Raw genomic sequence first — 288,358 nt, 5'->3', positions numbered from 1 at the left:
TCCTCTTGCTCATATAGCTTGCCTCTGCCAAGCTATGCAACCCCCCACCAACTGCTTTAGCTCCCACTGACGCTCTTTCATAGCCAAATTAGACAGGGCACTGTTTGGTCCCTGAACTTACTCCAGGCTGCTTTGATATAGACCCTGACGCTGTTTCCAAGTGACCCGGGAATGAAATTTGAGTTTCCAGTTACACCAGTGTTGCCTGGGGCTTTAAATTGAGATTTTTCTTTAAATAATTCTCTGTAAACTCTTCAAAGCATGGATCTCAGGAAAACTGCAGGTGAAGTAAAATACCACATTTACTATGTGGTGTGCCCCACTGTCCAGCTTTCTCATCAAAACAGAACCATTTATCAGGCCTTTCCTCATAAATAGTCATTTACTAAGCTGTACCTCCTTGAATGAGATCTCCTTGACCTCACTCTGCTGAGTGAGGTTGTCTAGAGCCAAGGCTAAAGTGCAGCTTAACCTTCATAGTAGATTTAATGAAATCAAATGGGTGGGATTTAGTGCTCAGGTTCCTGCTATCCACTAGATTAATTAAGAAAATGTATTGCTTTTCTGCATTGCCAATCTCTCATCAAGCATGGGTTTTGTTAACACTATAGGAGCAAGGGGAAACACTGCTTGCACTGTAATATGGATAATTTAGAAAATGAACATCTTGATAACTCTCACTCTTGTAACCATTGTTCTTCCCTCTCTTTTATCATTGTATTTGATAAAAATTCCACCTTTCTGCATGTCTATAAAGCACTGTGTACAAACACAGCACTACATACTAAAAAAGCAGTAGCAGCAATGACACTTAGTTCCTTTGCATTTCCCTTGGATGGGTCCATACAGAATAGTAAATATTTTAAAACATATTTTTGATAGAACACTTGAGGTAAATACATTTATCTCAAATTAAAGTGTTAGTTTTCTGTAAAACAACCTCTGTGTTGTTTCTAGAATTCTAGGACTGAACTCTTCTCGCAGAGTGAGGTTCCACAGGCCATTGAGCCAGTTCAACAGCTTGTTGATGCCCAAAGGAGATACCTATATTATACTAGCACTGTTCCACTCCTCACCCTAACCTTCCCAGAAAAAAAAAAAAAAAAGGAAAAATGAAAATCAGGTTGATTTTTCACTAGCTGGACGTTTTTCACGGTAATAATTTTCAGTGTTCTTTATAGACATATTATGCAGGGAAACAGACACTAGTGGTATGAAGGCCTGATGGTTGACCAGCAGATCTGTAACTTGTGGGTAGGACACCATGCAGAGTGATGACTTGGAGAGGGCACTACCGAGGAGACAGACAATACCCTTCTCTTCCTGGTACTGCCCTGAAGCCACTCTCAATGTGGTAGAGCCACACTGTTTCTGTTATTCTTGATGTCACGTTGTGTTTGTTCTACAGAACAATGGAGAAATGAACCCTGCGCGTAGCGCTTGAACTGTCTTGACTGTCCACCTGAGAAGTATGTCCAGAAGTATTTAGGGACAAAAATCCTAATGAAATATGTCCAGTGGTTCATGTCCCTTTGGGGGTTCTACCTCAGCCTCAAGGTGGTGGGCGGTTAGGATCTGGGAAGATGTTGTACAGCTAGAATCTAATCATACATTGGCTCTTAGGTGACAAATCCTGAGGGGGCTAATAATGAGATTGCTCTGTCTTGGGGATATTCATTAACAAGATCATCATCTGTAATGAGATTATCCTGTCACCAGATAGAGTCATGCTCAGTTCATGCTGTGATGAGAAAGTCCTCAAAAGTAATTAACTATGGAGGTGCAACAGGGGTAACTGTGGTGTGACAGAAGCATGAATAAAGGTCTGGGTTCAGACAAAGCTCTGTGTTTTTCATGGCCTGCAACGCTCAGTTTTAAGGAGGGACCAGTGCAAGCAAAGACACTGGAGTAACACTGGTCATGTCCTTTTAAGCAATCACTCAGAATTATTTTCAGAAATAAATGTCTGTAAATAGTATAAGAGAGTAATCGCTCATTAACTATTTTTCATTTGACTTCATATGTATGATGTCAGAGGGGACAGGACAGACGACATAAAGATTAAGAGATGTTTTGATAATCACAGTTATTGTATGAAGTAGGTAATACACAGTTATATCACAGGATTTCCTCACCATTGATCTCTAGAGCTCTAACATTCACATAACGTAGCCGAAGAATGACAAGAAAAAGTACTTTTCTTATTTGCTAGGGAATAGGGAAGTCAGGAAGAATAAGCTTCCACATGGTTTAACTTAAGATCACTGTATCATGTTCAGGTTTTCCCTTTAAATCTAATTTTCATCAGACACTCGGTTACATAAAAACTTCCCCAACAGTTTCCTAAGCTGCTTCTAAGACTGAACAAAGATGTTCCCATGCCATCCACTACTAGATTCTCATAAAACATAATGGAATGAAAAGCAGTGTACCTTTAATACTTGTCAAGCCTCAGAATCTGGTTAGGCTTGAAATAACAGGACAGATATTTCATTCATAGATTAAAAATAATTTGACTCCCTATGGAGATAAGTAGCTTCCACAGGCATGTTTCATGTGTAGCTTCCATAACATGTTTTAATGACTGCCACATGGACAAAACAGGATTAAGACAATGAAAAACAATCTGCACCTTTTCTGAATAATTACAGTACATCTCACTCATTGAACCTGTCTGGCAAAAAAAATTCCACAAAAGTGTAATTTTATATTCAGGGACCATTTCTTAATTTGTATAGAAAAAAATGATGTCAGGCCTAAAGCTTCCAAAATATGTGTTAATGAGTTTTGGATGAGATATTAAGTCTTCTAGTGCAGGATTTAAGTGAAATCTCTGATTACTATGATTTAAAGGTTTCTTGCACCTTGCGTTGAAACGTCTGCTGCTGGATATAGAAACAGACACCATAATAAACTAAGTAGCTCCATGACCTCTTTCTCTCCTGCATTGATCGTTCCAATTACATGTAAAAATCATCCTCCTGTGGCTTTTCTTTCTGCTGTCTAGAACAGTCTGCTTCATTTTTTTTATTCTATCTTGTTTAGCCAACAAGTGTTGGACGAAAATTGTGTATTCTCAGAGACTACACATAATTTGAGGAATAGCCTCCAAAATTGTTGTACCTGCAGTATATCTGTGCAAATATCTGTCCTATGGTCCTTAGACGTCTATCGCTTTCAGGCCTCTTCAAAGTTGTGTTTTGATAACCTGAAGATCTCTACACAATACAAACCTGATGCTCCACAATATTTTCATGTTTACAATCTTTCTAAGGTTTGTATTTTTATTCTTAACAAGTAAAAGATATCTGTTTTTTTACTGGGATTTAGGTAATTCTAAATCTACTCTGTTTTGTTTTCTGGGAAATAAGTTTTTCTGATGCAGCCAAATCTGTCTTGTCTCTTCTCTGGACTTTCTAGACACATTTTTATTGGAGAAAGAAAGTCAGAAAGGCAGTAAACCAAATAGCAGCATTTTAATCAAAAGATTGATACGGCCAATAATTCAAAAAAGTTTATTTACCTGCAGCATTTTAATGGGACAGATATTTAAGACAATTATTTCACTAAGACTTCAATTTGTTCATTGCTGATTGTTAGTAAATGAAAATCCTACTTTATCTAGGATGGCTTGATTAAAGTTTGTTTACTTTTTTTGGACAGTCTCCATGTTATTTATGAAAGGTTACAATAAATTATTTCTTTATGGGGTCCTTCTTGAGGGAGGAAGGTGAAGAGTGAAGCCAGGATCAGTGGAAGATCTAATGAAAGCCAGGTTAAGCTTTTAAGGGGAAACTAGAAACTTCCCCTTGTTGAGAAGACCTCAATAACTCCAGGACTTATTATTTTATGTGACTTGTTAAAAATGTAAAGTCAGTTACTTGGTTGTTTAAAATATTGGTAATAGTACAAACCAGTGAAACTATTAAGTAGTAAGTTTCATGTCTGCTTCAAGAGAAATCTCCATAAAACCCTCAAAACTGCTATAGCAATTTTGACATAATGAGGAAGGGAATTCTTTCAATATCTTGGAAATCCAACAAGTCCCTTGCGGACAAGCAGCTAAACCCTTATGAGCACCCTCGGCTTGTTCTGGCTGTCAGTGAGGTGCATCAGAGTACTTATGAAGTATTTTATTTACAAATGAAAACAGAACTTTTTATCTTCTCTGCAATTATCTATTTTTTTCTGTTGCTCTCTGATAAAAGCACATTTTTTTACTTGTCTCAGGATCAAAACTTCTCTCCCCAGAAAGGGAAAATACAAGAAGCTGCTGTTAAGACCCCATTCTGCATGTTTACTTTGTCTTCCTCTCCACCAGAAGCCATCTGGATGTTGCTTTGAAATAGATGGATTATGGATAAAGTTATCAGAAGGGATTAGTGTGATTAGAAAGACATTAATCCTGTCAAGAAGTAATGGTCAAGTATTAACAACCAACGGTTGTTCCTAGAATCATGGTTGTTTTCATTCATCGCGTACCCTCCCTCGCATTCTCATTTTCTAATTGCACGCCGTAGAAAAGACCTTCCTAAGCAAGTTGTCCCAGTGAGGCTGGGAAGCTCCTCTAACAGCTACATTAGAGATGATTATATTACAGTTGAGCATCATGAAAGTGAAGTGCTGGCTTCACTAATGCTGCTTGATCATGCAGGCAGGCTGTCGCTTACCTTTTTGTCAAGGTCAGTGCCTTCAAGTTTCAACATGGTAATAATCTCCATTTCCACAGCACAAGCCATTTAATCATCTTAAAATGCTGTACTAATATCATCTAATACAATACAGCAAGGCTCTTTCTATAGTTTAATGCTTAATTTTGCTCTTAGTCTCTAGTGTAATCACAATTATGTCAGCAGTGAGAAAGAGGAATCAGAATGACTTTTTCTTTCCAATATATTCCTTTGCTTTCTTCTAACATGACAGAATACCTAGAGCAAGACACGGCTGCAATAGAGAAGCCTGCTGCTCTCAGCACGTGCCAGAGTGACTGGTGGGAGGACCATAAGGACCATAACCTGTTCCTGTCTGGTTCACCCTACATGGTCTGCCTTTACTTACAGTGATGTAGTTTAGTTTTTTCATCTCCAGATGTTGTAACACACTGCACAGGAAAAAATGCCGCCTGCCCAGATATGTGCAGACAGCTAGTTAGCACATACACACATATGTAATATACAATTACATATTATAAACAATCAAGTGGCATCTTGGTTGGAAGCTGGTGCCACCCTACACCTCCAGTCCCATCCACCCACTTTTGAGTGATGCCAGGACCTCTCATGTGCCGTGACACCATTTGTCTAAGTGCAGAGGAAGATAAAATCCTGCAATAATCCATGTTCACACCCCGAACTAAGCTGGATCAGGTAAGTGGTGTGCGCTTGTTGAGACAGCCATTTGTACAGATGAACACTCTTTCTGTGTATGTTTGTGTACAGTCCAGGCAGGCAATAAAATGACACCCCAGGCAGGCAATAAAATGACACCCAGGCTCTCTGTGAATTTTACTCAGACTCAACAGTTTTGTAGACCACCAGTGTACTAACAGGCTGATGCTGATCTGAACGCGACTGAGGAACCATCATGCTCACTTGTACTCAGCGGAATGATCCCCAATGCCATGTATTAGTAAAAGTTTCATAGTATTACAGCATGATTTTCAAAGGAGATGAGACGTCTAGAATCCTCCTGAAGGCCCAGGGATTTACTAAGGTTTGCCTCCTTTGAAAATCAAGTAATAGGAAACAGCACTTTTAAGGTTTAGATATCTTGATATAAATGAAAATAGTGTCTATGCTCAAAAAAATGAATACAAAAAGTGGAAGCTGTTTAACAAATAGGACCATTCAGCAGTTTCTGTATGGTTAGATTATCAGTCGTAAATAGCACTTGAAATGTGAATCAACTTTTCAGAGCGCATAAGTATATAGATATTTTACTAAACACAGTGGAAGCTCAAAGGTGTCAGGCATGATGGAAAGTCTGGCTCTTGATCTTCAAACAACAGCAAATGAACAATATGTTAGAAGATCTTGTTGTCTGTAATACACTATTTGCAATGATTGTGTTTAATTTTACAGCTAGGCTGTTGGAAAAGGAACTGAAATCTACAAAAGAAACCAAATCTACATTTCTAGTACATCATAACATGCAGCTTTTTGAGATTCTGTTTTTAAATAATGCTTTATATTTTATTTACCCAAAACGTTGAGGTCTCCTTTTCCTTATTATCTAACACTTGTAACTGTTAACGATAAACTGACATACATAGCAAAAAACCCGCCAGGAATTCACACCATGCATTGTATTTTCTTAGTGTGCAATAGGAAATTTGTTTTTATGGACTTATGTAAACAAGGTAGGACTTTGTTTCAGGACACAGTGAAGATCAATGTCTGATCAATGGCCATTCTGTCACTGCTTCCTCCCAAATAGCCCAATATGCAAAGCTGCTGCGGTACATCTATGAATGCTGGAGGGGACGAACAGCAACTTGTCATCACTGACTGAGAAAGGAGATCTGAGACACTGTAGTATAGCTCATGCAAAATTCAGGCTGGCTTGTTGAATTTAGCTGTTCTGCTTGATTAAAAAAAAAAAGGTGTTGACTAAATTCAAAGGTCAGGATGCAAATGGAACAAAATTATCTATTAAATATGGCTGTGTAGCTTCACATCTGTGGAAAGAGTAAAGAATCTTAGTAATACTTGTTTTTCTGTTCTGTCAGTTCTTTCAAGTGTTTTTAGATTAAGAAAAGGGCAAAAGGATTTGAAACACAAATGTGGATTATAAACAAATGTCAGATTTATTCAACTGTTTATACTTCATACATGTTTCTACCCTAAGGAAACAGAGGGAATCCAGCCAGCCCCTCAAGCTTCACACGTCATTGCCATTTCTTTTACAAGACACCAAGTACTTTAGAGCTCTTAGAGGATCACAGAAAAATTCTGTCAGATCACAAACGGCTCATACCCCATTTGTAATCACTTCAGTGCTTTCCACACCCATTCACTTGGTGACTGTAGATGTCTATTGCACCTCACTAGATCCCTACCGACATCACCTAAATACTTTGTACTGAGTTGGTCCAATATTGTCATTATGACATCCGTAACTCTGCACCGTGTCATTTTTCACCGAAACGGTTTGGACTTCTAAGTTGCACAAGCAAAAGGAAACGCTAGAAGACAGTATGGGATCTGACCATTAGACTCCGGATTCCTAACCACAGATAAGAATATTGATAATGTTACAGATTATAATGTAGTGAAACTCCTGAAGATGTCTGAGGCATGCAGGAGGGATTCTTAGTAAGGTTTCCTAAGAAGGTAGAATGGAATTTTATTCTACAAGCTCAGGCAATCTCAAAGTATCCTTTGGGAAACTTTTGGGGTAATCTGACATGAGTTCTTCAATGTAATAGCGATACAAATAATTGAAAGTAGTATAATGGTGCTGAGTGAGACTGCTCTCTGACCAGTTCTTCTTACCCTTGGGTAATCCTTTCGGTTTCACCCAAGTACTGTTTTGCTTTTCACTCTACTGAAAGTAAATATATTTATCGCCTCTTGTCATCTACTTAAAACTTACATCTCCAGACTGACTTTCTCCACAATAATGACTGTAGGTCGCATTTCCTAGGAAAGGGCTAACAGGTTGTTCTCACTGGGGTGAAATTTATTTTTCTTATTATTTACATGGCAGGTAGTTCAGAAGTGGGACATTATACATGCTTTACATTATCATTCAGGTACCCCACAGATTTTCCCATACTAACCCAGCAGAAGGTCTACCCTCCTCTCTTGTGGAAGACCTCTTCCCAAGTGCCATTATTTTTCTCTTGGCAAGGTAACACAGGTGAAATAGAGGGAAAAATCCAGAGTCTAATAATGTGAAGAAAAAGCCCCGTGTTTCCAAGAGCAATTTAATTCTATGGGAAAATACAGCTGCTTTGGTACATTACAAAACATTGTTCTGAGCAGGTTCCTCAGAGAACCATAGGCAGCGTTTTGCAGCTGCTCCTCAACACTTCACTGGATAATACAGTACATAAATTTGATTGCACTTGATTATGCCCCGGTTTGGCAGCTGCACAAGCATAAGAACAGAGCGACTGGTACTTACGAAAGAAATACCAGAGGGAATAGTTTAACTCTTACCTAGCAGAAAAGACCAAGCCAAAACTGAGCAGAAGCTTATGTTTTCTATCCTTTCCTGTACAGTCTTCAGTTAAATTATGGGAATTTCTCAAGACAACATAGAAAATATCTCTCAGTACCAGAAATGGATTAGAAGAAATAGTACTGCACATATTACCATTCATGTAAAACCAGTATTTTTGAGCAAATTAATTTTGGCTGTCCTCTTGGTTTAAATTTAAAGATAAACAAGAAAAAAGGTAGATTTCATGGCCTTTTAGAGATCTATATTTTCCTTCTGAATGACATTATATTGACCATACCAGACACTGATTTATAATCATGGTAGGAGATTTAGATTGCATTGAGTGTCTGGGTTAAATTTTTCATCCCTAACAAAGTGTAAGCTTAAGTAGTAAAACCAAAAATAATCTCCATTCTGTGGTCTATTACCAGTTTCATCTACAGCAACCAAAACAGCGCCCAACACCACTTACCCAAGCTAATGGTCTGTCTCACAGCGTGCTTTTAACCAAACCCTGAACTCCCAAAGAATATACCGTTGCTGTGAAGTTATTTAGGGTATGCCTGCACAGACAACTGCAGGCAGACATGAACTCACTCTGCCTTCGCTCTGAGCTGCCAAGACTGGTCCGGAAGCCATAGAGCCACATTAGTCCTTCGCGGAGGAGCTTGGGCGCAAAGCCACACTAATGCGGCTATACGCCTTCCGGTGGGGATCTGGCACCGGTCTGCCCAGTTTGGCTCATGGCTAAATGAGCTCACATCTGCTTGCACCCAGAGCATCTCCACACACTCTTGCACAGTTTAGACAGTTGTCAACTCTTCAAATGTAACTAATGAGTCCTGAGAGGCGGAATTTGGTACGGCACAGTACAGCTGAACGACGACCGAATTGCATTAGAAGAGAATGAGCAATGTTTTTCATTAGTGGGATGTTAAAATGCCAATGCATTCCCCAAATCAGAAGGCTGTGGAAAAAAAAAAATTATATGGGGAAAAGGGTACTATAAAGGAGTAGTTTCTAATTAAATGCTAGGCTTTAACAGCACGAGTAAGAATGACCCACTCAGGAATCGAGCAGAAGGATAGGGGATTACCAGAACTGATGGAATTATGGACAGGAATCCCCTTAAAGAAAGACAGTTCTATATTTAGCATATCATATTTAATTCAGCAACAAAACCCCAATAGTAACAAATATTTATTACTACCCCCAAATGAGCCTTCAAATAAATATAACATTTTATTAGCATACATTTGCTTGTGTCAGGCACAATATACTCAGAGAAACGAGCTTTATAATTTTAAAAAATGCAGGTCAAATTGGTTACTTAGATTTGACTATGAAGGGAACAATCTTTCTATAACAGATTCTGCACATGGAAAAGGATCAAATCTCTGCTACTCATTATTTCTTAAGCATCTAGAAAATGGTCAGTGGTAAATAAATACTAAATGTAATAATTATCTAAGCTTAAACATAAAAACCTGCTTTTCTAAAGGGACTATTCACTGGGCTGACAAGCCTGTTAGACAGCCCTCACAATTCTTTCCCACAAATAGTCTCACTGCTCACTGCTAATCATAGCCTTAGAAAACTGGGCCCTGTTACCAGATAAAAGCTTAATCATATAAACAAGGAGGGTGTTGAAATAAAGGATGCAATATTCTATTACATATAGTTGTATACATATAAGACAAAGAGAACTCAACAGGTTCAGCTGGTGTAAACCCGTGTAACTGGCTTTAGCCTGCTTTCCTGAAGCAGCAAGGCTTATGGAGTCAAACCCCGTGCGTGTGAGAGCCCTTGCTCCCGCACCTCTGCCTTTCCAACAGCAAGGAGAGTTCAGTGTCCTCTCTGGGGTAAATGTCGCAGTATAAGCTCTCTGCCTACTGGATAGAATCCATGTCACAAAGAAGCATTATAAATGCCTCAGCAGTGGCAAATTTTTCAGTCAAGAGTTTGCAGCTTCTTCAAAACCTCAGCCACAAGAAGATGTGAAAAAAACCTCCCCCCAAACCATAAATCAATGCAGTTACGCTTACTGAAAATCAACTTTCTGGCCCTCTGGAAGTCAATCAGTAGAAAACTGGTAACCTGAGATGAAGACGATGGGGCAGGGAAGAGGCACAAGGACAAAGATGAAGGAAGGTGACAGCCCATGAGTTACGGCACAGTCCCTGCCAGCATGGCTGGCCTGCGCTTGCGCCAGCGCCCACCCTGGCACTGCTGGCACAGATTTGGTCAGAGGGTTTATATTATCTTCAGCAAATGTGAGAAGATATTAATGGGAAAGTTGAACGTTTGTTCCTCCCCCAGTTGTTTGCTTCATGCAGAGCACAAAGACTTTGACATCAGATTTGATTATTTCAAGCATTTAAGAAGCTGAGAAACTAAAGTGGTGCACAGCTATCTCGGCCAATCAACGTGTCCTGAAAGCACCACCTGCAAGTGAAGAATACACGCGTGTGCAAGTTTATAATTAACCATAGCGAGAGAGAGTAGAAATGTTATTATTGTCTGGGTAGGCAGCGCTATTAGAAATCGCCTTGGACGAAGGGCCTCCCAGATGCACAGGTCATCCCTGGGCCGGTGACTGAGCACCCACAACAACTCGTGGTTCCTTAGTCTTCCAGACGGAGCCACCTCCTGGCTACAGGGTGTAACACAGACTGAGCCTCCACACACGCCTGGAAACGCGTTAGATGGAAGGAAAGATGGTTCAACAAACTTGAGCACCTTGGGCCAGCTGATCGGCAGATGTCTGTCTGAAGACCTGGACCCATGTTTTTTTAAACATACCACGGGACTCACGGCAGGATGGCACTGAGATTCACCTCTATCACTGCCGCCTAGGCGTGCGGCTCTTTGAAAACCTAGGATATTTGCTGAAACCTTTTGCGTATAAGGGAGAAAATATATTATTTGCATTGCAGTTGTCAAATGAGAATCAAGGTCTCTGTCCCAAAGAGAATCAGGGAACTTCAGATCTCCTGCAGTCAATCTTTCAGGCATCTTGAGGACATCCCCTTGTCCAGCTGCAGTAATAGCTCAGGCAGAGTGTAAGTGTAAGTCTGTAGCTATGAATTCAGATTTGGCTCCTATTCTCTCTGAGCTTCTTAATATTCCCATCCCCAGGTTTAAAAGTAGTATCCTATGTTTATACATATAATAAGTACTGTACATCTGGTAACTGCAGGATCTAAAATTTGGTCTTGTAACACTTGCTTCCTGAGTATTCCTAGGAAAGATACAAACTGTCAGACTAGTTTTAATCGCTTCTTTCTTTATGTTGATAATAGAAACAGCATCCTTTGTTATGTGAGTACCTGTTCTCATCACTGAGAAGAACAAACTCTATATGTGAGACACTTGGTGGATACTAATAGGTATGAACAGGGCTAAACCTCAGGCAGAGAATGGGGGAAATCAATATATACTTCTTTTTAGAGTCATTGTATGATGCTATGAAGCTTGTTTATGTAACCAGATAACTGAAACAATACCAACCCCCACCCTTAATGAAGGTTCACGTCACAACAAAAACAAAAGCTTGTGAAGGGCTCAGACTGGAACGCCAGTTTTACTGGTGGTTGCTTTTTCAAGATTTTTCTTTTCTTTTTGTGGGAAAAGAAAAAGTAAGACCCCAGGTGAGAGGAGATGTCAGGAACAGGTACGGGGGCTCTGGGATACAGCACTGCCAAGCGCTGGGGCAGAGCTGGGTAAGACAAGGAACTGTACATTGAAGCAACAGTCTCCTGTTGTTCGACTGATTTCTTTTGCATTCAGAACTTTTAAAACAAACACAGTTCAGCCAAAGATACCTGACTATATAATCAGTTTCTCCTTCCTAATGGATACAATCTGCAAAGTTCCTGTTTTAATTCTCTGACTATCAGGTCAAAAGAGGGTTAGTACAAATTTTCAGCCACTTCTTTTTAAAGCTGGATTTGTGCTAGTGACCTATAAATGCAAGATTTTCTACTCTTATTATCAGCCTTTGGAGCCACACACTTGCCAACTTTTACTTCTGACACAACCCTTCAAGATAAACTCTGGACTTTGTGACAGTGTATTTTGCACTGAGTGCCTCTTTCAACCCTCCTTTCTCACTTTAACTTTTCTTTACAAGTTTTGTTTTTACTTGTTAGTTCAAGAAAAAAACTTGCTTTAACTTCAATTAAGAGAGTAAAATTAGAGCTTGGTGCTGTACCCCTGGCTTTTGTAAACAATAATACAGAGTAATTTAGAAGATGATTTAAATGTTGTTGCTCCCACAGGACAGTCTGAGAATATTCCAAATCCACAAAGAAATTTAGTTTAAATGTGTATGCAGACTGGTAAAAACACAGAGCACTGGTTTACTCATTTTATGAAAAATATATGTGGGAAATACTGTGCTTGTTCTGGGGAAAAAAAAAAAAAAAAGGACTGTACAAGAATGTAATTATATCTAGAGTATTTTTTGCTTGCAAAGCCCTGAAATTTCAGTATGCAATAGCAAGTGATGGTTAGATTGTTACACAGGGAGATAGACTCACGCTGCCTTACAATGAGAGGTAATCTGTTTCAAGATCTGTGAAGTTTCTTCTCTTTCTTCCCCAGAGGAGAGAGTCCATCAGTTCTAACAGTGCGGCTCAGAGGTTCGCTCCTGACACATCTGTAGGTAACCCAGAGCTATCACAGACTGTGTCAGAGCAGCTCTTCCCCACTGTGCTGCTTCTCCTCCCAGCATCTCTAAAAGCCAAAGGGATTTAAAGAACTATACATTTTAGGGAAGGGCATGTGACTCAGCTCTTACCCTTTTATGTCCTTACTACGTCACTTCCTCATGTGAGATTCTTTTTGTCCTTGGAAAACTCCCCTTTCACCTCTCAAAAAGAATCTAACATGTTTTGCCTTGACGTTCTCTAGCTACGCGGGACAGAAGCAGGTATGAGCCTATAGTCATACTATGGCCAGTTCTCAGCATGCAAGCACCATGAATCAGCTTCATTCTGTGAAAAACCAGGAGAACATAGATGTAAAAGTATATGATTTAAAAATAAATTAATGCTGAGTTGTATTTATTTTGAGCAGCTCTTCGTGATCTGAAGCCTAGAAATTTATCTTTTTCTTAAAATGGAGTGTGAGTTTTTGAGTTTTTGGCTTTTGTATTCAGTTCTAGAAGCTAGTGCTTTCAAGGAAAGGCACCAAAGAGTGCAAGATTTTTTTCTCAGATCTGGTTAGGTAAAGTTAGCTTTGTTACTCTCCATCTCTCCTTATGTCTTCTCTCAGCATTGGGCTGACAGCTTTTGGCCATCCAACTGGTATTTGTGATTGTAGACAGTTGGAAGACAAGACAAATTTAGAGGACAGAAACAAAAAAGCTATCCTAAATTATGCAAAGGCAGCTACTGTGCACCGTTCCTCAGCACCCGGATCTAGATCATTAATCCTGACACCAATAAAGTGGCACCACTAAAGGTTCTGCCTTTAATGTACTAAGAAATCACTTTCACTTCCAGCTGAAGCCAGGTACATATTATTAGTTCACTGGAGACATGTTGGTTTTATTTCAATATTCACTACAGCACATCTCTCAAAGTACTGCAGAGGACTTCAAATTAACAGTGCTTTTTCATCCTATTTGAATGGTGTATTATTTAAATTGTTTAGATTTAAGGTAGGCTTTACTTATTCTATATATTTAACTTCAAGTCAGCTTAAAGCGAAAAGTCCTCCCGTTACAAGGAAAGAAGAAAACGTCAATTAAAAAACCAACAACATGGGTTTTAAAGAAAATAATACCTATATGAGGTATTGCATAAATGTTCCTATTGATTAAAAATATGTTCATAGCTCCACTAAAATATGAATATACAGCAGTCAGTAATGGTCCTGGCACTTTGACATTAATTCAGTTAAACCCAAAATAGTGGTGATGCCATGTCTCATTTAGGAAACTTAAAAAGTTACTGGAATAATCATTGTCCTCACTTACCTTGAGACAACCAGTGGGAGAATCAACATTTTCAGCATCCTCATCAGTAACTCACCAGGAAACTGGAAATAACTAATTTCCTAGAAATACATGGAGAGATGCTTATTGTTTTGAGATAAAGACCATCTGTCTTCATGAGTCCTGCTAGAGCTCTGGATCAGGTAACATTGGTAAAATCTGCAGCTTTGGTATATAAGGTGGCAAAGATAGTAGGCTTTAAAAGATCATTTTAAAATTAATTAATTACATATTGTGTTGTAATTCAACAAAAACACACTACATTGTTCGTTCCTTTACAAAGGAAGACAAAAATGAAATATGCCATCTGTTGGGGACTACTGTTAATAGGTTGCCCTGAATAATCTCTTCATTCTGTATTTTGTGTGTTTTGCTAGATGTATGAAGCTACTGATCGGACATAAAAGATGTCCAGACTGCAGTTAGCAGTAGCAGAATGAAGAATTGTCTTAGTTTAGTCACATTTACTAAGTGCCATATTTTTTAATTGAGATTTATATTTTATGCTCAAACAATGTATTCAGCAATGCAAGTTGCCCCCTCTCTTCTGTCTGACCGACACAGCAGAAAGAAACGAGTACCTGCAAAGAGCTTAGCTGAAGTATGCTGGAGGAGAAAACCCAAGTGCCTTTAATGGTCTGTTAATGATGGCAAATCTCAAATTTATCACTACAAAACACCGATGGTGTAATATAATCATCTGTACCTCTGTACACCTGATGATGAAAAATCCTCCCAGTGTTTTCTTTAGACGGACATGTTCCAAGGTAATATAAAATCCAACGAATATATTGCACCTCCATTTTTTTACGGGTCTATATTAGATGCTACATTTCATCTAGCTAAACACCCACCCACTATTATTACCCCTACTTGCAACATTATAATATGCTTATGCTAGACTCACTAGGTGTCTTAAAGACCAGCAGCCCTTGCAAACGCATCGTTTGAGAATGTGTAAAAAGACCCAAAGAACAGTGTAGATTAACAAACAAATGAAATTAAATGAATTTAACAAACACACATACACGCGTTTTATCTTCAACAGTCCAATCCTGAAGTTCCACAAGTTGCTATGTCTTTTGTTACGTAAGTATGGTATTTTCTGTGTAGTGAAACACGGCCGTGCCACACATACCTGCTGGGAGAGCCGTCTCGTCCTCAGGAAGAATCCGAGAAGGCAGCCGATGGTGACCGACAACACCGAGAGAATGAGCAAACCATTTCTTTTACAAACATCCTTGATCCGAGCGAGGATTGCATCAAAACCCACTGCCATGCTGTCCTCCGTGCTCTTTGGAGAAGAATCAGCATCCCATGGGGAGAGAATTCACTGGCTCCTCTTGTTTGGGTAGACAGCTCTAGCTCTGTATAGATCAGATCAAAGCACTTCCAGTTCTGCTTAGCTGACCTGCAAGGTCACCCCTCTGCCAATAGCCACCAAGCAAGCAGCTGGCATTATTGTTCCAAATTAATACCAACAATCCTATTATCGACTACATCATTAAGACCCTGGAAGAAGATTAGGGGGCTCTGGAAAATTAGAACAGAATGCAGTAGTATTTCTAAAACAAGACCGGTTGAAAACAAAGTGACACTCCTGGGAGAAAAATGGTGTTTGAGTGCGTTCCTCGGTCTCCCCGGTTTGTGATCTGGACATCCAAACCTGGAAAGGGAACAGTGCGAGTCACGCGTTCAAATGGGTAAAAGTAATGAATCTTACTGCAGATATTCTGAAGGGCAGAGCAGGTAACATTTTGAACTGGACTATCACAACAGGGCAAGCTAGGTGAAACTGAACTTCATTAACTAAAGCAGGCTTGGGGTTTTTGTTTTCATGGGAAGAAAGGGCTGAATGAGTAGCCTAAGAGCTACGCATCGGTCAGAAAATAGCTGTATACTCAGGCACGCAAGGGCACCTTCTGGCATTTGTCATTTATTATCTTGGAAGTGAAATGATTTCACTTTTTCTCCAACCACTATGTTGATTAGAGTAGGGCCAATTTACTTTCAGAGGATTATCGGACTAAGCCACAGGGATTGCTTTCCTTTCCTTTGCCCGCATTCAATCCCAACGCTGATTTTTATGCGAGTGAGTATCTGATAAAAACACACCACCATAACCGTTCACCGTGCCACGCGTCCTGCCTGAAACATTTCTTTGGTTTCTGGGTTATTGTATTTAGTGCCTTTATGGAAAATTTTCCATAGAGTACAACAAAACTGTGTGTTTACAATATTGTATTTTACACTGTGATACAGTATTTGTTGATACATGCTCACATATGAGTAAAAAAGCTCATGAGAGATAAAACTCTGCTCTTTGGAGCAGGAGATGAATAATGTATGGCCAGGAAGACATACCGACACACACCACAAAAAAAAAAAAAAAGGAGAAAAAAGTATGTGGAGTCTAAATGCTGAACAAAAACACTCAAAACAAGAGGATCAGAGAGAATTTTATTAATGCATATGTAGAAGAGGACTGAACTAAAGCCGCACCGTCCCACTCCAGGCATTTTCTACCACCAGGTAACTTTGCTACCTCGGTAGCGTGCATCAAATAACACCCTTTCCAAATGAAATAATAATTTTAAAATGCTTCATGAAAGCTCCCCGCAACCCTGAGTTTTACCGCTGGGATTTCCCCCCCGCCCCCGGACGGCCGTGCGCCGGAGGAGCCGCCGCTGCCGGGGCGGGCTGGGGGACCCCCCGGCCGCCATTTGGCTGCTTCCCCCCTCCTCCCTTCCCCGGGCGGCTGTCGGGGAACCAACCCCAGTCCCTCCGGTGCGAAGGCGCCGCCACCTGCCGAGCTGCCGCCTCCGCTGGGGGCCCTTGTGAGCTCGTCCCGAACGGGGCCGGCTGCCATCGGGGCGGCAGCGAGGGGAGCGTCGCGGGCGGCGCCTCACGGCCTCTGACGCGGGCATCATGGCGGCGCGGCGGCAGCTGCTGCTGCGGCGGGCGGCGGCGGGCTGGCGGCGGGGCTACAGCTCGGCGGGCGCTGCCGAGTACCTGCACCGCAGCATCGTGCCCACCATGCACTACCAGAAGAGCTTGCCCAGGTACGGCGGGCCGCGGCTCCGCTCCCTGCTGCGCCCGCCGGGCCCCTGCCCTCCCGGACCGCCCGTCCCGCGGCCTCCTGAGGCGCTGCCGGGCGGGGGCCTGGGCAGGGCCCACAGTGAGCGACCTCCGGGGAGCGACCGGGGCGGCCGGCCCCGGGGTGGCCGCCCGGGGCTCCGGGGGGACGCGGGCGGAGGTCGGTGGCGGCAGGCGGCCGTGTGGGGCCGGCGGCCCCGGGTGTCCGCAGGGCTGGGGGGGGGGAAATGCCCTCCCTCCCGGGTCTAACAGCCGCGCTCGGCGGGTGCTACTCGCCTCGTGTTGTACGTGCTCTGCCTAAATCACAGCGGACAGGAATGATTTTATTTTTTAAAGAGTAAATGTGACTACAGGCCTACTACTGACACATCCCTTCAGGGTGCAAAGTAGCTTCCGTGAGTGTAACAGGGTTATTTTATAGTAAAAAGAGCGTTTTAGTGTTTAGGGCGAGAAGAAGATGACAAAGATACTGGTTAGGAAATTTGCAAGGAAGCGTCGATGTTCAGCCCCAGCAGTGAGGGGAGGTCCCGATGCAGGGGTGGCTGCGGAACTAAACCGTCCTCCTAAGTAGCTGCTTCTCCTTGCGGTGGTTCATGTTGTTGTATTCCCTGTAAGTTATTGAGAACCTCCACTGCAATACCTTTGGAACCAGACGGTCAAGTTGTTTTTCTGCCTTGTTTTCCAGGAACCTTATGCTGTGGTGACATATGTCCATCTGTTCTCTTTCTTCTCATCTTCCACAGGAAGCTTTTGAGCTGTTTGGATAATATGGGATAAAAGGAAGGACAGGGAAGAGGGGAGGCAAAGAGAGACGGCTGTGTAAGAAACAGGCTTCATTAGTACTATTGTTTATAAAGCACATGTCTCTTCCCTTTCCTTCAGACTGCCGGTTCCCAAATTAGAAGATACAATTACGAGATATCTGAATGCCCAGAAACCGCTTTTAAATGATGACCAATTCAGGTATGGACAAACAAGATATGCGTATTGCAGTATCATGTGCTGCTTCAAAGCCAAGTGTTATATATAAAAAATAGGACTTCTGACAGCATTTTGTCTCTTACTAATTGCTGTAGGAAAACTGAAGAACTTGCTCATCACTTTGAAAAGGGAATTGGAAGAGAGCTGCATGAGCAACTGGTTGCTCAAGATAATCAGAACAAGCATACTAGTTATATCACAGGTATGTTGGCCTATTGGATATAGACAGAGTCTGTAGATCATCATGCTTGATAACAGGCAGTTTATAAGCTTCAGCCTATTTTATTTGTAGCATTAAGTTCTCTACTCTGTAAACTTGGAATAACGTACTGTGAATATTACCTGTGACTATATTTGAGCAAATTCTGAGTCTCTGATGGAAAGAAAAATGCCCATCATCTCACTTGTATATACCAGAATTCTGGGCAGGTGGATATTGGAAAAACGGTGCTTTTTCATGAGTTACTGTATTTAAATTTGAGTTTATGGCGTTTATCTTTTTTCTTTTTTCATTGCTGTCTAATAGAGTAGCTTAACTGCTAACTTCCTTAAGGAAACCAAAGCAATCATTTTCAAATAATTCCAAGTTATTTAGAAAGAAAACTGAACTCTGAGGGGATCAGAAAATACGACTAAGCTTTGGGAGGCAGAGGTGGACAGTGTTCTAGACTTAAACCCCCCCAAAACTACAAAACCGTATTGTGCTAAAGAGCAAAACAAAAGGATTGACAGAAAGAGGAAGATGAGAATAAAGAAAAACACATTAAGAGAGTGAGAGTGTGCATATAGCTTTTTATTCCTTATTATTGCTTCCATTGACTTAAAAATACAAGTGTCTGCTTATGAAAGTATTTGGGTGGATAGCAACAGAGGTGGAAGTATTCAAATACCTGTGGAAGTAGAAGTTTGCATGTTGCCCAGTGAATGCGCTTCTGTCCTTGCTATCTGTTGACACTACCTATAAGGGTGGTAGCTACCACGAGTTCTGTAGAGAATACCAGATCATTTCACAAAAGCTGCTGTTCGGTTTGTTATCTTTTACTTTCCGTTCACGTTGAACAACATCTGGTGTTTTAACTGGTGGGTTTATGGTGTTTGTCAACACTAACCAGCATGCTGCTTTGTGTCTGTGAACTGTGGGGTGTTTGTATTCCTGTTTGTTTAGTTACTATTCTTTTTTAGGCCTCATGAAAGACCTGTTCCACTTGAAATTGGTTTCTGAAAGTAGGTATAGTTGCCTCCACCTTGGACTTTCAAGTCCAAGGTTAAAAGGCTACGTGACGCTGACAGATGTGGTTTTAAAACTGTAGATGAAGGCTAGCCTTTGAGGACCTGGAATTAAAGTTGTAATTTAGGTCCTCGAGTTACCCCTTGCCCCTCTTACAGCCCAGCTAGAAGGTTCTACTGGTGACCAGTCCAGGCTTGGAATAATAATTTTTAATACAGTGGCTGCCTTGAGATGAAGTTGGTGTGCGCTTACTTCGTTGGTCTGTATCCACTCAGTGTGCAATACCAGAGCTTGCTGAGTTTGAACTTGCTAATGATAATGAAATAGAACTTACCTAAAAAATGCCTTCTCTGTGTATGCCCCCTGGATTTTCGTTTCATTAACAGGTGTAAAAGTGTGACTGCTTTTTACAGCTATGATTGATTCCCTTGGTTTTGTCAAGCACAAAACCTTTGGGTCACATTCATGCTTCTTGTTATGCTGACAGACTGTCTAAAAGACCTGTGGGTATCAAATGTAATTCTGCTTTCTGAAGTCAGTTTTAGGCCTGGAAAAGTAACTGTGAGGTCCCTGGTAACCTCGTCTTTTTGCCAGCTTGAGAGACCAATGGGAATGCATTGGTATCAAGAGTTTTGGCCTGTGCTCATCATTTTAGTGGATAGAAAGAGGAAGGAGGTGGAAATGTAAAACAGCAAATGTTGATGGAGGACTGCTGCCAGGAATGAGCAAAGCACTGGATCAGAAATAAATCTGGTTCTAAAGAGAAGCATGCCCTCAGTGACAGAGAGTTGCAGAAATCAATAGCTTAAGAATAGGTAAAGGCATATTCCATTCCAGATGTGAGGTGTGCACCAAAGTACAGTCCTGGGGAGCTGCATTGTATGTGGTGGGAGTTATGGTTTATCACTGAGCCATACGGAAAACTTGGAAATTGTCTCTCGCTGCTGCTGACATTTACGCTTTTGATATGGATTGCTCCATACACAGCATTTTTACAATTAGTAAATACAGTACCTTTCTTCATAACTGGAGGTTGGGAGAATCCTTGGGGGAATCACTGCATATGTTTGTCTTGTTTGTATGAACTTGAAGAGGTATTATTCATGATCACTGTTGGAGACAGGATATTGACTACATGAACTTCTGGTCTGACTCAGTAAGCTGCTTTTTTGTTATGACCTATTTTTCAACTCTCCATTTTCAGGTCCCTGGTTTGACATGTACCTAAAAGCACGTGAACCTGTTGTTTTGAATTTTAATGCATTTATGTCTTTTAATCCTGATCCGAAATCTGAATATAACGATCAGCTCATACGAGCTACGAACATGACAGTTTCTGCTATACGTTTCATGAAGACCTTCAGGGCTGGTCTTCTTGAACCAGAGGTTTTTCACCTCAATCCGGAAAAAAGTGACACTGAGATCTTCAAAAAAATTATCCGATTTGTGCCTTCTTCACTTTCTTGGTTTGGTGCCTACATGGTCAATGCATACCCCCTAGATATGTCTCAGTACTTCAGGCTTTTCAATTCTACGCGGCTGCCTAAACTCAACAGAGATGAGCTTTATACAGATGAAAAGGCAAAACATTTACTGGTACAGAGAAATGGGAATTTTTATGTATTTGATGTTCTTGATAGAGATGGAAATATGTTGAAACCTTCAGAAATACAAGCACACTTGAAATACATCCTCAGCGACAACAGTCCAGCCCCGGCCTTTCCTCTTGGCTACCTCTCCAGTGAAAACCGAGATACGTGGGCATTGCTGAGAAAGAATCTACTGGATAATGGCAATGAAGAAGCTCTTCAAAAAGTAGACTCTGCTCTGTTTTGTTTAAGTTTAGATGACTTTCCCATTAAAGACTTTGTGCATTTGTCCCACACTATGTTGCATGGAGATGGTGCTAACCGCTGGTATGACAAATCCTTTAATCTTATTATAACTAAGGATGGCACTGCAGGAATTAATTTTGAACATTCCTGGGGAGATGGTGTGGCTGTGCTCAGGTTCCAGAACGAGGTTTTTAAAGATAGCACCAAGGCACCAGCCATCAGCCCCCAGTCCCAGCCTGCTTCAGTAGACTCTTCTAGAGCAGTGCAGAAACTTGACTTTAAGCTGAATGATGCCTTAAAAGCAGGAATTACAAAAGCCAAACAGAAATTCGATGCCAGCGTAGAAGCACTGTCTCTTAATCTGATTCAGTTCCATGAAGGGGGCAAGGAGCTTCTAAAGAAGAAGAAGGTAAGCCCAGATGCTGTGGCTCAGCTTGCCTTCCAGATGGCTTTCTTTAGACAATACAATCAGACTGTTGCTACATATGAGTCTTGTAGTACTGCAGCTTTCAAACATGGTCGTACAGAAACTATACGTCCTGCCTCTATCCATACGAAGAAATGTTCGGAAGCTTTTGTCAGGGAACTGTCTAAGCATAGCACAGAAGAGCTTCAGAAGCTGATAGTGGAGTGCTCAAAATACCATGGCCGTTTGACAAAAGAAGCTGCTATGGGTAAGTAGGAATATATCAAACACTCTTGCTTTTGCACCAAAATGTCTATTAAGGTTGCTGTAAACAGGAACTTCACAACTAAATAATTTAATTTTGATGGAGGTCTAATGTTAATGTAAACTTGACAAAAACAGTAGCAGAAAGCTGCAGTTTAAAAGGCATTCTCTAAGACTCATTCCTTGATGGAGGAGAGTGCCTCTGTGCTTCCCACTCCACTGAGAATGTGTTGAGAATCTCTTATACTTTAGTGCTTGTTGTACTCCCCAGGGCAACCAAGAACTTCCGCTTTGTCTGAGGAGTTACTGTCTTATCCCTGCAGAGGATGAAGGCTTTAAAAACTTCCAAATCAAACTGATTCTTTGGCTGTGATACTACTGGCATTTTTCTAAGTGCTTTCTTTTGAATTGTCTGTTCCAGAAGCGTAACTTGTTGTATTGTTTCAGTAAAATTGGCTGTTTAACATTACCCCGTGGAGTCTAAAATTTGTCTCCTTTTGTTGATACAAGATCCTTTTCCTCTTTAGATTTATAAATTTTAGGAAAGCCTTTCTCTGTTTTAAACAACATAGGTACGTTTGGATAAATAGTTAATCAAAGAATGCGATGTATTATTAAAATTGCCTGTTAACATTGCATTTTTTTTTGCTATCATGATTCCTGGTTGAGGCTAGCAGTAAAGCAGCAAGCCCTCATTCCCTAGGATACGTGTAATACAAGTGCAGAATGTCTGGGTTCTGAAAAATAATTTCCTGAAATATGAAAATAAACCCCAGTTCTGTAGACCTCCTCTTTTGTGGCTGAAAAATGATGTGATGTCAAAATAAGTGAGTTTACTTCCCACAGAAATAGTCATCTCTCTAATACTTGTTATTTTATTTTAACAGGTCAGGGATTTGACCGACATCTCTTTGGCTTGCGCTATTTAGCGTTATCCAAAGGTATCGCACTGCCTGATTTCTATCAAGACCAAGCCTATGCTCGCCTTAATCACAACATCATTTCTACAAGCACGTTGGTCAGCCCAGCTGTGCAGTTAGGGGGGTTTGGCCCCGTGGTGTCCGATGGCTTTGGAGTAGGATATCAGGTACATGATGATTGGATAGGTTGTAATGTTTCCTCTTACCCAACTAGGAATGGTAAAGAATACCTTCAGTGTATATACAAGTCACTAGAAGATATCTTTAATGTTTTAAAGGGCAAGAAAATTGGTAGTTAGACATAAAAACATTAGAACACTTTACAGTTGCAGTACAAAATGCAGACTGTCTAATTGGTACACTAATCAGTGTTCAATGTGGCTGAGACCGCCCAGCTTAATTGGCTTCGTTTGTCTTTGTTGAACTTGAATACTGTTAGATTCACTATGAAATTTATACCTATTTTAAAGAAATCAAGTACAGACCTTGAGTGCGTGTTTCAGGAAATACAGACATTCACAATGTCAAAATTAAGTAACAGATCAATCTGTTCCAACAGATCCATGTGTTCTTAAACACATTATTTAAAATAAAAAGCATTTTTACCGAGTTTATGAACTCGGAACATCTATGTTCCATGAATGCTGCAACAGACAACAGCACTGTGATACCGCTCTTAAACCGTTTGATTTAAAAAAACCAACCATATGCAGTAATTTTAAATGAGAAAGAGTGGTTACATTTGCACTCTTGCAGTAAGCTCACTTACCAACTCATCACACTTACTTTTCTCTTTAAACTTGAATTAATGCTGGAACTGATTGTGCCTCAACTGCTTGAAGCCTTTCCACTGTAACAGCTTTTTGAGAAACAAAAAATGAAGTGGGAGGCCTTAAGTAACCTGCAATCACCGTGTTGTTAAATTGACTGGAAAAGACTGTATTGTAATAAAACTGTCTATTAATAACTACAAAGTTCTTTTATTGCCATATCAAAATTAGACAGAATGGGTAGTCCCTTTATCAATAGCTCATGTTTTTTACAGAGGTTGAAAGGAACACTGCTGAAAGCAAAGCATGCTGCAGTGTTGGCTCTCCCTTTCCAGATGTGAAGTCTGTCCAATAACCTGCTTTTGTTTTGCTACATAGAACTGTGCTCTTGTGCCTTAAAAAAGAAAAATCGCTGAACTTTGTATATTTTGGGGTTCTCTCTTTCCAAACTTCCTCTTACTGTGGGAAAGTAACCTCAACAGAACATTTTCCTGTTTTCTCCTTGTTCTGTCAGCTACAACTTTTGACTATTTATTGTAGCAAATGCCAGTCTTAGTGCCTAGAGCTGCTTCTTTAATGCATGGGGCTTGTCACAGAAATTCTGAAGACTAAGATTTACCAGAACCGTCAGAAGGATTGGAGGAGCTTGAGCAGACACCAGTAAAACTTAGCGATGCTGTGAACACTGATGCAGACAAGTTCCTCGCGTGCTGTTCACAGGTGGGACTCTGCCAGCTACAAAGTGGGTGATAGCAAAAGGGGAAGGGGCCTTTTTTGGTTAAGAAGCCAAAGGTGCTCAGAGTTGCTGGGATTACAACACAGATGCCCTTTGCATGAGATAACCCTTGCTGCACAAAATTCATTATGGTATGTATAACTTGAACTCCTCTGCCTTTTAAACCCTCTTGACTTCCAGTCTTTTTCTTCTGGGAAGACATTTCTTACTCTGGAGCTGCATAGCACAGTAGCGTCTGCCTCTGCAGCTCAGTGTAAAGCTAATGCAGCTCATGTCTTTCAGCACAGCCCAGTGTGTCCTGGACAACCAAATATATCAGCAGAACATAAAGTCTGAGCACGTTGGTTGGATGTGACAGATTAGGTTCAGAAGCTCAGAAACCTCCTTGCTTTTACTCTTCCTTTGGATATTTCAGCTTCCAGGTTCTCCTAGTGTCTTTTTCCTTTATCACAGTAAGTGTAAGCAATACCGTATCTTGAAGCATGAAGTGCAGATGCTAGGAAGGGGTGCGGCATGCTTTAAATATATAAGTCCAAAATCTTTTCCTAGTCATGGCTGTTTCTTCTGCAGCCTGTAATATGCTGTTCTAGTTTTCAGTTGAAAAGAATTATTTTAAAACTTACTGTGATTGTTATTGTTCGTTTAAACAAAGAAAGGAAGGTGATCATTTGGGGGGGATGAAGGAAACAATCAGACCAAAAGTCTGAATGAAGTTCACTAAAGGTTTTTGCGTTTGTGTTTTTGGTTGGTTGTTGTTTTTTTTTAAACATGAGAACAGCTGGCACACTTGCCAAGAAGTACATTTGTCTTCAACTAGAAATAAGTGAGGTTTACTTAATGACACTCTCAGAAAGATAACTTGATTTTCAGAAGATTGTAAGAGCTATGTGTGTCAGTAATGGTCAAGCTTAATGAGTTCTCAGTAAACTCACCTCAGGGTCTTTACTTGAACTGACTGAAAGCTATTAAAGATGAACCTTTTCACTTGATCAGTTAACGCAGTCTTTTAGTAATACTCAGCCACTTCCTGGTGATAGGAGTGGTGGGTGAAAAAAACTTACTTGCTTATGCTGGAGAATCAAACGTGGGTACTTCGTGGTGATAGGCTATTAAAAACTTTTAAGGCAATAAGTTGTCCAAGTAGTTTCTGTTGATAGAATAGTAATTTACAGTCCATCGCAACCATATATATTCCCAAAAAAGACAACATTAAGAAAAATGTCAAGTGTATGTACTATTTTCAGTTTATACTGAGGCCATCTCAAAGTGCTCTGTGGAAAATATTTTATTAGGACATCCTGGAGAAAGTGAGTACAATTTAGGTTTCCATTTCTGCAGTACAGCCATGTGAAAAGTAACTCCCAGGAAACTGAGTCTCTGATGGTTACAGCTCCTTCATCAGTAAGCATGTCAAGATTTATTAGGGGTATGAACTTCAGCATTTTACAAATTTGTGGGTAACTTCATAGATTCCAACAGATTCCTTTGTTTTTTCATCATAGTCATTCCAATCCTATAGGAAATAAGATTTCACATTATTAGTCACAGAAGACAGAATGCAATAGCATCTAAATCACAGACTGGAATTCAAACTGAAACTAAGCCTTTCTTAAAGTTTGGGTCTTAGATTTCTGTGGAGAGCACTGTGCAGTCACTAAGCTACGTTCTAATACCTGAGAGAAGCCAGAGCACTGACCTGAAATTAAATGAGCTTCAGTCTCAGTGGTTTTATTTTAACAATTTTTTTTTTTCATATATAGTCCACGGCCTGTAGTGGACAACAGCCACGGCAGATGAAAGGATTATCTATCATTTACAATACCCTTGTCAGGTGGGTAAGCAGACAAGCAGATCCCTGCCAAGTAGGATACCAGGGAACAGATTTGACCTTGAGATCCTTGCTCACAGCCAAGGAAGATTTGCAATGCTGGAATCGTTACCCTGAGCTTTGAAGGACGGTGTCTTTATATTACTTTTTAATATTTTTGCTTACAGAAAAAAATGCAGGCACGTTCCTAGAAAAATCAGTTCAACGCTCTGAATAATCCCAGACATTTAGTATTCCAGGTGTTTGCTCTCTGGAATTCCTGAGTGACTTAAAAGAAAAAGTTGGATTTCTACCTTTGTCAGCTGCTAAGCTATAAAAGGCGCACTTCTAAAATGACACTGATAGTAATGCTGGTCGTTCATAGTTGATTTCGTTTCTCTCTCCAGCTATGACCTTCCCATGCCTGCATGAAAGGGCAAAACTTGTCTCTTGCATGTGCAGGGTGTGTATTTTGGACTAGCGACTTAGGGAAAGAAAGCTAGATGATCAGATTTTCTAACGAAACTGAGAGAACGTACCTTTTCTAACAAGTTTATGTCATTGAAAGGTGTGCCAGATTCTGCACCTTCAGCAACAAACCCTGCCTGAAAACACATTTGCAGTAAGTTTTTAAGAATAAGTTTTTAAGACCAAGAAAATAATAAATATCATTGAAAAAATACGTTTAAAGAAAGTAACTCAGCACAAACTTTTATTGTATTTCTTTTACATTAGGTAGAAAGAATGATTTTTAGGTTCTTAGAGTTTTGAGAAAGCTCTTTCCTGGGTAAGGGTCAATATAAGGTTGTGACCCTGTTTGTGAACTGAGAAAATTCAGTCTGAGCAACCACAGAGTCAAATGAGGGAACACTGCTCCTGTATTTTTTTCCTGCCAAAAAGGTGTTTCCAAGGATTCTAGATAATGTTAAACCTGAGTTTCTAAGTTTATGTAGCAGCATCCAACCACTAATAGCTTTGTGTTTAGGATCCATACCAGCATTATGTATAAAATAGCTTCACAATAAACTTACAGTGCAAGAAAAAAATCAGAAAATGTGGAAGAAAGTTAATAGTTTTGGCTTAAATATCATTAGTATCCAAGACACTTGAGAGAAGGAGCAGCCTGTATTTGGGGTGCAGAAGTTACTGGCAAGCTTTACCTGAAAGGAATGAACAGATTAGTATACCCAAACAATCATTTCAAATGGGAGAGTTCTTCACTGTTGTTACTTTGCTGTTTTTAAAGAGGTGAAGGGAAGGATAGCACTAGGAAGGAAACCGTTTATCGGTGGGGTATAGCACAAGAACAAGGTGTTCTTTTCTATGTTCTGTAGGAACAGCTTTCCTGTTTTAGGGTTCACAGTTATCAAGCTGTAAATTGTTTTATTAGTTTTAAAAGTAAATTTTAAAATCTCAGCTACCTCTGTAGCATATAGGAAGGTTTCTTACATTGCCATTTCTAACTACAGAATTTTATTTAAAAAGCAAAAATAGCTTCTTCCTGGTTTTCTGCAAGGGATCTACACATGCATTTTTGATAAAGAAATCCCCAATAGTGCCAGTCAGACGTTTAACTGTGTAAGAATATGTGATGTAAGCCACATGATTTTAAAATACTTTGGGGTTTGAATGGAAGGTTAAGCACTTGGGAGTTGAATAAACTACGGAGTGTGGCAGACGGAACAACAGGACAGCTATCTGCAGGGCACAGTGTGCATAATGGCCTTTATATCATTGTCAGAAGCCCATCTCAAGGGAACTGTCAGGGGTGCAGAGGGAGATCAGCATCACGGGAGGACAAAAATGCAGAGCTGCAGTCTAGAACAAACACTAGAAAAATAAAAGAAGCCTTGGTTTTGCCACCTGGAGATATTCACCAGCCCTGCAAGGAACAAGAAGCCATGTGACTGGAATTACAAGCTGCTGTAGCAGACACGCAGCCGGACTTGCGTTCTTACAGCTTTGGCGTCAGGGCAGAGACTGGCGTAACCTCCGCCGAAGGGAGCTGGGACCTGCAGTGACTCGTTTGCCCTCTGCTGACCGGCGAAGGACCAGCGGCTAAAAGCAGAAACACACAGGAAAGAACCAAAACTGCCCCCTGACTGCATAACGCAGTGATATGTCACGCCTTTGTTACCAAAGAAGCCGTTGGTTGTGCCACAAAGCGTAGAAGCTTAAGAAAGTTTAAAGGAAATTTTATAAAGAAAACTCAGTTTTTTAGTTGCAGCCTTTACTTGAACTATGCTCAAGTAAAAACAAAAATGGCATATCAGAATTTGCAGTAGATGTACCTACTTAAGCACATTAAACAGGAAAGATAAGTAATTTTGGGGAAAAAAATTGTCCTAGCCCATTAGTTGAACACACAAGTACCTAGTTTGAATTTGTTGCTGCTACTAGGTAGGAAAAGAGGGTTTATATCCCACAAAGGATACCTTCTCTTTCGGACTCCAGTGATTTTTTTGAGAAAACTACTATAATTTGAATATGGCATGCAAATATTAAGCTACTTTAAATTGACTTCAGGTATGGGTGTATTATATCTATAAAAAAATACAAAAAAGATACAGTAATGCTATGGCCTATCCTGTTTGGTGCTAATCGAAGCCAGATCTAAGGTTGTGGAGAAGCCAGGCTGGCTTCAATCACGTCAAATATAAATCAGTTTATAGAATTATCTGGAACTGCAGAACTCTGTATATTTACTCATTTAGGCATCAGAAAAGTCACTGAAATATCTGCTCAGGGATTGAAATGTGCTCTCAAATAGAGTGCACAGACCAAACTTTGACAAATTAAAAGCTTTATGACAGGTGTGCAGTCTTTGATCTGCAGATAAAAATAAAATTGACAGCCAGGATGCAGAGCTATGAACATCTCCTGCATTTTGTGGCCTTCTCATACATTTTCCTTGAAGTGCAAGCTCCTAGGTCTGCAAAGCTTTCAAACAGGAATAAACTAATAACCATTCTGTTCCTCAAAAAGATGGGCTTCACATAAATAAATAATTAGATAAAAGAAGACCTCCTGCAGAACACTGCAGTGGTGATTTTATTTATACCAAATTCTTTGTAGGATCAGCTTTTTTTGGTCTGTTTCTTAGCACAGTGTCACAGTCTGAGGGAAGGATAAGGCAGGTTTATATTTATCATTCTATTTACACCTAATCCGACTGGAATAATAGGTTAAATATAGTAGGGAGTTAGCTGGCATACACCATGACCATGCACAAGCAAATGAATCAGGGAAGACTGGCCTGGCCCTGAAGAAATCCTTTAACTCTGGACCTTGAGGAGCACTTTGCAACGGTCTTTAACCACTGTCAATCTTCAGCCTTTGTCTCATCAAGTTTCAAACGGAAAAATGCCAACATTCATTTCCTATGGCTTTGGTGATGTCAGATCTCAAAGAAAATTTTTTTTTTTTTTTTAGAGGCCATATACCAAAGACTGTTCATAACCTGAGCTGAACTTCATTTGCTCTCTGTGACATACCAAGACGCAAAGTGCCCCTCTCCTGAATGTGGCTATCTGATGGTGCACTCCTGCAATTCCCCCTTGGGAAAGATGACCTTTTGCAATGACCTGCGCAGTGAAGACCTTTCAAATGAGCTCAAATGAGCAGTGCTGAGTCACCTGTATGTCAATTTAACACAACTCCAAGGTGTATTTAATTTTAGATTTTACAGGCACAAAGAATACCAGAGTTGTTAGTGTTTGCTGCTTGTGGTTTTGGGGTTTTTTGGGAGTAAAATGAAGTAAAAGAAGGAACTGTGGAAAGGATGTAAAACTGGGGAGGTCTAGGACATCCCAGGTGGAGCCATACCCTTTCAAATAGTGTGTATTTTATCACTCTAGAGTCTATAAGAAGTGCTCTTAAAAATTGAGAAACAAATCACAAATAAGAACTCACCTGTGGTTGAAAGTCAACTGGTTCCAGACCTCGGCATTCAAACTCCACTATCGTTTTGAACTTCTCGCTGTCTTCAGCCTATAATTGAGTCAGAGTACCATCAGTTTTCATCTAACACAGGAAGACAGCGACAAGCATTAGTCTAGGAATGAATTGCTTTAAAGGCAGTACTATCACCTCTGATGTCCCAAGTGACAGCAAAATCCTAGGGCTCATTTAATAGGTGGTCATTAGTTAGAATTTCCTAATCTGCCACAATGAAGCCTTCGGAAGGAAACTAATACAAGCAGTATATAATTGCCTATAATTTGAGTGATACAGTTTTCTGTTTTCCTTATGAAATGTAGCACAGACAATTTTATGTCAGAGGAGAATACCAGCTTTTTGTGCTCTTGAAAGAAGAATGTATGATAAAGCAAAAACTCAAAAATAGTATTAATGCTTACTTATCTTTCACTTGTTATATAGAAGAAGCAAACTTACGTTGTAAGGTTTGATTGTCTGGCTTAAAATATCTGAAAAAAAAGTCAGAAGTGTAAAAGTGAGTGGAATTATGTCTTCAGATTTATTTCAGAATAATTATATTATTTAATAATAATTTAATTTCAGAAAGAAATTTCCTTATACAAAGTAAAAGAAATAAAGTAACCAAGCAGTTCCTGTAGTTGGCCCTCAAAAGGCAGAATTCAATTTTTCTCACTTCTCCTGAGAAGTTTACATTACACCATCTTGTTACCCTACCAATGCAAAAAGAATTATGTGCTTTTGTAAAATGACATTAAGGATATGAGTTTTGCTCATGCAGAAACCTGAACTCACCAGGAGGCCTTGCTGTCTCCTTCATGAGCAGGGTGACAAGTTATGTACCTGTTGTGAACTCAAGCACCCACGTACAAGGAAAGAAATCCCCGGTGAATGCTCTTTACAAACAGTATCGAGCAAGAATGAGGACTCAAAAATAAACTTAGGTGAAAAAGTGTAAAATGGATGATGCCTCAAGCACATACCAATGGAGTTCTCCCTGGAGCACAGCTTGCATTTCTGCACCATAGTGGCGCTTCCTCTGCCTCCTTTCAGGGGAGCACTGTCCTAAAAACCATGACAATAGCGACATCATTTTTAACTGCACTCTAGCTGAGCCACTGGAAACCTCTGCAAAGGTAAAGTAGTTTTTACAACAGTGGTCTTTAACTTGTTAAAAATATTGCAACGAGAAGGCTTTTTTTTTAAATTACTGAGACCTATAATTCAAAAAGCTGTGATTATCAAAAAATTATTCTGTTCTACACTTAAAGTAGTGAATAATGAATAGTTATGTCTTGTCCATATAGGCATGTTCCATTAATTCCACAAAATACATTCTCACCATTCAGGAGTATGCAACAAAAAGGGATGATTGTTCCTAAGAACAGAACCTTCTCCTATCCCTGACAAATGTTATCTTGCTTTTTCAGTTTCCAAATGCTAATTTAGCATGCTTAACTCAACTTGAATTACCTAAACTTCTCCAAAAAGATTCCATCAGCATCAGAGAAATACGCTACAGCCACAAACTTATTCTGGTATCGCTTCAAATTTTTTTTTTCAAATTAAAGTTTTACAGAAAGGCAGCTTTTCAAAGCAGACCTAAATACTTTGTCACCAACAGTCACCATTCCAATGGCATATTTCAGTTAACTGTCTCCAAATATATATATATTTAATATAGAATATAACAACATTTCCTGAATGCATATAGCTATTAAAATACTATCTCATCTAAAGCGCAAGTCGTCACATCCCTGACACTAATATCGCTCGCGTGTAAGAGGCAGGTTTGATTTCTCATTTTTGTTCTGATGCAGGTTACAACAGGGACACATACCATCAAGCGCAGATACTGCCATTTCTCAGAAACTTCACCACAGTTCCCACATTTCAGCTGAAAAATAAAACACAAACCAGAGCATTTAAAGCTGTCAATAAACAGGGATTAAAAAGCTGCAGAAGCTGATGTGAGCCCTCCCGATCCACCATCCCACCGTTTCCCAGCTGAGAGGAGCCAGAGGCAGGTACCAGTCGCCATCTATCACAACAGGCTGCTGAGCTGACCCGACATGGTGGGTCTGGTGGCCCCACAGGGCCTGCCCTTCGGCACAGGGGGGGAAAATGTGGTACAAAGCATGGTCCAGACATAAAAGAATGAGGACAGGCTGAGAGAGTTGGGGTTGTTCAGCCTGAAGAAGAGAAGGCTCCGAGGAGACCTTATAGCTGCTTCCCGTACCTGAAGGGGGCTACAGGAAGGATGGGGAGGGACTAAGAGGGAGTGTAGCAATAGGATGACAGGTAGTGGTTTCAAATTGTAGGAAGGAAGATTTAGATTGGATATTAGGAAGAAATTCTTTAGTGAGGCACTGGCACAGTTTGCCCAGGGAGGTTGTGGATGCCCCATCCCTGGAGGTGTTCAAGGCCAGGCTGGACGGGGCTTTGAGCAGCCTGGGCTGGTGGGAGGTGTCCCTGCCCAGGGCAGGGGGGTGGAACTGGGTGATCTTTAAGGTCCCTTCCAACCCCAACCATTCTATGATTCTATGATCTTGCTGTTTACCTGGGTTACCTGCCAATGGGAATTGGATTACCAACCGCCTCACCACTGGAGGCACCAACCAACGCTTGTACTAAAGACTCTTCGTTATTGCAAACTCACATATAACGTCATGCATATACTAACGTATACGTGCCTATAGATTTCTACCATCACATTTGTTGCTCCTGTAGCATCCCGCTTGCACCGTGCGGAAAAAAAAAACCACATCCCGTTTTAGCCGAGTGACGTGACATCCAGCGCCACGGGCCTCCCTCGCCTGGTGTCCCGCCGGGCAGTTCCCGAACGCCCGGCACGGCCTGTCCCAGCTCCCGCGGCTGCCCCGCACCTTGAGGTACCATCGGAAGTCCTCGCCCGCGGCCCGCAGCCCCGTGATGTTCTCCAGCGTGGCGCGCAGCTGCAGCCCGATCCTCTGCAAGGCAAGAGGCAGCGAGAGAGGCCCTCAGCTCGGCTCGGCTCACCTCGGCTCCGCTCCCTTCCCGGCTCCTACCTACCCCCATGGCCTCGCAGGGTGCCCGGCACCTCACGGCGCCGCCGCGCTGTCGGGGCTGTCCTGGCCGCCCCCGTCAGCCCTGGCGGGTTCAGCCCGCTGCTGCGTGGTTTTAGCGCTGGGTTTGGTTGGTTATTTTTCCCCCCACACACCCTCCACCGCGCTGCACTGGTGCCCTCAGCCAAGCTGGCCGCCGCCTCCCGCTGCTCTCTGCCGCGCTGAAGCCGCCGGGAAGCCCGAGCTGCCCTCAGCCAAGATGGCGCCGGCGGCGCGGCCCGTCACCGCCCCGGCCGCGGGCGGGAGGAGCGGCGGGCCGGGCCCCGGGGAGCGGGGCGGACCGCTCGGGGGAAGGAGGGGAACGGGGGGGCGGTGGGGAAGCGGGGCCGTGTGGGGAGGGAGCGGAAGGGAGCAGGGGGAAAGGCAGGAGGTGCTGGCACAGCTAGTGGGGGTTAGGTGTTTCCACCTTAAAAAGTCATTTAATCACAATCCTTTTTTAATCGCAGTGGATACTGATTTAGGAAAAACAGAAAGAGGTGCCAGGGAAAGAAAGGGCGCAGGGTGGCAGAGCTGTGGGGAAGCACCCTCAGAGCCTGCAGGGAGCCCTGGACCACTGTGCCAGTCTACAGGGTTCTACAAAAATTACCATTTCGAAATTGAGACGTGTTTGGTCCTCTGCGTCTCTTAAATCAGTTCTGCACAACAGACGTGCTAGTCTGGAACTAAACTAAATACATTCTACATTGCTTTTCTTTTCAGTGTTTCTAAAGCTGGCTGGAGTATCAGTGAAGATCCTGGATGGCTCCCGGGTGGCCTGTTGTCCACTTCTGCTCTGAAAGCAAAGCGGTAATCACAGCAGCAGGTTGTTTGGAAGTTGACGTGTGTCTTTGCTATAACCAGTTATCATGTGTAGAGTCAGGGCCTCAGGTGCCCAGGTTGGAAGGGACACCAAGAATCACGTAGTTCAACCTTTCTTGGTTGTTTTGTATATTTGAGCTGGCCACAGAATATCCAGCTCGGGATAGTAACAGAAGTTTATCTTGACAGCTGGCAAAAGTGTCATTTTACAGAGCCAGACTTAGTTCCATTTTCTACTGATAGAGAGGTGAAATATAGCTTTATGTGATACAACTAAAGTAACACACGCTGAATGTACCATGATAAAAGAAGTGCTGGGAAGTCACTTTCTCACCAGAACTTATAAATTAAAAATACAGATCTCACCATTTTATTACGACAGTCACTGACAATTTATAAAAAAAAATTCTAACATACATAAAAGCTTCAGGCCAGAAATAGTGAAAAATTGAAACAGCGTTTCCCCCCCCCTTCCCCTTCCCCCCCACTCCCCTCGTACAGATGCTGCAATACAAACTTATGTTTATTTGATTTAAATTGGCTTAATCTTGAAGTGTAGTCCAATAAGACTGAAGACTAGACACTTAAGGTCCTGGACCAGGTAGTAGAACACTCTCAAGCCTTCTGGATCCCTGCAGTGCACAACGGAAGGAAGGAAAAAAAAAAGTCAGATTGATGTTTTAAGAGACCAGTTTATAAAAGTAACCTATTAAAAAACCCAAGGCCTACAGGGAGACTTTTCAGAGATCATCTTAGACATTAACAGTTTTTTTTTCATCCTGCATGGACTGATAAAACAGTCTACAGTTCAAGTTTGCAAGTTGTAAGTCTTGACAAAATCTGCATTTTTATCAAGAAAGCAAGTAGTAACATCACTTTGGATTTACAAACGACAATAGCCAGTCTTTTCAGCTTAGGTGGAACACAGAAGTCTTGGTTCTTCCAGAGACATCAGTGTCACAGTGACAGTTCATCTCAGACTCTTGAATACACCTGAACAGGGATTCCTGCAGGAAGGTTAACTGCTCAACAAGTCTGAAAAAATAATGCATAGTGCCACAGTCTAAAAGTGTTTGGTACATTACGCTGGAACACAGAGCACTTGTGCCCCCAGGAACTGATCTATACTTTGAAATAATATAAAATACAAGTACCTGCTAATCAGCAAGTTGTCATACAGATCATTACATAAAAACAACAGCAACATAAAAAAGCAGAGTACGTACTTGGATTGATTTACATCAATGAGTGAACCGATTTTTGACGTGGTAAAGGAGATGTGCTCATCACCAATTACTATTTCAAGCTCCTGAAAAATAAGATTATAGGAAGTCAAACTACTGCTTTATGGTATTAGTTACAGAAATAACTAAGCACTGAGATGAGGGCTTTTCCATTTTTATTACAGAGGTGTTGAATGCAGCAGCGCTGTGAATGACATTAACTCTCATGACTAGATTACCATGCCCAGCTTTTAAAATAATATTTGTTTCCCCTCTTGGTTACAAACAATGCTGATGTAAAGAAAACGTTCATTTATGTTTCTAATGAGCTAACACATAAACATTCGATCAGCTATTAGAAATGACCCTGTACACCAACCTGTCGGCCAACTCTGTCAGGAGGCGGCCACAGCGCGTCATCCTCTTTTGTGATCTCGCTGTCGTCGATGATCCTCTTCAGCTCCTCCATCACACTCTTGTGCACATAAGCCTACGAACGGCACATCATCATGGACGGTCGGCTCCGCTCGCACGGACCGTGCGCTTTGGCCCGCCCGCGGCCCCCAGCCCCGCTCCGGGCATGGCCCGTCGGAGCCGCCCGCCCCCGCTCGCCCCCCGCCGCCTCCCCCGTACCTCCTTTCGGATCATGACGTCGTTCTTGTAGTTGCTGTTGTTGGCGTAACGCAGCTTCCCTGACGGAGACAGGGCGGACGTTAAACCCCCCCCAGCCGAGGCAGAGCCAGGCAGGCGGGCGGGCCCCAGCCCGGCCCCACGTCCTCCCGGCAGCGAGGAGCGGCCCCCGCCCGCCCGCCCGCCCGCCCGCTCCCTCCCTCCCTCCCTCCCTCCCTCCCAGCCCCGGCCCCTCACCGTCGGGCCGGAACTCGAACTCGAGGAACTCGTGGCCGAACTTGCCCTTGTGCCCCACGTAGTAGCGGAGGTAGAAGTCGCTCGCCATGGTCCCGCCGCCGCCGCCCCGGCATGCGCCGCGGCGGCGCGGGCCAGGCGCGTCACGGCGCGCGGGGGCGGGGCGGAGAGCGCTCCCCGCTCCGATTGGTTGCGGCTGCCCCCTGGCGGGGGCCGGGCGCCGGTGGCCGCGGCCGGGCGCGTGAGGTCGGGGCGGGGTTCCCTCTCCCTCAGCCGGCGGCGCGAGGCGGCGCCTCGGCCGAAGCTCCGGTGGGGCGGCCCGGGTACGGCCGGGTTCCCCTGCAAGACGAAGCGGTAGAGGTGAGGGGCGCCGCCTCATCCGCTTCCCTCCGGCCGACCGCCTTCCGCAGGCCAAAGGCTTGGGCCTTCGGCAGCTGGCTCCCCCTAAGGTACCTGGAACCCGGGCAGTGGACACAGAGCTGGTCCATCTTAGTACTGTGTGCAATGTTTGACAGAAAAAAGTCATCGTGGTGTTTGATTATCACCTCCCCTTTCCTCACACTGCAGCTGCCGTCGTGGCGATGGCTTGCGTGCCGTCACTGACACACAGAATGGACTGAAGTCCGCGCGCAAGTATTGGTCTGTCAGTCAGAGTGTCGTGGTTTGGGCTGACCAGGACACAGGCCGCCCGATTGAGTCGGTAAAGGACATGCCGCATGCTTGTCCCTGAAACTTGTGATTTTTTTCCTAGGTGGAAAATGAAAATTATTCACTTGTTACTAATAAAGTCTTTCTTGTAATATTTAGACATAATAGTAATAAAAGAAAAATGAGGTGCAGCTACCCTTTTATTATGAATACAGACATTAATATTTGGCATTACTGTGTTAGAATTTGAAGCGGTTTGTGCCTCCCCTTGGGCGAAGGCAGTAACCCAGCCAGGCTGTTCCGAGGGCTGGGTTTGGCCCCCACACAGCCACTGCGCCCCTGTGCCCCCTCCTCACTGGTATGGGTTTGCTGAGTAAGCCTCATCGCCAGTCGCCTGAACTTTGAGGGCAAATGGACTTGTGGCAGTATCTGCCTTTTTGCTCTTTGGGGAACGAACGGCTGAGAGAAACAAAATAGCTGGAGACATGCCCTTTTGTAAAATATTCCCTAATATTTGTAAATATTTCTAAATTTGTAAAATTTAGAAACAGAGTATCTCTTGTGCTGACTACTACAAGGGACACTTTTTATTGAGGACACTGAATGGGGGAGGACGTTTTGTACAGTGGTAGTATTAAAAATGGATTTTACATTGGTGAACTTGATCTCATATAGGTGGTGCTGTGTCCTGTCCCCGGTGTAGGCAGTTGGTGCAGTGCTAATAAAGATTCACTCTGCTTACTTTAGAGTTATGGCAAAGTTAAGTCTGGCAATATTTACTATTATGAACTGAGTGGGAACAGCTGAACTGCTTCCAGACCTAATCTGTCCATGGAAATAACATAGTCTTTGGTATGGTATTGTGTAAATAATCAAATAAACCTTTTGATCTAAGTTAATTCTGCATGGAGGAAAGCCCTAGGTGTCCACATCTGGACATCACTCATACGTAAACTGACTAAACCCCCCATTGATAGGTCAGATTTGGTTGTAGTTTGTTTTTCAGGAGCCCTGTATGTTTTGTGACCTAGCTCCCTTTTCTGACTATCTAGGAGCTCTAAGCTTTCACTAGTGTAGTCAAAACTAAAACATGTTGGGATTGGTGGTTGATTTAACATGCATTATTGCAGTGAGAGGCAATACAGTGTTTTTCTGGAAAAATATGAACGTTGAAATCTAGGCACTCATAAATTAGAGGTAAGTAGCTACTTTGGATATATTATAGGATATAATTGGATTAAAATAATGGAACAAAGAAATTGCATTTTTGTCTCATTTAACTTAAATTACTATTCGCTCAAACCTAAAGACACTATTGACTGCGCACACACAAAATAAAGAACAATTTATTATAGACTCACCAAGACTGAGAGAAGAAAATAAAAAGATGGGTAGAGGGAGGTGAAATATTTAAGGCTCACTCTTGAACAGATTATGGGCTTCTAGTGTCATTCACTCTGTGGTGGTAGGTCAAGGTCCTTCTCCTCTGTGTTTACTGTGTTTACTCAGGGTAAATTTAATCCTTAGCTGTAGTTAGAAGTTAATAGAATGACATCTTCAGAGTCATTCTGCCAGATGTCATTACAAAAGTGAAGACAACTTTTGAAGTTAGAGATTTTTTTTCTATTAGAAAACCAGAGTTATGGTTCATTTTGAAGTGAAATCCACAGAAGCACCTCAGAAGGCGTTAATGAAACAAGACAGAAGTTTGGTGAACTGAAATAACATTAGGTTAAAGATGTTCGCTAAATAAACTGTAAATTATTTTTTTTTTTAAGTTTCACAATATATGAAGAGAGGTTTTAGAGTGTAAATTTTAAAATAAATGTTAAATCACTTTTCTTCATTTTACATTATGGTTTGGAATAATGGAAATATTAAATCTCGCTGAGTTTGACTGGAAGATATATTTGACTTCAGAACATACATGAGTCTTTTCTGTTCACATCAGGGATGCTAGGAGGCAATGTAGTGGAAAGCTGACCTGCAGGAGGAAGTTAGTATATGCACTTTACCTGGATTTATGTCTAGTTTACTTCAGTTTAGCTTCTCATGGTTAAGTGACTGGCACACATAAAAGATATTCACATACTACACTCACTTCTGTTTAATGAAGACTCATGTTGCACTAATCTGATTAAATGACTTTCTGTAAGCCTCATAGACTCCTCTGGTTTACAGCTTCCTGACGTTCAGTCCCTTTGGGTGCTATATTCCCACTAGAGCAGTTATGGTAAGAAAGACCTCAACTTCTGTGAATACAAAAAAGTGCTTGGCCTGTTCTGCATATTTGTTCTAAGTGTAAGCATAAGAAGAGGCCCAGTACATTGCAGAAAATGTTGGGAATCCTTTATTCCTGTTGAAAGTAAATTGGAGTTGCACTCTTTTACAGCATTTAAGGATCAAACACTTAAATGTCTTTTTATTACCTTTCATCTTCCTGAATTTTTCCATGTAAAAAAGATCTAATGTGCATATATCACCTTGTTCTGTTCCTGTCTGTCCACTCCTAGCACTGGCAGGAAGTTGACGTGGTTCACTGCTGTTCCAACTATCCAGTAAGGAGCACTTTCAGTGCCGCTCCGTGTAAGGTGTGAATCTTTGTTTAAAGACTGTTGTCGTTTTCTAGCCATGTTGTCTTGAAACTTATCACTTAATACAGTTCTAATCTTTAAAACTAACAGAGTACCAGCTAGCAAAGCCCTCTGATGCAAAGAGATGGAAGCCTTGCCAGACATGGGCATCCGATGAGGAAGTTTTTCTGGGGTGAGTTCTGTCTAAATGACTGGGACAAAGTCATGCCTGTCCTGCTCAGTTTAGTAGCTTGGGCTGTTGAATCAAAGGTCCCCATATCTTTCCCATCACAATAAACCTACCTGCATATCATTTTGTGACTTATGGCACCTTTCTGGTAAAATTTTTGAGTTTTTCTCCACAATTTAGCTGGCTATAGATAGTACCCAAAGTGTATTCATTCAAGAAAAGTGCGTTCTTTTGGAATCTCAAAGGGCAGTTTAAAATGGGTCATTAAAAATAACTGATTTCTTGGCCATATTTTCATGGGTTTAGGCAGATTCTTGGTAGTAGCTCTATAAATGTGAAAAAGGATTCATTATTTTTCATATCTTAGGGCTTGAATATTCGCAGTTGCATTCTGCATTCTTTATGAATTGCCATTCTACAAAATATCTAAAAGTTGGCCCTTTAGTAGAAGAGTCCTACTGATACAGAAGTAGCTGACCAATTGCTTTCTTAACATTTACAGGTAGAGCAAAGAAATTAAAACATGAGCCTAAAAAAAGTAACATTCAAAAGTAACATTCGTATTTATACCAGGTTGAAGGACTCTTGGCGGAACTATTACCCTGCTCATGATATGAACTTGGTTGTCCCATCTAAAGGTAATTGGAAGTATAAACTTTGTATGTTCCTCAAGTACTGTCTGGTTTGACTTACAGAGGGTTTGGGTTTTGGTTTTTTTTTGGGAGAATGACTCTACTGTAATTGGCTAAATTGGTTTATAAGCCTTTTCTGGAATATCAGTGCTTAATGCATTGTTGTTTAAATTACTGTGTTGGAAGGAAGATCAAACTGGAATACGAGTTATCCTGAGAATCTGCGTTTAAATTCACCTGGGAGGTGTCAACTGTCTTTGAGATCTGTATACTCATTCTAACATATTTTATGATGAATGCATATTATGGATGAGATGATAGAAATGTTTTTTTCTGTGTGCGCATTAGGTTTTTTGTCTTCTTAAAATAAATGTCATGTTTGATGGCATTACAATAGATGGTGTATTGCTACCACAGTGCTGTTTGGGTTATCTTGACACATTTGTAATGAAAAGGCATGCTATGCTTGAATGCATTGGCTTAAGGTTGTATTTGTGAAAGACAGAAATGTGTGGATTGTAGTTCTTTTCATTCTGCTTAAAAGCATATACAAACAGTAATTGTTCTGTCTCTGAAGAAAATATCTCTATAAATACACGTTTTTAGCGTTATTATTTTAGATATGACAGAAGGACTGATAGAACAATGTGCATATGAAATCTTGATACTGATACTGGTTTATAAGTTTTTTGGGGCGTTTTTTGTTGTTTTAAGAAGGGCAAAATTTACGTGATTTTCACTTTTGACATATGGGGAGCAGGTATCTATGGGACTTGGTGAAACAGGAGAAATCAGATAAACATGCTCTAAATATTTGTATTTGTTGGGTTTTTTCCTCATGTCAGTAAAGGCTGTCAAAAAGCTCTAATAAATCAACCTACTTTGGATCCCTAATTTAACTTAATTTTAAGGTTGCAAGATTTATTAATTATTTGTATTTTCCAGAAAATGTGCTCATGACATTGAAATAGTTGTATTTCTGCTATTTTTTTCTCTTCATTAGAAACGTTGAACACTTTGCAGAATTGGCTGACAGCTTTTTTTTAACAGATTCCAAATAAGTCAGGTTCTTCTCTGCTATTTTTCATGTCTGCAAGTTGTGAAACTGTGTTTTAAACATGCAGAATTTTATGGAATCACTTTCCCTTCTATCTACAGAGACTTTAATTCTTAATGATTCCCTTAACAAATAAAGTACTTTCACTGACTGAATTAAGACAATATAATTTTTGGAAGTTAATAAATTCGTAAAATGTTACTTTAAGATGAATGTGATGGCATTTAGTGTGTTCCATGGTGTGGATCTTGACTTTATATATGGATTGTTGTTATACCTGTGTTACTTTAGTTGCTGGGAAGAGAATTATATTCTAGTTTTGAAGAATGTTAATGTGTATGTCTCTGTGTTGTGTGAAAGATAATTAGTATCAAAATACAGCTGAGGCAGCAATGTGTTGTGGCTGTTAGAGACAAACTGACTGTGGATTTCTATGTTAATACTAAGCCATGCATCATAACATGCTATTTAGAAAAGCCATCCCTTTTTGCATCTTGAAATTGTGATATGGCTAAGTTTTATCTACGCGGTTAAAAATATAGCACTGCAGGAAGTAACATCTACTGTTTTGGTGCCAAATAAAATGATCTTATTACTGTCTGAGTTAAGGTTTTCCCTGCAGTACTGTGCTGCTGTTGCCAGCTATTGACTGAAAGACATTCTTTGCAAAGGCACGTCCTTGCTTACAAGACAATACTCGCTAAAAATGACTAAGTAAACAAAAATGCAGTGTATTGGCATCTGTATTAGAAGAAAAAAAAACGCCTAGTAGGGACTTAGATGTATAAATGAGTGTCTGAAAAGGAGAAAGATTAATGGAAATTAATATAAACCAGGACTGAAAGGGACTGTCATAGTTGCCACGTTCATCCCTCTGTCCTCAGACGAGATCAGCTCTCTCTCATGTGAACCTTTTTGTGAATTTTAATGAAGCATTTTGATTGATTGTGATTCTCTGCTTTTTCTATAGATTGTTTTTGTGGCAAATGCAAGTTTAACATGTAATTTACTTTCTCATTTGAAAGGTCAGCTCCTATATGAATCTATTGGGTTCTAACCTGTTGGTTTGTCAGTGCTAGAAGTTGGTGTACTAGAACTGCTATCTGGAAAGAGTAACAGGGGTGTTGTACAGACAAATCTACCTCATTACAGTTTATTTCCACAAATAATAATAATAAAAATTACTTATTTAAATTGGGTTTTCTCATGCTAGAACTGAGGCTTCAACTTACACAAAATATTACTTTCTCTTATTTAAAAATAGATGTGTGATAATTCTCACTTCAAAACCTTACAGAGATATTTACGAGGGCTAACATGAGGAAGCTTGTCCCCAGTGGTTCCTTCTGAGATGCAGAAAGAATCTGGCATGTCTTGACTGAAGTTAGCCTATGTGAATTGTCCTTTAAGTAGTTCCCCCAAAATGCTGGTGTTAAATAAGAAAGAGGTATCTTACATCACTGCATGTTTCAAGCTCTTCATGTAGAAATTAGCCAAGTGCTGTATTCTATTCACGTATTTCTGTGGAAGCTCATTTTGTTTAAACAAATCTGCCAAACTGTTGGAAGGTTCCCCAAGTGGCAGGGAGCAAAGGTATTTGCTTAACCTTTAGCCCATGACCTTCCTATAGGGGCGGGTTATGTCTACAAAGGGCTGGATGTCTGTGGAAATAATCAAGGGAGTGTTGGACATTTTGCCCCTTTAGTTGGAATATCCAGGTTCTGGTCCATGTCACTTGAAACAGTGTCGTACTTGTGTCCAGCTGCTCAAGATGATACTTCAGACATGGGCTACTAAGCAGCTGTTGCTTGCTTCCATGTGGTCTAGCTTTGTGTTCAATAAACACTGTGCTAATTTTTTTCTGTTCCTTTTATTTGAAGTGGTTTGCCAAATCCAAGTTTGATCATCTGAAAGAGCCTTTTGACACACCAGAATTTCACAGACTTTACAGAGGTGAGGGACCTGGGGCAGAGTCCTTATAACAGAAACTTTAAATTTTTCCCTTTAGAGATATGCTAATGCTGCTCTGAGTGAACCTCATGTTCTTTGTTACACTTTGACATGAAGCTGAATTGAACTTTATTTCTTTCTAACATTTTTACCTGTGTTTCTGCATACTTTTTAATTGGTTTTGCATTTAATTTTCTCTCATGCTTGTCATGTCCTCTAAACAGCTCATGTTCTTCCAACATCTTTAATTCCAATGTTTGGTTCTTTGCTTTTCCCTTATTCTATAAAGAAGGAAACTAGTCTAGTAGATCAGGAGATCTGAACATGAGGCTTCATTAGCAAAAAGGTAGAGACCTCTGGCATGTCCTGTCTTCTCACAGAAAACTGCCAGGCCTTACTTCCGTGCATGCATCAGATTTTCCAATCTCTACAGCCATTTGAAAGCTTATGTCAAGAAAAATACATTGCTTTCCTTTTACATAGATAATTGTACTTTTGAGCAGTCTTTGATCTGGTGGATGCAGGAGTACCATCCATTTCCTGTGCAATCCTTATTTGTAAAACCTTTGTATAATTTTCAGGGATTCCTAGCAAGAAGCTGGCAAACCCTCAACTTTCAAGACAGCCCTTGCAGATCGACTTTATGTGCAGGTGATGTGCTGAGTTCATTCAGGGTTGCCATGGCAGCCTTTTTTTTTTCTTTATCCAGAAAAAGACTGCTTTATCAGTAAACATCATACACTTTCACAGTACCCTGTGACTTTTGTCCAAGGGTCTCATAGCTGTTAGAAGCAGTAGATAGGTGCGCCCTGAAATCGGCAGTGTCATAGGCCCCTTGCGCATCTTTGCTCACTAATGCACTTTATCCTTCATCTTTAGGTATACCAGTATTTATTCCCTCCACCTTCTCAACATTTTTTTTGGCAAAAAATTGTCCCTTCCAGACTGCATGGGGGCATGTAATTTCCTGTTCTGGGGTTTGAGCACTATTATTTTATAGCTAGGTGGTAAAATCCTCAGTCCTACTGTTCTCCTGTCCACTTCCCCTGATCTCAAAGAGTTCTTGCTCATCTTTTCCAAGAGTCTACCTTGTTGTGTGTAACTGCTCTCCTGCCCCTTGGAGCCAACAGACTGGGTCTGTTTCATGTCACTGGCAATTTTTTCAGTGATAAAAAAGAAAACAGGAGGATGGAAACCCAAACTGAGATGAAAATGATGATAGTGACTGTAATAAACTAATCCTGTCCAGAAGCGACGGAGTTATTTCTCTGTGTGTAGATCTCATAATAAAGTGATTTGATTCTCTCTCAGAAAATTATTCTTCATTTCCATTCAGTCAGGATTACTGTGACTATAAGTCTATCCCGTTAAACCATGGTGCATAAGCAGTACGTTATTGACAACAGTTTAACAGAGTGATGGATGGCAGCTTAATGAATTAATGTATATATTTTTATGTATTTCCACATACGCAAGTGCATATGCGTATGTTTTTTTCGACATCAAATAGAATATCTTGCCCACAGATGGCTCTTGGGATTAAAAGGATTGGAAATAATAACACATTTCTACTTTCAATGAATAAACCTATTTTGCAGTTATCCCAGTCCGCAACATCCATCTGTTGAACATTACTTGGGCACTGCCCCCACAGAGAAAAATTACAGGTAAAATTATGTTCAGAATATCATTACATTAATTATGTAATTATCATTGATTTACATTATATTTTGATTTTATGCTAATTATAAAACAGTTTGTGTAGAGAATCCAGTAAATGACCAAGATGTTATGTCGTGGTAATACCACAGAAAGGGATAATTTCAGGAAATATATTTTGTGCTTCTGATTCTTTGAGACTAGCGTGCAAAATGGTATCAGTATTAGGTATAATATCTCAATGTTGACATAATAGATATAATATCCTATAGACATACCTCACTTTTAATGATCATCATTGTACAGGCCATGAACTGATACTTGTGTGTTGTAGGATGCTGAGGAGATATGGGCCTGGTTTGGATGCGCCAGTCATATCCCAGCCTTCATTGCTTTTGGCCTCTGTGTGGTCTTCGACCCAACTTTGATGGAGATGTTACAGAGCTCTGATGGTACCTACAGAAGCTCCTGTGGTGAAAGATGTGCACGTTTTCCCTCTATGTTTCCCACAAAACTCTGATTTAGGAAGAACAAAAGAGCTTAAATGCTTGCACAATCACTTTGCATCCTGCAGTGGAATAAGAAAGGTCAGGCAATAACTTGCGCTCAAAAAGAAGACTTCAGTAGAATGGATTTGGTTTATTTAATAGTAAAGAAAAGGTCATGTCTTTTGTTCTTTTATTCTCACATAAATTGATTTTGTGAAGTTGAAGTTGGTTTATCACCATTTGTGTTCTATGCCTTTGTTATTTAAGTACTGGAGAAAAGGTCATCTTCTTGATGGGTACCTGATATTCCATGGTCCATTAAAACTGCATTATTTCTGCTGAAGCTGAAGTTTGGGGTTTTTTTAAATTGTTTTCTCTTTTCTTCCCCCCCCACCTTCATCTGCCCCAAGTCAACCCAGCTCCAACCAGATATTTTGTCATGCAGCCTAGCATATCAGAGGTGCCTGCATATGATTATATCTTTTATTTGGGCTACAGAAACTCAAATGTCTTGGCTGTGCAAGCCTGGTACGCCATTTAGATTCATGTAGATTTTCTTCATGTTTTGTTCACTGTGCAAGAGCTCGAAGAGATTCCCACTCTGGTATCTTTCCTTATGGGCGTGAATTGCATTATCTGTCTCAAAATGAAGTGTCAGTAGAAGACAGCGACTGAGTATTGGCATTCTTATTGTTTCATTGACCTCTAACTTCTCAACATGAAGCTGCTCCAAGAACTGAAAGCCTTTCTAATAGCTCAATGTGTTTCCTCTTTTTTTTTCAGTAAAACACCCCCGGTAGAGATCTAACTAAGAAAATATGAGGGCATCTCAGGAGTGAAAGCATCAGGGAGGAAGGAACTGGTTTGGGGCTTGCAGGACCGGTAGTAGTTAAACAAAACCAAACCAAAAAAGTCAGAAACCCCAACGCAAAACCTTGAGACCCTTCTGTCTCCTCAAACCTTTATATTTCCTTTGTATACTTGGAAAATACTACCTGGAATCACAGAGATACAATACAAAATAAAACTATATTTCCATTATTAGTATGATGATATTCTGTAGGATGAGACTTTAGTTCTTATTGAGAAGCTTTTTGATGTAGCATTTATATCCCGTAAGAGGATTTTTGTTATTGTTTTAGAGGCCTTTCTATTGCTTTTGACATAGAGGGGTAATACTAGCATCTATAAAGATAAGGGAAACAGATAAAGATATTATGCCACGCTTGAGCAATTTACAAACTGAATAAACATAAATCTTTTTGCACCAGAATGGTGCCTTTTTCTGTTCTTAATGCAAAGCGACTACAATTCCAAGTTCCCTTTAGTTTTAAATGTAGTTCAAAGTATGCAAGTTTGTGAAAGAACCAGAACAGTCTAGAGGAAAAGTATTTGCGTACTGGAATTGAGGCTGGCAGTGGTTCTGCAATTGTCGTCTCTCTCTCCCCCCTTTAGCTTATGTACATTTCCAACTGCTTTCTTCACAGGTCTCCAGACGGGTAAGACTATCTCTGTAATCTGCCTTGCGGACCAAGACAGAAAGTTAAGCCTGTGATAAAGTAATACAATTAAAATATCCAGTGCAGGTTAAAATAAAGACTTCCCTTCTTTCATTTAATTTTCTATGTTGGTAATTATCTTTTGGGGAGGTAGGTGATGGTAAATTTTTTCAGGAGAAAGGAAATGCATGCAAGGTGTCAGTGCAGCTGGCTCAATATGAAAGTGATTTCTAATCCTTAGGGTAATCAGAATAATCTGCTCGAACAGAAATCTATCAAAGCCTCTGCTGGAACAGGCCATCAACCGTGGGCGGCACATTCAACAAACTGAGAGATCTCTAGTGTAGCCGTGGAAGAAACTGATACAGAGCAGCAGGAGAGTATGTGTATGTTATGTAGTCTTCTGCTTGTAACTCTTTGAATACATTACATCTCCCCCCATGTAGCACGCCCGCTAACCTTTGATCTAGACTGTCTGTTGTAAAAAATTGGATTGTAAGATCACTAAAGAGCTTCATGAAAGGGAGAATCATTTATTTGAAATATCTTTAAAAGCCTGTATTTCACCAGGCTTTAACAGTATAGGTTTTGAATTTTTAATAGAAATGCTTGATTTTAATACTCTGGGGGATTTCACACTTTTTAACCATCATGAAAGATTCCTTAAAGTGATAAAATGCATTTATACCTATTTTGACTATCACAGCCGCTTCCCTTTCAGATAAAGTTACCAATCTTCCAAAAGTCTTCTCTGCAGCTACCTCTAACACATTTTTTAGCATTGCTAATATATAGCAAACACATTTTACTGAGAGTTAATGTAGTCCTTGAAAATTAATTCTTTATTCAAGGTAGGTGTTATCCTTGTATACTCTTGAGAATTGGAAGAGGCAAAGGTACTGATACCTTTTTATTTCTTCTTTTTCCTCTGGCATACAAAATTTCTAAATCTCGTGCCAGAAAAACTACAAGACATCCCTGTGTGTCCTCTGAATGAAAAAAGTAGCACCTAACTAGGTGTTTCAACACCTTAGCCTGAAGAACTTCTTGTTCTTAGAAGTATTGTCTTGACTGTTTGTTTCTTTTTTGTGTTGATTCCCATTCTAATGTCTTTTGGCATTCTTGTAGTGTGGTGCTTCTAGACACTTTTGTAAGCATCCTCTCTCTGAATCTGTCAGAACCAGCATACGGAGCTGATATTGCTAAGCTGGAGTACGAACTGGTGGCTAGAGAGCATCGCTTGGTCATTGGAGTGAGCAGATTGAATCGTAAGATACCTGTAAGTACTAACAGCACATAATCATTAACAGAACTCAACAAATCATATGTTGAACATTGTTTTCTGCATTAGAAGCCTGAAATGCTTAGGTTTACATTGCAACTCTTTAATTCATAGTTTTGCATGGTTTTAAAGACTACAGAGGGATAATGGTTTTGCATATAATAAAGACCCATGTCCATTTTTTGCCAAGTACCTCAAAACTGTAAGGTTAGTGAGGTGAAGATTTACAGTTCAGGGTGGAGATTTTATGACATCAATTATAAAAAGAATGAGTGTGGAGTAAAGAAGGCTAAATACAAAGCAATTGGTCTTTGACTAAGACAATTTTTTTTTGCATGGAGTAAGAAAGAAAGTAAAATGAAAGCATTTAAAAATACTGAAGTCTGATGTGAAATTTAGAATGTGACTCTTTTACAAAGGAAATAGCATTTTCTTTACAGCCAGCTCATCACTGACCATTTGTCTGACTTCAGTTTTACTCCAGCAGTCTTTGAGATGATTAAAGAGGAACTAGAAAAGACTTACTTCAACACGCTCATCAAATCAGAGGTGTTAGCCAAATGAGTGTCAGTGGGGAAAGGCTTAATTTTAGGGTAGTGGCAGAAAAGAAAGCAATCATCTTTGTTCTTCTGGTGTTGTCATAGTAGCGTAAAGTAGTGGCTTGAGGAGTTGCCTGTCTTTTTATCAGAAATTACCATGCAGTTCTTTGCATACTCTTATTGAATAGAGTGAATGCCAGTGCAGTAATTATATGTGAGCACAATTTTCAAACTGCCAAATATTTTTGCTTTATACTAAGTACTAGTACTAATGATCAGGTGCCAAAGGCTGACATGAATTCACATATAAAAAGTTATCCTGTGTATTTTTTTCTTATAGCTACTTGCGCTTCTTTTGTGAGCAACACCTGTGCGTATGTGCACCGGGAGGTTAAAATTCCTTGATTACCAGATTTCTGAATAAGTATCAGCTGGAGTCATTCCCCACCCAGAATTCCAGCCCAGCTGCCCTTTGCTTTGTTCTAATTGCCATTGGTCTCAGATCACTCACATTTCATGCTCTTTCCTTATCAGAGCCTCCTATCCTCTCTGGAAGCAAGCTTTGTTTGTACTTTGAGTATAATTTAGACAGTTTTTGTTTATTTCCTTTCTGTTTTAAAATTTTGGTAGAGGAGAGGAGGTACTTGAGGCCTGCTGCTGCAGACGTCAGGGTAAGTAAGCAAAACTGACATTGCATGAGATCGGTGTCAACCAGCAAAATTTCTGCTTGATGCAGAAAGGAGAGCTTACTGGGGTCAGAGCTTTTCTGTAGCCCAGCAGAGCAAGAGAGACCTAGAATCTTCCACAACAGACCGAGGGAAACTGCATTGCTAAGCCTCTGGAGTAAAGACAGTAGCTAGTACTGTATGCATGGAATCTGACATCTTGATATTCATTGGATCTGATGACATAAATATTCTGAGAGTACTGTGTATTCATTTTTCTCAAAGGAGAAAATGTTAATCAAAATGATATATGGCTGTAGACTCCTGATTTGCAGGAGCAGCTGCAGGTTGCTCCTTGTTGGCCTTATTCTTGTTATGAAGGTAGTGTGTGCTCTAAAAGGGAGATATTAGATCAAAGCGCAAGGTATTTTATAGCCTTCATAGCACTAATAGCTATTGACGCTACAAATTATGTTGTCTTCATTAAGATTTTGCCTTGAATTGACTAACTGAAATAAAAAAGCTTCTGTATACCTGCAGATTAGAAGGTGCTGCTCCAGTATTTAGGATTAAATTGAGCCTTTTGTAGGCTGCTGTATAGGTATTACAAACAGTGCATAGGTCCCTCAGGAAATAGGGAGATAACCATGTATCAAATAAGTATATACGAATATATATTTGTGTTTTGGGTAAGATGTGAGTGGGTGTTAGATGCTTTGCTGTTTGTGCTCCCTTCGGAAAGCTCCAGTTGGCTCCCCTGGCCCATCCCTGCCCTGTTCTGTCCCAGGTAGTGGATTTGCCAAACATGTATCTGCTCTGTAAGGTGAAAACTCTTAACAAATGTAATGCCAGCTCTGAAGTGACGATGTGTTACCAGATAAGGCCCTAGAGATTTGCACGTAGTCATTCATATTACCTGTACTAGTTTGCTGTGCCGTCACAATTAAAAGCATAATCAATGCAGAACCGGTCTGCATCATCACTGTGCAGGGAAAGTGAACTGAATGACAGTGATTTTGTACGCACAGTTTCTGTGCTCAAGACTTACTAAAATCTTTGATAAATTTACGGTTTATATTATTTTGTGTGTGATTATGTTGGATATCTATTTTTCTGCTTTTCCATATGCCAGCCGCTGTGGTCTTGGTTTTGTCACCTTACCTTTCTTGCAAGTTGATGCTTTTTTCCCCTCCAGTTAATTCAAGATAGTCTTCCCACCCATGCCGTAGATCCCAAATGAAACAATTCACTTTCTGCTTTGAAGGCACGATGGGAAACCAGAAATTGTCAGCTTGTTGTTTTGGATGGTAACTTCCTGAGCATTTCATGCTGAAGTCCATCAGACTGGATTTGATTGTTGTAGGCTGGGGTGAGGAGTTTAGAAGAATGTGTTCTTACGGGGTTGCTTGTTTGAGTTTCCTGTAAACCAAGGAAACCCTTGGGTAAGCTCACGGTGGGGAGGTGTAGCTCCCATTTGGCTGGTTTTTCCTGAACAATTAGTCCCATGTACCTTGTTGCTGTGGGGAACCTTAACTGTAGCTAATTCCTGGGATACTGTAGCTGAAAGTCCAGAGTAACATACTACAAACAAATACAGCATCATCACTAGATGCTTCTTTCACAGCTTCTCGATTAATTTATCATAGTCTACAGATGGGCCCACGTCTTATCTTTGTCTGTGTATAAATGAGGCTTGGGGTGCATCCCCGTCTGTGTATATTTGTATTACTTAGAGTCTGAATCTAGCCCGGTGATCATACTTTGAATATCACACCTGCTCTAATTTAATTGTTTTGGTGCCCTATATATTGATGTTATATGAGCTTCTGTAAACTGATAACATGACTGAAGAAAAAGCCAAAATGTTCTGTATTTGATGGTTGTCCACATAAGTTGTAACACTTAAGACATCATGGTTCTGGGGCAAAGGAACAACCTGAGCTATCGTTTGGGATTGTGTGCCAAAGCCCTGTGTCTTTGTCTCTTGGTCTGCAAGAGGCAAAGTAGGTATCCATGATCAGAGTCTGTATTGATAGTTCTTAATAAGTAGTTCTTAAATCACCAAAAAAACCCCAAAACTGGAACAAACAAAGGGAGATGTAGTTTGGAGAGTTCATGCCTCACCACACTGGGACGGAGCTCACATCTACTTAACCCCAGAAGGGAAAAAGGATTTGAAATTTGGCCTTCCCTGCAAAAAGACCACTAGTCGTTAATGGCAGTCTGTCGGGGCATCTCATATGGTTGAGAGAACGAACTTATTCTCAGAATAAACTTATCCAGGTAGCTGAACTATTTAAAATTTCTTGTTCTTACAATGCTTGTATTTATGGTACAATGATACAGGTCTGTGAAGCTCATGTTTATCTGTCAGTTTGGGAAATGAAAATAATTTTACACAGTTGTTTAAAATCTTTGCTGTGCACGCTCCACCATGTTTTGTAATCTTGAGATTGCACAGACTGTGAGTGTCTGTCTTTTTTTATTCCTTTTAGTAAATAGATGTTCTTTTTTTTCTCAAGTCCATTGGCCTTAAAATTTTGCTGTTCCCTTTTGCTGTGTTAAGATTCTAATCTTGATAACAAAAAGGCCTGTGTGAACAACAAAACCTCCTAAAATATCTATTTTGAAATTATTAACATTGATTTTTTGTTTTAAAAAAAATGTGTTTGTTAAGCACCATCAGTTTTACTACCTGAGCAGTGTCTCTTTGGGTGATGATGCTTCTGTTTTGACGCCAGCTGCTATTTCATAACTGAGTTTTGCAGTTTCACAGGACTGTCTTAAAGGAAGAGCGGACGTTAAACATCCCAGCCAGAGTATCATTCTCATTGAACTCATAGGGGTATAATTAACAATACTATGCGGTCAAAGCCACTGTGCTGAATATTGCCTTTTAAACAAGGGATATTAGGTATTTATTGGAGAATGGTGCTCTAAAAGAACAACAGGAGGCAACTGAGATGAACAGAAAGGCAGGAACAGGTGCAGAAGTTATACTGTGAGCTTAATGGCAGCCTAGAGATAAAGGTTTTTGGTCAGGTGTTGCCTGAAAGAGGTAAACTGCGATGGTTCTCCTTCTCCTGTAAGTATTAAGGAATAAAGGAAGGAAAGGCGTGTAATTGTCTAGTGTAGCTCTGCATGGAACCAGAGCTGACTTTAAGGTCCATGAACTGCTTTGTTCATAGGGACAATATGTCTGATAAGCTTCAGCTATTGTATTTTCTAAAAAAAGTTCCATGTTCTGTAGTAAATAAGGCAATGCCTAAAAAAGAAAGAAAAGCAAATGTGAGAAATTACTCATCAGGACTGTCATTGGATCAGACTAATCCCATTTACCCCAGCTCCTATCCACTAGGAGCTAGTCATGGATGCTTAGAAAAATAATTACGTCCTGGTGCTTTCTCTGGGCCACTAATGATTTTACATATAGGGGCTGTACATCCTCTCAGTTGTGTCTTTCTGAGTTGAAGCCTTGAAAAATGTAAAATCTTCCTCAGTTATCCTTGTTGACCTTCTCAGTGTCTCTTCTAGCTGCATTAGGCCTTTTTAGAAATGGGAAGATCAAAGTGGTATGCAAAATCAAAAATACATATTCACCATGAGCTTCCTCTACAGCAACAGATTCTGTTAACCTCACCTGCTCTTTTGCAGGCTTCCAGCCTCTGATGTGTTTGAAAGAGTTTTTATTATTAACTTCCTCATGACTTTTATTGCTGCTGATGCCTTTAGCATTAAAATAATGTGAATTCAGTTTATGAGGTCAGGCTTTTAAATGTGGCACACATTTCAAGTCATGCTAATAATAATTTCATATATATTTCCAATAATTTCATGTCAGTTTTTCATTCTTACAGGAAGTCTAAAAGTCAACTTAGCCTTTGTAAGAAAAATTCCTGTCATCAAAACTTAGACCTAAACATAATTTTCCAAGTATTATTTGTCTTCTGAGTGTTATTGCGAGGTGTTCTCTATGCTTGGACCTTATTTAGGTCTGTGTCTTATTAACAAAATACGTACATTCAAGGTTTTTTCTTGAATGTGTGGTCATAAGGTTTTCCATTATCCTTTTTGTGTAATGGCTTGAATTAAATGAATGTATGTGCTTTCAGCTAAGTCTGAGTGGGGGAATATATGCCTGAAAATAAAATACAACAGTTGGAACTAATCGATTCCTTGCTTGGCAGACTCAGCAGATAAAACCCTGAACAGGGTCATGTGACGTGTCTTTCTTATTTGTCCTCAGTTGTACCTGGCCAAGAACTGTAAGTTATAGCCTCTACTCTTCCACCTGATTTTGTAGCCTGTAGGCAAGGACTGAAGAACTGAACTGATGTGAAGACCAAAAAAAAAAAAAATCAGTTCAGCCTTTTTTTTTTGCTGGACTCCTGTGTAAGCCACGCATGTCACCAGGCCAGGGCCTATCAAAATAAGAGGGAGATTTGCTTGTTACACTGTCGTAGCTTCTAACTCCCTGCTAAGGCGGCTGCCTTATCGTGACTGATGAGATTGCAGTGGTTTCCTTAACAGAGGGGGGCACTTGGCAGGCAGCTGCGACTAATCCCTTAAGAAAATGTTCTCCCACTGAGGTACACAGTGAAATTTGAATGCTGCAAACAATTTGAAAAACATTATTATTTTTTAAATCGTGTTAATTCTCATTCTGCTTGTTGATGCATAAGTACGGAGACAAGTTAGCGTTGCTGACCTCCTGTAAGAGCTAAGAACGTGGCCTTAACGCGTGCTTGTTGGTTTCTGCCGGTAGATGCTGCCACTGTCGGAATGAGAAATCCAAGGGCAGTGTCCTGAGGCAGGTGGCCTCACTTCTGGGGACACTGTTGCGAGGTAATCTTTTGTGACGCTCATCTTCTGTGTTACTGTGTCTGCTGCTGTGATATCAAAAGCCACAGGTTCATCTTTATCTATGTAAAATTTGATTCTGTGAGACTTGTGTCGTGGCTGGGGAGTCTGTGCTTGTGGCCGTACAAGTCAGGTGAGGTGCGCTGGCTCAGTTTGTTTCCTCCTGCTCTAGGTGCAGTGAGCCTGGTACGCAATTTGCCAGGCTGAGAATATTTTAATCTCAATGCCCCAGAGAGGTTTGGGACTCTAATGAGGTTCTTTCACTTCTTTTCAGCTGTGCTGTCCTCTATATTTAGACCTGGAGAGATTTTTTGTTTGTTGTTGTTGTTGTCAGTTTTTTCTATTTGCTACTGTATTACTCTGTTAAAATACTTAACTGAAATGGAGAAATATTTTAAAGTAACAAAAACCTCCTTTTCGTTAAATAGAAAACTAAACCACCACTATTTACCAGTTTACACAATTTAATCTAGCTGAGAATAGCCAGTTAGGGCTCTGTCACTACCCCAAAGAAAGCCAATACCCCATTTCTTTGCTTACAGGGACTTATTATTATTTACTGAAGCGCACAGCTCTGCATATTTTTTCTGTGACTAGGATGACCAGTGTAGGCCTTTCCTCCAGCTCATTGTCTCGACGTGCGAGAGCTCAGACAGTCCTGTCCCTGGCACAGACTTTGAGAGCTGCACTTCACCCCAAGCTTCCCACATTTCACCTCATCATGAAATGAGTCTTGGCGGGGAGATGCTTGCTGCCTTCCCATGGGAATGATTGTTTGCGAGTTGTTGCAGAAACACACAGCTGCAGCCCCAATTTTTGTCAGCAGAACAGGCCACAACAACCCTCCGTCTACAACTGAAAGCGACTCTGTCAAGCTGTCTCCTGGGACTGTACCGATACCTTCATCACCCAGCGTGCTGTTTCCAGGGCATCCTGGGTCAGTGCAGACTGGCGCAGTGCTCCTGGTACCCTGTTTGAATAGAGGGCACCAGGACCCACAAAGTGAGAGAGAGGAAGCGTGTGAGTGTGGGTGTTTTGTTAATTAGTGTTTTGAGCTGGCCACTGAGCACCCAGCATGTTAATGTGCAAATGGACTGTGGCTTGAATCTAAAACGTGGCTCATGCATCCCACATCTAAATTCACTGTCTCTGTTGGTGTCTTTTCCCTTTGAATCTTTCCAATGTTGACACTGTGCATTTAGGAGACAACTGAAATTGGGGCTATATGAGCTCCTGCATTGAAGCAGTGAAAAACCGTGCAACAGACCATGGCCACAGCTCCCTTCCTGATGGCAAGGTTGTAAATTAGGAAGACAGATTTAAAACTGTTTCACAAAGTTGAAGGACTTATTTTCTGGAGAACAACCTCAGTGTGAGGAAATGATGCGTACGTGCTCCTGCAGAAGGCGGAAAGGTACCCGAGGGATTTATAGGAGTACATGTAGGTGTACAGCATCTTAATGAAAGCAGGCAGCACAGTACTAGTATGGATGGACTCATACTGTAAAGTTACTATGTGTAAAAAGGGAAACAAAAAAATAAGAGAGTTTTATTGCTAATACAGCATAGAGTCAAAATAAATTAAAAAATCCTAAAAAAAGAGTAAGAAGAGATTTGTGTTGGCAGAATACATCAATGCCCCAGAGAGGTTTGGGACTCTAATGAGGTTCTTTCACTTCTTGGTTGTGCTGTCCTCTGTATTTAGACCTGGAGAGATGTTTTGTTTGTTGTCAGTTTTTTCTGTTTGCCACCTTATTACTCTGCTAAAATATTTAACTGAAATGGAGAAACATTTTAAAGTAACAAAAACCTACTTTCAGTTACACAGAAAACAAAGCCACCAATATTTACCAGTACATAAGTCCACACTAATTTGGTAATAACTATTTGTGTCTGGAAAGGATTAGCTGCTTGGCAGTGTTCCTTTAGGGACAAAAAGTGACTGAAAGTTACTTTCAGTAAATCTACTGCTTCCAAAGGCTTTATAACAACGCGTGACTGTGAAAGGTTGTATTATGTGCGGTGCTCTGATTGCTAATGATTCTTTCCTGCAAATTACCTGGGGTAGGAAAAAGAATGGTCATTTGATGCACAGTTTGGTTTTCTTGGTTTTGAGGAGGCACATATCAAGGGATGTTGGTATTTATGGCTACTTTATTCCCCTGGCTGATAACATGGATTTTAAGTTAAGTTACACAGTAGATTCCCCACAGAGACAGACTGAAGGGGACATCCAGCAATACCCCAAAGGAGAAAAGTCTTTCAAGCACTGGACTGCCTGCTCAAGCATCTCTCTGCACAGGGAAATGTTGCACATAAGATCCAAACCACTCATCCATTTCAGGAAACGCCTCCAGTCATCCCTCCTTGTTCACAATATCCTTGTTTCTTATCTAGGATTTCATTTTTACAAGAGAAGGGGAAGAGAGCAAGCTAACTGCACATTTAGTTCTCACTCACTCGTCTCCGACTAAAGCTATCGCTGTACTTCTACTACAGGCGATCTCATTTTGGCTTTATTTCCATAGAGGAGGGGTTTTTTTTTTTCATATAAACATACAAACAAAGTTAAGACTGCCTGTTGTGTTTCCAAGAATAGCAGTATTTCTGTCTCTCTTTTTTCAGGATGGCAAAAGAGTGCGTATTTGCCTGTAACAACGTTTTCAGCTTCTGTACGTACATGTTACCAAAAGCTGTATGAAGCAACTGAGTGGTTTGCAACAGTTGAACAGTCTAACACGTAATAGTGCAGGTTAAGAACTACACCAGTTTTGTTGTATGCACCACTCGCTTTTGAGACATTTTCTCACAATGGGTAACGACTAGTGTACTTGGAAGCTTTACTCATTTTTGCTACATCACTGAGATATTTGTTCAGCACAAGGAAATAATGAACCCTGTACTGTTTTCTGTGTGATTTGAAGGTGATCAAAGCCAAAGTAGCAGAGAAAGATAATTCAGAGCAAAATCGTCTGTTCATTTACATGTAGAATGTGAACTCTTCTCGCTGTTGCGAATAGCTGAATTATACAATAGCGCTCCCAAGGCCCACTTTGCGTTTGGACAATTAAGAGTTAAGGAAAACTCAGCCCAAAATATGACACAGTCCCAGCATTTCAGGCGCTATAAAGTAATTAGTTCAGTAGTCCCAGATAAAAAAATTTAATCGTTCTATAGAAACAGTGCACTGTTTTACAAATGTGTTCATTTGGTTTTCAGTAATCCTTATCGATGTAAGTACAGCAAGTGTTACACTGAGCAGATCCCTCCCCCGCCCCTCCCTGGTCCTTTTGTCGGTCACATAAAAACTGAAACACAAAAGGCACCAAGCAAGAACTTACTCTAACAGAACTTCAATATGACAAGACAGAGATCAGAAATGATTACAATGTTAAATATCATCCTAACAATCTGAACCATTATTTAAAATAATTAATTTCTTAAAAAACAAATTTGGTGTTTGACTTCTCAGTAGTTATAAATCTGTAAAGGCTGAAATCAGCACTGCACACTGAGTTCATTTACAATGGTTTGAAAAAAACTGCAGCCTTTTATACATGGTTTATACAGGTTTGTTTGTGTGCATGTGTTCTTAAAAAAGTATCAAAACTGTAGAACTTTCAAATATATTTACATTCGTCTGTTAGTTACAGTGTTATCACATACAGCCTTTTCTCAGTTTTTTATTTCATGCACACAGTGCATGGATTTGTAGAAACAGAGCTTCAGACCTTAAAACAATAATGGGATATTCGCAATCGTTTTTTTCACTGCCTTAAAATCTAAAATTTGAATAGAAGGATGCTTGATTATTTCTGTATTGTCTATGCAGGCCATGAAGTATTTTGAGAGTATGTATTATGTTTGTAATGCAAAATTGCCCTTTAGACACTTTCTTCCTTTTCTTAGTCAAGAATCCACTTCCAGCTAACATTACACTGTGAATTTATTCTAAAAGAAGGAAAAACACAAGGAAAAAACCCCAAACCTACTCAGGCTGAGTCTCTTCTACTCACTTGAATACCAAAGCTCAGACTGACGTAAGAACACTAGGAAATTTCCCTAGGTTTTGGTACAGCTCAGGGAGGTGCTAGTCACTCACTCCCCACAGAGATTCCCTGGGAATCTCACAGAATGAGATAAGAAAAAACCGGTGTTTTTTCTGCAAGGTGCAGGATGCCCCAGCCACCAATATTGATACGGCCGTGAGTTTTTAACCTCCTTTAACCTTCTTGCCTAGTGCTCCGGGTGGTGTGGGAGAGCTGCCCTGGGGCAGGTTGTTCCATGGGCAGTAATTTGCAAGATAATTGCTGCGCTTCAAAGAATTCTATGTATGCTGAATTAAGACCCTGCCCCAGAGCATCTCCTAAATTTGGACTCTTAATCAGTATGAGTAGGGGAAAAGGGCAAGGAGGGAAGGAATTACCTTCTGTTACTGTCCTGGGGTTTTTTCTTCCTCATGAGCCAGGTGAGTGTGCTCACTGTGGGTGTATGGAAGTACAAGGCTAAATCTTTGTTTCTCTAATTCTAAGCTAATTTGAGAGATGCAATATTCCCAGGGGGAAAAAGCATTTAGATTTGCATTTAGAAACAAACAAGAAACCTACATCAAATTTGTACCAAGCTGTAAAAAGCAACAAGACAAAAAAAATTGGGTGCTGTAGGAGTTTCTCCTGGCTGAGATGCAGTAAGCAATAGCGCTTGAGTGAAAAGCACCGCAGAGGAAGCTTTCTGGATAGAGTGGAAAATGTAAAAGCAACCCTTTTGAGCCCGTTTGGAAACCGGAGCTCTGTTTGTTACGGGAGCACTTCATTCGGCAGCTGTCTTACCGCACAGCTCTTCCTTAGTGTCTTTAGATTTCAAAGCAAACTTCTCAAACATCCTGTAAAAATTCAATTGTTCCTAATTTTCATAAACGTAGGCTAGTAGTTTTAAAATATATGTATATATTTTTTTATATATGTATATATTTATATGCCTATATATCTATCTAGTCTAGATAGATATATACACAGATAATCTATGCACAGCAAGCCAAACATACCAAAAATAAATACTTTCACCCCTCTACTATATTTACAGAACAGATCTTATAATCCAGGTTTTGTTAATAAATATTTCTAAACTGCCTGTACAGAATATTTTTTTTTACTTATGTTGATGGATAGCCACAAAGCATATTCAACATATTTACAAAATATCTATAAATATAGTCTTAGAATAAAGCAATAGCTACTGAACCTTCAGCCTGGCTGGTTATGTACATTGAGTTAGTAGCTCAGCTGTCGCTTATTCACTATCACAAATGGGTAGTGCAACAAGTTAAAACGTGTATAAAAGATTATACATACAAAACTCTCACATCCTTTGGATGTTTGCAGTTCATTATAACTTTGTGGTTACCCTTCTGCAACATAAATAACGATCAGAAAGAAAAAGCGGGTTCTGTGATCCAAAGCAAATTCGTTCAGTGTCTTGTCTGGAGCAGCAACTTCATCCTCATGGCAACCCGTCATCTTCTAAGCTTAACGCTACACGCTGTGAAGGAGAAAAAAAAAACAAACCACACTTGAGAAAATCTGTGACTTGTGATACTGTTGCTTCTTAAAAATCTCATTGTTGTCCGTAGTGTATTGGTGACAAATCTGTTTCGTGTACTGATTTTTTTTTCCCCTCAAATGGGGTCTCTCACTCGAGTGTTACTGAAGAGGTGTTGGGAAGTTTACTTCACTGTGTACTGAATAAAGTTCCTCGTAAGGGATGACACCTTGTCAAGTGTGATTTTTAGCAGGACCTTTAGATAACACAGGGCATTACCTATGTACACGCCTGCCCGCCTGCAGAAGCTCCACTGCCTCCACTCATTACTTATGGATCTTTGTGCTCTCTTCTAAAAATACAATGCGGTTGTAACTGCCAATGCTTCATCTCCCCAGGGCTGCCGCGTTGCAGGAGGCTCCTTTACAGACAAACTGCCGTGCGGAACAGCTTCTCTCTCTTCTGCATACGCTGGGCTTGCTATCAAAATGAGTGTTTGCTTTTTGTAGAGCTCAATCTTGCCAAGGCAAATTCCCTTAACTTCTTACAGAACCTCATTTGCTCCTCCTTGTGAGGAATCTGACTCTTCTTTACACTCTTACACAGATAATGTTCTCCCTGGTTTGTAGAGAAACTCAGGTTATCCTTAAGGTATTTAGACACTTGGTAGAAGTCTAGGGACAGAAATAATGGAATCCAGTAAAGGATAAGTAACCAGCTGTCACATATTGAGCTCTTGAGGTAGCCAGCTTTACACGGGCTGGCTTCCTAGGTGTATTGGTTAGGACCATTATTCTTCATTTGAGTAGAATATCTCATTATACAGACCGCTATATTCTAAGACAACTGCACGAGCTGCCTAGAAGTTCAGGCTTCTGCCTATTCAATGATTATTAAAGAAGTTCCGTTTTTTTGTCATTGTATGGCAAATAACCAACACTGTAATTGGCTGGCGATAATTCTGTATCTAAACTCTCAACAAAATTAATCTTCTCCGTCAGCAGTTTCCTCAGATACTTACTGCTGGGTAGACATGGCCAATTTGGGCAGTCCGCCCAATGTGGATTTCGTCTTCATCTTCCTCTTCTGTTGTCTTCCTATACACTGGATTATCAAAATTCATGCTTTTAGTGTTCTTCCGTTTCCAGTTTCGCCAGATGAGGTATCCCCCCATGCACAGCAGGCCGATGACCACTAAGGAAAGGGGAAAGGAAGGGCTGTTAGCCAGGCTCGAATCTGCTGGGATTGTACAATTTTCTCAAAGCCAGGCTCTTTTGCCCATTTCAACAGTTCCCTTTGCCACCCCCAACCCTGAAAATCGGAAGAGAGTATTTCCACGAGCATTTTGGCCTGAGCTCCTGCAAAGGTTAAATTGAAATCAGCTTACCGACAGGAATGACAATCCCAATAACAGCTGCTGTCACAGTTGAATCAAAGCCTTGGTCATTATTTGCATCTGTAATTACAGAAATCGTTTTGATCATTTAACTCATTTGCTGGTTTTTAAAGCCACATCTAAAGAATGTTTTATGTTAGTAACCGTGTTGCTCTGCCCATCAGAAAGCTTCTGTAATTGAGTTTATGAAAAGTTTTGTAATAAAATCACTACGGAGAAGATAAAAAGCACGTACACCCAAATCTGGGCCGAGCTGAGCTGCTCCTTCTTAGGAACCATAAACAGCCTGGCCGTAAAGTGCTGCTGCCCTGGCAGGACTGGAAACCACACACCAGGAGAGTGGCCAGAGACGGGAACTGCTCGGTACAGCGTCATCGGATCGAGAACCTCTGCCCAGAAACAAGGAAGTGACTGTACTTGTGCCTCTAATTTTCAAGCACAAAAACAGAGGCCAGTTTTAAAAACCATGACATTTAATGGAAATTTCATGCATGGGTCGGGGAGGGTGAATAGTGCTCTTCAAAAGCCACAGAACACTTTCTAGCACTGATGCAATCAATGATTTATTGAGCTGTCAGAAGAAGAATGTCGTTCAAAGCCATCTGCACAGCTTTTCTTTTTAATGTTTTTTTTATTTATTGACAGCTAGGGAGTCAGTCAACACACATCTCTCTCATTGGGGCAGTCTGCCTCGGCATGCAAGAATTACCCCAAAACTCAATATCGTACTTACAAGAGAAAAAAACAGTTATTGGGAAAAATAGTTAAAAAAATATCACTCTACTTTTCAAGTTATATATTTAAAAATGTTTGCTCTGAGCTCTTATAACAGGGGATCAGCACAGAAAATTCCTTTTTGCTAAAATACCAGGAACTGAGAGAGGAGGAACTAACTGCAGTTTGTCTTTTGATACACCAATTCATGGAACTTAAAAGGCAATTTATCCTTTTAAATACTTCCCTGTGGCAGGTTGTTCTATTACATAGTTATTTACTTAATAACAAGCCAGACTATTTCAAACATGGACAATTAAAGCACCTAGCTTCCATGGATTATTAAAAAGTTAATTACTGCATTTGAAAGAAATTTGCACAAAAAGGACTTACAAGAATGAATTTTACAAATCAATTCTGCTTTCCCCCGCGCAGTACGAGCGTGCTGCATCGCTCTGCCTACAAACAGCGCCCTCCTCACACAGGGATGGATTAGCTGTGCTTTCCAGACGCACGGGAAACTGCCTGTTCTGCTCAGTGAAACGTTTAAGGAAAAAAGTATTTTACTGTTTTTAAAGCAATCTAGATGTGTTTGAGGTCCTGAAGAGTAAAGTTGTCTCTCTGGACTGGATTTTTTTTATTTTTTGGAAAGGCAGTTCAGCTTTTCTGCTGTACCTCATCAGCAGGATCTGGCGGGATTAGCTGTTAGCACGGAGATGGCAGAGTGGCGTCATTGCTCACTCATTGCGTAGGGAGAACTTGAGGATCACCTATTAGTGCTCTCCATTGGGACACTTTGCTGAGATTGTAATGCCAAACTTCCAACAGGTGTCCTGGATCAGGCCACATTAATGTGCAAAGCACAGCCATGCAAAACACAGGCAGCTCATCTTGGGCCGTAGTCATTCCAAACGTCCAGGAGGGCTAAAGCCGGACAGGAGGCATTTCTCACACACAACTTGTGCCCGATCACATTAAAAATTCAACAATTAAAACAGGTGAAGCACCTGTGGAATCCTCCATATTACGGTCTGCAGCACTACAAGCAGCACTGAAGCTGGGATGAACTCGTATCAGGCCCAAGGCAAAGACTAGTACCAACTCTCAGGGCCTCGTCTCTAGAGCCCGTTTCACGTGTGACGGATGGAAACCTGACATAACTCCCTCAACACCCTGCATGGCTGGAATCACATCAGCCATCGTAACAGAGAGAAAACCTGCTGTGCCTCTACCTGTTTATACCCGAGATGTTAGGTCAGGTCTCCCACCAGTCCATGAGTGTTTGTGATATGGCTTATATAGGAAAAGAAAAGAATAATCTCATTCTCTTACAGTGCTGTGACAAATTGCTGTTTCCAGTGGTCATCTCAGAATCTACCAGGATGGATGTGGTGGAAAGTAAATGAAAACTCGGGGTGGTAATCGTGGCTTCTGACACAGCTTTGGGGATGACTTCAGTGGTGTTACTGGCACTGCCAAGTACAGCTGCGATGGTCGTGGTACCGGCAGTACGGGATGCTGCGGTTGTAGAAACCAGGACAGTAGTTGAAGTAGTTGGAAGATCTGAAAAACAAGAGCAATAATAAAATTTGGTTAAAGTCAGTATACAAAGAAAATCACAAATGGTGATATAAATATGGGGAGGATTGTTATGTTTACTGATTAGAAACAGAAATCAAATTCCAATTCTATTTACCAAATAGTCAGACTATCAATAGTTCTCTGCCTAAAGCTACCGAAATTATTTCCTGAAGCCAAGCCTAATTTGTTAAGAGTAATAAAGCACTCTGGATGGAAGGCAGTGAACAAGTTAAAAAACTTAGGGTTTTTTTCAGTACCTCAGAAAATACTGAATTTGTAGCGGGAACTATTTGCGCGTTAGGGAAAACTACACTGAAACCACCCGTCTCTTCAGGATATTGTCAGCAATGACTGTGGCCTCTCCAGTATCTATAGGGCAGTAACGTGGCAAATTTTAATGATTTATTGACCATTCACACTTTTAGTGCTGGGCCTTATCCCTTTTTTCCTCTTCCTGCTGTATCTTTTTCTGGTTATGCTTTCAAAAACAAGCAAGCTTTCAACAAAGGACACGACGATGCAGAGTTCCAAAGGCAGCAAGTAGCAGAGTACAAAAGCTAGTGTTTTGTGTTCCACCATCAGGCAATATATTCACTCTAAGTGTGATTTTGTTGGAATAATGAAAGAGTGACACAACTGTATTTACCTTTGTAGCATTTTTTCATGTCAGGACCCAGCCACATATTGTCAGGACAGGCACACGTGTACTTGGGAGAATGGGGAGAGATCTGAGGTGCGGGGAGACACAAATAGTCACAGCCTCCGTTGGGCTGGGGGCTGAGCTCACAGGAATCTGGAGCTGTTCAAAGGACGGAAGAAAAAAGTTATTTTTCTAATTATTTCTTGTTCTTGGCAAAGAAATATCAGGTTCTCTAAGAAGACTCTTCCACTCCCTACCTCAATTAATCGGGCTGCTTAAGCATCTTTACAGTTTGGAGTAGAGCGAAACCTTACACGCGACTATAAAAACTGCCCAGATGTATAACGAATGGCAAGCATCACAGTGATGAGAGTAACTCGTTGTTACCAAAGATGCTAATTAAACAGCCATTAACAAATTGCAGACTTCTCAATAAATGCTGCTGCTGAATTAATTATGCAGGAACTTCAAACATTAGGCATTGATTTCGCGTTATTACCTGTGCTTTCTCTCATTGAGAACCACGCAGAAGCATTTCATTTACTAGTCGAATAAACCTGACTTAGGGCCATGACGCCCTGAGGACATGTCTTACCTTTGGGCTGCTTTAATTCATGAAATACCACGATGTCATGAGGATTATTGAGATTTTCTGCCAAAATGGAGATGTCCAAGCCGTTCAGCCTGTTTGCGCTGAAGATTGCTTCATTTTCCAGGTCAGTCCAGAACACTCTGTCCTGCAGGAAACGCACAGGATTTCTGACCCGGCCCTGCTCAAATCCAACTCAAGTTGAATTAAACTCCAGTAATCACAAAGTCAGTGCACTGCGTTCTACCTTGGGGCACCTTCGGTTCACGCTACTTCTGCCTGCAGTGTTGTGGTTTTTTTTTTTTGACATTGTTATTTCTAATGGTCAAAAGCAGAGCCATCCTACATGTTTATAAAGTGCTTAGTAATTCTGAGTAGCGAGGAGACTGAGGTGAGCGAGCAGAGATTTGGTTAAGTACAGCAGAGCTGCATGCATTCTGGTTCTGAACCTTTTTTTTTTAAAGACAGGGCGGATGATGAGCAGAACCAAAGGGCCAGAAACTTCTGTTATTTCTGCTGATTTTTTTCTCCTTTCCAAAGAGAAGACCTGCATAAGCAGGTATCTATGAAGAGGCCAGTGCCTAGAGCACACCTGGAAGATGAGTATCTGTTTCTCTTTTTTATGAATATCTTTTGCATGGCATACTGTGATTGAAGGTACAAAATAACTGGTCAAGGAGGTACGCGGGAATTGCAGTTATCAGAGTTGCTTGGTCAGCTATGGCTGCTCCTGCCTGCTAAAAACCACCTGTATTTCAGTAAGGAAAGCCACATCGCTGGAGAACAAGGGCAAATCATCAAAAGCAAAAGGGTTCTCTGTTATTCTAACCAGCCATTCAGATGAGGAAGGTCGTACAGAGGTTAAATAACCCAAGAGATCCTTCCAAACAGTGCTGATGAGGGTAAAGCTAACGAGCACCGATGTGTTGGGGAAACCCGTGCCCAAAGTTAGATGCCTGCACATCACACACATTGCACGGGAGGAATAAGGGTTTTAAGGAAGAGGGTTTTGCTGAGTCAAAAGCCAACCTAGTTAAGTGAAATGAAGAGAAAAGGAGTCTGTGACACACACTTCGACAGGGAGCCAACCAGACACCTTTCTCTGCTGTAGCTTACCTACAGTGAGGTGCCAAAGTTAACACTTTCGTTCCTATAATTGTTTAAATAGTCACAGCAAGGAGCTTAGCTCCACTGCCCCAGGCTAGTGATACTTGCAATCCTCTGCCAGGGGAGGAAGAGCTGGATTGTCTCTCCACTTCCACCCAGGCAAAGCAGGAATTTGAATTATGACTTCCATACCCCTGGAGCACTCCTGAGACGGGACGGGGAACACAGAGTTTCAAACACATGCTTAGCATGAGATACAAACTGCAAGGACACCGTCAGCCCTGGGCCCTGCCACTGGGTACCTGCGTATAAACTAATGGCAGAAACACGGACGCCCATGTGTGTAGTAATTTCTGCAGATCTCAGTTCCTCCTTGACTGTACTATGTAATTAATTACCACACTGCTTTTAGTAAGGCGACAGTGTGACACTGAAAGGTACAAGAATATCGAATCTACAGCACTAATTGGATTTTCAACGGAACATACTCAAGTAGGAGGCTGGAATTCTTTGTGAAAATGGGCTTGTGTCTTTGTAGGATCAGAGCTATAATTTTGGGGAAAAGCGAAGTTTCACTGACGTGTGGCAGGGTTTGTGTGTCACACCTGAAGCAGTTCAGCCTGAAAGAGAATTATCTGACCCTTTCAGAACTATGTGAACACCTTTTTAATGCCAAGTCCCCAACCTCAGCCATGCACTGGTGCACAGTGACTGCAGGGGGAGCCCTGCGAGCGCCTTGCTGGCACAGGTACTCCGGGCTGAAGCCTCCAGACTCCCGAGACATGTGAAAACGTTTCTGAGGATACTTCTGCGAATGCTGGGAGGACAACAGAAACAACTAGCTAACGCTGCAAAATTTAAGGGGCCATCCTCCCGTGAGGGTTCTGTGGGCACCAGAAAAATGCAACACAGGTACGCAAAAATGGTGTGAGACAAAGCTGGTGAGAGCAGCAGAGTGCTCCGCTGCAGGCTGAGGGGCTCCTCTGCGCCCGTGCAGCTCCTCCCAAAGTCCGGCTTTCAAAAGATGAGACATGTTGCAGTGTCACTCAGTGAATGGTTGTCCCAGCTGCTGATCACAGTAAGTGGCTTCTCCCTTCCCTTGCTAATAGTTTTGGCCCTTGCACAGACAGTTGGCTCAACTCAGATCAAGGAAAACCCACTACCCGTTTTCCAGTTCTGTGGGAAGCGTTACACCAGGCACCACCAGCCCCTCACGGACGCACCAGTACTACATTAGGTAAGAGCACGAGACAATGCATTGCTCCTGATTAAGAGCTTTAGAATTTTCCCCGCTGAACCCACGCCAGGTTAATCGGTTTCTATAGCAGCGAACGCCCTCGCTGAGCTTTCTGTGCTATGCAAAAGGCAGAGCTTTTAATCAAGAAGAGCTTTGAGACCTCTTGCAGTCTCCAGTCTGTTCTGCATCCGTTTTCAACTCTTACCTCAAACACAGCTAAGCCGAAAGGATGGCTCAGATCATCAACAGAAGAGATCAGAACTTTTCTGTTGCTGCCATTGAAATCAATGCAGGACAGCGAATGCAATTTGGAGTCCACCCAGTAGAGACGCTGATTCAGCAAATCTGGAAAGTGAAACACAATGAAGCAAAATTACACACAGCTCCTGCAACTCTTTTTCTCTTGCCCAGCATGTTTTTCCTGCTGGCAGCATGACTAATCTCTTTATTATTGGGCCCTTTTTTTTTTTAACACTAGTTCTGATTTTGAATCGGTGCCCAGATATACTGGGATAAGACCCTATAAATAAGATTAAAAAGGAGGAACATTCTGTTGTGTGTGGGGGGAATGCCTGACTGACAGCTTTGTGCAATGAGGTTCTTTTGTTACCAGGAGGAGCCGGCCAGCAGCAGTTTGGGCTTCCCAGAGTCACTCCATGAGTGCCTGAGCGAGAAGCTTCGTCCCTCTCAAGGCTATTCAGTCCTTGGCCTCTTGCTGGAGAACAACCACTGGGATTCAAATGAAACACCTCTGAAGGAGATGTGCGATTGACACATTTTCAGTGAAGAAGAATCCTGGGTCCAGGAACCCTTCTTGTGCTGCTGGCTGGGGGAGCGCTGGTGGTGGGGACACTCCCGCCACAGCCAGCTAGGTTTTGGGGAGGGTGCAGGCAAGGATCCTGGGTTAGGATTCCCTGGAGGGAAGGATCCAGTGTTATTTAGGATGCTGAGCACTGTATTTCTCTTCCTGGAGCAAATTCACTCATTTTGGATGAGATTCACTAAACAGAACGCACGTGGATGAGTGCCAACACAAAACAAGTTCTGTAATTAAACAAGTCATTAATTAATTTCTTAATTACTAAAGGACAACATTATTTGTTCACAGCAGTAGCACTTCAACACTATGGTAGCAGCATTTTCTCCTACATCCCTGTCATGGCCAGAATTTTCAAATATAAAACCACGCAGAGAACCTCACATCTGCATGGCATTAAATGCATACGGCTGTACCTGCAGGAAACCTCCCTTCCACTCCTGCAAATCCACGTGGCAGCGAGAACAACCACAGCCCTCTGTGCGCCAGCAGGATGCAGGATACAAGCCAAGATGGGTTCCGTGTCACCACCTCCACCCGGGGCGGCTGGGCAGGCACGCTGAAGGCCCCTGCAGGCCGCGTCGCTTTCCTTGATGCACCGTGCATTAATCAGTCCAATGAAGTACCGTGACGCTGCTCCTGAGACAGGTCCAGGTCCAGAGTCACTACCACCACGGACTCCCTGATGCTTCCCGGACTTCCAAAGGGTTGTTGCAGCTCTGCATCCTCCCCAAAATTTCCCTCTGCCTTAAGGCACACCTGAAAGCAACTCAGAGCTCCTGCAGTGTGAAGTTCTGACTGTGGCAAGACTTACCACATATGCTTGCTACTGAAATAAAATTGTCCGTGTTGGTGAGCATTTCCAGGATTTTTATGTGCAGGTGCCTTTGCAAAATTACTATTTTGTTTTCCTATTTAACAATAAAAATAAATTTACATCAGCCACAGTGGATGCTGTAGCTCTAACCTGGGCACTTACCAAGTGTGATGCCATTTGGCCACTCAATGTTGTCAGTCACCAGCACTTGCCGCCCCACGCCATTCAGGCCAGCTTTCTCGATCTTAGCTTTGTCTCCCCAGTCAGACCAGTACATGAACCTCAAGGAGACACAAGCAAGAAAACAGTCAATTGGACCCTAGTGTAAGAAATCTGCACTACTAATCGGAGTAGGAGGTGCACTGCTCTCTCCTTAATAGAGCAAAGCCCCTCAGCCACTTCAGTTCATTCTCATATGCACCTAGTGGAGCCACATACTGTCCCACAGGGTACTCTGCCACAAAACTTGCACCAGGATGCAAAATGTCACCTTAGTAACCCCATGCAAACTACCTCCTGGTGTGTCTGCTAGGTATGTGGACTTCACTTATCCAGGCAGCCCATACACGTCAGACAGGCTACTTATTTCCCAGCACAGCCTGTGTGCCTGGACCAGCTCAGGCCCATCGAACACACGACCTCACCATTATTTTCAGAACTTTCTTTAACAGCAGCGGCCTTCCAAAGAGTTAGCTGAACCATCTTGGCAGTCCCATTTAAGTTCAATGGATCTATCTATCTTAAAGGGCATCTGTAAGTCTTGACGAGATGAGAACCACCCACAAGTTCGTAAGAGAGGGAGAAAGAAGACTAGAACATCCCTGTTAGTGAAGGGAGTGTTTGTGGTCTTTACGCCTACCTCCGTGTGGGATCAACAGCAATGGCTCTCGGCTCACTGAGGTCGCTGTTGAAAAGTGTCCTCCTCCTGCTTCCATCTGCAGTGGCCACTGAGATGGTCTTGTTTCCGGAATCCGTCCAGTAGATATTCTTATGAACCCAGTCTATTGCCAGTCCTTCGGGAGAGTTCAGCTGGCTGTCTATCAAAATCACCTGCTCAGCGGTGTCACTCGCTTTGTCTATGTAGGCACTGCAAAGACAGGATTCGTCACAGGACTGACACACAGCACAGAGAGGGCCGTGCAGATGTGCACGGGGTTGGACCTCAGACAGCTGAATGCCGGGTAGCACCACTCCAACCCCACGGAAAGAAAGTACACATGGAGCAGTGTGACCAACACAGAAACCTTTACAGCTGCATGCTGCCTCCTTCCATGTTCTCCTACAAATTGTTCTCATTTCCCTGTATCTGGATGGCAGGCGTTTGCAGAACAGGGAACTGTCACTTTATTTTTCTACCTGCTTCCTGCTGTAACTGCACGATTCAGCAAAACATTTGACTTCAGGCACGTTAACTTCAATAGCATCGATTCATGGGATTTATGGACGTTGGAAATACAATCTCCAGTGCTCTGCTGAACAGAGATGAACTTGGCATGCATATAAACGTGCTTAAATGTATTGTAGAATTAGGACCTGTGTAACTAATTATGATTCATCAAAGGAATTCATGGACCTGCATTAATTTGGCAATGATCTCTTATTAGATACAAAGAAAATGTTCAGCAAATAACGGCAGCCTCAAAATCTTTCAAAATATTAAAAGGCAGCAAACTCCACGTGGATGTTTCACAAGTAACTCAGTGTTGCTCCTACAAGCACATGGGCTGATTCTGCTCTGTTGCCCCAGCACCAATATCAATTGCACTGAGCGAACTGAAATGGCGTTATTCTGAGTTTGTATTGGTGTTCCTAAGAGCTTAGTCTGGCTCTTAGAATAATTTGGTACATCTTAAAAAAGTTATCAACCACAGAAAGGGTTTTTTTACCCTCTGAACATCTGAAACTCCAAGATGATTTACATTTTCTGTCCACTAGCCATCCTGCCTTTGGTCATGGAATGAGAAGATAAGTCATACGGGAGCTGAGCTCTCAAGTATCAGATCAGAGACTTGGAAGCAAACATCTAACCCTAGGAATTTTTAACACTGTTTTATGGTCTGTGTCCCAGGCTGGGATGACTATGCAGAGTCAGCCTGGATTAACAGCAAACTGCTGCATCTTCACTATATGGAATGGTTTTGCTTTCTCTCTGACCCAACACCAAATGAACAGTATCACTGGGGTTCTGCAGGGCATCTGACAATGTTCCCAAGACTGTTGTTTTAATCTGCTGGGTACCACACACTCTGACTCTACAACTCCAGGTCGATTAATTCCTGCCCAGTGAAACAGCCATGTTCACGCTTCCTGTCCATCACTGTGGCGAGGTGCTGCGCCGTACCCTCAGTGTGACTTGCTGCACTGGTGGGGAAGCCAAGAGAGGCTCCTGCGGCTTCGTGAAATACAGAGGTGACACTGCAATTCTCCCAGTAACTAAATACTGTAAAATATCTTCTGGCACCCCAACGGGGACATCACCTCAACAGGAGAGGGACTGGAAAGGCAAGGGAGGTGAATGTTAAGAAAGGTGGGATCTCTTGCTAGCAATTACCTCCTGTACCATAGTTTTCACCTGGCAACAGCCTCTTACAACTACAGACTGCTTTTCCCCCACAGGACTCCTGCAGGCAGAGTCCTGTTCTCCATGGACATGGTGGCCTTTGTTTAGAAGTGTTTGATATTGGTGATAGTAGCAGTATCTTAAACAGCAACATTAATTGTTAAGAAGTTATGTTTGCACAGCTTGGTCTGCAGAGAAGGCGGGATTTACAACAAAGCTAATACAAGTAGGAGTAAGAAAGAGAAAAATTCTGCTGTTTGGAAGAAGAAAAAGTTGGTACAGTCAGGGGCTCCCAGCGCCCCAGGGCATTCCCTGTCAGAGCGCTGCAGAAGGACCAGTGTGTCTTGAATAATTCTCTGCATATGAATACGAAGCCCTTACCTGTGCCTACAGAATCAGTCACGGTGAAAGCAGTCAGCTTTTTTCTGAACCCTCTCCCCATTTTCAGAGCCCCACAGGGCTGCTCAGGTACATGCCTACCTACTTCAATGCTCCATACTCAGCACAGCCTGGGCAAATTGCCCGGCCAATGCCATGGGAGCTACCACAGCCTGCAGAAACCCCAGCTTGGCTCCCACGCACTGAAACCCATCAACCTTTGCCTGATCGTTAGCTAAAATCCAGAGCAAATCACTGTAGCAGCTGCAATAGGGTGCAACAGCTATGCAAATCAGAATATACAGGGGGGATTTTCAGCGCATAAATTAAATGCATTTTTGACTAGGCACACCCACAAGCCCCGGTACATAATACTGTGATGGTGGCCATAAAAACAGCTGAATGAGGAGGGAGAATGAGAATTACAGAATGCATACTGTGGTCAAGTGCTGTGAATTTAAACCCAGTCTACCAGAGACTGGAGTGGGCAGCGAGTATCTGCGTTGCTACCTCCTTGCTCCCGCCATTTGCTTCCTTTATGCTTTCAGATGCTGAGTCCTTTGTGGTTTCACGTATAGCAAGCACACAGCACAGCGGCAGTCTCACGCAGCACTGCTTAGCAATACTGTGACTCAGTAAACAAGAGTCTACGTGTAATTGCACAAATGCAGCAGGATCTATTATTGACGAAAAGCCTTCCTGTATTATCAAACCAGATAACTGCACAAGCCATAATTTTGTTATCAATTACGGAAAAAGCTTATCAAGTCTGGGCCACATCAGGTAACCCAGTAAGAGAAGAAAAGCCCTCAGGTTCACTGTACCCTCTATTTTTCTCTGCAGACTGTCCTTAGGGGGTACAGACTAAACCATAGCCTTGGAAAGGTACCAATACACACATCCTCTCCTGCTCCTTACCTGTAGATTTTTCGGTAGAATAAATCACACCAATATATTCTGTTTGTTGCCACCTCTACATCCAGCGCCACAACATTCTTCAACATGGGAATGATGCGAGAGTAGTCCCTTTTCACCAGGTCTATCTTACGGACCTCATGGCGATTGGTGAAGATCAGGTATGGACTCTTGCCTACCACAAGAAAATAAGCACATTTGTCATTTTACCAGCTGACGCAAGGGCTACATTCAGCTTTCATTTCTCGAACAACAACAGAACTGTCAGCCGCTGATAGTTCTGCTTTGTAAGAAAAGCTTTACACCGCACCAGAAGCAAATGCAAGAGGCAGAGCTATCACACACGGATCTGGAGAACCGCAGCACCTCTGTGGTCATGAGATGCACGCTGGCTCTTGGTCTGCCTGTTCTGCTAAGCCACAAGCAAAACTCTGGGGAATGTTTTCACCTTCAATTACACATTTTAGACACAAAATACACAGGCCACATTTTAGTGACTCATGGCCAGGACAAGGAAGAGACAGCCCTCCGGGCTGGCTGGAGGGAATGGAGGCAGACAGACTTGAGGCACGATAGAGCCACATTGAATCCAGCAAAGCCAGGACTGCTTGCCAGGGAGGAATTTTTGACCCTCACGCCCATGCAGAACTCACACAGTCCACCTGAGCACTAAGCCTCAGGCAGTTCATGTCTCTTTTTTGTGGGCCAGAGCCTGCAGCCTGGGTGCTGGTGATACCGCTACTGCAGTCGTGATCTCAGGCCAGCCCAGGCCATCGCCTCTCGTGGAGCATGAAGTTGACAGGGGAGCAGGACACACAGAAACTCAATAGTTATTTTGCTTAGAACACCACCTTAGACTCCACAGTTATTCACAGTGGGCCCCATGGAGGCCAGTTTCCTACTGCAGGAAGCAGACACCTATGTCTGTAGGCTCAGATCAAGAGGTGCACATCCCTACCCTCTGCAAGTAGCACAGCGTGTGACTCTCTGGGTTCTTAGGCGTCACTAAAATAAGCTGCAAATCAAACAACTGAAGCTTTAGTTCCTCTTTGTGCATCTCCCTGTTTGAGGTAGGGACAGGATGGGAGGTCAGAACAAGCTTTAGTGGGTTAGACCGGTTTGCCTCCAGCAGTGTCCAGTAGAAGATCCTAACAAAGAGTGTCTTTCCACTGGGAAGGACAAAAGGGGATTGAGGAACATGATACTGAAAGGTGAGCAGTGGGACAAGGTTCTAGCACTGGAACACATGGTGCTGCAGGGTTCCCGGCACAGACTCTCAGGCACAACATAATTTTCTAACCAACAAGCAGATCAGTGTCCCAGGATCTGGGTCAGTCCTAACTCACTGCAGGTGTAACACTAACAGATTTTATGAGGACAGCTGGACAATGTACATACCATATAGAACTTGGGAAAAAGAGGCCACATGGATGTGCAGGATAACACTAGAGAAGCAATTTTGTATTGCAGGGAACTCACCCTTCCCCAAGAGACCCTCTATTTCCATTAATGAAACCTTCACCATGGCCAGTGCTCAGTCTTGCACAAATCAACTTTCTATCCCTCTGACATTAACATTCATTTTTGCAATAAGGTCAAGCAAACTGCTGGTTGGTATTTGCGTAAGAAGTTGGGAGAGTGGAGAGGTGGCTAACCTACCACGCTTTAATTGGGATGTTTTCTTCCTTGTAATACTACTACCACTAAATGTTTTTGCTGCACTGTTTTTAATAACACCTGTCAAGAGACTTTCTTTTCTGGTTTCAGCTTCAAACAGCCAACTAGTGACTGTAATCTTGCTCTGTACACTGTTAAAATATTCTGATCTGCATGATCAGTAGTTCTTGCCTAGAGACGCATCTGCTATCACTGCAGCAGTTCTGTGCTGCTCGAAATGAAGCGTCTTTGCTTGCTTGCTTTGCTAGTTTCCTTTTGTTTCCGTTCCCCTAGCCTCAGCCCTGCAAGCATGTTTTCTTATTGGAGTTGTGATGTTGAGCAAGCAGAGTTTAAGTGCCTGTGGGGTTGTCTTACCTACAGCTTTGCAGTTCTTCGACAGGGTGTCCATCTCATATCCCTCGTAGCACTCGCATTTGTAGTCCCCCTTGTAATTAATGCAGATCTGGCTACAAGCGTCTGGATTCTCACATTCATCTATGTCTGAAAGGAGTGTTTGAAACCCATCAATAACTTGAAATCAAACCATCTGTGATGGAGCAATGCTGAAGTGAATATAATCACTTCTCTGTATGGTGAAACACAAGGGACTGCTGTTTGCATGTAAATTACCTCCACACGTTTTTTTATCCAGAAGCTTGTATCCGGGCGGGCATTCACATTCATAACCGATCTTCAAGTCTTTGCATATGTGTGAGCAACCACCATTGTTCATAGAGCATTCATTAATACCTGGAAGGGATATACAGATTATCTGTGATATAGGAAGGCTTTTAGTTGTAAAATGGAATAAAATTGAGAGAGGTCGAGGTCCTCAGAAATTTTCCCATACCTATCAGCTTTTGGTAGCCAGGACTGGCCCCACAGAGCATACGAGTGACTTCACAGATGGGGAAGTCAGCACCATATCACTTTCTTGCCTCTTCTTATTCCAAACCAACACTGTAGGATCATTTGGACTGAAAGCTAGTGGCTACATGAACAGGGAGCCCTGGGGATACGGCGTATATGAATCTCTGCATCTCATCTCATCAGAGAGCTGCTGCTTTGAGCATGTTCTGCCGCATGTGAGAAACTTCCAAGGGACCTAAGGGCTCTCTCCAGGAGACTCCTTCTTCCCCATGCACTGGTTTATGTTGACTTTTCTGAACAGTCTCTCTGAGCTTTAATAATTCATGCTGGGGGAGTCTCATCTCCCAGGGGCCAGCTATTTTGAAATACTGCACCATTTTCCCATCTAGCTCCAAGGAATGATCTATGTGAAAATTCCAGAAAACACCACAGTACAGTCTGTCAGAGATACTCCATTAGCACTGAGATACAGCCCTCCCACAAACGCCTCCCACACGGCAGTCTCTGCTGGCAGCCTGCATCAGCCCAAGTGTGCAATCTATGAAGCAACAGTCCCATCCTCTCCTGGGTCCCTCTCTAGTCCAAGGCCACCTCTCTGATCCTGCTTTCAAGTGCTGAAATGAAAAACAGACTAAATGGATCCTTGTAACTAGAACTGAATGAGAGGCTGAGGAAAGCTGGTTTCCTGTCACAAATAACATCTCTTGGTCTTGTAATTAACCTACACAAGGTGAAGAGAAAGTCCTCTCCCTAAGTAAGACTGCTGAACAGCAGCTGTGGGATTTCAGGGATAGAGGGCTCACTAGAACAAACACAACTGATTTGCTTCAATCTGTAATGCAATTTAAAGGCAAATTTTTCATTTATTTTTTACTTCTTGCTTCCTTGCACACTGCAGGTGAGCAGTACAGCAGAGCCATTAAACCAGTGCTCTTGGAAGACAATGAAAACAACCACAAGCCAATTAAGTCAGTAAGACTAGGAAAATATCATGCCAGAAGGAACTCCATCTCAGCTCTGGGATGCTTTCACCTTCCTATCAAAGACACACACATACAGATATCAATACATTATTAATAGAGCATGTTCACTAGGCTCCAAGAAGGTGTCCACAGACTCACACTGTGTTGTCACTGTTCGATGATGTTTATTAATGGCTATCACCTACTCCTACCTTGCATAAGCTTCTAGCAAATTGGGTCATAAACATGCACAACTGCTCTCTGCAAAATACTACAAAGGCTGTTTCGACTGACAAGCAAATCCTCACTCAGATGATTCCCCTGGTTTCAGAGGTGCTTTGTGGAAAGGATTTAGAGACTGTAAATCAAGTGCTGGTTCACTTGCTGCACTTCTCAACAGGAGCTGAGGAGGAGCCAGGCAGAGATGTTTGCCTGTTCTCTTTCTGCTGGGCAGCTGCTGCCCATTACCCAAACTTCAGCGGTATATTCACCGTCTGCCTAAAATAAGACAAGTGATGTTCTGCCTTGTGCTGTGTTTTTTTTTTTTAGGAATCTCGGAGGGCACTACAGTGCCTAGCACACAGCTAGACAGATGCACCAAGATGAGGAGTGTGCCCTGCACCTCCTGCCTTACCCGTGGATTACTTGTGGGCAGGCATTACATTCACAGCAATCCACACCATTCTGCACTCTTAAAGAAGCATGTTTCCTTTGGGGGCTGTTCTCTGCTCAGCTTCCTAACTCAAATGATACTTCACTGCCAGCCTCCAACTGCACCAAGTCAGCCACAGCACCACGGCAAGGTTGAGCACCAAACCCAGCTGTGCCATGCCACTGCGTGGTCCCCTGAGACAAACTGGGCTGCTAGCTTTGTTGGGAGACCTCCACAGACAGACAAGTTGCGACACCCACTCAGAAAGACAGGGAGATGTGGATTAGTGTGGAAGAAAGCAAGGGCATACTGAAAGGACAAGGTAAGAGCATCCTCACTAGGCATGCACACACGCTTGTCTGATACAGAGGAGAGACTGACAGTTCTTCCTGAATGCAAGTTATTTAAGAGGCTGGCACTGAGCTCCATGCTACTGGTGCTCCATGATGTCATGGAAAGTGATGCCTGTCTGAGACATTTCTGCACTGGGGAAAAAAAAAAGCGTTTGAGTAACACTCCAGACTGGGGCTGGTGCCCACAACACCTGGTGGCAAAGAAGAGAGAGGGGCTGCCCTTGGGAGAGCAGCACTGCTCTCTGGCCTGGGCTTTCCATTCTGCTGACTGACATCCCTGATGCAGACCCGGCTCTCGTGTCTTCCTCATTCTCACTAGCCCAGAGCTGGCAGGACACTGCAGAGAGCAACCTGCTGTCATTTCTAAGGGAAGCAGCAACAATGTGTAAAACCCAGAAATGGCTGAAGTCATCTCTCAGTGATTGCTGCCGCTCTATGTATTTTCACCTTCCAAGCATGTTCCCAGTGCTAAATCTTTATGATGTTATCATCATCTTACAAATCCAAGATAATTTAGGCAATGAGGTCTGTGCTGTGGAAGACACTAGTATCTGGGGAGAGGGGGAATTCCCGGCTCCTAGTCCCATGCTGAGTTCATACATCTCTCCAAGAATAAAAGCTGAGCTGAGAAGGGCACAGTTCAAACTTGCAGATGATCAGATTAGGCTACTAATTATATTCATATGAAGGGTGATGAGAGAATAAAGGCAAGGAAAGAGGAGCAGAGTGAGAAATAGCATTAGCAGCTACATGTGGTTACACTCAAAGCTGTGAGCACCAGATGGAGGAGAGGGGAAACAGTTACAACAGGAGCAACACGTAGAAGGCAAGTACTGTACCACATTCTTTCAGAGGCTCGTCAGACCAGTCCCTGCAGTCTCTATGTGAATCGCACACTTTGCCTCCGTCAATGCACTCTCCACTCTTACACTGAAACTTGCTGGGACTTTCACATGCTGACTCTGTCATGTCGGGCAAGAGAGGAAAGCAACTAAGTTAGATGAGGCTCATGACAATAAAAAGCCTGACATAAAGCTTCAAGAGGGTGTCATTAGCAGAAATAGGATGAGATTAAGCAAATGAACATTAAGCCTGAGTATCATGCAAGGAACTTTTCACAACATGCAGTCTGCCTGGTCAGCACAATCATCTCTCCCAAGCAACCCCACTGCAAGGATGGCTTAAAACTCTCTACAGGAAGCAGCCTGCCATGGCCCAGAGGAGCAGCAAAAGCCTCTTCCCTTTCCAATGGCCACGCAGCTCTTGCAGGCTTACACAGCAGAGCATGAGGAGTGCAGAGCTGTCTGTACCTACCTTGGACGCAGCCTGCCTCATCGCTGTTGTCAGGACAGTCATGCACCTTGTCACACTGCTTTGCTCCGTGGATACAGGTCCCATCGCCACACTGGAATTCATCCGGCTGGCAGGTCACCAGAGCTTTAAGACAACGCATTCAAGCATTAGCCACACAGGACCTGAATCTTTTGTGTGATACCTTTTAGCCATGTATCTCTGACACTGCTGGAGTTTTGCACCCCCAGTCAGCAAACGGCACAGAGCATCGTCTGCTTCCCCTCAGCCACTGTCCCTCCGTGCCCCTCTGCCATCCCGGATCACCCTCTACATCCTTGGGAAGAGCCCCAAAGCCCATGTGAGCAGATCTAGTCAAAACAGAATCAGTGCAGGCTGTGAAGCTTCTTCGGTGAGACACAAGAAAGCAACTGGGCAGCAAAACTGTCAGCACTGGAGCACCTGTGGGGTCTTCAGTCTATGTGAGAGGCCAGGCTGCTTTCCAACTAGGAGTGCAGAGTAGGCAAGTGCAACTGCTCCTCAGCTCTCCTTCCTTCAGAAAAAATAATATTTAAGATATATTTCAAAACATGCTCGGGTTAAGGGCATGGGCAAGAGACACGTATTGACTCTCTGCCAAACCCAGTGTGGTCACATTAGGGACGAATCTAGCAACACAGACATCATCATTTGGGTTACTAAATGCCCATGAGTTAACAGACCACTGGAAGGCAGAAAAGATCCGCTGCACTGCAGCTTGGTGTTTCTTGGCATTACAGGGCAAAAACATAAAAACATCTCCACAGCATCAGGCCAGGTTTCAAGCCTGAAGCTCGTTTGCCCAGGTCAGACTATTACAGACTCACAACGTATCTGATGAACAGCAAAGCTGGGGAAAAACATAAAACAGACAGCTGCAATGACCATACTAAAAGCAGTCATGTTTCCCTCCCCAAGGTTACACTCAGTGAGAGACCTCCCTAGCTGGGACCAGGCCTGCACTGACAAAGGCTACAGGCACTCGCTAGCCAGCAAAGGGCTGCAGCCCATAGTTCACTGGCAAAACAGGCTCCTCCTTCCTGGGACATGTTACGCAGCTTACTTCTGAGGAGCCCATCTTGCAAATGTTTTCTTAAAATCCTATTAAGGCAGAGCACCCTGGAGAGCTCTTGATTCTAGCCTTTCCATCTTGCTGATTGCACCCTGGTATCATATGGCAGAAAATCACTGCCTCTGAATAGCTAGAGGGGGTCAGCACTGATGTTACTACATGGGAGGCGAGAGCTATGTGGCAGACCTTCCTTGACAATTTGACAAACTGGCTCTAACACAAAAATTACTACTTTCAGATAAGCCAGGAAGAACTATAAACATGAAGTGAGCTTGCATCAGTACCACAAAGTATTAGTTGCACAAAGGGTCAGCATTACTGGTGATCGCATCCCACAGGATGCAGGATCCAGGTTCACAGCTGCTTCACTGGACTTAGCTCTAGTGCATCTTCAACCGACGAAGGGCACAAGAGACAGGAAAAGCCGCAACTGCAGGGCTGGTGGGGGAAGGGAGAAATCCTGCCTTCGGAAATACACAGTATTCACATGAGAAAAGTTTGGAAATAGCACTGCTCCTTGGAGAGGAAAACCATATGCACTATATTCATAAAAAGCTGCAAAGCAAGAAAAAAATTGCAAGCAATAAGCATAGTTATGGGACCAGCTGTGTTGCCACATTTCAGCTAATAAACTCAGGCACAGAAATGGGAAACCTCAGTGGGACATCTGGGACAGCAGCTCCAAACTAAGCATGTGGGAACTGCTGCTCTAAATGGAGAAAAATGAGGGAGAGGAGGAAACAAAGCCGTGGTCTGGGACAATCACAGACGACAGATCTGGAAGTGGCACTGAGAGCTCCTGCAGGGAGGCAGAAGCACTTCTCCTTGAACCGTTCCTGCCATGTACAACCACCTGCCTGGAGAAAGACCTGATGATGGAGACACCACTCTCCCCCTAGGCAATCCCAACCTCTTCCAAGCTAAACCCTGGCCATGGCAAAGCTTTTCCTACTGTCTAGCTAAAAATTCCCTTGCCACAATTATTTCTTGTCTTCACCCCCAACATGAAAAACAGTTTACTTCACCTTTTATGTAGCAACTTCTAGGCGTGGAGACAGGAAACGATGGTCCTCCATTGCTAACTACAAGTATTAATCCCTCGCAAAAGTGCTACATGCAATTAAAGCCAACAGGGGTCTTGTCTTTCCCGTAGTAGAAACGGGTCTCCTGTTTATCAAGTAAATCTGCATGGCAACAGCCACAGATTTGGAAGGCAGCCGTTACAAAACCTACTAATTGTCCTCAGTTGTAATCTTCAAAGCTCTTCTAGAAAGCAGTTATAGCTAGATGCTAAGAATAGAAAGGTTTCTAATCCTAAAACAAATTTAAACAAAGGAGAATTTTTCAGGAACTGCGAAGACAATGTTGCAAAAGCACCACTAGACTGAGAAAAATGACAGCACAGCTCCCAGCCTTGCTGCTACGAGGACTGCAAAACACAAACATGGGACCATACAACATCATTGCACAAAGCTTTTGCTTCAAGAAGAAAAGACATAAGTCTGGAGACCAGGCTTGGTTTCCTGGCTCACTTCTCACTCCAGCAGAGCTGTGGAAGTTCAGACCTTTGAGGAATAGCCCCTGAGGCTCTTAATGGACATCCAAAAAGAGGAGATACAGTAACAACTCTTACTGATCACTAAGTTATTAAAATGCTCATACAGCATTTCTCTTTTGGTGTGATTTTCAGTAGGAGGAGAGAGAATACTATGTTTATACCTGGCCTGGAGAGCATCAGCTTGAGGGGAGAGGGCCAGGAAATTTTCTGCCCTGAAGCCAGGACACAAACCCATCTCAGCACCACTGGCAGAGTCGACAGCAGGTCACCATCAGGGCCATTCCCGAAGCAGAGCAATATCCCAAGGAGAGGAAAGAGCTGCGCTGTTTATTTGCACGAGATGTTCAGAAAATTGCTGTGCTATTTTGGGGGGTTTAAATCAGTGAAATCTCAGCAGTTTTATAGACATCTCCTCTGCTCTGCAAATCAAATATGAAACAATTTACAAAAGCCCTGCTAAATTAACAGGCATCAAACAGACACGCTTCCTATTTACGAATACTGGGCACAAAGCTGTACTGCTCAAATTCAGCAGATACAGTCCAGATTCCAAGTCAGAGCCTGTGTTTCTTCTGTTTTCTGTTTGTTGTTTTTTCTTCCCCAAATTAACTTAATCTCAAGAAAACACCAGCATTTGCAAAATGTATCAATCACATTTTATAGATGGGGAGCCAGAGGCACAAACGTGTGAGGTCGGGTCTCAAGGGATCTGTTTTCTAGCTGTCAGTTGTAAGCATTATTTTTTCTCCCTCCTGGATACCCCCTAATGTGAGTTGCAAAGGACATTTTAAAATACAACCATTCCAGATTTGGGGACTAATTAATCTAACCTAATGTTCACTTTATAAATATATATACATATTTTAATATATATGCTAGGGAAAAAACCCCAACCACTCAATGTTATCACTCAGCTTTCCTGAAATGACTCATTCCCTCCTATTTATTTGCTGTCTTGCTGCCAAAACCTGTTCACCAATTGTCACCCTTCATTTCTGCTCTACTCATTTATCCCCCCCAAATGATTATAATAAATGACTGGTGACGGCCTTGTGACATTTTTTTAAAGCATTAGGTCCCATCCCTCTATTTTATACAGTGCAAACCCTACATGATTCCCACTTGCAAGAGAAGACATAGCGCTGGTAGCTGCAGTTTTAATCAAGTCAAACCTAGTGGTGCTTGTGCCATCCCTGTTGCTAAGGGGATGGAGCAGTGTCATATACCTGTAACTCCCTGCATACCACGCGATACCGATCTCAAAATGAGGATTTCTGGAGAGGAAAATAATAAAGGTCAATCCCTAAACTCTCCAGTCCAACAGCTGCATTTAGGGTGGGGAAGCAATATTAGTTTTGACTCTGACCCAGACGATGCATCAGCTACACAAGTGCTCAGAGCTGCAAGTCCTCTCCGCGCTACTGGCTTAGAGATTCCCCTCCCCGCGGTGTAAACAGCAGCAGGCCCAGGCAGCTCTCTGGCACCGGGGAGGTTCCTAGCTTGCATGGGTGTAAAGGGCACAACCAGGCACTGCAGCAGCTAAAACTTCGAATCCCACTGTTTCCTGGCCCACAGGACTGAAGGCAGCAGAAGCGGCTCACATGCCCGTTTCTCCCAGGTAGATAAGCTGCACATTGTGCAGTTACTGAGACTTACTGGAAAAAAACCTCGGGCGCTAAATCTCTGCTAGTCAGGGATGTAATTGCCTCAAGACACTTCTGCCACATTTCCTCCTTCCTCCACTGGTTGTCAGCACCGTGCTGTGCTGCAGCGGTGTCCAGCTGTGTCCTCTGCCCCAGGGAGGCTGCCCTTGGCATATCTGAACATGCTACTTGGTGAAGTTGCTCTGTAGCTGACGGATGCTGTCAGAGCCGTGCTCCTTTTGGGCCTCACGTCTCGGCAATCTGTGCTCAGCCGGTATTGCTGGTGCCTGTCAGGTCAAGGAAATAAGCTGGGGAGCAGAGTGCTCCCTCTGCCTCAGCAAGGTACGTGGGCACAGTCCCCTCCTCTCATCCAGCAAATAACCAAGGTAAATGAGCCTCATACGAGTCTTAAAAAAACAATTTCAAGTTGAATAACAGGGCTTGAAATCCCATTCTAGTGACGTTTCACCAGAAAAAGCCATCCCTAAGCTGCTCCCCTCTTTTTTCACCACTTGGAAATAAACGGGAGCTCATTTTTCCCCTCTCCTGAGTTGTTTAAACTCAGCCATCCTGCCACGTCACTGTCACTTCAGGAATGCAACCTGTGGGACACAGATAAGTTCTCTTGCTGGAAGCAGCCTGTGCCAGACACCAGTTCTTCACCTGTGTTTGTAACACAGGCCTAGCCACTGCCTCCTGATTCGGAGGAGATGCAAGTACAGGATTGTCTGCAGGAAGTCTGGAATGAAAATAGGCACCAAATAACACAGGCTGACCCAGCTAGTGGTGCACGTCCCTGTTGGACATGCTCCTGCCTGGCTTCCTTATTGTCACTTTACACTGAAATGGATGCCAGGAACTAACTTTGTCTCCTGATTCCACTGTCTGTGCGATGCTGCCTGCCAGGGGCTGTGCTGACAGCACATCAGACCCTGGAAGTATTGCCTGGGTACCTGCTGCCCAAGGACTCTCTCAGCTCCTGTAACACCTTCTTGGAGATGACGGAAAAGACATCCTACCTATTCCATCCCTACTCAGTCGAAGCTGCTCTCTTCCTAACAAAACATATTTGGCTTCTCCTACTCTGCTCTCACCTCTCTTTTAAGAGTCCTTGGTTCTTTCAAAGGCACAGCAGCTCCACGGTTACCTGTGGCACATCTCCCTGCTCTCCTGCAGTGTAAAAAGCGGTGTCCAGGACTTACTACATCCTCCTCCGCTTGCTAAAGAAGCCACTGAATTTACATTTGCCTCTCTCTGCCTGGGAGTGAGTCTGATCCCCCGCTCCTTGAAGGGCTCTCCCACACAGCTGCTCTGAGCTCCCCACCCTGGGCTCAGTGTTGTCACGTCTATGAAAAGATGGGGCTGGCAAAAATGGTAAATTTTGTTAGGTACCTTTTTGCAAAAATGTCTGTTTTCTGCAGCTGGTTGCTGCCTTCTTCCCCAGAGGTGGCCCAATGTCAGAGCTGCTAAATATACACAGCTATGTAAATATTTTATTTTATTTCAATCTTGTGATTATAAATATTTTAGCAAAATATTTTGCTCTTATTTTCTTGTCTGTCTCTCTCCCCTTCCTCAGGTAAGTGACCAGCTTGAACAGTTTAGTGGCTAAAAACGGATGAGACATTCAAAACACCACACACACCAACAACACCATGTTAAATGCATAAAGCCAGCTGAAAAGAAATCCATTATTTATTAGCTCTGTGCCTTTATCAAGCCAAGCTCAAAGTGCATTTCAAACTGGATTCTTCAGAGGTGCTGCTCTTGACTGCCTTGTTCAGTATACTCTAACTTCAGAGGCAGAAAACTAATTATTTTTTTTCTGCTGATCATGTATTCCCTTTAGCATGGCGGCTTCTAACCTCCAGGCTGTGACCCACCATGCAGCCAGAAGGGCTTTGAACATTTTTCCCATTTTCCATTCCTTGTCGTTCTAGTGAAACAGATCTCTTCTGAGGCACGGTACCATTCAACAGCTCTTGCACCTCCTCTCTGAATCCTCAAGGAAAAAGCATAAAAGGAGTCTGGAATATACCTGACCCTGCTGGGTCGGGCACCCAGCCATGCGATTTGGGAAACAAGCGCTCCTTGTCAGGCACACAGTTGCTGCATAGACATCAAAGACTTGCTTAGAACACAGCCCACAGCAGCCTTCTGGCCCCCCTCCCCAACAAAGAAGAGCCCTCAGCCACTCACGGCAATCCTGCTCATCAGACTTGTCCTTGCAGTCTTCGTCCCCGTCGCACTTCCAGTTCAGGTGGATGCATTCACCATTGCCGCACTGGAACTCATGAGCCGCACAGGTGTTGAGGGCCTTGGCATCGTAGCCACACTTGTCTACGGACTCGTCTGACTGATCCTCACAGTCCGGCTGGTTATCGCAGACCCACAGCTCTGGGATGCACACGCTGTTGTTGCACTGGAACTCATTGGGGTTGCAGGTCAGAGGGGAGCATTTTCGTTCATCACTGCCGTCCCCACAGTCATTGTCACCGTCACACACGAAGATGATGGAGATGCAGGACTTGTTACTGCACTGGAACTCATTGGGAGAACAGGCTTGGGAAAAAAAAACAGGTGAGCTGTGAGGTCTCCAACCCACCCCTCACCACTGTGCCAGCTTTAGCACATTAGGAATATCAGAGACAGCAGGAGGGCGAGAGCACAAAAGCATTATCTGGGCTGTCCTAACCCAAAACATTTTTCCTAATGGCAAAGAGCAGATGAAGACACAGTGGTCATCACCCCAACCGTGCCATAGGATGCATCCTCTAGGGGCCACGGGTAGCCCTGAAGAAGGGGCAGTAGGGCTGCAAGAACTGCAGGTAGGAAAAGTGGGGGCCAGCTGCAGCGCTGCCTGGGTGTTGAGGCCGGGTGTATGGGGTGACAGCACGGAAGGAGCGGGAAGGCTGCAGGGCAGGCTGGAGGTGTGCTGGCACACGCTGGTGGACTCGCACAGCGCTTCGCTTTGCTCGGCATTGACATTATCAGCTTCCTGACTTTCACAAGCACAGAATCAGGTTTCAGGATTTCACAGTGTGCCTGGTTTTGGACATATTAAGTGGGATGTGTAGGGTAAATATTTAGTGAGTCGAGCATCAATTTAGCTGCAATCTGCCAGTAAGGCCCTTTACAACACACTGAATGCCTTCCCTGGAAATCACAACTCAACATTAACATACAAATGAGGCGCTTGTCAGATAGGAAGCTGAGTGGAGTACTCTCCTCTGCAAGCCTAATGGACAGCTGAATCAGAGAAGCCTGATCAAATTAAACTTTCAGGTACTCCAACAATGTGCAGTTCACAATCCCTTTATTTCGTCACGGTGTGGGGGAAACAAAACCCTGGAAGAAATTCTCCACAAGTACTTTTAGGTAGTTACTTAAAAAAGAATTCTGCTTCTGCAGTATCAGTCGTCTACAGGAAAGTTATGGCTTTGATAAATTACAAGTACAATAAATACATACAAATAAATTATAATTAACTTCTTTTTTTTAACATTGCACTTGGGGGGTCTTTTTGTCTTCAAAAGCGGAACTATTTACTGTCATATCTGCAGAGCCCCTACGATAAACCACACAGTTCAGGTTGTACCAAACATGGCAATGGCAAGTGCATCTGGACAGCAGCAGAATCTCTGTAAAGGGAGTTGTCATACCCCAGCTCCCAGCCAACGACAGAAACCCAGTGGTATTCTACTGAAATACTATGTCTGTTTTATACCTGGGAATGAAAATCTATTTATCTAGCAATTAAGAACACGTTCACTTGTACACAGACACCTATTTACATTCTAGCTCGCAAACTTCCCGGGCTCTCCGTTAAACTAAGCAGCCTGTAGTTTTACATCAGAGCATGACAATATATATACTTCTCCCCTCCTGCCCTGTGCTCTGTCCTACTTAGTCCCAGGTTTTCCAGATGTTACTGTGTCTACCAGAGTAGCAATCTGCCTAATTAGAAGGGAAGAGGTTTGCCTTCCTTGCTGCAATACTACCGTGCACTGGCCACGATCCAAGACCCTCCGACGGAGATAAATGTTAAAGGGAATCTCAGCTGCACTCCGCTGTGTGCCCAATTTGACATCAATAATTAAATGCAACAGAGGGTGGTCACCAAAGGAGCATCTAGTGTTAGACACCAAAGTATCATCTGGTCCAGGCTGGTTGCTCAGGCTTCTTCTGTAGTCAGCAGAGTATTTTGGATATAGAGAGATGCCCTCAACAGCCAACTCCTGACACCTACCTTGGGATAAGAACTGTCCCTTGGAGGGGCCAATGCTGCTCTCCTCTCCAAAGAGAGGGAACTGAGATCAGACAACTAATATTAGGAGATGAATACCTCTCTCATACGGACGTGAAATAGGAGCACAATCAGGTAGAAAAGCATCTGAAAAAACCCTCTCGCATGGCAGAATTGAGACCATTAAAATGCTCTGGCTTTCACCCAAATTCTGCTCTTTTTCTTCACTGAGCATACTTTTCAATCCTTATCCCATAACCAGAAATAAAATAACCTATTAAACCTACTGATCAGTACACAGATGAATAACCTAACACTCTTTTCAGATGATGCCAAGTGGAAATCTAAGGTAACAGTTATAATCTTACCAATCTATTTAAAAAAGGAAATAAGAAACAGCAATATTTCTAGGGCTACATAGAGTTTCTGTAACAGATCAAGGCTAAGAAGAAGAAATTGCTTTTCTGGCATTATTTTGATGAATCTCAGAAACTGATCACTGAGCAAAATTTTGTGTAGTCCTTTGATCCCTAATTTTTGGGCAAGGTTGCAATGATTTTCACACTCCAAATGTGCATTAATTTCCTTTCCCCCAACTGTAACAAGCCCATCTTTTTTCCCTCGTTGTATTCTTGGTCCCACCTCCACCCCTCCTTCTGTCTGTACGCACTTCCCTTCAGAAACCTGCTGCATTGGCAAATTAGTCACTGATAAACATATGCGTGGGATACAGACAATGGAAGTTTGCACAAAAGCTCCTCCTCTGCACCTACAAATCCCAGTACAGATATAAAATTATGGATAATCGCAGCCAGAAAATAGAAGCAGTTCAGCTTTTGTAACCTCTCATGAGGACTTTCTCAGTGAAGCTTGTGAATTACTAGCTAGAAAAATTGCACGGTCATGATTATTTTATTTCTCTTTAAAAATTAAATTTAGTGTGATGACAGCACTAGAGACTACAAGTTCTCCCTCTGCTGAACAAGCACAGCAGCCTGGCTGTTGCTAACTCCCCCTTCCCGCCACCACAGTCCTTAGGTGGGGATCAATCTCTGCAACTCACTGGCGCAGCTAAAGGCAGGGCATCACCTGCACTGGGACAAGGGCTGGGAGGCAGAAGAGCAGCTCTCTGTGCTCACGTCTTCCTGCCTGCAGTTATAGCAGCCATGTGCTGCTGGGACAACTAGTAAGACTGATGGGCTGCAACCAGTGTGCCACGACAAGGAAGCCACTGGACAGCCACCAGAGCTGTCACAGGGGCCACTGCTGTGCGTGTACTAGCAGCCAGTGGCAGTGCCAAATGGGAGCACATGGTCCCTCACTGTAGAAGGCTGCTCTACGCACCTCCTGGTGAACTCAAGAAATAAAAAGGCCCTTTTCTTCATTTACTGACCTAATGACCACCTTCAGGCCAGCTCAAATGGGACAGTTCCTCCCGGGTCACTCGTGCCTCCAGCGGAGAACGCGTCCACCTCCGTGTGCAGCTGGCTCTCCTGCTGGCCACGGGAAGGCAGATAACGTCCCAGTTCCTCTCACCCTTCCGTTATCCTCTCTGACAGCTAAAATCCGCAGGGCATGCCAGGATAAAGCAAAGCCTGCAGCTTCCAGCCACTCGGGGACTTGCTCTGCCACAAACAGGCAACAGAGGAGAAAAGCTGCTTACAGTCCCTCTGTACCTAGGCAAGAGCCAGCACGCTTGTCCTCTTCGGAGTCCCCTCTGTGGGGTTTGGTGCTGGTTTGAAGAACCTAATAAAAAGCAGCACTACAAATTATCCTTACATAGCACCTGGAGAAATGAGGATAGGGAAGTAAAGTCCCAGGGACAGTTTCCTTCACATCTCCTTTCATAAATCTGTCAGGGTACCTAGGCAGTCCCATCACCACAGCATCCCACTGCCTCCAGAGCATTTCAATAGAAAATGTGTGAATAGTAATTAAATGATCATGGGGGTATTTTTTCTTTGACTTGAGCAATTTGTTTGCATTCTCTGATTTTGCTACCTGTCCTAGTGTAAGCCTATTTGTGCAAAACAAAGCAAACAAATATTAGCTTGATTTCCTTAGTGCCAAAGAAATTAATAAATGTTGTACTCTAAGGTGCAAAACCTACTTCAAATATGAAGTGATCCCAGTAGAAATCTTGGAAACGTTTGTCAAGAAGAAGTGTTTAACCAACAGGCTTCAAAGCAATAAACAAGAATAATTACAAAAGCTACGTTGTAGAGTACTGTAATCTGTTAAAGTTCTTCACAGTTTTAGGAAGCAAAATATCACATCTAAATGATAGTGTACATGTGCCTTGGCCTATAGACAATATATACTAGAGGTGTTCTGCATTAATTTCTGCCTTGTACTATATACCGGTACATAGGGGGCAACTGCCACAGCCTCCAGCTGCAGCCTTGACACATCTCTTGAGGGAAGTGGAGCAGAAGCAGTTTTTGGATAGAAGAAGTTTTAACAAAAAGAGAGAGCGACACTGCAGTTGTGGAGTTAGTGTTTCAGTAGTGGCTGCTTCTCTTTTGCCTGGAGCCAGGATTTAACCGGAGGCTTTAGTGAGCAGTCTGGTGCAGCAGCGACAATCTTAGCTCAGGCATTGCACCAAAAAATTAAGATAATTCTAGCACATGCTTTTAAGTGCTTATAGAGAAAAGCAGAATGCTCTGAAGATACAGAGCACTCTTTGAGAACTGTAACTTCAAAAAATGTGTATTTGTACATAACAATATTTCTACAATGGATGTCTCTATCAAGCATGGATCCTCAAATCCGCATAAAACTCAAAATATGAAATAAACAGGATATCCATCATTAATAAGAGCTGGGAATTATGTACAATGGACTATAACTGCTGTCACTGCTAATCTTTAATTAAATATTTTCTAGCTTTTCAGTAAGAGTCAGATATTTAATTCATGTCTCTCCTCCAAAAGTCAGTTCCACTTGAAATTACATGAATGGCTTAAAGAAAGATTATTTTTTGGTAAAATTTGTGGTAAAGTGGATAACAGCAATTACTGATGCTGAAGACAAGAAAAGAAGACAAATTATTACATTCCTTTTTTTTGACACCTTCCCCAAAGCAACTTAAAATACTGCGGCTCAAAATTTCTTGTTTGCTTAAATCTGATAATGGATCTTCTAAAGAAGGCACAGGACAATTTGCATTGGGGAGGGAGAGATCTGCTGTTGATTTATCACTGCTTTAACACTGGCAGGAGAGGCTGGTGGACTTCAGGAACTCTCCTAAGCTGTGAGGTTTAGGATCTGAGCTCCACACGGCTGCAGGAGTGGAACACCTGTGCTCCATCTGCCCAGGTACTCTGCACAAGGTGCAAACCCAGCTTACCACAGCCCACATAAATTAATTTTTGAGCTGGACTGTGGATAAGGAGGTCAGAGTCCAGACAGGCTAAATTAAGTTGGAACTCCCAGGCCAGTTACCAATGCTTGTCATCATGTTAGTTTTATTTAACTGGTATTTATTTTCAGGCTTAATTGTGTCTAAATTACTTGTTTTGTCTGCAGACAATTGGTGTGCTTACCAAATATCTGAATATTTCATACAGATCTTGGGTCAAATGCCAGTCTTTAAAGCACGGATTGATGCCTAGAAGGACAAGTTTCCCACAGAAAGCTGCCCTCCTGGAAGGGCAGCAAAGAGATGGAGGTAAATGAAGATGACCTTGAAGCGCATTGCTCTGAAAAAACGACAGCCCTCCCGTGGAGGGAATAATGCAGCTGAATTGCAGTCTCACTACTAACGGTGGTTGTTGCTATGGTGATTGATACCAAAAAGCCCATATAGACGAAGACTGCAGGAGGAACAGTAATTCCTGATATTGTTCAAATCATTAATGTAGCTAAGGAGCCATTTCACGCACTCTTGCAGATTAATATTTGCATGCGCTCACTGCCTTCGCCACACTGCTCCCCTCAAACACAAATGACTTATTTTTCAATTCTCTGCAGCAGTATTTGCATAGTATTAGTTAATTATAATGGAGCAACCAGATGCCAAAGTCCCTGCTGATAAATAATAGTTGGTTCAAAAACGTATTTACTGATTCAGAATATATTTCCTGAGAATCATATATTCATTCAAAGTGGTTTAATTTTCTGAAAACAGAATTAATTATGACCCCATAATTTATGGAGAGAAGCAGCTTATGTACAAAAGGTTTGCACTCTCTGAATGTCTTCCCTGTCTTTATTCTTACTTAGGTGCAATAAGGTTGCTAACTTATACTTGCATTCTCCTCAATTTCACTTTGTACTAGGAAAGTGTTAGGAAGTTTATCACAGGCTCTTCTGGTTAAATGACTAAAAATGGCCTCAAAATATGAACAAGTGAGTCCAGGGTTTAGGGGTAAAATACGTCAACTTGGTAGCAAAACCAGCATGGTCGGAATGCTTAAGGTTGACACCATACAGCTTTTTTGCTAAAATCCAAGACACCCCACTGGGATCTCGTGGGGATAAAGACCTATCACTACTCTTTTATATTCTGATTGGAATATAATCAGTTGAATCAGGATTGGAGACGTTTGGTACTACCCAAAATTTAAATGGAAAAAAAAATATGCCCGGATGTGTTTGGTGGGTTTCTTTTCTGACTTTGAAAATTGGAACCTGTACGGGACATGCTCGCTCCTATTCCCTCACACATGACTTGCTTATTAAAATGGCAATTTTACAAATTACAGCAATTTGGCAAATCCCTCAGAAACAGCTGATAATATCCATGAAACTAACAGCTGCTCTAATATTATCACACAAACTCCATAATTCTAAGGAATATATAAATATTCTTTCAGCAACCAGAACAGAGCATTACTTGATCCTGTGACAGTACACAAAACCCCTCACATTACAGTACACAGACCTCTTGGATTCAGCAGGATTCCCTGTGGTTACGAGAACTGCCGGCACAGACCTTTCTGCACGATCGGGAGTTAATTTTGCCATTGCAGAGTTTAAATCGCAGACACTTTGCCAGGAAAAGCCTACTCCATCGATCTTACCTTCCATCCATTGGGCAGACTTCCACTCTGTGCTCATCTGCTAAGAGAGACACAAACTGCCTTTTTTCTCCATTGCTTTCCGGCTTCTTATGTCCAGCTCAGGAGAGAGAATTCATCAGAATCTTAAAAGCTACACTTCAGTCACACTGGCAAGCGACAGCACAATTTCTTTTATTCTCCAAAAACTTGCAAGCTCTGTTTGTTTTTTTTGTTTTCCTGACTGGGAAAATCGAGGAATTCAAACCGATGTCTGTCGGTCCCCAGCTATGTGGCTGGCCTGCCGCTTCCTCCTTACCCACACGTTCCCAAGCAGAGGGATGGCACCAGTTTAACCAGTTGGAAAACCGAACAGTTCCACCAGAATAAACTGAGTCTTTTACACGGCCGTAACTAAGAAGGGAATCCTGGAGGTTTGTAACAATCTACAATACTTATCTTTATTGAACGCAGATAAGGAACGAGGGAGCAGCAACTGACACTTCAAAGCTACATGCACCGCTAATGCTTGTGCAGCCACTCTAACGTCATGAAAACTGTGCACACCTCACAGAGAAAGAAAAAAATCCAAATTCTTAGCTAGAATTCTTTGTTGATGGAATCGCCGCACAGGCCTATCTGTGAGAAACAGAGCAAAGCAAAGCCACGTTGGCCACCCTCAGGACACGTTTCTGAGCCAATGGGCCAAACAGGTAAGGCAGAGAGAAAAGCCTGGCTTCAGCACGATAATCTGGCAGCTACAGCCGCCGAGGGCTCACGGGTTTTAACTCAGCTGAGTAATGAGGGACAAAGCAGTGTTCACATTGCAAGCAATGAGGTCACTGCCCCATAAAATCTCCATTTCCACTAATTTACTTTGCTTGATGGGAATTCTGTGTAAGAGGAGATATTTCTGGTATTTCTTCTTATTGCAGTTTGCTTCACTATTAGACTTCAATATTCACTGCATTTGGAAAATGGCAGTATTAACTCTTCTGGAGCACACACAAAACAAGGCAAACGCTGAGAGTTGTCACATCTCACACCCCCGGTTTACCCAACCGTCTCTCACATTTCTCCAGGAACAGAGATCCAAAATGAGCTTGAATGTATGTGCAGTAACAATTAAAAACATGCTTTTGAAATGAAAGAGTTTGCAAGGCAACTGATCTGAAGGGAAAAGTACCTTAAAAAAGCAGCATTGAGGACAGGACGAGACAACTGGCAGAATTCAGTGTAGCCAGATTCCAGGTTATGAAGCACATACTGTATTGACCGGCTCTATAAAGACAAGATGACTGTGGTGGTTTTGGGAGGGGGAGAGATTAACAGACTTTTCAGGAAACTACCAGCCCCTACTTATTTTCAGTTATGTGATATTAGGGGGCACAGCTATTATTTGATGCAAACAACGTATGCACATAATGTACCCACAATTCCACAAAAGAACGGCAATCATTTTTAGAAAAAAATGTCCTAGATTTTCTACTCAAATGGAAAATTTAAGCACTGAGTGACACTCACTGCAATTAAAAGTGTAAGGGTCGTGTGCTAACTGCACTCTCTTTAATAGCACTGAGATTTCTACGGCATTAGGATTTGCCCTTCAGTTTCTGTGGCTTTGAAATAGAAGGCAGCGCTTTGCTTGGTTTGTGATTTGGGGCTGAGATGAAGAATCAATTGTACAACATGAGCAATTACTTTCAACTTGTTGGAAAAAAGAAGTGTATTGAAGTGTTTTTTATTGTGAGCTAAACTTTCCCAGTTATATTTTATCAAATAAAAAAATTTCTTTGCAAGATATAAGCAAAGTTAATCCAACCATTTTATCTTCCTCGGCATGAAAATTTTTTTTTTAGCCACTAAGATAATTTTCAGATGTTGTTTTATCCGTTAACATGACTCACAAAACAGCTTTTCTTTGGTTTTGCATCAAATATTACACGGTCCTCTCCTGCGTAGGACTGTACTGAGTTCAAGCTAACTGATTTTGATTCAGTCTTCAGATCATATGCTCAGGAAGCATAACTGTTAAGCACTCGTTAATTAGTGTAACGCATAGGCACCCATGGCCACCGAACGATGGAAGTCCTACCCACGTATCTCCCATCATAACACGATCGTTGGCACTGACAGCTACAGACGATTTCCCTTAATAAAACTAATAGATTCCTGCTTTTTGGATGAACAGGCTCAGAATTATAGCTCCATTCTTATGAAGAAAGCACTTCAGGGACATGAAATACAATTGTATTTGGCAATAAGAGATGCAATTTCTTGGCTATTTCAACTCCAAGAGCTCTAACTGTTGAAAGATAGACTGCCCAGAAGATAAACATAACTACAGGCCAATTTTTGCTCCTCTGACAGCATGATACATGAGACTGGAAAGAAGAATCAGAGACAACTTCTCCAGCTAAAGTACAGAAACAGCAGCAGGACAAAGCTTTTGTGTGTGAGCACAGGTAACATGCAGTCCAGCAGTATTAGGCTTTTGTTTTAATTATCCACAATATTTGTATAAAACCAGTTCTTTCACACCACTCTTCCACAACTCTGTGAAAAACTATCATTTGCGGGCTGTAGGACTTGTGTGTGTGCGACAGAGCGTGCACGCAGCGTGTTCTTTGCCTCTACTCTTTTCTCCTAGCGCACCTTCAGGGGAACATTGTAGAAGTACCAAATTCTAAATGGTCTTGTTTTCATATTGTGTTTTTGTCTATTACGCTTTAAATAATAAATTAGTCATGGAACATACCAATACAGACTATTTATCTGTAACTGAGGGATTAGCACAGAGCAAATGTGCAGAGGCCACCACCAAAGCCTGCCGGGGTGAGTGAGGCACCACTCTGTACTGGGAAACTCCGTTTGCAGAATGTTACATGTCTGTTCTTTCTTTAAACCTAAGCTCAAGAGACAGCAGTACGGAAAATAAAGCCGTTTTGCCCTAACCTTCTGCAGGTAGAGCCCTGGCACAGCTTAGGCCATGGCTTTAGAGTTTAATTCTTGACTATCTTACCTCTAATCTAAGTTCATGCAGTGTTTTACATTTAATTACAACAAGCATCCAATATATTAAAAATGCAACTACCTTCATTTTTCCTGTAAGAGTGCAATTAAAGGTAACTACCAATCTCATTTTTCTTGCTGTTTTGTTCTGAAGGAACTCAGGACAAATATGATTATGGGCTGAGATTTTTCCTAAATAACAATGGGGATTTTTCTGCAATTACTACCGCTTTTGAAGGAGCTCTAATACTTTAAGCAGTGATAAAGTGGCAGCTGTACATGTTTAATTTCTGAGAGCCAGGGCATAATGCACAAGCATTAATCCCTCCAGCTGTCCAGTAATTAAACATCATGTAAAGCCCAGAGGATATCATTGCTGTGCTACCTTATCTTATTTATGAAGGACTTTCATTTGTTAAATCTACAGTCATTTTCTCTCCATTCTTGGAAATAATTGTAGATTCCTCCACCACGGTAAGTATACTCAAGTTACAGCTACCTTCTATAAAATGACAGAAATTTCAGGCCAACCATGTCTCTTTTAATCACATGCTGAAATAATCACGAATAGTGACAGTAGATAAATATTTCCTCTACAGGCACAAATGCAATACTGTGGGCTTTAAGCCGACTAAAATTGGTGGGTTTCTCAGGGAGAATATATGGCAAAATCAACTCCTTTGGGTTTGATTTCCCTCTGAGCTGACTGAGGAACAGTACATCACTGTGCACCTAGCCTGTTAATGAAGGTAACAGAATTCCTAACTTTGATGAATGCATGTATTAATCATGCTGCAGAGGAAGATAAAATTAGTGCTACGTTATCCCCACCTATGTTCGCATCCCTATAAGTAGCACTGGAAGCGTGACTCAGACGCAAAACACAGGTACCTTTTACTGCGTCAAGAAGAAAATGATGCTGAGATGACACGATGCTCCTTATTGCAACAGGACAATGATAAAAGATGATAAAATGATTTAACTGCCAACAGAAGGGTCACTTCATGTGAGCGCAGGGGCAGTGTGGAGGAAGGTGGCTTTAAATCAGCTTTGTAATTTCTCCACTTCAGCTGGCTCATCACCAGGTGGATCTGCTGGAGGGATCAGACCAGCTTTAGCCTGCTTTAAATTCTGCCTTCTGGCACTGGCTCTCAGGTGATGCGAGGGCTATTGAGCAGAGCATTGGAAAGAGTTGACTCTGAAAGTTTCCTGCACTTGGACCTTCCAAGGAAAGGACCCTTTACTTGTAGGCATTGCTGCTTTTTATGGAGCATCACACATATGCCTGGAGCTTTGCCAGAAAGGAGTCAGTGAAAAGTTTCTGCCCTGAGGATCTCATAAGTGTTATACATATATACACTATGAAAATTTGAAGGCTGTGAGCTACCATAGCAAGGTCATGTAGCTTACAGCTGAGCAAGAATGTGCTTACTGTTGTTTTCCTTATTAATTTGAAAACCTTTACCCAGTTTGTTTACTTTTAATCTGGCATATCATATCATAGAGCTGAAAATCTAGAACTAATTCTGAGATATATGGTCAGCAATGAAAAGCCAGAAGACCAGGGTCCAAAAGAAGATGTTCTCGGTAGTGAGGCTGTCACTGTCATAAGACTCCTGCAGGAATTCCTGGGTCTCACCCTGGGACAACTTTACGAGATCAGTATAAGTATGTCCGGTACTTGCACAGGTTCCCACGGATTGCTGTCTCTACACCATAGTTAAGGAGAAAAAATCACAGTATGGGAAAATAGCTTATTATGCTATCAATATGAATACATCATTTCACTGTATCTGACTATTGGGTACACTTCCAACTCCTCATCTGCAAGACACAATTTCCATACTGGGTGCAAGAAGTGGTCCAGGTGAGAACCAGTAGCACAATCAGAAGAGACGGGGCCAGAGCCTTGCTCTCTCTGTTGAGCACCCCAGAGTCCTGTCAGGAAGAACAAGCGATGTGTGCATTAAAGGGGTGCAATGCTCATTTCAGCTGCTACAGGATGGTAGCTCTTCTATTCTAAAGCCATGCTGAAATGCTCTCTGCATTTCTGAGCGGCTGACAAAACACTGGTTAATATCTCTCTTAGCCGAGATTTAACAAGTTCTGCAGTAGTTAGTAAGTCCAGACTGACCCCAAGTTGTGATGCTTTAATTACAGTCTCTCATATTTAATTTCTCTTTTTAGTCTCAGTAAACGCATTCCTAAGCTCATCCAATCCATTGTGACAAAGGTTAGGTACACTGGGAGCAAAAAAGCTCAACCAGGGAAATAAGAAAGAGGAAGGCAGCACCTCCAAGCCAGCAAACTCAAGACTACTCTTACATTACTAACCGTTGATGTCTATTTTAGAGGACTAAACCAGACCTATGACTACAACACACTTAGTATTGTAAAGACACAAATTACTTCTGCTCCAAATAACTGAAAAATACAATAATTTTATTTTTATACACTTTTTTCTTTTAAAAAGGCAGACGCTTGCATTTTCAAAAATTGTTTGTGCACTGGAAGTTAGCAGTGGACTTAAAGCCTACCTGCTGGAAGTAAATTATTTAGGAAGACAGGAACTTAACTACCTACGTACAAGGATTAACACTGCAATTAATCCCCGGTGCAACTACAGCCTGTGCAGACACAAATCTGGGTCCCTAATCACTGGTGCTTTATCCACTGCAGGTTAAGTGATTCACAGCTTCCATTGCTTCCTTGGGAAGTTCTTCCACAGAGTGAAAATCACACCATTTTTCCTCCTTGTTCATGGGTGAACAACAACAGTAAAGTGCCTTACTATCCATTGACAATGGCTTCAACAGTATGATGGGGTCAGTGGCTGTACTGCTTATGAGAATAACTGCTTTCCTAATACTGGTACCAGACCAGGCCTAGGAGGGCAGCAAAGGCTGTTTTACAAATCTCTGCGCAAGTTTTTATTTTAATGGATTTCACTTATCAAATTGTTGTTTCTCACTCCAGACATGGCAAACAGGACCCTTATTTCAGATGAATACAGTCTGCTTTTCTTCCTCCTAGGGCTAGCTTTTTCTAGGGCTAGATTGTGCAGGGGGAGATGAGAAGCTCAAAGGAAATATTTGACTTATCCATTGTTTGAGATGATGGTTTCGGTTTTTTTCGGCATACCTGCACTCAGGTTAAGTCCAGACCTTGCTAACTGCAGCTGAACTCATTGTCTGAAGGAGGTTACACAAGGACAGCATAGAAGACTGCAAATTCTCTCCTACCTTGAAGGAAAGATACTCTGAGCACTGCACAATTGAAACTGCAAGTCTTCAACAGTGGGCAAAAGCAAAGGAGAGGGATATAGAGCACCAGTTTGTTTCCTTCTGTGCAAGGTGCACCAAAGCTGTGGCTGATATAAAGCACAAAGGAGAACCCAACCCAAACAGAAGATTCTGTTATTCACATTTTATACTTCTGTCTCTGAATTTCTGAACGGCAGCTTTCTCCCTCCAGCTGGCCTTGCCGTGCCTACACTGAGTATGCTGGATAAATTTCATACTGATTCAAAAAGCAACTGCATAATGCTGAGAAGAAAAATCCATCAAGAATTATCAAATCCAGAACAGTATCTGAAAAGCAAGCTGTTGGAGGCCAGAAGCAGACATAGGAGGAAAAACCATAATACGCTTGCACTGCTGTTACAGTTATGAGTGATACTACTACCATAATTACTGTTTTCCTCTCCTGTGCTCTCCTGCAGTCACTCAGACCGTGAACATTTTGACATAGGGACAGGCACTTGCACAGCCTCAACACAACCAGGCCCTGCTCCTGTATCTGGATACCAGCACAATCTTGTTAGTGGTACAAATTACCAATGCAAAAATGCAGGCTCATAAACTCCATATTAAGTTTTTTTAAGAATTATAATACTAAGAGCCAGTTATTCTTATCAAGAAATAGGAGTATCCATAGTTAAAATATGTTTAAAGTGTCACATTAGCTCAAAGTAATGGCTTTATTAATATGGATTTAGAAAGAGCTTAGGGTTTTTTTTTCTTCTGGATGCCCTCACTCATAATATCTTCAAGTCATTTTCCACTTGTATATTGCACATGCAAGCTCTCACCACAGAAATTATCCTGAGCACAAATAAACTCCCTTCCAAACATTTATCCAGAAAGATATATTATTTATAGACAAGTTGGTCAGCTCTGCGAGAGGTACAGCTTTAGCTGTGACAGGGAGCTCTGCTCCAAGGGGCTGCAGGTGACAGTCAGTGCTGAAGCTTCATTTAAAATGAGAACAAAAACGTGAGTGCAAAGGTTAAAAAAAAAAAAAAAAAAAAAAAAGGGAGTCTGAACCTAGGAACAGACTTCATTTTTTTTTTTTGTCAGGATGCTGTACTACTGAGATAAGAGAAAACGGATTCTAAACAGAGAAGAAATGGGAATGTTAACAGAGTATCAGTGGATAGGCTTAGTGAGGTTTATCAGATTTGGATAAAAGAGAGGATAGCTATCAATCCTCCACAAGCTCTCAGAGTTTAAACGGCTGACACATTTGTTCTCATCCATGAGGAAAACACCTTAATTTGACGAGCAACTTCACTGAAAATGCTCCCACTACAGCCATTCAGCGGTGCCTCCTGTTTTTCTCACAGTGAATTATTTAATGCCTCTGAAAGGTGCTGAGTTGACAGATCCTAGGACTGAAAGATTCTGATGTTTGCATCCACCCAGGAAGCTCCAAGTTTGCCTGTCAGTGCCCTTCTGCCTGGTCCCCTGGTCAAAGCTCGGCCCATCCCACATCCAGACCCAGCAGCGACCCCTCGGCAGAGACTGCCAATCTGCACCCACCGAGGTGGCAGCCTACGTGGGGACAACACTCAACCATAAGGAACTAATGAAAGTGCACTAATTCATTTCACATGAGTTACCCAACAACCATCAAAAGATGGTAATTTGTCCTTGGATTAAATTTCCATTTTAAGAACCTGCATGTGCACTAAACCTGTGGAGGATAAGCAAGACTAGAGATGCTGAAACATCCAGAAGGGAAACAATCGTCTATTTCTAAATCCATTAATAGCATCATTATGCAGAAATTGTATGGCATTCAGAACATATTTACATTTATTTTGGTGGTTACCTAGAGCCTTGAAAAAAAGAAGTTCAAAGCAATTTCAGTAGATTTTTATTATAAATAAAAGACTCCATAAGACAACTCCTACTGGTCGAAGCAGCAGCAGCATTAAATTAGTGGAGGCAGCCTCCAGTGTAAAAATGGTTTTAACGTCACTAACTCTTATTGGGAAAAGAATAATTTTTCAGTAGCAGTTACAATTCTCTTCTGAACTTGTTCAGAATTGAAGCCTGCCATTCAAAGGAAATAAACGCATATGCTATACAGAGAACACCAAGAGTTTATAGAGTCACAGAATGGTTTGAGTTGAAAGGGACTTCAAAGATCATCAAATAAAAGACACTTGAAAACTGCCAAAATATCATTAGCTTAAATGACACAGGAGCAGAGGTTTAAGCACATAACCAACTTACCACATCATAGTAATTTATTACTTAGGAATTGTCCATGCACATGCACTTAATTCCACAAGAAATAGAAGGCAACGTAAAGCAATCTATGCCTTTTCCATGTGAGCCAACTCAACTGGAACTATGCTGTACAGGCTCAGCACAAGCACAATAACCGGTTACCATTACCTCTGGACCTCTGAGTCATGTACAATATGGAATGGAGATGCTTTGAAAAACTTTTTGTCTAATCTGTAGTTAACTGACTTAGTGAGTCGCATTGAACCTTCATAACGAGCTTCATACATAACAAACCTCACGCTGGGTTTCATCAGCAAGAGTCAGGCCATCAGGTTGAGGAAAGTGGTTATTCTCCTCTAGCTGGTACTTGTTAGGTCACATCTGAAACACTGTCTGAAATATGTCCTGCTTTGTGCCACCCTGACAGTACAGGAAAGGCATTTGCAACCTGGAGAGGGTCCAGTGGAAGTCCATCAAGATCGTTATGGTGCTGGAGCACATGATATACGAGGAGGGGCTGAGGGAAATGGGTTTGCTTAACCTGGAGAAGGTTAGAGGGAAATCTTAGTGCAATTTTCCAATGTCTAAAGGAGTGATACAGCAAAGCTGGAGGCCAATTCTTCTCAGAAGTGCACAGCAAAAGGAGAAGTAGCCATGGGCACGAGTTAAGACAAAGGAAAAAAGTAAAAAAGGACAAAGAAAAAAAAATTTATGAGTGGCTAAACACTGGAACAGGTTGCTCAGACAGTAAGATCGGTGGTAGGATTTTGTTTGATAAAGCTGACTGCAAAGAAATAAATTTATCCACAGTGTTTTACTCAGAACCACAAAATGTTCACATAAACCATATTTCATTACACAACTTCAATGAAAAGATATAATGTGGATTATGAACTGGCCGGGTATCAGAGTCTAAAATTTGGTTTTCAAATGAAGAAACATCAATATGTGCTTGCATGTAATCATTCAACCTTTTTATCAGTAATCTGAAAGTAAAAATAAGCAGAAATCAACACCAGAAATATTGATGGATGGGTGAATAACTACAGAGCATGAGATAGCGTCTTAATAGCCTGGGACCATTTGCACACGAAGAATTTAATAACACCAGAGTTATATAAGAACAGTATTAGAAAGGTGATTTTAGTTTGCACAGACTGGTAAGACTGATATTCCCTAAGTTCTGGTGGTCTGTATAAAAAGAAAGAAAATCAGCTGGGATACCGAAGGGAGCCACAAAAATGAGTCAAGCATTCATTCAAAAAAAAATTTGACAACAAGAAGCATAAAGAACTAAATATGTTTAGTCTAGTCTATCAAAAAGACAGTTTGAGAAATGGCTTGATTACACACAGTGTAGGAGTTTTCACAGAGGGAAAACGCTGTTAAAGAGCTCTTTCATTCAGCAGAGAAAGGCCTAATAAAAGGCAATGGCCATTTAGGGACTGAATTTAAAACAGTTACAGTAAATAGTGTATCATTCTCTCTCTGTCCAGTGAAACCAACAAGCTATTAATGACGAAGTGTCCAGGCCTATCTATTATATTCCAGCAGAAGCTAATTTAAGCCTATAGGGCTATGCTCTGCAGGAGGAAGGACATGGCAGCAAGATGCTCACCACAGAGGAAGGTTTGAACGTTGTTATTTAAGTCTTCTCTGTATCATCTGGGTATTAACCCCGATAATCATGTTCCAAACTGACTAACTATATCCTGCAACAGTAGTAAACTATATTCTGCAACAGTAGTAAAAGAATACTTAATTCTGCACAGAGCTCACTTCATATTCTCCAGGCAGCTCCAACTGGAGAATCCTTCTTTCCTCTCTTTTTCCCAAATTCACTGCTTAGCATTGCAAATGTAGAGTGGATGAATTTGTTGGCAGGAAAAGTCATCCCTTTACATGCAATTTGTAATAGTCACTCTAGGACTTTTATAGTCCTAAAGGGAGATGTTGCATACATATTAAAGTATTAGTCTAACTCACCAGGAGTGCAACCAGCCTCATCAATACCACTTTCACAATCCTTCTGCCCATCACATCTCCAGGACGACGGGATACACTTGTTGCTTAAATCTCCGCAGCTAATTTTTTCAGCTGGACATACTTGCTTGGCTGGAAAAATAAAATAAAGAAAAAAACCTCAAGTTAAACATAATTCTAGACATTGCTAACATTGCTTGCGCTTTTAAAGTTACTTTTATTTTGTATGGCTCAATCCTGAGACATATTGTAATGAAATCCCAAGTCAACACTGATTTTGAGGTATGGCTGCTTACATGTTCTGTATGTGTTCCCCAAAAGAGATCACAACGCTTTTACATGAAAAAAATAAAAAAAAAAGAGGGGGGCGCAAAAAAGTGCCACTGTTTATTTCAACAAAATCCCAGAAACTGAACTTTAAACTCAAAGGAATTAGGGGAGAGGAACAGAAGTCAGATTCGTATGCAAATTCTCCTACCTAGCATTTTCTTGCAGGCAGGCTCTCGTTTCTGGCCATCCCAGTGATGCCAAGTTGCAGCAAACTGTGCACAGGCCCTGTGGCTCTTTACGCACTCTTGGGGCCTGGTGGCCCTTTCCCACCTTCTCCTTGCCATCTCACCTGTGCATGGGCTAGAAGTGCCCAGCTTTGTGCTGCCACTTTCCTGTCTACAACATGCTGCTGCCTTTTGAATCATGTCTCCTTGCACCGGCTTCCCCAGAAACAAGGACCCTCCTGTCCTTCCAGCCTGTGCCTGACCCAGCCAATCCCTTCCAGGGACATAACTGTACAGGGATACGCAAATAAAACAAATACCATCCCTCAGTCTTATTCTGAAGCTTAATTCAACGATAATGAACTGGCAGAGTTACCTGAATAGATCAACAGAGATTTCAACTAAGAACCTAGGGCTGGTCGAAGGACTGGCAGAAGGACGGGAATACTCAGCAATGCTCAGTACAGCAACAGCACGGCCTGTTTGCGACTGCCTCAAACCCCTACACCACGCTTTTGCTATCATTAAAACACTAGCACCCTGCACACAGCAGCACTAGTACTGGACAAACTACTCTGAAAATACTACCTCAAACCAAGCCAGGAAATATGAATTGCCCAATTTTAGTATAAGGGTTTACTTACATGTTTGGTATTGCAAGGCATTTTCTAAATGTAACGATCTAGGCAAATTATGGTCAGTAAACTTGGTGAAAAAGCAGAAAGCACAAGCACAAACTCACACATATTAAAAATTAAAGGCAAATATGGTCTAAGACATGGAGACATGGGACGACCTGCAGAAGCAAAAACCCCAGTCAGTACGTGCAAGAATACAAATACGAAAAAAAAAATCTGCAAAATTTATCTGGAACCAAGTAAGCTGTGAAGCTCGTTCTCTTATAACTATTTTGCATTGCCAAAATTCCTTTTTTTTTTTTTTCATACTAGTGTAAAGAGCAAGAGATCTACATTTATTGTGACAAGGCTGCTCAAATGCATAATGTTCCACGGTTTATACAATTGTTTAGTATTCTGGAATCATCATCCAGTTTCTCAGGATTTGCTTATTAAACAGACCAATTTATCTCTTAAAAAAACCCTGTATGTTTTCAAATAGTTCTTCCATTGGTATTAATGATGATAATGCCATATATGGCTGCAGGTCTACTGAAAAGGGAGAAACCCGAATTCTGAATTAAAACTTTCACATTACCCTGCCCTGGTAAAGGTATTTATGCAAAGTCAATCAGCTTCCCAAGTGCTGAGCAAAAGAGGATGAAAATTATACCTCTCCCTTTCCACCTGCACAAGAAGGCCAGAGCGGGGCATCTTACAGCCCCAAAGCGTCAATCAGCCACTTAGAAAGTAGAGCCATTTAATCCAAGGATTCCTTGGTCTTAGCACCTTGAAGTGCTCTAAGAAGCAGTTTCTAGAAGCTGTGGGCAACCAATATATCAAGACAAATTAGGTCCTGCCACAGACAGACAGTTAATAACGAACGTAATGAAGTTTTATGACCCTGAGGCAAGACAGCACTTTCGTTGAAATTTGCTCACTGCATACCTAAATAACATTTATGAATGTTGCACGATCTACAGAGTGGGGGGGTAAAAAGGGATCCTTACATAGGCTTTTTCAATATTTACCAGCCGGTCAGTAATAAAAATCACCTGACATTGGAAAGGGATCTGCCAGCCCAGATCGGTGCCCTGCCACAGGCCAGGACCCGTGTCCTGGATTTGCCGCTCAGCCCTGGTCTCTCTAAGCTGCTGGTTTATAATGCACGACTGCAGGGACGCTCGGCGGCGCTGAGCACTCGCGTCCTTCCACACAAGTCAGACAGCACGTCTGAAAACCGGGTCACTTGCCAACTGTGCAAAATGGTGTCACAACAAGGTGCTTGCCCTCGCCCTGGAGGAAGCTGGCATGCCTCACCGTGGCTGAGCCACTCCAGATATCATCCCAGAGCTGTACTCCAGGGTCCACCATCCTTAAACATGCCCAAATAATTCATGGATACAGAAAGAAAAACAAATTCAGTGACAGTTTATTGGCAAGCAGCAGCCCCCTCAAACAAGAAAAAATGGAGCTAAAATATTCCATTTGGCCTAGAAGCACCCCAGCCCCTCAGCACAGAGGGCTTGCACCCCAAAAATGCTGCTTCTGCCAGCCTTACCCAGCCCTCACGTGCCTAGATGGCAATTCTGAGGAGAAGACAGCAACTTCTGGGAAGGAGACAGGGATGGCCACAGGCAGCACAGGAGGCCTGGGGAGGTGAGAGGGAAACAACGCCTGGCTGCAGGGAAGGGATCCCAACCCCAGCAGCAGGGCTGCCTTGTCTTCTGAGGGACCTGCCAAGCAGTGTCGGTGAAAACAGCTTTTTATCACAAATACCATACAGAGGGATGACGTGGCTGGGGTCTCCAGCAGCTGCCTGGGCTTTGCATTCCTCCACCAAAGCCTCTAAAGCCTCTCAGCTCTGAGGTGCACCGCTCCATGGCCACCGAAACCCAGCTGCTCCCTCCCAAATGGCTTCACCACCACAGCCCTGCTGCTGAGGAGCTGATTCAGAGGACCAGGCAGATGGGGTTTGTTGCTGGGGCAAGGAGGTCCCTGCTCTCCCCACCCTGCACATGGCTGTTCGAGACAGAACACTCGCACCCTGCTGAGACCATCTTCTCCCCTCCATTCAATGCCAGGTTGGCCCCTGTGATGAGGTTTCCTTCTAGGCCACCCTGTGCTCTAACATGTTTTTACATGCTTAGAATACATAGGATAAAAATATATTTCCTCACTAGATTTACTACTCCAAATGGCTCTCCATGTTTTTGCACTTTGAAAGTTTGTCTCCTGTCTGCGTTGGTGCAGCACGTTCAAGAACAAGGAAAACTGGGAGACCAGAGAAAGTCTTGAAGACATTTGTTAATCAGGTTATTGGTCCACATCCCAAAAAATTGTTCTAGTTCTTCTTGCTGTGGTGATGGAAAGGAAAATTTGTTTTAATGCCAAGTAGGACCAGCTTTTTCATCCTTGTAGTAAAACTCCATTGAGAACTAAGTGGGTCAAGACAGGTGAGAACACTTTCCACACTCCTGATTTTGAAGGTGAGATATAATTATAAAATGGTATCATAACACACCGGGATCATTAACCAGCAAAAAGGTTATTTATTGGTATTATTGGTATAAAGTATTTGTTATTACTTTTGCTTGGCCGCTGTGTGCAGACAGTTAATAGCTCTGGGAAGCTGAAAGGTTTGGAAAGGTATGGACAGAAGGTTCCTATTTACGGAAAAAAAATCTCTGTGTTATGTTAATCACCTTTCTGACAGAGTAATTACAGACATTTAAAAAATGTAAATCAAAGCTTGAAGTTGCAGGGAGGCAGCACCAGAAGCTGGCGTTGGTCACAATTCATCAAATCTCTGTGTTCCTGTGGTTTCTGCACCCAAGCAATCGTTGCATGATAGCCAACAACTTGTAAATCCTGGCAGATAACAGATAGGGGGATCTTGCATAAAACTCAAAGCAAAATTTTGATGAAAATACTTCTGCTTTATTTCAGCAAGTTGGGATTTTTTTCTCCTCACCCCCCAGAGATGCTTCCAGCAGTGCAAGTGAACTCAACATTGCTGTCCATGCTATGAAATGAGCTTTTAGCAATTGCAATCCAGACTTAACATTTCTGCACACTGCTTACACAAACCCAGGCCTCTTGGGCTGACGTGACCAAAATGTTTACTTCCTGCTTTCCTCTTCATCTACCCAGAAAGGAAAGGGTTAGTGCTGTACGTGATGGTGAGTGCTCTTACCCTGGTTATATTCAGGACCAATGCAAGTTATAGCAAGATCTGCCTTTTCAGAAAAGCACCATTAAACAACTTGGTTGAAATGTCAGACACATCAAGACCAATTTATCACAATGAACTGCAAATGCCAAGGATGGACAACAATGGTTTATTTATAAGGAGACAAGAGCAAAGAAGACAAGAAGGTTCCATTTACTCACTACCGCCAATGGCACATTCTTCTTTTTCTTTACAGGAGGCTACAAAGTCTTTCAGAGAACCATAGAGCCTAACTGGCGCCCCACTGTTTGCTTCCTCTTGTGCCACTGCTGTGCTTTTCAGGCTCCGGACATCATGTATATTCAAGAAAGCCCAAGAAAACAGAATTGATTTACTTTCAGAAGACCATTTGTCAGGTTCTCACCAAACAGGTACTCTAAGAGCATACACAAAATGTAATTAAGTGGCTTCTACTGGTGGGAAACCCACAAGACTTTTCATCAGCAGATTGAAAAGAACGCCCTTTGTGGAAATACATCATCTTACAGGTCTGAACAGTCTCTCTATATTTGCTGAAATAACTCCCCATCCTCTCCAGACTGCCCCCCCGTGTTTTTCCCAGGTTCTACAGAAGAAAAAGCCCAACCCAAAATTTCATTCTGCAACAGAGAAAATACCACACTAAAATGGTTTAATTCATTTCTGACATGCCAATAAATTGTTCCTGGAAGACTTCCACTACCACCTTTATCATGGAACTTAAAATTCCTACCTCCCTCTTTCCTCCAGCAATGATTTAGTTGTCAGCTTTTTTTTTTTTTAAAGGAATGGTTTTTAACAAAGACGTCCCCTCCTCAAATACGGCCCTTAAATCTTTTGTCATTGCTGGCAGTCCTATCTCAGAGATGTACGAAGAGCAAAATAAACGTTCATACCTGCCCATGTACACGACAGTACTAGTATGTTTCCAACCAAAACAAGCACAATTGTTAAACAAGCAACTGTTCAGAAGAGAGGAAGGGAGCTGGCAGGTAGAGATTGCTTAGGGAAATTCAGAACTCTATTCCCAGTTCCTGGAGATTTGTGATTCAGAAAAACATCTCAGTCAGAAGTCTGCATATATAGTTGTTTTTTTTATGTATATGTGTATATGTATATGGAGAGAGATATATGAATGTATACACCAGTCTACACTCACTATTGACCTACATCTGACACTTTCCCATTGAAGTATTTAGGGGAGCATAAAAAAAAATTTCAAAGTCCATCTTGTGACTTAAAATGACTATCACAGCTAAAGGTGTGTCTGCACTGGCATTTTTCTTCCCTTGCCTCTTCTCTCACCTCACCGTGGGTCCTAGGAACACTGACTTCTACCCTATTCACCCACTAGTTCACTCCGTAGCTCAGGACGGGTTGCTGTTGCCTTAGTTTACTTCACTTAACCCTGCGAGACACAACAGATTTTCTGCTAAAGAGCATTATGTAATCATATTTGTTATCTTTAGTTAATCCCCCTTATCTCCTCCTTGTGCCAAACCAAACAATACCAAACGAGAGCCTCATTTACAGTGAGAAGTGTTTGCGCGAGGCCAGCAACATCCATGGTAGATGCATCTCCGGAACTTCTTTGGCATTAGCGTACAAAGCACAGACAGTGTGACTGCACAGGAACTCCCCTGAGCCCACAGCTTTGCTGGGTGCCTGCATCTGGATTTATGTGTTAGCAATACACAAAGACAGAACACGTTATATGGGGAATGTTAATCAAAGAATTCTTTGCGAAAAGGTCAGGATTCTGCAGTGAACTTCCCCTTGTGTCACGTAAAGCAACATGGTGTGAGCACCAGCCTGCTGAGATAGCAAGCTTTACGTGGACTTGCAAATTCTACTAAAGCCAGCGCAAGTGCATCCAGCAGCAGTATTCGGGTTGCTCACCATCTGTATTATGCATACGCTTGAGATCACTGAGAGAAAGGCAACTTTACATTTCTAGTTGAAACCAGCCCAGGCCAAAATGAATGTGATGATTAGTGGCTTAGGTGAGTTAAGATTACAGCACGCAGAGATGTGGAATGAGACGCAGCCACCACCACAATTGATGCCTTTGTTGGCAGAGGAGGCACAGAAGCTGAGCCATCCATCTGCTAGCACGGGATGGTCTGTCCAGGTCAGAATTGGGGCATGCTGACAACACCGATTCCCAGGACCCGGGAGGTCGGACTGCTGCTACCTGACTCAACATTTTTGAGTATGTAAGTACACACTTATGTGCAATGACCTTTGTGGGAGCATGCAAAGGCAGAGAAATAGTGAAAATCTATTATTTTTGCACAGAAGGATAATTACCTTATGGTCATTATGTTTAAACATTGAACATTAATTACTATAAGCAATTCAAAAGACAGATTAGGAAAAGCTACTAAGAAAACTGAACTATAAAGGTCAAGAAATTGTATCATAAACAGCATAAACAGTTGATACAACTGATAAAAGTTAGATTCTGTGGTGTGATTTGTTTGATGACAACTTATGTTCAGAAGTTCCCAGGGGAATGGAAAAGGATTTACACAGATTTAACTCCATTGCACTGCATAGTACAGCCCTTAGTAAATCCGTTCTTGTGTACTTGTAAGAAAGGCTTCTTTACAACAGCATGGGTTAGGACTCTTGGACGAGTCCCCAACTCCTCTACCTAGAAACTGAAGGGAGAAAATAAGCTTAGTGTACAAAGGGTTCAGCACATCCAAAATAGACAGCATGTACCTTGCTTTTGTGCAGATTATCACATTGGTGATTATCACCTCTGAGATCAGAGAGAAATAATCAGGAATTCAAAATCCCAGGATTAATCCTAATTACTGAAATACAGACTCACTGTCAGAATAAAAGTGAGGTAGCTTTTATAGGAAAAGCATGTTTCAAACACAGACACTACAAACAACATCCATAAAGAAAATTATTCTCGGGGGTAGTGCCAATAGTTTTAATAGGTAATACAAACTGTGTTTGAGCACAGTGTAAAGAGGTAAGTTAGTTCTATAGTAGACTAAAAAGACAAACAGCATCGGGTTTTACAGTAACAAACAACTAAGCTTCATGTCCCACAATTTGAGTCACCTGTGTGGGTCAGGAAGGGATTCTTTAACCCAAGTTCAGAGCTGTCCTGGCACACTCACAGTTTGTTTTTAAGCCTTTCCCAGAATACTGAATATTGAGCACAGCTCGAGATATTATGCTGGACAGAAAGGACTAGCACTCTTGGCCTTCCAGCACATTATTTTCCTTAGATTCCTGATTGCTATGTCTTACTCACCCACTTTAAAAAAATCAAAACTAACACCAAACTTGGATAAGAAAAGCATTTCCTTCCCTCAGTCAGACTGGCATAACTTCAGCTGATTTTGTCTTTCTGTAAACATAGCAAATGCTCACTTGCTGCAATCATCTGAGCACATCTCACCTAATTAAATTCATAGCTTTGCAAGATACTGTTTTGATGGCACTTTGTTCTCTACCTGTTATGCCCAACAGGCCCTGCTGCTGAGAACTGAAGTCCTTTAAGTCAAGTCACTTGGTTCATTTTGGGTAAATCCAAGTCAATGTTAATGGTCCATAGTAAACAGGAGGTCAAATGGGATGGTATCACAATCGTCCTTGGCCTCAAACTATAGGAAACTTGCGATACTTTCAGTAGGAGTCAGGAAGCTTTTAAGTTGTTTTTAACCTGTCCTCACGGTCATACTTTCTAAAGTTTCAGAACTTAAAAACTAAGATCAGATGACAACAGTCAGGATATAGTTGTTGAGCTTCATTAAATTTATTTTTTTTGTTTGTTTTAACTATCTAGCACTTGTAAAATGACAGTGGTATCTGGACAATACACAGTGACATTCCCCCAGTGTCAAGTCTGGTTGAGACAGAGAGACCAGTTTCGAAGAGATCACGACAGGTTTTAAAGTGTGAGAAAGATTTACATGGTACAATAAGGGTTTTCTGTTCCCATACAAACCACATTTCACTACCTGCTATTACACACATGACAATTCAAGAAAATACTGTAAAGGCTCATACCCTTCAGCAGCTTTTATGCCCAAACAACTTGTTACAAAAGTTCCCTTCCCAGGGGACACTTAACACCCCTGCACAGAGGGTTAGCAATTCTTCAACAAGGTCAGTCCTCGGACTGTCTTGGCCTTTGTACTCTACCTAGCTCATCCAGCTCAGCTTCTTATGATCAGTTGTACTTAGATGTCTCTTAGATGTTAGTTAGATGTCTCTAAGCATTGATTTGGTCAGAGATGCATGAATCCTTTAATAAACTTGAATGAGACATAACATAACCCAACCCTGGTATTCCAATCCTCACTATCATTTTATATAGATTCTGGACAACAGTAACATACAAAACAACTATGACCATCACCTACTTGTGGCGTGATGGTACTAGAAGGTGTTGATCCTGTTACAGAGATGAGCATGAACGGTAGGACTCCACGTGGCAAGACAGAAAAGGTGTACAACAGAAACAAGGCTGGTGTAGTCCAACTCCATCCGAGTAAAACCTTGTTATACTGAGTGTAGCTATGTGAGATACCGTGAACCACGTGCCATCTCCAAACCCTACAGAGTTTTACATCTTTCCTGACACCACAGCCGTATGGTCACTAGGAATGTTTACTCAGATTAATCCTGAGAAGAAAGTAACACAGCCCTGTAATGACAGGCCAGTGCCTAGCTTAGTCACTATGAAGCACAGCCCTCATTGTTCCGGGGACCAAAAAGGGGATTTCGACAAACTGAAGTCCGATGCCATCTGCCAACATTTCCCTCTACTTCTACCAACTTTGGCCCTTTGCATTGCCTTCCCTATGGATGAGACAAATCCATGATTTACCCTGGACTTAAAATGTAGAAGTGTCCAAGCATTCATGGAAAAATCCTGGCCCAAGAAATTTGCTGCTGACTTCAACTGAATCAGAAATCGAGTCATAGATCACGTTGAGAATTTGCCAACAATTGGCCCAGCAACTGCTCCATCCTAGCCAGTATCCTGAAGGCCAACCTTAAATATGGACACCAATGAAAATATATCCTTGCCAGTTGCGCCATTTACTTCTTATATTAAGTCACAAAATTATATTACTGCTACAGTGATTTTTAAGAGAATAGCTATACAGAAGATTTAGTTTTGTACTTTTGTCAGCAGCAGACATAAGGTAGACTAGCCCTTTTAAACTCAAGAGGGATAAAACCTTAACTTATATCTGCTTACAGAAGAGTTCAAAGTACTCATTTAAATAAGCACAAAAGTAGCCTCTGTTGGTATTTGTGGGTAAAAAAAGTGCAATGTCAGAGACTTCAAACAGGCTGGTGCTACAAATGCCACTGAAGTCCATCATGGAGCCACACAGGAGGAATAGGCATGGAGTCAGAGTGGCGGGACGCTTCACCCTGCCACGTTGAAACCCCAACATGGTCCCTTCCTGTGAAACCACCAGACCTTTTTTGCCCTTCTCTCTGCTCCCCCCCTAAGCCAGGGCAGAACTTGTCTTCAAGAGAAGCTGTGACTCTAGGACACGATTCTGGCTACTGAAAACCTCAGTTTCCATGTTAAGAGTCCTTCAGATCATTTTGCACAACTATAAATTTTTTCTTCACTGATGAGCATGTCTGATCTCAGGAATCATGCCTTTAGCTTGGCATGGGGAGAAGATATTAGTCATAAACACAGGCAAAAACTTAGACATCAAAGTAAGAAACAAGAACAGTTAAAAAAGAACCTGGTTTTGGTGTACCTAAAGCAGCAATGTGCAATGCTGATCTCAAACTGACAGCTGACTTTGTCAGTTAGTGAATACATAGGCCCGTTAGCAAAACCCAAGACTCAATTTTCTTTAGAGATAGTTTTCTAATAGCAAAGCTATTAAATATTCCCTTTTCTGAGAGGCATTTTTCATGCTCAATCAAAAGCGAAGATTAAAAAAACCCAATAAAGTAATGGCTTTGTTTAAGGTCAGCTAAAATATTCCCCTTTTTTCTATCCTGAACATAACATCTTCTTTAAATTCTATTGTTTTTAGAGCTAGTTTGAAAGTGAGTGATGTACAACACTGTCCTGTCAACCACCCCATCCCACCACTGTCTACATCAATAATTACCCTGTCAGTCTGTGCACACATTGCCAGTTGCAGTGCAGTTCAGCCTGCCCTCCTTTTTGCAATAAGAGTAATGGGTGAGGTCAGGAAAAAAAAAAAAAAAAAAAAGAAAGAGGGGGGAATAAAAGGAATTTGCATTTTCTATAGCCCAGAAACCAAACTGAACTCCAATCTTTGGCAAGGTTGTCAGCTGAGCTCTGCTCCTCAACATAGATCCGCCACCTCTGCTTATATCCAGGGGTACCTACTGTGAAAACCTATGTCTGGCTGCGGAGAGACTTTAAAAATCTATCATGACCCACTGGTGTTCCCCCATGATTAGTGATGCATGATGCTTCCAAGGCAATTCTGATTCAGGCAAGTCTTCAGAGAATAAAACACTCAAAGGTAACAGCTGACCCAGCACAGACTGGTAGCAATGGAGCTGGGAATCAGCAAAGTTCAAACACAGACACGCTATGGGAAGAAAGGAGAGTGTCAAGGAAGAAATGAGAGTCAGGAGGTTAAGGCGGCACAAGCTAGGTATGAATGGAAGTCAGCTAATCAACCCTGAGAAATGCAACTTTCGAAGGGAAAGCTTGTTCTCTGCCCTAGACCAGTGATTTCGAAGCCTTGCGGGCAAATAGATCTTTGAACAACTTTCAAACTTTCTCACGCAGCCACACAGCTGACAAATTGATGCATTTCGCTGCTGAATACAGCTCTCGGGGCCTACGATGGCCTTGCTCAGCAAAGGTGCACAGCTGGGCAACAACTCCCTTAGCCCTCCTCCACCGAAGTGTGACTTATTACTAGTCTTTTGTCATCTAGTCAGGTACCAGCCTGGCTGCGTCAGCTGTGTGCCTGATTCCCATTACCTGGCCATCCCATGGGCACACCAGACCCCACTCTCAAGCCTTGACTTACGAAGCCTATCCCTCATGGCCTGACCTAGCAAAGACCACGGAAAGAGCTGTTCTCGACTCAAACACAGATAATAACTATATTCTCCCAATCTGTAGTGATACAGTAATGCTTCTTTCTTTATTCCTAGGCTTTTGGTCTGAATACGTTGCAGCTTTATTAACATCAACTTTCTTCACTAAAGATTCAGTGATAAAATACTCCAGATTGCAGCACACGATAAATCAATCATACCTCACCATGCGATTTGTAACTCAGCAGTTTGAAAGCATCTGGGAACAACTTTTGCACAGATACTTTTAGACAAGAGACACGTTTACTTTTTATTGAATCAAACGTTATTTGACTGGTTTTGGTTTACAGATACAAATGACGGAGAGTTTTCTCGACTGTCTTAAAATCTGTGGCACCATGACCCTGAACTGTTAAAAACTGACTTCCAAAAAGAATTCATTCTTTTCACTAGCGATAGTTTTGCTTAGTACAAACCTACCAGCCACAACCACCTTGCTCACTTGTTAAATTCTTACACAAGCAGTTCAGCACAGCACCAGGACCTATTTATGCATAACAGAGTGTTCCATTCCTATTACAGCAAATCCAGAAACAAGTTCCAGAAGGTGGCTTATTTCATACAGATTCTGGCACATTTAAGCTCTCGCCTTCTCCACTGCTTATGAAGCAAATTAATGCTCAAAATTAGGTTTTTAAGCACATTTAAAAACCAGTTCGCCGGACTATACCACGTAATTAACGAAAATCAGTTACCCAATGTCAGTCTGAACTTGAAGATAAAAAAAAAAGATCTCATTTTGTAAGTACTGAAAGCAATTACAAAAATCACTTAAGTTAGAGAAATGCCTCTGTGAAGGTGGCTCTGTTTTACAGGGCCAGCACACAGACTGGAGTTGAGAGTACTAAGCAGATTAAAGCAAACAACCAGAACAATACTGGGATGAACCCACTGGCCAGCAACCTTGGTAAAAGGGGTGTTGTGGGAACAAAAGATATGAAAAAAACCCTGTAATGATCCTCACAGTAAGTGCCCATTTAGCAATCACAGAAGCCAAGAAATATGTGGGGACAACTTCTATCTCCAAGGCAATAGGAGAGTACTTGGCCTGTAAACTGAGATGTAAAATAATACATATATATAAACTGGCAGATAACAGATATGTATATTCTATTACATAAATTTTTCTGTGGCAGTTCCTGTTTCTTGCTATTATCACTTAAGCAATAACTAGGAAATTATCAGATATTCTAGCACTATCCTGAAGATAAGCATAGTTTGATATCTGATGAACTCCTAATGAATATACTGTTAATTGCATAACCTTCCTTCAGTACAGTAACTTTTCTGTTCATCAAGGGCATGGATTAAACAGCTTCTCTGCTTTAGAGCATCCTTGTAATTAATAATATATTCTTCCCACTTCTAAATATAACCTATAACGAGATGCTTTAGAGATTCCAAGCTGCACCTTTCACTAAGTACTTTTGATCAGAAGAAAATGAGCCAGAGTTTGTTCAGACAAGAGAGCCTGCTCTAACTGTGACTGTCAGCTTCCCTGCGGGCCCAATCCTGAGAGGCAGCAAGCCTACTTCAAGCAGGTCACGGCAGCAAAACCTGCCAATGGCAGAAAACGCCGCCTTCTACCTCAAATACAGTGTCTTGTTATCTCTGGGGATATCCTGTGCAGATCAGAGATGAAAAAAAGTATATATTGATATATTAGTATAGACGTAAGACAGTATACATACATATATATCAGATAACTTCTCCTCAGTGAAAAATAATTAACTCCATGAAAACTGTGCCACCAATCTGCCTATCAGGCAGTACGCTAATAAACTGTGCAAAATCTCACCAACTACGTTTTCCATACACATGACATGTCCCCTCCTCTCAAGAGGTTTCTCCTGGTTTCCATTTGTTGAGGAAAGACATATCTCCAAGGATCACAGAACAGAAAAAAGGTTTCTTGATTACTACGACTGTCTTTGGAGATCTACAAATGATGATCCATGGCTGGGGAGGAGGAAGGTGAGTGGCGCTCCCCTACCCATGAACAAACTATTTTCCCTTAGCCAAACAAGGCTATTTTTGCCCTGAAAATTCCTTCCCCGTCATCTGGATACCCAACTAGATCCCGGATGGAGTACCTCCTGGTATCAGAGCTCACTGCAGCTTGCAGCAGCTGGGCCAAATGTCTTTACCTATAAACTGTGCAGGTTCACCAACGTCTGCTTGCACCGGCTGAGACAACTTCCCATATTTAAAAGCTACAGGACCACTAAATCAGCTGAATGTTTGCACAGCAAAAGGCTGTCATTTCTGCATCAACATCCCATTTAAATGACACCATATCTTTAAGACAGGTATCTATTTTGATGTAAAGACTTCAATCAGTAAGCATTTCTGAACAAGTGAGTCCATTTGTTTATTTACCACTTCTGTTAAGAGCTGTATCTTATCTCTATTTCTAGTCCTTATCTCTAGTTCTCTTACCTAGTTTCGGATTTTGTTTGCTGGATCAAATTATGCTGTTTCTTGCTAAGCTAAAGAAACAACTGTGTGATGAAACCTCTTCTCTGACAGGTGTAGATTGATAAAGGCAACTCTCAACCCTCTCCAATAAATCAAATACCCTTCTAGTAAGGCGTATTTTCCAACTCTATAATCATGTGTACCTTGTAAGATTGTTCACAACCCCTTGTCTAATAACCTTTCTAATTTATAGCAGCTACCCATGTCTCTTACCACCTCAGTCACCTATTCAATTTGTTTAACATGGCTCCTAATAATTTTGTAAACTACATTTTTATAACCTTTATGCTTAAGTCAAATCATGTATCACAAAATACACACAGTAGCTCATTAACACCCACAGTATGCTATTAACAAGGCCACGATTCAATCAACAAAGTGAAAGTGAGACAACTCCTGTTTTCCCTAACACGTTGACACAATTTTAATTTATTTTCTTTTTTAATCTTGATGTATTATATTCCATTATCAGCCTTTCTATAGCTTTGTCTATACTCTAGATAGAGATCATGCTAATAACAGCATGATCAGCACATACAGCTCGTGGAGCTGCACTGTGTATTGCTGCGGCAGTTGGGGACTCAAGTCTTGGACTGCCGACCTCCTACAGCAGGTTCTGTACAGGGCTCTGTTTAACCTTTTCAACTACCATGAAAATACCGGCTTGTACTAACGTACTGAAACTTCCACCAATGTTCCAACATCTGTTAAAAAAAATAGTAATAAAAGTTTCTTAAAAAAATAAAAATCAAAATACAGATCAGAAAACTCGCTGGCTGGTTTCTTTTCAATGAGTTTGCCAGTACTTCTGTTTTAAAAACACAAAAATAGCTGCTGTTTAGTAGCAGGCATGTTGTTAAATTTGCAAATGTGTCATTTTCCTCCTCTTTCTGAACAGATGTTAGAAATATTCTTAGTATTTTCTCATTTTTTGCCACTGTGGCTTACTGTTTCACTCTCATTGACCAGTATCACACTATATATGGATTTGCTTTTCATCCAGCTAAAGAATTCCTTACAATCCATAATATGTCTGGCCATAAACTTTTCATTCATACTTCTGTCTTTCCTTACTTATTCAGTGTCTTTATTATCTAACTACCCCGTGTACCTAGACTGTAATTGCTTCAACTTTCAATATTACAGGTTCTTACACTGATTTCCTATGGAAACAAAAGTTCCGTATATAAATAAAACCCCAATCTATTTATCTGCCCTCACAAATTCTAAGTGCAGTGGCCAAATCAAAGAAAATAAAAGATAAAATAAAAAGATAAGAGGTCTCAAGGACAGTTCCTATAAGGTCAGTGAAAACACCTGACTGGGCAGAATACCCTGACAGACGAAAGGCTGCCATATAAACTCAACCGATATTGGAAGACAAATAATCCACGCAGGAGGGAACTGAGGAAAGCTTTTAATTGGAATTCTTACCCTCTTATGCACCAAAAGGTCAACCAAGCCAGGACATAAACAAATAGGGGGGGGGGGTGAGAGAAAAATCAAACTTCACTAGTTCTGGTGCATCTGAAGCTATTTGGTAACCCAGTGACTGGTTTGTTGTTTTTTATTTGCCAGAATCTGACCCACATAGCAAGGGCTTTTTAACTTTTTCGGTAGGAAGACTTCGTTCTGTAACTAAAAGAGTTAAAATAGATCTCCAAAACAAGGTTTTGTCACCTGTATAGTAGGTAAGATTGCATTTGGTCTAGATAAGGTAATTTTTATGACTTTCAAGTTGAAAGTACACCTCATTTCCTATGCAGGTCAGCTATAATTTCTTATGCAGCCACCTAAGACTTGAGGGAGTCTGATGTCAGAACTTTAAATAACTTGCACTCGCAGTGCCTGACCTTTCCAAAACACCTCTGACAATGAGACAGAACTGTCTTTATGTAGGTTTTTCCACCTGCCAACAGCAGGAGAGAAGACACATGGAGGTCAATGGGAAAGGGTCTAGCAGACTGTAAGAGCTTTGCTGTAAGAGTCAAAGCACCTGCCCAAGCCCCGCTTCACACTAAGCCATGAGTAGCAAGAAGCCACCATCCCTGTCTAACATCAGGGACATGGGATGGCTGGCAAGCACGCGTGCACCTTCCATTAATCATTCTACGCCTTGCAGAAAGGTCAGCTATGCCGCTGTGAGTCGGCTTCTCTGCAGTGTGGGCATCTGTGCTATCTTCCCTGAGGGAAACAGATGCCAGTCTGCTAATCTGCTTTCAGAAGAGGGGAAGGATAGCATGGCAGAGATTTTGATCCGTGTCACAATTACAGTCTAGTCCTGCAGCACCACACACTTCTGATGATCCCAGGCTGGAGTTAATAACAAAGGCTGAGCTGAACCAATGTAACCTTCAAAATGTAAATGGAAGAGTCTCTTACATTTCCCCTAAAAAGCAACTGGAAGTATGAAAAGTGTCTGAATGCATAAAGAAGTCTTCATCCTGTCGGGTTAAAAAAAGCCCCACAAAACAAACCAAACAAGAGTAACCACGTGAAATCAGCAAAATCAAATACCCACTTCTTACTGTTCGAAACAACCCCAATATCCTGATTGACTATGAGCGGAGAAGTGTGCTTGTAACAATGTTTAAGTGTATTCATTGATTACCTCAGCCTTTTCAATAAAGGTAACACCATGAGGCCCTCCAAAAGACTAAAATGAGCCTACAAATTGCCCCAGCATCCAGATTGCAGCACTATTTTGAAATAGTTCTTAGTCTTAAGGAACCAGGGTATGGAGAAAATTGACTGCAAATTCTGTGATCATATTCAAGACGATGATATAACACGCTCTTGTTGACTTTTAATCAACAGAACAACCTGACTTGCTCTGTCCAATCTCTCTGCTGTCTAGGTCCAGTTCATAATATGGTTTTAACTGACAGCACCTACACACTACACGATGTGCAGGAGCTCCAGGCATAGCAAATGTTTCTTAGAAGATAGATTTCGTGCATCCATGTATTGGCATGTCTTACCCATGGTTACCATAACTGTGCATTGAATCGTCATGCTGGAGGACTGCATGCTGCAGTTCCTCCTTCTTCTCCTCCTCTCAAACCTCTCCATTTTCTTGATCCAGTCAGGTTTGATCTCTAAATATCCCTGGGGTTTGGGAAAGTGGTTAAGTAATTACAGTACAGTGGAACTAAGTCAGCACATGTGCAGGTTTGAACTATCAAAATTTTTCCTTTGACTCAGTAGGAGAGAAAATGTGTCTTGAAAGCCAGAAACATCAGCCCTAGTTCTCATAATATTTGATGAGCAGAGAGGGATGTATTCACTCCTTCTGGGACATATGTTACACAACAGCTCCCAGTGGCAGCTGCTTTACACTCTTTGGAAAAAACCTGCTTCTTCCAAGCCAGAACCACAGGAGATGAATGAAAAAAAAAAAATCCAAGTGAAGGAGAAGAATATGCAGAATTGTTGTTGGGCTATGAAAAGGTAAGAACTGATCCCACAACTAGGAAGTTCCTGATTTTACATAATCATTGAACACACTTTTCTCAGGAACCCTAATCCCAGACACTTTTTTATTTCTTTTACACAGTTTTAGAGATGTCTCCTCCATTTATTCTGTATAACAGGGATTACTTTTTTTATTTATTTTCAATTGGCCTTTTCTAAACATCATTCTATAGCTTCAAGCTATTTCCCTTTGAAATGTTTTCACAGTGGTCGTTTCCCTGGTATTGAGAAATCACCATGACTAACTCCTCATAGCTTCTTAGATATATGCCAAAAGAAAAGGACTTTGATTTATGTTACTAAATGCAGTCACATTACAGACTGTCTCCTGACGGTCCTGAAGCCAACCTTTAAAACCAGTATTTTATACCATAGGATGAAAATATCATGGGCTCCCATCTCATAAAGAAAACAGCCACACACATGGAAATTCCTTGCTCACTCATCCGTGGAAAGAAACTGTAATGCGGAACTTTGACATACGCGTGTATAGAAGTTGGTATGCATAAGCACAGTGCAATGGCCACTATAAGATAAACAGAAACTCCTTCATATTAGGACTCAAACTGTGCTCAGAGTTCAGGCCACCAGCAATTGGAGGCCACCAACAGTTTAGATTCTGTTTTTCATTGCAAGTATCGTTTAAAAGGATAATTCTGCATTTCAAATAGAACAACGTGTAATGTTTGCACCAGCACAGTCTGGCAATGAAAGGAAGGAAAAAGAAGAACAATCAAAATTCTGCTTTTTCTCCATAATCCTGACATACAATACTGCTTAAATATTTCTCCTTAAACCTTCACAACCAAGATTACTGACTCATGAAAAGTAACAAGGAATAGGTCAAAACACACTGAACAATGGAGTGTGACTGGTACCGAGGCAATGTCATACTGCTATTCTGCAATGATGGGCTGACTTCTAGAAACCCCAAAACTCCATGCTCCCAGTCCAACAGCAGCTGGAAGTTGCAATAGTGACCTTTAAATTTCAGGAAAATAAAGTCCAGCTACAGCATAACAGCAAGATGCAAAATCTGAGAGCACATATGGAAGGGATGCTCTGTGCCTGAAGGCTACACAGGTTCAAAACTCCCCCCCCCCTTTTTTTTATTTTAAACTTTCACACAGATGATTTTGAAGAAGTTGCTTATGATCAGTTTTTGTCAGAGCCTGTGCACCTCACTGCCCTCACTAAACTACTGATGCATGTGCACATGATATTAAAGCATGGACATGGCCAGATGCCCCCTTCCCACTAGCACTAGAAAAGTAAAGTCTGCAAAAGAAATTGCTTCTTCAAAGCCATTAATTTAGGGCATTCAGCTTAGAAGAAACTGCCTACACTGTCAAGCACCCAAAATAGGTGCATTTAAAAATTGGTAATCTTTTTCAAAAGTTTCAGCCCAGAGCCTGTAGAGATTTCCTTGTGCAATTCTAAACATTGAGGCTTGACTCCTTGCCTTCGCTTCTTAGAAAATGGTAACTTAAGAAAATATCTTACTAAAGAGGTGTGGAAAAAATTTAAGTAAAGGATTGAGACAGAGCAACATTCAACTTAAAATGTCCCCATGTCTTCAACTTTTACTCAGTTAATAAAAAATACCTGGCAAGAAATTAGACCAAGAAGAGTATCACGATTAAGAACTTCTAATCCCGTGGTAATATCCAACTACAATTCATAGCCCTGTTATCAGCTGGTGCCTATCAAAGAGGAATATAATCAACAGACTTACTCCAACCACCTAGAAAGATACAGCAGTACCCCTGCAAGCAGCTTTGACAAAATCACCCCACTGTTTTTGCAGATGGTGACACTTTTAACTAATTCACTCACCTATGGTGGCGGCTGGTCACAAGTGGTGTCCCTCAGGGCTCAGTGTTGGGACCATTTCTGTTTAACATCTTTATTGATGACCTTGATAAGGACATAGAGTGTACCATCAGCAAGTTTGCAGATGACACGAAGCTAAGCGGGAGTGTTGATCTACATGAGGATATGGAGGCTCTACAGAGAGACTTGGATAGATTGGACCAATGGGCCAATGCTAATGGAATGCGCTTCAACAAGGCCAAGTGCCGGGTCCTGCACTTGGGCCACAACAACCCCATGCAGCGCTACAGGCTTGGGGAAGTGTGGCTGGAGAGCTGCCCGGCAGAAAAGGACCTGGGGGTTCTAATTGACAAGCGGCTGAACATGAGCCAGCAGTGTGCCCAGGTGGCCAAGAGGGTCAATGCCATCCTGGCTTGTATTAGAAATAGTGTGACCAGCAGAAGTAGGGAGGTGACTGTTCCCCTGTACTCAGCACTGGTGAGGCCACACCTTGAGTATCATGTCCAGTTTTGGGCACCTCAATATGACAGAGATATCGAGGTGTTGGAGCGAGTGCAGAGGAGGGCAATGAAGCTGGTGAAGGGCCTGGCAAATAAATCTTATAAGGAGCGATTGAAGGAGCTGGGACTGTTTAGTTTGAGGAAGAGGAGGCTGAGGGGAGACCTCATCACTCTCTACAATGTCCTTTCAAGTAGTTGTAGAGAGGTTGGTGCTGGTCTCTTCTCACAGGTAATTAGTGATAGAACAAGAGGGAATGGGTTCAAGCTGCAGCAGGGTAGGTTTAGGCTGGACATTAGGAAAAAACTCTTCATCGAAAGAGTGGTTAGACACTGGAATAGGCTGCCCAGGGAGGTGGTGGAGTCAGCATCCCTGGATGTGTTTTAAGACTTTGTTTAGATGTGGTGTTAAGGGATATGGTGTAAGGGAGAACTTTGTAGAGTGGAGTTGATGGATGGACTCCATGATCCCAAGGGTCTTTTCCAACCTAAATGATTCTATGATACGATTCTATGGTCCCACCACCAGGCAGCAGCAGAGCCAAAAAACTCCCAGGTTTCTTGACTGCCAGACTTCCATCTCAGCTACTTTGTCTCCGGAGAAACATGTACCAATATCTTAATTTGCTATCGCTACTTCAGCGTGGAAAGAAGAAGCAGCTGCTCCACCACCGGCACCAGACTCCTGTTTCTCACACCCCTTCCCTTTCTCCCTCCTACCGTAACTGCTGCTCACCCTGCCCTTTGCACAGAGCGTCCTCTCCCACCTCTTGCTCATGCTGTTTCTCTTCCTCATATCCGCTCTCACAGGCTACTTTTGCCAAACCTATAATAATCTTGTTAATGGAATTATGTATCTCTGCTTCTATTGTATATCTACGTGTATATATAAGGGTAACAGTCAAGTCATGCTTGGCCTCAGATGACCTTATTACTATAATCTTCGTTATGCTCCTCCTGCTATTCCTCTGTTTCATTAGTCTTCTTGCTTTACTTGAGTCTGTTCTGATATAAGACCCACTCTACCCATGGGAGTAGCTCCAGCACAGCCGTAAGGTCTCTCCTAGAAGGCAGCTGCAGAGGCCTGGGCAGAAGCCCCCCGGCTTCAGCAATGCTCTGCTGCAAACACAATTACTTAATTATAAAGGAAATGGCGAATGCTATTACAGGACCCATGTTTGATCTGCTTTTCCGAAGCACCTCACACACCTCCCAGCACTGAAATAACCACCAAGTTTAATCACAGTTTGTAAAGTGCTTGGTGGTTATCGTATAGAAGTACAATTTAAAAGGGGCTTGTAGTAGAGTAGTTAAGTGCAAGAAGGATTTAAAAATGTAATTTTAAGGTTGACAATGTTTCTTTAATCCCTTAAAAGCAGTTTAGTTTGTGGTCTGGACTGAATATAATGGATCAGGAACTGTTTCTCTGTGTTTAACATCAGATAAGCAGTTAGGTAATTATGGAAACAGAATGGAACTTTAATTATGAGAAAAAACATAGATTGTTCTATTGTGATCTTCCACAGTATTGCCGTTTCTTATAAATGAACATATTGTGCAAGCTGGGAAGAAACCATTGATTAAAATAATCAAAAGCCCAATGAGAAACTTAAACATGTTTTTCCTTTGTAAAAAACAAAACATCGTATCTGACTGGTTGAGAGATTTGAATTACCTCTTCCAAAGCCCACTTCAATTTTTTTTTTCTCACAGATTAATTTAATTAAATCTATTATTACAGGGTGGGTTTTTTCATTTTACGTAAACTATATAAAAGCTTGGTGCACTCTGATAAATCTAGAAGATTAGAAAACTTTACCAATAGCATTTTATCTTATTTCCTCCCAGTCATTTTCAGCTGAAGCAACCTATTTGATTAACATGCTGTTCCCAAAACACGCCAGCAATCAAATACTTTTAAAAGTGAAACATCAGTAGTTGCACTTACAGGTACCGGATAAGCAGAGCAACTATTCAGTTCCTGCTTTGAAATATCATTAAACACATGGTCAGAGAGGTTAGAGACAGGGAGGAGGCCATAACTGGAATTATCTACCATGTCAGGCTACTAATTGACTAGTTGCCACCTTTTCCGGAACACCTCGGCTTTGTCAGCGGAGAGGGCGCTCTGCAGTCGGTGCCAGCCCAGGAACAGCCACATAAGCACCAATATTTCAGGGAAGATCGGGTCCAGCGGAGGCAGCGCCGCTTCTCCAGATGCTCAAGAGTATAAATGAGACTGGGGGGCTCACGTACAAGTGCACGTGTACACACTGCCTCCTTCCCTTTCTTTCTCCGGCTAATCAAGAAGCAATTCTGTACCCCGAGCGCTGGGAAGAAGGAATGCTCACAGACCGCATGCTGGGCTTCATCGAGAGCCCGCTGGTTACAAACGGCGATGAAAACACAGCCTCTTCAGAAGTCTCTCAACTGTGGCTAAGAGTCCGGCATGCACCCGTGGGGCTCTCTGAGCCTCTGCATCAGCAGCTGCTCTTTCATTTTCCCTCTTCCCAGGCTCTTTTTCTTTCTCTCTTTCACAGAGATTACCCTGATTCTAATCAAAACAAGGGAGGAAAAAGCCCCACAGAATGCTAGGGGGACAAAATTATACAAAGGATAAAGGAGTCGAGCAGCACTGAGACCATACCCATTTGTAAAAGAGATTATGGTCGCAAAAGTGCTTCGTATCAATAGGGAGAATAAAGCCACAAAAGGTCCCTAGATGAGCAAACATAATGAAACCTGCCAAGATGAGTGATAAAAATTATAGAAAGAAAAATTATACAGGTCTCCAGGAAACTGCCAGAATTCATCATAAAATACTTTTTCGTGTTACTTGGGGTCTGCACCTTTTTTCAATTCAAACAAAAAGCTTGCCTAAGTATGTTGCACCATTGGTACTTCCCCTTGTATCTGCCATTGTGGTATCTCCTCACTGTTCCATCAAAGAACTGAGTATACCAAACAGCAGCCAGGGCTTTTTAAAAATTCATACCTAAAGGAAAAATTGAGTGCAGCGTCATCCTCCACGTAACGCCAACTCCAGCAGCCACAGCAGCTGGAAGGAAGCCATCCTGCACCATTGCTGGTAACATCTGCATGGCCACAAAGAGGCAATTGCTGCATCAAGATCCGAGCTCATCCCAAATGAACATGCTGCCTTTTCACACTCAGGTGACAACTGATCTGAGGTGTTAAAGGTACAAACGAATGAACTGCTGCTCAAAGGGACCAACAGAACATGAAGAACTCAGGGCAAAAAGAAGTATTCAGTAGATGAGCACAGACTTAATTTCTAATATATCCTCACTCTTATATGTGCAAAAGAAAGTAAGTCTGAAAAGACTCTGCTGCTATTAAGTAATTGTGTTGCTTATCTGGGAGCGAGCATTTCATCTTTTATATATGTGCAAAGAAACCCCACCTGTTTTTCATAGGATGGAACCGGCAGCTCAGATGGCAATTTTAATTGAATGCGTTTAGGCTGTTGCACAAGAATAGTGGTGTGTAGACCTGTGGCTGAGAAGAAAAGGCTTTCCCCCACCACCTACACCTTTACTTCATTACAAATAACCCTGCTGGTTCACACAACTCAGCTCCAAGTTTGACAGTTGCAGCACGGCTAGAGGCAGGAACTGAAGCAGAAACATACAAATTCTAGCAGAATTCAGTATGTTATTCGCTATTCCTCATTCACATTCCATACAGAGCCGACATACCTGCTGAAATGCTTGAACAGCATACCATCATTTTTTTGTGTTTCTGCATATGTGCGTTTCTAAATACGCATGTATAATATAAATGCATACACAATGGCTAGAAATGAAATCGCTGATTGTCAAACATGCTAGACATGCTTCTCCCTGTACAGAAAAAAAAAAGGGGGGAGGGAAGCACAGTTACGTTTGTGCTAAAATGACTAGTGTTTGCAAGCTCTATGCCAAAACAGAGAATTCACAGTCTTCATACAATAACTTGACTCTCGTACAACAGTACACTTAGAGAACTCAAATGACATGGGAAGATGACTACCCTGTCAGTATAAGCCAGAAAAATGGTGCAATAACTGGCATGAGTCCATTCATATGGGAACGTATAAGCATACGCGGTCTAACAAAGCTACTGAGCTAAGTCCTTTGTATTTTAATGCAAAGGATTCTTAACGTGTTTAAACATGTTAAAACACAAGATGGAATGGGCAAGTTGAAATCTGTCACTTCAAATGTAGTCACTGAATACAGCGTCCCTAGAAAGGAGGCTTGAAGCTATTGCTAAAGCAAAGCCCCGATTAAGGCTCTCGGCAGCTACGGAAGCTCATTGCATCCCACAAACGCACAGGGTGAAGATCCAACTACCCTCACACGTGCCGACAGCGCCATGCCTCACCCCAGAGCACAATCTGACTGAGAGCATTTCAGAGAATTAAAGATCTCCAGTGCAAGGTTTAAATTACATAAATTATCTACCAAAGCATGCAGAGACTGCATATTAAACCAGTCTTAATCACGATCCTAATCCTCAAGGAAGCAGGATGGAGTATCACGAGACCCTTATTAAAACTGCAAATGATTTCAGTGGGAGCTTGTCCTGAATGAAAACATGATGCTACAACTGCAGAAATGGAGAAAGAAAGGAGAAGTATCTATCAAGGAAAAGGTCGTAGAACTAGGCACAGCTTCAACATACAATTCATTATGATACTAAAACACAGCAGCTCTGTAGACATGAGAAGTGTTAAAATAATATAACTTGATATTCACTTATTTTCCTCACATCGTAATACACCTATTTAAGAAAGGAGAAAAGATTTGCCTTCTGTGCTCTTGCAGTGCAACACTGCTTCATTCAGTTAGCAGAACATTTCAAATTATGTTTTGCCTTCGATTCCTAGAAATTATTTTCTTTTCACCTCAGCCATAGTAAGTAAACCAACCGTGATCCCTCCCTCCCACCAATAAACAAGGAAAAATATAAATATATAAATCAGGTAACCTGCATTTCAGAAAGCAAGCAGCAAGAGAACAGAAAAAATGAAAGCACTAGGCAACAGAAAAGCTGTCTGAGATTTCTGAAAACCTCTTAAGTTTTTACTAGTTCAATAGTTATGGACTGTTAAATAATTACACATACAAGAGCTTCACATGCTCAACTTTCATTTTCCTGCTATTCTCTCCTATTGAAGTAACTGCAAGATTAATTATAGCCATAAAAAGGCAGCATCAAACTCTTTTACGACCATTCTTGTTTATGAACTGCATGAATGCATTAGACCAACAGGAAAAATATTTAAATGCCAGCGTTTAAATCTTAGTAGCAGTCAATGAGCAAAAGCTCAAAGTCGATCTAAGGTACAGAACACTGCAAATGTCAAAGCTTGCAGTGCTACATGAAAAAGTGACTTTCTTGCAAGGTAAACACTGCTTAAGAAAAGAAAATAAAAACATCAGAAAAGACTCCATAGGTATTTTCTATTGGTTTTCCTATTGGACTCAGCTCTCTGAAGAGGTCATTTCTGAGATGTAAGCTCTAACCAACTTCCCTTAAAGGAAAAACACATTTTGCTTTCAACAAGTACTAAAACTTTAGCTCTGGTAGAATTGGAGCACAATCACTACGTACACTAAATTCATTTACATCTCTAGGTAAGTAAAATGCTGAGACCACCACAGCCATGTACTCATCAAAAAGGAGATGTAATTCACTGCCCATGAGCCACAGATAAAGTTATCCCACTACTCGGGATAAACAGCTAGGCTTTGACTTTGCTGACTTCCCTTTGATGTAAAAGGATAATTACACGCTTCAAGAAAAGGAACAGGATGCAGGAAAAACTGGATTTGGTTCCTTACCCTATCAAAGGCTTCTTGTGTTACTACCTACGGTTTTGTGTCCTTTGGGATATTGAGGTCAACTTGGGGTTGCTCAATAAGGACACACCTGGGAGGCATTCGAAGCAGTTCCAGTGGTTAAGGAATCAGAGGCGCTTGGGAAGCAAGTATACACTGGCTGAGATAGGATGATTAAATCAGGAGTAAAGGGACATTTGTGAGAGTTTGAAGAGTTATATACACTTTGGATAAGGAGGACTTTTAAAAGTCTGCACTGGACTATGAGTCATGATTCGTAGGGAACTACTAGCCTTCTGAAAGGCCTCAACAAGTCTTGCCCATCTCTAGTGTATTGTTAAACACTTCCATGGAGTTTTTGAGAGTCTGGAACCCTCTGCTAAGTAGTCCTGGAAGCTAAGTAGCATACTAAAGACATAACAATGAATTGATTTTTATGTTATATTTTGGATGCGGTAAAACTTTGAGAGGTGAGTGAATGATGCAAAAGCTGTATCCTGGTTGTAGGATTGTGCAATTTCCAATTATCTGACAAAAAAAATGTGCAACGAGAGACTACATACAAGGAGAGGTTGAGGAAACAGCATTTTTTCAGCCATCAGAAGAGAAGACTAAAAGAAGATTTTATTGCTGCCTTCAACTACAAAATGGGAGGGACTAAAGAAGATGGAGCCAGACTGTTCTCGGAGGTGCACAATGATAGGATGGGAGGTGACAGTCACATCCTACAACAAAGGAAGTTGTGGTGATATATAGGGATTTTTTTTTTCCATTAATAAGGGTGATCAAAAAGACAGGGGTCCACTTTGAGCAGGGCATTGGACTAGATGACCCCCAGAGGTCCCTCCTATCTTAAATTATTCTGTGACTTCATGGAGAGATGGTCACGGGGGTTTTTTCATTCTATTCTGTCCCAATAAATTTGATCACCTTGACAAATCAAAGCTTTCATCATTAGCCCTACAAACTGGTCTAGGCATCTGGAAAATGAGACTGCCTCTTTTGTGTCACGCTGGGAGAATCCTGCAGCTCTAGAGGTGTTTCCACATCCTGCACCTTGTCCTTTATTTGCTTTACAGATGTGGTAGAAACCTGGGATATGGTCCTCAGCTGCAGTAATTCAGCAATGCTCCCAACAGCCCATGGGAGATGGTGACAGGGGGACGATTGCAGGAGGACAGTGACAAGACTACTGAAGCTGCTGTATTTTATGCTGTCAATAGCCAGTTAATGTAGCGGGACTGTTGTTAAAATGCACGCCTGTACACCTAACACTAACATCATCTTAATTAATTCCCCAAATGATCTGTAACAAGTTAATCCAGTACAATGGTCTTTAATTTACATGTTCCACTGCATTTACAATCCCCCCCCCACCTTATCACCTATATACAAACAGATCTGCTTTTAATGTTCGGGGGAAAAAAATAAGGAAGAAAATAAAAAAATCCTCTCTGTTACTGCCCCAAGTCCTAAAACCTGGTATCTGGCTGTGCCTGGCTGATTTGGCCTAGTTTTTTTTATTTTGCCACTTGAAGTTCAATGGCCCAGTGTATGCGATGCCCTGAGACAGTTCACCCTTCTCCAGGATAAATTCTCCAAGGGTAGGGAACAATTTATTAAGTCTCTATCCACAAAAGCGCAGTAATGTCACCAAACTCACTCAGTCATGCATGGGATCTGAATCAATGGAGAATAATAAAGATATAATATCTATTGGGGTGAATGGAGAGCTGGGAGAGGACTGTGCGTTTGGGGGTGAGCAATGCTATCAGCACTACCAACAACTACAGAATTTTGCATTTGGGCAACTGAACAGAAAACGAGGACAGAACTGATCACCACTGTGACAGATCAGCATACACAGCAGCAGCCCACAGAGTGCCTAGGACCATGGAAAATACCCATTAAAAATATAACTGTCAAGTTTGGATACATCTCCCTGAACGACTCGTGACATGTACTTCAAAACAAAAAAATGCATGAACCGGTACTGTATTTCAAACCAACATTCAGGGTTTGATTTTATGTTCCATTTCCATTTAAAATCTGTTTCCAGGACTGCTGCTTATTAAACCTGCCCTATTAAATCATTCCCCTATTAAATGCAATATGAATTCAGGTCTCTCCTTCTCTTTTTCTTCCTCATAACACCCTACTGTACCTTTCTGTATAATAATTTCTGCTCTTAACTAGGAGAATGTCACATATCTGATAAAGTAGTAAGTGGTGAGTTTATGCTGCCTGCATTCCTCGATCTCATTATATATACAATGTCCTAAGGCAAGAGTTGCCAGCTTAGATTTTCACTTGCTCTACCCCTTTAATTTGTGTTCCCATCAGTGCTGTTACTGTTTGTAAGCACTTGTTTTTATTTTTCTCTAGAGATTTTTTTGTTTAAGTCACTGGTTAAATAATCAAAATACTTCAGAGGGAAATTTAAAATTTCTTCCTTGTATAAAAGCAGAATGATTCCGTACCTGTGCTGGAACAGCATTAGGTGGGTAACATTCATTGTGCTGGAGGTCTCTGTTAGCTCAGTAAGAGAAATGACTTCCCTTCCCCCTCTCTCTCAGCTTCAAGAAACTGGATAAGAAAATAGTGAGGAATCTTTCCATATGCATAAGCAAACGCCTGTGCATATCAGCAGTGGCTGCACTACTGCTCTAGGGGGATCATCGGGCCACACTGGGTTGCTTTTAGCGAGAGCAATGAAAAATAAGTCCGGGGCTCCGGCCAGGGTGGGCTTTTCGATGAGAGAGTACATGTAGGCTACCAGAGATGTCCTTGCACTTGGCAGAGGCGTGTTGCTGTACAGCCTTCCAGCAAGCAATTATAAAATCCTCAGTGTTTGAGCCTACTCTGGGGTCAAAAATATTTTCTGTATCTCAAAACAGCTGCTGGTGAGGTGTGTGGGAGTCGCAGGCGTCGGGCTGACAGAGGCACTAACTCTGCTCCCACTACTTCCAGATACTCTGCTATCCTTTTTAACGACTTGTGGGGAGCTCCTTGCATACTAACAAGCTGGCACAACGGAGATGAAATCCATTATCATTGCAGAGCTCCTTCCAGCAATGGCAGTTCTGCACCCAGTGTAGGCTCTCCCTCACGGCAGGGAGGGAGAAGCAGCAATGGCTGATACCAAACAGGAGGACACGCCTGCTTCTCTCCTGGCTATTTCCTTGGCATGTATCCTGCAAGGCCAAAGTGGTTCTATTGTTTTATTCTATTGTTTTATGTACCAATAGCCAGCCCTTCCTAAACAGAGGCCTAGTTCAGGCAATTGCTGAATCTAAAAAGGCTTCGGTCAAGGAAGATGAGGCCAGAATTCCAGAATTTGGCATGCCCAAGTGCTAACTCTTCCCCTTCCCCACCAGGAACATCGCTGCAGCACAGGAAAATGATGTTTCTTTGTTACCTCTCACCCACCATCCCATTTCTTTTCATTTTTTAGGTATGTTTCTCAAAATAACTTTGTTCTCTTCAATATTAAATTCCTCCTCCCTCTCCTCCCTCCCCCAGCCTCAAACAACACAACTTCTTAAATTGTGAATTTGGTCCCTTTTCCCCCTTGCGGATAGCAATAATTTCTGAGTTCACATGGTTTTGCTTCTCTTGATTTAGGAACTCATTCTGCTTCCACACAGAAACAACAAATATAATAAAACACATCTCTCCCCAAAACTGACAGTATTTCTGATGATGACTTCAGAGAGAACAGATCCGGCCCGCAGGATGCCCCTGAACAGATCAGCTTACAGAAAAGGGGGACGCTTTTCTTTGAAATCTTAATATAAATTAAATGAGACAAAATAAATTCAGCAGACAGATAATAGCACTGAAAAACTGACAGATGGCAGAACACTGAGGTTTAGTAGCGACACTCATATGTTACATGAATAATTCACTCGGACAAACCTATGGATGTGAGACTATGTTTAGGTTAAGGCTCCGGCTCGAAGAATAATGAAGAAATATAAGCAGTTTCTTATTCATAATGACCCACTTCAAAACAAAGGCTTAGGTAGCCATCTTCTCCCAAATCAGTCAATGCCAGAAAATAATTGACCTTCTACAAGCCCCCAAACCCTATTCCTATATATCTCATCAATTGAGAATTCAATGGGACTCAAAAAGACATTCTTACACTTGCTGCTCCCAGCTACATTCAGTGGCTTGAAGAAAATGCAGTTTTAAATAATTTAGTAATAGTTGCATAGATAGCAGTAAAGGCCCTAGACATCACAGGTCTGACACAAGTCAGGCCAGCTGTGATGCCATCTTACTGGGAAACAGAAAAAGCAAAGTACTGTTTTGTTTTTGCATTACTGTTATTAAAAAAAAAACAAAACACCCAACCAAAACAAGAAAATCCACACCACAATCTGTTACCTTTAACCGAGCATGAGAGATGGGGACACAACATCCCAAACTACCAATCAGAGAGCACAAAATGTATTTTAAAACACACCACAAAAGCATTCAGAAAATAAAAAGCCATTTAGCAGGTGGCTAGACGTTGAGAGGAACAGCCTTGTTTTCATCACATTCTAAGCTGGAAGTACTCCTAAAATGCAACAGTCAGCATTAGCAATGCTCTTAACCTCCCTAGCTCAAATGGACTATGGACAATATCCCAATGTTGCATTAATCGAGGAATAACCCTAGATCCTGGCAGAGGTGCTGGCAATTATGTGGCCTGTCTGAAAGCAATTGATTTTATAAAGCAGTCTGATCTTGCCAGAGGTGAGAAATCTCCATTTCCCAACCTGCCCCTTCCCAAGGGAAACTCTGCAGCGCCGGCTCCTCCAAAGGGCTGTGCTGCATTTCTAAACAGGAGAATGAGACAGGCACAGGGGCCTGCGGTCGTTCCTCAGCCACAGGGAGAAAGCTCAGCCTTGCTTTCATCAGGGAGAAAGAAAATGGGACCAGAGGGAGAGACCATTCAGGAATGTCCATCTATACATTCTGCCTCTCGCTACATTTTCTGTCTGTTTTTACAGCCTCTTCTTTGCCCTTAAAGAGCATTTACACACACAAAGAGCTAGGCCTTTTACATTAAGGGTGCTAATTGAAAGCAAAGCCCAGCATTCCAGTTTTTTGTTTAATAGTCCACCAGGTTTATAACTCACTGCCGTCTTGACCGGCGGTGGTAGGAAGACCTGTGAACACACGTGAATTAACCCCCCAGCCAGCACTGTGCTTATGCATTACCAGATTGATTCTGTTTCCTCACCAAGCAGATCCGATCAGCCTTTGAGATGACACATACTTTGACAAGGATACAAAACATCTGGAAAGAATGTCCTTACCGTGCAAATTAAAGCCTATAGCTATCAACAGTCGTAAGATTAAAACTACTTGATCTTCATCTGATTAAGTGTAAACTTCAGATCTGAATAATCCTATAAAACAAGTAAAGTTCCAAAATTCTGGTTGCAGACATTTGTAAGAATCAAAGGCAAGTTTTTAACTTGTACAGACAGAAACATTGGCTTCTCCTGTGTGCTAGCCACAAGTCAGACATAGGCTTGTATCAAGTATCCTGTGAAAGTCGAGACACAAGTTCATGCATCCACCACACAAAAACTGATCCATTTTGGCTAAAACTCATAACAAAACCTACAAGTCTTATGCTAAGGCAAAGCATGGTAAATCTGCTCGAGGCAGCTACAAACAAATAAAATACGGCATGGTAATTGCCATAGTCTTTGAGCTGCTTTTAAAGCCCTTGTATTTAAAAAAAAAAATAAAAAAAAAAATTAAGAATTGATCCATACAGGTACTGCTGCTTTCACTAGGAATTCCCGATTCGTCTGTTAGGTATGTTCTACAGAATGGGAACAAATTTCTTCCTGCACCGATGTGACGCTGGCTGACTCCCATTAGCAGCAGGAAGATATTTCAAGGGCAATCTATTTTTTTGAGAAATGCAGAACCTTAGAAGGTTTCAAGCAATAAAAAAAAAAAAGTATCACACAAAGCTGAACAAATTACTTTATTCTCAGGACAGCAGTCCCGTACTGTAACAATCAGAGGCTCAGGTCAAGTCTTTTTTGCGATACTTAAGTTTTAAGGCCGATTTCCCCAGAGGATGAAATAAGCAGGGGGAAAAATGGAAGGTGATATGGCTAGAAAAGGAATGGAAGGTGATTAAGAGACATTGCCAGGGATCTTAGCTGTGCATGGCCTATACACAGTCCATGCCATGGCCTCTGACAAGAGATCTACAGAGACTGCAGGGAATGCAGCTGCTTAGTTATTCACACCCCCCGCCTCCAGACAATCAGGTAGCAGAAGCAGCATTAATAAGATAGCTTTTGACTAAGGGGGATGCAGGGCAAAAGACCAACACATACAGTACATAAATATGTTAATGTAGTTTTGGAAATAATTTTTTCTGTAGTCTGTATATGGCTGCACAAATGATTCCATTCATTTTATGCAAGAGAAGCGCATTCATCTTTCTTAATTAGGGAGAAAGTAGGACTGGTACTAGGCTTAAAAATAAAAGTATGGTTAATTTTGAAGTCCTCTATGTGCCCCATTCTGCTGAAATCTTATCAAATATTTCCTCCAACACTGTTTCTGGCTCCTGGGAATATATTTGTGAAGTACATGACTGGAAATTCAATAGAATGGTTTGTACTAGTTTCTTGGTCTGTGCAAGAATAAATCTGCAGACATACGTAAGCACACAAATAAAAGACCACATATTAGTTAGCATTTTCATTAAAATATCCCTGGCTTCCCCTTCAACTCAACATCAGACAACCTTTCACAGTTCTAGAACAATGGAGCATGAATGGACCTCCTCAGAGAGTCAAAAGAACAAGATAAAACGTGCTACATGAAAATCACTTACTGAACCAACTGGTTTTTAAAAAGTGTTACCTGCAGTTAACATCTGTCATACTTACTCCCAGCTTTAGTTATCTTACACTGCTCATCTTTCATCTGCTTTTTTCTTCATTCGTTCTTGGAGGAAAAAATAATAATAAAAAAAACAATTGAGCGGTGCTCTAACATTGCAAAGTTCCTCTGTAATGAAAGAGTTGCTGTCTGCAGTGGTGATAAATCGCAATGCGCTACCATGCAAAGCACTGCAAACCTGAGCTCCCAAAGGCCTGATCCCGGGTGGGTGAGAATCTTTGTGCACGGCTGCTGCTCATGAGCCCTACGAGTAGATAAACTCTAACACAGCTAGAGACGTTTTCAATTCTGTTACAGACAGAAATACACACTAGATAGCACTGCCTGTATCACAGTCTGGAAAACTGGTACATTTGGAAGTTTGGAAACTGTCTGATTCGAATGACCTGAATCTTTTGTGTCTTTAATTTCTGTTCTAGCAGAAGCAAAAGTTGACAGATCATCCTGCAAGTGTTGGGAACACCATCTCCAATTTCTCTACGCTTTGATAAGACAAGACATTTGAAAAACACCAATTTTCTCTATTACTCACTGCATGCTGCTTCGGATTCGTCTGACCCATCAGGACATTCTTCTTCGCCATCACATTTCCACCGGGCTGGGATGCAGTGGCCATTGTCACAAGTGAAATCCGACTCGGCACAAGTTTTCTTTGCTGCAAGAAAAAAAAAAAAAAGTACTCAGCACGAATAAAAGCAGTAGAGAAGACCTCCATCGCATCCAGTCCCAATAAGGATGACACTGATTGTCCTGTACGGAGAGGATTCACTTCACATTCAACATTGCTTCTTCATGACAGAGTCAAACAGATATCAAAAGATGGGTGTTTCCGCTAGAACTCTTATCCCTCCATTATTTAACATGGGTTCAGTCTTTTATGTTTTTTCCAGGCATTAGAAAACCAGGGATGTTCTTTTTCAAAATAATTTTCTAAGGCTTTTACTCCAAAAAGCTGCTACCCACACGGAACTGAAAGTGTGCTGCATGATTTACAGACAGGCAAGACAAACAAGTCTCACCTTTGGACTACTGTAAGTAATAATGTTTTTATCTATGCAATGTATTCATGGCTTTTTAGTGTATCTGTCACCATAGTAGATGATCATAAAGCACTCCTCCAAACACTGAAAATCATTTCATTAAATGTCAACCACTCTGCACAATTTGCTTTGCCTGCATTAATCTAGGGTTTGAAAAAGATGCAAGACATGAACTCGAGCAATTAATTGGTCTATTCCTCTGTGCCAGTGGCGCAGCACAACCGGTGCCCTGTGATACAAATCAGCATTTTTCCACTGCAGCAGGAAGTAATCTACAGATATCTGGCCCCTTCGGCGCCAGCGCGATCACCAGTCACTCAGTGCTTTTGCAATGGTGACTTCAGTGGCTTTTCTGCTAGAAACCGGACCGAACAGCAATGCTGTGAGAGTCATGAGATCACTCTCAGTGTTACCACCCTTGAAGCACAAGACTCTACAGCTAACTGGTATCTACCTTTGTTAGTGATCAATTTACATAGGAAGTGGTGGCGGGGAGAAGATTTCTTTCTTCCCTCTGCAAAGTTGCTCACAACCTAATTGGATCACAGGAAAATTCAGGTAGCGAAGGACCTCAGGAGGTCATCAAGTCCAACCTCCTGCTCCGAGGTCAGAGCAGGTAACTCTGCGTTTTTTCCAGTCTGGTTTTAAAAACCCCCAAGATGGAGACAGCACAACCTCCCTGGGCAATCTGTTCCACTGCTCAGCTGCCCTCACCGTGAGGTTTGAGCTTGAGAGCTATTCCCTGATACAAGCCATGTGCACACATCATTGCCACATCAATATTTCTCCCAGCAAACATTTTCAAAGCATTAAACACAACAAATAAGCCTCCAGGGTTTGATTTTTTTTTTTCCCTTTCTTTTTTTGTTATGTGAGTTGCTGTCAGGCAGGGAACCATATTAAATACAAGTCACATGCATACGTAGGGAACAAGAAGCATTTCTGCGTGAGGTGCTGGAGAGGTCTACATGGCAGAAATCAAGCACTCATTTTCTAATACACAAAACATGCAGCTTCCTTGAGCAAGCATCCAGCAGGAAAACACTGCAAACCATCACTAAGCAGCTGTACAATCTCTCAGGACACACTTTTCATAAAGAGAATATACATTCACTCCTCTTCTGTTGCTAAATGAGCCAGACTCAAAAAAAAAAAAAAAAAAAGACAATTTTCTCTTCAGTCATTCAAAACCAGATATTATGAACTAATATAGGGAAAAAAAACCAAACAACCCCATATAGACAAAGAGTTTCACAAGAGACCAGTCATACAGCCTGATCTTCCAAAGATGTTGCACATGCGTTAGAGCAAACAGACCTTCTCCTGATCATCTCCAGTTAGAAAACCCAAATTTGTGGAACTGGCTATCGAGCATCACTTCTGATTTATTTAATGTCAGTTTGATTTAATTAATCTGAAGTATTTAATGGTCAGAAACTCTGACCAGATACAGATGGGATATGCATGCATAAGCAAAGTCTGAGCAGTCCCCGGCTCGCTGTGAAGCTGACTGGGTAAAATGTTGGTATCTGCTGTCAGGGGACACCTACAAATGAAACAACAGCATCTCTATCCAGAAAGCAGGGACAAGCATAATACTGGAGATATAAGAAACTTAATTCTAAAAATATCTTTAGTTTTTATACTAGCGCTCTCAGTGTCCTAATGTCTTGTTTTCCATAGGAAAACTGTCCTATGACTCATTTTCTAGAGATTCAGAGAGCAACACAACTACTTTTCCACCTCAAAATGAGCCTCCCCTTTTTCTATCAGTCTAACACTCTGCTCACTGTTATTTCCGGGACATGTGGACGCAAGCGCGAGCGAGGGGTTCAGCCACAGAAAGGAGCGTAACAGGCATTCCCTTCAACATGGCCAACCTGCTCACAGCAGATGGTGGCACTGATTGCTTTGTTCCCCTGACGCTGCTCTTCGGCAGCACAATTAATAGATTGCCAGGATTCACAAAAGGGGGAGAGAAAAGCATTACTGACAGTCCCGGGGCGTCATTTGGAAGGTGTTAATGTGTTCCCCGAGTTCAGCTCCTCTCTGCAAAATTAAGTTGGGCACAACCACCCATCAGCAGTGGCCTAATCGAAAAGTGTCATCCCTGTCCACACGCCCACCCAAAGGTCCAACAGTCCCGTGCCAGATCAATCCGCAGGATACAAATGCATTTGGTCCTTTGTTTGAACCTAAACCATCTAATCTCTTAAAGGAGCAGGATTAAGAGAGGGGAAGCTCAAACCTTTCTACGATTATTATATTTACTTCTACTATTTCTTTTTTTAACTATTTCTGCTTTTTATCATTTATATTTGATATACTATATTCTATTTTTTATTATTTTTTATTACTATTACCCTCCAACACATTGAGTCACGGTTCTGCAGACTGTCTTAATTCCATTAAACTCTGCTTTGTGTTACGTACAGCAACCCAGATTATTCAACTCGAGAATACTGAAGCGCTGTCTCATTTCTCACCTCTAATGCAAGACTGGAATCGCTTTATTTCCAACCAGATTCGCCTTCTGGCACTCAATCGTCATGTCTCTGGGATCACAACACAGGCAGGGAGCAGTTAATTAAAATATCAGCTCTCTGTCTTTTCCTTCCTTTTTCTTTTTCAAGTCTGATAACCTTTTCTATTAATCTCCCACGTTATACACCTTTCTTCTATCAATTCTCTATTAAAAATTCATTGAGGCTCACACCATAAATTGTCAGTGGTGCATTAAAATGTAAAATAAATAAATACATCCCATTTAGACAATGGAGAGAACACAGGTTCATTTTATGGTTTCACCTGGCTCAGAAATAGCCAAGCAAAATTAATTGTTCCCCCGAGATCCATTTCCTTTGCCGTGAGCAGCCCAGGCAGCTCTGCTCACATGTCTCTTCAAAATGAACATAAACAAACAAGAGTAAGTAGTCACAGCATCCCTGCGCCTCTGCTCCTCAGGGGGCAAACCGATACCTGGAACAAGAAAAGAGAAGGCTACTGAAGCGTACACGGAGCCTTTCATCATCTCCCCTGCCTGGATGCAGAGAGTGACACCAAAGAGACTGCTTTTCTTTTGACTCTTGCTTGATTTGCCTTTGGTACCTGCTTTTCCTCTCTCACATCTGCAGCTGGACAGATATGTCAGAAACTCCAGGGTGGAAGTCGGCGCCTGTGCGACCACGGGGCTTTCCAAAGGAAAGCTTGGTCAAAGCAAGTCATTCCTGCTCCTCTTCTCCCAGGAAGAAAGGCAAGGGGGGAAAAGGAGGTTTCAATTTTATCCAGTCATGACAGAAATACCCTAACACTAAGTTTTAAACTTAACTGCATCAAACCAACATGGTTCCTCGTTTTGCAAAATGTCTTTTTCCTTTCCATTACTCACATTGCTTACCCTGAGCTGCAAGTAAGGATTCAGAATTCATCCCTGCAGCAAATTAAAAGCAGACAACCCAGGGAGACTGGTTTAGAATATGAACATTTATAGAGGGAATTCATAAAAAAAAAGCAGTCACTGGGGATATGTATAATTAGACTGGAGGAAATAAATACATACTGAAAGAAACAAATCTTGTACTGGCTAGGAACAGGGACTGGATTATCTAAATGTGACTTTTAAGTTCCCAAAATATCTCTCTGAAGGCCAAATCCCTGACTCAAAAGCCTAATAGGTATCCGAATCTAGTTTAAAGGCCCAGAATTTATTCTTCTTCCTTTTTCTAATAAACCCCAGTATCCTCCCAGTGCCCTCCACAAGGCCTCCGTTACTTCACTTAACCTCACTTAAATTTTGTCGCAGTTCTAGAGGCTTTATGGGGCAGGAACATCTTTACAGTTGCTCTTTATAAGATACCAGGCCCTCTGTGATTCAATTTTCAATTCATGCCTCTTGTTTATTCCTAGTTTGCACATCTGTAATACTACGCAACGCACCACTCCCAAGCGAACACAGCTGAAAAGCAGAGTGAACGTATTTCCTCTCTTATCATCAACAGTTCTGTGAACAAAGTTGTAGTTGTTCAACAGCAGCAGGGATGTAAAAGCACTTTTTCTGATTGCAACTTGCCTGCAAAAGGACAGTTAAAACAATTTTATTTTTTTTTCCCCTAAAAGAATGTATCCCTGCTAGTAATAACAGACTCTAACCACAGGATTTTTAGATTAAGGGTTTTGTTCAAACTCTGGGTTTCATATCCAGACAGAAAACCAGGCTGATGAGAGCATCCTTGAGCATTAACCCACGAAGATCCTGCAGACTGTGCTCTTTCCCCATGTTCCCCCCTCAGCAACTAACTGTTGGCCAATTTCCACCAATTCTGAAAGAGGAGAAAGATGTGAAAAATACATCTAACTCCTACAAGTTTCATAAAATTGGTAGCTGAATAGAGAACAATCAAAATTACAGCTCCACAGAAGGAGATGAAGGCAGAAAAGTGGCCATCGGGCCGGTCTGCAGCGTGTGCTGCCAGCCAGGGCAGCGCAGCTTCTGCATCTCATTCCCAAAGTAGATTTATTGCAGAGGAAAGAAGGCAATTAGGGATTAAAAAACAAATGACCTAAAAGCCCAGACACCAAACCCATTGAAAACTGGTTTCATTTGTTCCGCCACCCTCACTCCTTCACACAGATCCTGCTCCTATTTTAACTTCTGAGTCAACACCAGACCTCCCATCAAACTGTGCACCTGTTCTCATTTCCAGACAGTATTCAGCCTTCTTGCTGAAACTAGTTTCACCCATGCTGCTATAAAAATAAAATAAAATAAAATAAAAGGCCGTACAGTATAAGTTTGCTGTGATCCTTCCGCAGCAGTAAAACAGCACAACCCTGTAGGATGTGAGAATGGGAAGATGATGGTAGGCCAGAACACGAAATTGAAATTCATAAGACAGGTTTCATTTCATGCTGGGAAACTTCAATGGCAACTTTGATCAGTGGCTTATCTGAGCCGCTGACAAGACTCCATACAAGAAGAAAAGCAGCATCACATGAGTTCAGGAGCTTAACACAGACCATCGCCATCACTCAGCCCTGAGAGGTGCCAACGGCAGCTTGAAGTGTAACACAGGACACAAGCTTGCTCTTCCCAGAACAAAATACATCATTAGGATGGCTCGCTCCGCACTTCTAATGGACCTCAATTAATCTAGTCTCACAGTGAGCAAAATACACCCCAACTGAATCATTTGCTTGGCGCATCAAAGTTTTTTGCTTACCAAGAGAAAGGTAAGGGCTGGGCTCATTATTCAGCTCTTGAGAGAGATTCTGAGCTGTGCAAAACCTGACAGCAAACAGACGTCTTCAGTTTATAACCTCAGCCAACTCCTGATCGCAAACACAGCCACCATGACATTGCAGGTGCCACTCCCAAACAAAAGTTTCCAGCAATACAAGAAAACAAATTCTTTTTAAAATTTTTTAAAATGTGAAGTTAAGTTCACTGCAAACTCGGTATGTACTCCCAAACTCAGGAAACTGTTAGAGCAGGAGACTAAGCCCTAACCACATGCTTTGTCATGTCCTTGCCCTTCAAAAAAAAGTCTGTGATATTGATCCCAAATCCTTTAGCCAGGTTATATACCCAAAGGATGTCTTAGTCCTCTTAAGAAGATTTGAAAATCCTAACCTACATCTGACAATGCTGCATCCCGAGCACTCGCAATTGCTGCTGCTGACTAACACGGTACCAGTTTTGCAGAGGAAGGAGCGTAGGACAGTCCACACCGAGGAGGTTTCCTGGTCACAGCAGGTGGGCACACAGTGCTCCATCCCTGGCCATGCCCAGCTGCCCCTGCTTTAGGCACCCAAACATCGTGTGTTGGGAGCCCGATCCCACCAGCAGTGCCTCTGCCAGGGGTACGGGGCCCTCACTGCCAAATCCGCGGCATGCAAAATCCCAGCACCATATTGGTTTGCAGCTACAAAATGGCAATAGGTAAGATCTGAAACGGCAAGTTGAAATCAGAAAATCCTAGTGGATGTGGACTGTCAAGTCCTTTTAATTTTCAGACCACTAAGGACACCTTGAAGTAATGAAAGGGAATATTTAACCACTGTCTGAATCCGGCCACTTTTTTTTGATGCTGCCATCTCAGCAGGCAATTACATTTATAAAGCAAGATTAATCAGATCACCTCAAACAGCTGGTGCTCGGACACAGACCGTGTCTCCTTTGATACTCCACATGAAACACATTTTACAGAAACTTTTCCCCAAGACCCCCTGAACCAGCCCCAGAAAACAACACAATGACAGAAGCCTCGTCAGAGGATTCAGGACTGCCTGAAGCTGCCCTTACAGTAACCAAAACATAAACATGCAGCTGCTGTGCCTAAACTAACCCCTCTGATCAATCAAATCAAATCAATTCAAAGGAGAAAGAGATGTCACCTGTGATTTCCATTAGTATGAAAGGTATCCACCTTTGTGCATTTTAAATGGTAATATGTGTAAGTCCCCTATTTAGAATTATTTAAATACATTTTAATGTTTAACACTGAGTTTAATGAGAAAAAAATGGCAGCACCTAATTGCAAGCTATGGAAAGCTATGGAAAACACAGAATGCTGAAACAGCATTTTGTTCTCATGTATGAAATTAAAGCGACTTCAACTAACAAATACATGCCTACATTGCCAAATTTACTCATGTAAGCAGGGCAAAACTGAACAAGAAATTTCCCCAATCTGTCCTCAGGTTGCTGCTGCCATTTCAGACTTCGAGAAGAGGCTGTATACTCAAAAGTTGATGTGGTTTTTTTCCAAATATACAAGTTGGTCTAACGAATGCAGAAACAAACCATGTTTCACAAGTAGGAAAAGCAGGAATCCCAGAAGAGAATCCAAGGACAAAATGACCACTTGGACTGATGTGCTCCTTTGAGGGCATCAGAGGTCTGTGAAACATATTACTTGGGTATCAAGACAAGTTCTCCTTTGGAGTCTGAAGGCTTTGGTAGGGCTCTGGGGCTTTGTCTTGGGGAGCTTCGCAGCAGGGAACAGCCTGGGCAGAGAGCTCAAGTGCTGCCTTGCTTTGGAGAAACATGCTCCATACTCCTTCAGGCAAGGCTCCATCCAACATCTGCTCCCTCCATTTTTCCTTTAGCTTTCTTTTTTTTTTTTTTTTTTTTTTTTTTTTTTTTAAGATCCACTCGTAAAGCATCAGTGATCTTTTAAGCTGTACAAAAACAGCTTTTGTAACAATTTCTCTTTGCTATTCTCCATTAACCCACGTCATCTCAGTGTTTAAGTCTCCAGAGTTTAAAAAAAGAACCAAACCAAACCCCACAACCAAAAACCAAACCCACAAGAAAACGAACCAACCTCCCACCGATTCTACTTGTAAATTGAAAAATCGTGTCCTTCTGCAGAGGAAGGGGGAGGAAGGGACAGATTTTCCTACCTACAAGTTAAGCACACCCCAGCTTTGCTCAGAAATAGCCTGACAACCCTTTCCAGCCTGCGGTCACCTCTAGATGCTACCAGTCAACCTCGCTGCAATGTGGCAAGTTGGCAGGTGCGAAAAAGTACCTGCCATTCAGTGTCAAAACATGCCCACCGACAAAAATCTCACTGACGCTCATTCTCATACAGCAGCAACAGTGACAAGGAGGCTGGCAAGTGTACAGACAGGGTCAGGCTTCAGAAAATGTAACTTTTATTAAAGCAAAGATGATGTGAGTACAACCATACTGTAAAAAAGGACTATCAGAAAGCTCGCTCCTCTTACTTTAGAGATCTGAAGACTTGAAATGCACAAATCATCCATGTCCTCAGTTACAGGTACATGGACATAGAGACATTACATGACATGCCAAAAGTCACGCAACAAATCTGTGACACAGCCAAGGATCTGACCCACAGCTTTCAGCCGCATCTACTAGTGAGGTATTTTAAGCTCAAGTCAAAAATTTGTCTTTAGGGAAAAGAGCAGCCATCACTCTGCTGTGGAAGCCGAATGCGTTTCCAGAACTCCATATTGCTGCAGTCACGACCCCTTCAAAGGATTTGGTACGCTCTGAGTTTCCAGTTTCTTTCTAAGTATTTCTTTGACTGAAGCTCATCTACACTGTTGCTGACAGAGCTGCCGGCTTCGTCTGCCTGCTCTGGGTTTTAAGTTTGCTTTTTTTTAACAAGCAGCAAGACACAAGCTCTTGGGTGGCACCTACATGGATGTTATTTCACAACGAAAGACGTCTGCAAATTCCCCAAGAGGCACTTGACATTATTCTGTCTTTCTGTTTCTGGGAATGAAACACTAGGGGCCATATTCTACCCTGATGAAACACAACCAGAGTCCATGAATAATTATTGGCCTCAGTGGTCTCTGTGCAAAGTTGGATGCAGATGTTTTTTGTGACAGCCTATGATGTCTGTTTTCAAAGTAGGTTTTTTAACCCTCGTTTAAGTCAGAGTTATGTGCCTCAAGGAGGCACCTATAAATACATCAACAGGATGGCCACAGAGATACAAAAATGCTCCTGGGCAGAAACATAAAAAGAGTGAAAATCTCCCCAGAATCTGAAACTTGGGAGTGATCACAAGCGTTGGACTCTTCAGCCAGGCTGATACTGTGCTCCGGTCCCCAGAGCTCAAAAACTCTTGATATCCACAAATTATTAATGGCTATCCCTCTTCATAGAGAGGTTAAACAATCAGCGCCCCGATAGAAAAATACAGGCTTCCTGAGGACAAAACATACTGATGGCCATTTCTGCGACCAACTATATTAAGGCAGAAAAGCAGAAGTTGTTAATTCAAGTTCATGGAGCAATTTTTTTTCCCTACCTACAAACATGCCTATAGCTCGTCAGAAGGCACCAGGGAAAGAGAACAGCCATACTTTATGGCTGAATTTACCTTCGGTTATTCAGAAAAGGAGAGAAAGGAGGCGACCGAGACAAGAATGTAGATCCTTTCACTAAGTGATACTGAGGAGGGATACAAGGAAAAGGAGGACCTCCCTATACAATCACTAAAGATTTCTGCTCTTTTTGATGTTTTAAAGTATTATTCCTTTTTTACAGGTGGCGGTAACAAAATCTCCATGACCAGTAGAGAAGATGGCAAAGAACATACCCAGAGGCTGAAGGGCTACTATTTCTTGCCTGGGTTATGCTGTTGCATTGAAATGGTACAACACTGGAGTCCATGGCGGAGACACCAAGTTGCAGAAGTCCCCTTTCACAGCTTGGACACAACATTTAAATTCTCATTGCCTGAATTTAGTATACATACCTGTAACATTGAAGTACACCAAAGAAAACATGTCACTTTCAGTGAATTTCACACTGAGTTTGCTGAAAATCAAGTTTGCATGTGGGAGGTAAATCCAAGAGTCCAAAACTCTGCGCAGACCCAGCTGCGGCAATCCCATTGTGCCCCAGCTGTAGTTGCACGACATATGCTGTGTCTGGGGTTAAAATCAGCATGAGGCATTTCTGGTGATCCTCAGCCCCTGGCTGCGTGTTTGCCACTTCACTGCTGGAGTCTGCCCTTGCACGCGTGTGCGCGCTCTGCAGCCCGGGTCACTGGGCCGACATGGGCTGCAGCAGTATAAAACACATCTGCTGGGAAGCAGCAGCAATGTCCCCAGTCACCTTTGCCACTGAAAGCAAATCACTGCGATTACACGCTGGGAATCCCCAAAATTGCAAGCGAAGTCACTTCTTCCGCAACTCAGCCTGAAAACAGCCAGAAGAGAAATATATACCATTTAAGCCCTGTTTTGCAGAACTTGGCATGGCTCCAGGCTGCATACTGTTCCTACAACTGTGTGCAAACACAGTAACCTGGTATTTACACCTGCAAGTGCCGTGTTGGTAAGCGCGGCAAAACATATGCATACAACATTCCTAAGAACAAGCATTATATGTTCCCAAAAATGTGTTGCTAATAGCCCAGGTATCTCTGGCTTGTAATATAAATTACCCAAATCTAATGACACACTGGAAACCCAGCAGAACTCAACACAAAACTCACAATCCCAAACAAAACAAAGAAAAGAAAAAAAAATATCAAAAAAAAGCGCCATGGGCTCTTCAAGAGTCAGGATCAATGACCTGAATCACGTACTTGAAGTCCCAGTCCTCTCAGTGGCAAAAAGATGCCTTCTGTGCGTAGGAAACAGGGAGAGGGGACAAGAGCCACATACCAGATCTGGGATGACCGAGAAGGTATTGCCGGTTCTGTGCACAAATCCGTGAGAGCAGCCAGCAGGGAAAGGGGACACGGGTCTGTGCTCCCGATTAGGGAATTACACATGTAGTAACACACCTGAGCATTCTGTTTGGCAGCCAACAGCAGGGGAAATGAAGCTGTTGCTTTCCTTATTTCTGCTGCATCTATTTATTTTTTTATTAGAAGGAACACTGCATTTTATGGGACTTCTATACATGGTCCAGTTGCTTAATATTGGATCAATGTTTGCTTTTCTTCTCCTATTCCTACTCTAATCAATAAGTTGCAGGGTGAAAAATGCAAGAAATGCTCTATACAGCTAAAAAAGCCCCACGTGCCATGGTTTACTTTTACAGGAGGCTGAAATACTACAATTAAAATACCCACTGCACAGTCTTAGGAGAATGAAGAGTCAATAGCAATGAAAGGAGCGGGGATTTTCCTAAAGATTTCATTCAGTGTTTTCAGCTTCATCCTCTTTTTCTATTTGCTTTATTTTTAGCAAAATTATGGTACTTTTTGGAGTAAAAATTTATTTCTAGGATTATTAAAAAAAAGTTCCCCCCTCTGACCATGCATTTATTGTGCTGAATTCTTTAACTGCTCCAGACACCAAAAATAGAAAAAGAAAATGGAAAGTAATAATTGGTATGTCACAGAAGAAACAATATACACAGAAAATCCCTGTGCCATCATAAACACTACCGAAAAGCATTCTTGTGTCATACCAATATGTATGGTACAGGAACTTGCACTGAATTAACTGGGTAGCTATCGAGGAACAGCAACTCATCAGGAATGTCTAAGATGATTAAAAAAAAATTAGACCCTGGATCTTAATGATCTTTAGACAGACCAGTGCCACAGATGTCCCTGTGTAGGTACCTGTGAAGATACCTTTTCTTTACAGAGCATCTAACAGAGCTGTAGAAGACATGAATTGCATCCAGCGACTAACTTGCCAGGAATCTTGCTTTTTAAGACCCCTGATTCAGAGCTCTGGGAATTGTAAGGGATCGCACACAAAAGCATTTTCAAAAACGTCTCTGAAGCCAGCATCGTTTCAGACTGAACAGCAGGTTCATCCTCTGATCCAAGTCTGTTACAGCGGAACAGCGCCAAACAAACGTCTATTAATATTCTGCCAGGAAACAGGAGCGGATGGGCTCTTGCATTACATTAAGTGAAGTGGTCAGGTTAAGAGTTAGGCATCGGTCACGCAGTTCCTCCATTCAGGCACAAACCTCTTCACCCATCATCGTGTGTTGTCAAATGCTTTTGTGCATTGCAATATTAAATACTAGTACCCTGGGGATGGGAAATGAATAGGCACAACATGGAAATTATGATGCATGCAACAATACCCTTTAACCTATTAACAAGTATGACCAAGCTTACTTATTCTGAGCTCTCTAATCATCAAGGCAAGAAGACATCAACAGCTACTGTGTCACACTGACAGGTCCGTCAATGGCAAACGTAGTTCAAAGGTCCATAGGAAACACAGAAAGGCTTTGTCTTGTGATGTAAAGAACAAAGCTACCATGTGGCACAGCATCACACATGCAATTAGTCAGGAAAGTTAATACAGTAGAAGCAGATGGTGGAACCATGTCAACATTTTTCGTGGGCACATTTCCCCTTGCTCTCACGTTGCTGTGAACTGAGGTCATGGGGGAGCAGCAGGCAGATTGTCTAAAAGCTGGACCACACCAGGGATCAACGTTACCCTTTTATCTCCCAGTCTGAGGTACCTGTGTGCTCCCATCTCTGCTGTCACAGCTCCCATCTTTCAGATGCCTCCTCTCCACCACATCCCCATGCCACAGCGAAGCACCATTAATCTCCCTGCACATGTAGAGAAACTGAGGCACAGAGAGACAGTCTCTCATCTTGCTTGTGCTGGGAGATCCTGACAGGGAAAGATATTAAAAAAATACGTCTTCTGTGGCACTTACACTGCTCATTTTGCTCATTTCTGCAGCCAAATGAATTACCAAATGCTATACAAGTCACTTGTACAGTGCAGCTACAGGACACATCGCTCTGAAGTACTTCACAGATTTTGCAAAGAGCAACCGGCTCCTCTGATGCTTTTCACCTGCCAGCCCTAAAGCTCAGCTAACACAGGACAGGAACGTATGGCTTCTTGTTAACCACCAAACTGCAGTGGATGCACAGAAAATGTAAAACCCAAACCACACAAAGAAATACAATCTAGGGAACGCTGTGAATTCATATGACTTTGAAGTAACAGCCCTGCACACAGCCTTCAAAGTCTCCTCTGCTGTATTGTCAACCAGTTCTGCCCAATTCCCCAGCTCCATACCTCATGGGTTTCAATGGTACCCAGGTGAGGATGGCAGGAGCTTTCAGCTCTCTAACTCACTTAATTAAAATAAAATGAACAATCAGCAGTTAGTCAAACTGCACATACACTACAGCTGCCGAATTCTACAGCCCTCGGTCCAATCTGATTTCCTTTAAAGCTCCTGGCAACCCATTAATTAAAGCACGTTATTTACAGCTTCCAGGGGCTTGAAACCATGGGATGCACTTGATGGAATTTATGCAATTACATACAGTCAGTCCTAGCGACAGGCTCCATTCTTGCTCTCGCTCTCCTCTGCTCCCACACTCGTCTGTCTCCTTCCCCACAGCTTGTCCACGCGGCGCCGTTGGGCCTAGGCCGGCCAGGGCTCGATCAGCTGCCATGGAAATGAGCAGGAGGCAACAAAGGAACCACGAGTCTCTCGATGGAGACGGAGGAGTTGCAAGGCAATAGCGCAGGAAGGCCGAGACAAAGAGAAACCAATTTGCCTGCTGCCTCTAAACACAAACAACCCTCCCCCTTTGTGCAAGATGCTGATGGATAGATTTTCCCCCTGGTTTAGAAAACCAAGCCCCTTCCAGCCAAAGGGCAGGTGGATGGAGCACCCTGCCTTCGGTCCTAGGCAGCAGTCCATCCCTCAGTGCTTTGTGGCAAAACATCAGTAACAAAGCGATCCACAACCAAAAGCAAACCCGGAGGATGTGTAGCTAACTTACTTAATAAGCAATCCCCATGTCACTCGTACAGCAGCACCAGCTGCAGGCAGATCTCCCCTACTTTCAGAAGGAGTTTTTCTTTTTTTTTTTTACTCCATTATTAAGTAGTCACACACATCAGTAATTCCCTTGACTTTGTAAGAAAAAAGCATTTTAAAACATACATTAGAAGGTATGACTGACAAGCGTAACAAAGTCTACTGTGTCTTTGAACTGATTTCCAAAGGTGTTTTACAAGAATAAAGGGAAAATAAAGTTCTATGGAACTGTGAACTTTTTACTGCTTAAGGAGTCCCACATGAACACTGCTGGAAGATCAAGTACCATAAGCCCAAGACATCCACATATATAATCCTCCCAATGATTATTACTTTTTTTTCCGTCCATGTGTTTCTCAGTTTTTTTTCCACGAGGCCAGTGACTTACCTATGTAAAACCTATGTAAACCACCTTTAATGAGACATAAAAAAAAAGGAGAAAACTCTGTGAAAATAAGCCACTATCAAAGCCTAATAGCTTTCTTCCAGCAATACAAAAGTGGATTTTGGCCTTATTCTCCTGTGGTTCATTCACAGTAGGAAAGAAAGCAAAAAGTGGAGAAAGCATTTCTTGTATGATGCAGCAGCAGCTCCGCAGATTTCAGTCTGTAATTCCAAATACCAAACCTGCCCGTACCGTGCCCTCAGCTGGTGCGAGAAAAGGCTTATCTGCTCTGAAGTCACTGTAGTTACTCCAATTCAGATTAGCTCTAAAAATCTCCTTCACCAAGATGTATTGCAATAGTGCATTGCCGTTATTTAAGTCCAGATTTAAATGTACTACAGAAGAGGTGTTTTTTTTTTTTTTTTTTTAACCACAGGAAGTCCAGAAACACAGACCTTTGTATCAATATTTAGCTCCTGACTAAGTCTATCGTCACAGTGATTTTCCTAATAACAGCTATAAATGGATTTATAGGAGAGCAATGACCATGCAAAATGTCTCAGAGATGACTGTTTTATTATATTTTCTCTCTTTTCCAGCATTACCCATTCCATACTGGGTCCTTGTAGATGGTAAAGTACCAATATTTCTACCCAGGACAGCCAAAACGAAATGCCAGACACTTTTTAACACGAAAGTCAACAATATGTTTTTAGCCTGTTCAAAACAGGAGTTTGTAAAAGCCTAGCCATTTGAGTATGGAGTCCTAAACTTGCAATACTTCAGTAATTTTCTGGGTCGCCAGCATTAACATATGCTAAAAACATTAATCTACACATACAATTATAATTCAAAATAACATAAAAGATAATTAAAAAAAATAATTAAGCCTGTTATATCACATATACCGGCAATACTGTGTGGCTACTGCTGCAGTACAGTGAATGATCTGTAGCCCACAGCTAATCAGTGCCTTCTAGATATTAAAAAGTAGCATCAGAACCAAGAAAGTAAGATTCAGGAGTGACAGTTCTGCCTCCAGCAGGAGGGAGAGCATCCCCAAACTCAGCATCTCAGAAATTAAGGAAGAAGCAGAGGAATCATTTTCATATGTTCCTCCAAACTCTTCTCTAAATAGCAGCACAGGTAAGAACCTGTATGAAGATTATGGCTACATGGCAAAGTTAAAAGGTTTTGTAACTACTAAACACCGTCCAGCCTGGCACCACCAGAATTGGGACCGGTGAGCAATATCAGAATTAAACTTCCCCTCTGCAAATGGTTTCCAGTCACCTAAGTGTTACCAAGACAACTCCAGCGACCAGAATACGAATTACCTTTGGGGTACCGCGGTAAACTCCAGCACTTACCAACTCTGCATGCAAATTTAAATCACAACTATTTAAATGACAACTGTGTAAACAGCAGAAACTATTAAACTATCACAGGAGTCAATGGTACTATAGTCAGGAAAAATGTTACTGGAGGCAGCAACAAAACGGAGCAAGAGGAGGAGGAGACACACACATAAAAAAGTTCAGCCTTGTAATTCATGAGTGCCAGACAAGGGCTTCTCATTCCCTAGGAAACATCACTTTTTCTTTGACTTCTTCTCGTCCCGGATATCAACTATAAATAAGTCCCAATGTTGGGGCAGAACTTTACGTGTAAGAAAGCCAGGCAGCTTTGGGCGTCAAGAGATGCCCGGTTATAAACAACCCTGGAGCTGTGCGCTTCAATTGTTTTATTTCTCACAACCGCAAAAAAAGAAGAAAAAAAGAAATATACCTTCTTTTGCCTTTGGCACTGATGTCTGAGGCAATCGTAAAACTCAAGAGTGTTAAAGAAATGCTCTGGATGCACACACCATTCTGCAAAAATACTGATAAACCAAGTACAGGGTAGTTATGTTACCAGCCTGAAAAATTAAGTTAGTAAATAGCTTCACTAAGTGTAGCTACAAGGACTTAGGCAACATAACAAAGAATTTTAAGATGCACAACAAGGTCAGAGACTGAAGTCTGAGAACAAGGGAGGGGTGGGAAACACCGAAAGCTGCACTCCCCATTAAAGCTGAGTAACATACGGAAGTTTTTTTTATCCTGTCAGAACATTTTTCACTGAAGAGTCCCAAAGACTTTACAACCAGATTTTCAGGAGGAGACTGGAGGTGCCCTCAATTTTAGGCCTCCATCAGGAGGTAACTTCACCTGAAACTTCTCATAACCAGTGACAGCCAAGAGAGTTCTTGCCAAACTCCTTCCTCACCCTGCTGTCCCATCTTCACGCAGACTGTAACAAAGAGCAACAACAAAAAATCCCACAGCATTTAGGTAGAAGCACATTAAACTGGGTCTCTTGAGAGCAAACAGTGGGGCAATAAGAATGAGAAAGCTACAAAGATAAGCAAAATAAACCACTCTGCTGCCAGAACATCAACAACTATTTAAGATGTTACTTGCTATGTTAGATACATGGAATAAAGAAGATTTATTATTTGGCTCCATGTTCTTCCAGGAAGACTCTTGAAATATTCCTGACAGGAGGCCTGGACCCTCTGGCAGCTTTACAGATCCCCCACACAAACAAAAGCCAGCTCAGAAGTCCTGCTGTCCACAGCTCACATAGCTGCTTGGGTGTTGCTGAAGTGTTCATACCCCTTTATTTTTCCCCTTACACTGACACTTTATCAAGTGCTTGGCTACAAGAGGATTTACCTGATTAAAGTATCAACCGCAAGCAGCTCAACTGCAGAGAGCCAAAAGCAAGGCAACGTGAGTGTGACCGCTCTGTTCCACCTTTCCTTTTGCTAAGGTGAAGTCCTTTCTACCAGATTTAATAAAGTGCAGCTTTTAAGTAAAAATTCTCTCTCCTGCCAGGTTAAATTACTGTTGGATAGCCTGTATGACCAGGCAGGAGCCTCTGCTGGAGTACGACAATTTGCCTGGTGAGGCTCTCTGTGTAGCTAAAATCACTTGAGATGTTGATCATTCCATAGAAGACGACATAGGGTGCGACCTCCCATTATTAGGTCTTTCCTTGCCCAGCTGGAAGTAATTGATAAATCCCAGAAGAGTTTATTTCAAAAATCAAGAGAACTCTCTTCATGTCTATGCATTAAAAAACCCTCACATTTTATAGTATATAAACATTCAGAAAAATATTTTGTAGAGCCTACGATGTATGTTTCTGGCTGGCCCTAAGATGCCAAAGTATGCTAATCAGAGAGGACTCCAAGGTGTCACGGCACACAGTTATCAGAAAATCTTTAATATTTTGGGTCAATAATTTGGGTCAATTTTCAGTCACGGAGACTGAAAAAATCAGTTCTCAATTAAAATCCAACTCATTCAACGCTCCACCTGACAGTAAAAGCAGCAGACTATTTCCCCATATTCTGTAAACTCTGGTGCCTTTGCTGTTTGTGTGAGGAGCCAGGAAGAGCAGTTGTGCCAGCACAGTGGTCCTCGTGACAGTAAGGGTGGATCTGATGGCAACCTAGGTTTTTAGTGACAACTCAAGAGAGAAAAATGGGATTTAGCTGCCATGCTGGACTACATGGTGGTCTATCTGAGCCCAATATTACATGGACTTTAAGTGCAACTGGGGAAGAGGAGTACAACGGAGTATGACAGTCATCAACTCTAATGACAATGTGCTGAAGCGGCTGTGCCATGCAGACCTTCCTCTGCAAATCCCACAGTTACTCCAGCCTGTGGCTTATCTCCTGCAGTCACCAGAGCTAGGAGAGATGAATGAAGGTTTCAGACCAAGTTTACTGAGTAATCACCCACTCCTTGATGGTAACATAATTTAAAATAATGAAAAACACAGAGATACAGAACACCAGTTTCCCAAAAGATCACTCCCAACTATTCATCATTGTCAGAAGCTGCCCATTGAGCAGACAAGCCCTACCAGAGCCAGGTGCAGGACTTTCAAGGGGCTCAATATCTAGATCAGTAGGATATTCAAAACCTGACAATAACTTTCACCATCTTTTCTAATGTGAATCAATCTGGCAGCTGACCAAGGTCATAAACCTCAGAACTACCCTCAGTCTTCCAGTCTCATAAACAACTTGTCTGCTCCTTCTCCCTCCCTTCTCATTTCAAATCAAGTTGTAAATTTTAGCCCAAGCAATATAGTCTGGCCACATCTCAAGCTTGCATTAATCATCTCACTTATGCCTGGTTTCATGAGACATTACACTTTACAGCAGAACTGAGTCTAAACAGAAAGCTTGTAACTCCCCACCAGATGCAGCTGAGTGCCCTGCTGCAGTTCCTGGCCAGCCAACTGAAATGAGAGTCCCTGAAATGTTCTGGCCACCTAGAACATTGGAGAAGCAGCTTGAAACAGCTCCAAGGATCAACCTGCATTCAGAAATGCTTTATGCTGGAGCAGCCACTATGAGCAGGCAAGAGCTGGGGAGCTCAACAGCACTGAATAGTGACCATCTCTGATGGGAAAAGGCAGTTTGATGAACTGTAATTCCCACCAGACTCCGTAAGACTGGTGCACATCCACTGTAACTCCAACTTCAGTAAAACCACAGAAGGACTTAAACATAGCCCTATCTACGCCATCCCTTCGACAATCATATATGCAGAAACAACTACTGAAGACTGGCAGTTTTTATTACTGAATTCACAGCCCGTGGTTCTCCTTAGGGTTTTTCTTAGCTCCTTCACTCTGAATTACAGGCATTTACAGTTTGAGGTTCTGTACACTTTCCCACTTGCCTGTTCAACAGCCTCAGACGATAAAATCCGAAGTTTCTGTAGTTCAGATGAGAAAACATCCTGCCCTTCAATAATTAGCTGCAGTCCTTCATAAAGTTACTGAAGCACTTAAACAAAAATATAATGGTTTCAGCACTGCCTTGAATGCATGAGTAAAAAAATCTGCTTTCAGAGTACTCATCATATTCCAGGAGGCCAAGCGTGTGCTGGCAGCTGGCACTGAAGTCACAGCAATGCAGTAATTAAACTCTCAGTGGTGTGCAATACAGAGACGTGGAAGAACTCTAACCAGCGGAATCACCTCTTCTCCCTGTGCTGGCGAGTCCTTCATTTTCAGACTGGAGGCACAATGGAGGCAGAAGGCACCTCTGTTGCACATTCCCTCTGCAAGTCAGTCCATGAAAACAATACGGAGTCCCTCACTTCTCTGTCAGGCCTTAAAAACTGCAGTAATCAAAGCCAATCAAAGCACGACAGAGCACTATGCTCACCTGTAACTTCCCTGCTCATCAGCCATTCCCTGGAGGCCAGAGTCCCCTCTGACTGTTTAGAGAGGGGCGAAGGAAGGTTTTTTTCCTAGAGATTCTGCTTCACACCATGGCAAGAAGATGCTGTTCCTTCACATGTGCAGACCAAAGACACTTCTAACTCGCTGGGAGTCAAACTGGGCTATGACATGGTGTGTAATAAATTAACCTGGGCCTGCTCATAAGCCAGCGGCAAGAATATGACTAACTTTAGCACCGATTGGAATTAATGTACAAAAGCAACAAGAGTTTCCTGCAAGCTGACAAATAAAGGCAAGACTTAACAGAATCAATTAAAATCTTCATTCTGAAAAGGAAAATAAAAAGGGCATGAGAAGATCTTCACGATTCCTACTACGCGACAGCTACAAGAAAGAGGTATTAAGGAGAAGCTGTGTGATGTGGTTCATCTAATCTCTCCGTTACCAAGTGCTTGTTTTCCCAAAAGCAGAAGATGAGAATAAGGGAAAACAAATCCCTCAGAAAGCCTAAAGAAGTCAAGAACCGCAAGTTACTATTGTTAGAAATAATTTTGTTCTAATGACTTTGTCCTCCAGTACTCGGCACTGGGAAGTTCAATCCCACTATCATTAATCACTGGGAGACTTCTCCGTTCTCTGTCTATGTACACATTTCTCCATTGGTTGCCTCTGGGAAAGGAGAGGAAGCTGGGAAAGGAACACAGAGGGAAGGGTCCATCTGCATGGGAGGAAAAATAACTGCACACTGGCTTCGATGCTCTAAACTTCTCACACATTTCTTTGGCTGTTACGGACAAAAAAAATAAGCAAAACAATGAATAGGTAGTTAAACCCATTGTCAAGTCAAAAGCAACTCAATAGCAGCTCAATCACATAATAGGTATCCTTGGACATGCATGTGGCCATTTATCATGAAACGGATTATTAACGAGGACAGATGTCTAAAACCAACCACACACCCCTCCCCTCAAAAAGCTAACAAAACCCCCAAACCCCAACTGACATCAAATATCAAGCAAATGCATCTGGAAAAATTTTGAAGGCAGAAGCTTCTCCAAATGGCCATATGTTTAACACTCTTGTTCCTCAAACCTACAGCCGCTGGCCAGCAGGCATTTTCCTTCTGATGGACAGAGCCATTCACACGTCCACCAGAAGCAGGTAACACACAGACTCACCCATCCTCACTCCTCTGCCTTCTGGTCTTTATTGGGAGAGCGGTGGAAGGGAGGAGTGGGTTGGCAGAGTAATTATTAGAGAATTCGCCTATGCACGAATGTACACCAACCTGCAAGCTTCCTTTCTCGTGAAAGAATAAATGATTCAAAGATGTGAAACTGCCAACAGATAGCAGAGAGAACCACTTACAATATTTTAATAAGAAAGCTTCTATTCCCTGCCTTGTGAAAAAAGGTTTTGTTTCTCCTAGAGCTGGCTCCATTCTTCTCCTTTTTACTTCTCGGCCCTCGGTCTGTGGCAGTTCATTACGAAGATAGGAACATTTCGCTTTGTTCCTGGGTCAGCTAGGTCCTGTCATACGATTCAATTGGCAGGTGAATTTTAAATGGGTCAGAACTGAGGGTAAGCTGTTAAAATGAAAATAAGCCAATTGTCCCCAGGAATAGAAAAGAACAGAGGGGACTTTCAGAGTATCTGTGTCTCCAGGTAACCTTCGTTACGTAATGGAGCCGCCTTACACTGTTTTTAATTTTCTTTTTCTTTTTCCATGGAAGCAACTAAGTCAAGGTTTGCTAACAGTGGAATAGCTGTTTATCAAGGGGTAAACTTGGTAAATGCATATAATGCCTGGAAACAGCATAGGACTCTCAGGCTGCAAGAATCACAGCCTCCAGGTCCTGCACATGCAGGACAGGGGCCTCTCACAGTCCCTACGAGGCTGCTGCAGTGAGCGGGGACCAGCCACAGGTCTAAGGCTACAACACACAGAAATGCCCAAATCCAAATTAAGGACTAACAGTGACCTGTCTTGCATAGCAAAGATTTATTGGTTTGCTGGCAGCCTCCCAAAGACTAAATTTGACTCTTCCCTAAAGCCAGATACACTACATACAAGGGTATAAAATTATTTTGGCGACAAATGAATTTATAAATAGTTGCTTAGAAGTCTTCAGGCTCATGACAGTTTTCTCTGAAAACACCGAGTCCTTTGCTAACTCAATTCAGACACGGCTCAAGATTTAGATCAAACCCTTGTTGTCCTTTCCACAAGTCGTTCAAGGCCAAACGGAGACCAGTCACTAATATTTAAAACATAACCAAGGATAGCTACTGGCTGCTGAGAGGACACTGTTCAAAATTATATCCTCTCAAGAAATCCTCACTGATCAAAATCCAAGTCAGACGGCAAAACCCTCCTGCTTCCCCAAGTCATGCTGTGCTTCCAAAGATAGCCTGGGAGAGCTCTCCTAGGGGGCTAATCTGAATTTACGTGAGCTCAAATGGAGAACAAAGTCTGGTCTTGTGTGTTTTAGCTGCAGTAAAACAAGAGGAAGAGCGGAAAGCCACAGACATCTGCTGCAGTCCTTGCAGTCACAGCCCAGTTTTCTCTGGACCAGCTTTTCTGCTTTGAGACCAGAATGGTTAACAAGTTTTAAATAGCAGAGCAATAGAAAATCTGCAATTATTTCAGCTTCAGGCCTGTCCTCAGAGATTCAATATTATCTAAAAACTAATAAAAACATTCAGAACAAATACATGCAACAAAATTACAATTTGAAATATTTTTCTATATTCAACAATAAGAGACTACTTAAAACTGATTTATTGAAACATAAAATTGCAGAAAAAAATTGAGCCTGCAGTGATATTTCCACCCCTTTCCCAATCACCACCTTGAAAAGTACGTATTCTTTTCCGCTTTATTTGAATTCATTCTTAAAACTGGATGTTTATATCAGTTTTTTATTAGTTGTTTTCACTGCTGTTTCTCAGCGTGATTTTACTGTACAACTTGCCCCACTGCAGAATCTTTTTTTATTGATGCAGCAAAGAGGCTGCCAGGGTGAAGCTTTAGTTTGTAGTTTAGTCCTTTTATTATTAGTCTACATTTTTGTGATCATCTTTTATAAGTCAATAAAGTATTTTATAACAGTCAAAGTGAAAAAGAAGCCAAAAATGAAAACCTCCCTCTAACCTTGCAAGGACACAGCAGAGCCCTAAATCAGTGACACCGGAGGTGCATCACAGTTGGCTGAACCCCCATTCTGTGGCTGCATTGCCCCAAGGTTTCCTTCCTTCCCAGAATCCCAGGTGCCCCCAGAAAGAAATCCCAATACAAGGTGGAAAAAGCATGTGAGCACACACGCACCAGCCCACAGCCTCTGCTCTTCCAGAGCAATGTGCTGCCAGCTCCAAACTAAGCTGGGAGAGGTGGAAAAGAGGAGTCAAACCAGCCTCCACATTCCCCCTGCACTTTTCCTTCACAGAATTCTTGTGTCACCTGTTAGTTATAAAACCTGCTCTCTGCAGGGACAAACCTCTGGAGCAGCTATGTCCCAGATGTGTCCAAGCTGACCACTCTGCCAACAGCCACAGCCACGCTCAGCAGCTCTCACGTCCCCACCGAATGCTGTTATGGTGCTGGGCAGAAGCGGGGTGAGATGCCCTTTCCACACTGTAGCGCTTTGCAATCTATATTATGACAAGATAATAAGTCAAAAGCATCGTAACATCCCATTCAAACAGCGACAATCCTCTCTACCTGCCCCCAGGGCACCTGTAAATCACAACCCCTCTTCCAGAATGCGTGCATCTCTAATTTTACAGATTCAAAAGGTCAAAACTTTACCTGCTTTTACTATAATGCTATTCATACATTATTAAAACCTTTTAGAAATCACCCGCTTGTTCCAGGCCCTCCCACAGGGCTGGGCAGCAAGGGCTCGCTAGCTAGGGAATTGTTATATATTCCATGTCAAGGACAACAATTCAAAGTCAAGCACAGAAGAGAAAGACACTAGATAAGATAGTCTTAATATTTCTAATTCAGCTCTAAAATAACCATTTTTATTTGAATTTGTGTGCACTACACAACTAACACTAGACTGTCTCATCTGAGCACATTTTATCCAAAAGTAGCAAATGCTCTAGAAAACTTCCCACATACAAATTGTAAGAAGCAAGCAAGAAACCAGTGTACCTGTACAAGAAATTCAGCCGCTTCTAATCTATTTATGAAAAGCCAAAGGATCAAACAGCCTATGGAGATGGAATATCATTGCATTCATCTGAAACTCTGAGAAAAGACTGATCCCAAACAGTCAGTCCTCTTTCCTGCTCCAGCTGTATGTACTGGAGAGCCCACACCTGCCATAGCTTTACACCCTCTTGCCAGAAAGACGGAATACTGATTTTTGCCCAGGGAAAAGGATGAGAAAAACAGACACAAACAACGTTTAACAGCATTTCCTGCAGCATTTTTGGTTTTTTAAAGACTCCCTTTGAAGATTAATAACTAGTTCATTCCCAATTAGTTTGCAAGATCTAATTCAAAACACAGCAGAAGGCAGCATGACAAATCAGATGTTGAGTTAAAAGGGGAACAGCCTGTTAGCAGAAAACATAACTCTTCCTGAAAACTTTTAACCTACTTGCTGGAAATCAACCTTCTAGCATGTGTGTGCTTGCGCACACACACACGCATACACGTATTCATACACAGTTGTTATGATCTTAACTATCCATCCTCAGTTATTTGGAAAGTATGCAACTCTACTACCACCTATCTAGCAGCAATATACCTTTCCAAGCATCCTCAAACTCAGAAATATTACCGATATGGTTATAGCTCCTTGTTTTCCAGGAGATATGACTGACTTAGGAGCCAATAAACACATACAACACTGTTTACAATGCTCAAGTGCCTGTTACTGCCTACTTATTCAAAGATTGAGTGGACAAGGAGTGCAACCCGATGACTGAAAGATGCACGTACAGTAACCAGGGAACCTCCTGACTACCCCGTGGCTCCCACACTTTAGAAGACCCTCCTAGCCACTTCTGCAACGTCATTCTCTGACGCATGGAAACCTGTGCTCCATTTTGAGTTTTCAAAACTTGCTCAAACAGCTGCACACGAAACACTTCAGGATTGAACACGCAGGAATATTCAGTCTTTGTGACACCCCATTAGAAACTTTGCTGGGGCCTTACAGGCCATGCTAGCCCGCCATCCCACTGCAGCACCGACGGCAGTGAATGGCCTGATTTTTAACAATACAAGTGAACCCCAGTGACACACCACATTTTTAAAACTTAGTTTTTAAAAGAGCTGCCAGAAGCCTCAGCCTACTGCTAATGGCAGTAGGTATTTGAACACCGAAGAAATCAGATTTCACTGGAAATCTGGGGAATTCAGGGAGACCTGAAGTTAGTGCTTCCTCCTCCCATCAATGGATGTACACTGGTAGAGTGTACCAAGGGCAAGGACCACCAAGCCCAGCTATAGCCGTAGGCAGTTTTTTGTGAAAACAAGTAATATTTGAATCTAGTTTCAGACCATACGCTACATTTTGACAACCCTCTCATCCATTTGAAATTGCAGATGGGAATCCTGCTCCTTAGTAAGAAAAATCTGACAACAACAAGGAACTGGGAAGCATCTGGTCTGCCTTCCCCTACCCTAATCTCATGGGAACAGTTGCTACCACTCAGTAATCTGACCTTTTGACTGGGTTGTGCTTGAATTATCCTGGTAGGCTCACCCTTTCAACCCATCTCCTGCTTTCAGTTCATCTTAATTTATTGCCTATTTCCATAATGTGCTCCTTTGGTGACCTGTGTATAAACAACAGTCACTTATACAAATCAACATTTTCATTTGGTTCAAATGTTTTCATATTTACCTGTCATCTGTATAGTATTTTGGACTAAAAATCTCTCCCTTCAGATATCCCACGTCTTACCTTAATGTTGTATTTCCTTCTCATTTACCTTGTAACATTGGCAAGAATGAATCATGAAATAAAAAAACCTGTTAAGTTACAATGCTGCTTATGTTACTGTGCTTGGAATAAACAGACCTTAACATCACAACATGCTGAGCCACCCTAACAGCTGTCAGGACATCATAAACTCACTGCACTGCAGTATCACACATCCATTCTTAAGGCTGAGGTTTCTCCAAAGCCTGGAAACTCCAAATACGCTTTATTTCTAAACATCCCTTGAGATGTCATTGTCCTAGAAACCCTTCCTACGAACAGTCAGCAAAGCCAAACAGGTTTAATTCCACTCCTGAGAACCTTCTCCACTTTTCAGACATTCATTGAAAGCATTTACCAAACTGCTCCCTCTAACTCACAGGATGTTCTGAGTGCCGGTTTGATGGACACTTTACCAGCAATGGCTGCTGCTAGCAGAAATGAGCGATGTTTAGTCTTGCATGTTCTACTAAGTACTAATATCAATTATGAGTTCTTGTACACTTACAACGTATCATGTTCACTGGTCTGTACTTGCAAATCATGATCACTGATGTAGCAGCAAGGCCACATTCATATCTTTGCTGTAGAGAAGGATAGCACAGCATCTCATGTGAAAGCAATAAAAATCATCCCCCAATGAAATCAAGCAAATAAATATGTTTCACAGAAAAGATCAGACCCTCCATGGTCCAGCCTTATTGATGCACGTGAGCTCAAGGTTGGAGACACTCACCTCTCTCTCTTACCCCCTTGCCACATGGCATATATAGTGCACACTTGAGCATAGGCACTGACAGCTTTATGATATTGTACGTGGCAACGAGCAGCCGAGTTTAAAACACAACCACAAGAATCTGTAACAAGTAAACCACAATGAAATTCTGGGACTGACAGGGTGAGCACGGAGATTCTTTTGGGTTGTAGCATGAAGCACACAGGAAGCTTCTGTGCTTTACCTTATTTCTAATAGGTAGAAAGCTTCGTGTCTGCATTTTATTACCTACCCTTGAATAAGTAAGGCTATTTGCTCAATGGTGCAGCACCTCAGACATGAATAAGCCTAAGCAAATTTATTCTTAGTGAATCTCCACTGGCATCACAAAGTTTTATTACATCTAGCTTTCATACTCTCAGAAATGTGAGCAAGCATGAATCCCGTGTTCTAGGTCCAGGCAGCCCAGAGAGTCTCCACTCCACGCTGGCTCTGATCCCAACAACTTGAACTGAATCACTTACCCTCTCTTCTTAGTTTCCCATCTTTCATCTGGAACTTTAATACATACTTCACAGCCCTGATAAAAACAATCCCATTATTTAAAGTTTGCACAGAGCTTTGAAGATGAAAAGGGCTATGTTTTGTCACTAGCACAGCTTCAACAGAGAGACGTGGTTTATTTTTGCTCAGGAAATTTCTGCCATTTGGTTCTGTTTGAAGAATGTATTTATCTGGAGAAAAATCTACTTTATATGAATAAAAAGTAATGTATTTAATAACATGCCTGGAAAAAAAACCATCAAAAACAAAAACCCCCAGAAAAGAGGAAACATGGCACAACAGGAAAAGATCCTGGACATGAAATGTTAGCTGGATCAGAAAGCTGCACTGTCTTTCCAAAGCACCCTGGAGATTTCGGGGATCCCTGGAGTGATCCTACGTGTCCGTGACACAAGCCAGAGCAGGCAATTGTATCGCATCAAAACTCCGAGGGTTCTAAGCTTCAAGAAAGGTTTGTCTTTTGCTTAGTTGCCCTCACTTCACGCTTAAGATAATAACATAGTAGATCTTCCCTGTGAAGTCATAACCTCACCTACCAGAGCCAATAGAGATTTTTCCATCTGAATGAGCAGTTCTTGCTCCTTAAGTGGATTCTACTTCATCAAAGCTGCGTCGGTACATATTGCCATAATAAAATGCATGTTGCAGAACGTGACCTAAAGGAACATCTTATATCCTTCCTTGACTTCTGGCTGGTCAGAGGTGTACGACAGCTGGGGCTTGAAGCAAGGCGGCTACATGGATCTAGACTTGCCTGTTGTTTCCACACACTGACCCAATCCTGCTGCACAAACTGCCAAATTTATGCTACTTTCTCAAAATATGACATCATGTGATTTCACACCCCCCCTTCATTTATTTCAAAGAGGGGGGCTGCTTTTGTTTTGTTTAATTTGTTGTAACTGCTGGCATGTTTGAGGAGAGCAGCATCCCAGTTACAATAGTTTTGGAAGCTGGATTCATTGTGTTGTGACGGGTTGCTCAGGGCTCTCTCTACATTTTTCCATTTCCTTGGCAGAGCTGCAAGCGGTACAATGTCAGAAGACAAATTACAGAGGCATTTACCCAGTTCTGGGGCTTGTTGTTTGCTATTCAGCCTTGACCGAACTGGCATGATGTACTGAGTGCGCTCCACTGCTCGTGGGACAATTTTCTTGGCATTCCAAAGAGACTCGTCATCGTATTTCTGGACAAATACGCTGTGCTAAACATACCTAACCCTAGTTAGCTTTACAGAAATCAACACAGCTGTTTACATTCACTGCTGCTAAGGATTCAATCCTTTAACGTCATACCAGTTTGAGAACAGGGATTTTGAAACACACAGCACTGCAGGATTCATGTTTGTTTATTACTGTACAAGATTTAAAACAGTCACCACAAAAGCTTCCAATACAATCATCAACCAACACCATTCACACAAAAGCAGTATGGGAACTTGGCCAGCTTATAAATAATGAGCACGTGTATTGTATGTGCTGTTACCAGGTATATTTGTAAAATCGCCCACAGCCCAGCAATGGGAGAAGTCACACCAGGGCAAGTTTACCAGAAAAGCCCACATCATACCCAGTAACCTGATTTGCTCTCAACATCTCAGAGGGTGTTAGTTCTCCTTCAGTGGTCTTCCTGCCCCTAACGCTCTTTCCTTTCCACCCTCCAAGCATTTTTCCTCTATCCCAACTGCCATTTCAGCCTCTAACTTCAACTGCATTACCTTGAGAGCTTCTTTTAATGCGCCAGTTCCTGGCTATCCAAGGAACAGGCAGGTAACTACGTATTTCATGCATAACCAGCATGGTCACCTCTCCCTGACAGCTCCTGGGTCTCGTGCTCTGTCTCAAGTTTGAGACAGATTCACTGAAATATTAGCCAAAGTGCTTGAGCTTGTTCATGGATTCACAGCTTTGTAGGAAGACCTTTAAAGCAAGAAGGAACTTATTTTTCATGTTTAAACGAAATATGTGAGAAATGTGTAGGAAAAAAGGCTCAAATTCTTCTCCCTTACACATATCTCCTCCAGTTTGACTTTTCCTGCACAATCAAGGCAGTGCTGCATCTAAAGCTGGGACAAGGTACCAAGCTTCAGAACAAGGATTTAACTTGCTCTCAAAGTGCAATGGAGCGATGGAATATCTCTAGGCAGATTCTGTGGTTTTTAGGGATAAAAGAACCGTATCCTAAAATAATTCAGAAGCAAGGTGAACACAACTCACAGCTCTTTTCTCAGGGAAGAGGGGATTCCTCTTCTTTTACTGCTGTGGAGTCTCCCCTAATCCAGAAAGTGCTGTTTGGGCTGGTTGAGAAAGAAAAATCCCAAGCAAAAGCCTTTCCTCTTTAGAACGTAAGAGCAAGCAACTATAAGTGAACTTCAGCCTGGATGCCAGCGTCTATCCCAGCACTAAAAAAATGCTTTTGAGATCTAGACATACTTCTAGTACGATAACAAGGCACCTGGTGGAGCCCTGAATGCCACTCACAGAAAGGTTTGGGTGAGAAACCAAGTGAAAAGCACATTTGTGGAGATGTAATGGATCAAACCCACCTGTGACAGGTGCAGTTCTGCAGATCTAAGTTGAGCTGTGCTCCCTTATAGCAGCCCTGTGTTCATACCCATGTCAAGAAATTCCATATCAGGCATGCAGCCCTGATGCAAGGCATCATTGACATTTTCTCAAATATGCAGCGTTCTATCTATTACTCACTTCAAAGCCTTTCCTAATATGCTATAAGGTTCTGGAAATTATTCCTTGAACAGGTTAATTTGTTAAATGGTTGGAATACTTTCCATTCTTTGCTTACACAAAGAGTTCATCCTGTGGTTTTGCTTTAATGATTATTTGTATAAGGTATTAGGTTGACTAGTAATAATACACAATTTTATTAAAAAATATATTGGCTAAATCTATTTAAAATCTACTTACATTAAACTAGATTTCTGCACCAAACATGAAAACGTAACGCAATTCTGCTTCTTGTCACCATGGATGGTGATATTATGTAAAAGGGATATTATGGAGGAGGAGAAACCTTGCACTAGCACAATACAGCAGTGCATAACAGCTTCAAAAACCAGCCACATTGCTGAATCGGGATGTGAAGAGGCAGAGCTGATCTTAGAAGGAAAAGTTATTACAGGTTATAAGAAAGAACAATGTAGTTGGGGATTCAAAGCAAGGATAACAGCCACTGGCTTCGTCTCCCTGGCTGCCTCCTTTACATGGAAAGGCTCAAAATTAGCAATGTCTGCATTATCTTTAAAGCACTCTGTAATACCAGGGATTAGGAAAGAACTCAATTTAAATATGAACCACTCATTTTCTGCTCTCTTCTGTTCCGCCCCCCCAGCACCCCCACTTGCCCAAGTCGTTCACTCCCTGTACCCTGTCCTGCCCCAGCACGGTCACAGCTCTGGGACAAAGATTACCCTTATCACATGCCTGCATGACATCCTGAACTACAAGGTCCTAATTCTTCATGACAGTTCCCTTGGGGGCTGCCTCCATAAAAATTAGTTTATTAATCACCAACAAATCTGTTAGGTTCCTAGATCCTATGTGTATGGGCACACACACATGTGTGTACATCATCAAGAAAGACTGAGAAAAACATTTCCTGATTTTGCTCTTTGCTGAGACATAGCCACGGGAGACATTTCTGTTTGTCTGGCCAGCACTAAGACAAAAGATCAAGTAATGCAAACATGCCAACTCTTCTTAGTTTTAATCCTTTTCCCAATCCTTTCTTCTAATACACAGTGTCATTTTGCACCTAAGTGAACCCTAGCAATATCATGGAGTCTTTCTTGCAGAAAATGTTAAAATAAAGTCTAAATCTTAGACTTTAGGAAGGAAGTACTGAAGATCAAAAGACAGAACTGCACTACTGACTCAAAGCCCTGAAAGGGTTCCTAAGACTTCAGCAAGCCTGACAGGACCTCGATAGAGTACCGCTAACAGGGATGCATTCTGAATTATCTGAAGGAAAACAATTGGAAACCCGAAGTATGGAGGCACTGAGTCTTTACCTGAACAAGTCTAACACCTGGAATATCTTCTCATCCCATGAAGGCAGCAGGAAGGGGAAAAAAATAATAAATGCATGCTGCTTTCTAGGAAGTGACAGCTGGAAAATGCAATGCTGTTTACTGTCTCAAATGCTTCATTTTCACACAGAAGAATTTGCTTCTATACAAACTCTTTCCTATGCCAGGGATCTCCCAGTCTTTCAGGGACCGTCTACATTGTCACTTCTGTGAGACAGGGACCATCACTTCTGTGTCATGCATATCCACAGTGAATAACAACTAGAGCCAGCCAGTCTCCCTCCATCAGAGCGTGTGCACATATCCCAGGTTGAAAGTCTCGTTTTCTTTATCAGAGTCTATTTTCCTTCAGGCTAAATCCTTCACCATCTTTTCTCTGGCTCCTGCCATATGCAAATGTCAAAGGGTCACATACGAAACAGTGAGATGGAAAAGAATGAGGACAGAAACATCTACCAACCAGAGCGGTGCTGCCTGCAGACCCTCAGTCCCAGACCAGAGGCATTTTCCTCCTTGCTGTCTTTCAGCATAAAGGAACAAGCACTGTGCAAATATACAAAGATAAAGGAGATCCTGAGATGCAAAAGGATTTTAATGACTGGCTCTCACTGGGATCCTGATTATGCTTGGCTTGCAGTGTTCATCTCGTTTGGAATGATGTTGCATCATTTCCTCGATAAAGAGAAGGAAGACTGCCGATCATCTGGATTCACTGAATCTCATAAAATACAGGTTGTTCTCTTCCAATTCAAAGCGGTGGCAGTGACAAATTTTCTAGCAGCTATTCAGAGACTTAAAAGAGCAGTTAAGCTTCCACACTCAAAATCCCTTTCCCTCAAGAGATTTTGTAGGCCCCCATACCATTTATGTATTTGGAATGGATTTCCATACTTTTGAACTGAAACAGATGGAGATAAGTGACATGCATAAAGGGCCCAGAAAATTTTCATTTAGCAATCAGACTGAAGAGTTTTGAGGGCTAATTCCAAAAGTCCTAAAGAAGCCATGACAAGGCCAAAGCTGTTGCTGGTTGTGCTGGGTCATGACAGAACTCACTGATGGAAGTCAGACATCCTCCATAAGACCAAACTTCCCAATATCAAAACTAAGGATTGTTTTTCCCCCTGGACTTCCCCCTTTCCTTTTTGTTCCAAACACATACATGTGGGTGCTTAGGGCTCCTTCACTGACACTTAAGCCTATGTTTTGTTTCACACTTGTTGCAGAGTAGGTATATGCACACTAGAAATCATCCCTGAATCCTCAAAGTCTCCAAAGGGAGAGACGAACACGGCCAGGCTCTAGTACTTGCATCCTTACAGAGTACCAAGGAAACCTGTAGAACCCCCAGACCCTCATGGGAATCCCAGGTGTGGAAAAGCAGCAGCACTCGCAAGCAGAGGAACACAGAGGTGGCTACTTCTCACAGTTCCCCAGGATGACTTTACTCCCCATGCTGCTGGCTCTGAATAGCACCACTGAGCCTTTGAAAGAGTCTCCGCAAGTTGAAGAGCAAGTCAGGCTGAGAGCAGCCGTAGAGAAGTATAAAAAAAGGTCTATTTCTCAGGGAGATCAGCCTCCTGTACAGGAAGGACAGGGTGCCCAGCGTGCCAAAGACACATTCTTTGCCAAAACACCAAAAAGAAGCAATAGAAAGCTGTAAGTCAGTCTGCCAGTTCCACAAACACAAACTGACTCCAAAGCTAACACTGGATTACAAAGAATTACTTTTCTGTTTGTGTTAAGCAAACCTCTCCAACAACACTTAAAAAAGCTCACTATTTAAGCAGCAGGCGTTAAGGCCACCTAACAATTATCAGCAGAGACAACAATAGTTAAAATAAAAACCAAGTATAATTACAAACACTTTAGTACCGGTTCTACATTTCCCCCCAGAAATAGTATGTTTTCTACATAGAGAAACAAGTATCCTGGTTATGGCACGCATCAAGCAACCAGGGGAAAAAATAAAATACTCAGAGCATGGAAATAACAAAGCAAGTTAAACAAAAGCAAAGAATTTTCAACATCCTGACACAAGAGAAAATATTTAGAAATTTAATTAACACTGACCACTGTACATTAGGCTTGCTATTTCCCAAGGGGCTTGACATTTTGGATGGTGCGAGAACATTGAGAAATATCAGCTCTTGCAGCAAGAACTGCTGTTAAAAATCTAAAACCCACTCTGAAATACAAAGACTATTTGCACAGCATTAAAATAATAGCTGGAACTGTCAGTCTGGGCTGAGCGAGAGCAGAACTACTTAGAGGAAGCACGTGAACCTGCCAAGTGATGTGCTGTGGAGATTTTGGCAGAACGCTGCCTCACACCCTTGCACCCGTAGCCGAGATCAACAAAAGCAGAACTGCATCTGCTTCAGGGCAGGCACTACTAACTGAACCGTGTTTCTCCACCTGCCTTCATAGAGTCAACTCCACAATACAGTTGGCTACTTCTGACCTATAAAAACTTAACATTTCCTGCAAACCCCAAGCACAACTATTCCTTCAAGTCTTTTTCCATTAATGTCTCCTACAGAGTCACCACTACAGGATAAACAAACCACCCCGCGAGCCACAGTGCAGCCACAGCTGGTCTATGGGCAGGCGAGGCACACAAAGCTGCTGCTTCCAGTTTTGGAGAGGACATTTCCAAAGGATATCCTCTGGGTGGCAACTGAAACTGCCGTCATGCTGTAGGCAATATAAAACCTCCTGGCTGGTTCCTTGGAAAGGTTTTCTCTAAAGTGAATGCACTGGTTCATGTTGTATTTCACCCCAAGTGATGCACGGCCTCCTTCTCTCTGCCCTCACCTCTGACCCATGCTGAATGCAGGCACCAGCGCCTCCACACGCGTCTCTCTCCTCCTTTCACTGCGTTTTTTCACCGGAAATTTCCCACCCTTCCTTTAATGCTCAGCTGTCAGATGGTTTATTGGAGTCCCCTGATCTCACTTGTCTTCTCCTATCTGCCAACAAGTAAGGATCTCAGGTCCTAGTTTCCGTGTTTCCCCATTCCCTGAAAACCTCCCTTGAGCAGCTGCCTGCTACAGTACTTCCATTCACATCTCTGCGAAAGGCCCAGCTCCATCATAGCACTGAAGAGAAACCTGGTAGAGGCCACTCCAAACAAGAGTTTTTGTTATGAACAGCAAACCGCTGAGAGTGAAGCCAAACTCAGCAACAACAGAGACTTGCCTGAGGCACTCATGACAGTAAGTCATATTGCCTTCTGAAATAAATATGGCATCAGTCATGACAAATGCTCTCAGTGACTGGTCTCTGTATTTTCACGTAAATAAAAAGGAGTTTTGATCTGCTTAAGGTCAATTTCTATCACATCAGTTTATATTTGCGTCATTTTTATTTTCTTATTCATTTATTTCACTTGCTTTGCATTCCTAGAATCCAAGGCCTTCCCAACAAAGTCCTCAATGTCTTTTTTGCTACGAAAACAAATAATACTGCCCGATTCTGCTGATGCAAGCACAGAGCCATGGGCACATCCACCCAGGGGAATTTTTCAATGCCATACAGCTCTATAGTGTCCAGGGGGTCCAGATGCAGTTGTTACTACTGTTGATCTTTAGGATCCAGAGACCAAGAACCACCTTTATCATTCCACTCTTTTGATGAGCTTAGACGACTTCCAGGGGCCACACTATGACAAACATCTGTGTTTGCCTACAGTTATTACTGAGTTACACTCTGTGAACCAGAGATCACTGGAAAGGTTCACTGACTTCAGAGCCTGTGTCAACAGACACCAGGTGAGAATTTAATTCTTTCTTTGCCTAATAGAAAGACAAAAGCACAGAGCTTCTGCTCTTGAGCCCGTGAGACAGATTTGTGCACCTTGGCTCTCCTGATATTTCCGTTTGGCCAAATGAACTGAATTTGTGCTTAAAAACAACCAACCTGAAGCTTTGCCAGATCCAGGGCTGGTAGGAACATTTTCCGTTTCCTCAAAGACTAAGATAATGTGTGATACCTAGTTAGCATATACACTAGAAAAGGAAATTCCTGTGTGTTTTCAATTAATTATTGAGTTCAAGCAAAGAAATGCACAATCTTTCTAGTACTTCATTAGCACAGGATACCTTTCTTCTCCACAAATACAGCACCTGTATTTCAGTGGAAACCATACTTGTTAAAATAGGATCCTTATTTATTGAGCTAATTTAGGCAGATAATCATAATTTTTCATGCAGAATTCATATTCTGCAAAAGACATAGGTTCAGAAGTTTATCACAGCTAGAAAGGGGCAGCGTTTGTTTACACTGCAGCATCCCAAAGATTTCCAGATTTCTCACAGAACACTAAAATTACTGAAAACTATCACCATTCAGTCCATCCCTCTAATCATGTGTTACTTAGGAGGGAAGGAAGAAGCAAGCTTGCCATGAGCAACAGCAAGTACTTAAACATATTCCCATTTGGATGTGCAAAAGTACTTCAAATGGCTGGTTAGAGATCGGTGGCTTCCAGCCCATCTGACTGCCAGCAAGTCTTCCTAAGTTAAGACATTCTGAAACCAAAGAAAGCTCTGCTCTCAGTTCTTCCAATATGATTCCCAAATGAGTCTTTTAGGTTGAAAAAAATTGTGCCCATGGTTCCAAATGAACACTCCCCCCACCGCTCTATCTTTAAGATCAAATCAGGTGATACCTGCTACAAAGAAATCAAGCAAAATTAAATTTTTTATTTCAGCTTTTATATCACTTGGACCCAAACTAAACTGCAAGGTGCATTCATCAAAGGGTTAAAACACATGCCTAGCTCTCATCGCTGTAAGTTTAGTGCTGTAATTTTGATTATTTTTAGAGTGCACAGTTTTTGTCATTTATAAAAAAAACTTAAAAGTTATTGGTTTATAGATTTTTTTTTATTACTCGCACTGCAGTACAAATATAAAAGCATTATTTTTTGCCACCTTAGCATATGAATGCCTTATGATGATCTGGTACATTACATTAAGACCAAGAGAATTAGAAGGCAATAGCACACTTGTGTCTAAAGCTAATATAGACGTCTGCACATCTATAGTGCTGTTATATTTGAGTGGTCTTCACAAGAAGAGCCAAATCTTCCTCATACACAATACAGCCCTTGTTTACATGTCTGCTCAGAGCAGCATGATTAACTTGACTGGGCTTGGTAACAGAGCAGCACTCTGTAGCCCGAAGAGTGAGATAACGATATAATTACTCTCTCAGGAGAAGGCTAAAGGCAAGCCTCAGAGCTGACCTTCTCCGACACTCACGTACAATTGTGTCTTAGCATTTAATTAGTCTAATCTGACCTGAAAACATTTGCTATCACATCAGCACCATGAAGGAACACGTAGCACAAAGTCGCAGTGGCAGTGACTGAAAACAAACCCAACCTACTACTGTGAAACCAAATTAAAACTAAAAGATACAGTCAGTGTTTCAGTGGGTTTTTTAAAATCGCTAAGCATTGTCAAATACTCATCTCTGACAAGGATCAGCAGCAACGGACAGAAAAAACTGAGCTACCTCTGGGTCCCACCAACTGTAGAAGAGCTCTTTAAAAATGCATCCAAGAAACAACTTTCTCATGCTGCAAGTCAAGTTTTATTTAAACAAACTAAAAGCCAGACAACTAAGAAACTACAGGGACCCAGGCACCACACTCATCTCGGAATCTCCGAGGCTTTGTGCTGGAGAGCAATCACTCAGCCCTGAATGCCCAGGCTGGACTCTCCATGAGAATACAAAGAGCTTTCCACTTCCCCCACAAATCCTTAATTTCTCAGTCTGAGAGAATGCTGTTGGGAGTTTAAGTGACTGGCATTTGAAGCCAAATGCAAGTTATTAAACAGAAAGAAAACAAAGGTTTCTAGTACTTGTTTTTCTGTCTTAGTTCATACTTTGCTTCCATAGCATCATGGTTTAACCCCAGCTGGCAACTTAGCACCACGCAGTTGCTCCCTCACTCCCCCAGGTGAGATGAGGGAGAAAACGAGACGGGCTTTCCCTCACACAGTCACTAATGTTTCAGAGGATCTGCCATAATCATAAGGAATCACGTTACTGCTTTCAAATACTTCCTTGAAGATGCCACTTGCTACACCACTTAAGAAAACCCAAATACAGGTAAAGCTTATAACATGTCCTTTCTCGCAGTTAATACACTGACCTCAGCGCAGTACCATCTCCTTATGCTTCCCCATGTGTGGACTTCAGAAATGGTCTTTTTGTTCCAGTAACACACAGCAAATACAACACGGTCCCAACCACACTAATAATAAAACCCTAACTGACATACGTTATGTTACTATAGTCAAGCTAGTCCTTATGTCTCTCTCACAATTTGCTGGCCCATCTACCTACCCATTTCTAATACTACTCCAAAAAACTGCAAGTAATGTCTTTTTGACTAGCTAAAATAAATACGCTTGTCAGCCCTACTATGTTTGCATCCACTATAAGTGTAAAGAACTTCCAGAAGCAATAGATAAAGCCAGGACTGACTGAAGTCCCACATAGTGGGGTACAAAACCCAGGCAAGTTTCATTCTGCTTCTACTTTTGCATCCTCATTTTGGTAGGACAGTCCCCAGAGATGCCTATTCATATGCAATGTGAGGTCTCCTTTTCCTTCCTCGTGCCAAAAATAATGCATTACCATCTGTTCGCAACTAACAGACATGAACTGCTTTCACAAGCATCCTGTGTAAAAGCTGGAAAACCTCACGCCAACCTCTGCCCAATACAAACACACACCAAGACAAAACTGCTGAAAACAAAACAATGCCACCCCCTTCACCACACACGCCCACCCCCCCCTTGTGTCACCAGCAGAAAGATGAGAATTAATAAGAACACTGCTCCCCAAGAGCTTTGCTGAACTGAAAAAGGAATAGATCTGTCTCATTCTGTTTTATTATTTATAAGATCCCAAATCTCTCTCGTAACCAGCCAGTGCAAAGACAGTGTCAAGAAGTGAATATGAATGGAAAGCTTCGTAAACATACAGGAAATAAAGCCAAAAAACCACAACAAATTTCTTAGAAATGAGAACTCAGAACTTCAAAGTCAAGTCAACCAAAAAGCAACCTGTCAGGGCAGTAACAAAGGAACGTGGTGCCACGTGCACGGCAATTAGTCTGTCTGCAAATTCTGCTGAAGAGCAGAATTGACTATAAAAAGAATTGCATCCAGCAATGAAGGCCCTCCCTGCTAGTCAACTAAAGGAAATACATCCTTCCGAAAACAATATAAGCAAATGAGAAAGCTAAGAGACTAGAACAAAAGGGACATCCCAAAATACTTGTTACAGTGCACTTTGTGATTTTACGTGCATAATTGAGAGCTATCAGAACTGCAGAGTCACTATTACTGCATGGTCATCATTAGCTCAAAACGTTTCTCGGCTAGTTAATTGGCTCAAAGGGAAGAAAAAGAACATCAAGGACACACATAGTTGTGCTGCCAGCATCAAAATGCTGAAATCGAAGTAATGTATAATGAGAATTTCTCTTGGTATACTCAACGCTGTCGCATGTGGAAATGGAAATAAAAAGAGTTCTGCCAGGGGTTCATATCACCTATTGATTTCAAGGCCTATACCAAATAATGGCAATTGTTTTGAATCAACTATTGCAGAAGCATATGCTCCAGCACAGGCATAAAACTGTATTAGTATGACAAAAAATAGCTTTTTTTGCCCCCCCCCCCAGTATCTTGAAGTATGCTGGAATTCCCATACATGATGCAATAAGATTTCTGCTTCAGAGCACTGATGATCTACCCTCCCCATTAAAAAAAGATGAAACTAAAATTATTTGAAACCATCCCAGGAACAGGAGGATGCTTATAATACTTGTCAGGCTGCCAGCTGGCCTCTGCAGGTTTCCACTACAGACAGCCTGCAAGTTCAACTTAAAAGAGTTATCTGACATTCACTTGTGAAAAAAGTATGGAAAGAGATACAGGTATCAATGCTATTCACGCGTCTTATCGCTCAGACAGTGGCTGATGAAGCAGGCACGCTAGTCTGTTTTCAGTGCTTCAGTTGGTGTTCCTATTCCAGGACAAACTTTCAAATACACCCTCAAAATGGAAGAGAAAGCATCACCTCTTCAGCACTCAGTGGTACCTCTGGGCAACACGGAAGACAGGCTAGCAGAAGAGGCAGACAACTGCTCTTGAAGAGTAATTGCAATTTACTACATTGCTGTGTATGTATAATGAACACGTATAATGTTACCTCAGTGTTCAAAACAACTCTTATTCAGGGGTCTGCCTTACTTTGGCTGCTGGGATTTGTAGGTTCTCCTTACTGTTTTCTATCCTAGAGAATCACTAGCAAACACCAAACAGTTCATGGACAAGAGATGCATGACAGCACTTGCTCTGTTTTTAAACCACCTTATGGAGAACTTTAATAAGATCAGCCAACCCACAGGGAAGAGCAACTGCGTGTTTCTCAGCTGCCATTACACCTAAATTGAATGAGGCTGTTTTCTAGATTAAATTGATAAATTCATATCCCTGACAATGCAAGTCAAATCACTCCTGTTTACTTCAGCCCTCTCAAGGTTTTACCTTAATATATTCACACCTCCATCACTGTTTTAACTTAGCAAGCATGACTTCGATTAGGAAGCTCATATCTTTTGGGGAAGGCAGTGGACGGGAGATTTCCACTTAATCCTGCATATAGTGAGGCAGAAATTAGTTCTTTTGCTCCATTAAAATGAGACCTCAAAATACTAAACTTGTATTTCTTCTCTTAATTATTCCTGCTGTTGCAAAACTACCAGCACATATGTCACTGGAATAGAAAGATCAGTCTCGTAGGTAATAAGTTTTATTGAGTTCTTGGAACCATATCATCCGTCCACCAGACTTTTTAATTTGCCACATGAATGGTTCAGTGTAACACCAGCTCTTGGAGTATTTGGGTAGGATAGAGTTCATGCTGAGTGCTTTCCTGAGCCAAACAAAAGTATTCTCCAACGTGTACACAGATTAGAGAACACTTCCCCCCCAGGAGTATTTAGATCATTTTTTATCACTTTAGGAGCAGATGGCTAACTTATATATGACTGTTTTCATGCAAACTTTACCTGCATCTTGTTTGACCACACTAAAAACAAAAGGAAAATCCCCAGGGTTGACATTCCATAGCAGGGGGGCAGGGGACAGGGACAGGACTAAAAAGTCTTCCGTATTGGTAACTGAGACCAATTACTGGGGAGTTCACATCACAGCCTTGTAAAAACCACACTCCACTTGAATGGAGAGTACTCAGGGCTGAGGGCCAAATTTTGTACTTAGTGAACGCAAAACAAAAAGGTAACCTATCAAGGAGTTAAACTTAGTCAAAATGAAAACAGAATGAATCCCAGAACCCCACAGAGTCTGACAGACACGAGCCCTTGCAAAAGCCTTCAGCATTTTCTTTTTTTACCTACTTGTATGAATCAATACTGCATAATCAGGACAAATTCCTGCTTAGCGCTCCATGTGTCTCTCAGGGCCAGAAGAGGTCCTGGGGTTAGACAGTACAGCAGGCAATGGTACAAGAGGACAATAATTAGTGGCAGTTCTGACAAGCTGTGATACCTCTGGAATTGATAAATCCTGGGACTTGCATATGTATCGCATTATTAAGAAAAGTCAAGCATCCTCAGACTTGAGCGGCATTTGAAATCCTTGTCTGGTTTAAATGGCCATGGCTAAGCATCACTTTCTTATCACCACATTCCTCACAAAATTTTACCCTAAATTGGGTAAAAAAAGTACAGAGTCGACCTGTGCTTCCCATCATCAGTGAAGTGACTGCACTCGAAATACCCAAAGTATTCAAATAGTACCTGGTATTCAAAACCCAGGCAGGAGCATCTTTCTTTGCACAAGTAGATTCCTGATCCCTCCTCCCCCCATCCCCATCATCTTCAGTTCCATCAAAGGTTCTCACTCTTTTGCTGTCTTAACATGTTTGAAAAGTTTAAATGAAACTAGCATCAGTATCTCAGTACAAAACTCGGGGGGGGGGGGGGATGGGAACCACTTGACTAGACATTTGTAATCTTAACTCCATCAATATAAGCCACATTTAACTCAAATTAAAGACATAAACACTAAATTCTATAAAAATTGACTAGAGGGATTTAACTGAAATTGATGCAACTTCTGCCTACGTATAAGCCTAGGGTAAGTAGAATACCTGTGTACCAAGTGAAATATTTATCTGGAAAGAGGGATACATTTAGTAGTATTAATCCTAAACAGATGACAGAATTGTAATTGGTTTTGTGGAGGAAAGAAAAAGGCAATTAATTTCAACTTTCATTGAACAAGATCCATCAGGGTAAAATATTGACAAAGCTGATGATTCTGTTCCCCTACGCAGAATGCCAACTGGCATCCAGTTTCAAAATGCCAGTTTAAAAACCAAACCAAAATAAGAATAAAGAAATCAACCATTTGAAAGGCTACATTGCACATAATTGGATCACAAGCAAATTACTTCTCTCTACAGGAATATGAGAGAAGAAAACTCTACTGTTGTTAAGGGAAGCAACTACCTACTTTTTCAAAACGCAGGTACATAAGCATGTAAATATTTACATGTGTATGTACCTCCCCTTCGTGGCCAAGGCCTATGTGACCTCAGGGACAGAGTACAAAAGTCAGAAATGTGGACAATTCACTAATCCTGTGGCCAAAAGATACGACAGCACAATCACGCTATTGGTGGTGCAATACTTTTTTGGTATTCTGCATTATTCTACGATAACAGAACTCTGTGTTATTAACAATTTGAAGGGTATCACCCCTCACTACCCTTCCAGCTAACAGGTGAAGGAAACCCATAAAGGGAGGACAGGATTGTCTTTAAACAACCCCACAGAGTTGCAGCTACCACAGACAGACCTGCCACTGCAAACCCTTGGAAAACAAGCCAGCCAAGTCCTCGTTTGCTGTCTAGAGACATCCTACCGCGGAGCTGGAGCCAGCCACTGTGTCTACAGATCCTCTGGGCTCTGCCCTGCCACATCTTGCCAAAGGTGCAACATTAACAGTGTCGTAAACTGCTGCCTTCATGCAGGTAGGGACAATCCAGGTCTCCATCTTTTGTCCACACAAGGTTTTTAAACATCCCCTGGATGGAGCAATGGTAGAAGCAGCAGCAGCTGAACTACGCCAACCACCTGATTGCTGCCACCATCGCAAGTCTACACAGCAAGTCCCTCTTACATCCACTTTCCACTCCCAATACCGCCCACAAAAACCCAGGCGCGTAAGAAGAACAATCTGCCTGAATAAATTCAGTGCTGAGGTTTCTCTGCTCGGCAGGAACCAGGTACGACCAAGGAGCACACGACGGGTCCCCTCCCAACAGACAGAGACCGACATACATCACTGTTGGCGTTGGACATACTGGCCTCCAGCACAACTCAGACTTCTCTATTAGCAAGATCAGCATCTCATGAGAGCGGCCCTCACATAAGCCGAATGTATCTCACAATTCTTGCTTGCAGGTTCCCCTTGAAGCAAGTATATTATACGCTTTAGAAAACACACAGTAGTTTAGAAACTACTGTTCTAAAAGAGTATTAAGTTTATAAAAATCACACATTCAAAGCAAGCTGTCAAGCAAGAGTTCCTGAACAACCTTAATTGAGCTCCCTTGTGAATTTACAGTATAATATAGAATTATATATTCCTGGGCTATTTTCTTTCCCTACCAGCTGTGCCTCATTTGCAGAGCAGGGAATTACTGAATATTTCTCTTCACCATTTTAATTCTATACCTGCTTATTTGATCTTCAGCAAACATTATCCAGTCTCTCCACCGAATGCTAAGCTGGCAACTCCCTCGTGACATTATACAGTGTTCTCCCGACAGTCTCTAACTCATTTTAACCAAAAATGTGTATGTCGTAAATAAATAATAAAACGCTTGAAAAACACATCAACTGCACACAGAAAAGGTCAGACTAAAAGGTCACAGTTTGGCAAATGTTAAAACCCAGGGAAGCTTGTCATATAAATTGGAAGTATCAGACAAGTCCTTGCTATAAAACTACTATGTGTAATTTTGAACAATGATGACCTGTGAGACTTGAGCTACTAATGATTCAAGACAGAGACAATTTCAACTTTTGCCCCGGATGCCTCCTGGTCACCTCTTGCCTGGCAGAGACTGGAGATGCTAAGGGACTCTCACTCTATCCTCAACCCCAAGAATGTCACACAACAGCTGAATCCCAAAATGCACCAAAACCCCATGTTGTTTCTAGGCAATACAGCGTCAGCAGTTCCCACAATCACTTGGGATTCGTTCTTCTCTTACTGCCTGGATTGCAAATAAATGTCTTTGTGCTCCCTATTTTTTTTCCTGAAGTCAGCAGTATGGTAATCCTTGGAGACTTACCAGGCTGCTCTTCAGGGAAGTAGTTAAAAAGCTAGTGTTTGGCAAACAATATTCTTACTATAGCTCTTAAAAAAAAAAATTAAAAAAAAAAAATCAGCAAGCAAATTTCTGTAATAAGTTTTGAAGCAAACCTATACTGCTGGGAAAACATAATCACATTACTGTTTAGAAATTTACAAGTATTTTTCATGCATTCTGCTTTAAGATGAACTGTAAAAGACAGACAATTTATTACTGCATCCTTTTTCTCCCTCTTCTTGTTTTTATGAACTGCAAAGGAAGTTCTCACACACAAAAAACCACATTTTTTTTTCTGCCTTTCTTTTTAAAATTAAACATTCAGGTCTGATCTCCCTTTGAACATGTCAGAACTAGGAGGCTTATGTTATCATGGGTAGCAAACAAAATCTGATTAACTGAAATGGAGGGGATTTCTTTTTGATAGTATTTAAACCTATTAGATGGCAACAAGAAACTTCTGTTTCATTAAAAAAAAAACACTTGAGAGAAAGCGCTTGTTGCTAAGTATTCAGCAAGGTTGCTCCATCAGTAATGCACTGAAAGTTCTTAATCCATAACCTACGGATCACACAAGGAAACCCTCCCACAACAAAAAGATGAACCAGCAACAGCCCCACTAGTTCAGGTGACATGGTAGGGGGGAAGCCGCATGAAGTCAGACAATGAAAATAAAACATATGAAATATTCAAAAGGTTGGTGTGAGATCCCGCCCCCCCCCCAGTCACAAGTAGAACTAAACTAATTTCTATTCTCTAATGTGCTTTCCTTTAGAAAACGTATTCCAACTTTATCTGTTTTCAACAGAAGTGCTAATAGGCTGTGTACAGAGTGGAAGCGCCCGTGTAATTTAGATACAATTTAGCAGTTAAATTATCTTTGTGGTAAAGGTCCGTTACTAAATCACTTCACTGGAAAATTAATAATAATGAAATAGTTATTAGCATCGCTTGGACATACACGCCATCCTCAGCATGGTTTTGACAATAAAGTGGTCCTTAGCCCTGTGCCAGCTAACTCAGTAAACATATATTAACTTGTTTCAGAACACACAGGATGCTTTGCTTGAAAACTACTTAGAAACCAAAGATGGACTGAAATCCAAGGCCAGATCATTTTATCTGATGCTCATTCCGTAGTCAATAAAAATGCGGACTGAGGGGTTTTTTTAAAAAAACCCAACCTACACAGATGAGATGAAAACCAAAAAGCAAAGCTGATAGCAATAAATACAGAGCAGAAACTCTTGAAAGCATCATTCGAACAAGATATAAGGAGAAATTATCCAGGCAGCAAAATTAAAGACAAAAGACATTTTAAAATATGCTAGAAGTGACAGTAATAATGCAGAAAGTGCTCAAAAATAGCTTCCATTCCACAGCAGAAGATAACAAAATACTTCAATTTTAACAACTAACACAAGGCTGTTAAACAGCAGTTATTAAGTTTAGACTTTTTAAGGCAAATAACCTGCACTCAAAAATCTAAGAGAGCTGGCTGAGGGGAGGCAATAAAAAAAATACTGTTTATTTCCAGTAACTGTTACAATACTTGTGTCATTCCAGGAGACTCAAAGAAAGCTAATGTTATGTCAGAATTTAAATACAGCAAATGAGCGCTTATCGACCTGTCAACCTAATACCGATTCTAGCTAATCTAAGGAAGTGAATTACATTCCTCTTTAATTTTAAGACAATCAACATAAGTTCATAAACACGAGATCCTGTCAAATTAACCAGTTGTTTTCCTTAGCAGGATGGAGCCTTACAGAAATAACAGGTTTTGCAGTTTTTCAAAGAAGATGTGAAGAGCGATTTGATCACTGACTGGGAGCACCTACCTGGCAAACAAAAATAGGGTATTAGCAGGTTCATTTAGCCTAGCAGGCAAGTCTACCGTGCTCCAGTGACTTTAGGTTGAAGGTAAGTTCAGACTAGAAGTGTAACATCATTTCTAGGAGCTAATAAATCTAAAACAGCATTGCAGAGTCCACTGCTGGTTCTGCAGCAATAAGCTGTTAAATGAAATTTGGATTTTTGAAGGGATGAGAGGAAGAATAAAAAGGAGAATTACCTGTCCATGACGCAAAGAGCAAATCCCAGACAATCACACGATTGCTCTGCTCCCACCTGTGCCCAAACCCATTTCAAAACATAAGAATAAGTGTTCGCAAAGGATTTATACTTCCACATGTGCTTCCTCTGTAGGCTGCTCACGCCTTGACTCAGGGCAAGAACAGGCCCCCACAGACGGAAGGACACGCGCTTCAGTGAGAAACAGATGCTGAAGCACCACTAGTGCTGCCACACTACCAGTATTAACCTTCTAGAACAACTATTAAAGCAATAAAATTAAAATGAACAGTTATCTAGCTACTGCAAATTGATATTATGAAAATGAGTCCTGAAGTTGTAACAAAATTTCACGTGCTTCATAAACCATTAAATACTGAGACATAATGAGGTAGCTATCAAAGTAGTCAGGAAACGATCATTGGAAGACAAACTAACCAACTGGTTAGCCCAGGCCCCCACCGCACAAAGCAGTGACCGGCTAACCTCATCAAGCAAAAAATCGCTATCACATCAAAATGTCCAGGATCTGGAAAATAAATAGGTGAAAATGCATCTCCATGATCTGGAAAATAAATAAGTGAAAACCCATCTCCATGGGCGTCACATGCAAGAGTCGTTACCTGCAGCACTTTCCATCAAACACGATCAAGCAGAGCCGCACTGATACACCCGACCATGTTTAGGAAGGCAGAAGCGATAGAGCCGGAGTGATGCTAGGCTGGGCAGGAGACAGAAAGCCCCCGCAGCAGACCATAAACCATGAAACCAACTGAGCAGATCAGGCTTAAAAAGCATTGCATCCTGAGCGAAATGAAATCTCTTAAGATACTTGCAGGCCAATGCAAAGGGAGCAAGACAGCAAGAGTGACACACTGGGGGAGAGGGGGCTGAGACCGTTTTAGGACAACAAATAGAAGATGCTGTTAATAGAAAGAAAATATTTAACTGTTAACATCTGACAGTAATTCAAGAGATGACGCAACTAGCTTAGTTACACTTTCCAGATTATCCTTAAACACACAAGTTTTGAAAGGACTGGCCCATTTTTGCTTTCACTGAAGTCACCAGAATATTGGTTATTGATTTCAGCAGAGAAATGTTCCCAGTCATTACCGGTGAGTGTTACGCATCTGCCTACTTATAGAGCAGACAGCGGGCATGGCTTTGGGCTGGACACAGGCAGAAGGTATCATCTCTGTACCACCTTCTCAGCTGCTCCACTGCTCCTCCTTCAGCTTCGAACTACCTGAATCCCTCCAGAATATTTGCCTATGCACCAGGTATGCTACAAAATGTCCTCAGACACCAACCCTAGCAGAATTCAGGATTTTTTTATTTTTTTTTTTTTATATAACCAGTCCACACAGCTCCAGAACAAACACCAGACAGCCTTTGTAAATTACTAACCATGTAATATTGAAGAATTTCTGGGAAAAGATGAAATAAAATTACCTATAGGTATCAATAGTCCCCAGATAAAAAGAAATACAGCCAAAGGCATGTTTGAAGCTTTGCTAGCTTTCGGTTACATTTTGCCTCATCTTTGAATGTGTTTGGAACATTAAGGAGGTTTTTCTGTAACATATATAAAAACTTGCGAACACAAGTGGGTATCTTACAGTATAGAGTTATTTTTACTTGAACTTGTTTGAAATGGCCTACATAACTTATGGCTAATATATTAACCATTGTAGCTTTCCCAAAGGCACGTTGATAAAACCTCGATGTGCATCACGTGCAGAGTATGTATTGTGGACTGGACTTTCTGTCATTTACAACTTTTGCAAAAAAAATATTTTCAACAGAAGTGTCCTACATACGGTCTATAGCACAGCCCGCACAGTTTATTCACCCACCTTGAAGTCAGACAGCACAAATTTATGCTATTATCAGTCTGCAAAGTCAGAGGAAATGTGTTTCTCCCAATTTAAAATATTTTTAATTTTAACATTTAACATTCAATTTTAACAACTGTTTTTGTGTTTTTATAACTATTTATGAACCAACAAAGGAGGAAAATCAAATTTTCTTGCTTCTACTCCTTGCAATTTTGAGGAGCTGATTCAGAAGATGTTACAATATACACAATTAGGGTCACAAATATTTGCATAATCTAAAGGGCAGAGTTCAGTGTGCAATAGTCACTCACGTTCCATTATTCATAAATGCTCTGATAGCATTTCCACAAACACCCAGTAGTTAATGAATCCTGAAAGCTTTTAGTTCAAACAATTATTCCTCATGAAAATGTGTACCAAAGCATATTATTTGTTACCCTATTTACTTCTCCCCATTTAAATTTCCATTGCTGAGCAGGAAGCAGAAACAAAGCCTTCGCTGTTGGGTGACAGACACAGTAGAACAAAATATGAAGGTGAAGGTGCTGATGAGCATACACTAAATAAAAATAAGTCCTTCAAAGTACATCACTGTGAACACCACACATTTGTATAAAATAAGGGTCAGCTTATGAATTATTTACAAACCAAGAGGGTGATAAGAATTGATGAATATTATTTGCTATTTTCAGTTCAAAACAGCTGCAATTAACTCTGCCTTTGCTATTACCTGAACAGTTAATCTACAAAGTACTGTCACTAGGGAATGACACAGTGATGCCCAGTTCCAACGGATAACTATGGGAATTGCATTACAAAAGCCACTTTCAACAGTGTCTCTAACCCCGTCTCCTACCGGATAGTACTATTTTCTGGGAACGCTGTAGCTCAGGGCTGGCAGCAGCCATGTAACCTTACAGCCCTCCATGCTGCACCAGCCAGCAGTAAAGAAAGATGTTCAGGAACGCTGAAGGCAGATGCTCTGCATCCCCCCAACTGCTCGCAAGGGGAGCAAGCCGTGGCTTGATAAGAAACGTGTTTTACACACAGAACTTGGACTGAAAGAAGAGTGGAGAGGGGCAAGTCAATCCGACTAGTTTCAAAGTCCAACCTGCCTGATAAAGCAGTTTCTGCCACACCAAATAACGGTCCGCGCTCCCCCAGCAGATAGGCCAACCGTCATGCATAACAAGGGAGAAAAATCTGGTTGTCATGCCTGCAGTCCTCTCCTCGCCACGGGTGAAAGGTGCATCAGGAGATGTTACAATCTGTTTCCATCTGAATTACTTGAACTGATAAGCATTTTCAAGTGCCAGAGTTTCGCCTCCCAGGGAGGCTGGATCTGGGAGATGCCCCATTATATCTGCACGCTCTCTCACACACATACATCCTCCCTCTATGGAGGAAACATTTGTTGTAAACATATGGAGAGGCCCTGCTGGAGGCCAGCATTTAATGCTCTAGTTAATAACATTTTCAAGGGGGGGGGGGGGGAGAAGGGAGGGGGAACAGAGAAAATACTAAATTCAGTAGGATGTGAACACAAATGGCAAGTACAACGTCTCTCAGGTGTAACAGGATTTGCCAAGGTTGGAACAAGCAAGCTTAAAGACATCCTAGGGATCTAATAAATAAGGGACATGGCCCCCATGTAATACATGAAATAATTGGCTGCTTACATATACACACATACACGTGCGCACAGTGGAAAGGGGGATTCAGCCTATTTGTGGTCATTCTGAGGCACGCTGACAACAATTTGCATTGGGCTGGGGTTTCTTAACAACATTCTCAAATACAACAGAACAGTTGTTTTTAAATGTCAGACAACATTTAGCTGACTTGTCTTGCATGGTCCTCCTCTTCTGTACAGGGAGAAGCAGCCGTCTGGCTGATGCTCTGGGTTGTTTTCCTCCTGGCTGGATTTCTCGATTTAGCTGCCAGCATTTTTGTTCTTTGATGACTGGGTTTTTAAGCTGGTACCCACTGCTAATGATAATGGCTAGTCAGGTCTATTACAGAGCAGTGTTAATACCGACAGCCCACATCCCAGAATGGGGAAAAAACCAAAAGGGTTGGATCATAGAGAGGCGGAATGTGTGGGTATGGATTTCGCTCCAGGATCAGCTGTGCCTTCCTTGACTAATTAATCTGCGAGATCTGAACAGTCGGTAGAATGGAAAAAATGGGTCAAGTTGGCAGCATGGGACTTAAATAAATAAAAATGAGGCATTAGCTTAGACTGTGTGTGCACTTTGTCCGGGTCTGAAAACAACACAATATAAAATAGTCTTAGAAAATGAGATGAACTGATGACAAATTAGATGAGGGTGCACTCTGCGAGGCAACTTGTTCTGCACACAGGAAGGACAGCATCAGCACCTTTACAAAAGGCCAGACCGTGACACCATTAGAATGCCAAGATGTATATGTACTTAATGGATGGAAATTAAACAGGCTTCTCACAGAGAAGGTTAACACCTAAAAGATAAAGGCAGATCTACTCCATAAAGCTACAACTTTACTTTAAATTAAAATTTATGTGATATGTGTGTTTCTTTTCCAAAGTCTGGGTAGCTCAAACAGGCAATCTCAAAGAAGGAAGCCCAGTATCCCATCCTGTGCACTACTACCTGTCCTGCCAATTTAGTTTGTGATTTGTGGAAGCAGAGCTGAAGGACCGACCACCACAGTAAACCCTGTCACTCCTTACTGCAAAATGAGCTGGTGTCTGACTGGGGTAACACTGACTGCTCATCACTGGGGCATGGATCAGTGCTCAGGGACAAGAACTTTGCTTTCAGGCGTGGAACGCAAATTAATTTCCTGCACTTCTTGAAGCTCAGTTTTCAATACATTTGGTGTAGAAAATGTTCAAGAGATGAATGAAGATTTTTTTTGTGACTGGAACATGATTCCTTTGTGCAGATTCTCTGTCTTATACAATTACATAAGGCCCTTTTCTCCACCCTGCCACGTCCCCCCAAAAACCAAGAAATTCAAAAGATAGAGGCAGGAGACCTACTTCCTTACAGCTTTGAGACCTCCATCCCTCATTGAAATGCCACTACAATCAGTCCACAAATAAAAGAAGCCGGACACCGATATGCCAAGAATGAGTGTATTCAAGTCTTGTTTCTACAGGAAAAAAAGGTCAGGCAACTGAACATCCCTCATGACAAACCGGACCTGAATCTACCCAGATTCACAGCAGACAGCCCATTTCTCCCAAAAAGGGAACCTGCAGCGTATATCGAGACAGTCAGAGGACGCCAGCTATGTTCACGTCTAGGCACTAAGTTCTTCTACCTCTCTCACATACAGCACTGATTTAATCTAAGAAGGTTTACAGAAAATAACTTGTTCTCGCCTTTCTTCACAGAGTGCCTCTTTCCCACTTGTCTCTGCCCACTCCCGTCCCACCCTTAGAGCACGAGCAGACGTATGTCGATCTGTTACCAGCTATCATTTGGGAGAAATCTTGCCTTGTACGAAGCACCAAAGAGTAAGAGCTGGGGACTCAAGAATGTTTTAAAAGGATCACTGAGCAGGACAAGGTTGCAAAACAAATTCTGGCTCCCAGTCATGCACGCAGACAACTGAGCCACCTGCCAACATTTAAAGCAAATGAGTAGAACAAATTTCTTTGTGAATTTACTGACCAACTTCCCTCCTCCTCCACAAAGAGAACGCTGTGCTCCACCCCTGCCTCATTTGGGCAGCTCACTCCCATCCTCTGCCCAGGGTTTTATTTTGCTCTTGTAATTGTTGTTTGCCACAGAAGTTGCTTACAGCTACAGAGACAAACGGCAGGCAAAAGCAGCTAAGAACCACTGAATTTGTCTAAAAGCATTACATGGTATATATTTCATCCTGTAACTTAACTAGGCAGCCACAATAACAGCCCCAGACTTCTCCCCTTGTCCAGAAGCAATTCAGGCCCTGGGGAATGATCACGAGTAGTGGCTAATGTGGGTGATGCCATCTCTAACGCAACAAGGTCAAAATATATAATTAGCATTCTTCTCTCAGGGTTTATTTCTTTTGCTGTAGTTTTCGGTCAGCTTGCTTTCCTGGGCTGGGGGCCGTTCTCACTTGCTGCAGGGTAAATCAAGAACGAGCTCCAGTAGAGACAATAGTGATAGCCCAGCGAAAGAGAAATCCAGCTCTCCGTTTCTAAGGGTACTTTGCATTCACTATTGCCATCTCAAATGTTACAATGAAAACTCATCCATCCAAACGGCTGGTCTTCCATTCACGTTGGATATTATCAGGCCAAAATTTACAGCAAGAAAAAAATCCGACCCACACAACCTTGACCCACATTAAAGCAAAAGCTAAGAGCAGAGCATGTGAACTGGGTGAAGGGGACCTCATGAGAGCCGTCAGCATATCAGGAACACAGCAGTGAACTTTCACTTACCAGGAACACAGCAATAAACTTTCACTGGGAACTTTGCACTTTTAGTGAAGTCTTAAAGACATTAAAGGGGTAAAGAGTTGCCATGACAATGAAAGAGAAAGATCTATCTATGTAGGCAGGGCTTTACCAGCTTGGGTGGAGGGTACTTGCCGCTGGTTCTATGGGACAATGACTGTATTCACCTCCCTGGCTTAAAAACACTGCCCTCCTTTCTGCAGACAGCATTGGTAATAGCTAGTCATTTATATTTCATGGGCATCACCAAAGGACAGATTCCAAATGGAGAGTGCTGAGGGGGCAACCAAAACTTTATGGCATGGCCTAGATCTGTTCTTTTAATGGAGGCCTGCTATTATCTTTAGTAGGCTCACATCCTCCTCTCCCAGGGTGTACGTTGCAGCACTGCCCTTCCGTCTCACTCACCCGCAGATCTGTGGAGTCCCTTTCAGTGGGATCCGTGGGAAATTCACATCTGACAGGTGCATTTTGCTGTCACCTCCTTGGCAGGAAGGGGGCAGCTGGAAGGAGGAAGGGGTCACAGAAGCCTGTAATGCATTAACACAAATCTTCCACATCATCGCCCGAAGCAAAGAGCACATCTTTAATTCTGTCTCAGAGTAACCACCACAACCCGTGATGTACCCTTGATTCACATATGTCTCCCTCTGTTTCCCTCCCTGGCAGTTTTCTGCTCTTTTCCTCTACCTGAGACTCACAGCACTCTTGAAATCTGTCAGGCGGTTTCCATTTGTATCCAGGAATCTCAGTATTAATAATACATTTTTACCCTATTATTTCTACTTTCAGCGAAACTTCATAGCAAGCTGGCAATTTCTGCCTTATAAACACTCCCATGACACGATTTCATGAAGTCTGGATGGCACCTAAAGCAGCAACAGGATCTGCAGTTCAGCCACACGAGTCCCTTCTTTGAGGAGGGATGCTCACATCCTTCACTGTGGTACATGGGGTTTGTTGTCATCAAGTCACTTAAAGTAGTATGAAAGGTGCACATTTCAGAGCCCAGCTACTGTGGAAAGGCAAGTCCTGCTGTCCTCAGCTCTGAGAGGAAGGAAAGGAAAGCGGAAATCACCTGCTTTATTCTCCATATAACAAAAAAGGCAATAAAACAGGATAATACTGTCTCAAGAGCCAAGCAATAATTTTTCAGTCTAAAGCCAAGGGATCATAAAGAGTAAGCCTCAAAGTCCGGAAGGCTGGTTGTGGTTAAATTCGATGTTCAAAAGATTACCATTCCTTTTTAAGTTTGGGGTTTTTTCCTGCTCTTTCACAAAGCCCCTCAATCTCCACAACACACCCCTCTTCCTTCCTGCATATCGCAGTGATCCAGTTTCACCCCACATCCCCATCTTTCTTACTGCTCCACCCCAGCTCTCTTAGCCCTCTACAATCCTGCTTGACGGAGACACGCAAAAATCTTAACCCCTCCTTTCCTCCTCACCTTCCAGAGAGATACCTTTGATAATATTAAGCTTGGGTTATGCAACCTGTATTCACTCTGTTCCTGGCAACATTTCCTGGGCTGTTCCTGCACTGACAGAGTTGCTCACTTCCACCTGCCTTCTCCTCTCCTCGAGTTCACCGAAGTCCTTCCCGTACCACACACTCCCAGGAGTTCAAACACACACCAGCCCTACACACATGTGATCCATGACTCACAATTCAAGTCAGCACTTAAGCTGCTTTCCCAAACCCAAATCCAAATCATCTGACCAAGCATGCCACAGAGTACAAACACAATCCACCTTAAAAATCGAGTTCTGTGACCCGGCATCATTTGCTGAAGGAAATTTCTCCCTTGCTACTTCAGAACACAGCAGAATTTCTAGACAATTTAAGCGCTGCAAAAATGCCACTGTAGTCTGAGCCCATCCTACTGCCTCAGCTCTGCTGCTGTAGAAATGCTTCTCTTAGCAAGATTTATTACTTCTAGTATCCTATGTGAAAATTAAATATAACGTGTAAAAAATAGTAATAATAGTAATAGCGGATAAGATATACAAATTAACCTATTACTGACATTAGAACTAAAAAAGACAAAGCCAATTGTTGCTGGCAGCCAGATTTGACATTTAAGCATGCATCATGCGCAGCTCGAGTCGTTCTTTTAATATGAGCACAGATGAGAAATCCTTGTCGTGTGACAGGCGCGTTCAGCAGCTCCTGGGGCAGATGCAACTACGAAGTGGATTTTGGTGCGGTGCAGTCCCATAGTACGGCAACAACAGGGGATGCACAGAAACACATGCTAAAGCAATGGGAATTCCTGAACAATTGGAATATGGATAACTGTGGGGATACCAGCAGAGCTAAAAAGCTGTATTCTGGAATCGTTATTTCATCAGTAAACACAGGGGGCCTAATTTTGTTCTCAACTACAGTGATATAAAAAGTTACAGTGGAATTGGAGTAATTACACTGCAAGAAAAAAGTGTTAATAACAGAATCAGGTTTGTACTACCTGTGAATCAATGGCCAACAATATCTGCTGTGCTGCTCTGTCTTATTTTGTTTCAAGATTTGTGGCAGTCCCTACGCTTACAATGGGAGGTCCAGCAAACAACTGCTTCTGTTGGTAGTAAATGATACCCTCTAGCAGGTGCTGCAGAAAATCTTATGAATAGCTGTCTCTGTGCTTCTCAAAAAGAAAAGAGATATTGCACTTAAAAAAAAAAAAAGAAAAGCCAAATAACACAATAGCCTTGCTTAGACATATCCTTCGTGAACAATTACCAGTCAAAATTATGTGAAGGTGATGTTTAATGTGTTCTCTACTTGAGGTTTGAAATAACATCATCCATTATTAAAAAAAAAAAAAAAAGGCAAAGACATCTACTGAATTGCTAAAGTTTCTTTACAACTTGGACCCACTCACAAGATTTTGGACTCCGAGCTCATCTCATTACCAGGCAGAAGCACGAGCTGCTTGCTTGTTCCCAACATGTGCTACCACAAGCTAGAGGTACGTTTCCTTTTACAGTGTAGTTTTGAAAGTAAATTTCACCAAAAATTTCTATTTTTTTCCCCCCTAAATCATGTGTCATACTTTATATATTCTAGCAAAGTACAGTTCCTTTTAAGGATCCCAGAAATCATGGAACTCTATCTCCAGGTTCAGATCACATGTAAGGTATTTAATGTGCAGAGGAAGAGTTAGATTAAAATAGTATTAGAGGTTGCAAAAACCAGCTCCTATTGTCAATTCTGACAATATCTAATTTTTAAGTGCTTGACTGTTCTTTTAATAGAAATCCTTGAAGATTATTCCCGTGTTTTGGAAAGAAAAAAAAAATGAGACAGAAAAATCACAATTTCAGGATGGAAGCTAAGCATGCATCTACAGAGATTTGCACAAAGGTTTGTGCCCAGACGAATTTTAATGGGGCTATTAAAAGCACATCCTCAACACAAAGGCAAAGCCATGACACATTTCAAGACCTTAATGACTCAAGTTCTTCAGTGAGGACCAAAAACATGTACATAAGTGAGATTATTTTCCTTAAGTCTCTCTGATAAATAACTCATTTTTTGCTTTATCAACAATACCTGTCTGAAGCAGAGTATGTTTGGATCTAGATAGCTAAACTAGGACAAACGAAAGCAGCATTTTAAAAAGGGAAGTTTTGAACAGTGTTCATCACAACCAGTGTCTCTTCTAGATCCATTTTACTCCAATACAGTTCCTGTGGCAGTGATACACGGTCTCAAATCCAAACCCTACAAAAGGGAAAGGGCACATATATTTTTGTTAAACAGTCTATGAGAAAAGAATGGAAAGGTAAGTAGCTCGTATACCTTTTGTGAATTACAGCTGCAAAACGCTGGGAATAAGAATAGAGTGTCCAGCTACCTTTATTCCACTCTCATTCTCCACCGTTGCCTTCCTGTGAGACAATGCAGGAGAGCTGTATGCAGACTGCATAGAAAACCTCAAACTTATACAGACAGCTGTGTATTTCATGAGCTTCTGTAAATATTGGGCAGGGTAACTAAACAGACAGTATCTATATGTCTAGCATGCACCACCTAGGAAAAGTCACTATCCCTGGGAAGACAGACAGGTATCAATATAGCAATCGCTTTTACTCCTTTATTCTCAGATTGCACGCTACGACTCCTAAATACTACCTTCTCCTCTTACCTTAACCTATTAAATCAATATGTTGTTTGCAGTATGGGATGATTACCTCATTTACACAACCTACAGGGCACCAGATACTGTTACAAGAGATCTCACAAACTCATGCAGCGAAGGGTACGGTCTGGCATTACATTATTATATTTTCTCCAGTGCTGCTTCTTTAAAAAGCAAAAAAAAAAAAAACAAAAACAAAAAAAAACCCCACCCACAAACCCATGAAATCCCCAACCAGACAGTGATGATGATCCAGTTCTCACACTGCCCCAGAGCAACTGCAGCAGCCCAAGGGAGGGTGCTGGGACCACGGGGTGGGGTTAGCACAGTGGGTGGGAACCTGGGAGGACAGGAACTTCTGACAGTAATTTTTTTTCCACCTGTGAAAGTGTAATATTTAATTTGCCCATAAATCGATTAGCCTCCAGTGTATTTCACACACAGAGAATATCCATGACCTCAAGTCCTAAACAACCCCTCCCAAATTAGGGGAAATGAACGCCCACAACCACATCTAAACCAATCAAATTTAAAACCCATTAGAGCCACGTCTTTCCACCCTCCCCCTTCCAATTTAGCTAGTGTCAAAAGAGTAACGAGTAATCAGGAAAATTCCTGTTAGGCTTATCTCTCAGTCCAGTGGGATCTCTAAATCCTTTATCAGCATTCACAATGAAAAATAAGATAACACCCACACTTGTTTAGCCCAGATTACGACATACTCTGATACGCATTCACTGAGCGACTGGAATTTACATCTTGCAGGAACCCAGTTTCCCAGGAATCTTCCTGCAGCCTCACTGTGCTGAGCTTTGTGTGTAAGCATCCAAAGGAGCAACAGCATCTCACAGCTTCCAGAGACCTTCAGTGACCCTTTTAATGCATTTCAACCACCCCTCTTCACTCCTCCACTTCAAGATAAACGTATTATTGGTCTATAACTTGAGAAACACAAACTGCCAAGGCCACAGGGCGGCTTCATGATAATATTTGTATTCTGGAGAAACCCTTGTGCCACTGAAACTCACATAAGACTATAGCTTTTGCAGGTGTCGCTGATTTCTGTTGGAGAGATATCAGAAACTATTGCAGAAGTGATACGCCTTTGCTGACAACAGCCGCATCTGTACCAAAGGTTGCCCGGGCTCGGCTGATGAGTCATTCTGACTCCGCAGAGCCTTGGTCTAAGGCTACCAGATGGCCACAGATTCAAATTTGTTATGCAGACTGGTATTAACGTGCTCAGTCACCTCTGTGAATGAAATTTTGAGACCTCTTGACTCTCGATGAGAGAGTTTACCATTATTGCTAACACCAACTTAGCTGAACGAGCAAGCCTTCCAAGACAGAGGGAAACAGGCTTGGAGAAAAATCAAAATTCTGTGGGCTGTGATCCTCCAACATCACGTGGCAATATCTGCTTCACACCTTTCTTCCTGTACAACAGGAAGGCAGAATAGTCACAGTGCTAAAGGAACAGCCACTCTCCCCATCACACACCATCCACGTGGTGGAGCATCCCCCGCATGGATACTGCCACCAGGAAAAATCCTTTGCTGCCTTCACCCTTTCCTCACTCACCTGCTCAAACAGAGAGACCACACAGCACACTGCATGCGAATCAAACCACAATTTTAGTTTACCAGTTTATGCACCTCTAGATCAAAACTGTATAATTAGCCACCAGCACCAATGCCTCATCATGCCTCATCAGAAAGTGAAAATAATAAGAAAAAAACCTAACAACCCAAACCAACCTAAAATTGTTAACAAAAATTGCAAGACTGATTTGCATGAGAAATATTCATGAGAAAAAATGAAAAGGAAAGAGTAAGAAGAGCATAAATACTCTGGAAGCCCACCACTTGGTCACCTATCCAATGAATTTGCACTAGGCACAAGAAAGCACTGAAAGATCTGGAGAAACCACAAAATTCAGGAAATTCTGCAGAGACCAAGACTCCTGTTAAGGCCAGGGGGAAAAAAATAAAATAAAATAAAAGAGCTCATTCATCTTACATACTTTGTCTAGAAAACATAAAATATAAAGTCCCTGAGTTAAGCTGAACTACAGCAGAATGAAAGGGTTCACAGAGGAGGAATTACTCTTCTGGACACAAACTGGCTTCAACAAAGCAAGAGGGGGAAGTTTTCTGTAACTGTCTGTGCATATTACTCTGAGGGCAAAAATAAATGTGTTACACGCTAACGTATTCAGCCCTGGCTACTGCTGGAGGCAGGATGTCAGCCACAAAGGGCCAATAGACTGATCCCATATGACAATCCTATATTTCTGTGTATTTAACCATATAATTAAAACCTGCTGCTGCTACACATACTAATCAGATGGACAGCATTTTTATTTCAGCAATCAGCACCCCCCTGACAGCGTGGCAGCGCCAGGTGAGTACAGCAGCTAGGCAAACACTTAGCTGTTTGGAGGTGCCAGCACTGGCTCGTCAGAGGACCCCCTGGTAGGGCTGGGTGGGGAGGTAACACACATCTCCACTGGACTGCACAATTATCCTTAAAATCACCAAAGATTTAATTGCTCCAAGCGTAAGACATGCTGACTGTAACCATCTTGCAAAGAGCCAGTGACAGAAAGCCAGATCCCAGGGAAGATCCGCTGGGGCCTCAGCAAAGGATGCTCAACAGTAAGTCTGAGAAGCCATAACTCAGGGCTTTAGCTAACTAAAGCTTCACATACCTGTTTCCAGTGACAGTGCAGCGTCCAGTTCTGATCATTTCTATAGACAGTACCATTTGCAGCTTGGTGATACATCCTAAAGCAGATTCATCAATGCACATGAAAAACTGCACTGAGGAAAGAACACGACTTAAGCCGATATAATTTACCTACCCCCTCCAACAACAGCCTCCTGGCATGTCTGCAACCAAATGCAGAAAAAAATTCAATCTTGCCTCCAGGTGCCTCTTATTAAGCATGCCCCTCTGCCCCTTCCCCCACAACCTCAGCACCAAGTGCAAGACTCTCCTGCAGACCTTCAGCTGGTCTTCAGACCTCTAATGGCCACAAATGTTTATAATTAACCCTCCTGGTTTCCAAGAAAAGACAAAAGACACTTCCACATACAGAATAGTAGCCACAAACCATAGAAGAGAAGCATTCTCTGGGTTGCAGAGCAAGACAAGCATCAAAGTCTCAGGGAAACTTCACCATTCTTGCACGGGGGTAGAAGCTCACAATTCAGTACCCAGCCTGAACAAACAGTTACAGTCACCACGCACATTCACTTACACATCATCCTGTGCTGTTAACCTAATTGCTTTCTGCATACATTAACTATTTTTCCATTGAATTTATCTCAGACCTCTACTGATCACAGCAACACACTGGGCACCACAAACCCCGTGGGCTCAGGCCAGAGCTGGTCTGGCTGCTTGGGATGAGTCGGCTCCACACCGCAGTACAACCCTTGGTCATTAGATGTACCAGGGTTGCCTTGCTCTCGTTAATCCCTGCCACTCAGCTGCCTTCAGGAAATGAATGGCTGTAATCATCACATTGCCTTTTAACTGAAAAGACAGCATTAGATTTCATCAGCCATTTCACTGTCACACTGCATTGTCCGCAAAGGATAATGAGCCCAAAGGCTGTGCCGCTCCAACCACTTTAGTTTGATAGCGAACATATTCCTTCATGGCACACAATGACAGGCGACTGTCCTGGAGCACGAGGAGAGCCTGCAGACACTTGTAGAAACAAGGCACACCTGTGTCTGCTCCTATATTTTTTTTCTTTACATTTGTATTGAGGCTTGGGCTTGAGTTTTCCCAGTTCTCATAGCGGAAAGTTGCTGCCCTCATGGAAACAAAGACAGAGCACCATTCTTTAAGGGTTCCTCTAGCTAAATAAATAAATAATAAAAATTAAAAAGTATTCCTTGAGGGGAAAAAAAAATAAAAAAATCTTTGTTGCATTTAGTAGCGAATTCTGGGTTACCTATAAGGGAAGTGATTTTAAGTTCTAACTTACTTGACCACATCTTCTGGTTTTTGCTTCTTTTTGGTTCATCCTGGATATTACAAAATTGTGTTGTTTATACTCTACACTCATTTTCATATTCCTAAGACATGCTAATAGCTAGGTTACAAGCACTGCAGTGAAGTGTTAACTGAATTTTTCCAGCACCTCTCTTCACCTTCCCACTCTCCACTGACAAAAAGGAAAAAATCTTTTCCAGCTGAGCTCAGCAAACGTGCATTTCTGAGCGACGGCAGCAAGACCCCACACTGAGTCACAGCCAGTTTCAGTTACAAACAGTTCCAAGGTGGAATTAAAACAAACAAACCAACAACAAAATCTCAGATGCTTATTTAAAGCTAGAAACTGTTGATCTATTAAGTTGCTGCTGACTAGGGGGAAAATGGAGTCAAAACATTTTTAATTTGTGAAATACCAGCAAAATTTACTGATGGGGGATACCAAACTAAGCTATGCACAATCACAAGGCACTAATAAACACCAGTAAAATGAGCTAGGCTCAGAGCTTAGTGGCACTGGGATAAACTCCATCTCAATTTACAGTGGCATCACTAGGAAACCCCCCCAAATCTATCCAACAGACATCCGGAAGAATTTTAGTCACATAGAACATGAGTCAAGGAGGATCCATCCATCTGTACCCTGTACTCCTGCCTGTTCTGCCTGGATGCAGTTTAACTGGATAGGATCATTCCTCTACTGCAATCACCCCCCTTCTGGCACCACAACATAATATTATCATTATTTAATCCCACATTATGTCATCTTGAGCTCCCTGCCTACACATGGCTTCTAGAAAGTAACTTATATGTAAACCATACAGCAACTATTAGTCCATACGTTACGTAAGTAATAGTCTGGGGGGAAAAAAAAAAAGATAACAAATCCCTAACATTAGTAGGATGGCTAACGGCCCCATTTCCAAGTAAATGAATGTCAATTTGCTGGGTACCTGAATGGCAGAGGGATTACAGATTTCACCCATGCTGACAGATGGTATTTTACAGTTTTGATCCATGACACATTTAAAGGAATGCATTCATGAAGCAAGACACGTGAGAAAGAGTAAAGGACCCGAAACAGGAAAAAATGGACTGCATTAAGCATGCAAGATTCAAGCATGCAAGGTTTCACTCTGCTGTCACACCAGGATTGATCCCATTAACTTCCATGGGGTCAGGCCCCATTTACTCCATTGTAAACAATCAAAATGAGGCCTGTGGATCGAGTCCAACAGGGCGCTTCATTTTGAGCACGGCAGGCTCCATGGGCTCCATCAGGGCCATACCCCACTTACGGCCAGGTAACTTACTTGCTGCAGGGATCTGCTAGAACGAGCTGTGGCGTGCTCGGAGAGGCCGTCAGCACCGCCGCAGAGCTCCCATATGGACCAGGCTAATCCCGCTTTCGCTTTATCCAGTTCCATAACAGAAGTATTACAGGACAAGTAAGGTAACTCTACTCAGGATGTGGGAGCAATTGACCAGCACTGGGTCCAAATTGTCCAGCTCATTGGTTAAATCTAAACGCCATGAGGATCAGCATGTCACTGTATCTTAATGTTCCCTAGACAGTCAAATATCATCCTGAGAGTTTTTCCTATCCAGAGGTGAGTGTGCAAGGCCAGACAGAAAATACAGCATCTGTAAAGATACGGTAAAATACATTAATTAAGAGCATGCTACTGAACATAACATCCTTACACGACACAGGAAATTTCCAAGGTTTCTGTTTGCAATCTAAACAAAACACACCCTTATTTGCACTTAATTTCACTGTCTCTCCTTCCTCTGTATTCTCAATGACAGTACAAAAGCTGCTGCCTAGAAACTCTCTGCTCTCCTGCCCACATTTCACTTGCTGGCTTTCATAATAGTTTAAAGTTTTGTCAATTTTATTAGTTTTATATAAGCCACAGTGATCAATCATGAAGTGAAGGATATGAAGTAAAAACACAATAAACATTATTGCTTAGCGGCTGCTTGGTGACCCATGTGAGACTAGCTGATGGCATTACTCCAGTATCTAAGAGAGAATCATCTACCTTCAGATTAACATTAATTGGCGTCCTTAACGGCAGCAGGAGCATAGAGGCCAAGGACCAAATGGGCCACGAAAAAGCACTTCTCCCTCAGCCAAGGGGGAGGCAGACAGGCAGCCTCCAACACAAACTTCTTTGTTATTCCCAGGCAGAGGCAGATACACAGATACCCTGACAGGTCCCTGCAGAGGGTGACAGATTATTTCATAGATGATGAAGTTTTAAACAAAACAAATAACAAAAATATAAGAGACAGAGAGAGGAGATTGCCTCTGATGTGACCAGAGACAGAGACATCCGTTGAGGATGCTAATGGAGTAAAGAATTGATTTTAAAGCTTGCCTTTTTGCACCACACACAGGAAGAACAAGTGCTTGAATCAAACATGAGCATGCATAAAGATCCCTTTCCCTGGAAGACACTTTTAGACTGAATTTTTGGCAACAAGACGTGCAAAACACTATAATATTTATCAAACAATTTTGGGCCAAAGACCCAGGCACAGGCTCTGCACTACTTTGACATGCGTCTCTTATGTCAGGCCAGGGAGCTCCCAGTACATCTGAAAAGATCAGCTCTTCATAGATCGGGCTTTTTGTTAATCCAAAACTAGAGATTTTATTTGTCCTCGCTGACGGGATTCATTGTAATTGTAAATGCAGCTGTAAGGAAGCTAACAACATCAGTGACTTCTCCTTCCTTGTTTAGTTACGAGGGGTTTTTTTGTTTGATTTCTTCTCAGAAAATTCTGGCAACTTCCTCCTCTGGACAGGAGGCAGCACAGTAATATGTGATCTTGTGCATCAACACCCAGGCATCACATGGGACTTCTCAGAAAGTCAGATCTTCTCATGCAAAAATCTGCCACCCTCCCACATACACACACAATAGACTTGTTATTAATACATCAACTTGTTAAAAAAGTTTCAGTCCTCCTTAAGCATTCAGGACCCAGGTCACAGGAAAACTGTCTACCACACAATTTCTGAGCCCCTGACACGTGAGTATTTAAATGCTCACAGCAGGAGCCTGCTTGTGCCTGCTGCCTTCCCCTCTCCCCTTTTCCCCCATCACCGTGCCAGAGGCAGTGCGGGATTCGGCACCATGACACAGAAGCAAAAGGAAGCTTTTCCTCGGAGCCAGTGCCATGCCACTGCTGGGGATGAACAGGAAAAGCTGTCAGTGATATATTCACTGATTGAATTTGCACTTCACAAATTAAATTGGAACTATGAATTCAGACATATGACTCACTGTATTTTAGGCTGGACATTTTTACATAACGCATGTTCCCTGCAGAGGCCGCAGAGGCACCTGCTTCCCTCCAAACCTTCCTGCGCTCAGCTCGCTCCAGACACAGACAACATGCCAAGAAAAAGGGAGGCACAAAAATAGCGCGTTGAACCCAGAGCAAGTTTATCACAAGGCTTGCCACTGATTCACAGGATATTCAGATGGTCCTATGATGTTTTCAGTCCAGTAATGGAGGACATGATGTCTTAAAGAGAGTCTTGGGCTCAGTGAAGGTGTGATGCATCAACCAACTGCTTCTAAGTGTAACACATGGTCTGGGGGGAAAAGCCTCAGCAACCCTCTCAAGCTGCACAAGAAACACCATCTCAGCCACCACCTCACTGTGCTGGGGTCTTTTGGGGAACAAAACCCCACTATGTGGGTATAAAGCTACAATGCAGGCAACTAGAAGAGCACACAGCATGGACATAACTGCTATGACCAACATAAAAGTGATCCTCATTACCTCAGAAACTAGGCTATGCATGTAAATTCAATCAAAAAAAATAGATGCTGGCCAAGAATCATTCTCTAAGAACTACTTGGCATGCAAGTGTGTATCAGGATCCAGTTAATTTAGGAGATGGGATGTGCCTTGCAAAGAAACCAGTCCCATGGGTAATGATGCTTGTACCAAGAGATCAGCAGGGGATGTCGGGGAAGGAAAGGGGTTAGGGAGAGTTGCCAGGCTGCAGTTCAGGGAAGAAGCTTTGATCTAAAACAGAAGGGGAAAAAAACAGAATTAAGAATCCTTTAGAATATACCAACATGGTTTATTTATCAAGCTAGAACCTATTATGACTGTACTGATTGCTTTGAAGTTCCCTGGCCTATGTCAATTGTTTATTTATGATTCCACAATTGAGTTATGTCAGAACTGCCAGCCTGGGAATTAAAAGAGCTTCCTAAGGGACAATGAACATGAGTACATTTTAACTCCACAGTGCTTCAGCATGTGCTGTCAGGATGCACAGGTTTCTGTTCCAAACTGGGCTCCTCTTCCCTAAGGGCTGAAAGATGTTGAGTGCTTCATGACAATGACACTAATGACTTGATTGAGAGAGGAAAAGACTGCCACTGTAACAACCAGCATCTGTCAGACCATGCAAAATCAGGAATGCCCACTTCACCCGTGGCATCAGGAACATATGGAGGCTGATGCTGCTGGTCAAGGGTGGGAACTGAGCTCCACCAGAGTCACGATACCAAGCAGCGGCAGTCAGAGGTGAAATATTATGTACTAAAAATAAAAAAATTTTAAAAAAAATTGCCTGGATTTTCTCCTCCTACCATACTCCAGCCACAGGGAAAACAAACAAACCAACCCCGACCCACAAAACAAAACAAAACCCCATCACACTCAACCCACAGGAAAACTCATCTAAACTGAGCCCACAAGAGATTTACTTCCACAGGTGAACTATTTCCACTGGTGCTGGGCAGCCCCTACAACACATCTTAAGGCTTTTTACACTCCAGCTTCTGGTCAAATATTTTTAAAGTGTGCTGTTCTCATAGATTTTACTTCCCCAGCTTCTGTTCTTTTTCCTCTTGGCAATATATTTATCAAATAGTCATTAACAATCTAACATTCTTTCCTGCATATGGAGTAGTTGTTCACAGCACTATACACACTCCTTCTCTCCTCACAACATACGTTAACACTGGCATTTTCTATTCCTCCTAACCTTCCCCCAGCTTTCACACTGCTATCTGCCTCCACTGCTTCCCTTTCTTCCATCTTGTACTTTGACCGAAAATCCAAGTACAGGAAACAAATACTCCACTGTACAAAGCCATCATTACCCTATTCTTCTTTCTCACTTCATCATACATTTTGAGATGCTGAATATTACCAATAGGCCCCAATTTTTTAATTTTTTTTTTTTAATTCTGCTCTCACTCTTCCCTAGGCAGTAAATTTTGCAGTTCTCCAGGTATAATATCTTTTCTGTTTTAAGCATGAAACAATTTCCCACTGAGTTTCAGAAGCCTAGTAATTTCTCTTAGAGGTCATTATCAACAAGGTGTGAGGGATTCACAAACACAAGTGATTGTGCCCTGAAGTGCTCCTGTGATGTAGAGGTAATGCATTTAGTTTCTAAATGAGGAACTGTGGGGCTCAGGGAACAAGGTACCTGGTCTGTGTCTCACACACAGGAAGGAGGTAGCCCAAGCCTGTAGTCTGAAAAGAATGTTTAAAACAAACTAAAAAAAACAAACCAAACAACAACAACAAAAATCACACAACAATTTTCTCTCAAGCACTTTGTGTTCACTAATGAGACATCAGTTAAAATACCTGAATTCTAACTAAATCCACAACATTCACTAATTTTAACTAGTTTCTCCTACAGCAAGAAGATGGTTTTGCTCCACCTGAGTCCTATTCGCAAGGTACAACACGATCGGGACGTTCAGAGTCACTGGGTATCTCACTACTGAGGGAAGCTGAACATGTTAAATGCAGTTCTTTTAATCGTGTCTCATTCAGTCTTCAAAGTCCACATCAGCTGCCAAACGCAATTTCTTCTGGGCTTTGAAGTACTTATATCCTAACTTCAAAAATATCTCCGCCACAATCCCTCATTGTCAAATCATGGCTCACCAGCAACAAATGTCATGAACCCGGCCCTCCCTTCTCCTTCAGACGGCATGGCTTCACACCACACTTGGTTTTACTATGCCCACTAAAATCTCATGTTGTAGATTTTAAATTATTTCAAATATTTATCGTTCATTTTTTCCACATACCTTCTATTACCATACAACATTTCAGTACATTGACACTTTTCTAATTCATCCTTCATTAAAAAAACCCCTCCGTCTTCAGTCTATCTTTCTGAAAAGGAGGAAGCTGCCAGAATTTAAAAGCTCTCTCTCCCCTCAGTCAATTTAAGAGTATATTTGATGAGCTCTGGCATGTCCAAACCCAGCATAATACTTTGAGCTTGAGACATTCTGCATAGTCTAGAATGTAACCTTGAGTCCCACAACCCTGGGCATCCTAAACCTCATGTTTTCTGTGCTAACAGCTGGGTCTCCAGTATTCATCACCTCCTTTCATCATTTATCTTTGGCATTAGAAACATGTCTGAGGAAACCACCTTTTTCTTAACCATCTGGATGACATCCCATTGTTTATTTCCACGAGCAGTGAAGGGGGGTCCCACCCAACCATCTCTCCCTTTCCCCGACTGATGCGTAGCTCTGTGCCACCGCTGAACGCTGAGAGCGCGATTGGTTCTTCTGTTTGTGATACAGAGCACTCAGAAATGGCTCTGCTCTCTGGGGCAGTCTTGTAGAGTAGAAATGGTGATGAACGAGAATTCAATTATGTAATGAGAAATTGCTTTAATTAGCCAGTTAATTGACTCCTCAATTGCAATAAGTAAAATCACTCGTTTTTACAAGGCACAATATTTTTTTCCTAAGGGCTCCCAGGAATCCGCTCTGCATCTCGCTTTCCTCCCACCCCAACTAAAACTAAAAAGATCCAGGAGCATTGGCATGCTACTGAAGGATCAAACATTTGATCGCTGTTTCAGAGCAGCCCAGAAAAAAATACTTAAGGGGGCAGAGGTGCAGAGAGTTACAACTAGGTTAATGAGCCAGTCTTCCTGTGATGAAAAGAAGCCCGAATTTGAGGCAGGATAAAATGCAAATGCTGCCATCCTTTTACTTTTGTCCAAAGTGTCGCAACTCAGAAGGACATGGACTTCTCAACATAAGCGAGATCCAAGATCCATACACACGATCAAGAGATCTACTCAAACGTCAAAGAAGGGGAATACAGAGTGGCTTGGCAGATCTCCCAAAGACACAGTTCAGGGCCAGTTTAGCAATGATGTAGTTCCAGATATCTCAAAGATGAGCAGGAGAGGCAATCTAGGCCACTTTTGCAGCACACTGAACCAGGAACTCAGCTCCTAATCTGGGATTAGGATACCACAAATCAAGACCCAAGATCAATAGCAGAATTTAGCCAAAGAAAGCTAGCTTCAGTTGGATTTGGCAACCCATTTAACACGGATGTAAAATTCTGCTCTGAAGCAGAGAAAAAGAGAACATGACTTATGAGTCAAGCACTGTATTAGCACAAGGGAATTCCCTGATCTGGAACAGGAGGTATTGCTAGTGCAACTGGTAACTGGACTTCACACAGCAAGAACAGCTAAGAACAGATAAAGGGTCAGACTGGAATGAACCATCAACCTCTCTGTCCCATGACCTGCACTCAGGTTATTCCCTGGAAAGCTACAAGGTCTTAAAAAGACTACTTCTCGGAGCACAGAACCATCACCACACTGGTAGCTGATGGAATCTTCTGCCTTCTTTCTCCTCCTATCCTGTCCCATAACGCTTTGTGACAAGGTTCCCTGGTGTCCCACAACATACGCTTGTGCCTGGATGTCTTACCCATGGTGAATCTTCACAGGACAAGCCTCTCTCCTTAGGGTCAGTCTGCCTCGAGGGACAGTCTTCCCCTTCAGTGAGAGAACTGCAGGCAAGCCTTCACACTAGGGGGGTTCTCCAGCAGCTCCCACCAGTAAGACTCTCTCAGTGCTCTTGCTGTGCTAGTGACCTTCCATCTGGGAGGTGACATTAGGTCTCGTGCGATTCACCTATTTCCCTTCCTCTCCAGTCTTGCATCAGGTCATCACCAGGAGGCAAATAATCATAAATGAACTGTGCAAAAGGCAGACTGGTGAGTTCTCTGACATTTTAAGCATCTGTTTTATAGCAAGGGATGCAACCTGGATGAATGCAAAGCAGCAGGGCACATTGCCTGGATGGGGGGGCTGAGCCTGAGAGCACTTTAAAAAAAAAAAAAAAAAAAACAAAACAAAGAACCACAAACAAACAGAGAAGACCTCTTACTTTGGTGAAACATGAGGTAAAGAGAATCAGTGGTGTGGTACCTTCACTGAAGTTCACACAGGACTTGAACGGGAATTGCAAATATTATTTATAAATAAACACTGCTTGTCAGAAACATTAGATATAATCAACAGGGAACATCTGTGTGTTTGATTAGGGCTGACATTTTAAACTGAAGCCAAACACTGTAATAACACCAAAAGCAGCAGCAATGTAGCAAAAAAGTCCCTGCTTTTGATGCAGATATGCCAGGACTGATTTTGGCCCAGTGTTCTGCACCTAAAGCAAGAGTAAGTATCACCAAAAGAATGCCCTTCAGGATTTAAACAGCAGCAGCTCCTGCTGGAGCCTGCAGAAACAATACACTTTTATGAGTGTCTAGGCAAGTAGCTTCCCAAACAGGGGCCAGAATCCCAGGTGTGATCATGAGCCGGATGAAATTCAACTGCAGTAGAAGGGTTTGCAACAGAAAATGGGGACACAAGCAGGCAAGTTTGAGAGACGCTTTTGTATAAATCTTCCACTGAAAAAAATAACATCATAGCTCAATTAAAAAAGCAAAATCCATCAGCTTTTGAAATATAATTCACTGCAAAAAGCCTGGAGAACTGGCTTCCCAACAAAGCATTGTATTTTAAATGAACCAGCCAGCTTAGGGAAGCACATGTTGAAATGGAAGGCACACCAGGACCAGCACAGACAGAGGAAACAGACTCTAGACACAGAAGCGTCCAGAACCTGCCCGATTCCCTCTCTTCCACTGCTGTCTGGGGGTCCCTAACACATCTTCCTGGCTCCAATGAACAAGAACCTTCTTCTTCCTGGGAGATAATGTCACCAAATACATTGTACAGCAGTAAACTGGGTAAAATAGGTTTAATTAAAAATTACTATAAAATACGTGGGAGATTTTAGATACTTTTCCTTTTTGCCTGAAGACATTCCTTTGTTTGACAACAATAACACAGAATTTCCATGACAGAGTTACAGTCATTACAGTTTTCCTTCAATTGAGAATATACTGTCAGTACTGATTCTGCACTAAGTCAGTCCTTTAACCTTTGTAACACCAGATACTCAAGGATGGACCGTGGCAGCCTTTAAAAACAGTACAGGCATTGCCATAGAAGAGTTAGAGACTGGAATAAATGTCATGTCTGAGGTAGGTTGCATGGAGATTTAAAGTAGGCAAAATTACATTACCCATGAAAAAGGCAGCCTGAAACTCTGATCTGAATTTGGTCAGAAAGTTTGCTTTGTCTAACTCACTCAAATCAGGAGCTAGGCATTCAGTGCAAGACTGAAAGGTATGATGGTTAAGAGGACAGAAATGTCATAATAGATAGAAAGCACTGTGCCAAAATGCAGAAGGTGCAATACTGCAGATGCTAAAATCTAGCATAGGATCTCTGCAAGAGAAGGGTGTTTCCAAGAACCCACGCAATAACCTGGGAGACCAAAGCATCTAAAGCAATCAAGAATCACCGGGTGACCAGCAAGGGATTAATAAAACCACTGCAATTCAACAGAAGTAATAGAGAACACAAAAATAATCTTGAGAATCTCAAACATGGTCAGATTTCTTCAGTGATAAGCATATGTGTGTACCAAACCAAGCCACAACCTACAATAAACCAGCACTGGGAATTTTTGCGAGATAAAACCTATGAATTAATAGCTCTGTGGTATGGCCAGCACGTGAAGAAGGCCAATCCTCACCACGCTACTTAATAGAGATCCATCAGTTATGGGACAAGCCACCATGTTTGAATATGCACAGCCAAAGGCCTCCGTCCTCCCTTGGTTAACCCTATGTGCCGTTTCATATAGAGCACACAATCTCTTCCCACGTGTACACTTCTGTGTGTGTGTGTGTGTGTGTTTACAGGCAGTCACCACGCACCGGGGCGGCTCCTCCTGGCAGAGCCGTGGGGTCTCAGTCATCCGTCCTGCCCCTGGCACTAGGGTACAAAGGGACAGCAGCAGAGGAACCCAGCGCTGAGGAAGAGGAATGAGCATGTGTCCAGTTTCCAGTGAGCAATTCTAAAGGAGCAAAGATGCTGGGTGCACAGACGGCGCTTTACAGTTCACAGTGAAGCCCTCATCTGGGAAAGGACAGCTGACAGACGGCATTGTGTGTACTGCAAGGGGCCACATTCATGGAAACAAGGAAAGAGAAGTAAGCGACCCCTCCAGAGCCAGCAGAGCCGTCTGTTCATTTCCCTGTTTGTTTGCTCTTTCAGACTTAAACGCTTGAGCAGATTTACACAAGTAAGTGCACTCAAGAAGTGGGCAAACTGAATATGAGCACTAGGCCAACTGGCTGCAGTGTCCAAGGAACAGAAAGTGGTATTAATCCTCTGAATTGGATACCAAAGCACCGCCTGTGCCCCATGGAGCTTCCCAGTGGGGTCACCTCCCCGCCCTTCTGCAGAGCTGCGTGGCGGGGAGGCTGTGGGGCACAGCAGCCAGGCAGGCTGGCTGCAATACATACCAACTCTGTGCCGTGTGCCTCCCCACTGCTCCTGACTGCCCTTCCACAGGCAAGGGATGGGCAATTGTTCGCAGGAGACTAAGGCAGCTACAGAAGGAGGAAAATAAGATACTCAGAAGTAATCTGTACTTGGAAGTTTAACAAAACAGCTCTCCCAAAATACTTATTCCAGAGGAATTACTGCAATAGATTTTTTTAAAACACAACCTGCCCCGTATCTGGGCAAACTCTGGGTTACCTTGAAAACTTGCTTCTTCTAGAGCCAGATATCCCTCTGGGCATATCGCTGCTTAGGGTACTCCTATACCACAGCAGATCTGATATCATTTGAAATGCAAACAGCACAATTTTAGCCTTCTAAACCATCAAAGTTGGAAACTAGTTTGCAATGGGAATGCTGCCTTCACGGGTATTTGTGCATGTGCACACAAAAGACGACTGAGAGTCCAGAAATGAAAATGAGATTTCAAAAACGCTGAAATCCTGCAGCTTGCATGTCCTCCCCTGTCTGTCAAACTCCATTTCTCAGGAATATATTTACAATGCCTAGACAACTGCTCATCAAACCCAGTGCGTGTTTTTGCAATTTTTGACAGTTAGAAGAGCATATATTTGTTCAAGTTTATTTTTATAGTGTTCAACACTATATATCAAAGACTCAGTAGTATGGAAACCAAGAGCATTTTCTTCTACCCAGCTGTAACTTTTACCCTGCCACAAGCCTGCACAGGAGGCTGGAGAAAAAGATACCTATTCACATCTTCACATCCTTCTGCCTCCCTTCATGCAGTTTTCACACCAACAGAGAGAACAGAACTGCTCCTGTCCAGCCAGAGAATACTAGTGAAAGACGAGCTGTTCTCCAAAAATGAACCATCTACAGCTTTCTCTTAGACCAATGAAGTTACACGATAGATCCTCATCACTGCCAGAAGCAGTTGCTTGATGTTAGTAATTAATTCACGTAAAACTGACTTGAACTAGAAGATAAAGCACCTGTACCTGTTACTCACCTCTAAGCACAGGCTTCCCCATAATCCTCCAGCATTGTCCAGATATATCAGTGGCAGTGAAGAGTTTGCCCATTTTGTCATTCCTAGCAAAGATACAGTAACCTCTCCCTTTTGCGTCTGACTGCTTTTGAGTGCCAATTTCAAGGGATATCAGGGCCTACCCCTATCTTGTCCCTATCATTTTCAGCTCTGTGCCAGCAATGAGACTTCCCCTAAGCGTAACAGATACAACTGCATCTTCTACCTTTGCATACTACCATCTGCAAATTCTTACAACTCTTCCTGCTCTCATTGCTCCAGGCATAATCTTGAAATATCTGTGTTGCCATAAATAGTACCCACTGCATTATCTAAACAATGTTTTTTTTAAAAATAGTTATGTTGCAGCATCAAGCACACAGAAGAGTTGTACAGTCTTAGTTCTGTCCTCGTATGTGTCCACCACATTCACCAGCGAACACAGGAATTTTATGTGGCAGATCAAGACGCATCATATCATTGAAGAACGTAATTGCAGAACAGGCGAACATGTAATTGCAAGCAGTACTCATAAGCACACAGACATTCTTGCATATGTTTTTGTTCCTTTGGCAGTAACATAGGCCAGCATTTTAGAAACATCCTGCTAGTCTTATAAAACAACCCAGCAAAAGGAAAATACAATTTTTATCTCAACAAAACCTGAAAAGAATTTTATAGTTGGGACTTTCTTGATCTGCAGGCTTTCTTCCTCTTAGATTTCAAATGCCTGCCACAGAGGAAGAGGGACAGGTCATTAGCACCCTTCCCACAAACCATGGGAATCCTTTAAATTGATTTGAAAAGCAATAGGCATTCAGAACAGAGGAAATAACTGCTGGGTTTCACCACAACAGACTTGCAATGCTCTGCAGCTTTTTTGTCCAGCTGCCACGATGGTTTCTCCTTCTCTGCTCTTACAGTTGAGTACAAGACAGCTCTCTGGAAGCCACAGCTTGAGATGCGCTACAGCAGGCAATCCAAAATCATCAGGTGTTTCACACTGTCCCTGCTACTGCCTTTATCTGTCTGGATTTTCCTGGAATAAACTCCTTCCAGTAAATCCTAAGTCTGAGCTGCAGTCCGACAGCAAACAATAACTCAGTCCCAGAAACATAACAGCATGCAGGTTCCCTTTGGCCTTTAATAGATGACTTGGTATTTCTAAGGGTTATTTCAAATTTTGGTCAAGAGTTGTACCAAACGTGCAGTACCACAAATGCAGTTTTTCTAATTCTCAAGGTACTTCATAAGAAGGTGGAACACCAAGATGCATAACTAAAGCTCAGGACACCATAGTGCTCTACCCATGCCCTCCTCTCCAACATGAAACACCCCCTGCCCTTTCCCCAGCTCCTGTCTTGCTGCGTCTGTCTCCTCAGATTTCTTTCTGGTTGCCAAGTCTCCTGACACAGCCAACTTCCATTCAGTCCATCTGTCACCAGTCCAATGTGACGGACTCCACGAGCTGAAATCAAGGTGTCCTCTTGACTTTTCATTGAGCTGCACTTTATGACCTTGCATGCTGCTCTTCTAAAACCATCATTATCCTGTTTCAGTCAACTAGGCTCAGCCAAAACAGTCAAACCCCAGGTTGTGTCCTAAGAACGCCTAGAAAGCCACAGCTATCTCCAGAAGCAGGAGCTGGTGAACAAGACATGAAATTCCCTCAGTATTTCTTATGGCTCCAATTATCATGACAGATGTATGCTTACCCTCCCTGAAGGGTCAGCAGAGTAAGACAGCCAAGGGAAAGAATACCTAATAGAGACCAGCAATCCTACAAACAGACCATAAATATAGTCTGCAACACAGACTATAAAACTCTGCCCATCCTAAAGCAACATTTCAGTTGAGTTATGCCAACTTATCCCAGCACAGGCTGAAGATACGGGATTGTCCTACAGCCTGAGGACAATCAGGCTGTCCTGACTTGCACACCCATCTTCCTGTGCAGCTGCACACGCACGGCTGCTTGCACAGGAGTAAGGCTTTCATGCCCTTCAGCCAAGCACATTTAAACCAGCAGGGTTTGAAACTCCATGGCTTGTTTTTCCTCAATACACAAAAACTCTTGGCTTGACTACGGTCTCAGCAATACACATCAAAAATTACTCAGTGTATTAAACATATTTCAGAGGAGCACAGGATATACAATGTAAGTATGAAGGTCTGGCCTGAGAAAGTATGATTAAAAAAAAAGAAAAGGAAGAAAAAAATTAAAAAAATAACTTGGGTACCTTTTAATAATTCTTTTGAAGCCAAATTCACATCTGGCATGTTTTGAAGCACTCACTTATAAAAGGCAATGAGAGCCCAAAGCAAAGGGCACTGCTTCTAAGACCTGCACAGCCTCTAAATTCATACAGTAAAATGAGTAGGCACACATATGAGACTGGGGGTGAAGCCTGAAACTGAACAGTCAATCTTCTGAATACGCAAAAATACTTGAGAAGTGGTATAAAATCTAATAGGATTCCAAACTCTTACTAAAAGCTATTCATTTTTTATATTTTTATAGTTTCCCATATTTAAAAGGAGTGTGTTTTGCAGTGTCCACAGAGAGCAATGCATCATACAGCATGTTCCTGGAGGTTAAGCAAAAGTTTTTCTGCCTAATGGACAGCCAGGAAACAATCTGAACTGAAAGCCGTCCTTCCAGTCAACAGAAATAGGCAGCACAAAGAAAAGACAGACCATAGGATACACTGTGTATTGAGGTCCAAGAAAGGACTCTCCTCCCAGGATCTCAGTCCCTGGAGATTTCATACAAGTTATTTTTCCAGCTCTGCTAGTTCTTCGCCAGGTACAGACTGGGAGGTGTATTTACTTTCTCATGATTCAGGGTGGGCTTTCCTAAAAGCATCAATAATTTATTTCACAGAAGAGAAAAAACTAAAAACTGTTTTGGGATCTCAAGATTCACTGGGGATACTGAGTGTACATACTGAGTGTACAGGCAACAGTAAAGACCTGAGAAAGCTGCTGAAAACAATCCCTCAACCTGCCTTGCTTTTATTGTGGCTAAAAAGAAAGAAAACAAAAGCGCACAACAAACTAAGAGCCTCTAAAATGAACAGACTGGTGGTTTTTGAACTGATGACCCATCAGAAAAGGCTCGTGATGGTTGATGCCCCACTCTCTTGCAACAAAGATGTACACGCACAAGCTCCTTCTTTTCAGGAACTACCAAAATTGTGGGTTTGCCTTTTAAGGGTCTGATTTTCTGTGTTGCAATTGTAAAACCTTCAGTTCCACCGTCAAATAAGAAGTCAATCACAGTTTGATCCCAGAAGGGCACAGAGCATCAGGGGGCCATACAATTTAGAGCCATCTGTTCCCACTCCCTCTTCTTTTTGCTCGTAACCAGGGGGAAGTCACCCCCCTCATCTTCTTTCCATTTGGCTTTTCCAACCCTCCCCAGCTTACCTGGCTCCACGGCTTCTCAGGCTCCACCATGAGCCTCCTATGCCTCTGGGCTTTTTTCCCCTCTCTCTCCACCCCCTCCCACTGATATATTTTATTAAACACACCTGTCTGCCCCTTCATCCAACTGCTATTGCCATTTGCACTCATGCAAATACCCAGGCACACATGCTGCTAGTTAACGCTAACTATATTAAACCACTACTGGTGATGCACCTGTCAGAAACTGATGAGTAGGAAAGAAAATAACATTGTCTAGCTGGGATCAGACTTGCTAACCAAGGACTTTGAAAGCAGTGCATCAATACTGCATTCACAATACACCCCTGGGAATCTGGGTCACCCCATCACCGCACGCTGAAAGCGGAGCCTCAAACACAGACAGGAGGAGCAAAATGGGATTCAGCTCCTCACCACCACCAGAGCTGAAGGCAGCTTGAAAAGAAGCAAGAAAGAGGCATAAATTATAAAGGCAAGTGCATAGTGATGCATCCACAGAAGTTCTTCTTTCCTAGATGTTTTCAAATGAGAACACGTTCTCTCTGAATGATGCATTGACAGCTTATGCCCTAAGGTAAAGAAATCTGAGCATGACACAGAACCTGGCGAGACACTTGTTCAGAGATTTTCAGAGGCGAGACCCTCCAATCTTCTCTTTTCTGCAAAGTGTGTAATAAAATACTATCTAAAGAACAGATTTCTCTCCAACGTATATTTGCCTTTGCTTCCCATTATTTTAAAACACAATTCCCTTCATGGTCTTAACTAAAATGGGGAAAAATTGTGCAATGTTTTCTTCGCTGTCAACAACTGTTCAAAATCCCACGTTAGTAAAGTTGAGAGCCTTAGTGTACCAGCTCCCTCTTAATATTTTAAGCATCAAGCAACAAGATTAAGTAAATAGTATAATACAAACAACAGGTGTATCAGCATGCCCAATTTCAGGAGAAACTGATGAAACTGAACTGGTCTTAAAAACCTGGAAAAATCTGCAGCACACACACTAAGTGAGCAAACATTCATGCATCTGTCTTTTCACACTTGTTCTTTTTAAAAAGAATTCAATGATCAGTGCGCTGTTGCCGTTCTCTTTGTAACTGCTCTTAGGAATGAAAAGCACAGTAAAGATGAATATCCAGAAGAAACCACAAATTAAATGAAAGCAAAACAAGGAAAAGCATATGTTCAAAATCACTCTGAAAACAGACTGATTAGGTAATTAGTATATGTATACATGCACATGTGCATGCATATATAGGTATAGTCTTCTCCCTTATAAAAGGGGAACAGATTGTGATATCAGTATTTGAAGTATGTGATACAATATTTTAATTTTAGTGAAACAGCGAAACACAGAAAGTTAAGCTTAAATGGGAATTTAATCCACACCATAAATACAATTTAAAAAAAAAATCTAAAAAAAAAAGTAACGGTGAGATGGTTGTAGTATTTTTTCCTTGCAAGGCAAGATGGCCAATAGATGACACATTTCAGTGTAAAATTTGAAAGGTCTTGGTTTTTTCCCCCGTGAGCTAGATTGAGTGTATACCTAAAGCTTGCCTCCCTGTAAAAATGAATCTTGTTGCATTAAAAAAAAAAACACAACAAAAAAAACAACAAAACAAAAAAAAGCCACCCACCCACAAACCTAAAAGACTAAAATAAATAAATAAATCAATCACACTTTCCTGCAGCTGTGATGCAGCCATACAGTGAAAGACAGTGCAAAGTTTTAATCTGCCTCAAAGGAAAGCCAGGGAGGCCTCCTTGGGCAGGTTGCTTCCAACAAGTGAGCTAACAGAAAGTGTGCTTTAGTTCCTCCAAAAAAGCAGCAGCATACTCCTTAAAAACAGCGAACACAAGAAGTGTTACAAAACTTCAGCTATACTACATCCATTAAATGCATGTAAAGACTGGAAATTAAATTATACATAAGTTCTTGGAATGACATTGTTGAGTTCCCTCAAATTTGCATTTGGCTACATTCAAAGTTTAAGATTTATTTTGTTAAGTATCATCTTATGTTAAACTTTAGTTTTAAATTTTTTACTTTAAAATATTTTCCTGAAACTAGTGCAGTACATTTACAGCATAAGCATGAACTTTATACAATTTTTCCAAAGTTGTTTCTAAATGTTTTTAATATTTACTTAATGCTTAATGATTCAAATACATGTTACTGGTTTGAAGGATTAAGAGTGTTTATTCCCCTTACATTTTTAACGGTATAATCCCCTGCAGAATCCATGAAGGATTTCAAAACTCCACTTTGAAGAGCGTGAAGTCTCTCGTAGTTGCGCAGCGCTGATAAGCACTGCTGTTGTGTCAGGCCTTGGAGGCACCGAGCAGTTACCGGCTGCCCTTGGCGTGCAGAGCAGCCACTTACTCTGACCCCAGGTCCTCTCCGATAGCCTGCATCGTAGCAGGCCACCTGCAGAAGCACAGCGATACATACCTGCGTACCCAGAGTCATCTGCCTGTAAACGACGAGTCACGCAACTTCACAGGGGTGGAGAGGTAAATTTTAAAAGGGGTATCTATAAAGTGTCTCAACACCCCCAGCTAAATTACATTAAACTGCATGTAGCACTACCAGGTAACCACCCTAGTTCTGTTTGCCCTGCATTCAAATTACTTACCTTTCATTTAGTATTTAATTCTCATTAAACTTATACAACAAAAGAGGTTTTCAAAACTTTCACTATATCATCAGCAGGCTATAAATTTGATATATTGCTTATGATAAAAACGCCACCATACCTGGGATTTATTCTATAGCTTTTGGCCTTTTTTTTCCCCCCATTTCTTTCGATTACTAGCAGAAAAGACATTTGCGCATTTTTGAATGTACAAGAGATTTTGTCTGTATGCATCTCTTTTGTCCACAAACTCCCATGTTGTCTTGTAAGTGTGGATACAGCTGAGGGACACTTGCCAGTCAAAACAGATGCTCAATTCCTATACTAGGGAATGGAGCACAAATACAGGATTTTGTTTAATGTATTCACAGCGCATCCAGCCCCAACTACTTCTGAGACTTTTCAGTATAAATTGCAGCTGAAACTGGCTTTGAAATCAAGTTCTCATTTGGAAGCTAGTGTAAAGCAAGGTACTTTGAAGGCAAAAATCTGTCCACTTAAACACAAACCTTGTTCTGCACTGAAAGAAATACCTAGGTAGGTAAACAATTTTTCATAGTGACAGTTTTCTCTGCCAAACATTACATATTAAACTAGAATAAGCCACAGAAAATGAGTATTACATCTCAAAACTGGTTGTGTCCAAGCACAGCTCAATAATTTTGGGGCTGATGCGTACTATGGTGATGGCTGTGGAGTCTCCTCAGGAGCAGGGAATCAGCTGGGGAAGGAATGAAGAAAAAGTACACCAGGAGATGTGCAACAAGGACGACATTAGATAGCACTACAGTGATTTCTGGCCAGTGGACTGACTTGTCTAGACAGCACAGAGCAGAGCAGCCCTCACCTAAAGGGATGCCAGGAGCCAGCCAGGCTCTGGTGTCACTTGCAGATCAGCAGAACGTAAAGGCTAAATCTTCCCTTCCCAGAGCCTCAACAAAAAAGTGCTGGAAGTCAAATCCAAGTTTGGCAGCCTGTGCTGGGGACACTCAGTGGAATACACCGAGAGGTTGGAATTCAAAACCAAATCCCACGATAATTTCTAGTAAGTATCTTTTTGCTCATCAATGAGGTATGTCAGCCTGAGCCCAACTATTTTAAACCTGGCATTTCTAGAATAAACAATTGTTATCCTTTCTGGACAGAAATATTATCTTCCTCAGAATTTATGGCACATTCCTTATACTACAATTAAGGTTAAAAATTGTTATGTTTATCATTCTATGCTTTGTCCTCAAACTGGTGAATACAATACAAAATCTTGTATTATACTTCTTTTCCTTCGGGGGGAACTGGAAGGGTTGTTCTTTTGGACAGCACTGAGCACCAACTAAGATTACCCATTTTCCAGTCGTTCACAGCTCCAGGATGTGAAACTTTGCTTTGTCTCTGAGCACAACTTTACAACAAGCTTTATCTTACAAAGCCCAGCAGCCAGTGCCTAGCTGATGCTTTATGTAAAACCGTTATCATTAACATTTGAGAGCCATTCTAACAATGCAAGCTAAGTCATAAGAAAAAAAGAAAATCTTTTGAGTCTAGCAAAAAACTTGCAATGAAAAACAAACACTTGATTCACAAATGCTGTAGTTGGAGAGGGAGAAAGTCAAGAACTAATCTACCATAGTAATTGGATTGAAAGATTCTGAGTTGGTGGAATTTAGTGGCTGTATTAAAAAGCCATCTCCTCTTCAAGGCAAGGAGCCAACATAATGAAGAAAAGACAGGAAACAAGTTAGGGAATGCCATCCAAGGTTAAAAGAAGATCCTGTTATCTTTAAAATGGAAGGGCAGCCTATTTCCATGAAACTGAGTTTCTCTGTCTTTTGCAATCTAAGGCTGGTTTTTTTATTACCAAAATCAGCAAGTGGAAAATACGTTTACCAGAGCATTATTCCCATCATTATAATAATAAAAGGGTCAATTAAAACTCAGTTAAGTGGTAAATCTGTTGTGTAGTGGACTGACTTTAAAAGAGAATTTCAGTTACTTCTATAAAAACTAAGTAATACCAAGCATTGCACTCGTTACCTTTCCAAGTTTTGAATCTCTACTGATGAAGAAAGTCAAATCCTTTTTGATATCCTTTTTCCTCCCCCCAGAATGACCACGCAATTCTGAACCATTTCTCAGTTCAACCATGGTATAAGTTTCCAGAAAGAACTGGTTTTCTAGAATAATTAAACACAACTTAAAAATGCAAATTCATGTTTGCAGCAGGAAATAACCAAACTTGTCTCTGGTTACCAAAAAAGAAGGAATAAGAAGGAAGACAGATTTAATGAATCGGTGTTCATATTATGTCTATTAAATGGGAATCAACAGCTCTGAGAATCTATTGCACGGAAAAAATAGCAATGAGGACCCAGTTTTTGCAGAAATAAATTACGTTATAATATGCTAGTTGTTGCTGCAACGTGCAAACAAGTCTTGAATTCACACTACATCTGAGCTGTATTTGAAGCTCTGCATTGTAGACTCAACTTTGTATATCAACAAGGTTTTGTACTACACCCAACTGTCTAAATTAAATCAAAGGGAAATTTTGTACATTATTTACAAGGATTTGTCCCTTTAGCTCCTTCAACACAACATAACTTTCATAGCCAGGGTCTACGTACATATTTTTCAATGTATTTTTTCTTTCCTTTTCTACTAAAAAAGCATGACAGAATAAACTTCGCAGCATTAGAGAAGGCTAGATCACATCTTAGCTCCTTATAAGACAGGATAATGACATAGCAAATATTAAGAACAGTGACAGAAATAACTTCTCTTGATCACTCAGACTAAAAGGTTAATAATGATGTATTTCACATCTTACCACCAGTTGCTTTAAAATTCTTACCAGGAAGAGTCTGCAATACCATTTACACCGTAGGCTTCCCTAGTAGGACGTAAAATTTCCTTTAAGTTTTATTCCACTACTTATTTCTTCTCTGTTTCAACACTAGAACTGCTCCTTGGCCAAAACCCAAGAGCTCAATACTGCCAGTTTCAGGAGGACTTAAAACACACACACAAAACACCCTCTCAACGCAGGCCTGCATTCTGCAACGTGGGTCCACTTTTAATTAAAAGCAGAAGCTCAGATTATCCCACCCAACCATTAAGCAGTGTAACGAGTTTTCCTAGTGCCACTTTAATAGCCTGCTTTTTTAAGCAGCTTTTAATTCTGCATTCAGCTTCAAGACACCAAATGCTGCCAGCACTGTCTGATCTCAGCACGACAGGGAAAAGTACCACTAGGTCTCTATTCCAGTATTTCTAACAAACATGGCTGCAGACAATTATTTGCCTGGATGATGGGGCTAATAAGTATTCCCCAAACCAATGATGAATTGCATTTGTTTTATTTTTCACTCTTGCTGGTAAGAAACCACCAAAGCTTTCTTCTAAAATATCTGCTTCAACTACAGCAGGGATGACTAATTATAAGCACCCTGTCTGGGGTAGAAAGAAAAAGAAAGAAAGAGTTTGTCTAAGCTTATGGAAATGTGGCTGCGTGCTTCACTTTCTGCCTTTTCTTCTTGTCACGCAAACAAAGCGGAAGGGTGGGAGGGGGAATGGCAGCACAAGCAACGAAACAGCCTCAGAAATTCAAAGCTGAAAAGATGTTCCAACTGATGAAAGGCAACGAGAGGAGGCTGCTCAGTTCTTACTCTGCTGTACCAGATAAGAGACCTTAGGATGGGCAAAATCTGTTCCCTAAGCATGGTTCATCAGGGCATATCAAGGCTTCAGAAATATTATTGCATTTTTAATAAATCAGGAATCTGCCTGTGTCCCTCTTGATTAACACCTATGTCGTAATTGTCCAAGCTTCACTGAGGCTGTCATTTTGCTGTCTGGAAATATCTGTAATTGCTTATACCAGCTGAAATGGTTGTTTGAGCTTTTCAGCGTCTTTTAAAGTTGGTGTCTTAATGGAAGGGCAAATTTTTTGACAGCAGATGAAAAAAAAAAAATCATGAGAGGAGAACGAACAAGGAGAAAACATAAAAATTCATCTGCATACATAGAACTGCACATTGTACAGAAGCCTTTGAGGCCTCTTTAGACCTGTAGTCACCTGCTTGCAAGAGTGCATCCGTGAGAAAACATGCACCAATGTCTTGACTACTTCAGCAGTAACCAACACATGCGTGTGCAGCTTCCACTAAAACCACAGGAGAGTGAATGAATGTCCCAGAACCAGGACTAGTTCTAGATTTTTTTAATGGCTGCAAACAAGCAGTAAAGATTATCATACACCACAACTGGCAGGGAAAGGGAGCCCATTCAGTTTTCTAATAAAGTCTGCTGGTCTACACACGTTACAGTCTTCAGATCTGTTTCAGAACTTTATGTGTCTAGATATGCCAAGACACTTTTTGCCTCATCGTAGTTCACTGCTGAGCTATTTAGCTTTGAACCAAATTCTTCTGCTGACTAAGGTCTGCTAACTGAACTGAACAGTGGTCCAAATCCAGAACAATTAACTGAAGCCCATTTTTGGCATTCCCTAGAGGAAGATCCCTCTCCTTAACAGATCTTACATTCATTCAGAGTAGGTGATTATGTTCTCCTGCTCACTGCATCAAAATTGTTTAGTTTATGCTTAAATGAGACTATAGAGCAACTTTGTTACTCTAAATAATATATTTTCCTAAGACTGACAGGTCATCAGCACTTTTTTCCATGGTAGCCCAAACAAAGCCAACCTTGGAGCCACGAAGACACCAGACACAGAGATAGTTGGTAAGACAGCCTCCAGACCAGGAAGGACAGACATCATCTATCTTCAGCAGTCTGGAAAAAATATATATTCTTTTGTACTGTCTACAGCAGTCTAATCTGCCCTGTGCCGTGAGGGATGTGACAAGTTCCCTGCATTCTTACCAAGAGGCCTAGGCGGTCTTGGTGTCTCCCAGGAAGAGAGGATTCGCGTTCAGTTGAAAACTGCACAATGAGAACAATAGAAGCAAGACGTGTGGTTAGCAAGTTCCCCACGATACTAGTCCTTCACATTCTCCTGAATCCTTGTGATTACTAAGCGGGAGACCATGACAACAGCAGAAAAGCCATTCATTGCTGACACTGGAGACACAATGGCCAACTAGTACGTCGGGTGAAATAAATCACCCACTAGGCTCTTTTATTAATGACCCAGCCAGAAAGCTCATACTTCATTGCAGAAGGTGAAAGAGCCAAGTAAACCAAGCTGCTAGTCGACAGGAATGCATTAATATTCATTTAGCTTCTTATATGCTGCTGGTCCGATCAGAAGAGCTGGGCACTGCTGCTATGTCAGCACTTAGCAGGTTTCAGGTCTTGATTATATATCGAATTCCCATTTAAATTCAAGATAAACAGTGAAGACTGACATTGAAAACCACATATGCACCAGACTGACGGCTATCTGCTAATTAACACAAGAATAAGAGTCAGAGGCATCCCAAAACTCTACTGTCTGCTCTTGAATGTAAGCAGTGATGGGAAGCTGATACTTCTGAACAGAAGCCCTGCCATCAGTGAGTACAGATACACTTTTCTCTAGGAAGCAAATTTTTGGAGATAGCCCAGTCCACATCCTCACACGCGTTTGTACACACATGAAGACTTTGCCCTCCCTGAGAATTTATTTCTGCAGCTGTTCACCCATAACCAAATTCTCATTTCACTTCTCCGCAGCATGACTCCAAAACAGAGGACAGGTAAGAAAAATGGTGAAAAAAATGTCACCGAGACACTATGGCTTCATTATTTTTTTTCCCCTTTCATGCTTTCCAAGCAATGCTTTCACTCTTGAGTCTGCTTACATTACTTTTCTCCTCCAAAGTATAAGTCAACAAAGTCAGCATCAGAAATTCACAAGAGGTAAAATTAAAGCATTGTCATGATGACTTAGGACAGTATCAAACCCCTTATGTTACCAATCTATAACTCCAGGACTCAAAATACCAATGGCTTAGACATCAAGTCTGTCAACAATGGAAAATCGATATTGCAATAGCACATAACTTAATTACCTGTCACACAAAGTCACACACACACCTAGCATTGTAATTTACTTTTGAGTGTGTGTACATGCTTAAAGAAAACCCACCACCATTGATTTCAAGCTTTTCAGGACAGAAGCTTCCTAGGAAGTCAGTAAGCTTTGCACTGGACAAGGTTACCCATGCACATTTGCGAGTCACGATTACAAGGCAACACTACTGGGGTATAGGTTTATGCCACCTGTTAGGAGGCTATTCCTGGTTTTGGTTTTGTTTTGTTTTTGGTTTGTTTTTTTTTTTTTTTTTTTTAAAAAGTCCATGCAATGTTTTGCACACTCGGAAGAGCCTCGTCTGGCTTTTTCTTCTTTTTTTTTTTTTTTTAAAGAAATAAGATACTGAGACTCACCTGAGAATTTTCTGAGAAGTAACACGCAAGAATCAACATGTTCCAAAAATTGCATGTAAAGAGGTAAAATCTTTTTCCTTTACATCTACACACCTTTATTTAAGAGAATGCATTGCTCATGAAACGTACCAGAACAAAGGCTTTGAAAATTTAAATTCACAGGCTAAGCACACCACAGACAACAGCAATTCGTATATCTTTGTTTCCTCCAGCAAGCCTGAACTGTTTAATGTAGAGAGGAGATGAAGAACAGAAAGCATGGGGAAGTATTTTAACAAAGTAAGTGGTACAGAAAAAAAAAGGAAATTAGGTACTCTGCAGGCTCTTACATTACTCGGATATATCATGGCAGACTACAAAGCTGAAGAGCCTAAAATAAAGCAGAGAAAGATTTTAAACACCATATGGATTTCCAGTAGAAATCATGACCACATATCCCCAAGATCTGAGGTGAGAGGAAGGAAGAGATTTCTGCAGAAATAAAAAAAAGAAATTAGACTATTATTTTGACCGTAAGTACATGCACAGTTTTTTTTTTTTTTAAATGGGAATTCTAGTTTTAATGAGATATAAATGTCTTCAGTTTCAGAGCCTAAGATAATCACTGAAGGAGATTAGGTAGCAGCTTTCACTGATGGTTTTCTAACTGGCTTCTGGCACCATCTCTTTAAGCCCACCATACTGGGTTCTTCACAGGACAGAATAATGAGGATGGGCCCCTGTGTCAGACTCACTGTCACAGGTCCTGCTCGTCCCACACCACTCCTAGAATGACCCACTGATGGCTAATTTCTGTGAGCACAACTTTTCCAACAGTAAAGAAAAAAAAAAAGTAGAAAACAAGATTCACAAAGATACATTAAATTGCAAATATTGGTATGCTTGGTTTTCAGTTTGAAAATCATTTCTAGGCATTGTAAAGTAAAAAAAGATTGCTGTGAAAGCCGCCTGTTTGATTTGTCTTCCGCACAGTTCTCACCACTCCATTTAAAACCATTCATCCAAACACAAGGTATTCTCAGAGGCACTATTGATAAAAGGCTGCACAGAAGCCAAGCGCTGCAAGCAGCTATTTTTAATTATCCAAACTTGCACTGAAAACATGCACAGCTTTACAAGCGAACTTAAGGTCAGAGAGGAAAGCAGGGGTTAAAAAAAAAATTAAAAAAAAAAGAAAAAGAAGAGGAAATCACAGCAACAAGCTACATGCTAAGAAAAATCTCCCTGTCTGGCCTAGGACTGTATATCAGTCCAGGTGAAACATTTTGGGCTATTATAAATGAAGATAAAACATGTTGGCATCTGTGTGACAGACATGGCCACAAATAAATCAAGCAATAAACAGCACAGCATGCTATTTCTGGCTTTGTGCCTCCTTTTTGTCACATTAGGGTAAAAAGTTGCATTCAAAGACCACGACTGTCTCTGAAACAAGAAGCCTCCTCACACCCCCCACCATCTAGGCAGAAAAGCAGACAAATTCAAGTGTCCGAAGGGATTATGGGATAACAGGGAAGCCTGCTAACAAAAGCAGACAGCCGTTGTGGCTTAAGGAATCAAAACGAACACCCCAACATCTTCCTCCTAGCTTAATGCAAGGGTTTTGCGATGACAGCGCTTGGCCTAAGACGACACTGCTGGCTACTGATTCTTTCCTGCTCCAGCCCTTCCCTGGTGTGCTTCTTTGAGTCCTAGACAAACCTCAACAAGCTTTTAAGGGACACCCTCAGACAGTCATTGCCAATCACAGCTTGAGTCATACCACATTTGCCACACAAAGTTTTTCCAGCAGTGAGAAAACATGGTTCTACCAGTACATCCAAGAGGCTTGAAGAACAAATAGCAACGGGTCACACAGACAAGGACTGACTCAAAAACACGGACTGACTCAAAGACACTTGTTCTGCCCTTATTGTACCCTATTCCTACAAGACACTGCATCTTTGTGCTTCTTCTCACTTCTCAGCTATCAGCATCTACCAGACTATTAAAAAACCTCAGAGCCAGGTCTTTGCTACATGTTTATAAAGTACCCAACACCGTGGTGCCCTGGTCCCATGCAGAACTGCCAAATGGTACCATACGTGCCAGATTTCTCAGATATGTTGCCCCAAGTCGTGCTCGCTGCTCTGCCCCACCGGCTCCTTATTTCCATGGGCTGTTTTGGCTGAGAACGGCTGAAAATGACAGCCCATGCATTTTTCCAGTGTAACTGTGCCCCAGAACAATGCTGCAAGATTTTCAAGTCACTCTGAAATAGTGACCGTCTGATAAGGGAGGATGTGTCTGAACAGCACAGCAAACAACCATTTCGGTACAAATTCTGTAGACGTGAAACAACCTGGCAGCAAAACTTACCACTTCCAAGAACTGTGTGAGGGATGAACATCATCAGCTCAGGGACAGAGGCAGCGTAGCCGTTAAGCAGGAGGACCTAGGGAAAAGCTAGCACATCAACTGATCTTCAGTAGCTGTCCATGTATGCTGCTCCTCCTATGTGGAATAATCTGAATTACCTTCCCTTTAAAACACTTTTTTCTTCTTTGTGACAATTTGCCACTTTTCATATTCAGGCTCTTTTTCTCAGTAAATGTAGCTAAAAAGTAGTTAGATATTATACTTATTTTAATTCTAAATGTTGTAATTAGAATGAAAATGCACAGGAAGAGTTTGCTTAAAAACAGGAGGCTAAGGACAAAGATCCAAGGAATTAAACAAATAAAGCAGAAGATGGGTTATTTGGAAATGCGACAATGTATTTTCTCTTCGTCTGCCCACCCAGTTTGCTCATGATGGCTATGGTTGTCGGTGTCTATGCTGTCATCTTCCTAAACAGTTTTTGAAAGCATGGAGCTCAGAGAGTCCACTACAGAAAGTGAAGTTCTGCACTACATCACTAAACAACACTAAATCCTATTTAAAATACGTTTCTAAGCCAGTCTTAAGAATTTATAGGTAATCTTAGTTTTTGGGCTATCTTGACTCAGGCAAAGACAGTTCGTCCCCTCTCTCACACTTTTGGCATTTGTGACACTTCAAGGTAGCCCAGCTGTTTTACAAATAAACAAGATAAAATACATCATAAATGATGCTTACCCTTTCTACAGCAATTTTTATCCATTAATCCAGTGATAGCTCACAAAGGTTGGCAAGAATACTAGCACTTCCATTTTAAGCAACGATGCCCAAAGAGGTTAAGCGATTTGTCTAATGTCACATAAAAATGCAGAAGCCAAGGACAGACCAATTTCTGAAAAGCAGCGAAGCACAGACACCTTGCCTCAACCCACTGAAAGCTCTGCCATCACAGACATTCCCACTCAGTTGGGAGTCCCACTTCTTCCAAAGGCTAGTACATACAGACACTGCAAGTGATTTGCACCTCTACATCTCACTGTACATACTGCTACTCATTACCTTTCCTGGGTACGCAGACCTGTAACAGGACAGTGAGTTATACAACCATCAATCCTGTCCGCTTGTGTACACACACTGTCCTGTTGATTTTATTCATTGATTACATGGACACATCACAATTTCGTGAACACAGCCCAGTCCAGCAGAGCTTCAACTGCTTGATAGCTCAGACCAAGCCATGGGCTACTATAGGCTGCATATCCAAAATCCCACTGTGGAATTTACCTGGAGCAGCATATCCAGCAGAAAGGTACAGTGCCATACTGATGTCCTAAATCTTACCTGAATTTATAAGAAAGGTTGCACTTTGGGTGATTTTGTGAACTAGTCAAAGTTTTGGGCTAAGAGAACATGTAAAAGACTGGACAGACTCACATATTGGATTGCTTCACCAGAAGCTCATGAACAGATTTGTTTCCTCTAAGGCCACAGACTGGCTGCAAACTACTCAGAAGCCAGTTGTCTTCAGCTATTTTTAGGGTTGGGTGTCCAGATTTTCTTTAGGAAATGCATGCCAATCTTCAGCAAAAAGTCAATAAAAGAACTAATCTTTGCAGAATAACCAGGCTGTGACAACCCTGCATGTGGACGTCTGACACCAGCACCATCCCCTTTTTAATGAACACATTTTCAGCACTGACAGACACCAGAAAATCCCAGCATGGAGCTAACAGCCCCCTTAGACGGAATCCAGCAGCAGGCAGGCACAGCCCCGGACCCAAGGTACCCAACACCACTACCAATCTGTTTTTTGGGGGTTTTTTTTCAAAACTAAATTAGGGCCTACAGCCTTTAATTGCCAGGACCAGATTCAAATACATCTGGATTGTCTGTTCAGGGAGCAGACTGGACTTCTACATTCTTACTGCTTCTTGTCCTCCAGCAGTGGAAGCAGAGTCCCATGCATGCTTATTTTCTGAGATTACTGCCAGTTTACCATCCTTGCGCTTTTCTCCCCTTTGCTGAGTAGGTATTACTAACACATTCACATCACAGAATCCAAGTGTCAAAACACTCCATACCCTTGAATCGTTTTCACTGCAGGAGACACAGACTCATCCTGCAGATTCCTGGAGAAGAGAAGGCTCCCAGGAGACCTTCTTGTGGCCTTTCTATATATAAGGGGCTTAGAAGAAAGATAAAGAGAGACTTTTTATCAGAGCCTGTAGTGATAGGACAAGGGGTAATGGTTTTAAACTAAAAGAGGGTAGATTTAGATTAGAGATAAGAAAGAAATTATTTACTCTGAGTGTGATGAGACACTGGAACAGGTTGTCCAGAGAAGTTGTGGATGCCTCATCCTTGGAAGCATTCTAGGTCAGGTTGGTGGGACTTTGTGCAACCTGGTCTAGTGAAAGATGGCCCACCCCACAGCAGAGGGGTTGGACTAGATGATTTTTAAAGGCTCCTTCTGAGCCAAACCATTATATGATTTTATAAATATGTTCTTGCAGCTGGGATCTCTGAAGCTTGGAAAAAGAAAAATATCCCATATTTATTATATGGTTTGGTTTTGTTTTTTTGGGGTTTTTTTTTGTTTGGTTGGTTTTTTTTTTTTTACACTGAAATACAGCAGCAATAAGTGTCCGTTGAAAACAATGTGTATTTTATGGGTATCAAAGATTTGGTGTGTGTTTTTTCTGTGTGTAGATCTGACAAATTACAAGACTCATCAAAAAAAAAAAGCAAAGCACATAAATAAACACTTCTTACTTAGTCCTAATACCAATCTCTAATATTTCATGAATACCAGACTGCATCTGCATGTCAGTAACAAAAAATTCCAAGAATACACTGACTCTTCTGTCAGTCTTATCCTTGGAATTACCATTTGTAGCTTTAATTCCTGCTACAAGAAATCACACAAGTTTTACAGTCAAAACTAAACAGCTAAACCAGATTAAAATGCAAGGACTTGCGCCTAAAGGCTTGATCTTAGTCATTTGAAATTAAGAGCTCCATCAACCCAACATGAAAGGAGGAAATGTTCAGCAATTTAGACAATCAGGACCAAAAAAAAAAACAACCCAAAGAAACCTCTCTACCTACAGCTTATGCATCCTAGTCAACACTGAAACCCCATTATCAAAGGCTGCATTTCCAAAGGCCTCCAAGGACTATGGAAGCCAGTCTCCACAGTCAAGGAGGACTAGTGAGGCACCAAACCGAGCACAGGGGAGACCAGATGAGCAAAGAGAAGGAAAACAGCTTGAAGAAATCAGATGGCCATGACGAAATCAATAGAATCAAAGAAAATAAATTCGCTCTTTACAGTGGAATAAGGCAGTTCAAGGGAACAGTCACAAGTCTAAGACTTGGTACCAATGAAATGGTACCAATTTCATAGCCGGGGCAAAGCTTCCATTGCCAGAGGGCCGTCACAGATACCAAGTCTCAGCCTCAAGGCAAATGTTCCAAGATTTAGGCAGTTCCTGGCCTAAAAGCTGCTCCATCCAAACTTGAACAAAGTCAAGTCTGGATCAACTCACAGCAGTCTGACAAGTGACCCTTGATTTAATATGAGACAACTGCACTTCAGGAATAAGCAAAATTTCAGCCAAATTGACATTAAAAATATCTATTATGAAGATAAAATATAATATGAAATCAAATTGGGGAAGAAAAATATCTGTGGTTTACAGAAAGATGAACAATAAAGGCATATCTGCAGCACCATGTAAACCAATTAATATCCCATGCCAAAAACTGATAACCTCCCACCAATTCTGACCTGCATTTCTTACAGTGACCTTAAGCCCTGAACTTACCTATCTACTTCTCTGTAACAAAGACCAACAATGTAAGCAATAAGTCTGCTCCCATTGGCAATCTGCCAGCTTCATGGGTATTAACAGGGGATTTCTGCATTGATTCACACTCCGCAGAGCTCAACAACTGCACCTATGAAGCAGGTACAATTTTTCACTATTCTGGAGGTGTGCGCATTGATAGGTCTCATTTTGGAAGTATCTTTCCTGTATGGCACCCACATGGAGCCACGATCCACCAGTGGCACCTCTGTTCCCACTATAGTATTCAGCCACTAGATGTCTGTGTTAGGTATCTGTAACCTACCCCTGGTACTGGCAGAGACAATGCTGGAACTCCAGTTAAGTAGAAGCCTACTCTGTTTGTAGGCTGGTATCTTAAAGACACGATTGCGTGATCATGCTGTTTTTCTGTCTGTTACACCTCTTGTTAATATCCACTAATCAAACCAGCTGATTAATTTCAATCAAGTCTGAAAACAAAGTACAGGTCTCAAAGATGATTATCTTTATAGGAACTTTATTAAGATTCAGAAAGTGACAGCTTGTGTGAGAGAGCTCTGAATTAGCATCCTCACTGAAGGAAAGCAAATCTGTGCACACATCTTGTTTTGTGGCACTCAGCGATGCACTGACAACCCAATCAGAGTATCCACAGCTTCGCACATGGTACCTGGCTTTTTCTGCTCTCTTGAGAGCAGGTCACAGAAATCAGGCTGACTGCTGGGGGACAGGAGGGTGAAAATGCAGGTAAGACACATAGGCCAAAAGTAAGTGGCTCCGATTTTGTTAAGCTGAGTGTTTATGGGAGGTCTTGTTCTGTATCTCTAACTGCAATTTTCTTTAATAAATGCCTCCTGATTAAGGAAAAAGAAATAATCTAATCCTACTGATCTTGACAACTATGAACTAACAATATATGACCAAACCAAACAAACCAAGCAAAAATAGGAACAGACTTATAAACTGAGTATGGAAGATTCACGACTGAATTTCAAACCTACAATGACAGCAAACTCAGACAATTTCCTTTTTAATTTTGTCAAATGGAAAAGATTCACTCTGTGTTGATGTGTGACATAAAGACTTTGTTCTTCTAGCCAGGGACAGGGTGCTCAGAGCCCTAAAGAAACACCAACAATTGTCTATGGCCAAACATTGAAACATTATATTTCAAAAACTTAATAAAAATATAAAAAGCAATAAAGAAAAACCCAAAACAGTAGCCTGAAACACTACTAGGATGGGTTTGGATTTGCTTGTGAGAATGCTTTAAAAACCACTCATTTGCTGCAATTAGTGGCATTAGTGTCATGGATTGGTTGTGCTTTTCAGGCACTCATCTCAGAAAAATACTGAACAGGAGGTAATCAGATGAGGCACCAGACCAAAGGTTTGTATAATTTATTGCAAGATACAAAAGTCAAGTGGAAGAGAAAGCCATTAGAAATCCTAAAAGCAACTGTTCTGTGAGAAATACAACTTGGAATGGAAAGATGGGGATCCTACTGGAGACTTAAGAAAACACTCAAAAGGGATAGCTGCAGAGCTCTGGTTTGGTAACGGTCTGTGAAATATTTCACACTTAAAACCCTGCTTCATCTCAAGTCAACGTAAGCAGTGACCAAAAAATACTATTCCTACTTGGAGGGAAGTGGTGAGAGTCTGAACTCACCCAACAGCTGTTTATTTCCTAAGTTCTGCCACCATGCTTGCACCCTTTCTGCGGGACGATTTTAAAGGCAAAGAACACAGACCACATTTTTCCTCTGACTTTGATGCTGCCAAAACAAGTCTGTAGAGGAGATTTTGTCGCTGTTCTGTTTACAGAAGTAAAGGTGAAGATGGCACAAAAGCCAAATAATCCTAAAGATAAGAATTAAGCGGGGAACAGGACCACCACTGTCCTCCTTCAGGCCACATATTATCTTTTCTGGTCTGTCAACACCTGGGACTACCAGCAGAAATCACAATGGGCCACTTGACCTGAATTCCTGGCAGGTGTGCAAGCCTGCTAGGTTGCTGAGTCACCACTAGACCAGAGGGTAAGAGGAAGTCCCCCTTTTGTCATTTCTACAAAATATGAAAAGCATTTTAAAAAAGATTCAGATCAGACATTCAACAAAACCACCAAGTAGTACCCACCATGATGAAATGAAAAAACTAAATTTAAAATGTCCCACGAGTATAGGAAAGTCATGAGCCTAAGAGCAATGACTTGATAGGAATGCAGTAACATGCCAAAAACCTTGGGGACAAAGAGAAGAGCATGAGCATTTGCCACATGTTAATGGAAAAACTAATGTCCTCACTGCTCCTGTATAAACCCACACCAGATGATCCCTCAGGAGCAGCAGTGCTGACTTCAAAACGTGAAAGCTACAGAAGTTCAAATTCTGACTGAGGATTAAACTGGACTTCTTATACTGACCAATAACACATCAACACAACAGAAGACATGGTAGAGGGCCCAGAGGTTAAATCAAGGTCTTGTCTACTCTCAAGATTAACGATCTTGTACCTGGAAAAATCCCAATACCTTCAAAATCACTGTGCTAGCCTCAGACACCTTTAAAGTTCAGCTCTCAGTGCTGCTTCGAAGTGCCTTACAGCTTGGTGAGACTTTTCTGCCTCAGAGATAAAAAGAAAATAAACTGTCTCAGCAGGTACTAAAATATTACAGTGCCCCTTACAAGATCTTCCTGCTGTTGCTAGCAGAAGGGAGCAATGCACTGTTCCCTCTCCTCCTTGCAGCAGCTGCCATTGCATACGAGAAGCACTGTGGCACTTTGGTTTTTGACAGTTCATCCAGCATCCCTGGAGCACAGCACTGACAAGATATTAGAACATTTTGGAGGGATTCTTTGGAAAGAATCAAGGGAAAACTGAAACAGACTTCAAACTTTGCCAGCAAGAGAAATTGTATATGCACAGCAACCCTCTGCCATATTTATTGCTTCCTCTCTCTCTCGCAGCAGCTGATAGATCACTGCATAAACTACTGGAAGTAGCAGAGAGGAAGGAATCGAACCTTCCTGTGCATCAGGCACGAGGCAGGTTCATCCTGTATTGAGGATGAGAGGAAAGCCACTCAGATGACTCAGCTGTCAGGATGTCTTCCTAATTACTGCGGTATTTAAAGAGGAGAAACACGCAGCTCTCAAACGTGATTCTGCTAGAAGTGATGTGAAAATTAAAATCCTCAGAACAGAAGAGTGCCATGACTATGTGACCTCAGGAGAAAGAAAAAAATTCTGACCGGGATTTTGCAGAAGCTTAGATTTCAGGTGACTCTTAAAACTGTGACTGCTGTTGCAAGATCAGCATTAATTGTGAAAATTAACTAGCTCCTCTGTGATTTTATTCTATACATGCCAAGAAAAGAACAAAATATTGATTGAGTGAGCTGCAAGTTTTATTTACATAAGGATCTGATTGCCAGGTTCATTCTTATGCAAAGCAGAGAGACAAAGCTCTTTCAGCAGGCATTTAAAAAAAAAAAAATCAGATCTAAAAATAACGTTATGCTTTAGCTTTACTTGTAAAATGCCTGAGAGTGCATGCCCATGTTTCTTTCTTCAGTAGTCACTATGAAATACAGAACTAGATTGAGGAAATCCCTGCAATTTCCACTGACTTAAAACTGGAGATGAGTTTTCTCAGAAGTGCAACATAACTGACCCCAACTCAGTTGGGGTAAAATGGGAACAAGAAACTAGTGTACACTCTGATTCTCAGTTGAAAGCATCCCCCCAAAAAAATCTCCCACTGCATCACTTTGAATGTGTAGCATTTTTCCACACACATGTGCGCTCCTGTGAAGCTCTGAAAACTTTTATTTTTTAGTGCTGCACCTCCAGGTCCTTCCTTGAAGCTATTACTGTTTCTCATACCACATCTTTTTGAAGTTGTAAAAACAAACGTGTGTGCTGTATTGGACTAATGCCAGAAGGAATGACCTAGCAAAGTCAGTTTTGAAAGAGACCTGTCCCCTCTGGAATGGAAGCAAGCTGGTGGCCTTTGAAAGGCAGATCTGCTGCCTAAGCCCTTGTCTGTGAAAAACAGGCATACCTGATGAAGTGATGAGGGAAAGCGCATCTGCATGTAATACTATCTGTTCAGTAAAAGTCAGATGTAACTTTTTGATAAAAAAAGGCTACTTCTATTTTGCATTTAATGTTTTCAAAAGCAGAACACTGCCTTTTTCATTACAGCTACACTGGGAGCATGCTACCTTGTGTGACGTGATAAAACTGAGCAAAACCCCATCTCCAGACCAAAGAGTGTCACGCAGAACATTTTTTTATTGTATAAAGCTAGTCCTAGATCACTCTTAGCATACACTCTTAGCACAATTCACACCTTGTTCCTATCTGGCTATTTACAAAATCCCATTCCTTTCTCCAACAGGCAGAACAGCACAAGGCAGTACACAACAGAATGCAATTCTGGGATAATGATATAATCCTACTTTCCCTGGGGGCTTTTTTTTTTTTTTTTTTAAATGGTTATGCCCCAGGAGAACAAAGTGAAAAATCTCACCATCATTACTCCTTTGCAGACAATTCTGCTCATTTTGAAAAAGCCACATCACATTTCAGTGTAGAGTAAAAACTCAGTGCTAAGCAGCTGAAATAAATTACTGGGAGCAAAACTATTCCTTTCTAAAGCTCTTAGTGAAGCATTTACTAATTAAATCTGCTATGAGATCCTGAAGTCCTTGCTGGATGCCGAAGACTGTTTGGGAATTTGCCATTCTCCTACATAAACACAAAACAAATGCACCTAGGAGTAAATCTTTGTAGCCAGAAACAGGCAGGCATACTGTGGTGCAGGCTTCCAGAACATCTGCTCTACAAACCTAATTATCTCTTGTTGCACAGATGCAAAAGCCATACGAAATGTTAGCACCTGAGACTTGGAGATGATTTTAAGTCCCCTTAAAATGGGCTTTAAAAAAAAAAAAAAAAAAAAAAGGAAACCCGTGTAGAAATATTTCTGTAAACTGACACACATTCCATCAGTCAACAAAACCTGACACCAGTTCATTGTAGTATCGGGTATGTCACATTCCCCACAGCTGTCTCATAACGGGTGTTTACTCTCACTGCTCTGTAGACTCAGTTCTTGGTGGGATGGTATGAAACTCTGGTACTACAGTCTACTACAATGTAGCCAGTTTTTCGGGGATTTGGCAGCTCCTTTTGAGTCCAGAATGCAACAACTTCATTTAGTCTTAACCTGCAGCAGAAGTACCCAAGTCCTAAAATCTAGATAAGAACATCATTTCCAGAAGGAAATATTAAATTTAACTTGCCTTCTACTAGCTACAAAGGCACTGGTCCAGCTATTGGTAGCCCTTTTATTTGCAGATTCCTTCCTGAGAACAAATTACAAGTGAAATCTGAGTGAAGTTTTAAATGGGTTTATTTATACAAAAGTGGCAGAGAAATGTATATAAATGAGGCTGAGCTATGTGGCTCTACAAGAGCAGACAGCTTATATCATGTAAGAAACAGTATCCACAAATCTCTTTTCTCAAGTGAAGACATCTTTCTCTTTGTCTCTCAGGAACTCTATTTCATCTCATCGCTCTCGAATTTTCACTAACAGTCAAGTGGCAAGCTGCCAAATAACTCACAGTTGGCTAGAAGCATGGTCACCTACAAGCTAATTGATGCCACAAAACTTCCCTCCAGGATGCCATCTGGGTTGCATTCAGTATTCTTACTGGGTTCAGAAGCCTGTCCCTCTAAACTTGAAAGCTGCTTCTCTTGACCAAATGCCAACTTGCTGATTTTGTTTGCAAGCACACACATTTAACTAAACAGCAATACCAAGCTCTTTTTCCACTCTTTTGACCATATATCGACTGCACTATTTTACAAAAATAAAGACAAACTCTTTTCCCATCTCACAAGTAGGTAAACTGGGAAAATGAGAGCTGAAGGGACTTGTCAATGCAAACTTAGAAAGGCACCAACATAAAATAAAAAGACATTTTATACCAAGTCCCTGCCCCTGCCTGAATAAATAGCCCTCATTTTAAAAGAGCTAAAGTACCCAGCATCTCTTGATTGCTATAATGAGAGTTCTAGTTTTCATTTTAAAAAATAGGGCATTTATTGAATAACCTAAACATTACTTTTGGGGCCTATCTGCTCCACTAATAGTCCAATGGGTAAGGCAGGCATTCTTATTTTCCTATTGCTACTTATTGCAGCAGAAAAACACCTTACTGACGTGCAGTCACACCCTGCCACTTCTCCGCGTTGACAGCGATGGTTTTCTGTAGACAAAGCCAGTTCCACAGGAAATAGCAACACTAAAAGCAATGCAAAGGTCTCCTGCTTTCCTGTTGTACATCTGCTGCCTGGCAAGTTTCAGTAACTGTGCTGCCACCCCATCAGACTCCGCCACAAGATGGGGAAAGCCACGCACCTTTACAGCATGACAGCTGGGATCAAACTAGCATTACCTGGCGAGGTCTACATGACACAGAACGCACCATCACAATTACTGTCAGCAGTCTGAGGCTAAGGAACGAACAGGCCTGAGCACAAACAGCTCTTCATTTCCAGATGAGGGCTTCCTCTGATGACATCTGAGGTTAAGTTTACACAGTTTCTTTGGGTGAGGAGGGGAGAGCCTGACACAGACCCTGTTGAAACAGGGACATGTTTCAGCCTGCCCTTCCCATCACATCCTCTTTCTGCCCTTTATGGGTTCTCCACATTGGGCATATTTCTCGACAGGCATCACACAAGCTTCATTTATTAAAACCACAAAAAGTTTAGGCATGGTTGACTTTCCGGTTGGCTCACCAGACCGTGCACAGGGTTTTCATTCTCAGCCCTGGTGACGTTTTATTTCTGTTTAGGCTTCCTTGTCTTGCAGTGTCTGAGCCCAGTCAGGCAAGCTTACCTACAAACTCTCTGCACAGGGAGGCACCTTTCCAGCAGCGAACTGCAAACATAACTGTCCAAAGCACCTAAATCACCCATCAGCAGGCCCGGCTCTCACCTGCATGTTCCCACAGAACATGGCCCTTGAACGGTGACGCCAGAGGGGCTGCACGACGCTTTCGTGAGCAAGGATCCTTGCAAGAGCAGTACAATTTTACTGTCTAGCCACCTTCTTAGAAGAACTTTGTAATACAATAGATTCAGAAGGACTGAACCACAGTTACCTGCTCTTCATCTGGAGGAGGGAGAGCATGCTGGAAAATACAAAGGCAGTTTATTTGACTCACTTATTCAGACATAATGCTGTTTCAACAAAAGTCCAACCTGGCAAAAGCTCATCAAAACAAATCTCCATCAAGTTCATACACTTATAAACAAGTGCACATCAAGGATAGAAGCATAGAGTGCCTGCTCACATCTGGCAATTCTTCCTGGCCATCTTCTGCAGTCAAACTAAAAAAATCTAATACTCTGGAAGTGCTTTAGTATCTATATATTACAGGAAAATCCTATTAATATCAGCTGAGGAATGAGTACTGAAAAAGCAGGATGTAAGTTACAATACTGACGTAACAGAATTAAAGAGGTTTACCATGACTCACTAAATACTCACACAGCAACAATAAACTCGTTTTGAACTCACCAAGAGTTCTGCTGTGCAGTCTAATAGCCTGCAGCTTAGCAGGAGAAACTGCCTCTCCAAATGGCTCAGGGTTGGGGTTTTTTTTGTTCTGTTTTTTTGTCAATTGAATATACTGCACAATATCTAAACCAGAACATGAACCTAAAGATTTTTCATAAGCAAGTGAATCAAAGCAATAATATTGCGTCTTTCCAAGCCATGTTCAGGCCAGGATACAAGAGTGTCAGGCAGGACAAGGAGCTTCAACTGGGGATACTCAGCCCAAGCAGTGGTAGGAGCAGAGCCTGCACATCACTTTGTGGGACTGCGAAATGCTGCTTATTTCCCTCAGGTCCATCCCTGCTTTGACAGATAAGGCTGCAAACTGCAGGCCAAGCCTGGAGAAATCTCAGCTGCTGCGACGTTCACTGTCTAGGCCAGGGTGAACACCAGAGGGACTGGCAAGTCAAAGCTATGTGATAATTTTACTGCCATAAGCGGGCTTTCAGTACATTTTAAATATTATGTCAACCCTTGCGATTTCCTGCTCTTTCAGCCTTCCTGTGTTAAAGAGCAGCCTATACACTACATCTATACCACACTGAGAACTCCGGGTCTTTCTGCTCCAAAAAGCAGAGACACCTGAAATTTAGCACATGAAGAACCTGCTTTAGCTGTAGGAATAACACACCATCTGTTGGAGTGAGTTTGGCCCCTTCCACAAAAGAGCAGAGCTGTAAGCACAGACTATGCGGCCTACTGGCAATCTCCAAATTAAAAGCAAGATCATTCTTCAACTATGGATAGCACAAACTAAAATATACCTGTGATTGATCTGCTCTTCCGCAGGACACTGGAGAATACAAGCAAAAGAAATACCGGATACAGACCGAATGAATAGTCAATAAAAAAAGGATGGTTTCTATTGTTATGGCTTGCCTATGGCAAGTCCTCACACAACAATGTAGCTGGGGGATGCACAAGATCAGGAATGGAATGAAACTGTACTTTCTTTTCCAAGATAGAATTATAGAAGAGTTAATCTTCACATGGAACAAAACAGTTGTCCAAGCCCAGAAATTGCTGCTCCCCTCGTCGAGTCTACTCTGCCCATAACTAGGTGGGAACTGACGCCACGACTGATCAAGAAGTAGTCATAAAACATGGTATCTCCCCAGCAAGTCTGCTCTTCTTCCTGTCTGCAGTACTGCAGAAAACACTTCAATCTGTACCATTACAGATCACAGACCAGGACTGGACCTTGATTTTTGTAGGTCCACAGTGATGCTCCGTGTACTTCTGGAGGCTAAAAGGAAACAGGGTTCAAGACCAGACTGGATGGGGCTTTGAGTAACCTGGTCTAGCAGAAGGTCTCCCTGCCCAAAGCAGAGGAATTGGAACTAGATGATATTAAAGATCCCTTCCAACTCAAACCATTCTATGAACCCTTGAAACATCACTTAAAAATGTGATGTTTTATCCAGCATATTCCCCTGACAACGTTGCTCCCCTCACAGTTATTTCACACGGCTCACCTCAGCAGATAAAACACACCCAAGGTGAAACTCCACCTGGGCTGGGGGAGCCCCTGCCAGCACGGCTACATGGGTACAGCCCCGCAGGCACAGCAAGGCCAGCCAGGGCTCTTCTCTCAGCAGAACCTCACGGATTACACAAATCCATCTCCTTTCAGCCTTTCTGGGCCCACAGCAGCAGTTTTTCCAGCAAGGAGACGTCAATCTCAACAGACCTACACCAGCAGGGAGAAGGTCAGGCCTGTGCTATGAAGCCGCAGGGCCGAGTTGTTAGCCAGCAATCTGAAATAACAGATCAGCATTTCCTCAGAGACTTCTGCAGCAGCCATATCAGGCTGAGCCATCACGCAGACAAGATGTTTTCTTTCTTCAAATTTCAACATCAGGGAATGGTGCTGTCCATAGATTAAAGTAATAAGGAAGCCCCACCAAATGCCACAATTAATTAGAGCAGAACACACAGCAAATATCTTCCCCAAATCCCGAGATACTCATCGTTTAATATTTTGATTTCTAACACTTCAGAATGAAATGAGATCCTCGCTCTTGCAATTCATATCCAATGAGAAATATAATTCTCTCTCACACGCACAGAGCGCTAACAGGGATGAATCTTCTCATTCCCACTGACCAACGAGAACTTATCCAGTGTAAGACAGTGAAACCTGCATCATTCTATATATGTCAAACTGCTGTAAAAATCTCTGCTATTATAAAAGCAGAGGAAAAAAAAACACCACCACAGTTAACAGATAATCCCAACTGAATACTGTGAAAAAATGACATTTACACATGTCCTTTTTTTTGCTAAAGGTCAAGCTGATGCACCAAAAAGCTTCATCTGTAGGAAATTCACCCCCAACCAGCTCAAGGAGAGATGATATCAGCTTTCAGGTGTACCACAGTCACAAAAAATGGCCATAATTTTTAAAGAAAAGCTTTAGGGAATTTTGTTTTGTTGTTCTAGGTCTCACCAGGCTTGTTCTTTCCCTTAAGAAACCTAATCCCACAAGACTTCAGTAAAAACAACTAGCAAGGAGTAAAGCCTATTCAAAAATGATACAGCAAGATTCTGCCCTAAACCAGTCGTTGAATATGTTTCTAATGCCACATTCAAACTCACACTCCCCAACAGAAAGAAAAAAAAAATTCTTGTGGGAAGGGGGCAAATTAAGGTCCTGTACTTGGCTGCCTTCCTCCTCCTCTGTGGTTTTCACTGTCAGAAGCATCTTTTTTACACCGTAAAATTAATGCTGTGATATGATAATGAAGCCTGCACAACACAGTACAGAAAAGTAATCCATTAGTAAAAAAGATCACTGCTCAACCCTTACTATTATGGACAACCCACTGATAGGTATCCAGCTTGCATGGAGAAGGAAGGAAAGAAAACATTTTCCTAAGAGGATATTTTCGTTTCAAGTTTTCTTGAAAGACTCCCACGTGTGCTGAGCGGGCAGAGATGAAGCTGCCAGGGCAACAGCCCTGTAAGCCAAGGACCTGTAAACCCCAGCACAAACCCGGCTCTTGCTGCAGGAATGCAACATTTCCCATGGTGCTGAATATCTCAGTGCTGACCTTGAAAGCCGGAAAAATCAGAACTGCTCAGTGACAGGTGATGGCTTTTGTTCTGTGAACACACATCTTCCGGGTTATCGTTTGCCAATACACTTCACAGTATGTCCAACGATCTGGTGCACGACTGCCCTGAACTAAATTAGAGTCTACGCTAGGCAGGTGCGAAGCTCCACACCAGCTCTGGTCTCTCCAGCACTGTCACCCTAGCAGCCTCAACCTGGATTTCAGTCTCAAAGTTTAAAAATACCGTAAGTGAAGTAAATAGATGTGGGCAGAGTGAACTTAGCAGCTTCTAGCCAGCTGAAGCACAGCATTCGTGCAGGAGCTATTAATCCTTTCTACAAGTATTTGCACAAAATAAGGCTGTCAGCATTCACATGATTGTGTGCATAATCAAATGAGGAGAAATGCCTGCTGCTCTCAGCCAAGCTTTGCAGAGTCTCCTTCAATGCCTGAGCGAGAGAAGGTGTTAACCAAGGCTCTGTGCATTGCTGCTGCGGACAGGCACTCTGCGAAACAGGGCCATGAGAATTAACGTCTAAACTCATGCAGAAGGACTTGAAGGAAAAGGATTCCAGTAAGGCAACAAGATGCTGCATGCAAGCCTGGGAAAGACTCTACATTGCTCAGGCACATGCTCACCCACAACCATGAAGAAAAATTAACTATGTTATTCATCATTTCCCTCTAGAAGAGGGTGCCCGGATTTATACCGCAGGCCCCAGGATTTCTCCCCTGCTCCACACTCACGCTCTTTGAAGTGCCATGCCACGATCAGAGTCCCTCCAGTCAAAAATGGACGGATGCGATTCTTTTCGGCACCTGTCAACGCAGCTCCTTAATCCTTATTTAACTTCAGGGATCAACATGCACTGGCACCTTGGGCAAACATAGATAACACATTATTTTATAAAAAATAGGACAGAATTCTGTGTTAAAGGGCTCTTGTGTAAAGGGGAGCAGAAATCACCCAGCAAAAAGCAATTCCTTCAAGTAAAGCATGTGATTTCAGTACACCAACGTGATCCTGGCAGAGATTGTTCCAGAGCTTCCCTTTGAAACTGGTTATTTATCATCCACCAAAGAACTGTGTCCATATAGGTCTCCCCTTCTAAATTGTATAACAGGCCCAATAGTACCCAGCTAATTTAAATGCTACCTGTTATTGCCACCAAGGTAAGGATGCAGCCCTACTTATCAAGTTGGCAGAAATTAATATTGTTGCACAAACTTAAGAGTTGTGCAATCTAAACTGTATCTTTATTGTTTTACACAGGACAGGAAGAAGGAAAATAGAGGCAGCAATAAAATATATAATAGCAAATTAAACTTCCCTAGTCATCTTGGTTCTTGTCAGCCAAGGATACATTACAAATAATTTGTCAAAGCAAGGGTGTGCTAGTGATAAATTACTTCACTAGTGAGTGCTCAACAGCAGCAAGGTGTGGGCATGGAGGTACAGGAGGTCAGGAGAGGCAGCATCCCCACACGAAACAGAAAGAGCCTCCTAAGTGATGAAGAAATCTGTTGTGTGCAGTCTCAAAACTGTGACGTTTGGCCAGCTGAAGAGGTGGCTGCAGGGATGACTGCCTGTATACAGGCTGTGCTCTATTATTCTTTAGGATATGTTAGAATGTACAAAAAGAAGTCAATTTTGAAAAGCAAAACTAATACCATGCTCCTTTTCAAGCACCTGTATTTTATGTTTTATACTAAATACAACAAATGATCCATTTGAAATATTTCTTGCATTTGACCCAACACTAAAGTTTTGAAACAGTGAGTTATCTAAACATTGGGATTTTTCTGAATATTTTACAAACTGTGTATGACAAAGGCTGAGCCCTTGAGCAGTCATTTAATCCAAGGAACACGATTATCTGTGTTAAACAATGCGATAATGGACCAGAAAACAAGAAATTGAGAACATTCTTCATGAGTCACTGATGTTCACAATGAGTTGCTGAATCACTCTACAGCCTTGGGCAAAGGATAACTTCTCTAAGCATCAGTTTTTATATCCATAAGATAATATTTAGTCCACTTGTATGCTGAGGATTTACAGAAAGCTAAACTGCTAACCAGCCACTGGATGACAAACATGTAATCAGCGTAACACAACTACACTAACAAGAATAGATCCACTCAGTCACAGAGACAGGAGGTGCATTTCTTGGCCTATATCAGTCAACACTGACATTTGCTATCAAAGAAACTGGGGCATTTCTCTCTGTTTATAAGAAGCTGCACAAATGTGATTCAGGATGAGAAGAGTAAAGGAACAGTTGTAAGTTTACATCTGAAATAGCCATCATCTGTCATTCTTATTCTCAGTGCATGTACATTCACTACTCCTGCTATTGCTGATTTTTATGCTTTTAAGCACTCCCCAGTTCACACAGAATAGCATCCTATCTGGATGACATAGGTCCAGCAAATCCACCAAGATTTACTGATATACAGTCATTGCTAAATAAGCAAGCCAAGCAGCTGAAAGCACTGGGGACCCATGCAATGCATCTGGAACGATACCTAAAACCTTACTCATCTCTCCGTGCAAAGATGGATAAAAAACCTCTACCGGGTAACACACAGCTGAACAAAGACTTAGGATCAAAAGAAAATTTTAATTTACCCTTTGAAATGAAGTAAAACGTCACCTCAATGTACACCATGCTACACATTACACCTCTAGGAAGGAAGCACGAAGAAAGTATGAAACAAGGCCAGTTAAAATACAAAACAAAGTTAAAACCTGGAATTGAAGCAGTTATCTAAACAAGGGAAAAAAGTACAGTTAAGAGTTTACTGCCAGTTGTACACACTAGTTTCTTCAACAATTTTTTTTTTAAATTAGATAAAACCGTGCTATAGGCTACCTGGGAAGGGAGAGAAGTCTACAACAACACAACATATTCCAAATTTAACTAAAATCAAGAGGAAATTTCCACCTATTTCCATGAATTTTAAACACATTCTCTTCCCCCCCACCCTCTTCAGTGTTTCACAAGCAAAAGGAGTCACACCCACAGAAACTACAGAAATCAAGCTATAACTCCCAAAAAGATAAAAGAAACTTACAGCAGGCAAAATTCTCACCCAGGATGGACAAGATTCTGCAGCACTAATGAATTATATTTTAAATTATAGATCTATCTTTAAAAAGTGATCACAGCACGGAGAGCCGTTGCCAAAAAGAGCCCTTCTGCTTCTGCAAGTACAGGACTGAGGTCCTGCTGCCATGGAAACTCAGTCCCTGACTGCTCTGGTCCTGGTACAGTGCCACACATGCTCTCAAGCATTTAATAAATATTAATAATGAAAAAATAATACTGATGTATCAGAAACAACATCTAAAAAAATGGCAATAAAGCTCACTTTACATGGCTGCAGCCCAAAGGCTACCAGCCTTACTAAGCCAACTACAAATCCTGGTCTCTCCTAGTTTGTAACACGTGCTCTTGGCATTAACTGTAAGGTTAAACCGACCGCCAGGCTTTAGCTTAGACTGAAAAAAGCCAGGAAACCTGGAGGAAAAATTGAAACACTTCCACTAGTCCGACAGGTACCTCTGCAGTAGCAATATGGTTGAGCGTATTGACCACAGGACTGGTAGGAAGGAGACCTCGTTTCTTTTCTTGGCTCTGCCGCTGACGACTTGTACAACTGTGTGTCACTCAGGGCCAACTCCCACCTGCAGAAAAGCTGTAACACCATTTATTCACCTCTTTATGAGGAGCAAGGCACAGGGCTGCCGGATCAGCCTCAGCTCTGGGGAAAAAGTCACGTTCCCTGCCAGGAACAAAACCACCGCCTATCAGGGCATCGTTACTGGGGCAAGACACAGAGTATATCTCACCCTGAGAGACCATCAGAGATGAAGCTCACATCCCCACTTTAAAAATCTCCTGGCTTCTCATAGGTTAAAATCTGGCTTTTGAAAATATTTCAGTTTGGATGGGTTTAGTTTTATTTTTCAACTAGCTTAAAGCATTATTGTAACTTTTAAAGTCTAATCAGCTTGTTATTTCTTGTATTTCAGCCAGAATTTTTCACTGAGCAGAAAGTCTGCATTAATTTTTATCACAGGGCCTTTCACCCCCTTCCCTTCCCTCGTGGCTATCTAAATATTAATAATTTTCACAGGAAATAGAGAGTTAGAAAAACTACAGTCGGCATTTTCAACACTTCCCACACACACACCGTAAAATAGCGTAGGTTTCCCTTTGGCTAGAACCAGCTGTCGGCACTGGAAGCAGAGCACACTGGAGCAGGCACTCTGCTGTTCTACCAAGGACATACCACTGCATAAGAAAAGAAGCAGCGACACAAATCTTCATCCCCATCACTCAAACTCAGCTTACTGATTTGTTTTCCTGGGCAAAGCAAAGAAAGAAAAATTGACATCTTATGGTACTTTATAAGGCGCGTAATGACACAGAAAAGCAGAGCTGAGCAGTAACATGCTTTAAAACTACCAGGGAAAACCTGCAGGTAAATGGGGAAGTTATAGAGAGGAAAAGGCCATCAGAGAAGCAACAGTACAAGGACCAGGAGAGCTTCACACCAAATCAAGTCTACCACAAACACATCTCTAATACAACATCGCAATCTCTGAGGCAAACCAAAGACATGGTAAATTTGCCATTAAAAAAGCTAGCAGAAACAAAAGCTGGGTGTCTGGTCTATTAGAAATAGATAAGAGAATCAATAATTGCCAGACATTTTCAGGCATTACAGAGTGTTTAATGGTCCTTTAGGTGGACAATGGAGTCAAGAAAACTCATTATTTCTAGCACTGGCAATCTCTTAGTGTAGACATGTCAGATGAATGTGTTCATCAACACATTACACTTGGTTCCTCCAGTCTCATAATTTGTTCATTTGAATTAATCTGTAAACATTTTCTCATTAAATTAAATTCTCTTAAGTATCTTCTACTCCAACATCAACCAATAAGAAATCATATCTCAAACCTGTGCTAATCCTGGATCTATAATACCGCAGACAAAAGAGAAGTGGTCTACATTGACTTCTGTTTTAACTTTTTATACATTAAAATGCTCTCGATAAAGCTTACCTACCTTGGCTCAAAATATAGAATATGCTTACATCCTCTGAAGCAGAAGTTTTGTGCTCTTTGATAAACAAACCAAGTCACTGTCAGTTGTGACTGCACTTTCATAATTTCCTTCTTGAACTTTATTATTTTCAATCTTCTCGTTCTCCTTGACCTCAGGAAAACTTTTCAGATCACAGCTTGTTCCTGTAACTGTATCTAGAGCAACCCATGTGCTTTCTTGTTATAGCACAGCAGCACTCCATAAAAATCCAGTTCTCTCCCCTCTGTAGCCAGAATGCCCCCAGTGGCTATCCCATGCACCTGAGTTCCCTCTTCTGTCTTTGCAGTGCTCCTGTTCCAGCTCTATCTCTCCCAGCCCATGAGCAGGAGTGACAGAAAAACACCAATTGCCGGAAAGCAGTTTGTATCTAGAGATAATAAAACTCCTCAAGCGAATGTGCCAGGAAATGGGGAAATGGAGAAGGGCATGTTTCCCATATGTACTTAATGCTTGATTTTCTACATAAAGGATGAAGCACGGGGAAAATAATACAAACCCAAAACAATATACAAGTTAGTTTTCTCAGAACAGACAATGAGAAAAAAGGAAGATAAGCCAATAACAACATTCACTGTGGAACACAAGAGACCAGTAAATCGGTTTTGAGCCTGGCTTGCACGTGAACACAGTACAGACCAGGACAGGAGGGCAACAGGCACACCGGCAAGCAAATGAGCCCTGCCTCTCTGTACCACTCTTCCCAGGGCTTCCAGTTTGGAGATGAGCCTGGTGTGCAAGCCGGCCACGCAACTCAGTTAAACTGTCACTGACATAATCAAGAGCATCTGACTATGCATATGTCAAGGAAACCTAAAACTCTCCACATGGTGACGTGCACTTATCTGAAGACACACTGGCATCTCCAGAGTAACACACAGCTATTGCTCAGCACAGAGAACACCGTCTCAACACTGAACATGAAGAAAAACTGGAGGAACAGTTAACAGAGGAAAAAAACTTACAGAATATGTGGCAATTGTGACTGCCTGCTGTCTCACTTTGTCACGCCCCAAAACCTGCAAGCATGGCACACCATTACACTCCTGCATTTCAAAGCCACTCAGGCCATATTTAACTCTTCACAGGATCCAGATTTTATTCTCAAACAGGCTTTTGATATGTTTTTATTCTATTTTATTTTAATTCCAGCTCTAGTGACATTTGAACTGAAAAGCAGGGAGAATACCAGGCTGCCTCCTGGGCTTTCACATAGGCAGCAGGAGTCAAACTCTCTGCAGATTCTCTACACACAAAGCCATCATAAGACCAGGAGCCTTCCGTCTTCCCAATAGCAAGGGAGGCATCTCGGCTATACAGTGACACACTGTGTCCCCAAGGCAGGGCAAGGGCTGAGGAAGGGGAAAGTTTGCTGATGCCACATGTTTACCCTGAATTCTGCACAAGTAGGAACAGTCTTTGAAGCATAACTCCCTTCAGACTGCATCTTAATCCTGTGCAGTATAAAATAGCCCTATGAACAGTACTGACCAGAAAGGATCCCAATACAAAGATAGAAAATGGACCTTTAAAATAGAAATGGTAATTGTGCATTTGGCTGTGTCCCCCTGCAGGCAGGTACACAAAGCTCAAGTGGCCCTGCAGCTTGTATTTCATTTTAGGAAACTGGTTAAGCTACTGCTTGCTTTTTGCAGCCATACTCTTTGCCACATTTAAGGATTAATCAACAGTGAAACATTTAAGTAGAGGTCCTCCAGTCTCTTTTACCCACTCTCAGGTCTGGCTTAAGATAGAATCCTACTTGCAGCAGAAAAATAAAATCCTATCAAACACAACCATCAAACTAAGAGCTCTTATTTTGCATCAAATATATGGTGTCTGGCTGTAATTTGCAAGTTCTTCCTTGTTTTCTGCTCGCTGCAGTGACAAGCAAGAAGAAACTTGCAAAACTGGGCAAAAAGCCTCCATCAAAGCAGCTCTCTAGGATTTTCCATTCTGGGCGACGTGTCACACAGCAGCAGCCACCCTGGGCACACAGTTTGCAGGCCCCAAGGCTGACCTGGTCCTGCAGAGCCCACCTATCCTGAGGGAGACAGAACAAACTCAGAGTGTGGGATAGCGGGTTATCTCAGCAAGGAGTGAGTGATCCTTTCCCAAAACACTGCGCCTCAGAAAACAGACATTTTTCTTACTATAAAAATAGCTTTGGTGTTTTATAATGTTGCTGTTGTACCGTTAAGGAAAAGTCTCGATGACTGTGTATCTGCGAGCATTCCCTGAAATAGGTTTTAAAATTCAGCCTTGACTTTCCAGAGTTTCCCGAGAGGAAAAAGCATCACTTACTTGTATAAGGAAGGAGCAAAATGCACCTAAAAAAAAAAATCATGTTCAAGACTGCCCTGCAGCCCTGTCCTCATTGTGTGGATCACTTGGAGTGCAGTGCATGACAATGCAAGCTGTAAATTGCGACGGGTTTTGTCTTGTAAGGTCTAGACAGACTGGATCAAGTTCAGGCAAATAATTTGGTACACACACAAAAACACACAAAACCAAACAAACAGAAAAACCTAAACACAACAGCCCCTGTTTTGCACAAACAAAAATTATCTCATTCCAGAACTGTTTAAGATACTCTTGGCTACAAAAATCTTCCAGTGTATATAGACCATCAACCCCAAAGACAAGTTTGTTTCATAAACCAGTTCTTAACACAGATGAAGAGCATCCTGTTTCTTCAACAAGGGATGATACATACAAGCAGCAGTGAGCTATTACAAATATGTTATCAGCTCTGGAAAAGCATCAGCAAGTAATTACAGACGTTATTGGGTTCCATATGAGTACTTATTACCAACAGGCTACCCACATTTTCTTTTCCCTCTCCCATCACCACTCCAATTTCTTCCAGTGTGTATGTTCATAAAAGAGTTTTAAATAAATAACTCTTTATTACAGCAGTGATAGCAGAGGTGGTATCTAGAAGCAAAAACATGGAACATATTCTTTCACCCAATGAGTATAACTGTAAACATTACATATGTTGAAAAGCAGTATGCATTTTTAAAAGAAAACAGCGTTCAGAAACAATGTAAACGAGAAAAATGTGTGAGAAAAATGCAATTTAAATGTCTTTTAGACTGCTTGGAGAAACAACTGCAAAGTCAATACATAGATGAACTAAATTAACAGTCCATGAGTAATTTCTGTAGTGCGCCCCTCGATCAATAATAAATGCCAAATTCAGATTAAAGCAAAGAACTCTTTCTGATGTCTCTATACCCAAAAATTCTTTTTCCTAACATCTCAAAAGTCACCATTCTACCACAAACTAGCCATCTTAAAACCCTCTGAAATAAAACTAAATCAGACGCAATTATCCATCTAACCATTCTAACACAGCACAATTCACACAGAGCTGATATTCAGCAGGATGTTATTTTACACTCTCACTTCTGACACAGTGCGTAGAGGGCAGATCACAAGGAAAAGGGAAAGATAAAAAAGCCCAGATACTGATGCACTCATTCGTCCTAGGCAAGGAGCTCAGGCCACAAATCTACCCTTCAATGTGGAGTGTGGGGTGCAGAATGTGTTCCTCAAGATGCTACTCCAGCCACAACCCCACATTTCCCAAAGCGCAGCCGATCAGGCACCTGCAGCTCACCAAGCCTTTCTACAGCAGTGCGCAGAGGGACTTCTAAATAGAAGGCTTCAGGAATACTATTATCAGCCTGCCCAGAGATTGCCAGTGCTTCCACAGATTAGCGTCTCTCTCTGGAAACTCATACGCTTCTGAGAAAACTTGCCCAGTTATGACTACACGAGTCCAAGCTAGTTCTCAGTCAGCCATGGCTTCTCTGAGTCTTTTGTAATTTGAAACATTCCAAATCTAAGTTGCGTCTAACTAATGCCAATATAATTCCTGCATAAACCCTGTCTGTATCGGAATTAAGCAATGCTGCTAACTCCCCAGATCATAAATTTAGACATACATAAAGCCTATCAAGTCCTGTGAATACAAAAGCACCAGAAATAAGTGTTATGTTTTATGTTGTAACATCAAGCTGTTTTCCATGAACAGGAGTTTAGGAATCCCTGCTCTGTTCAAACTAATCTAACTTTGACTTCACTCGGGGTATCACCTGACACAGATTTATCAGTGAAGCTGTTAACAGGATAGTGGCATACTGAAAAACACACAACCAATGACTCTTCTTTTCTTGATACACCCTGCTGGTCTATGAACTTTCAAGAGTTCGTTTAGTGAATTACAACCTGATTCACATTCAATGTCTACTATCCTACAGAGATATAATTCAATAGATGTGGTACTTGCTACAATATTTGCAACTTAAAACTCCAAATTAAAGATACTTTTCTTTAATACTTCGATATCATAACTTCCCTTACAGCTGCTTCTTATACTCCATGGTTGAGACAAATTCTATTAGGCTGTCAGAAGCTGTAAGCAAAATAACAGAGAGGTAATAACAGCACAATCCTAGAAACTACTCAAAGTTTACTGGGTGCCACTCACATGCACCAGGGCCGTACCTCGCAAGAAGGCAAGACTGCCATCTTCCCAGGATTGAAAGTACAGATCTCCTTGCTCTCTCTTTCCTTACACTACTAGGGAATCAGTCAGCATTACGTGGCTGACACTGCCAAGCACTGCTACTTGTTCATCTCCCTTCTCCTCACTAGGACTGCAAACATATGTTTAAACACAAAACTCACACCAACCCCACATCTTGTGGTGATGCTTAAAAGTAGCAGCATTTCACGTGAGCACCTGTCATTGGCCCTGAGCACAGACCTCCCTCGCGGTCAAACATCTCTCCCATCTCCCCTGAGAACACAAATCGCGCCGCTCCCCTCAGACGCTCTGAGCAGAAACGTTGCCGGAGGCGAGGGCGGAACCTCACGGCGGGCAGGGAGCGGGCAGATGAACGCTGCCGCAGGACACTCCGGGTGTCCCTGGCCGAGCAAGCCCGGCCGCGGCCGGCAGCGAGGAGGAGCCGCTGCCCCGCGGCGGGCACGGACGCTGCGTCACGGATCTGCTGCTCCCGGCAGCCAATCGGCGCCGGAGCCAGGGACGGCGCGACTTCATTCATTCATTAAAAAAAAAAAAAGGGGGGGGGGGGGGGGGCGGCGCAGCGCAGCTGGGAATCGCGCCCTCCCGGGCTGGGCGCGGGGCCGGCTCCTCGCCCCGCCGGGGCGCGGACACTCACGGCAGTCCGCCTCGTCGCTGTTATCCGAGCAGTCGTCGTCCTCGTCGCATTTCCAGATGGCGGGGATGCACCGCTCGTTCCGGCACTGGAACTGGTCCTCCTCGCACTCCTTGACGGCGCCTGTGGAGACATGGGGCCGCGCCTGGGTCAGCGGGGCGCGCTCCCTCTGTGGGGGCATCCCGGGGCCGCCCCTCCGCCCGGTCCCGGCCGCGCACAAGCCGGGCAGGGCACCGGGAGCCACCGGCTGAGGGTGGGGGCTGGGGCTGGGCTCGCCGGAGCAGAGGGGCTCGGTGCGGGCAGGGGGAGATGCGCCTCCGCGGGACAACAGCGGTGATCCCGAAGCTGCTTTGTGCGGGGATAAAACGGGCCGTTCCCGTGCTTCCCAGCATTGTTTTAAAGGCAGGGGGAAAGGAGCCTAGGAATAGAAGATGGTTAAAACCGAAATGCAAAAGACAAAGAAAAATTATAAAGCACAACGGAAGCTGGGATCTCCTGCGCGTCCGTTACCGGGGGAAAACGCAGATGTCGGGGGACGCGGGGGGTAACAGGGACCGGCGCCGTCCCGGGAAAAGAGAACTGACCCAACTAAAGTTGAGGGCGGGGGGGGGGGGGGGCGGACGGAGGAAATCTGCTTTGCAGACACGGTACAGCGCTGCTTTGATAAGGCACAAATCTCCTCAGAAAGGGATTAAAGGTGGCGGCTCCTGTCACCAGCGGTCGGGTTGCATTCGCCCGCTGAACAGTGTCCCCGGCCACCGCAGGTCACAACCCCCCGAGCGTGCCCGCCCCCCGCGCGGGGGCACCGCGGCGTGTGGGTGCCCGCGGCCGCGCACCCCCGGGTGCCCGGGCAGGCTGGACCGCTCACCCCTTGCCCGGGAGCGCCGAGCGGAGGCTCGCACTTGCCTCACGCCGCGGCCGCCCCGGCGCTGAGGCAGAACCGCCGGGCCGCGCCGGACCCACCTTTGCCGAGGTGCAGCTTGAGCAGCAGCAGCTGGAGGAGCAGCAGGCGGGCGAGCGCTGGCCGGCACATGGTGCTCGCTCCCTGCCTGGCCGTGTGCGGGGTGCGCGCAACCGGCGCGCCTCTCGGTGCCCCGTGCCGACTGCGGCCGGCGCCGCCCCCGCCCCGCCGCGCGCCGCCGCCGCGCCGTGACGCGCCCCGCTGGGCGGGCCCCGCGCGCCGCCGCTCGGCTCGGCCGCGGCTGCCGCCTGCCGCTGCCCCCGAAGGGACGGAGCGGCCCCCGCAGCCCCGCGGATCGACGCCCCGCGTTCGGGCACGCGTCGGCGGGCCGGTCTGCCCAGGCCGGGGGCCGCGGGGGGCTGGCAGCGGCTGGGCTCACCTGCTGCCGCTTGGCGACGGGGAAAGCGCGGCCACGGCACCTCCGGGTGGAAGCGAAAGGGCCCTGGGGGAGACCGGGCAGGCGCAGGCCCCGCTACCGTAATCCCGGAGCTTCTACGCCGGGTAGACAGGCCTGCGCCGCCCGGAACTAGGGCACAGGCTCGGGCCCTGCGGCCACGAGCCTCCCTCTGTGTACCCGGTTGTGATGATAGCCGCGTTCATGATTGTAATTTTATTAAGTCAATTAAACGCGTGGACTCTAATTTTAAATGGCCTTGAGTCACAAATTGTGTGCTCTCCTCATTACTTCAGAACTCCGACTGTGGGATTTCATGATGACCATACTGATGTGGTCATCTCCACTTAATTGCGTTCAAATTAGCGAAAGAAGTTCGAGGTGTGCTAAAGGTGGCAACCTCCCCCGGCAGGAGCTGCTCGCTCTGGCCGCTGCTCAAGCACACGGGGGTTGATCCATGACTACAAAGGAGAGGTTTTACAAGCTCTCAGGGGCCGTGTTCGCTGCTCCGTTCGCACAGGGCTGATGAGAAAGGGGTTCGCTGTCTTTAATTAACACCGCAGCGTTGGTCATACAGCCAGGATTAAGAGTATTTCAGTAATCTCATTATGAAAAGATATTTTTCAGGAGTAATTTGAATCTAACATCACAACAGGATTAACGTGATTTTATGGGGAGTGTTATTTAAAAGAAAAATATCAAGCACTAATTTTATATAAACCAATGTAATAAAACTTTGCCGTTTCACACCCCGAAATGCCATTGACTTCAGAACTGCTCCACCATTTAAAAATGCACCTGTGCCTTTAACAAAAATTTTGCAAGTCATTAGTCAGTAGTGTCACTAATGCATTTGAATCATGTGGAGAAAAGCTAATCATTGAGCTATTTCACTAGCAGCTTATAGAGTATTAGCAATTTATTCAAACCTTTTTGAACAATTCTTTAGCATGCAAAATGTAGCATGTGTTTGTGTTGGCTGGATCAATGTGATAGATTACAATAATTGCTTAAAGCAAATGAGGTATTTATAATACATTACATCAAATTTCTCTTTTTTAAATGTGCCAAAACACAGATTCATAAAGCTATTATAATTCCTGGCCTCGTTCTTCTCTTTCCTAAATTAGTTTAGATTGGAAGTGGCTCCAAAGACAGTAATGAAGCTACCTGGTACGACACAGGTGTGAGTGTGCAGAGCATCAGTCACAGCAATGATTTGCTACGATTCCTATCAGAAGTTTATTTTAAAAAGCCAAACAGGTGTTTTGGCCTGAATGCCTCTCACAGAAAACATTAATACGCTTTTTTTGAGTAAATTGCTCTGATGACACCTGACCCACAGCAATTTCAACAGCCTTCACTGCCCAGCCATTGTAGGGGCTACTTGTAGCCTAGTACCATCTTGTGGACATACGTGTCTCCAAGGGATTGCAGAGGCAAGAAGAAAAGTAGATGTGCTAAAGAGGAAGTAAATTGGGCATGGGAAACCATTTGGTATGTAAAAGAAATTAAATCTAGTTTTATCCACTATGTTCCAATAGTTAATTAGGACTGTTAACTTACCTCCCAAGGTGCATCTCGACCAGGAGCTCACCTCGAGTCAGAAACTGGAACAGGAACTCATGCTTCTATCCAGACTGTATGGAAATCTGTAAAGCAACAGCACAGACATATTTGGCCAAACAGCAAGTCTCCAACAGCTAATATGCGTCATTTACCAACCATCATATACAAAATACATTCTAATACACTGCATTTGCTAGTTGGTGACTGAGTTTGCTTATAGATTTGACAAATATAAGCCAGTCTGTCTCCTGATCTCAAGATCGATTATGGTAGGTGAGACCAAGGGTCTGTCTCACTCATTCTGACCCACACTGCAGCTGACAGCAGTTGCCTGAGAGCGACTGTAAGAGGAGAGCCAGCATACAGCAACGCTTGTGCAGAATAGCTTCCTATACTCCAGCCAGTAGCGGCTTGAGGACTTCCTGAGACGGTGGTAGTGTCTTTGTATTCAAATAGTCCTGAGTAAATTTTCAGGAATATCAGATCCTTTTCAAATGTAATGTAAGTAAAAGCTTTAGCAGGGGTCATACCCCAAAGCAAGGAGTTCCCCAGCTCTACATGTTGTGTGAAGTACTTCTGCTTCACATTGCTCTGCCCGTGCTTGGTTCTTCCTGGCTCCAGGGATGTAACACAGAAGGTGTGCTCATGCCAGCCATGGAAATATTTCACCTTAAAAGTAACGTAAGTAAACTTTGGAATACAGTGCCATCCTAATGATTTTTAGAAGACCACACCAGTTCAATCTGTGTTGAACTACATGTTCCTTATTTTTGGTTGATCTGTAGCGTAAGGCTGACCCGGCTTTATTCAACACTTCTCAAGCTATTACAGGGCTCCTGCTGTAGCAGACTGTTTCTCCGCTGGCTGTTATGTATAGTTTTTATTAGCAATTAGGCTCAGGCTGCTGTGTCAACTCTTTTTCCTCTCCATCTGAGTGACTGGTATGTTCTACCTCTATCTACTAACTAAACATTCAAAGTTATCCTAAAAGTTCAGGCAGACCAACCAGCGATGGGTCAGCCTCCGTCTCAGGACATAAAGAAGATGCGAGCAGGAGGCTCTCACACCATGTCAAAGTGCTGTGAAGGAAGGGACGGTTCAATAACCTGCTGTATGTGTAATCTGCTAATTTGCTTCTGCTTCAGGTCACACCCCGCTGCACATTAAACAACACAACACAAAACAGCCTGCCTCTGACAGAGCAAGGAGGTACATCAAAACACTGAAATGCTATTTCGATAGAGCTCCATTCAGATGGAGCTTCCCATCAACTACCTCTATGTCTTTCATCATACATATCATTTCATTGATCTATTTCACAAAATGATTTTTATAGATGGATTATTTTTTTTCCTAACACAGAACCCAGGTCTTTTTTTCATACATATACCCACTGCATATGTATGTGTCCATATACACACATATACACATATATGTATGCACCTGTGCATATACACACCCTCCCACTCACAGATTATATTTGAATTGGAAAAATCATTCACAAGTACATAAAAAGCAATGCACCAAACGTATTTGAGTGAAAGTTCATCTGGTGTTTCCAGCTTTTGTCTACTGTACATATACTTTCCCTTGTTTTGCAGAACACTACACAGGTTCAGACCAAAAGTCCATCCTGAGCAATACGCTACAAGCACTTCCACCTGCTGTACAATATGCAGGAGCATCGGAGTGTTCACCACGTAGCAGCTGAAGAGGCCACAGACTATCTGCGCGAGATGAGGTGACCAACACCATCCACACTGACTTAGAGATGGGCAACACATTTCATCAAGTTTAACACTGACAACCTGGGCATGATGGTGCCCAGTTAGAGCAGTATCAGACTTAACTGGGCTTATTTACTGCCACTTACAATCAGGAATGTCAGCAAGCCATGGACCTCCCCTGCCCTGTGACTACTGTCAGAAAGACCACCCCAGCCAGAGAGAGCTCTCTCAAGTATGGAAGAATGGAAGGTGCTTCATTTTTTTGTCAATAAAATTTTTGCTAAATGTAAAAAAATAAATGTCAGACTGTCAGGGAAGAGAAAGAACATGACTAGTGTACATATATTTCCACTGGGGAGTCTCCAGTCTATCTGCTGAAACTATTCAAGCCATGGAGCCAAGTTTCCTAAGCTATTTGTACTAATGCTGATGCCCCCGCCTCATTTTCTCCCAAACAACTTAATGTCCTTCTGCAATCTGTTTTTACTTTCTTTCAAATGGACATTTAAAAAACTGTCCTCCTCTGTATAATAGCCTTTGAAAATATCCCGTCCATTAGGCTGACTTTTTCAGTCTTCTCTTTCAACTAAACAAATCTAATTCCTTCAATCCCCTCATGGCTTTTAGATATGCTAATGTAATATATTTTGCAAACACATATTTAAATTAAACCCTTTAATTAAAGTTAGCTGAACCAGTGCACTAGTAGCCACATCCCTTAAACTGCCAAATGTGCCTGCAATATTATTTACATTTTTAAATAAAATCCTCTTGTCAAAATGACTGTGATTTTTCAGCTATACATAGTATTGTATATTACACTTAAAACTAAAATTCATTTTCTGCTGCTTCTACTAAACGAGGCACAAAACAAGCCACAAACCCAGCGAAGCATAAACACAGGTTCACTTCTGATCAGGACTTGTCCCTAAGACTCTGACAGAGCTCCTGGTTTTTACCTACTGTGCTCAAAATGACTTAACACTTCACAAGCTTCCTTCCTACTTTTGGGATTCCCAAACCTACTTGTGTTTGTACCTTGTTTAATACTCTGTTTTAAAATGTTCTACTTACTGTTTTTATCTGTTAAGATACTACAGTCTTTTGATTTATTTCTTCAAAATCTGACCATTTTAAACTGCACAGAAAAGTTATTTCTGTTTCCCCTCTTTTCGTAGTTTTCCCTAGACTGATTTCCAAGACCTCTCAATTAAAAATTTTCCCTTACTAACTTCTTTAAATACTTCCAGTCTTGTCCATGTGGCTATAGGAATTTCCCTAATTCATGCGTTTGACTACTGTTACTGTAGTATCGGTGTTCATTAATATTTTACCCTCCAGCCCTGTTACATCGTCGTGGCCATCCCCATCTGTCTTTTTGTAAGGGCACTTTTAATGACAAGTAATGCTACTTTTCATTTGCACAAGGCCTCTTTTGCGTGTGCGAAAGCAAGTTAGGGCTCTAATTCTTTAGGGTTTTTTTTCCAATTCGTATTTTTAATTGTATCTGACTAAATGATGTCCATACATCGACCTCCCTTTTCTATGCTCTTATTTTTGCAACTTTTCTTGTTTTAAAATGCTTTGTTCAATATCTTCTATAATCTCCTTTGTTTCTTAGCTTAATTTTATTCTCTTTTAACTTCAAATTCTTTCCAGAGGACTCCAGTCCCCTAAGTCAGCTGTTTGCTGTTTTCCTTTCCATATTTCTTATTTAAACCTATGCCCTGTACGACTTCGTCTATTGGATACATCTTCTCGTTTCACATTCTAGGGACCTTTCACAGTCATTGGGACTTTCTTTTTACTTGTTTAACCCCCTTAGCACGCTCGCAGTCTTCTAATGATATCCTTATTTTTAGTTAGCTCGTGGCCTAGTAAAGAAAGGAGGACATCACACAATCAGATTTAAATTAAACTACAAACCCCATCAGTTTATCATCCAAGAATTCTCTCTCCTACAAGCCAGAATCTCTCATTTCCATAGCCATAATTCTTTGTCTTGAAACTGTCACTCAGTTCTCCTTTATTAAAGCGCAAGTAGCCACACTGCTGGCCAAACAAAATCTCAGTGGTGCTTATTGTCCATGGATGAAACTGCAACATTTAGTGACCAAAGCTTCCACTTAAAAGACGCTGCACCACACATTCACTAACTGCAACTACGTGTACGTAGTTAACAGTCCATATTTCACACTCGCGAATTCCTGTCTTCAGAGCAATTCTGACTTACAACCACTCTCTTAATTTTTTTTTTATATATATATATATATATATATATATATATATAACTGCAAACCCAACTTAGTCCACTTTGACTACCACCTCCTGGTTTTCCTTAGCAAATCAACTGCAATATTACCCAGTGCCATTCAGCAGTACTCTGGCCATGTAAATGTAGCTGGGAAGAGCAGCTCCCGAGGAACCCGACTTCCTGGAGAGCGCTGCATTACTCACAATACTTTTCCAGATGGCTTCAAATCCATCTTCTTCCACTTCATGCTCTCGCTCCTGCCTCTCTATAGCAGCTCTTTCAAGGGAGTAGGGGAAAGAGATGCTTTGCAGTCCATTGGTAAAGTTTTTATTCAGCTGGAGAGGAGTTAACAGAAGACTTGTGCCCTTCTTTCCCATCCCAAGGCTGAACGCCCTGCTGTAGCAGTATCCCCAGACAATAGATCTTTGAGTGCAACGAAACCTAGTGTCACAATAGGGACCTTTGCCATTAATTTTAATGAGCATAAGAATGAAGGGACCAAGAAGAAAAAAAGTGCGGATTAGGTGTCTGGCAAGATCTTTTACATGCTAGAGGAGCACTGCAGTAGACTGATCTACTCTTTGCTGTCGTACAGTGACTAATCACCATGAAAGCTAACAGAAATGCAGACTTGAGGCCACAGTTAGTAACAAGTACAGTGGGATTTTTTCAAGATGTTTCACTTCAAACCATTTATCCTATTACTACTAACAAAGGAATCATGAATTGGAGCAAAACTGAAGTTGACAGTGTCTCGTGTAACTCTACAGTGACCATCTACCAATGCTGTAAAGCAGCAGATTAGTACACACCACAGGCTGCTGTTTGCTCTATGGCTCCCAAAGGGCTTAGACACAAACAGTGAAACCTAGTAGCAGCACCAAGCATGGATTTTTTTTTTTTCTTTGAAAAAATTCTGTAAGCTAGACACTCACTCCATTTTACTTCCACACCTTATTTGTTTAGGCCCCAATGCTGAAAAGAAGTGGTGTATTGTGTGTGGACGGCAAAAGCAGAGACAAGGTCTGGTTCTGTGGGGTGCAAAATTCCCTCAGCTCCTAGCACTCCTCTGGAAAGCTCTAAGCATCTTGAAGGCTCACAGACAAATTATTTTAGCATTAATTACAACATCAATGAGAAAATAATACCCAAATGGGAATTGAGGAGGATGTCTGCATGGAATGTTTCTCATTATTTTTCTATGGATTTTGTATGACAGCAGAACACTTAAAAACCCATCATGCGTTCAAGCTAGTGCTGAATCTATGCTTTCACACTAAGCAGCGGGCAGAGCCTAAATTGTCTAATTTGTAAATTCTTATAGCTGCTCAACAAGGCTGTCTTTCTTTCTGAAGGAATATGAACCCAACATTTGTTTTCTTTTTTAAAGTGAAAGCTCATTAAAAGCAAATTTTTCAAGGTTGGATTCTGAATGTTTTTTTCTTGCTTTCTCTTTTGATTTACTAGTTTGTCTTTAATAATTTTTTTCAAAGCTATCCCATCAGATATTGCCATCTCATCACTTCCAATTCCTAAGTAACAAAGAGAATTAATTGAGTCTTGTGCATAACCAAAAGATTTGAGCTTGGTCAGAGTGGAATTATTTGTTTTTTAAAGTGGATAAAAATCAAACTGTTTTTTAAAATTACACCAAAAGAAGAATGGGGGGAGGGGAAGAAATGGGAAACGCTGGGAGATCTTTTTTCCAGGAGAGGAAAAGAATCCAATTAGCATCTTGCAAAGGCCTGATGCTCAAATATCTCCTCACTTTGCACAGTGTTTTACTTATTCAATGATAAAATTCTTCTGGGTGTCTCTAAGCACAGCTTCATTAGAGATACATGAGAGCCACACAAATGCAGCCTTGTTTACATTTGTCCATACATTTGAGAAGAGTTATTAATGTAACTGAGTTGTCAAAAACTTGTTTCTTTGAAGTTGAGAAACCTTTTCTCACAAACATCAGGACAGAGCTGATGTCATGTGTAGAATCCACATTTGTATGAGTGATAGACATGTGTATGTGCACTCCCAGAGCTACAGTTCTTTTAAACAAAGCTTCAGAAAACATGTCCTTTCAGATTTCCTGCCTGTTGTACCATGTTGCAACAACAGCAGTTGATGGAACAATCCCCGTGGCATTTTGTCATATCACATAAAGCATCAAGTGATAGATGCACTTCAGACTAACATGTCCTAGAGACATGGTTTCTAGAAGCATAAAACAGCTCTCCTCCTACCCTTCAAAATACTCCCCCATCCCCAATTCTTCTTTCAAAAGCAAAAGTGTTTCTCAGTTCCACAGATGTTAAGTACTAAGACAGATCAAGCCTGAAAGAATACAAGCAGATAAATACTTGTAGTCTAAACCAACCTAAACCAACTCCTACTAACTCAGCTGGTCCTTGATTTGCTGCCCCTCTTGTGGGCAGCCCTGCGTTCTCCTGTGGCTCTGATAAAGCACAGTATTTATGCATTTGCATGTCTGCAGGGATCTTGTCAGACTCATACAGTTTGAACTTCCACAAGCACTTCAAACAGCACTTGGTTAAAGCACTTATTTTTACTCATGACACTCCTCCTATTGTCTCAGAAGGAGTCTGTCTCCCTTCTCATTCACTCTTTCCAAAGCTTAAACATGTCCAAGCTAAACTCAGAGTAACTATTTTTTTAAATAACTTTTCTTTTTCGATATAACCTGTGCCCCTTGGTAGGATTGCCAGATATTTGTTGTCCACTAGTCATCAAAGGCTGGTCTTGGTACTTGCTAAGGAGGCCCATGATCCCTAGGAGGACAAAAGGGCAACACCAGGCCAACACAAAGCGCTGGAGTAGAGCACGGAAAGACTGCAGCCAACCTCACTGCCCTGCACAGCTGTTCCCCTTCCCCTGGAAAATGATACATCCAGCAGCCAGAACATGTTAATGCAGCTCATGTTCTTCAGTTGGTTTAGAGGGCTAGAACCCAAACCATGGGCACGCTCACCTGCTAGAGAGCACAGGCCTCAAGGACTAACATGAGCTCCCAAAGATCATGAAAAGCCCTTGTAGTTCACCTGAAACTTGATTTGTGAAGTGGTTTATTTCTCTTGCCATTACAAAAGCAGACACTGGAGAAATTCAGGTATTCCCACCCAAATGTTTGGGGTCTGTTTTGATTTAATACTAGCCAACTCTGTGGGTCCCAAAAACACGGCGTAGTGTGTGTATCTCATAATTCAGTGTAGAGTAACACCTGCTTTCAGTCTGAAAGTGAGACTTCAATTCAGCAAATCACCCAGCCATCACAAAGGCACAGAGGGAAGTAAAGGCCACTTCCCTTTGTACAGGTTTGCAATCTTATCTTTGCCTTGCCAAAACAAAATCAATAGAACAAAACACCAAGACTTGGACCTTTTGTTAATCATTTGACAACCAAAGTCTATAAATTCATTTCCCCATTTCATTCCTTTATTTATCCTGCTGCTCTGAAAGTCCTGAAAGGACAATGAAAACTGGCCTGACTCTGGCTGTCTCAGTCAAATAAAGCTGGCATGGACATGGAGTTACACTTAGCCACCCACCCACACAATTTTAGCTTCCCAGCCATCAAAGCACAATCAAAACTGCGTTTTCCTGACTGTCAGTTTCTCTATGCATTTTTTAGAGCACAGATGTAATAGGTTTTACAGGGAGTCCCTTTGATTCGTGCCAGCCCTGCACATTCTCATTCTGCCCCTAATCTCTCCTTTGTGGCACGCGGACTCGGAGCAGTGGGCATGGATCCCAGCGGACACTGATTACCATCCAAATTCCCTTTTGGAAGTGATCCCATCTGGCAACTGCAGAACCCAAAGCTTTGACCCTCAGCCATTGTTCTTCTCCAAAATGAGCAGATTCAACTTTATTACAGATTAAACATTTGCTGTATTTTATGTTTAAAGCTAATTCCAAGTGCTATGTCAAAACACAGACGCTTTCCTGCTTACCCTCCTGTAGGGTTTTTTATTTTAAGGATGAATAAAAATTAAGCAGTCCAAGCCATTTATTTTTTTTCAGAATACATACAAAGAATTGCTCCCCGAGCTTAAATTTTGCATGTCAAGTTTCATCTGGGAGCAGATTCGTTTTTACAGCTCAGTTATCAGCTGTGCAAACAGGCTATTATTCATGTTCATCTAGGGTCTAACAGCATTATTGGTCTCTCAAAAATTTGCCAGGCCAGGAAAATTTATGCAAGACCCATTTTAGAGAGGGAAGAAAAAATGAGACAGGGCTGAACAGGCCCATGAAAGGCAACCAACAGCCTTGTACATCTTACCCACAGAGCTGAGAGCAATGTACTTATCTCCTGTTGCACACTCCCTGCAGTGAGGCTCATATCAAATCCATGCGCAGCTCTGCACTGTGACCTCTCTCTCCCCATCTGTGGTCACATTTGCAGGATGCAGATGGTCAGACTGCCCTGTGATCCAGTGTGGAGAGGCATAGATGGTTTATAGGCCATGGCACTGCCTTGTAACTAGGGAGCGTACCAGGTAGTAGGGCCCTGCATGCACAGAAACCCTATCGAAAGCCCTGTTCCTCATCAGCTGAGCCCTTCTTACCATTCAACCCATTTCTGTATCAACCCACCTAGCATATCTGATGCATGGATGATGATAGGTCTCAATTCATGACTCAGTTCCCCCCCCAAATAGCCAAAGGACACAAATCCAACCAGAAGAAATAGTGTCCAGCCGTGTTTCTTGAAGTGGTGCTCATAGTGTAAATGTTTCATGGATAAACATCGCTTTTGTTAAGCAAGAATAATCTGTAAGGCTAGACTGTGCAAATAAAAAAAAAAAATTGCCTTATATGCTTGTGTTATGATCTATTGATCATATTGATCTATTGATCATAACACATATCATGCAATTGAAATATGTACCAATGGCAGCAGTAATATTTTCTTGTACATTATATTCTTAAGAGTTTAGTAATCTGAAGTTACTTATCTTTCTGAAACACATAAAAAATTCTGGTAATATAAAATCAAAGTCTTCCCTTAACTAACAGAAATCCAGTAGAGTTAAGTTCTTGCTGGTTTTACCTGCAGCGTGAGATGATATTTTCATCAATTTTATTATGCCAGTTTTTCACAATATCAAAATGATTTCAAAATCAATTTTAAGAATCTGAAAGCATTGTACAATGTGTTTTCAAATCAAAATCTTTTTACTTTTATGCAGCAGCACTAGTGAGTATTTAATGACAATCTTTTAAGACACACTGACCTGGTATTTTTACCATTAACATTTGAATAGGTTACAATCCTGCTGTAAAAGTTTGTCTCTCTAGGTAGCTTAAATGACTCTTTTGTCAGTCACTGTATTAAAAATGCAAAAACATAGTATCATCCCTTATCAAAAATTAAACCAGCATGGTTGGCACCCTTATAAAAATTTTAAATTGTCATTATTCTTATGTTAAGTTAAAGCCCCCTTGTTTGCTTTAGACATCTCTGGGAATTCATCCATCTTCAAAAGAAACTCAAAGGGCAAGACAGTGTTCCTGTGGTTAAATGCAAGAGTAAACAATGAGCATAGTGCAACATGGTGGTTTGTTGTTTTTTGGGTTTTTTTAACCATTGCACAAGGATTCAGATGTAAAAGATACCAGTACTTAAGAGAATTTATCTTGAAATAAGTCAATGTCTGAGTCCTGCACAGCAGAATGGAAATTTGTCAGTAGACAAAAACAGAAAAGTACCCCTAAAAAAGGCTGAAAAGTAAGATTTAAGTTGAATAGTAGCCTTTCTTTAATTATTGCTGTGGGCAGAGGAGCTAATTACTTAATGACCCTGCAGCTGCTCATGTCTTTCAGCAAATCCTAAATTCTCTGTCTTCTGCCATGTGGGAAGTCAGACCGACCACAATCTTCTGACACCTTCCTGTGTCATCAGCACTTTTTATCTAGGCAGCAGCAAACTTGATGTAAATCCATCCTCACACCAACCTTGTGAGCAACCTCATTGCCTCACATGATTCACTTCCATCCAGCTCAGATCTCTATATACTGCATTGCTGTCTCCCATGTAGAGTCTCCTTGAAATCCTCTCGGTGTTAACCAGTATTTATTTACAAAAACCACTTACAAAACCAGATAATTCATCCTTACCACTCAAAGGCTGACTAAACTGCCGTTCTATCCTCGAAGGTGGATAATTACACAGATTTTTCTTTCTGTGAGTAACAGCAGCATAGGACATAAACAGGACTGTTTATATTTATGGAAATATATTTATATTCAGGAAAAGACTAGTCTGGTATCTCCCGTCACTACTGTTGTGAGTTGCATGAACCACCACTATATTCCTGAATAACACAGGAAATAGATACGATAGGAAATACTGAAGTCACCAAGGGATGTCTCAGTCCCTGCCCAGTACTTTCCATGATCAAATTCTGTTTCCATTTAGAGTATTAATAAAATTAATCATGTGAGATACCTGCACCAGGCTGACTCTTTATTTTCTTAGTTTCAGCCAAAATAGTTCACGTATTTCAGAGAACTGAAGTGGGGAGAATATATTGTTCCCCCACATGAAAGAATAGAATAACCCTAGTACCATTTCACTGAAAAGGCTTCAGAGCCTTCAGATCTTAAAGCAGGGACTTCAAATGAGTTAAAAACCATGTAACCATTGTTTATTGCATACAAAAACTATGCTATGCTTACATTATAAAGGCTGCTGATCAAGCACATAAAATGGTGTGGTTGCCTGTGAAACGGTAATTTGTGTGCTTTGTGCGCAGGCACCAACGATGGCACTGTAGATGACACTGTCACATATGCTCTTTTCTGTAAGACCCTTACCTCATTCAGAATGAACAATGTACAACTAACGGGTAGTTTTCAATAGTTTATTTTCCGTTCATTATTCACTCTCACTGGGCTTTCTTTATTGCACACTATTCAGATTCTGCTTTGAAAACAGAATTATTCATTTCTTCATAGGCTTTTCTGTGGTGCTTATCAAATAGTATGAATGCTTCAGGCATCACGGCATTCATTTTTATAGACTTTCTGGGATGTTAAGGTTATAGTTTTTGCCATTTTTATGGAACATGAACTGAGTAAGAAGTACCAGCTAAACAGCCTTGAAAAGTTTTGTTTGATGCAAGTAGGATGCTCAGAATCAAGTAAGAGTTCTCTGGCACATGTGGAGATAACAATCCATTTCTCTGCTATTCACTTGCCACAAGAGAAAGCCATCACAAAACCATGATTTTTCCTTCTGTAGAGCCTTGCATCACTGCCTATGTGCTTTTCACTTTCTGTGACAAGAGAGGCTTTGGTGCTCATCCACTACAAACTATCCATTTATCTCCAGAGCACACTTCATTATCTTAGGTTTTAAATGAAGCAAAGGTCCCAAGCAAAAAATAAATATTGTGTGGAATCCCGTAATTACAGATCAACAAAATTCAAGTGTGTAAAATAGCTGAATTAAGGCTGCATAGGAAACACAGGAAAGCTCAACTCTTGTGAATTTAACTTTCTCATTTTAATACTCCTTTGTCTAGGTTTTCTAAACATACGTATGTAAAGTCTGTGTTCTTTTTTAGCACAAACCATAGACCCAGCTGTTATCATCTCCTCAGATTTTCAGCCAGACAGCTTGCTTTTGCAGTTGCTGGGCTGTAAGAAGAGGGAGGATGAGTGCCCAGCCTGACTTAAAGTATCCCACAATTGCAAATAAACCCTGCTCAGCAAGAGCAGACCATGCTCACTGCACACAGAGTCACAAGAGGTGTCAACAGTGATGCTCCTGCAAGCCTTTTTGCACGCAAATCCACACGGATTTGGGGCTGTCAGCATGTGGATGACTATCCACAGGAAGATTCAAACACATAACAGTAACACTCCATCCAAACTGACTATTTCTCCCAGGCCTGGGGTCCCTAGAAAGGGTTGTTGGAGTGTTACTGAAGATGGTCAACCCCCTTCCCAAACCGCTGGCAATTTTGGCTAGTAATTTCCTGAAGAAAAAGAAGTTACCCAAACCAACCAGTCAACCAAAAACTGCTAGATGTATATACAAGATGAGCATCTTTGTTTTATATTTTATGCATCTTGCTTTTGTATTATTATTTTTGGAGTTAACTTAGCATGCCAAAAGGTGATTAACTACAACTGCAATTCTGTTATTTCCCATTCCTCATGAGGCAGGTAAGACCCTCCGTGTGGATGAATACCAGGAAGTTTATGCTGAGAAGTTTATGTTCTCTGAGCAGCATCTCATTACTGGGAAAAGTTCCAAAACACCCGATTTGTGAAACATACAGACAATGAAAGCATTCAAGTGTAGAGAAAAATAGAAGCAAGCATCTGTAAAGGAAGAAGATGGAATAAGTTTGTTTGTTTGTTTGTTTGTTTGCGGGTGGTTCTGGCCTTGAGAATAGGGGAGTCAGCCATTGTGTAAAATATTGGCAAGGTGAACAATTTTCCAATAATATATTCCTGTAATCCTCACATTCCTAAGTCTGGCAATGTTCTGTCTTAGCTGTCATCCTATCTCAAAGGCATTGAATCATTGGAGAAGGCTCATTCTTTTGCTGTTTGGGGTACACCACTGAATACTGAATGTCTACAGGTGGCATCCCCTAAAAATCAATACATTCATGAGGGATGTTTTTTTCCTCCTTGCTAATAGGATTCGAAGTTCTACCACCTTCTCCTGTGGTATACACTGTCAGAGATAGGCAGAGGTCTGGCTCATGTGTAATTTATTTCACCTGAGCAGTCTCTAGCTCCTGAGGTGCCTCTAAATGATGACCGAAATATGCTGGTCCTGCAATGCCTCTACAGCTTACAGCTATGGATGGATCCTACTGTCCTCTCTGCTCCTCGACTGAGAGCAGAAACAGAGTAGCTGATTAACAGGAGGGTTTGAGAGACTAAAATGTTTTTTACGATGAGTGCTAGGATTGATTGGTTTGCATGTTGGTAAATCAAGTCAGTCTGCATCATAAGTGAGTTTTATTGTCATAAGGTCCATCTTAATGTCCAGTCACAGGGAAGTTTGGACTGCATAAATGGCAGATGTATCTTGGTTACGTTGGCTGAGAGCTCATTTTAATGAGGAGGAGATGAGACGGAGGCAACAAACACCAGGCTAAGTGATCATTGTGGGAGACTGACTGAGGAGCTGAATAACTTAGAGAAAATAACTTTTACAGAAAAGGTCCAGCTGGGTGCATAGACAACTTGCATCTGCTCTTGTTAGCATTTGCAGTTGTCTAACTATGAGTCAGAAACATGCATCTTGAGAATTACCTTCTGAAGAGGAAAGATTCCAACTAAACTTGTATTATACACCCACCACCATCTTCTCAAACACCTTCATTGTAAAGTAGCGCATGGGCAACCAAAAGAGCAGCTCAGAAATGCCAGATAGTTTCCTCTTTGCACATATATTGGAAGGCTCCTGTTGGGAATAACAACAGCAGTTTTGAGCTTGCTCCAAATAGCACTTTTTGGGAGATACCAAATTTCAAAACAGAAGAGGGGAGTGAAGAAACCCAAACCCATCAATACCACTTCCCTATATGGCAAACTAGTAATTTGAACTAATCACACCAGCAAAGCTCAGACTTCAAAGCCTGGAGAATTCTCATCACTTGACTAGTTACTCTTTCAGAAATACCTTTCATATTACATGAGAAAGAAAACAGATTCTGGATGCATGCCTCTGCACAGCACAGGTACAGGCTGTTGTGCATATAAGCACAAGATGAAGGGATATAGAGCACCAGGAAACCACACATATTAATGGAAACATTACTGTGCAGTGATGCAATATTACTGGCCAGTAGCTGTCAGGAAGCACAAAAAGGAAACACGCAGCAGGGCACCTTATTAGGCAGGTTGGTGTTGTTGCTTAAGATCAGAGGAGTGAGTGTTTGGAGAATGACATGAGAGCCATAAAACCTGCTCACGGTGCTCTGCCTGGAGAGTAAGGGCAAACAGGACCAGTGACCGAATAGCACAGAACCTGTTGTGGCCAAGGGGAACTTCGTCACATCTTCAGACAAGGGCAGTCAGAGAAAAGGGGCTTTGAAGTACTTCAGCACAAAGAGCAACATCCAGGTCTGGGCATCCTTAAACTGCTGCTCATGCTTCTCCCAGGATGTGTGATTTTGTCCTGACTGAGCTCACCACAAAATAGTAATGATTTCATTGGAGGCAGTGCACTCTCAGACTCCTTACTCAAAAAGTATCTGTCGAATGGTATTACAGTATATGGTTCCCTGGGACAGTATTTGGTTGCACAGATGTTCACCTGCTTGTTCAAATAAGAACTGATTTAGAGCCAATGATTTTTTTCATAGTAAGTGAAAGTTTCTCTGGGTGTAGAATTATTAAAAAATCAATTACCTGCTGTGAAAGACAGAGGTACTCAATGATGCTTACTTATTCTCCTAGCTGAATGGATTCAGCCATCTATAGATTTCCTCTCTTTTCACAAACAAGAGCAAAAGCTTCTCTGTGTTATTGTATTTCTTATTAGCAGCTCTGAAAAATCATGTTTTTTTCTATAATATTGTTGCTTTTCTTCTGACAAATACTGTTTTTTCCATGCTTTCTGCACTCTCCATGGGTATTTCCTCTTGCTACTCTTTTTACTGTTTTGACCTAACTGAGTACAGTCATCATTAATATGACCAGAGAACTATGTGTTTCAGTCATGGAACAAGGAGCATTTAAAAATTAAATTACCGTCTCAAATTAACTTAGATCACTTAAAACAAGAAGTTATCCTCAGCAGGCAGCTGATTTGAGGACATCAGTTCTGCACTGAGGACATCAGTTCTGCACTGGGCCAGGCAAGAATCCGCATAGCACAGAATCCTCCTTCCAGCAGTGGTCAGCAGCAGATGCTTGGGTAAGATCCTGTGTGATCCTTTTCTGACAAAAACTTCTGAAAAGCAGTACTTCAGGAAATTCATGGTGTACAGGTTTTCTCTAGACCATTATAATTGCTACCACCTGTGGATTTACTTTTAAGGACAACTGTTAACTTACATAGTGTTAAATAATAACAAAGCTTTGTATGGTGGGATTGGATGTTCCCACTGATACCAGAAAAGCAGCCAAACTATAAGGACTCTTTGTCCCCCATTTGGTATTAACATTATTTTTGGAAGACTCTGGACCACTGCACAAGAGGTTGAGAACAATATCCATCATCACTGTCCGTACTATCTTTGTTTGATAAGGAAAGGATGTACAGTTTCCAGGATTACCCAGTACCATTCGTGAACAGAACACATGCTTACAGAAAGATTTATCAAATCAAAAAAGATGTACTGTTTTGTTGTCATAAAAGTCCACAAAAGTCACAATGAAGGATGAAGCTGGGTGAATGCAGTAGGCTTATAGAAAGAACTGAAACCGGTGATGTTGCTATGGACTACACAACCCATTTGATATGCTGTGCTGAAAGCATTGTGGCTGCTATGCAAATCTTAGAGCTCAAGTACAGGAAAATAAAGACACAACTAAAGTAGAATGGATCATTTAGGCAGGAGGAGAAAAGAAAAACATAACATCTTGAATATTACTTTAGAACCATTTCCTTTCAGACTGCAATGTTGACATCCCAGAAATTCAGTGTAAATCCTTGCCACTGAAGCATATCTGACCTCAAAATAACCTGCTGTTACGGACCTGCTAAGAAACAGCACTACACAATTTACTGGAGTTATTTCTGTTGAAGGCAACAAAGCTCTGCATTGTACACATCCAGATTTAGCTCAGTTAGAATGGTTCAGCAGTTAGCAGGTATCCTTGCTGATGACAATGTCAGCTATCTATCTGCCACACTGGGTTTCCCAATACCATGGCAGAAAAAACACCTTTCTCTGCTTCCAGGTACATTACTTCCAGATGTTCCAGTAACACAAAGCAAATGCATATGACCAAATCCATATGCCAGCATACCTCTCAGGAGCAGAGCAGCACAGGATCTGCAGTGGAAAGGTGAGTGATTGTTTTGCTTCAGATACTGGAGATACCAGGCAGGGTCTGGGCACCCTCTCTAGCTGGGGTTTGGCAGGCAAGTCTTGCTGCAGCTCTGAAAAAGATGCTCCTACTCTGCAAACTACACCATATTACCAATCCAATGTCTTCAGGGTAAAAAGCAATGGTAGATTTGTTTATGTATTTGAACCGTAGCAGAGCACTGACTTGTAACCAAAAGTCTGAATGACAAATTAACCCCTTTAAAACAATTATTTATGAAGCTGAAAGTACAGTTTTTCAGAAACACAGATGATCCCTATCAGTACATCTCTGTTAAAGTTGCAGCAAGCTGTTTTAGATTAACCTTTCTTTCCCTGCTTTATCATCCTTTCTATTTAATAATGGCCTAGATCTCATTTATATGGGGTGGGCATGTCTAGAGACTTTACCGCATTAAATTAGAAACTGTATTTCCATATTATCTGTGACATTCAGATGCACCTCTATTGATATTTTTTCCTTGGTTAATTAAGCACTGACTTGAGTATTAGCTCATATCCTGGCCTTCCTCTCAGAGGTGATAGTAAGCTCTACATTCTCTCCAGGAGCTAATATACATCAGCTGTGGTAATAAGTGTGTAAATTCTCTTTCCTATACCTTTTGGAGAGTCTGTCTTCTATCTTGTATTCCTATGGCTATATTTAATATTTCCTTATTTCCACAACATTACATAATCTACACCAAATTTTTGTTCTCTGAGGAATCAAAGAATAATTGAAGTGGGAAGGAACCTCTGGAGATCATCTACTCCAACCCCCTGCTCAGAGCAGTCAGCTAAAGCAGGTTGCCCAGGGCTGTGTCCAGTCAGGTTCTGAGTATCTCAAAGGATGGAGATACCGTAACTTCTCTAGGTAACCTGTTCTAGTGTTCAACCAATTCATAATAAAAAAAGTTCTGACGTTCATATGGAATTTCCTGCATTTCAATTTGTGCTCATAGTCTCTTTCCCTGTCACTGGGAACCACTGAGAAGAGTTTGCTTCTGTCCTCCTTACACGCCAAGCCAGTTTATTTAAAAAAAAAAAAAAAAAAAAGAAACAAACAAAAGCCAAAAGCAGATTAAAAAGCAGAATTTGCATTCTGCTTTTCAGAATGAAATTTGCATTTCATAAAAAGCATCTTGCATCTTTGATAACGTGACTAGCTCGTGGGTACCTGGGCATCTAACTTTAAACCCCTGAGTATCATATGCATTTGTGTGCTTTAAAACACAAAGGCTGGTTGGATGTCAGGAGTCTAGGTAAAGTTTACTATGTCAGTACGCATGGTTCTGACATTTCCTAATGTTATGCTGCAGAGGAGAGTTGGCAATGCCTTTGATGTGCTTTATAGTTTCATTAGGAAAATGACGTGATGCTGTTAATCTCCAGAAAGTATCTTCCACAGAATTAGCAACATATTCCAGTGCCTTTTAAGAGCAAATCACCGTCACCCAGGAACACTGTGAAAAGAGACGCTGTGCCTAAAATACACTATTTTCCTGAAAGGTTGAAGAAACTGATACTGATCACCTTTTCCCTTGGTGCCAGCTGGCATCAGATGTTAACTAAAGCCATAGGTAGCAATACCAGCTATAACAACTCCCGAGGGGATGCAAGCACACAGCTGCCCCTCACACTTGCAGCTAAGATACCTGGCATTAGACTCAGCTCACCTGTCACAGAGCTTTAGAGGGGCTTAGAACAATTATGGAAATGGAGGAGGACCTTATCTATGAAAACTTGGATGAGTCACCTTTCCTACAGCGCAATTTAGCTATGCGTGAATCGCAAGACAATACTATTCAGCTATGGATGTCTTTAACAGTTATATTTAAAGGACTAAATCTGAAGTTCTTAATATTGTCTTGTACAGATAGGAATGCTCGATGTGTGTATGAAGAGACTTGCGAGGTAAGGCAGTGTCGGTGCCGCTGCACTGGCTCAGCTCACTAGTCCCATGGTGTGCAGGATGTCTGCGGTAATAGGAGAGTGGACGTTAAGAGTCCCTATCTTTTCATCCACAAGCTCATCGACTAAAGAGCATGACCAACCCACCTGCAATTTATTATCTCAAATTGCTCATAAGAATTCCTATAAACAGGCATAAAGTATTATTAATAACATTTTCCTAACATAATAATGCCCCAAATCCTGATGCATTATAGCATTAATGCTTCATGATTTCCCTGGCACTTAATGAGGTTATTACTGTACTGATAAACTGATCTCTGTTAGACCCCTAAGGGGTTTGCATCAAGATGTCAGCAGTGAAATGACCATGCAAGTGGCCTTGCTGTATAACAAGTTTTATTTTTTTCACACAAGTCAATGAAGCATGGAGTGATTGTCAAAGCCCTCTGTTTGAAAACAGCAGCAATAGGGCAGACTACATATGCAGCTTCACTAAGCATTAATCATTTGCTTGCACCATTTAATTACAATTACTATCTATTATTTTATGGTTTTGATAAAGTATTCAATGGAATTAAATCCTGAGCATCACTTTCAGCCATTGTTATCCAATTTGGCTTTAGCAAAATTGCACAAACAAGTACACAATCTCAATATATTTCAGCACAATTTATGGCTCCAGGGATGTAAGTTCCAGGAACAATTTAATAGAAAATAAACATGATTATTAATAGAAGTGATAAAGGAGTGGGATGATAAAGCAATGTGACTATCACACAAATTACCTAATGGAATAATAAAGTATCCATTCTTCTCACCCAGCTACTTAGATTTAAAATCGCTTTTTGTCCTCTGTAGTAATAACCACTGGAGTTTGCCAGACTTGTACAAAACAGGAGGTTATAGAACATATATTTACAGTGATGCCATAAGCAAATGAATGGAGGAGACAGAAAGATGAAACTCCCATATAACATATTAAGAAGTAATAATGTAAAAGCAAACAGTCCAGAATAGAGCACCCATTACTTCTACTGTCAGAGCAATTGATAAACTGAAAAATGAAATTGTTTTGGAGGAAAAATATGAGACTGTATGACTGGCATGCTCTTAACAGGGATTATAAATATACAGCTCTATCTGATGAGATATTCAGCAGTGAATGTGCTTGAAGTTATGACTTTAATGGGACTGAACTGGAAACAAAATATATTAATAATGCTAATAAAACACACAAAGGAGATTTCAAGATAGTTTTTATCTGTCCTTTGAAAAGTGACATGTTAAAACTGCTCAGGACATAAAGTTGTAGAGTTTAAAACTGTGGATGAAGTATGCACCATTAACAATCATGCAAAAACATTGCTGCAGTCCATTTCCTAATAACTTATAGCAAGACATCTCAGAAAAACTGACAAACTACAAAGAAATTGCTACATCTGCAAGTCCAGTAAATTGGGAATTTATCCCTGCCCTCTCTCCTCCTCACCACTTCCCCAGTTAAAGGGGAGAACCCATTTTCCCATTCAGAACCATGAGCTTCCTTGCTCTGGTCACCTGCCAGCGTGGCTGCAGGAACCGAGAGCAGCTTGAAGTTTCCAAGCAGCTTATACAGGGAAATAGTTTGAGAATTGTTCTCTCTCATGGCCAGATCAATAAAATCTGAGGGAATCATCAGTGAGTGATCAGAGGTGGCTTCAACATGGGAGGCATAGGGGCCTGCATAAGTAGCATCACAGAAAACTGAACAGATTTAAGGTTGCCCTTGATTAATTTTAAATACTTCAAAATTCTTGGACAAAAGATCGTTTGGAAATGAAAGGCACTGTCATTAGAACAGAGCACTATTAGCAGTTCATTACGTTTAGCCACCTATATTTTAAACAAAATAGTATCTGCATGTCGGTACACCCTTCTGTGTGTATAAACCATGAACCACGTGCAGGTACCCCTGCCAGCGTACAGAAACTCAGCACAGCAAAGCAGTTAATTCTCATGCTAAAATGTTTAACTTAAAAGCCTTCACATTCAACATTTCTGCAGCCATAACTGGTAACCTCATTAGGGTACACACCACGATGTCACACACCTCTCTGCTGTCCCACTTTAAAAAACATAAAGGCTGAGGTTTCCCCAGATTTCTTGTGGCTTTAGATGCCTGTCCCACATTAGCACTGGTCAGTGCCCATCATCATCTACCACAGCTCCAATTCCTCATCACTACCATGAGCTGGGTGAGGGCTGCATATGCACTGGAGATCACACAATTTCCTTCATGTTTCTCTTTAGGACCATGACTAAACCCCTCTTTTTTTCTTCTTCTTCTTTTTTTCTTCTTTTTTTCTCTTCCTAGTGCGCCATGTGCATTCTCTAGTTTTATTTGCGTATTCTTAAATTAATAACTGTTCTTTTAAATATAATAATTTTAATCACAACTATGCACTTTTGTGTAAAAGTCATCCAGATGTACAATAATCACAGCAGTCATTTTTCAGAAATTTAAATCAGAAATAAACTAGTTACTTTTTTTCTGGCTTTAGCTGTTACCTGAAGAGTGAACACAACCCTTCATCAGTCTTTTGCTGTTACTGACCATGATGATGTACACTACACCAGTTCTGTCTTAGCATTGCATACTTCTACACCATCCTGCTCATCTCTTCATACATGTAAGTAGAGCAGGTAGGATTTTCAGTTGGTCCAGCTCTTCAGATGTACACCAGCTATGGGTTTCAACAGACAGCTCCTCTCTGCCAGGCAACAGCCACTGCGTACCCTCGAAAGCTTTTCAGGATTCAAACAGAAGCACTTGTTAGCCAGGCCCATTCTGAAATGGCATATGAATTGATGCTTCAGCAGGGCATCAGGCCAGGGAACTCAAGATGCTTTTCCTTTTATACTAGTCTAGAAAATGAAGATTTCCTCAGTTCAAGCCATAAGACAGCCCTAACAGAAGGTGGGAGACAATACTAGGATCCTTTATGTCAATCATCCATTTGGAATCTGTTCAGAGGCAGAAATGTTTTTTTTTTCCTTTGTCTTTTCCTTTAAAGACCTTTACTTTCCATCCTTTCATCTATCACTTTTTTCTTTGGTTCCCAGTACTTTGGGCTAATATAGCAGGATATTAGTCTCTCTCAGAAAATGCTGCTAATTAGTTTATTTCTGTATTCATCATCAGATCAATCTTGCAGGGTGCAACTCAGCTATCAGGCTATTTAGAAGAAATCCTGCTCACCTCAATTTCTGCAACATGTTTGTACCAATCTGTCTTGTGTTTTCTACAGGCTTTATAAAAATAAAGACAGACTTTTCTCCTCCTGTGGTTTATCTAAAGACCAGATTTTGCCATCCTCACTCATACCGAATGGTCACTTATGACATATTTCTTTAATTGATTTCAATGGGACTTCTTATGTAGTTTGCATGGTAAAATCTGACTTCATAAGCATTAACAAATGACCTTTTCCCCCAGGCAAGGAAGGGCTTCAAAAGAAAGATTCTTTATGCTCAGAAAAAAAACCTATATTAATTCCAAAAAATTAATATAGCAGCACTAGCAGGACCCCAGCTTCTAACATACAGATACAAGAGGTCACTTCTATTTTTCAGTATAAGAACTGAAAGAGTTTAATGCTGTTACTTTACCAGTGCAACGGTGTCACATCCTTACCCTGCTCAATTCACCTTTATGTTGTTATCCAGTCTGTTTAGATGGTCCTGCCACTCCCTTCTATCTTCATTATAAGTTTAAATTGTTCTTTAATCCCATGGACCGCTAAGCCTTTTAAAAGCTAAGGATTGCTTTAAAATATCATTGGTGCTTAACCTACCCGGTGACTATCATTAAATATGGTGGGACTTACGTTATAGCCCCACTGTCAATTGATAGCTTTTGTGATACTATAATAATACAAGTCACTGTTTGCTACACTGATTCCTAAAAGTTAAACAGCTTCAAATAGAATTCAGGCCTAAAGAACCACAGAGAACCATTATCTGAACCTGAAAGAATAAACAAAACAAAAGTTCCTGATGGTTTTTGGCTTCTGTCCCTCAAGCAGAAGCAGTCTGCCATCATCACAGCAGCTGGCCCTGTGGCCACCTTTCACAGGAGATTTGGGATTCTAGCCCCCTTTAGACCAAAGCTCAGGCTGGAATTTGTTGCCACGGTGGCTTTCCCCACGTAAAAGCTCTTCAGGCAAGCAAGGCCTGCAGTTCTTACATCTCAACTAAAAAGGGAAAGACTTTTCTACTCTCACAACACAGTTATTTTCAGCAATTTCCAATTTGTTTATCAGTTACATAAAAGATGTACATCAGGCTGAGATGGGGCTGGAGAGACAAGGAAAAATGTTGATGGCTGAACCAGCAGGGTGAATTTCGCATGTCCTGCTTTTGCGTGCTACAGCATCTGCATCTCTGAGCAACAAGAATGAAGATGCCTAGTTCACAGGACACACTGGAGTGCAGCATTACTTAGAGGTCAAACTGCTGCTGCTGTTTTCTTGGAAAGTACTTTAGTCGGCTAATATATTAGAGTCAATAGATAGGTACTGCTGCAGTCTGTATGCCTCTCAAGCCCAAGGCTTGATAAGCACATTTGTATTGATCACGAAACAGCATATTCCAAGATTTCAGTTCTGAAGGAGTTTTCTCCAAAGGAAAACTAAAATACAAAAAATCCCTTCAGTCCAAATGAAGGAGCAAAGAGCTGGAAATGACTGCTGAGTTGCACACAGGATTGGTTAGATCATGCCCGCACCGTGTCTAGTATTGCACAGGTTAAGGTTTGGTTCACCAGACTTCCCTCTGCTCAGTGCTGCTGCAGTGGGGCCAGAGCATCCTGCTGGAGCCAGCCACAGAAGCAGCTGCACAAATGTCTGGTAGGCAAGAGAGAGGCAGGGAAGGCCACCTCTGTCACCATTGCCTGGTAAGCAGCTCCCAGGGAGCTCCACAGCACAGGACTCACCTGTGAAAAGGGACAAGAGGGAGGGCAGCCTATTCATGCTGGCATCCTCATGGGACTTGTGAGTCAGAAAGTTGGATGCATAGAGGTAAGTCTCAGGAAAATCAGCTGCAGGTGCACTGGCATTCATCTGTGCTGTGCCCTCCTAAGCAAAGTGCTCCCTGGAGGCAACATCAGCCTAAATGCCAGTCCGGCCTTTCCTCCTCTGCTGTTGGATTCCCAAGAACGGATACAGAAAAAAGCACTGAGGTTGCTATGGAATAGCCAGGTTCCTGCTAAATCACAACCATCTTGTGGAAACCCACATAAGAGACAGGGAAAGGACAATTCACTGTCAGTTAATTTTCTATATCTCCACCTGTAAAGTGCTACAAGAGAAGGCACAAAGTAGGCAACAAAAACGTCAGTTACATGGAAGTGCTGAGATAAATAAATAAAATAAACAAATCTGTGAAGTCGATGAGGAATATTCATGTAAACACTGTAACAGATTTAAAGAATTAGAAATTAATTAGGTCAAAGTAATGTCAGCCAAGATTTTGCGGAAATTAGCAGTAATTTTAGAATAGTTATAGCCATCATGATAGAAAAAAGCTGAGAAAAAATTTAGAAGACTAATTTGTGACACCTTAAAAAAATTTAAAGGGTTATCCCTCTGCTTTGCTAAATCATATGACTTTTGCAGACTTGCATTTCATGCACCCATCTTAATCTCACAAGGCATTTGGAAGACATTTGGAGAGATTTTTGGAACCATTCTGAATAAGCAGGGAGGTGCCAAATTTAACCAAAGTGGAAAAAACTAGTAGAGGCACCTTTCAATAGCCTTGATCAAGGTTAGCTTTTTTCTTCTTCCCATAATTCAAGGTAATGTTTTGTATCTCTCCCTGTGATATTATACCAGAAAGAGAAGTGCCAATATGCAGCAAGTAGACAAACATCTGAAAAAAGTCAGGAAAAAACAATATTAGAATTTTGCTGAGCAGCTTCTTCCTTGAGAGACTCCTGGACCAATTCTTGAAGGCCCAAAAAGCCTGGATGATTATCTTTGAACTCATAAAAGCTTCCACAAACCTAGAACTGTGTCTTTTTACAAATATGTATCATGAAAATACTTTAAACATTATTATTTTCTATTATTTATTTCTTCACCACCAACACCACATACATAATTGATTTGACTCACAGAACAATGAACAAGGTAATGTGGACTCTTGCTACTTGCTGGTGATAATAGCAGATTTTTGTCTCTCTAGATGAATTTTTATTTCATGCTTCTGGGTTTTGAGCCTTACCATGAGGTTTGAGCTTCAAAGCAGTGTAGCAAGGAACAGGACATGTTTGCCACACATTTTAGCACCATAGGCAGCTGATTCTATTGTTTACTGGATAGACCACATTATACAACACATGGTACAAAGAGCAAAATAGATTAAAACATTTCATATGGAAGACAGCATTGAGGACTTATATAGTGATGGATGACAAAATATTAATTAGATATGGCAAGCTATCCAGGGGAATAAAAGACAAAGAAGAGGGAAAACCTGGTTGTCCTTACTGGCTTTGAACTAATGACACATAAAGCAGGAGCTTACTGAATACAGAACCAAAGTCACGAATAATTTGACACTTCTCAGATGATTGTTGATTTTGCCAAACATTAAAGGGCAGTAGAAAGTCTTCCCTAATGACAGAAGTGGCATAACTGCCACTGATACTATAATTCAGGCTTGAAGTCCTGGAATCGAATGATGTGAAAGTCTTTTCAATTACAGCTTTTTTCCTGCCTAAGCAATTATTGAACACCCCCGCCACTATATTTCTTTTCTATTTTATAAATATTTTATATTTATATTTCTTTTGTGTATTTCTTTCCTGCCAACTCCTCCTTTGCAGAAAGTGGCAAAAGATGAGCCTTTCATGACAAAAGTATGCAAGTTGCTAAGATTAGTATTGTTTGTTGATCTTTTTCCTCAGCAAATTTGCAAACTAGCACAGTAAATACAACAAATATAAGCAAGCAAGAGAGGTGCATTAAGGAACTAAATAATTTTAATCAGTGTGACTAGATTAAACAGCTTCTTAAATATTTCAATGTGGCAATCCTTTAGGAAGTGTTTATGACAAGCTTCTAACAGTGCCAGGCAAAAGACAAAGTGGAATCCATCCAGGCTCATCCATATTTAAATGTGTGTGCTCAGTGCAAACATGGCTTAGGGATAAGTGATGACATCTCCAAACTTACGATAGGTGGCAGGCAAGAATGCTGGCAGAAGCAACCAGGAGAAATAGAGGAAATAAATAGGGAAGCTGACAGCAAGAAACCATTTGAAAGTGTATATGAGCTCAGGGGAAAAAAAACAATGACAATGCAAGTTCAACGGTCTAGGATGGACTATAGGTCGCCACAACATACCAAATGTCTTGCAAAATTTTTGCTTGCCTTTTGAATATTGTGTGTGAGAACCTAAGTGCAGAAAAGACACTAGGTATAAAACAATTTGGTTACGAAAATTGTGAGCAAACTATTCAAGGAAGAAGAAGAAGAGATGCAAGAAGATGGCCAAATATTCAGAAACATGAAGAGCTTCAAGCTGCCAGGAATGAGAGGAAGACAGTGGGCATGGAAGAAGCCCTCATGAACAGCAGCCTATGTGAAAAAGGAATGGGAAAATAAAACATTTTCCAACCTTTTTTCTTTCTGAACTGTTCCAAGTGCCTTGACTACAGCCTGTCTTTTTGGGGTGGAAACCTCTTCATCTGCTGCAGACATCTAACAAAGGGGCAGTTCAGCAAGCCCTCCCTGTGTGGCACATACGACTTCAATAGTCGTTGCAGGGAAGTAGGTGTCCCCAAATTGCTGGAGGCTTGGGTTGGCAATATACACATGCCAGCCCTTCCGCCTTTCATTTCAGGCCAGTAAGTCAGTTATAGAAACAAAGTACAGCTCGTATCTTCTGCCAACTCAATTTATTCTCTCCATCTGGATCACAGTCCAGCATTACAATATAAGATTAGCCTTTTCCAAGATACCCATCTGCAGAACATAAGCTATCAAAAGGTGAAGTTCCATTCTGTCTCCAGCTCCTTCCACTTTTAAACACTGACAAAAACTCAATTTTTCCACTTATCATTTTGAAACTAGCCAGTAGAAGAACATCCTTTTTTCCACTTCCTCCCCAATAAGACTGCTGCCTAGTTTCAGTCTCAGAGGGTCCCTTTGGGATATCAGCAGGTATCAGATGTCTGGAGGTAGACAGAGCAACGTATATATAACTGGGTATGTCTGAATCTGTAGCTGACACTTTATTTGGGGGAGTGAATCACTGAATAGACAGTCCAAGATGAGGAAACAGTTGTCATCTCAAGTCCTACTCCAGAAGTCACATCTGAAATCACAGTGATATACCGATAAATGGCATTTGCTTAAAATGGCCATTTAGTAGGAAATTTTAAATGCACCCAAACAATGGGACAAAAGGATGAACCTCTCAGCAAAGCACCGGTAACAGTGTCAGCACTAAGGAGGAGAATCACCACAAAAACACTGACCACACATGCCAGCAGCTGACCGATATACAGGAGATTGAACATACTACCATGATCAGTCATGTGTTTTTGATCAATGCCAAAGGAAAAGAAAGAAGCTACTGCACAGGTAAAGAAAATCCCTCTCTCTCCAAGTCACTGGCTTTACTTTGTAAGAGCTACCTGCATACTTGGCATGCAACATGGAGCTTTGGAACATGAGCAACAACATATGACATGAAAATATGCCTCAAGGAAGAAAGGAAGAGGCCAAGCAAATAGAGCGGGAAAGGAGGCAAAAAGGAAAGATGCTACCAAATCTGCCTATTTTTCTGCTCCTTGGTATTTCCTTACTGCCAATATTTTGCATAACTGTTCTGCAGAGCTTTCACTCCTCTGCTTTGCCAGTTAAAACATAAAGTCAGAGACCTCACAACCCAGAGAGAAAACTATAAATATATAAACAGCGACATTTTTAAATCTACATAAACTTTAGGGAGAAAAAAAAAAAAGAAAAAAAACTTCAGAATTTGCATGACCTCTAGTTTTTGGGTTTCTTTTTTTTTTGGTTTTAACACCAATTAAGGTTTTAGGTCATCAATCTCTGAATGCTCAGTACTTAATTAGCATTAGGCACATGACCAGACACTGTTGTATCTAACTTGTGGTTTGGGACTTACGATTGTAAGCTTTCCACTGGTAGCACTTGTGGACAGTCACCCTTAGGTATTACATTTTCTTTGGTATGAAAACCCTCTCTGTAAATTGTTGTGTAATCCCAATTCTGTTTTTAAAATGCTGAATGCAAGATCTGTTCCTCACAGTACTGCTACCTTAAAAACAGATTAGTTTTAATATATGTAGACACTGATGCTTTCTTTTGTAACACCGTATGCATAAAAAACTTTTTTTGTTCATGCCAATATCCCAATTTGCATGCTTTCTGTCACATCAAATGAAACTGCTCATTGGAAATTGGGACATAAGCTACCACTTGCATTCATGAATATGTGCCGCCCGCTTTCATTTAGCACTTGACATTCTAATGTGCTCTTGAGCAGTTCTGCAGGTGAAAAGGCCAGTCATTATCAGTAGTCATGGGAGATAAGAATATATGGGAAAAGCATATCTGAATCCGAAGATTTTCAGCTTTAGCAAGTTTTTCACATGATTCAATCCTTAAAAATAAACCTGGAAGAAGCATTTCTCCCTCTTTGCTGCTAGAGATGGATCTCTGCATATTCACAGCAACCTCAACAAAGGATTTCTGTACTGCGCTTCCACTGTCTCCTGTACTGCACTTTACACGGTAAGAAGCAAGACAGGGTGACTCTCCCATGGCAACTACAAGGGGCTTCAATTTGTTAAAAGGTGCTTCAGTGCAACGAGACTCAGAAGAGCATGTGGGCACCGGTGTCTCTTCACAGCCAAGCCACATCGGCAGGAAACACTCTGAATTGTCAGTGTAACAATAAAAATAAAGCCATTCCTCTTAAAGTGATCCACTGATTATGATTAACATCATAATTTATTCGTTTGTGATTTCTCTCCAAATACATACTGAACATAACTACAAAAGTATATGAAGCACTCTTCCCTTCCTGGTTAAAATGTACATCCTCTCATAGCTGCAGGTTTCAAAGAAACAGCCTCACTATAACTCTGTGGAAATGGAGAAGGTTCACCAGAAGATTGGTCACATTGGTTTTTCTCACATGATGAACATAGATCTGGGTTAGAGCCTTGGGCTCTAATCCATCATGCTGGCTGTCACGTGTATCTGATCAACTGAGTGGTCTGTGGGCTCGTATTGTATTTAGCTTAATCAATGAGCTCAATCAACTCAAAGGACTCTGTATTTGCTGAGAAATTAGCTGGTAAGAAATATGTACCACTTTTCATGTGGGATGCTGCTCTCATGGAAGACAGGCAAAATTCCCACTGACTTCAGAGAATTCAAAGAGAATTTAATCTTATTTTTAAATCCAAGAGATTCAATTTTACACCCAGTTTTTAAGTTTTACCTTTCTTTTCCTCAGTGCTTTATTCTTTTAATTGCCATTGTTGTTTCCTGCCCTGGCATTGTTTTTCCAAGGAAACCCATTCATCTCCATGTTTGTGAGACTGACAGAGCTCATCACCAGCTTGCAGAATGATGGAGATAAACAGCATGCAGTTTATTCAGATTAATGTGTGCGATGACAATGAGCTCATGACAGGAGCAAACAAAAGGTCTTTACAAGGTAATGATAACTATTGCTATGATGAAGTATGAGTGATTTTTACAGACTGGAAATTGGCAATAAAAAGATTCACTATCTGCTAAAGGGATCTATTAATAACAAGCCTTCCTAAAAAAAAACAGGGCATTTTGAAGACAAATTGTGAGCCATAACTCCTTTATCTAGGGTGCTCAAGGAAGTAGTTGTGCCAACAGTCTGCAGCAGAGGAAAGCTTTCAAATAAAGGAATGGTGCCTGAGAAGCAAGACTTAGCCTGCAGCTTGCAAAAAAACCTTACCGTGTTAGTGCACCTGCTAATAAGCATTTGTTAAGACAAAACCATGTAAGGCAAATTATTTAAATGCTGACTGCCCAGTAACAGAAAACTATCACACTAGCCCCCAGATGCCACCAGTAATGAATATGGTGCTAGGAACTCAGATTATCTTCAGAAAAGCCAAGGACAAAATAGTCTAGCAAATGAAACTCATGCTCAAAGTCCTCCATAGCTAGAAGGAGCCCATGTACAAGGCATAACAGAAGTTATCAGCTCTGGTAAAAGCCTGTTGAAACACATTTGAAATCATTGCTGGTCATATACCTATCTCCTCCTACTAATCTAACAGTCCAAAGCATATATATGAATGTCCTCACATGTGCTTGCTGTAGTTCTCCAGCCCAGGCCAAATACAAGCTGAAGCATAGCACACAGGACGAAACTCTGATGCTCTAAGTCATGACAGTAGTTCCACCAGTTCATAAAAGTGCAAGAAGAATTAAACAATTTGGGATCAAGTATTTGAACACCAAATGGTAATGCTTAATATTTTAAGATTTCACATTCTGATGGAGAGAATTTTATTTGCAGTTTGAGGGTACTTCAGGTTTGCTGGAAATAGAAATAAACGTGTCTAAAATCAACAACTGAGAAGTGGTGATTTTGTGTGGCCATAGCTCTATAGTACATTTATGGTGGTTACTTTAAGGGCTGAGTTCAATTGGATTGCTTTGGATTTGTATCACAGCGCTATATCCTGTTCTCATTCAAACTGGTATTATTCTGGAGTACCTACATTAACTATAGTGGGATTACTCCAGAATTACACAATCTGGATTACTCCAGATTACACTTGCATTGAAGGCAGGTTTGCTTTGAACTACATCATATGAGCAGTATAAACTAGGACGCTGGCTACTTAAACACATGGCACTTATCTAGAAGCCTTTTTACAGTGTTCAGGTGAGGCAACAAAGAGGAGAAAGAACCAACACAAATAAAGATGAGACTAGGTTATTTACAGGATCTTTCCAGATTCCCAAGGATTAGAAATATGCCTATGAAAACTATACTTTTTCTTATTGTTTCTGAAATCATTAATCATGGTGCTGAATATGAAAACAATCATTTTGATGCAGCTGGAAAAATAACTTATCCACAGCTGAACTGGAACTGACTCCTTAGAAATCAGTAAATGAGCAAATTTTTAATCACTACTAAGTGCAAAATTATGCAGAAGCACTCAGAGTTCCCAGGCTGCACTCCCTCCAGCTGTCTTTAGCAAACAGGCTGGGAAAAAGGAGGAATGTGTTTTCACTGCAGCTATTGCTGTCTGTGCATCTATCTCTTATCCAGTACATTATGACCCTTTACTTCCTCCAGAATATGGAAGGATACTCCAATGCATCCTTTTCAGCCATACAGCTGTAGAAGTAGACTGTGTGCCCATGTTGAGGTGCTCTTCTCTATTATTATCAAGAAAATCTCTGTTTATAACCTGAAGTTAGGACAGATCATTAGGGCAGCATCAGTAGTGGTTAGCTACCAATACATATTTTCTTGAAGAGCTCCTTTTTAAGCAGATAAACCTAGAATTGTGCCTCAACTTTTTCTAAGACTCAGAAATCCCCTCGTTAAGTATATGGAACAATCTGGATTCTGATGGGAATCCTCATTAAAATGAGCACAGAGCGTACAGTACAAGGTTCAAGAATTAACGGTGAATTTATGTCCAAAAAATAAATACAATTCAGCCCAGCCTTCCCTGAATCCCACACTATCTGAGTTCAATAGTTATATAGTTCTTAAGCTAATATATCATGGTTAATGGCAGCACCTACAACACAGTATATAATGCTACAGCAGTGATGGGAAAAACAGTGTTTCTTGAGATTATGGTTCTTTTCAGACCACATGCAAGACTACACTGAGCTTCATTAGTAAGGTCTTATAAAAACTGTATGTGCAGTATAGCATGCCAAATGATAACAGTCTAAAAAAGGAGGGGGTTTTAAAGTTACCTGTGAACAACTCTTCTCCTAGCCTCAGTAAACCTGAGCAGATATATTAGCACTTGAATAAATTTAGAGTGGCTTTATGTCCTCTTCCAAAATCTAAGATTGAGAAGAAACACAGCTATTTCTCCAGCTGAAGTTAAAGCAGTATACTTTAGCATAAGAAATCGGATGGCCAGGTGGGAGGAACTGTTGAGTGGGAAATGACAGAGGCAAAGAGAAGGTTCTCCAGAATGCAGACTTACATGCATTTGCTGGTGTGTAAAACGGGCAGGTGGGAAGGAGGAGGAAAAACATCTGGATCTTTAGCACTGGTCTGAGAAAGAAAGAATACCCCTTTGTTTTCCTTTTCTCCTGTTCAGTGTTAAATCTCTCTTCCCCCTGGCCAGACTCGCTGTTAATCATTCATTTAAATAACCGTTGCACAGCTAGCTGTGCAGAATTCCACTTCCCATTGCTTTCACCAGTGGGGACCTCTGCTCACGTGGGTGGGCTGAAGCCTAGGTGCTGAGAGAGCATGAGGAATAAACAGTCCAGGGAGGGTGAGTTAGGTGACACATGTCTTCAACTGGGAAAATGTTTTCAAAGATTAATTCTGGCTTTCCTCCTCACTGGCCAGGCAGCAAGTCTATTGAGCAAACGTTCAGTCCAGCACAAACCAAACAGTAAGCTCCGTTGGGGTACGAAGCCTGTACAAGTGAGTCTGCAGTCACCTCAGCTTGATGGGAGAACTTCCTAACGTGCACTTGTCTCTCACAGAATGACTATGCCATTGGTTGGTACCACCTGCCTTCTTTGTCTGGGTCAGAGTTTAAATCATCTCATGAAAAGAGAAGGGCCTAAATGTTAGAAAAAGTAATGTAAATCATTATATCACCTCTACAGAAGCTTTTATACACCTCCTTGATCCAGGCCACAAAGTTTCTTGGCTGGAATGCTAGTGAAGGCTTGAAGACCATTCCCTAATTTGGATGAGAAGGCAGTGAAGGGTGCAAGGCCTGTAACACAGAAATCCTGTTGAGTTTTATCCAGGCTTTCTCAACACTAGCAAGGCAGGATCCATACAAAAAAAAAAAAAAAAAGAATCTCTCCATCTGCCAGTCCTTCTTTTCCCTTCATTCTCCCATACTGATCCCCACAACCTCTGCTTTGCTATGCTCCACCATTCCTTCTTGGGGTGAGAATTGCCCACTTCTTCTCTGTGACCCCCTCTATCACTAGCACTGCACTCAAGTCTTAGCTGCCCTACAATTTCTCCTTGTTCTTATCCTGTTCTTATCCTGAAAAGCCATCTCACTTCTCTACCAGGCCCCAGCACCTTCTCTCTTGACAGCCTCAGCTCTGTCAATCTGGAAATGTCTCCTAGATCCTAACAACCCTCCTGCCTTTTCTGTCAGCAAATTTCCAAATCCCAAATCCCATGCGCTTTCTTGTTCTCTGTTCCTTCTTCCTTTTGCTGGCTTCTTCCTTTTGGCTTTCACCAAACCAGAGGAAGCTGCAAGCAGCATGAAGGAGGCTGTACCAGCACTCCTACTCGTGGCAAGGGGACATGTATTTGGCAATTCTTCAAGAGCCTCCTTCCAAACCACTCCTTCCAACCTCTCCCCCACTGTCCCCCAGAGCACACTTGTCTACAGGAGCAGTTTGTCAATCCAGTAAAAGAATCCATGGACTTACCACTACATTTCTGTATGCATCCAAGTCCCCCATTCGTACATTCTTTCCCATGTGTGTCCCTCTTTGGGACAGGCAATGCTTTCACTTTGTGTTTTAAATCAGCCAGCAAAATCTGGATCTCCAGTGGAGACCCTAGGCACCAGTTCAAATAAGCAAGCATATTTGAAAATAGCTGCACTAGGGATACTCTGACCCTATTACAAAGCACAGAAGGGATGTGATCAGTCCGGCTCTACAGGATCCCACCAGTGGAAAGCTCCATACTTTTTAAGATGGCAGCCTATATGTAAGGCATGGCTAGAAGCAGGCTTCTTTTGGATCTTTCACAAACACTGTTTGCTAAAGCATAACAAATTTATATGTTTCTCCTTGTGCTGTATACTCCTTGTGCTGTATACTCAGGATTTCACAAAGTGAATAACAAGTCAGACCATGTTTAATGTTGGAGGAGCACCATTAAAATCCCTTGCAAATGTCCATGTCACAGGTGTTTTGCTGTAGATTCTATCCCAATGAACACACAGCTGCTTATCATCAGTTAAGGTAGAGTTCAGATAAAAGGAAGATGCGACATGTTGGTTAATCAGGGAGAAGAAAAAGAAAAAAGAAAAAAATATATGTTTCTGTCTCTAACTGTGTTTTCTACATCACTGAACACTGAGACACAATGTCATTTATTTCAACCATGTAAACCATGACCATATATTTACAGATGCAATTACTTCAACTTTATACTCACTAGCTCGGAAACAAGCCCCATTTGTCTCATTCCTCAAGGAAAATAAGAGCCATAATGCAGAAGTGGAGAATAGAGATGTCACATCCATTCAATTCACCCTCACAGCTTCCTTGTCTCCTATACCAATCCCTGTTAGTGAGTTACTGGGGACAGGTTTGCATAGACCTTACAGGAACTGATTCGTTTTGTGGGATAACGGTACAAGGAAAGAGGGAAAGATGAAAAGGTGCCAAAGAGGACAAGCATCCAGTATGCAAATTCAGCTTCCTTAAGGAGCAGATCTTGGAGATAAGCAACAGCTCTAATGCTCTTTGCAAATATTATTCTTGTGCTGTTGGATAGCTAAATAGCCTGTTGAAAGACATTTTACTTATTCAAACTTAACTGTATTAGAAAGCATCAGTTAACTACTTAAGAGAATACTTCAAAACAGCTTTTTGTGCACTTCTTCGGTCATTAGCAACAACACTATAAGCCCCTCGTTAGACTAATAGCAAATTTATGCAGCATGGTAGCAGGAATCATGCTGGAAGGAAATTCCCTGGATTCCACTCCTGCACCACTGACTCTCAGTTTAAGGCAGCTGAGGTATTTGCCCAGCATAATCTTTACAGTAACATGAAGTGCAATGGCTGTTGCACTATTTGAGCCCACTCAGGCCTAGTTAGGCTGCTTGCAAGCACTGCTGAAAGGGAAGAGTGAGCAATTCCTTAATTATTTCTCCCTCATACTCTGTTGCCAGTCCCTGGGGGCCAGTGGCTTCAGCTGGCCACCTGCATCAGTTAGGTGTAGTGTAGCGGGTGGCCTAGTGGAGCCCCATGCAGTGAGAAGGTGTGTTTAACCTGCTTAAAGTGAAAGCTGGCTGCTGTCCCACTGTCCTGTCCTCCTTCCACTTACAGCTGACATAGCATCAGCTGGTTTATGTTGTAGGATGAACAACTGCCAGGGTTAATGGTCAGAGAACAGAGGAATTAGCAATACCTGTCCCGACCCGAAGGTAATTAACCAAAAGGCTTTCATTACACTGATGCAGACTGCGTAGGAGAGAAGACCCATATACCTTACTAGTCACGAAGCAGAGAAAATCCTGACTTAGAAGAAGCTCCCTTAAGTAGAACCCTGAGTTATTCTCAAGGTTCTCAAGACGTATGAAATCCATAACTACTTAATATTTTCCCTATGTCCTACAAAATAACCTTTCATATTGCCCAGCACACAGCTCATAGCAGGTAGTATTCAGAGAACGAACTCTCTTCTGGGAGGTAGTATGAAGAGAACACATACAAAAAGTTGCTACACAGAAAACTAAGAGTAGTGTGAAACATGATCATTTTTTCCTGAACCCATATGGCCTCCAGCTGTGCCTTTACTGCAACATTTAGTGCACGTAGAGCTGCTGGAAGCAGAGCATATCACGGCAGAAGGAAGGGGTTGGGGTTTTTTTTAGGGTAAGTTATGCAATCTCTCTAAACAACATGAAGTAAGCTGAAGAAAATAATTCTTATTTAGTAATAGCTGTGTTCACACCAGGGATTTTGCTACCCTGATAAGCCAACCAAAATTACAAAGTTTGTAACAGTACCCCATTGTCATAGCTCTGTCTGCACAACTTTGTACTGCAGAGCTGGACAAAGAGTCATAGACAGGTTGTAAGATAATGCACGTTATTTGAGATGGCCATAGAGGTGCTCACATGTATAAAAGATTAGAATATAACATTGCATAAAGCAGAAGTTCTTAGCAGTCTGCTGTTTCACAGCTGTCCAATTAACAGTTTATTGAGCTCAGTAAAGATTCCAGTTTCTATGGTTTTTTTATTATTGATTATTATTAAGAACCAATCATTGATTCTTATAAGAGTTGAAATTGCTTGATCTGCTTAAGTTAGCACAACTAAATATGATTCTGTCCTCTTCCACACAGATTCTTGAGGTTATAGGGAGTACATCCAGGGATCCACATGATAACCAGAGATAACCACATCCTTAGAGAGCTCTTCCCCATTCTTAATTTCTTCTAATTTATTTTAAAAATGTCCATAGTTTCTGCTTCATGGTATTGTCTGTCTCCTCTGAGAAACAAAACCTTAAGTAAAGGACAGTTACCTCCTAAAGGAGCATGATATTACACACTGATGCTGAAGTCTCATTTCCTTTGTACCTTGGGGCAAAGTGATTCCAGCGATTTTAGCAGTTTCTCACATTGTATTATGTAGCTATGGCTTCTGCTTGTACTGCTATTCCCAGTAAATTATTTCACGTATACAGAAAGCTGTAAAATCCTTGGAATACATTAACACGTCTTACATGAGAAACACATTACTTGAATTTGTTCACCATAGTTTAGGCACGTTCCTACCAATTTACCTTCAGTAACTGGCCAAGACCGAATATTACTATTCCATTCAGTGGAGTATTACTATATATTCCCTATATTACTATTCCATTCAGTAAGTAGCCTTCATACTATTGTACTTGTCTGAACAGAAATTAGTTAACACATAGCTGCCTTTTACTATAATTTTTTTGTAGTGTGCATATCCTTTTCCATTGATGCTTCTGTCTCCTTTCATGACTTATCATCCCTATCAGCAGACACCAGTACACATTGATCTCCTTTTTTACTATGCTGGTTGAAGAAAACATACATTTGTCCTGGGATGTAAGCCTTCGCCAGATCCTCAGCTAAAGCACAGCAACAGAGAGTTTCATGAGTCCCTTGTTTACACCCAGAGGGGTGCAATTTATTTATAATTTAAAATAAAGATCCAGATTCTTTTGCATTCTTCCTTTGGCCCACTGTATAAAATTAGGGTAATGCCAGATCATCCCAGCCATCAGCTGGTGTGAGGCAACCTGTCATTGTCAACCTGACTCCCAGGACCTCTTCTGTCAGAAACTCTGGAAGAAGAGCTGGACTAGTCCTATGATCCCAATGATTTGAAAAAGGCAAAACCCACCTCTAAGAAAGACAAAAAGGAGGATTCGGGGAAATATAGGCCACTCAGCCTCACTTAAGGCCCTGAAAATATCAGGGCATGTTCTCAAGGAAGAATCGAAAAACTAGCAATTGCTCATGTAAAATTTCCAAACATCATTCAGCTATAGGAAGGCAAAATCCAGCATCCAGATCCATTTTGTCCTTGAAGATTATTAAGTGAGTTTTGTGAGCAAAATGAAAGACTGTAAAAGGGGAAAGATCAAACCAGAATATATATGAGAAGAATATTTTTTCTAAAAAGAGTGTTGGGGGAAAGAAAGATTTATCATGTAAATGCAGCATGAAATATATCAAGGCAGTATAGTGCAATGAAGTCCGATGCATCTGTAATGATGACATGCATACTAGTCCTAGGATAGCAACAGAAAATTATTTTAGTATCTTTGCTGCACAGATACATTCTTAAGACATTAATACTTCAAAGGCTGAAAAATTAATAAAAACACACACAAGGCATTAGCATTGTATCTGTATGTTGGAATGCATTTTCACATGGTCATGCTGATAAAAGCATATTATCCAATTAATGAGATAAATAATTACAGATGCACTTCATGGAAGAGCATGTTATTCTAAGAAAATTGCTGTAATTACTGGAGGTGCCCTGCAAAGTATTATCCATTCCTAGCTGTTTCAGTCTTAAAACTTTGACTCAGTCAGCTCTTAATAAAATATTCTAGCTAGAAGTGTTATCTATGCCCCTAGTAACTGACCTTGAAAATAAATGACTAGTTTATCAGTGAAGGGCGCTGTCTATCTCTGTATAGACAAGTCAACTCTATATTCCTTCAATGTAAGTCCAGTGCTCGTCATATAAAGAGAAGGCAAACCAAATTGATCGAGGGCAAAATGACTATGGTGCTCTGGGAGAAGAGTCCACTTATATCTGCAGAATGGCGTGATCTCCTGCCGAAAAAAAATCTTTTATCTTAACCTGAAGATTAGCATCAGCAAAGTAACAGACACTGTGTCTGTTAACAGACACAGAGCTGCAGTGTTCCCTTTTTTGTTTTTTTTTTTTTTTTTTTCATTCTGTACTTAGTTTTGAGACACAAACAAAGGAAAATAAGTGTTTTGTTTATTAAAGGGGGAGAAGTAAGTGCTAGTGTCCGAAGCATGTTTTGCTCACCCTACCCCTTTGATGTCTGTAAAAGACTCTCAATTCCATCCTCTTCTGGAAAAGTCAAGGAAAAGGAAAATCACCAATGCCCTAGTTGGTGTGGATCCCAGAATGAACTAAGCAATATTGTAAAATAAAGTAAAAATAAATGTGAAATGCTAATGGGTCACATACTAACAACATTAATAATTTTCCTGTTCCTGCTGAGCTAAATACTTGAAAGTAAGTATGGGAAACCTCTTTTATTACAGGCAGCTAAATACAAAGTTTAATTCCAACTTTGATATTTCCACGACAAAGTCAGTCATTTTTACTGAATTTCAACTTTAAAGCCATACTGGGTAACAATAAACAGCAATTTTGAATTATTTCTGTCAAATTGGCCTAGAAAAATGGGACTTATTTGACATCCTCCTATCTATTCAGCCAAGAAAACTGATCTAAATATTTTTATACTGTAGATGAGCAAAAAAAGCTAAATGCTGCTGTCTAGAGATATTTCCTTAGAAGTCCAATGATAACAGAACATTACTGACAGAACACAGTCAGTGTTCTGTCATGGGAATTTGTTTTTGCTCTCCTCCACCCCCATCAGCCCTGACATCCTTGGACTATCCCAATTTCTTCAGTCTTTCCTCAAAGCCATGGTTTTTTAGACCTGTGATTTTCTGGCTACCTTTGTCCAGAATTAGTTGGTCCAAATTCTTTCTTGAGGTGCAATGTGCCAAATGGGTCAAATTGTTCCAGTAGAGGTGAGGGAAGCATGAGCATTTACATACCTTATCTGCTGTGCTTCAGTTTGGACAGCTCAAATGATGTTTGTAATTTGCACAATAGTACAACATTGTTGACTGAAGTCCAATTTATGATCCACTGAAGTCCTCTAGACTCTTTTCTGCTGAACTCTCTCTAGCCAGTCATTCTGTTTTTCTGATGCTGTAGCATTCATTCCTACCTGTGTTGCACGTGTTCTTCTCAAGTTGTCTTTGCATTTTTTCAGTTCATTTCTCTAATTTATAAACGTTGCTTCGAATACTAATCCTATCCTCCAAAATCCTTGCAGCCCTTCAATCCTGGTGTTAATCTGCAAATTTAATCATCATGTTCTCTAATACCTCATTGAAATCATTAATGAAGTTATTAAACATTTTCAGCTTGAGTAGCCCTGTTTGACATAGGGATGTGGCTCCGTGTATGGCAAATTTAAGCTTCTCGATAATAGGGCGTTTTTTAACTGCCTTTTTTGATCTCCCGAGTTGAAGCATATTCCACAGGAAATAGTGCAGGATTCCTGACTCAGAGCTCTGTTCTCAACCCATGTGTGTGTCCTTTCTCTTCTGATGAAGAGGTAATAGTGTCTCCTTTTCAGTCTCAGAGTCTTAGTTCCTATTGACTCATTGTTAGTGGAACCACTGATGCACTTCCATAGTGAATTTGTGCTCAAATAGGCAGGGAATAGACAAGGAAAGATCCAAAATATTTTTATGCCAGTTTGATAAGAACACAATTTTTGTCTTCCCTACTGTCTGGGAAGTTATATTTTGAACTGCTGTGTTAGTTCTTTATGTTCTAATTGTTTATAAGTTGCACGTACCTTCAGACTACAATAAACGTATGTTATTGAATAGAAAATA

At 41.8% G+C, this 288,358-nt stretch overlaps 5 protein-coding genes and 1 long non-coding RNA gene across 8 annotated transcripts in view; 2 read left to right on the top strand and 4 right to left on the bottom strand.

Moving 5' to 3' along the window:
- SLC1A7 (solute carrier family 1 member 7) overlaps positions 1 to 15,446 on the bottom strand; it is a 54,378-nt gene extending 38,932 nt beyond the window's left edge. Inside the window, exons 1-2 of the mRNA XM_063343907.1 lie at positions 15,306 to 15,446; positions 14,150 to 14,229 (exon numbers count right to left, since the gene is read on the bottom strand). Of these exons, the coding sequence (XP_063199977.1) occupies positions 14,150 to 14,229; positions 15,306 to 15,446 (221 nt within the window). The remainder of the gene's footprint in view (positions 1 to 14,149; positions 14,230 to 15,305) is intronic.
- A 1,619-nt stretch (positions 15,447 to 17,065) lies between these two features.
- Positions 17,066 to 25,392, top strand: CPT2 (carnitine palmitoyltransferase 2). Its single transcript, XM_063345208.1, has 5 exons — positions 17,066 to 17,229; positions 18,146 to 18,226; positions 18,340 to 18,446; positions 20,677 to 21,981; positions 22,865 to 25,392. The coding sequence occupies exons 1-5, from the start codon at positions 17,096 to 17,098 to the stop codon at positions 23,194 to 23,196; spliced, it is 1,959 nt and encodes a 652-aa protein (XP_063201278.1). The 5' UTR covers positions 17,066 to 17,095; the 3' UTR covers positions 23,197 to 25,392.
- Positions 25,393 to 25,673: 281 nt separating this feature from the next.
- Positions 25,674 to 33,460, bottom strand: CZIB (CXXC motif containing zinc binding protein). 2 transcript variants are annotated; one of them, XM_063345215.1, is made up of 8 exons: positions 33,198 to 33,454; positions 33,032 to 33,115; positions 31,987 to 32,043; positions 31,130 to 31,211; positions 30,606 to 30,637; positions 30,123 to 30,200; positions 26,750 to 26,815; positions 25,674 to 25,916 (listed from the first exon to the last, which is right to left on the bottom strand). In XM_063345215.1, exons 1-8 carry the CDS (start codon positions 33,201 to 33,203, stop codon positions 25,839 to 25,841), a joined length of 483 nt encoding a protein of 160 aa, XP_063201285.1. In that variant the 5' UTR covers positions 33,204 to 33,454; the 3' UTR covers positions 25,674 to 25,838. The 2 variants fall into 2 exon arrangements, with proteins under 2 accessions (XP_063201285.1, XP_063201286.1); XM_063345216.1 differs by lacking the exon at positions 26,750 to 26,815 and having other exon boundaries at positions 33,198 to 33,460.
- Positions 33,461 to 34,520: 1,060 nt separating this feature from the next.
- Positions 34,521 to 36,297, bottom strand: MAGOH (mago homolog, exon junction complex subunit). The gene is made up of 5 exons (XM_063345214.1): positions 36,139 to 36,297; positions 35,905 to 35,963; positions 35,651 to 35,761; positions 35,275 to 35,357; positions 34,521 to 34,680 (listed from the first exon to the last, which is right to left on the bottom strand). The coding sequence occupies exons 1-5, from the start codon at positions 36,224 to 36,226 to the stop codon at positions 34,581 to 34,583; spliced, it is 441 nt and encodes a 146-aa protein (XP_063201284.1). The 5' UTR covers positions 36,227 to 36,297; the 3' UTR covers positions 34,521 to 34,580.
- Positions 36,298 to 40,083: 3,786 nt separating this feature from the next.
- LOC134519905 (uncharacterized) lies at positions 40,084 to 45,540 on the top strand. The gene is made up of 5 exons (XR_010072327.1): positions 40,084 to 40,184; positions 43,116 to 43,188; positions 43,767 to 43,836; positions 44,784 to 44,852; positions 45,179 to 45,540. It is a non-coding gene; the product is annotated as an uncharacterized LOC134519905 (long non-coding RNA).
- A 13,134-nt stretch (positions 45,541 to 58,674) lies between these two features.
- On the bottom strand, positions 58,675 to 247,465 carry LRP8 (LDL receptor related protein 8). Of its 2 annotated transcripts, XM_063344143.1 has the most exons (19): positions 247,294 to 247,464; positions 246,334 to 246,453; positions 135,329 to 135,451; positions 102,322 to 102,450; positions 84,761 to 85,123; positions 78,274 to 78,396; positions 77,799 to 77,921; positions 74,753 to 74,872; positions 74,498 to 74,623; positions 72,470 to 72,641; positions 69,473 to 69,700; positions 68,776 to 68,894; positions 67,185 to 67,324; positions 64,642 to 64,783; positions 64,053 to 64,205; positions 63,158 to 63,388; positions 61,103 to 61,171; positions 60,737 to 60,909; positions 58,675 to 59,715 (listed from the first exon to the last, which is right to left on the bottom strand). In XM_063344143.1, exons 1-19 carry the CDS (start codon positions 247,361 to 247,363, stop codon positions 59,677 to 59,679), a joined length of 2,763 nt encoding a protein of 920 aa, XP_063200213.1. In that variant the 5' UTR covers positions 247,364 to 247,464; the 3' UTR covers positions 58,675 to 59,676. The 2 variants fall into 2 exon arrangements, with proteins under 2 accessions (XP_063200213.1, XP_063200214.1); XM_063344144.1 differs by lacking the exon at positions 77,799 to 77,921 and having other exon boundaries at positions 247,294 to 247,465.
- Between the last annotated feature and the right edge of the window lie 40,893 nt (positions 247,466 to 288,358).

This window comes from Chroicocephalus ridibundus, chromosome 8, assembly GCF_963924245.1.
Source record: "Chroicocephalus ridibundus chromosome 8, bChrRid1.1, whole genome shotgun sequence".
Classification (NCBI taxonomy): Eukaryota; Metazoa; Chordata; class Aves; order Charadriiformes; family Laridae; genus Chroicocephalus; species Chroicocephalus ridibundus.
This window is presented reverse-complemented; position numbering and strand designations above follow the sequence as displayed.

Excerpts from the sequence above, each read along its gene's own strand:
- CPT2 (XM_063345208.1), top strand. The coding sequence starts at position 17,096 with ATGGCGGCGCGGCGGCAGCTGCTGCTGCGGCGGGCGGCGGCGGGCTGG. Across the intron at positions 18,227-18,339 it reads TTAAATGATGACCAATTCAG|GAAAACTGAAGAACTTGCTC; the intron begins GTATGGACAAAC and ends TAATTGCTGTAG. Across the intron at positions 18,447-20,676 it reads GCATACTAGTTATATCACAG|GTCCCTGGTTTGACATGTAC; the intron begins GTATGTTGGCCT and ends CTCCATTTTCAG.
- MAGOH (XM_063345214.1), bottom strand. The coding sequence starts at position 36,226 with ATGGCGAGCGACTTCTACCTCCGCTACTACGTGGGGCACAAGGGCAAG. Across the intron at positions 35,964-36,138 it reads GTTCGAGTTCCGGCCCGACG|GGAAGCTGCGTTACGCCAAC; the intron begins GTGAGGGGCCGG and ends TGTCTCCGTCAG. Across the intron at positions 35,358-35,650 it reads CTGACAGAGTTGGCCGACAG|GAGCTTGAAATAGTAATTGG; the intron begins GTTGGTGTACAG and ends CTTATTTTTCAG.
- CZIB (XM_063345215.1), bottom strand. Across the intron at positions 31,212-31,986 it reads GGCAGTATCTGCGCTTGATG|GACAGTGCTCCCCTGAAAGG; the intron begins GTATGTGTCCCT and ends CATGGTTTTTAG. Across the intron at positions 30,638-31,129 it reads CTCCAGGGAGAACTCCATTG|ATATTTTAAGCCAGACAATC; the intron begins GTATGTGCTTGA and ends CTTTTTTTTCAG.
- LRP8 (XM_063344143.1), bottom strand. The coding sequence starts at position 247,363 with ATGTGCCGGCCAGCGCTCGCCCGCCTGCTGCTCCTCCAGCTGCTGCTG. Across the intron at positions 74,873-77,798 it reads CGAGCCTCTGAAAGAATGTG|GTATTAATGAATGCTCTATG; the intron begins GTACAGTACTTG and ends TATCCCTTCCAG. Across the intron at positions 74,624-74,752 it reads GGATAAAAAAACGTGTGGAG|ACATAGATGAATGTGAGAAT; the intron begins GTAATTTACATG and ends CACTCCTTTCAG.